General features: G+C 36.7%; 1 protein-coding gene across 1 annotated transcript; it reads left to right on the top strand.

Moving 5' to 3' along the window:
- Nucleotides 1-41,461: 41,461 nt before the first annotated feature.
- Crb1 (crumbs cell polarity complex component 1) lies at nt 41,462-242,311 on the top strand. Its single transcript, XM_074048720.1, has 12 exons — nt 41,462-41,661; nt 101,664-102,245; nt 114,659-114,854; nt 117,260-117,399; nt 122,961-123,143; nt 180,371-181,321; nt 193,598-194,145; nt 195,672-195,837; nt 200,549-201,455; nt 204,000-204,128; nt 207,728-207,854; nt 241,600-242,311. Exons 1-12 carry the CDS (start codon nt 41,592-41,594, stop codon nt 241,810-241,812), a joined length of 4,212 nt encoding a protein of 1,403 aa, XP_073904821.1. The 5' UTR covers nt 41,462-41,591; the 3' UTR covers nt 241,813-242,311.
- Nucleotides 242,312-246,560: the final 4,249 nt, after the last annotated feature.

Genomic DNA, 246,560 nt, shown 5'->3' with positions numbered 1-246,560 from the left:
CAGACTCAAATGTGGAACTTCCAGCCTGTCCTTTAGCCACCTACTAAAATCATTTGAGGCAATGCCTACAATTAAATCATTATGTCTATCTTATTTCTCTGTTGTGTGCTTCTGTTTCCCTGGAAAATCCTGACAAAACCACCCGGGACAGGCATTGAACCTTGATTCTTTTTCTACGTGCCTCTCAGTAGTCAGAGCTTGTTTTGTTGAGGTGGGATCTAGCTAACTTTTTGCCCAGGCTGGCCTTGAGCCATGATCCTCTAGGTCCCTGCCTCCTGAATAGCTGTGATTACTAGCTTGGCCATCAAGTTGGGCCCTTAAGTTTGCATCTTAATGAAGCCTGGAATACACAGTGAATTCCAGGCTAGGACAGCCTACATGGCAGAAGGAGACCCTGTCTCAAAAGCAAACAAAAAAGGTACTATAATAAAACTCAAACTTCTAAACAGGAATAAACTGGAAATGGTCTTGCTAACATGAGTCATATTTCAGAAAATATTTAATCAGTCATACAAATTTATAAAGGTTACATGAAGGAGTTCCAGAATCAGTAAGAATGTTTAAGATTTGACCTTTTGTCATGCTACTTCAATTTACTTTTAGACACAAACAGATAAATGAAAGCATTGTAGAACTTTTCCCATTAATAATAATACATTGTTTATATTAATAATGTATGTCAATAGGAGTATTAACTGAGTCTTGATTTAGTCTTCTAGAACATTTATCTCCTTTTTTGGTAATGGAATCATTGATTTAAATTTATACTTCCTTAAATTCCCTGTCAGTTTCAACTTAATCATAAAATCAAAAGTTGGAACACCTTTAAGTTTTTTATACTTAACATACTTAACAACATGTATGGTTGTACACACTTGTACTCGGGCTGGAAGATGGAGATTTCCATCTGAGGGAAGTTAGAGAGGCCCTATCTCAAAAACAAAATACAAAACAAAAGGGCTGGGGGTGTGACCCACGTTGCACAGCATTTGCCTAGCATGCACCAAGGCCCTGGGTACAATCAATGGTACTACAAAAAAAAAGTTTCTTTTTGCCTCTGGACTTCAGAATATATATAGTTTCCTTTCCTTAGAATATGCTTCCTACATTGGTTCTCTTCCTACTATTCATCTTTTTGATTCAAACTGCAATGTACTGGTTTTTGTACCTTTTTTATTAATTATTATAGTTAATTATTATCTTTGTTGCTTGTCTATCTCATCTTTAAGACAAAAATCTTTTGAGGACAGAAGACATACTAATTTCATTTACTACTGTATTTTTAATAACTAGTTAAATTCAGAGTAAATACTTTTAAATAAGTAAACTAGTTGGACATTGTCAAATTTCACCTTAATGAGAAGCCAGAAGTATAAAAGAGTATTGTTTCTTGCTGACATTGAGCTCCTTTTTCACCCTTAAGCAATGTGAAGATTTAAATTTTATACTCAAGGAATCCAAAAGTTTAAGTCCTGATGTGATATTTACCTTTACTGAAGATTAATTATGGTTCAAAAATCTACAGAGCTAGATTATTTATTTGAAGTACAGCAATGGCAATTTTATGAAACTTACTCTCAGATATTGTAGCAGTTAAGAGAACAGCAGTGATCTGTAATGAGGTCAAATCTGAAGAAGGCATAGGTTTCTTTCAAAGCTGGTGTGAGTACCAGCTGCCTCAGGTGAGGAATGAGACCCTAGGGTAGGAAGGGTTCTGTATGGTCTTCTGGGAAAGAGCAAGTAAGGAAAACACAGTAATAAAGTAGCATTCAAGTCTTTCATCTAATGACGATACCATAAAGAAAGGACATTTAAGAAAGTGAAAAGAAAACCCACAAAAAGAGAGAGATATTTGTAAATCATAAACACCATAAGAATGATCTAATATCCAGAATACAAAGAACTTACAAGTCAAAATTTAAAAATAATAGCCCAGGAGCCAGCAATTCCACTTCTACATACCTACTGAAGACAATTAAAAACACATGTTCACACAACACATTGTACACAGATGTCCATAGTAGCATTATTCACATTCAAAAAGTGGAAACAACATAACTGTATGAGCTGATGAATTGATAAACAAAATTTGGTATATCCATACAACTGAACATTGTTTTGCTATAAGAAGAAATAAATAATTAATACATACTACAATATGGATAACTAGTGAAAACATCACACTAAGTGAAAGAAGTAAAACACAAAAGATCACATATGGTCTGAATCCATTTATGTGAAATGTGGACAATCATGCAAAAGTAGATTAGTAAGGAGTAGGGAAAAGAGGAGGGAAATAGGGTGTGACTGCAACTGGATACAGGTTTCTTTTTGGAGTGATGAAACTGATCTAAAATTAGTGGTATTGGTTGGCCAATCTTACAAACATACTGAAATCCACTGTAAAATGTAGAGCTTCATAACATATAAATTTTATTTCAATAAAAATGATATATTTTAGCCAGGCATCAGTGACTCATACCTGAAATCCTAGCTAATTGGAAGACAGAGGTCTAGAGGATTGTGGTTCAATGCCAGCCCAGGCAAACAGTTAACCCCATTTCAACCAATAGCCGGGCATAGTGGCAAGAGCCTGTCATCCCAGCTATGGTATGAACTGTAAAATAGAAGGGTCATGGTGTGGTCTAGTCTGGGCATAAAGGAAGACCCTATGTCCAAAATAAACAGAACAGGGTTAGAGTGGCTCGAGCTGCAGAGCACCTGCCTAGCAAATGCAGAGTATGGCCAAAAAATAATGATATATTTTAATAGATTGTGATAGCATAGAAAATGCTTATGTAATAAATTTTTGTGAAAAGAGGGTTTTGTTCACATGGTAGAGTCATATGTAGAAAAGAACTGCACTGAGTAAAGACTGAAAGAGACAGCCTCAGAACAGTGACAAAGGGTTTTCTCTAGGTGGTGTGATGCTGCAAGATTTTCTCTCCACCAATAAAAAGCAACTTCAGCACTTCTAGTATAAATATATATTTTTAACGGGAAAAGCAAATTTTTGAATAGTAGTACAAAGAGAAGGTGTCAGAATGCCACAGTATTTGCAGGGTCTTCTCAACTTTAGACTTCAAAGTTGGACCATGTCACATATGCAAAACAATGAGTAAAGAAGTTCTATCACCTTATCATGAAAACACAGTGACTGGGAAAGTTTGGCATTGTGTTAGGACTGCTTTCCTGACAAGCAAGAAGGTATCACCTTGACTGTATCTCACACAATTTAAACCTCTGTATGTGGGGACATGAGAGTGAAGGCACTGATCGATTGCAAGAGCACATTTTTATAGTTAGGGAACAAAATGCCCCCTTAGATATTCTCATATAAAAGTCTGGATTCATAACCTGTCAGATCAATTGCCTTTTTTTAAGTTTCCTGAATCAACCAATCATGCTGGGGCCATACACCCTAGTTGATAACTACTACTCTATTGTTTGGCTGGAGTGCAGCAAATGTGGAGGTCAGTGAAGCCGGACTAACATCCTAAGAAGCAAGAGTGCTGTGTGGGCCAGTTATAAGGATGCAGAAGTTTCTTGGGCATGAATAATGCAAGATTTCTGGATGGTAGGGACTATAGGGTGGGATGTGGTGCAGTCAGACATGTGAACCTTAAAGGAGAAAATTTAATCTTACATTAATGTAAAAGAATGATGAATTGGAAGTGATATGGGGAGCAAACGGGAGGCGTGTGTGCTGGGAAGCACCAATTTGAGCAGCTACAGTAGCAACAGTACCCTTGAGGAACACAAAGTTTAAGGTAAGGCAAGAAGTTGGAGGGAAGATTTACTGAAGAAGTTAGAGTTAGGAAAACATTTTTGCACAGCAAAAATCCCAGTGCAGAAGAGCACCCCATAGCGGGGACACAGACTGAAGAGACCAAAGCTCACAAAGCTAATACATCAGAGCCCAAATGAGTGGAAAGTGCTGGTAGATTTTTCATGACCACTGAAAAACTAATAATTGTTTAAAATAAATATAAGCAGTTACTATGACAAAATAGGCCAAAAGAAAAAGAAACTTTCACTGATCAGAGCCAAATGCAATCTTGAATGGTGTTTTTAAGAGATATCCAGCTCATGGCTGGGAATGATGGCTCATGTCTATAATCCCAGATACAGAGAAGGCAGAGATTGGGAGGACCTCAGTTTGAGGCCAGCCCTGGCAAAAAGTTAGCAAAGACCCTCTCAACCAATAAAGCTGGTGCTGCTGTAAGCCTGTCATCCCTGCTACTTGAGAGGAATAAAATAGGAGGATCACTGTCCTGGCAGGCCCAGGCAAAAATGCAAGACCCTATTTGAAAAATAACTAAAGCAAACAGGGCTGGAGGTAGGGCTCAAGTGGTAAAATGCCTGCCTAAGTATGTGAGAGGCCCTTAGTTCAAACCCAGTATTGTTAAAAAAAAAATCTGACAGTAACTAATAACTATAGCTCTTCCAATATAATAACTAATATTTGCCAAATGATCACTATTTGTAGGTTCTGTGATAACTATTTTACTTTTGTCAATTTTTTTAATCTTTCTAAAACCCTGTAAGATAGGCAGTCCACCGTTAATTAGCTGTTTTGTTTGTTTCACGTGTTTTATGAAACTCATTTTCCTTATTTGAAAAATAGCAGTGAAAGTAATAGTACCTACACCATAAGAGTATCAAAGGAGACAAAACATGAGACCCTGAAAAAACTGTTTAGTGCAAGGTACATGCTGCATAAAACTGAACTATCACTAGCATTTTTTGGGGGGGCTTGAGCACAGATCTTTGCACTTGCAAAGCAAGCACTCTAATGCTTGAACTACACCTCCAGTTCATTTCATCTCTTCTTTACAGAAGCTTTTATTATCTTCTTGGACTTGGCTAATGACACATTTATATGCTTTCATAAAACCACATTTCTCCTTTGTAGCACTTAATAAGACTAGAATTTTAAGTTTGTGTGTTTTTGATTTATAAGTTTCCTAGACTAAACATGAGATAATCTTCTTTCTTTGTTCCACATTGTGGGTCTAGCCTAGTATACAGCATGGAGAGATTGAAAGAGTATAAACAAGTAAAGCAAACCTTAGAAGTAAAAGTAAAAACTTAAAAGAAGTAGAAATGAAACATGGAACCAGCAACATAGAAACATTGAGTTAGGATGAACAAGGAGCTCATGAGGGTGAGAATGAAACTTCTCTGCCATTGGAGTGTCTAGGCTGTCCTGGGTCCAGGCAGGATCAAAGAGAAGGGAAGCAGAGAGCATCAGAATTAGGTCTGTGTGAAAGAGGTTTAGGAAACAAGAATAAATACTGTATTTGCTTCCTTTTGAGAAGATCTTGTTGGATTTGTTGAGGGCAGCAAATGTTTGGCAAAGTGTTAACATAGGGAGAAAGATTTATTTCTTGCATAGTTCTCCATGAGGACAAGAAGTTGAGGATGAAAACAATGTCAGTCACAGCTGGCCTATCACACTTGCATTTTGTGTGGGGTGCATAGTGTGTGTAAGGTGAAGGCTAGAATGCAGTTACACTTAGAAGAGAAGAGGTGATTGGATGTTAGGAACCAAAATCCACAGTCTGACAAGGTCACTGTGGCTTAGCAGCATTCCAACAAGGTCAGAATCCACAGGTGCACCATGTCTCTGTCACGGTGGGAAGAAACACTAAATGGTTTCCCTTGACTGAAAAGAAGTTTATACTTAGTCAGGGACACTGACAGTAAGAATGCAGGGTGGCAAAAACAGAAAAGTTGTAACTAGGTCAGAGTGTTTTTGATGTTAAGTCTTTTTTTCTTTTGTATAAAGCTTGCTGAGAAAAATAAAATTTTGCCAGTTGGTCATCAGCCTTCTGGCCCTCTCAATATGTGTTTTGTCTGTTAATTCCTTCCCTGAGCCCTTTTGGGTCAAGGACCTCTGTGATCCCAGCAGCTGGCGCCCAAACAGGGACCCAACAGAGGCTTAAGGTAAGGAAGCCTCCAGAGGTGTGTGCAAACATAATTTTAGTTTAATTTTCAAGGATACAAAGCTACATTGAGAGAGAAATGGGTCAACAAGAAAGTAATGAGCAGGTTCTCTATACAGAAATTTTGTGTTCAATGCTGTATAGTCAAGGATGTAAAGTGTCTAAAAGTCAGCTTGAATGTTTTTTGTCTTATGTCCAAGAGTGCACTTGAAATTAATATAATTGTTTTGTTTTTCATTGTGTAAGTTTTGTGTATGTCTATGATATGAGTAATTTATTAGAGACAAAAAATCTAATAGTTATAACAGTCTTTTTAAAAACTGAGACTGATTCAAAACACTACTCCTAAAATTGACTCTTACTTCAGCTATCAATCCACCCAAAATGAGTTCTAAAAAACCAGAATGAGACACTTCGCAATCTACTCCTAAAAGTTTTAAAAATTAACTTATCAATGTATTTCTGGTAACTTAGTTAATGTTTACATGTTCTTGAGCTCTTGAATCTATGCACACTTAAATTGACATTAATGGCATGCCTAATTTAAAACATTTTTACATATACATATATTTAAACATCTTTAGGATGATTCTTATTACAAAATTAATGTAAAAAAAAAAAAACAAAACAAGGCTTCTGTTCTCTTCTCTCCCCCACCTGTTCTGCTGCTACTTTTAAAGAAACCCAGTTTTTTAAAGGTTATGTCACATCAGGTCTAACTAAATTATAGACATATTTTATGGACAGTAACTTTAGCCTGTTTCATTTCATCATAAGTAATTTGCTTTCAATTCCTTTATAATTAGATCTATTAATAAATGGTGTTATACTTATTGTATAAAAACAGTTTAAAATTGCCTTTCTATGTGGGTCTATATAATAAAAATAAGGCTAATTAAAAAAGCAATTTTATTTAAATTTAAATTTAAAATTCTTATAAAAGTTACAGCCCCCATCTTTTTGGACAAGCCCTAACCAGAGACTTATTAGATTGACACTACCCAGAGGCCACCTTTTTTCAATATGTTGATGACTTACTTCTGTGCAGAGCCACAGAGCCCCCTGTCTGCAGGGTGACTGAGTCCCTTTTAAACTGTCTGGCCTCCCAGGGATACAAAGTCTCTAAGAAAAAAGCTCAACTGTGCCTCCCACAGGTCACCTACCTAGGTGTGGTCTTAAAGGGACAGGCTCACTTTCTGAGTCATAAACAAATCCATCAAATCCTCCATTTCCTACTACCCCATACTATAAAGCAGCTTAGAGCTTTCTTGGGAGTTACAGGATTTTATGGACTCTCTATCCCTAGATATGCAGCCCTTGCCAGACCGTTTTTTTGTGCTACGGCTAATACTCCTATTTGGGCCTTATATAGTAAATGCTCTCTGCAGATTCATATGTCAACAGGTCCAATGGATCAAACTCCAGCTCTTGGTCAAGAAGTACTCACCTCTGCCTACACATGAGCCCTCCATTCCATTCTATTGGGGGCCCCTGGAAACTACACAGGTCAACCCCTAAGACAAGTACCCCCTCCCCTATCCTTTCCCACTCCCCCTCCCCTGTCATCACATTGTCAGCAGGAAGTATCTAGCAGGAAGTCATCACCCCTCTCCCCTACAACAGTTGGGTGCTTGTCTCAGAAGGGGGATTTGTTGGGTCTAATGACCTAAGGCAGATAAATGGGTATCCCATCCCCCCCGGAGAGCCATATCATTCCTGAATCCTGAGGAGTTATAGGCCTGCATTCCTTCACCCTGTGAAGGAGTTATAAACTGCATTTCCATTTCCTAAAAAAGGATATAGGGATATAGGGTCTGATAGATCTGTCACAGTTCTGATGAACAAAATGCTCTCTAGATTGTTTCTTCTACCCCAATAAAGGTACAAACCACACCAGTTCACCTAAGAAAGCCCAGAAATCCTTGGCCAATTTAAAAAACCCCACCTAACTCAGAGCTGGGCCATCCATAAAAACCCCAGCCTTCACCTGAACAGGGAGCTACTGATTTCCAGGCTCTACCATTCTTTTCTAGCTGTAGCCTTTCCTTTCTCTCTTATAAATCCTACTTTGTATATATATACACACACACATATGTATATATATATATAAAACACTAGGCATCATTAAGATGTCATGCATCTTTTCAATGGATATGTGTTACCGCCAAACCTTACAATGATTCTCATTGGGACTAAATACACATCAAACATCACTAGAGGGAGTTTGGTCCCAAACAGATTTAAGCATAGATTTGATGGCTTTGCATAAGGAAATCTTGTTTTTCCAAAATAACAAACTGCCTATTATCTGCCAGGGAAAGTAGCAAATAGAGTGCTGGATGTATTACAAGAATTTAACTCCTTTAACATATTAAGACACTCATTTTGCATTATGCTTGAAATGGCTTTTCTAATTTTACTTATGTTGTGTTTATTTCCAGTCATCTGCCAAATTGGCATGTACCAGTTCTTCAAATTAAAAGCAGACCTTCACCATGTTCAATTAAAAAATATAAAAGAGAGGAAATGTTGAGAACCAAAAGCCACAGTCTGACAAGGTCACTATGGCTTAGCAGCATTCCAACAAGGTCAGAATCCACAGGTGCACCATGTCTCTATCACGGTGGGAAGAATGCTAAATGGTTTCCCTTGACTAAGAAGTTTATACTTAGTCAAGGACACTGGCAGTAAGAATGCAGGGTGGCAAAAACAGAAAGGTTGTAACTAGGTCAGAGTGTTTTTGATGTTTAAGTCTCTTTTTCTTTTGTATAAAGCTTGCTGAGACAAACAAAATTTTGCCAGTTGGTCATCAGCCTTCTGGCCCTCTCAATATGTGTTTTGTCTGTCAATTCCTTCCCTAAGCCCTTTCAGGTCAAGGACCTCTGAGATCCCAGAAATTAGGGTCTATGTTGTAGAGGAGAGGAAAACTAAAGTGGGGGCTGAAAAGTAAGAAAAGGACCTCAGCGTTCACCCATGCAGATTTTGATAGTGTGGCATTGATTCATAAGAAAGAGAAGATAGCAGGTTCAGTATCTATTGTATTGGCATAGAATATTGAGGTTTGGGGTCAGGTCAATCCACATTCAAAAATACCTTACCACATTTTCTTAGTGTCTATCTGCTTTTATGCTTCTCAGGCTAAAGTAAAAAACAGACATGTACTCAGTGTTTAAGCTTTTTTTGAAAACTAATAATTGTACTATAGAAATTAACCATTTTTACATTGAAAAATATCACAAATACTATATTTTGAAGTGGAATGAAACATTTACTTGATGATATTTTTTGAGATGTGGTCTTGTTTATATAACTTAGGCTTGTCTAGAATTTGTGATCCTCCTGCCTCAGCTGCCTGAGTGCTGGGATTGCAGGTGTTTGCCATCACACGTGGCTGTGTGATGATTTTTAAAATAAAGAAATTTCTTGCTATGGACAGTTGTTATAGGTTATGCCTATACATTTCTTACAGTCCATGTTCAATCCCTTTTGTCACCAGGAGAACTTAAGTTAAAAAAATTAAGAGCCTGTTTTGATCAGAAACTACAGATTCATCCAACAAAATCCATTGTTAAAAGAATATAAATAAAAGTTTATAATGCAGAAATTCAACCTCTTTAACAGAGGTATAAGACATATCTAAAATATTGTATTAAATACATACTTAAGGATATTCATTTAGAAAATATTCAATATACGCATGTGTACATGGTACAATTTTATCTTTTACTTTTAAAATTTTTCCTTTAAATCCATTTTATGTATCCAACATTTAATGTCCTATTAACATAGTAGACTTTGAAACTCAGAGCAACTTTCTGGAGACCCAGAAAGTATAATTGTATATCTGACAGGGGTGTTCATAGAATGGAGTTACATTTAGCCAGGTGCTGGTTGCTCATGCCTGTAATCCTAGCTACTCAGGAGGCAGAAATCAGGAGGATCGCTGATTGAAGCCAGCCTGAGCAAATAGTTTGCAAGACCCTATCTTGAAAACCCCATCACAAAATAAAAGGGCTGGTGGGGTGGCTCAAGGTGAAGGCCCTGAGTTCAAGCCCCAGAATTGCAAAAACAAATACAAAACATTTAAAAAAACTTTTAGGCAGAAGCACATTTGAATATATCAAAACTGTAATGCAGAAACACACTACATTTTTATGGGTAAGCATTTTTTCCACTGGAGGGTGCAATTTACCAGTATATAAATATTTTCACAGTTCTTTTAATGAAAATATTTTATAAATAATATCAGAGATCTGGTTAGTTCCAAAGTATTAAAAAAGAATATCTTTTTTAGGTACTATATATGAGGTGGAAAGAATGACAGACTAAGAAAGGGAAGGAACTTCTACATCCCTTAAGCCTCTATTTTGAGGGTTTTTTTTTCTGTTCTATGAAGCTGTGTCTAATTTATTACCAGATTTCAATAGGATTTCAGACATATTTGGCCTCTTTTGAGCATTAGTCAATACTGTACCATATCATTTACTCAATAGATGTGACTCTGCCACGATGTCACCAAATAACCTTGCAGGCTATATTAATTTTGAAGATACTTTTAAGTGAGTAATATGTTTCCTCATACTTTGTACCATTATTTCTTTAAAGATCATTTCCTCCTATAATTCAAAATTAGTTGTAAAAACTGTTCTATAAGTAGCCATAACCTGTGTAGTAATAATTTATGATCTATTTTTAAGTAGCCAATTATTAAAGTACTTTAATTCATGCAGATTACATTTTCCCTTTTGTCATCAGGAAGGTGCAAGTTTGGGCTGAATATGCCCCACCCCCAAATCTGTATCTTGAAATCCAAATCTCCAATGGGAGATGAGGTTTCGAGGAGATAAGTAGGTTTAGATACGGTCATGAAGGTGGGAATAATGTCCTTATAAGATGAAGAAGAGCCTAGATCTCTCCCCCACTAAGTAAGATCCTGTAAAGTCATACAGGAAGAGGACCCTCATCAAGAGCACCACCATTCTGGAACTATGATCGTGGACTTCCAAGTTCCACATCCATGACAAATAGATATGTGTTATATGAGCCACACAGCTTGTGATACTCTGTTTAGCAGCCCAGGTTGACTGAGACAGGCACTATGGTGTTCTCTTTTTGAGTTTGTATTTTAGGAGATTAATAACACAACATATCACAGCTATTTATTTTCTCATTTTCCAAATGGTTATTTTGCCAGATTGTTTGAACATTAAATTTGTCTTCATTTGTAATCCAAACTATTTACCCTCTTGTATGTGTGTATACTTACTTTTATTTTGCATTTGTTTCCTAAACTCTTTTGCACATCTTTTAAGAGTACTCATAAGGTTAGGATACAAGTCAAGAGAGAGGTTTGTTTTTGTTTTTTTTTTCTGTGCTGCCAATTTTTGAGCATTTTAATTTTGGTTTGGCTTCTGACTTTTTTGACGCAACTATTTTCTGCAAAGGAACTCAGAGATCTCCTCACTGGTTTCCTCATGCTGAAATGTCTTTGTTCACACACAAGTCTAGATTTTGTTTTCCTTAAATTTGCCATTTGCCTGTTATTTTATGGAAAAATAAGTTTTGCTTTTAAGGTCCTATCCTGGTGGTTTAAGCAAAGTTTGGGAAAGAAAAAAGACACAAAGCTTCAAACTAGATTAGAAGAAGGTCAAAAGTCTATAGGAGTTACAAAAATCATACAGGTTTTAAGATTTTTGCCATATCTAATAATAGCAATAGCAACATGATAGGTTATTAATATCAAATCCTTTATACTTATATAGCACTTATGATGCGTTCAGCACTGTACTAATTTGATAATATATACTAAGTCATTTCATCTTCACAGCACTCCAAGACAGAGAATGTTTTACAGGTAAGAGAACTGAGTAACAGATTCAAATAATTTCCTTAAAATTACTAAACTAATGTGAAAATATTTTTTGAGTGGTACTGGGGTTTGAAATTTTTTTATAGAAAAAAGGTTCTTTTTAAAAATTTTATCATGTTTACAATTACATGAGTATACATTATTTGCCACCCCTGTTCCGCCTCTTGTTTTCTGATTTTATAGAAGATAATAAGAAAACATGGCATTTTAGATAGTTTGAGGTAAAGATAGCTGTACAGGGAGATTCCTTGTGTTGTTTCCATGCGTCTGTGCACTATAACCCAAATTGGTTCATATCTACCAGACCTCTTCACTATTCCTAGTCTCCCCTTTCTACAGTGGCCTCTGTCAGTTTAAGATTTCTATATTCGTTCCTATACAGTGAAGGTTTTGGTTTCTTTCCCTTTCCCTATCCTTCCTGTGTGCAGTCTCCCCTTAGTGTGTGAGGCATGTCCAATAATATTACTGCATTTGTTTTAGGTCTATAATCTGTGTATGAGGGAGAACAGGAGGCTTTTGGCCTTCTGAGCCTGGCTAACTTCATTAAGATGATGTTCTCCAGTTCCATCCATTAATCTGCAAATGACAAATTTTCATTCTTCTTTGTGGCTGAATAAAATTCCATTGTGAATAAACACTGCATTTTCTTAATCCATTTGTCAGTAGTGGAGCATCTTGGCTGTTTCCACAGCTTGGTTATTGTGAATAGTGGTGCAATAAACATGGGTGTGCAGGTGCCTTTGTAGTAACCTGAGTCCCATTCCTTTGGGATATCCTTAGGAGTGGCATTGCTGGATCATATGGCAGATCTATGTTTAGTTTTTTAAGATATTGTTTGCCATAGTGGTTGTACTAGCTTAAATTCCCACCAGAAGTGTGTGAGGGTTCCTTTTACCCACATCCTTGCCAACATTTGTTGGTAGTGGTGATACTGATGGTAGGTAGCTATTAAACTGGAGTGAGGTAGAATCTTAGTGTGGTTTTGACATGTATTTCCTTTATGTCCAGGGATGGTGAGCATTTCTTCATATGTTTTTTAGCCTTTGGGACTTTTTCCATTGAAAAAGTTCTGTTTAGTTAAGTTGCCCACTTCTTTAATGGGTCATTGATTTCTGGAGAGTTTGGTTTTTTGGGCTCCCTATGTGTTCTGGTTATCAGTTGCTGGTCTGATATATAGCTATCAAAGATCTTCTCCCATTTTGTGGATGGCCTCTTCAATTTACAGACCATTTCTTTCATTGTGCAGAACCTTTTTAATTTCATGTAGTCCCATTTGTCCATCCTTTCTGTTAGTTGCTGAGCTGCTGGGGTTCTACTGAGGAAGGCTTTTCTTTTACCTATTGCTTTCATCATATACCCTGCTTGTTCCTATACTAGCTTCAAGTTTTCAGGTCTGATATTAAGGTCCTTAGTCCACTTAGAGTTGATACTAGTACAGAGTGACAGGCATGGATATAGTTTCAGTTTTTTGCTGGCAGATAACCAGTTTCCCCAGCAACATTTGTTGAAGAGGCTCCATTTTCTGTTTTTGGCACTTTTGTCAAAACTTAGGTTGGCGAAGTTGCATGGATTCATATCCAGGTCCTCTTTCTTTTCCATTGGTCTTGATGTCTGTTTTTGTGCCAGTACTGTGCTGCTTTTATTGCTATGGCTCTGTAGTATAGCTTCAAGTTGGGTATTTTTATACCTCCAGCATTGCTCTTTTTTGCTCAGCGTTGCCTTGGCTATTTGTGGTCTTTTGTGTTTCCAAATGAATTTTAGGGTTCATTAATCTCTGTGATGAATGTCATTGGGATTTTGATGGGAATTGAGTTGAACATGTAGATTGCTTTTGGTAGTATAGTCATTTTTATTATGTTGATTCTACCAATCCATGAACACGGGAGATCTTCCCATCTTCTTTAGTCTTTCTAGATCTCTTTCTTCAGTGGTTTGTGGTTCTCTTTGAAGAAGTCATTTGCATCCTTTGTTACGTTTATTCCTAGGTATTTGATTTTTTTCAAAGGGTATTGTAAATGGAGTTGTTTTCTTATATCCTTTGTAGTCTACTCATTGTTATGTATAGAAAGGCTACTGATTTTTGTAATTTAATTTTGTATCCTGCTACTTTGCTGATGGTGTTTATGGTGTCTAGGAGTTTTTCAGCTCTTTAAGGTATAAGATCATGTCATCTACAAATAGGGATAGTTTGACTACTTATTTACCTATTTGTATTCTTTTTACTTCTTCTTCTTGCCTTATTGATCCAGCTAAGAATTCCAGGACTTTGTTGAATAGGAGTGGGGAGAGTGCATACTCTTGTCTCATTCCTGACTTTAGGGGAAATTGTTTTAGTTTTTCCCCATTAAGTATGATGTTGGCTATAGGTTTGTTATAGATAACCTTTATAATGTTGAGGTAGATTCCTTCTATTCCTAGTTTCCTCAGAGCTTTTATCATGAAATGGTGTTGAATCTTATCAAAGGCTTTTTCTGCATCTATTGAGATGATCAAGTGGTTTTTATCTTTGCTTCTGTTGATGTGATGTATTGCATTTATTAATTTGCATATGTTGAACCATCCCTGCATCCCTGGGATGAAGCCAACTTGGCCATGGTGAATGATCTTTCCAATATGTTATTGAATTTGGTTTGCCATTATTTTATTGAGGAATTTTGCATCAATGTTCATTGAAGAGATTGGTCTATAGTTCTCTTTTTCTGGATGTGCCCTTGTCCAGTTTTGGGTTGAGTGTAATACTGGCTTCATAGAATGAGTTAGGCAGGGTTCCTTTCTTTCTTTTTCATGGAAAAGTTTAAGAGTGTTGGTATTAGTTCTTTTTTAAAGGTCTGGTAAAATTCAGTGGAGAATCCATCAGGTCCTGGACTTTTCTTTTTTGGTAGACTACTTCTGCTTCAATTTCACTATGTGCTACAGATCTCTTTAGTTGGCTAATATCCCCTTGGTTCAGTTTTAGACAGTCATAAGTATCTAAATTTGTCCATTTCTTCAAGATATTCCAACTTATTGGAATATAGCTTCTCAAAGTAGTCCCTGATGATTCCCTGGGTTTCCTTGGTGTTTGTTGTTTTCTTCCCTTTTTCATTTCTGATTTTAGTAATTTGGGTCTATTTCCTCCTCATTTTGACTAGTCAAGGGCTAGTCAATCTTGTTTATTTTTTTTTCAAAGAACAGTTTTTTGTTTCCTTGATGCTTTGTATACATTTTTTGGTGTCTATTTCATTAATTTCTGCCCTTATTTTTATTATTCTCTTCTCCTACTTGATTTGGGTTTAGCTTTTTCTTGTTTTTCTAGGAGTTTGAGATGTAGCATTAGGTCATTTATTTGAGATCTTTCTGTCCTTTTAATATACTCACTCATGGATATAAACTTTCCTCTTAGGACTGCCTTTGCTGTGTCCCATAGGTTCTGATACATTGTGTTTTCATTTTCATTAAATTCCAGGACACTTTTGATTTCCTCTCTTATTTCTCCTATGACTCACTGATTACTGAGCAATGTGTTATTCAGCCTACAATTATTTGTCTATTGTTTGCTGCTGTTTTTCTTGTTGAGTTCTAGTTTTATTGCATTGTGATCAGATAGTATGCAGGGTGTTATTTCAGTTTTGTTATATTTTTTCAGGTTTGCTTTGTGCCCTAAGACATGGTCTATTTTGGAGAAAGTTCCATGGGCTGCTGAGAAGAATGTATATTGTGCTCTTGTTGGATGAAATATTCTGTAGACATCAGTTAGGTCCATTTGATCTATGATGTCACTTAGTTCTAGGATTTCTTTGTTGATTTTTTTTGTCTGGATGACCTATCTATTGGTGACAGAGGGGTATTAAAGTCTCCCACTACCACTGTGTTGGGGTCTATATGTGCTTTTAAATCCTTTGGTGTATGTTTGGTGAAATTGGGTGTACTGACATAGGATGCATATAGGTTGATGATTGTTATTTCCTTTTGATGTATTGCCCCTTTTATTAGTATGATGTGACCTTCTTTGTCTCCTTTGACTAATGTAAGTTTGAAGTCTACTTGTCTGATATAAATATTGCTACTCCTGTCTGTTTTGGGGGGCCATTAGCTTGGAAAATCTTCTTCCAGCCTTTCACCCTAAGCCAGTGTTTATTTCTGTCAATAAGGTGGGTCTTTTGTAAACAACAGATTGTCAGATTTTCCTTTTAATCCAGTTTGCCAAATGGTGTCTTTTGATGGGGGATTTGAGTGCATTGACATTCAATGTTAATATTGATAAGTATGTGATGATTCCTGCCACTTGGTTGTTTTTGTTTTTTATGGATTTTTTGAGTGTGTGCAGCCAAATCAATGCTAGGCTCTGATTGTCTTTTCTTCTCCTGCAGTTTAATACTTCCTGTCCTCTCATGGTTTTGTTTGCTTTCACCTTCTTTGTGCACAGTTCTTTGGAGGATCTTCTGTAGTGGTGGCTTGGTGGTCATGTATTGTTTTAGTTTCTGCTCATTGTGGAAGATTTTCATTCCTCCATCAATTTTGAATGATAGTTTTGCTGGGTAGAGTGTCCTAGGGCTGAAATTATTTTCTTTTATTGCTTGAAATTCCTCACTCCATGTCCTTCTTGCTGTTAAGGTTTCTGTTGAGAAATCTGTTATTTTGATGGGTTTACCTTTATAAGTTATTTGTTTTTCCACTGTTACAGCCTTTTATATTCTTTCTCTGTTCTCTGTGCTAGTTGTTTTAATGATAATATGCTGTGGAGAGGTTCTATTTTGGCCAAGTCTATTTAGTGTCCTAGAGGCTTCCTATACCTGAATGGGCAATTCTTTCTCAAGATTTGGAAAATTTTCTGTTATTATTTTGTTGAATATATTACATATTCCTTTGGCTTGCACTTTTTCTCCTTAAATTCCCATGGTTCTCAGGTTTGGTATTTTGATAGAGTCACTGAATTCTTGCATACTCCTTTCACAGCATTTGTGTTGTTTGATTAAGAGTTCTTCTGTGTTTTCTTTAACATCTATCTATTTTATCTTTGAGTTCTGAGATTCTGTCTTCCACTTGTTCTTGTCTGCTGAAATGGCCTCCCACTGTGCTTTTGTTTGACTAAAGAGACTTTTTATTTCCAGGATTTGTGTTTGATTCTTTTTTTCTGAAGTTTTCCTTATCTTTGTTCAACTCCTCTTTCATATCTTGTGTTGTCTTCTTTATATAATATATCTCTGTTTTTATAGTCTCCTTTGTTTCTCTTTGGTATTTCTTGAAGTCTCTGAGTTCATTTGGTTGTTTCTGTGTCTTCTCATGTTATCTGTGGTATCTTGAAGTTTCTTGAGTGCATCTTGTACTTTCTGGTTAACAATGTCTTATAGCTTCTCCATGAGTTTCTCAGTAATGTCTTTCATCATTTCTCTTTGAGAGTTTTTTTTGTGGGCATCACTGAGCTCATTTATCATTGTTTTGTTGGGGTCAGAACTGGGTATTCATTTTCTTCATTTCCCACTAAATCCTCTATTGAATTTTTTTGTTTTTGAGGAGTGTCGTTTCCTGTCTTCTTCTTTTTCTCATCATAGTAACTGATGTTGTACAGCTATGTTCTTGATTGGCTACTTGGCGGTTTTAATTGCCTGCTTTCTTTCCCTAGATTTAACTTTTGTATTATGACTGACTTGGTTGTTAGCTAGGTTGATGTGTTCTTTCTGTCCCTTGCCTGGAGATGTAAATTAACAATAACAAATTCACAGGTTCAATGCCAGACCAGTTGTTTCATATTATATAGAACCCTCCTTGGTGATAATATCTAGAAACAGTGGGAGTTGGGTGGCTAGTTGTTGTTTGACTAGAGATAGAATTTTGGGTAATTGGTAGAGGTGGGGGGTGAAAAGGGTGGGGTGGGGTGGGTCAGGGACGAAGTATGGAAGCTTCTAGGTTTCGTGGCCCTTGTGTGTGTTTGGGTGTATTTGTGCTGTTGTAGTGGAGGATGCTTATGTTAGAGATTTCAGAGAACTGGGAGTGCGTACAGTTGGTACAGTAGGCTAGTCAGTGTGTGGTGAAAATGTAGGCAGGAGGGGTGGTGAGGTGACAGGCTGGGAAAGGATAGGAGGGAGATGCAAAGACAGGGAGAGAGAGGATGAAAAGGGACAGAAAGAGTAGTTGTGGGGAGAACAATGGATTGTAGCACAAGAAAATGAAAGAAAGTGAAGGGGGTAAGAATAGGGATAAGGAAATAGTAATGGTAAATTTAATAACACACACACACACACACACACACACACACAACAGGTACAACAACAACAAAATGTTCAGTCTACTCTGAAAAAGTTCTGGACTTGTTCCTTTGGCATCCAATCCTGGTATTGGCAATTGATATTTTGGGCTTTGTGGAGAAGGGTGTTGCTGCTCTTGTCAGACAGCTTGTGGGGGGAATGGCTGGAGGGTTTCTTTTTTTTTTCCATTTTCCTTGGTCTTATGGGCCATCCATTATAAGCAGGAGTTCTGAAGTGGTCTCACCAGATGACTGGCTTGTGAACAGTATTTGGTTCCTTCTGTCCACAGGGCAAGTTCCAACTGGGAGTTGAGGTGACTTTCTACCAGTTTGTGCAAGGTGGTCTGATCTGTTGTTTTCACCAGGTAGCAGCTGCATTGCCTTACAGCTGCAACTCTGTGTGGTCAGCTCCTCTCCCAGCAAGGTGGGGCAATTCAGTTTTGAGTACTGCCCTCAATCCCAGGAGACTAGCTCAGCGATCTACCACACCTCTGCTTTGGCAGGTTGGCTTGTTGCCCCACCTTTGCTGTCAGCCTTTGTGCTTTGCCCTGCCTCTGCTTGCTGATAGTTTGGGTCCTTCTGGAGGTTGGATTGTCACTCCACCCCTGCTCTCAGCCTTTGTTCCTTGTCCCACATAGTTCCCTGAGAGTTTGGTTCCTTGTCCCATCTCTGTTCTCTGACACTGCTTCAGCATTCCACCCCACCCCCACTGTAGTTGGTTGATTATAATTCACTGTTTATGCTTTTCAGTTTTGTTTATCAGGGGTGTTCAATTTGTCCAGAGGCTGTGCTGGATTATGTTCCCAGAGGGTGGGTAGGGGTGTCGTATGTGGTGTGTGTTGCTCACCTGTTGTGTCTGCAGATTTATGCAGGCAGTTTTGAAATTGGCTGGGAGGGAGAAATGGCATGTTGCTTTTCTCAAGGCAGACACTTAAAGGGACTGGGTTCAGCATAGTAGGCCGTAGGTTGGCTTTCCATGGGTTAGGGATCTAAGATGTCACAGGGCTCAATTCTGTTTGATGCTCTATCTTTGATGATGCCTGGAGCTTCAAGAGGTGCAGTTCCTGTGATGTGGAACTGTGGGTCTTTTGTAAGCCTGGTAAGGTTCAAGAACAGCACTGTGATTAGAGCCCCAGAAACCCAGCTCAGCTGCCTCTGCCTCTTCCTGTTTATGGAGGAAGATGCAAAATTGCCTGGCCCCACAGGTGGCAGAGGAGGCATCCTGCCCACCAGAGCCTGTCTTGCTCTCTCCTGTGGAAACTGTGGACCTGCACCACAGCTCCAGGAACTGTACCTCTTGCCACTTCCTGCACCCCCAGATCTCTGGGATTTGAAGTTTTGAACTAATGGTGTCATGCTTGTAGGCAGATGTTCTACAACATGAGCCATACCCCAGCCCTTTTTTGCTTCTGTTATTTTTCAGATAGATTGTGTTTTTGTCCAGGGCAACCTCAAATGCAATCCTCCTATCTACGCCTCCTATGTAGCTGGGATGACAGGATTGTGCACCATACTCAACTTGAACTTATGCTTTGTCTCCTTGCAATATTACTATAATGTGTTAATTCATCCAGAGGACTGTTAGAATTACTGTATTAAGTTAGCCAAGTGAAAAGTTCAGCAAATACTTAGATAATTATAGAATGCTACTGTAAATATTTCTTAATCCATGATTCGCAGACCATTTTCTTCATCTTGAAATATAAACTTGTTCAAATTAATGTGAGAATATTTATTATAACAATAATTTAACATTTTACTTTTTAACCAAATTAGATAATTTCCAAAGGAAGCATTCATAGTAGCTATCCAAATCCTTCATTTTTTTTCTGTTATTCTATGATTTCAGGTATTACAGTGGATTTTACAACTTAAGTTCTGAGTCAGTCTTGGCAAAGAACTACTGTGTCACAAATTAACTCCATCTGATAAGGTGTTGAATAAATTCAGTTCCCTTGACTTACAGTTGATCCTGAAGGTAAATAAAATTACCCACTTCCATGTGTGCCAACAGTATGCAAAAGGACGCTTTCAACATTCTATACGTGTGGCAATGCCAAAACTATTAGATAAGCACTTTCTGTGTCATTACAACATCTAAAATATATCATTTATAGAGCTACAATTCATGTATCATAAAGCTCTCCATTTTAAAGTGTACAATTTGGAGGATTTCAGAATGTCTGCAAGAATACTAAATTTGCAAAGATGATGATCCCACAAGACCATCAACATAATGCTAAACAAAGCATCACCAGCTGTGTAGCTTGCATATCACACTTTTATTTCTCACAAATCTGAAGGCTGGAAAGTCTAAGATCAAGGCGCCAGAATAGTCGGGGTTTTGTAAGGGTCCTCTTGCTAGGTATGACTTTGCTTGACCTTATTTTGTGGGGACAAACACAGACAGAGAGGGAACTCTAGTCTCTCTCTTAGAAGGACACACACATGAACACACATTATGGGAAATATAGGCATGTGTTTGTGCACACATGTAGGACTAAAAAGATCCTTTAAAATCAATTTAATACTCTTCGTAATTTGCAGAGAAAAATAAAGCCCAAAATGATTGAATAACCTGAGCAATATAATTTACCTAAGCAAAAGAATGAGGTGAAATATAGTAAAACATGTATTCCAACGTCAATAGATACAGGTCAAGTCTTGGCTCTGCAATTCACTAATCAGGAAAACCTGAATATGTTATTTAGCCTCTAAGAAGATCAAGTTTTTAACTAGCAAATTTAATAATAATATCTCTTGTTATGAGTATCAAAGAATAAAATAAAAAGGGGAATATTTTATAAACTATTGTGTCAAATATTATTAATAGGTTTTACTTCCTGTTATAAAGAGGAAACACTGGTTCCAGAACCAAGTCAAGAACAAGAGATACTATAGTTTCTTCATGAAATTTTTTGTAAAACATTTCAGACATTATCTCAAATACTAAATAATTTCTATTTCATCTTTTGTAACCATAAAATCTAATAAAATTAATTCAAGTGTTGTTTTACTCTTAAAAAGCACAAAAAAAGAATTTTGACATAAATATTCTCCCCAACATTTTTAAATAAAATGTGATTTTAGTTCAAAAATTTAATTCACATTTCATTATTTAATTTCTTTAACAGCTTTCATAAGATGAAAGGAGAAATACCATCTCCATGCTTGCAGATGAATGACAAAGATGGAAATCCAATTCAGGAAATATTTCAATCTTCCGTCATCTATTTGCTTCTGAAATACATGTCTTAGATATACCATCATACATACATGATATTTAAAACTTTTGTGAGCTGGTCACTATGAAATGAGTATGAGATCCAGGTTCCTAGGCAGAACTGTGCCAACAATATCCAAGTATTTCTCAGCTCTACAGCAAATTCACTAAGTTGTATATATTCCCAATAAATATATATTCATGCTCATAGAGTTGACACTGCTGTAGTCTATAAGCCATGGAAAATCTTTACCACAAAGCTTAAGACCTTTGAATGTTTTATCAATCAAATCAAATTCTGACAGCAACTGGTTTCATATCAAATGGAAGAAGAGTCCAGGCCTGTGTGTTCATTTCTGACCTCCTCCCTCACTTTACCTTTCACCACAGGAGCCCAGTCCCCTTGTGATCTTGCCCTCAAGAGTGAAGAGAAAAGAACTCCAGCAGGTTGTTCTGCTCTCCAGTCCTCAGATCACTCTTCAAATGCTCTGGAACAGAGAGGAAAATCTTTAGATCTAGGAAAGCTGAGTGGGCAAACAGCATCAAGGGCGCTTAGCTAGAAATAAAATGAAAAAAAAAAAACCAGTATTGATGAAATAAAGGTAGAAAAGCAGAATTTGCTCCTATTCAGTTTTTTGCTCTTTTACTTATTTCTCAACAACATGACTTTCACGATATGTAAGTCCATGTTACCTAAAATACAAGATCTGAAATTAATTAGAAAGAGCAATAAGAAACTAATCTCAGTTCAACAACATCTGTAACTACATGAATTCCATAAGAAAATAATTTTTGGTAAAAATTGAAAAATAAGTTTAGGGAGGGGAGTGAACAGGACATTTCATAGAAAAGCAGAATGTTATGTACCCAACAAGAAAGTAGGTTAAAAATGCCTATAATTTCTTCAGCCACAAACTGAGAAAGAATTTCCCTTTATTCTTCTTCAGAGCATTTACAAAATTTACACATATAAACATAAATGAATAACATACAATATTTTTTGAAATGTGAGGTTTGCTTTTTTAAACTTGAGATCTTTCCTGACTGACAGTACATGGAGATAGACTATAACAGAACTCAAAGCCTTACAAATAAAATTTAGTGGGCTGTAAGAGAATTAATTTTTGTATTGTTGTAAGCTTCTGTTTGTAATAATTTGTTACAATAGCGGCAATAAATGAACATATTTAAGGAAAGGCCTGATGAGAAAGACACAGTAAAACAGTGAAGATGAACTAGACATTCTTAACAGTGAGGAAGCACACTGGCATAAACAAAGTAAAGAGGAAGGTTTGGGAGGTGTCAGGAGACTTGCCCTCAGAGAGCTGTAGGAACAGATGGGAGCATGGTATCCTTATGGGCAAGATGGATGGCCATGAACCAGGATTGATTCACTCATTACTACAAAATGAAATCAAAAGTGGTGACCAGAAGACTGAGATTGATTGCTTAAAAACAATGGGCATAATTGCTCTGCCAATCCACTGGGTGAAGGAGAGTTCAGATCTCCAGCAGAGACTCTTGGAAAGCATATATGGTAACAATTTATCTAATACTACCACAGTACTACTGGGACCATTTATTTGGGTAATCATACTTCGGCTAAAGGTGAATAACCAGTCACTTTAAGTATTGCTTAAAATCAGAGTCTGAGTTGACATTTTTCCTTAGATATCCAAAAATCTCATCACAACTCAGTGTTAGAGTAGGAATGTATGAGGGCCAAATGAAAGACAGGATTCTAGCCCAGATCCAGTTCTTAGGGGTTCCATTTGTTCAACACACATGCTTATTCCCCAGTCCTTGAAAATATAATTGAAATATATATACTTTCTCATCAACACAACCCCAATATTGGTTCTTTGGCATGGGAAAAAAAGGAAACCATAGGGAGGAAGGTTAAGTGGAAGACTTTGAAACTTCTTCTCTCATGGCCAAGATGGTAAATCAAAACCACTATCCCATGTCAAGAGGAATGGCAGGAATTAGCCCACTCTTAAAACATGTAGAGATGGCAATTCCCACTATGTTTTCATTTGATCCACCAGTCTGGCCTCTATAAAAGTGAGATGGTGTCTAGAGAATGATAGTAGGCACTACAAATGCTGGGAAGTAGTTGACCTAATTGCAAGTGCTATGACACATAGCATGCCTTTTCTAGAGCCAACTAAAAATAAATTAGGTAGAAACATCTGGCAAATGTATTTTTATTCTGTGCTTAATTGAAAAGCAGATTAGAAATAATTCATGTTCATTTGTCCTGTTTTTCTTTTTTTGTAGTGCTGAAGTTTGAATGTAGGGCCCGGGTAATGCTAGACAAATTAATGCTGTACCATGAATTACAACATAATACTCCATATTCATTTGGAACAGACAAGATATCCATACACACCCTTGCCTTAGGGCTATGTGACCTGTTATCGTCTATCTTAATATCTCAAAAGACATGACCTATTTGGGCATAATGAGAATTATCACAGAGGTACAAGATATGGAGGACATTATACTAGTCATATTGGATAAGAAGTGATTGTCTTCCATGTGTTAATACTACACTTTTGCTTAAGAGGGAGCAAGAAATGCTCTGACACACAATACTTGGGAGGTGTCCTTGGGCTCTGGAGGCATACTAGTCTATACCTGGCAATACAGCTTCAGCTTGTATACTAAGTGACAATTTTGAGTGGGACCCAAAGTAGAAAGGGGTTCTGGTGCAGGTCCAGCAGATGATGCAAGCAGTTCTGCAGCTTGGGCCATAAACGCCAGCAAGCATTTTTTTTTTTTATGCATTTGTGGGATACAAAGTGAGAAAAGTCACAATGTAAAATCTGTGGTCAATTTCCAATTTAAGAATTGCAATGGAATACTTCAGAGTTCTGGAGAAATGCCATAGCATTTGAAGAGAAGAATTATAAAACTTTTGGGAGGCAAATCCTGATGTATCCTGGTGAGATGTGCACCTAGAGATGAATTATTACGTGGACATGATGTCAGGGCCACTCATCACGAGTCAGATTCTATCAGACACAGCAAGTTCCAGAGGAACTTCTGAAATTTATGTGAAAAAGGGATCCAAGTCCCATGAGAGAAACGCTATAGATGACATGGGGCTCTTGAAGTACCTATGCCCTCTGGCTCTGCTTGCATTTAATCCAACACGTAACATTTCCATTTCAGAAAAAGTTACTTTTGGGCCTCTCTCACCTTATGACTTGTATCTGCTTTAGATAAGTTCCACAAGCAGTTTTTTCAGGAGTCTAGAAAACCTCTTTTTCTAGGAGAACCTTTGAGGGGAGTATAAGTGTACTGATCTCATCTCTCTACACGCAGTTGACCTCAGAGATGTAACTTGCCTTCCTCATCTACCTCCTCCACTGTGAATTCTAAATAACCTTTATTGTCAGCTGTTCCAGGTGACTTGCTGACGGCATGACTTGGGCACTAACCTAGGAGGAGGTCTGAGACCTTGGCTCACCATGCTTTTCTTAGAGCACAACTTTGACACCTGATTATTTGCATCAAAAACAGTCAGGAAAACCGGACACCACTGACTCACACCTGTAATCCCAACTACTTGGGAGACTGAGATAGGGAGGATCATGTTTTCAGGCCAACCTTGGCAAAAAGTTTGCAAAACCCCATCTCAACCAATAGCCATATACAGTGTGGTATGTACCTGTGATCCCAAGCTATGTTAGAGGATGTGATCAGATTACAGTTCTAGGCCAGCCATGGCAAAAATTCACAAGACTCCGTCTCAGCAGAAAAAAGTTGGGGATGGTGGCATGCACCTGTCATTCTACGACAGTAGGAAGCTTAAAATGGAGGGTCGTGGTCCAGGCCAGCTTAAACAAAGGGCAGAACAGTGTCTCCAAAATAACCAGAGCAAAAAGGGTTGGGGGACATGGTTCAAGTAGTGGAGCCCCTGCCCAGCAAGTACCCTGAATTCAAACCCCTTTCCCTCCTCCAAAGAAATAGTCAAAGGTGTATCAAGAACTGCCAAGGTGGGAGTCAAATGTATTCCTTCTGCCAAGGTACTAGGATAGGTACTAGGATATAGTTAGCTGACAACCTATGGTTGCTAACTCATCTTAACGCTGTTCTCAGAACAATCATGGCCTGTAAGCTTACAGGGCCAATGAAGATGCCCCTAAAAGTTCTTCAAATGAATTCTTTGCTCTGGAACTCTTCTCTGAACTGGAAAGCAATATGTCAGTCCTGCATCATGATTTGATCAAGCCCTTGCCAAATTCTTCCTCTTATCTTTCTCGGGGGTTAATTCCTTTCCTCCAATAACTTGTTTTTACCCTAACTCAGTCACTGTGTCCACTTCCAAGAGGACCCAAATGGAGGCATGGTTGGCATTTATGGGAGTGGGCATGCAGCATGAAGCTCTTTGTGCTGTTGTTGTATTGGTTTTAAATAGCCAAATATTCTTTGATATTCCTTTCTTCAAGAGATGGAGCCCAATTCCCCTTTTCTTGAGTTTGGCCTGAACTGAGTGATGCAATTCTAAGGAAAAGGATAAATGGAAAGCAATATTGTATAATTTTAGAGAACAGATTATAAAAGATGCTATAACATCCTGCATCTTCTCTCTTGTATTAGTTTCTCCTAAGAAATCCAGCTGCTATGTCATAAGGACCTTCAGAGAATTCTGGAGCTGCCCATGTAGTAAGGAACAGACACCTTCCTCCAAGGGTCATCTGAGTGGGCTCAGATTGATACTTCCAGGCCCGAGACTACATCTCCAGGTAGCAACTTGACTGCAACCTTCCGAGAGATCTTGAACTACAACCAGCTACTTCTGGGTTGGTGACTGTAAGGTAATTCAGGATAATAAATGTTTGTTGTTTTCGGTATTAGAGAAATTGCTTATACACCAATAGATAACCAATATAAATGATCACCAGAAAATATCCGCTGTTGAGGAGGTACTAAACAGAGGAAATGACCAGGTTAGTTGTTGTCAGTCAGGCTCTGTCGTCAGTCACAACTATGGCAGTTACAAGTATGGAGAAACTGTGAAGGCCATGATGAACGCATCCATAGTCTCCAGAACATGGGCTCCTACTTGTTAAGGCTCATTCAATTACTGCTGGTCCTAGATGTCCAACCTGCCAAAAACACAGAACAATACTGAAAAGTCCATTGAGAAAACCAACCAGTCAGTTGGTGGCAGACAGATTTGTTGAACTCTCTTCTATAGTGCAGGAGTGGGCATATGTCCTAGGAATTCAGCTTTATCCCATATTTTTTTCAGTTTTTATATTTTGACAGTACTGGGGTTTGAACTAAGGGTTCCACTCTTGCTAAGTAGGTACTCTACCACTTGAGCCATACCTTCAGTGCTTTCATGCTTTAGTTATTTTTCTAATAAGTTCTCATGTTTTTGCCTAGGGGCTGGCCTTAGAAGGGGATTTTTCTACTTATTCCTCCCATGTAGCTGGGATTACAGACATATGCCACCATACTGGGCCTGTTAGTCAATATGTGACCTCGAGTTTTGTCTGGGCTGGACTTGAAGTGCAGTTCTTCTGATCTCTGCCTCCTGAGTAGCTAGGATTTCAAGTATGAGCCACCATACCCAGCCCCTGACTTGTAATACTGAGCTGTTACTGGCCTGACAGAAGGCTAGAAGAATTTTTGTCGAAAGCACAACTGAGAAACCAGCTCAGAGACAATTTGTGGGGGCATGTTCCTCCAGAACGTAGTAGATATTCTAAATCAGGAAAAATATGAGCTTTTGTGTCTCCAGTATGTGAATAAATGGGAGCCAAGGGGTGGAAGTAAGAGTGACCCCACTAATCCTTCTGGCAGTGAGGCAGTTGGGGAGGTTGCACAATTTTGAGGCATAGAGGTATGTTTTGAGGACCTTGTTTCAAAGGGGGGGAAATGCTTCCACTTGGATCTCACCAATTAAACTACATTTGCCACCTGGGCACTGTGAATTGCTTATGCTAAAGGACAAACAGGCAGAGAGAGAAGTAAACATCTCTCAGGAATAATTATACTTGATTATCAAGGGAAAACGGACCACAAAAGCTTGAAGTATGCACGTGTACCATGGCCTGCTTGCTTGATGTTGCTGGAGTCCTGTGATTACCATGTGACAAAGCCTGTGTTAACCTGATAGATGATGACAGATGCATGGACGTGGTAGATAGACTGCCAAATGTCAGTCACATGAGGGAGACTGTTAGATTCCCCAGTGACTGCCAAGCCACCCACTGGGTGCAATGCAGGACTGTGCCAGTCAGTGGAGATTGTTGGGGTGGGTTAGGGCACTGAATCCTAAGTAAATAAAATGAACCTGAGTCTCAGGTGGCTTTATTGTGAAGAGTGAACTGATACCAGAAAGAACTTGGAAAGAGAAGGATTTTACAAACCAGGATAGTACAGTTATTTTTTCTCAAAACCCAAGGATCATTTGAAGAAAACAGAAAATACCAGAAGCTGAAAGATTGCAGTCAGAACAGAGTAGGCTGTATGTTCTGTCAGGTGTCTCCCTGAATCTTAGCTTCTCCTACCATTACCCATTATCAACTTTTCTTAAACGACTTCCTCTAGATCCTGTTTTCTCCTTCTGGTTGATCAGTCTTTCCTTTAGCAAACTCTTACTATCTACCTCCTTTGCAATATACCCAGGCTGTGCATTGAGAATAAACATGTTGTTTAGTTCAATCAGTATGTATGTGCCAAACACACTTTCAAAGTGCTAGGAATCTCACAATCCAACTTGAAAGATCAGCTAAACAAGCCATTTTTGATAACAAGGGAAAGTAATGTTATATTAAATGCTGTAGGGTGTGGTTAGGAGGCACAGATGCAAGCAGAGTCTGAGCAAACCCAGAGACGGCCATGAGGAAGAAGTGTTTTTATTTTCTACTTCTTTGGCTAAGCCAAACTCATGTGCTGGATGTTTGCAAAGTATAATGTTAGTGTGAAATGGATCATTTTATCCTGGGATACTCTTGGGAGAAAACTAATTTCTGTTTTGAAGAAATTTGATCAACACAAACCCACTGCAGTGTCCTCTTCTGCCTTGTGCCTACCAGCCCTGTGGTCCCAAGCAATTTCAGCATTTGTAGTGAGCACTGATCCTCTGGGCTTCTCTTCCTTATGGCTTTCCAGGATGACAGTGTGGGGCAGAGCATTCCAAAATAACAATGAAATAGAATCACTTGGGTGGTTTTCATAAAATTAGTTGCAGTAAAATAACAAACATTTAAAAAGTAAAGTGGACATTCCTTATGAACTAAATCCTGTTATCAAGTTTAGTGTATCTAATATATTCCTGTTCTCTTTCATTAATATCTACACAATGTATCTCTTATGCTTTTTATTTTTAATCTGCCTGTTTTTTAAAGTCCACATGAATTTTATTATAGACAGAATTTAAGTGGGTCATGTTTTAAAACTTACTTTGAAAAATCTATGTCTTTTAATTAATATATTTTGCTCATTTACATTTAATGTAATTCTTGATATGTTAGGGCTTAAGTTTGACATTTTGTCTTTTTATTTTCCCTGTTTTCTCCCCATTTTCTTTTTTCTGTCCTCTAGTAGGTCACTTGAACATTTTTAAAAAATAGAATTCATTTTTGATGCATCAAATAAAGATTTTTGAGTGTATATTTTTGACCTCTTTGTAAAGCTTTTCAGATGTTTCAGACGTGTATATTATCTATGCATATCAATCAAAATTAAAAGAAAGATGAATGTGCAAATTCAGATAGACTCTACTCCATTTAAGGCCTCATGAATAAAGATTTGGTTGGAATGTTAAGAATGCTATCATGGAAAGCTTCCTGAGCTGCTAGTACCAAATATTCATAGTTTTTATGATCTTCATTCCATGAATTCTAAAAAGTTGGGTTTTTTCACATTAATATCTTATTTCCAATTGATACCTTGTCATAGTTTTACATATAATTTTCTATTTTAACATGTGTCACCTTCTATCAATTCCTTGTCACAGTTTAAATGGCAGCATTTTTCTCTTTCTTAGTGACATGCAGAATAACAATGTACTTGACAATTAATCATGTCTGAGATTTAATGAAATATTTAATTGATCTGGTGGAATAGTAAATAAATCCTTGTGTAAGATTAAGCAAAAACTATTCAGGTTATACTAAATAACTTCCTTTTAAACCCTGACTTCATAGTTACTCATTTTCATTTTGGTTAGTACAAAACTTTTCCACTAGAACTTTTCTCCAGCTAAATTTTTCTCACAGAATCTGCTACAAATACTCTTACATATTTTTTGTACTGCTAAATGTTCTTCAAAAACCGTGAATGTTTCAAAACTACTTCTTGTTATCCTAATTGTTTGGGCATATTTGTAACTCCAGTTGGCATGTTATACTTGCATAGCCAAATGGTCATAGTTATAATGTTGACCAACTTCAATCCAAAGGGTCACAAACAGCAAGTCTTAAACTAAATTTTAAAGGCATGATGCAAGAAAAAAAACCACAATGTGACTATTTCCAGCTTATCTAACCTTTCAAGGGCATTTAACATTAGAAGAAGCTTATAAGTACAGACAGATTTCATGATTAGAAGGTTCATTAGTAAGAAGTACAGAATACTAATCACAAGACTTTCATTTGCACTGACAAGGTCTGACCTAGCTAGCATTCATCAGTGACAGTGGAATTGCTCCCTGGCGGTATCGACCACAGGCAAGGCAGAGAAAACATGTTCTTCATGGAAGAATTCATCAAAAGTAAGCAGAACTGTATCACACACCACTGCTTTTGGGGGCTCCCCAGAGAGTATCTAGCATCTTCTCTGAATCAGTTTGTTTGGTCTGTAAAATATAAAATGCCCAGGGGAACTTTGCATGTTAAAGAAAGTTTAAACTTTGGAACCCTGCAACAAAAACTATCACAGGAATCTATGCTTTAAATGATGTAACTGACACAGGTAATATTAAATCTACAAGCATAGGAGTATACTCTGATGTTATGTGTCTGGGAATTACAAATGTATAAACTCTTGTAAATATTTCCATTTTTAAATATAGTGAAACCAAAATTTAACTAGGTTTAGATCAATCAAAATTGCATATTTCAATTTTTGTATTTCCAATATAAATATGTATTTATTGGCTCTTTTCCTGACTGACAGATTTTTCAACAAAATATGCTCTCATTATCTAAAAGCACTTTATAAGGAGTGATTAAGATTCCAGAGTTGTGCTTGATGTCATAAGGGACAAGACTGAGCATTGCCAATTTTCCCAAGTGCAAGGGACTTAGTGTTAATTTGTTATAAAATTAACAAATTACATAGAGTAATTAGAAATTATGCAATTCATAATATAACTGAGTGAAGAACCCAGGCTCTGGAGACAGACAAACCCTATTTTGAATCTTCTTAAATGCTTAGCCAGTTTTTGAGTCTCAGTTTACTTCTACAGAAAACAGAAAAATATTAGAGCTGGGGCATAGTTCAGGTAGAAGAGTGCTAGCAGCAGGAAGGTCCTGAGTTCAAACCCCAATACCAAAAAAACAAAAAAAAAGAAAAAAGAAAATACTTCCTAATATTGTCACAGTTTTGGGATAACTGCTAAGCAAACGATTATTATTAAAACTAAACTACAAATTGTGCAGTAAATATTCAGGTATAAAAAATATTAAAAAAATGTTGGATGCATAAAAGTCTAATGTGGGTTAGATGACTGGGCCTTAAATCTTCTCTATTGTCATAATAATATTATTGCTAGTTTACATTTCTAGATTACTAAAATTAATATTAGAATGAATGGACAAAATATCAGGGAAGGATGAAAGGATGGCACATTTAGCACTGCCTACATACCTACCAGCTTATGAGATTCCCGAAAGCAGGTGAATTTTACTTTGATTTGGGTTCTCTTTATTGATTAAAATATCTTTAAAACTTATAATGTCTTAAGGATTCAAACAAAAAATTTTCAAGCAAAATGTGATTAAAAGCCAAAGAAGAAGTGGACTTATCAGGATAGATCTTAAAATCTTTTCACAATGTATTTTTAAAATTTGCTTTTATCTTTGGATTAGCATACATAAATATGAGGGGATTTTGTTGTGATAATTCCATACACATGTACAGTGTACCTTGAACAAGGTCACCCCCTTTATTATATTCCCATTTTCCCTTCCTTCTCCCTTTTTCAAACAATGTTTGGTGGTTTTCATTATGCTGACATCATATGTAAATATGTAGCATCCATCCATTCTCTTCACCCCCAAGTGTCCTTTCCTTCCCCCTTCCCTTTCAATTTGATTCCTCACAAGACAGTTCCCTTTTATATTATTTTAAATAATAATAACAATGTTCCATTATTGTTATTATTATTATTATCATCACCATTGTTTTAGGTCTAGATTCCACACACGGGTGAGAACATGTGATATTTAACTTTTTGAGTTTGGCTTATCTCACTTAACATTATGATCTCTTGCTCCATTTTCCTGCAAATGACATAATTTCATTTTTCTTTATTACTGAGGACTATTCCATAAAACATATTTATCACATTTTCTTTATTCATTCATCAATTGTTGGGCACCTTGGCTGATTCCACAGTTCAGCTATTGTGAACAGAGCTGCAATAAACGTGGGAATGCAGGTGTCACTCTTATATATTGATTTACACTCCTTCAGATATATGTCCAAGAGTGGTATAGCTGAGCTGGGTCATAAGGTAGGTAGTTTTTTGAGAAACCTCCATACTGATTTCCATTTTGGTTGCACTAGTTTGCATTTGCTCCAACAGTGTATTAGGGTTTAATTTTCCTGTATCCCCACCAACATTTGTTATTATTTGCTTTCTTGATAATAGTCAATCTGTCTGGGATGAGAAGAAACCAATGTAGTTTTCATTTGCATTTCTTTTATTTGTAAATGTTGAACATTTCTTCCTGTATTTATTAGTCATTTTCATTTCTTCTTCTGAGAACCATCTGTTCAATTTGTTTACTCGTTTATTAATTGGATTACTTGCTATTTTGAGATTTAGTTTTTTAAAACTTTTTGTATACTGTGGCTATTAATCATTTATCTTTTGAATACCTGGTGAAGAGTTTCTCCCATTCTGTGGGTTGTCTCTTGATTCTGGTAACTACTTCTTTTGATGTGCAAAAACTTTCTGGTAGTAGACCTTTAAGGTACTTGTCTAAGAAGCAGCTTCAGAGGTGTTAATCTTGTATAATACCACGTGCCTAACTTCCATGACTGACAATGAGGTTACGTTATCCATAGTAAGTTGAAAATATCTTAAGTCAAAATTGCACTTGGCACACTCAATTTACAGAAGGTCATAGATTAGGAACACAGTACACTGGAGTATTGGTTGTTTCCCTTTGTGATTTTGTAGCTGACTGGGAGCTGTGGCTTGCTGCCATTGGCCTGCACAATGAGAGAGTACCTAATTAAATATTGCTAGTCCAGGAAAATATCAAAATTCAAAGTAAAGTTTCTACTGAGTGCACATCAGTTTTGCACCATCATAAAGAAGGAAATTCATAAATTGAACCACAGGAAGTTGCCTTAATCACCTGGTGTACAGTTGATAATCATTAAAGATTTGTTCAATTAATGAGGTTATAAAAACAAGGGTTTAGCTCAAGATTGGCTAGCATCCAAGCTTGAGCTCCTAATCACCACTCTTCAAAGAAGCTCTCCTACTTTTGTCCTGGCAAAAACGGACATCGAAAGTTGATCCTACTGGGCACCCTTTAATCTTACATTTAAAACATTATGTTACCAGACACTCTTTGGAATTTTTCTCGTAGCACTGTCTTCCTCAGCAGCTTTTAAAAGTGGCGTGACTTTCCCAACATTTTCTTAGGTGTGTTTAAATCATTTCAGTTGGTGTTGTGGTCTTATTTAGAAGAAGAGTTGAAGAATCTCCTTGGGGCCAATTTATTTTTAGGTAATGCTGACTCTTAAGTTGATAGAACTTTTCTGAATATAGTTCATGTTGCGCATAGCTATTCACAGTTCATTCATATTCTAGATCAGAGGCCAGAAAACAATTTCTGTAAAGAGCTGCATAACATATGCTTTAAGCTTTGTAGGACACACAGTCTCTTTCGTGCATCCTCACCTCTGTCCTTGAAGTGTAGATGCAGTATAGACTACATATGCATGGATGAGGATGGTATTTGCAAACACAGAAATTTGAATATCATGCAATATTATTCTGTTTAAAATTTCAAATGTTTAAAAATTAAAAAATGATGAAATGGTGTAAATATGTGCATATGTGTGTAAATAGAAAATTGAGATCTATTAAAACTATTCTAGGAATGGGGGAAGGGGGATAAAAAAGAAAGATGAATGGAGTGAATTCAACTATGATATATTGTAAGACCTTTTATAAATGTTACAATGTACCCCAGCACAACAATAATAAAAAAAAAAGAAGAAAAAGTATTCTTTGCTGTTAAATAGGTGCTGCTTAGAGTTGGTCAGTAGCAGACCCCAGTATGCAGACCCCATCCCCCACTTTGCCCTGAATGCCTTTAGTCACTGTGATGCCAGTGATCCCATTGTATCCTTCATACTAGAACTAAAATTATCAGTCATAGTTAAATCACTAATCTGATTATATCACTACTGTATTAACATACAAAAAGAACAAATATGAGAATATCAGGATGTTTGTACATATATATATATATATATATATATATATATATACGCATACATAGTGGAATTCAGAATTGGTTCATGTGGTTGTGAGGGAGGAGAAGTCCTGTGGTCTGTATTATCTGTATTCTCAAGCTGGATAAGCAGGAATGTCAATGGTGTAATACCGTCCAAACTGAAGATTTGAAAACCAGCAGAAACAATGCCCAAAGGCGGAAAAAGATGGATGTATCAGCTCAAACAGAGAGAGCAAATCCATCATTTCTCTCCCTTTTCTTTTCTTGTGTGTGTGCTTGAGGGTGAAGCCCACCGACGTTGGTATTGATTCAAATGCTAATCTCTTCCAGAAACATCCTCACATGCACAACCAGAAATAGTATTTTACAGCTATATGGGTATCCTTTAGCCCAGTCAAGTTCACACATAAAGTGAAGCATCACACCTTCCCTATGTTTGATGCAGTCTTAACTTGCCATACTTGTTGGGATGACATCACATGTCACACAAGCTGCTTGTCTACTGTTTTCAGACATACTTTTCAATACTTCCTTTCATCCCTGAGTCAATCCAATCCCCGTTATCTGCTGATCGCACTCATGTATTCTGCTCTCTCCTGGGCCTTGAATGCTTTTGTCATACTTTCCTACTTGACATATTATTTACTTATTCTTAAAAGTCCATTTAAAATGACTTATTCTATTAATTTGCCTCTGAATTTTAGGCACACAGCCATTTTCTCATTCACGCGTTCCTGACACTTTGAACATTTTAAAATAGTTATATTCTTATATTGAAATTCATTGTATTTATGGTTGACAATAAGCTCTTGATGTAAGAGATTGCATTAATTCATGCTTATTTTCCTAAATCTAGTATATATTTGGGACTTAAGTGAATCTGAATGCTACAACAAAGGAATTATAGTTCAGTGGTCACATTGGTCATACTTTTCACAGAAATGTGTTTTTTAGGAAAGAAAAAAGGAATACTTAGGAAATAAGAAATGTACAGATGGATTTTTACTTTTATGAAGCAAGGAGTCATTTGATGAATAACATTTTTCTCTAAAGTTTGTTTTGAATTTTTCTTAGTAGGTTTGAATTTTCAAGGTTTAGTTTCAGCTGCCAAAAATTATCAAGGTTATAAAGTAAAACAGATGTATTGGCCGAGAGCTTCTATTACCATTTGTAAGTAAGCCCAGTGAGATTTAAAAATCTGGATCTGAGGTTTTCAGAGTATTTCTAGTAATAAGCACTTGGGCACAAAAATGTCCTCAATACTCCAAGTGTCCTAAGGATGTGAATGGTGATAGTGCTTTAGGAAGGTATTGATCCAAACTCTGAGCCTTCACTGCAGTCTCTTCAGTCACTGAACTCATTTCATCTCCTCTACAGAGGGTCTAAGTAAATTTATTTATAGATATTCAAGTATAGTTCATGGAAAGAAAGCCACAGCATATGTTCCTGATAAAAAAGCTTCCAAGAAATCCTGTACCTTGTGATTATTTACCTGTAAAGACAAGCCAAAGAGGGCACATGGATCCCTTTGTACTTTTTTTTGCCCTCATTTGTCATGAGTGATACTCACAAAAATTCTGCGAAATAACTATTTATAGAAAGATTGGAAATGGTGTTTTTGAACTATTTACTCAGGCTGGTATTGAATGGTGATCCTTCCCATCTCAACCTCCCAAGGAGCTAGGATTACAGGTGTGACCCATTGGCACCTAGTTCTACCCACGAGTTTTGAGGTGGGCCATTTCTTCAACAGTGATTAATTTTTCCACATGCCACAATGTACAGTGATTTGTCTTATTGGATTTGATTTTGTTGTTTTCAATTTAAAAGTCTGTTAAGGACACTCAGGCTTGTCATGGATTCTTAACTAGGTTTTTTTCTTGAGGTCTGTCATGAGCATTTTCCCCTTTTGGTCACCACAATCCACCTCTTCCCTTCATTTGGTACCAGCATTATAATTCCTTTTGGAGAATTACCACTTTTCCATTTGGCATAGTTTCATACTGCTTGCATTGCAAGTCAATATGCCTGTGTAACCCTAGGAGGACATCCCAACTCCCTCTCCCTGGACTTTGACAGAAACATAAGGAAATTTTCTGGAATTCGCGTATTTGAATGGCATTATCCTGATTTAATTATATGTGATTCTTACTGTCTTGACTGTGTACCTCTGTCCTTCCATTCTATTCAGACATGTTCTCTTGAGTTTTTTCATCTGCTCAATGAGGCATTAAGTATTATTCTAATAAACTCTTTAATTTCTTAAAGTAATCTGCTACTTGTAATCTAAGAGCTCAAAGTTTTTGGCTATGAATCTAGCCAAAGAAAATATTTATCAGGTCAATGAAATGCCTTTCAACTGCTCACATTCTCAGTGGAAATAGACATTAATAGTTTTAAAAAGGTCCACAATTCAGTGAATCTTGATTACTGGAGCATAATGCAAATTTTGGAGAAACTAGGTCTCTTCTGTCTGTCAATCAACTGCTTTGCTCCAAGTGCTCAGCTAAAGTCGCTAAGGGACTTCACACTTCAGGCTCATTCTTATAGATCTGTCTACATTTTTACCAAAACAGTACAAATTGGTGACTGGAATATTGCCCTAGAATATAGTTTCACATGCTTCTCAGTCAAACTTGTTCTTTCACTTTAATTCTTGCACACTTAAAAAAAAATAAAACACTCACTTGAGCTTCTTTCTGGCCTCAGTGATTTCTCTTTCCTCTCTAGGTCAAAGTTCTTGTTTTGAGTATTGGGTGTAGATCTGGAACCCTGAATATCCTGAGTACACCATGCCTGTAGCCCCAAGACTGTAGAGCAAGGCCATTGTTGAAGTTCTGCTTCAAATGGACTAACTTATAACTGTCAGACTCTAGGCATGATTCTTCACTTAGCAATGCTAGTATGCTATGTACTGTGCAAATTCATAGAAACATGCTCTCTGTGATGTATTTTATTTGTAGCATATATCCTGCATGTGTATATTTTATAGAAAAAAAATCTTATGTATGTGACAACAAATTTTATATGCTTATATTCTTTAAGTTTGCACATTTCCTAGCACTGAGATTCAAATAAGTCCATATTTCTTTGACTCTGTGGACTTCATTAAATATGCCAGTTTGCAAGCCCAGAATCTTGAGGGTCATCCTGGATGCAAACTCTTTACTTTCAGTCAGTAACTGACTTCTGTTAGCATGTCATGAATTGATTCTCCCTTGTGATACTGCCCAGTACCTATTTAAGCCCTGTCTCTCTACCCTGAAAATTGCACTGGCCTCTCTGCTTTCAATTACTGCCTGTCAAAGCTGTCTTCACAAAACAGTGGATAATTTATGCAGCCTGATTAGCTCCCTTCTTAATAAAGCTCTAATGGTCTTGGGAATCACTGACTCAGGATGGCTGAATCAGATTCACCTGGGAAACATTTACAATACAGGTTACTGTTGGGCATGGTGACACATGCTGCCTGGAATCCCAGGTGGCTGAGGTAGGAGGAGTGCAAATTCCACGCCAGCCTGTACTATGTAGTGAGGCCCTGTCTCAAAAACAAAAATGAAACACAGCAATAACAAAAAAGTCAAACCAAACCAAACAAACAAATTCCAGAAAAACAGATTCTTAGCCCCACCAAAGAAATCCAAATTCAGAACAGCCAGCTTAGAGAAAACTGTTCAACCAAATGGTGTCTAGACTGCTTAGCTTGACTTTCTAAGACTTGACATTATATTCCTGCCTGGCTTCATTTCCGTCATTCTCCACAGGTCATTCCACCCTCAGGATAACTATTGATATATTTCTGCAGTGATTATAATCTTTTGTGATGCTATATCTTGTCTTATGGTATTCTCTTAGCCTACAACCTCCCCACCTCTCCTTTTAAATAGCGCAAAACCTGCAATATAGTAAGTAGGAACCTAGCAAATATTTGGGAAATTAAATTGTTAACATCACCTTCTTAAAATCAACATCTCTCTAATTCATCAACATATAAAAGGCAACATGATGGTTCACTTTTAAAATATTTTTGGTTATCGTTTAAAGTATTGAATATTAAAATCATTATCTTATAGAAAAACCATGATTGTGAACATGTAGCAATAGATCTATGCTACCCCCTCCTTAGTGGTATTTGGTTTCAATAAACCCTTCTATGCAGATGCTTCCCAACATATTAGCACAAACATTTACTATTAGAATATCCATGCTTAAAAGAATGCAAGACCCGGAGTGACTGTGCACGCCAGCAACACTTCCCAATTATCAAATGTGCAAAGAAAAGGGAGAGACATATATTGAATGCAGGGCTTTCAGAACAGTCACTTCCAGCATCGGAGATGGTGAAGCTGGAGGGATAAAACAGGTTTTGTGAGTGATTCAGTCTAACACTGCTAGCACAGACTTGGATTGTTAGAAGAATACAAGTCATGAAGCCAACCCTTTTTATGAACTTGCGGTGAAGAGTGGAAAGGAAAAGTGTCAGGAATTTCCCCTGAACCCTGGGTCATTTTGATATTCTACAATTATGCACATGATATATATGTATATAATCTTCATGATATATGTGTGCATAGTGTCTATCATTGATTTATATTAGCATATAATTATATTATTAAGTAATCTGATATTTATATGAAAAGCAATGCATTATTTGCTAATCCTTTCAACAAAATTCCTTATATTTTCTCTGCGAGCATTTTTTTCTCCTTGCCTTTTCTCTTGAACACACTGAAATTTCTCTTCTTGTGGTCAATGACTTCCATGTCACCAACTAGCAGCCCATTTTCAATTATCATCTTATTTGACTCAACAGGAGTAGATGACCTAGTTAATCACTTTGTTCCTAGAGAAATACTCTGTTGGCCTTCTTGGAAGCAATCTCTCTGGATTCTCTTTCTACTCACTGGCTGCCTTCTTGGTTTTGTTCTTCCAGATCTATTAACTTAAGTGAGTCACAGGGTTAATCCTGGTTACTCCTTTCATATTTTAATAATATTTTACCTTTTACCACTGTGTGTTAACATCTCTTCAAAAAGCTTCAGATGCTATAATGGTACTGTTATTTTGCTTTTCTTTGTCATTCCCACTGGTCAGCTTTCTTCGGGCCCCCATCACTTCTCTTGCAGACAATTGCAACATCTTCCTCATGGATATCTGTGTTTACTAACTATGTCTTCCAACTTTTGTCACATTAGTTATCCAGTTATCTCTCTAAACACTAATCTTATTCTGCAGTTTGCTACTTAAAACCTATTGTTTCCTTTCCTCAGAGTGAAAGTTACATCTGTTTTTACAACATGAGAATATTTGCAGCTCCTTCCTCTCTCTAGGTACTTTGTGTCTCCGCCCCTATACACGTACCCTTTTCTTTCGACATCCTTTAATTGGTTTTAGTTCATGCAGTCGTTATAACAAAATACCTTAGGTAATTTGCAAGCAAAAGGACTTTATTTCTTCACTTCTGGAGGTTGGGATGTCCAAGATCAAGACACCAGCAAATTTAGGATCTGGTAAGCATCTGCTCCTATTAATGGTGCTTTATATGTGTCCTCAAATGGTGCAAAGGACAGACAAACAAGCTCCCTCAGGTGTCTCTCACAAGGGCATTAATCTCACAGGAAAGTGGAGTCCCGATGGGTAAATCACTTCCCAAAAGGTTTCACCTCTTAATGCTATTACATTGGGGATTAGGTTTCAATATACAAACTTTAGGAAACCATAAACATTCAGATCATAGTATGCTTGGGGGTGTTCAGATCATGGTATGCTCAAGATCATGGTATACTTGAAAATTCAGCTTCAAGATTACATCTTTATAAAAGGATTTCCAGTCTAACCCCAAATTTGACACATAGTAGCTATTCACTCCTTTGTGAATTGGTTTTAATCCCTTTATTTCCATGTTCAAGCTCAATGAGGACAATTCCTACAACCACACTTCCATGTGCAGTATGCTTTCACAATCACTTATTTTCCTTGATATTTTGCCATTGAAAAATTGTATTTTGTACTTTTTTAATTGTGACATTTATAAAATCTTTCTACTCCTGTTAGATTCTATGCCCAGAGCTACTGTTCTCCCCAGGCTATCAACTGGCCTTAGACTTTTTATCATTTGCTTAGACTTTACCATTTGCTTAGACTTCAGGTCTACAGTGGAGGCTCTCGTAGTATGGATGGAAGATCAAGTTCATCCAGTATATTGGCTTCCCATAATGAGATTCTTCCAAAAGGCATGAGAGGATATTTAAGAATAAAGATAGAAAGAAAATATACAAAGTTTAGTGAAGCAATAATGTTTTAGAAATGAATGGGGAGAGTCTGCTATTAAAATGCCACAAAATCAGCAGACATATCTGAGAATACAGAACAACTGCTCTGTATTTCAATCACCAATTACCACTATGCAAGGATTAGAGCAGGGAACTGATAGTACTTCTGTCACCTAAAATTATATATTTACTTAATTTTTCCAAATTAAATTATTTCTATGAGCAGAAATATTTAATGAATTCTGTAGAAATATTTTTTCTTTTTTCTTTTTTTGAGAGGGGGTCATAGTGCAGTCTTCAGGCTGGTCTCAAATTCAGAGACTCAAGTGACCCCCCCCACCCCTCCGCCTCTTGAGTAGATGGACCTGTGGGTACGTGCTAAGCTAAAATAAATAATTTTAACATCGGTAAACTCAGCTTTAGCAAGTAAAATCCTCTGGGAGGAGGTCAGAGAACATTGATAAAAACATTAAGGTATAGAATATTATGCTTTATTTAGATGCATGGGCAGGAAACACAAAGATTTCAAAATAACCATTATATAAAGAGACTTACGCGAATCAGTCATGTAAGTTTTATTTTAATCTGTGTTCTAATAAGAAGAGACCAATCAAAGAATAAGGCATTCTGATTTTAAATAACAGATCTTTCCATAAAGTTTCAAGGATAGTACAATTTTAAGGACTTGAATAATTTAATCAGACCAAAAATATTATGATATCAAAACAACTACATTTTAAAAATTAATGAACATCTACATTGATCAATATGACAAAACAAAAATTCAAGAAGTCCCAGAGATATATAATATAATGAAGGGTATAAAATGGGCTGTGGGTTTATGGGGAAAAATTACCTCCAAATTTCCAGAACTCGACCCATTTTATATAATAACCAAATTTTCTTCTATTTTGGCCTATTTTATCAACAACAGAAATTTGAGTTGTGAGAGTCAGGTTTAGGAACAGTAAAATTACTTGTCTGTGAATTATGTTTTTGAGGATGAATGTAAATATTCCAAGACCGTCACCAGAAATCAATTCTTCTATCAAGAGCAAGTGAAGACACTAACCTGATGTAGGTTCTTTTGGTGAGGTATTATCAACAGAAGAAAAACAGTAGAAAAGGCTCTAGATGGGGGATAAATCCAGTCCAGTCTGGAAAAATCTGCTCCAGGTTTGAAAATTTACCCCATCCTTCCTTGTAAGTAAGAAGCTAAGAGGCAAATCTGCTTTTTTGAATCTGAGTCTGTGAAGGAGCTGTAAGAGGGGTGGGAAGGAGATGGCACCCGGGGTCTCTGAGGCACCTGCTCTGCTCTGAGCCAGACAATCATCAGGAGCCGACTGGGACCACTAGCAACGCACCCAGGATGTTCTCTAAATAAGAGCATGGCGCTTAGAAAAATGAGCTACCTTCTCACCTTCTACCTCACTTTCTTACCACTCATCTACATACAGAGTAAGCCTTTCTCATTTATTGAACTTTTGCCACTTTTCCTGGCTTATTATATTTCTTGAAAAATAGTTCATAATATTGTATGTTCTGGGAAACACAATACCAAAAAGTATTTATTTCCTTTTGGTGTTAGCAAGTGTCCTGCATTAAACAAATCAGTGATATCAGTCAACGTAACAGAAAATTTTGATTTCAGTAAACATTTAGGTTTGGAAAATGTTATTTTTAACACTTTTAGTGATGAGTAATAGTCACATAGAAAAGAAAGTATTTTGTTCTGTTTGTACTTTTACAAAATAGATTTGACACTTTATAATTGGTATCCGTTAAAGGAAGTGATAAGCTATATCATATCTATACCACATATTATCCCCACATACTACATACTTGTTTTCACTTTCAAAGAATTCTGTATTGCAGCAGTTGCTGCCATAATCAAGGGACATCATCTCAGTGATTCCTGAAGGATAATAGTTCAAATTATCTCCTACTAGAGAAATGGACATCTATTGTTATATGCTTCTGTCTTAGAAATGAAGATATTATTTTCTAAAACTTCCCCAAATAAAAGCAACAGCAATGTTTCTGAGGCAATCTTGTCAGATGTATGGCCGGATAGAAAATCAGAAGAGACCAAATGGCCTCGGCTCTATGTTTACGAAGGACAGTAACTATTGAACACGTTCAAAGTGAAGACAGGCAGAATGTGTGCTTGTTAAAGGGGCTGAGTGATTTGTGTCTGTTGAATCTGAATATCAATAAGACAAAGCATAGAGCAGCTGCTGGTGAACAAGGCGGTTTGACATTGATGCCTGGTGTTGTGTGAACTGGGGCAGTTTCTGAACAGAGAGGTTGTTTCTTGTACTGTTTACAAATGAACATATATCAGAGATTGGGCAAAGACAGAACCAGATGCTATAGATGGGTAGTTGAAGATGAGTACAGAAAAGCCAAGTCAAACTTTAAACATTTGTTTAATTGTTAATTTTAATAGCAAAGGACCCACTACAACACATATACACACACATATGGGAATATTTTTCACAGATGTATTTTTTAAAGTTATTAGTTAAATAATTATTCTTCCTCCTCAAAACTTAAAATAGACTCCATGGTGCACTTAATGTGGGAAAGAGATGTGCTCTGCTGACATGTAAGGTGGGAGGAGAAAGGGGGAGAAAGAAAAAAGACACAAAAAACGAAAGAAGTGATATTATGATACATTTTATAGCAAAGAACTTTGTTATATCGATGCAATATGTATTAAAATTCCTGGAGTTTGCTGCAGCTTGCTTTTAAGGTGATAAATATGTAATCTCTAAAGCACAGATCTTTTTTAAGTGTATCACAATTATGATAGATAATTATATACACAGCTTTGCTGTGTGATTTGCTGTGGCTGATTTTATTAATAGACTAAATAAATAGTTTGCAGTTCCTTTTTTTTAGCAGTACTAGTTTAATTCCTTGATTTGTTTTCAAGTATAATGTTTTACTAGTTTTTTTTTGAAAAAGCATACTTGAAGATTCATTTTCAATTTTTTAGCAGGCACACTTTTATCTGTGTAGTATATTTGTTGACAAAATATGATGATATTCCTTTTTCAGTCAAAACACTTAGTTTAGGCTTCTTTTTTTGATACAGAGTCTCAATACTAGCAATCCTTGTGGCTTGGATTATAAATGTGTGCCACCATACCTGGCATAGTTAGGAGTTTTATACCTACCTTTTTATTTTTTATTTTTTTGGCTTTAAAACTTTTAGCAACCAAGTGGCAGTCTTCTTTCCCACACTTATCACTTAATACTCAACATAAACCCTGTGTTCCAATCAAATAAATTAAATTGTATCTAATAGTAAAATGGCTAACATCATATTAAACATTTTACCTATGTTATCTTTAACTTAATTGTTGCAAAAGCCCTAAAGGTAGGTACTATTATAATCATCCACATGTTACAGACTGGAATCTGCATACCAGTCTATCTCAAATTTCGGTGCACATCAGAGAGTTAGAATGCTCATGCGAGATGCAGCCTCTCAAGTCAGGCCATGTATTTTGTGCATCTGCAGAGAGTACTAGAGACTGTAATTGTAACAATTTCTCCATTTCAAATGCAGGTGATCAGAAGCTCTGAATCATCTAATAAATCTTTATTATAATTCTAAGAATCATCAAATAACTAGTTAATCTTGAATATATCTCTTTCCTCAAAAGATAATTTAGGAGAAGAGATGACCAATATGACATTTAGGAGTGTTACTACCACTTCACATTTAACCACCCTCTGAGTAGAATATATCATTATTTCCATTTTACAGCCCAGAAAACTGAGGCACACAGGCTTATGAACTTGCCTAAGGCTGTGTTAGAGTAAATAGTGGAACTGGAACTTGAGCCTGGTGGTCTGACTGTGGAGTCTGTGCACTTAATGGACCTGTATTGACTCCCAGGAATGATAGCGCATAGGGCTGAAGCACTCTTCACACATCACAAGCATGTAGGAAGTCTCAATTATCAATATCCTGTCAGTTGGCATTAATATCCTATTAGTTTTTCCTTTTGCACTTTGAAATGTATTCCCTTAAATTTGAAAGATTCATATTTTGTCCCATACAATTTTTTTTCTTAGAAATGTTTTGCTTGTTATCAAAGGATACTTTTACATTGACTGTCCACTGCTCTATCCCTTCTGTGTCTTCCCAGTTAAGGACATGGAGCTTGAGGACTATTAAAGCAGAGTTCAGGAAGTGACTTCACTGAGCAAGTAAACACCTGCCCTTACTGAGCTGCAATAAATTTGCTCCTACTCTCTCCTGATTGCTTTTATACCTATTCCACAATTCTAATGGAACACAGATTCTAACACATAGGATTAGGTGAATTTTAATATTCAAGAGGAGCTATGGGTATTTTTTGCTTTTGATATAATAAGAGAGAATTTTGTTGGTGTGAGTCTCTCTTGTGGTCTATTATTTTGAGGCTGCTTTAAATAATGAGAGCACTTTATAAACTCTATTTTGACCTTGAGGTAAGTCTCTTGGGAGAGGTCTTAAACAAAGTACCATATTAAAGCAACCATGAACTAGAAAGTGGTTTACAGCTGTGTTTCAAAAGTCAATTATAACATTGATATAAATTGAATATTTTCAATATAACTGCCACTTCTAGATTAATTTATTACTTTAATTAATATTTAAAGCATGGCATAAAAATGAAATGTGGTTTGACAAAGCTATTATTAAGGTTATTTAAGTGACTTCAGAGGATTTTGAATTGTATTCCATATTCTAGAATCTATCAACAATTAAGTAACTGAATTTGAATAGTTACCTTAAAGAATACTTCCTTTCTCATCTACCTAAAAGTATAAAGAACAAATAAGATCTATAAAGATTTATCCAATTTATCCAATTTTAATGCTGTCATCAAGAAATAGTTGAATTTTCTTAATAGATCAGAAAAGGTTGATGTTATTCACTAGGGAATAATCACCTACTCTTTAAAATGAAGCATTTGTAGAAAAATTTAAAACTTTAATATTCACTGTACAAGTCAATATTCTTATAGCAGCCTCCTACAAAATGCGTACATAATAATAATAAGAGTAAGAAAAGACATTTTTTGCTTCTTCATACATAAAATAATTATCTCCTCAGCTTACAGCAAAAGTCTTTACCTCATGAAGGCTAGCCACAGTTTTCTACATCAAGCAGCAGAATTCATTTCTTTTACCTTTTTCTATACTTCTCTGAGACAAATCAGATTGAAGTATTGCAATTTTTTCATCTTTGCTGATTTTCAAAAAGTACCATTTATGGTTTTATAATATCAAATTTTGAAATTTGAGTGAACAAGAAAAGCCAGAGATTTTTGTTTCATTTTCATTTTTATTGCTGGTTTGTCAGGAAATCACTAAAGAACCCCGTTTTACAGTTATAACAAATGAATTTAAGAGGATCACATTTCCTCTCTGTTTATACCAGGTTTAGCCACACTGCCTATTCTCATGCTACATGTTACATTTTTCTTTTATGGTATATATCAAAAATAAAAAAAAATGTATTGATTTATTTATGCTTACCTATGAGGTCATGGGGTGTGGCTGTGGGAATCAAGAGTGTTTGTTGACAAATGCACTCAAGGAATAGTTGTTAAGTGAATAATGATGAAATTTTCATAGCACTTGTTATAAGGATCATCTTTCTAAAGATGCTTTAAATTGTTTTTAACTTTTACATCATTTAAGCTTGTTGGACTTTATTGTAGAATAGCCTTAGACTTGCATGAAAATTGAGAAGACAGATTCATGCTTTATTATTAATTAGAGTTCATAGTTTATTCATCTTCCCTTAGGTTTTAGCTAACATTCTTTTCTTGCCCCAGTATCCTAGTCAGGACACCACATTGTATTTAGTTCTTATGATTCCTTAGATTCCTCTTGCCTTTTATGACATTGGCAGTTTTTTCTTTTGATTGAGACAAGGAGCCTAGGCTGGCCTCCTACTGGTGATCCTCCTGCCTCCACCTCTCAAGTTCTGAGAGTACAGGCATAGGTCACCATGCCCTACTGACCTTGGCAGTTTTGAAGAGCACTGGCCAGGTACCTTAAAGGTCGCCAGTATGGGAATTATTTTAATGTTTTTCTCATGATAAGACTGAAGTGATGGGTAATTGGGATGAAGATCAGAAAGGTAAAGTGTCATTGTCATTACATCATATCAGTGATACACACAATCAACAGGATATGTGGCTTCTGGCGTAGACCTCAATTACCTTGGGGGGTTCATCACATTTCTCTCCTATAGCCTCACTTATTTTCCTTTTTTCCCATTGTACTCTTAGCAAGGCAGTCACTTTGTGCCGTACATATCTAAGAAGTGGGGAGTTATGCTTCCCATCCTGAAGGCAGAGTTTCTAATAAACTACTTGGAATTCTTCCACATGAATGCATTTGGCTCCTCTCCATTTATTAATGCACGGAGTGTTTATTTATATCAGCATGAACTTATTGGTATTTATTTTATATTCTGAGATACAATCCAATATTACTTTTTTTTTATTCAAATTGTTCCAGCTTTTGCCTTTGGGAGTTATTTTCAGTTAGTTTGTTTTCTCTTTGACATCGACATCAGGTGTATTTTTAAGCAATTTTTAGCACTTCATTACTTTCTGCCTCAACAAGATGTTTCAGGCCATCTTTTATGTTTCCTGCCTCAGTCTTCCAGGAGGCCTGGTTCTTCTATTGCACACTGGTGATAGAAGTGAAGATCTGGTGTGAGGCATGCTTGCTGCTAGTGGGGAGCATGTCAGCAGTTACACGTGCATAGAAATGCACGTGTGCTCACTAACCTGTGTGTACTCACGTTTCTATCTCAATGTGTAAATCTGCACCTATATCGAGCTAAACAGAATCATACTGATGGTTCTAACTTCATTACTGCATGGATCATTTGCTCCTTCTCCTTCTGATATATAAATTCTCACTCTAACAGTGAGAAACCTGGTTTTCACCATTTGCCATCCATTTGATAGCTTGTTGCTTCTTATAACTGATTAATATTCCATTGTAGAGATGGACCACTCTCCTATCAGAGAGCATCCTAGTTTCTTCTAGGTTTTGATATTAGGGCTGCTGTAACAAAGTGCCACAATCTCGAGGATTAAAACAGCAAAAAATTTAGGGCTGGGTATGGTGGCACACATCTTTAATCCTAGCTAAGTGGGAAGCAGATATGGAAGGATTGCAGTTCAAAGCCAGCTAGGCATAAAACTAGCTAGTCCTTATTCCAAAATAAAAGCCAGGCATAGTGGCACAACTGTAATCCTAGTTGTGCAAGAGGCAGAAGCAGGAGGATGGTGGTCCAAGGTCAACACTAGGCAAAAAACAGGAGACTCTATGCTGAAAAATAACTAAAGCAAAAGGGCTGGAGGTATGGCTCAAATGATAGAGTACCTAGCAATTACAAGGACCAAAGTTCAAACTCCACTACTGTAAATTTTTTTAAAGTAGTGAATCCTCAATAATAAATATATTGTCCTTTATTTCCCAGGTTTCTTTTTGTTCTTCCATTAAAAGAAAAGCTCAAAGCAGGTACTTAACATAATAAGTATGGGGTAGAACATGAGGAAACAAATGATGGTAGGAATGAGAATAGCCTTTTGGATTGAGGGGTTTCCATGGAGCAGGAGGCTTATTGGTTCTAGAGGGGAACTGATGTAGTAATAGTTGTTCTTAGCCTCTAGTTAGGGTAATCAATGAATAATAAAGATTACTGTTTATTTAGTCATTTCTTTTGATTTACTCAACAAGTATTTATTGAGGACCACAAGTTTCTATGCCTACATTGTCCTGGGTTCTGAAAAGTAATGAACGAAAGATCCCAATCTTTATGAAATTTACATTTTAAGAGGGTAAGATAGACAAAAAACAAACAAGTAAAGTATTTCATTGGAATCTGGTGACAAGCGTTACAGAGAAACACAAACAATGTGACAGAGAGCAGGTGAGCCATGGGAATATCCCAGCGATTAACACATTTCCAGAGAAAATAGCCAGTGCAAAGGCCCTGAGGTGCAAGTGTGCCTCGTAAGGTGTTTTACAAAACTGGATTGAGTTATGTAGAGCACACTAGGGTAGATGTCAGTGATTTTATTATCAGTATCTCTAAGTCTTACAACAATATTAGTTTCTAGTGCCCATTAAGACACCTAACACAAAAGATAGACTAAGAGATTTACTCAAAACACAACTACACAAGTGAAACAAATGAGATTTAAACTCCAGTCTGTCAGGTTCTAAGCCTCATACCTGCTCACAGAAGCCAAAAGAGGAACACACAGGAGTTTTGCAAGTCAGTTATTAGAGCTTTGCTAGTTTGAAATCAGCTATGGTGGAAGTAGTTGCAAAACATACAACTGAGTACTTTGGGGGGTATATTTAGAAAAAAAAAAGCTCGTCCTGGATACTCAAATATCTATTCCACATTGATACTTCTCCAATTTAAAAATGTTTACAATTTCAACTGATATCTCACTCTTGTAACTAAACTCTGCAGAGACAGAGATTGCTGCAGTGTAACCTAGATTATCCTTGTTGTATATTCTTTTTTGTTCTCCACATTACTTTCCTAATAACTCTGAGATGGATGGTTCTTTGGTCTAAATTCAAAATGCATTGAAACTTTTAAATATGTATTTTAGGCACATTAGTGAGGTCAGGGTGTAATGAGGCTGAGTTTATGGTTCAATCAGTACAGTTCAGTTTGCTTTGCATAGAGACCATCTCTGTATAAATAATGATGCCTGGCAGATGCTTGCTAATTGGTAGTTTTGAACACAAGGAGAGAAAATGAAATTAGTTTCTGGCAAATCAAGCATCGGCACTGAAAAAATCAGCTGTAGGTTAGTAGCCATCTTTTTCATAATGCATTAAGGTAATGCATTAATATGATTCTATGCATGTGTACAGTTTTAGTTATCTGTTATCCTATCATTTATTGCAGTTGAAGGACAAATATTTATATTCAGCATCAATTTTTAGGAGGATCTGTAAACTCAGGTTCTGGCTCTAGCCTTCCATTAGTTACGGGAGCATCCATAGGTTTAAATTAAATGCTTCATTTATACCCTTTGATTTGTCACTTGTAAAATGAGGGGTTAGATTGCATAATAACCAAGCTTTTTGCAAGGCCTACATTTTATGATTTCACAATTATTTAAAGCAATTGAATCATAGACATTGACGAGCAGAGTGTTTTAGTGACTGCGCCTAAAAGAGCCAGCTTTTATTAGGTTATGTTACAGCAACAAACAAACCCAACTTCCTAGGATTAAGGCAAGATTTATTTCTTCCCACCACATATTGGGTTCAGTTTAGCCTTATTTGCCTTCTTCGTTACTATAGGTGGAATGTTTGTGCCCTTTCTCACAAAATTCACATGTTGAAATCCATCTCCTGATGATATTGGGAGATGGAGTCTTAAATAGATGAAGTCTTGAGGGCAAATTCCTCAGGATAGTATAAACATCCTTATAAGAGACCTCTGAGAGACTCCTTGCCCCTCTGCCACGTGAGGACACAGCAAGAAGGTGGTTATCTGTCTCTGAACTGGGAAGTAAGCCTCTTCAGGTGTACATTCTGTTGGCACTTTGGTTTAGGACATCCCAGAATGTAGAACCGTACTCATCATGAGATGCAAGCTGCCGAAGTAGTCACTATAGAGAATGGTGTTTTCATGGTGGAACCATGCTATATCTCTTCAGACCTCAGCTCAGCTATGCTCTATGTCATTTTGGCTCACAGTTAATTGACCTATTAGCCACAGGGCTAAGCCTGAAGTCATTGGGTCAGGAATGTATTAAGGCCAAAATTATTTGGAACAAATAATATTGTCTACCCCATCTTCCCTCTTGTTTCCAATTCTAAGGAGTCATTTCTAAATAAGTTTACTTAAATAAATATTAAGGATGAATATTACAAATGTAAAAGACACAAAGATTTTATTTCAACAGCTATTTATTAAGCAGTTAAATGAGCAAGGTATTGACTGTATAAAAGAGGATGCTTTCAGGTGTATGCACTTTAGTGGGGTGGAGCTGTGTATTAAGGCTCTTCGCACATTGTTACCTAAGAGAATAAGCACACTTAAAATATCAGAGGTCTGCACATTAATCTGATATTATTTTCAGATATAGATAGAGCTAGAAAACTTGTTTTTTTTTTCCCTCTTCATTTTGTGTGTATTGGCATAAAATATAATCATCACATTATTTACCTAAAGGCCAATATATTAAAATTATTGCTATTTATGTATTATTTTAATGATACATATGTTTGTATATATACATACATGTTTTGACTAAAGATCAGGTGATAGCTAACGTGCTTAGGTCAAAAACATAACAATGAAGATGTAGACCGGTCCAGAAAGTAGATTCTATTTATTCATACCTTTTCTTAAAATTTTTTTCATTAATTTATTCACATATGCATACATTGTTTGGGCCCTTTCTCCCCCCTGCTCTCTTCCACCACCCCCCTCGCTTCCAGGCAGAACCTGTTCTGCCCTTATCACTAATTTTGTTGAAGAGAAGACATAAGCATAATAAGAAGGACAAAGCGTTTTGCTAGTTGAGTTAAGGACAGCTATACAGAGAGATTCCTAGCATTGTTTCCATGTACAAATGTGTTACAACCCAAGTTGATTCATCTTTACCTGACCTTTTCACTAGTTCCTGATCCCCTTCTCATATTGACCTCTGGTTTCTGTATTAGTTTCTGTATCGGCAGTGGGGAAATCAAACACTTTCATGTTTTGGGTTTCCTACCTATCCCCATACCTCCTGTATATGTTCTCCCCTTGTCATGTGACCTAAATCAAACAACATTGCTGTATTTGCCCTAGATCTAGAGTCTGCATATGAGGGAGAACATATGATTTTTGGTCTTCTGAGTTTGGCTAACATCACTCAGAATGATGTTCTCTAGTTCCATCCATTTACTTGAGAATGATAAGATTTCAATCTTCTTCATGGCTAAGTAAAATTCCATTGTGTATAAATACAACATTTTCTTGATCCATTCATAAGTAGTGGGGCATCTTGACTGTTTCCATAACTTGGCTATTGTGAATAGTGTTGCAATAAACATGGATGTGCAGGTGCCTCTGGAGTAACCTGTGTCACATTCCTTTGGGTATATCCCCAGGAATGGGATTGCTGGATCATATGGCAGATCTATATTTAGATTTTTAAGAAGCCTCCAAATTTTTATCCAGAGTGGTTGTACTAGTTTACATTCCCACCAACAGTGTAAGAGGGTTCCTTTTTCACCCCATCCTTGCCAACACCTGTTGTTGGTGGTGTTGCTAATGATGGCTATTCTAACAGGGGTGAGGTGGAATCTTAGTGTGGTTTTAATTTGCATTTCCTTTGTTGCTAGAGATGGTGAGCATTTTGTCATGTGTTTTTTGGCCATTTGAATTTCTTCTTTTGAGAAAGTTCTGTTTAGTTCAGTTGCCCATTTCTTAATTGGTTCATTGATTTTAGGAGAGTTTAGTTTCTTAAGTTCCCTGAATATTCTGGTTATCAGTCCCTTGTCTGATGTATAGGTGGCAAATATTTTCTCCCACTCTGTGGGTGGTCTCTTCAGTTTAGAGACCATTTCTTTTGTTGTGCAGAAACTTTTTAATTTTATGAAGTCCCATTTGTCCATCCTTTCTCTTAGTTGATGAGCTGCTGGGGTTCTATTGGGGAAGTCCTTGCCTATACCTATTAGTTCCAGAGTGTTTCCTGCTCTTCCTGCACTAACTTCAGAGTTTCAGGTCTGATATTAAGGTCCTTGATCCATTTTGAGTTGATACTAGTACAGGGTGATAGACATGGATCTAGTTTCAGTTTCTTGCAGATGGATAACCACTTTTCCCAGCAACATTTGTAGAAGAGGATGTCTTTTCTCCATCGTATATTTTTGTCACCTTTGTCCAAAATGAGGTGGGTATAGTTGTGTGGATTCATATTCGGGTCCTCGATTCTGTTCCACTGGTCTTCATGTCTTTTTTTTGTGCCAGTACCATGCTGTTTTTATTGCTATTGCTTTGTAATATAGTTTGAAGTCAGGTACTGTGAGACCTCCAGCATTGCTCTTTTTGCTGAGTATTGCCTTGGCTATTTGTGTTTCCACAAATGAATTTATTCTCGTGTTTCCAAATGAATTTTAGGGTAGATTTTTCAATTTCTGTGATGAAGGTCATTGGGATTTTGATGGGAATTCCATTAAACATGTAGATTGCTTTTAGTAGTATAGCCATTTTTCTATGTTGATTCTACCAATTCATGAGCACGGGAGATCTTTCCATCTTCTGTAGTCTTCCTCGAGCTCTTTCTTCAGGAGTTTGTAATTCTCCTTGTAGAAGTCATTCACATCCTTTGTTAAGTTTACTCCTAGGTATTTGATTTTTTTTTGAGGCTATTGTAAATGGAATTGTTTCCATATGTTCTTTCTCAGTTTGTTCGTTATTGGTATATAGAAAAGCTAATGATTTTTGTAAGTTGATTTTGTATCCTGCCACCTTGCTGTAGCTGTTTATGGTGTCTAGGAGTTTTTGTGTAAAGTTTTTTGGGTCTTTAAGATACAGGATCATATCATCTGCAAATAGGGATATTTTGACAGTTTCTTTACCTATTTGTATTCCTTTTATTTCTTCTTCTTGACTAATTGCTCTGGCTAGGAATTCCAGGACTATGTTGAATAGGAATGGGGATAGTGGGCACCTTTGTCTCGTTCCTTAATTTAGGGGAAATAGTTACAGTTTTTCACCATTAACTATAATGCTGGCTGTAGGTTTGTCATATATAACTTTTACAATGTTGAGGTACTTTCCTTCTATTCCTAGTTTTCTTAGAGCTTTTATCATGAAGTGGTGTTGGATCTTTTCGAAGGGTTTTTCTGCATCTATTGAGATGATCAGTTGGTTTTTGTCTTTGTTTTTACTAATGTGCTATATTACATTTATAGATTTGTGTATGTTGAACCACCCCTGCATTCCTGGGATGAAGCCAACTGGGTTGTGGTGAATGATCTTTCTGATGTGTTGTTGGATTCGGTTTGCCATTATTTTATTGAGGATTTTTGCATCTATGTTCATTAAGGAGATTGGTCTATAGTTCTCCTTTTTGGAGGTGTCTTTGTTTGGTTTTGGTATCAGTGTGATACTGGCTTCATAAAATGAATTAGGCAGTTTTCTTTCCCTTTGTATTTCATTTGAACAGTTTAAGGAGGGTTGGTATTAGTTCTTCTTTAAAGGTCTGATAGAATTCAGCAGAGAAGTTGTACTTTGAGATTGAGGTCAACTCAACTTTGGGGAATGTCATATTGAGTCTGTAGATTAGAAATTCCTATTTCTCACCAACTTCATTTCACATATTATTGGCACACTTACCTTAGACTGGATAAGGAAAGAGATAAGAAATTAAATGCACAGCTTTATACTTTAGGTATAAAGTCTAAAAATTACACCAAACACAGTTACAAGTAGTTGTTTGACATTTTATGGACTGAAATCCTTAAGAGAAGGCTCTTTAATCCACTAGTTACAGTATTTGACAACATATTTATACTTTCTTCCAAATTATATAATAATTAAAAGATTAACCTTTCTTTGTAAACTTAATTATAGAAATAGAAATTATCTTTTCTTTACTAACCTCATATCTATTTTTTTAAATTTCTTGGCTTCCTTTTTACAACCTCTCTGTGGAATAATGAAAACAGGTGATATTTAATTTTTTGCTCATTTGGTATAAATCACAGACTAGTTGTTGGAACTGCTTGAACTTCAGAATAGGCCTAGAGCCAAGGCCTTGTTGTGTGAGGCTAATGCTCTAGGTGAGGGAGAGCAAGTAGAGACATACGTGTCCATACTGAGGAATTCAGTAGTGTATGTAGACTACTACCACCTCCTCACAGCCTTTTATTCTCCTATTCTGTATGTCTGGAGATAATAAATTAACATGACTTTTTAAAATTAGGGAACTCATGTTTCCCTTGGCTGCAAAATACAACTAAACTCCTTTGTTCATCTTTTCTACATCGAGCACTGTACTGGGTATTCTTACACAGTCGGTTTCATTTAACTCAAAGTTTGTAATGAATGTACCATAACTTACTCACATTATGTAGAGAAATAAGGTAATAAAGTAAGGGTACCACATATTCACTAGTTATTTTGTTTAATATGAATGATTTTCACACAACCATATCACGCAATCAGAACTTGGAAATACCAATTATGCTAAAGTGGATGATTTAAAACTTTGCTGTCTTTGAATTCAATAGCTTTGTTTTTTTATAACTACAGCATGAGACTCCCATATTAGACTTTTGGCTTTGTGGAAGGAAACATTAATATAAATATAATTGGTGATTGTAACACAGAGATATGCATAGGAAGATCATCAATCAAGGTTGTAAATAGTTCCACCTGTAAATAGTGATATATTGCTCATACTATTAAGAAACAAAAGTATTAGAGATTATTTATCACGTATTCATCAGTAATTGTATGTGCTACATGTAGACTTTCAATTATCAACATGCTGCATACTCTCAGAGGAAATAATATATTTGACTCATGGCTGAATTTCAAAGACCACTGAGTATTAGGAATAAAGTGTCTTTTAAAATTCTAGATATCATACTAAAAATGTATGCTATCAGGTACATTTCCCCAAGGCATTGTTTTTTTACTCTGATAGGTAACAATGCATACTGGAATTGCTCAGATTACAGATGGTCACAAAGATACATTTCATCCTAGGGTCAGTTGTACTCCCTGTCATTAGTAAACTACTTTTCAAATGAAGGGGAGTTTTTATTATGTTCTTTTCTGAGGAGATATTATTAGTTGTTCAAAGCTGGTGAATTTATGAAGTCTCCAAAATTTCTTATTTTTTTCAAAATTCTTTTGCTGCTTATGACATATATCTATGTTTATGTGTCTTAATAATAAATCACATTTTGTGAAGTACATTGGGCAGTGAAGTTGTATACACAGAAATAGTTTATAAATTTAAAGTGCAAAACAAACACCCAAGGTGTAATTTAGGTGATGGGTTTCTGGGCTCCAACTTCAGGTGTTATGGTATACCTGTTCCTGTGTGGGATTGAGGAATCAGTTTTTAATAAATTAGTCTCATGTGATTCTGATACAGATCAGCTACTGAACAGATTTGAGAGACACTAATCCATAGTCAAGCATATGGGTTCTCCACATATAGTAAAGACCAAGATGAATAATGAATGCACACAACTCTTGCTCATGTAGTCAAGACTGCTGATAAGAGGTGACTTCTTGGTAGCTCCTGAGGCTCTGGCATCCTTCACCTTAATCTCCTTATACATATTGGGAAGTGCCATTGTAGGGAATGGAAAGACACTAGAGGACACTGACATGCTTACATTCAACCACACTGAAGATGGATTAAGGAGGGGTAGAGCTCCTGGTAGAGAGACATGGCATGAAATAATTCTGACCTCAATGTTGTCATGGTAAGGGGGATGAAAAAGGATTGGACTTAGAATATTGAGGAGGTAAGTTAACCTAGTGTTTGATGAGAAATGGGTGAGAGGAACAGGGAGTATAGTGAAAGATGTTAGCTTGTGCATCTTAAATAATGGTATGACATTAGCTAAAAAAATTCAAACAGAATGAAGAATGGATCCTTAAAATTTAAACCTGTTTATTTTGGCTTTTAAATAATTTTTGTTACCGTATTATTGTTGTTCTGGGAGTACATTGTGACATTTACAAAAATTCTTGCAATATATCCTAGTTGAATTCACCCTTTCCATCAGTCTCCCTTATCCTCCCTCCCCCATTCCTGGAATAGTTTCTACAGGTCTCATTTTTCCATTTTCATACATGAGTGCCTAATATTTCCACCACATCCACCCTCCTACACTCTTTCCTTATATCCTCTCCCCTCCCGCTGAACCAACCCCCAGACAGGACCTATTTTGTCTTCCTGTTCTATGTTTTTGAAAAAATTAATTTTTGTCTTTTGTTTAAGATAACTATACAGGGAGTTTCACTGTGAAATTTCCATGTACATATGTATTATAACCTGAATTGATTCATCCCCTCCATTTTTCTCCTTTCTACCTTAGTCCTCTTAAACCTGTTTATTTTGAAACATCAATGGGACATTCAGGTAAAGGTATCCAGCTGGTAGTTGGAGAAACCTCTCTAACGTTCAAGGAATAAATCCAATTAGGAGGTAAAGTATTTAGTTCTTTTTCACAAATTCAGTAACACAGGCCATCCTATGGCTACTTAGTAGGATAGGAACAGGGAAAACAAAAAATCTGGAGAGAAGATCTATAAAGTAATTTTCACTATGAATCAAATTCTTAAATATTAATGGTAATTCCCATTGACCCAGTACCTCTTCTAGGAAAAGTAATTGAAAATGAAGGGAGTGATTAACATTCCAAGTTAGCTTATAACATTCTGTGTAATTGTGAAAAATTAGAAATATTATTAATGATATCAATTTCCTTTGCATATGCTACACTTTGGGTAAGTGTTCTGTGAAGACCCATGAGTTAAAGACTTGTTCTCTAGCCTGTGGTACTTTTTGATGGGGTGGACCTTTAAGATGTGGGGCCTCATGGAAGGAAGCTAAGTCATTATGGCATGACCTTGAAGGGGACATTAGGACTTTTACCCTTTCCTATATCTTTCTTTACTTCTCAGCCACCACAATGTAACAGGTATGGTCTGCTCTACCATGGTTTTCTGCCTTGACTTACTGTGCTGCCACAGGCCCAAACCAATAGAGCCAAGCACTCATGGACTGAAACCTCTGAATCCAGTACCCAAAACAACATTTTTCTCCTTTTAAGTTGTGTTAGCTTGGGTGTTTTGGCACAGTAACAGAGAGCTGATTAATAAACATATTTATACTAAGGGGATGTTTGAAACACAAATCATATTGCTTTACATCCCATTATCTGGAGTTGTTTTTAAAGAAATAAACACAATCTAGTAATCAAAAATAAATTAAGACAGTTTAACTATTTCATAAAATCTTTTCAGAAACACACACATGCACAAAATCTAGTGTACAATACACAGAAAATCTCTTAAGAACATTAATTCTCTCTTTTAATGTTCTCAGTATCGTTTGCCACTTCCTGAAGTCCAGCATCTCAGCCTCCTTAAAGATAGAACCTTAAAGAAGAACCTCTTAGTTTCTTCCTTTTTTCCCTACTGAGAAATAAATCTCTTCTCTTTCTTATATAACTCCCCTACCCTAGATTCTCAAATGTCATTTCTTTATTTCCCATTTGCTTGATTCTGCATAATGAATGCCCAGGAACAAACTGGCAAGGATAAAATTTTCATGTAGGTTACAGGAGGAATAGTGAAGATGGGAGAACAATGCCAAATGTCCTGTAGTGGGAAAAGGAGAGGGAGAGGATGTCAATAACACTCATTCAAAAGTTCATGAGTACCCTCACAAACATTAAGCAAAAACAACACAAAAAATTTCAGGATGCCAAATTTTATGTAATATATGGTATGCAGATTGTGATGTAAAAAAATGTCCAGACAACCAAAGAAAAATTATGGAGGTAAATAATCTAGAAACAATATCAATTGCTATTGGGTCAGATTACGAGGGATTATAATGTTTTTCTTAATGCGGCAATGTGCTCGCTATAAGTTGGTAAAGTATCTTTAATGATCATAAAACAAAATATTACTTACATTAAAATAAATTTATTATAAAAATACCATATTCTAATAATAAATTTTAAGTCTTGGAATTTCTGCTAGCAGAAGTAGCTATACAGAGACAAAAGTAGTAAGTAAATACTTCCTGTTTTTAAGATACTAAAAATTTTTGCTTATTAGAAAGATACTAGTTTAACAATATGTAAGAAATTAGAAAGCTTATTTTAATTGTGACTTGTGTAAATTTACATGGTTTAAGTTAAATTCTATGTTTTCTCATCTCTAGAATGGGAATGGTGATTCTTTTCAACTGGAGTGGTGGTTAAGTAATATATGTGTAACACGCTATTGGGCCTTAGCTTTGGATTGACAATCAAATAATTTGTTTTCCTTTTTATTTTTAATTTTTCTTTCTTCGTGGCTGTATTGAGGTTTGAACTCAGGGCCTCACAGTTGCTAGGTAGGTGGTTTATCACTTGAGCCATGCCCTTAGCCCTCACGGTCACAACAGCCTTTACCAGGTGCCAAGTTAACTTCAAAATGATTTACAACACAAGCATCAAAGCATGAACAATAGCCCAGCAGAGGCCGCTCAATTTCCAGGCACAGCTTTGGATGTCCCAGTTATTCAGAACACTGAATGTGTGTGAACGCAGGAGTGAAGGTGATTGTAAAGAGCTCGTGGGTTGAATACAACTTCAGCTCAAACCATCAGCTCTGAGGCCCCTTCAGGTTTTATACTGAGCCATGTGTATGGAACTGATTCCATCAGGTTTATGTGATTAGCCCCATTTCTCTAGGGAAACTCCATTTCATTAGTTCCCAGTTATTTATTAAACAACCTTGATGAGTTGCAAGTGCTTAGTTTGGTACAAGGGATTCTAATTTACCTTGCATTGGTGCAGGTACATTTCTATTATTGCTCAAATTATTTACTACTGCTAATCAAGGGTCAAATCTTTGAGTGTTCTTGAGTCTACAGGGAAAAACCAAAGGAAAAAATCCTGTGAATTATTTCCCAATATACAAAACATTCAGGATAGTAATCAATAATAGACAAATAAGAATCTTAAAAGACTCATTACATTAATTATTTAAATTTAAAAATAAAGTGTTTGTTGTTATATTATAATTGTTTTAAAAAGAGGATCCACTGCTTGGTCAGAACATCTTCTTCATTGACATTTTATCAGAATGATAATTGCTTAAAGTCCAAGGTTCTCCCTATACTTCTGTCAAAAACATTTCTTCTAATAAAATTCATACCTCTGACTTCTTTCAAGTCATGTTGTGTTGCAGATCAGTGATTATCATGGAAAACTTTTAAAATTTCAGGGTAGGAGGATTGAGGGATGGTAACAAGTTGTGGTTTGAAGAGTGTGCAGCTGAAATAGACTGTGAAGGCTATTGCCCTGTGAGTTGGTTGTTATACTGCCAAGAATCATTCATACCACCCTGAAGTTCATCCTGACCGGGATATTTCCTGGTTGGTATTCAGGGTAATTGATTGAAGCAAGTGGAAAGAGAGGTCTGAGGTGCTTCAGGGGTCAGGCTTATAAAATATTAGGCAAGAAATATGGAAGTTGAATTACTTTTCACAAGTAGTGATCATGAATTTTACGGTCAGGGAGTAAAAAGAGAGATGCTGGTGTTAGAAATAGAGGAGAAGAGACTGAGCAACCTGGCAAAAGGTTGCAGCCTCTAGATAAAAAGTAGAAGGGTACAATTTGGGGGGTTAGTGAGACGGGGAAGTGAGACAAGAGAGAGTAATGAGGTGAATATGATCAAAGTACTTTATATTTATGTATGAAAATATAATAAAGCATAATGAAACCTTTAAAATGAATGAGAAAACTAGCTCGTGAAATATGACTGTCAGTAGGATGTCCCAAGGACTAGGTTTAAGAATGTCAAACTCTCAAATTCAATTCATTCGTGCTAATGCTTACTGTTACTCTCTGTCTTCCCAGATCTTCAGTAGTACAATTTAATATCACCTCGGGCAGTAGAGCAGTAGTAAATGGTAAAACTCAGCTATGGACTGAGAGATTCACACTTGGCTTCTCTACTGAGGCGCATGTGAGGGAAATGAAATTTTTGGGGGAATCATGGTCCAGCAGTTTGTGGTGGTGACTGATGCAGAGTGAAGGGGTGACCCATGACACATTCTCAGCAAAGTGGAGTGCAGGCAGATGGCTCAGGAGACAAAGAACCTTCTCCTATTTTGATCAGAGAAAGGCCAGGCCAGGGGAAACACAAATGCTGATTAAATAATGAAAGAGAGAAACACCTAGATAGAATTGAAACTTTCTCAATTAATCCTGAATTTTCACAATTACTAGTTAATTTGATTTTGATTATTCTCTGGATTTGAGCAGAATCCCTCTCCCTTTTTTCCCCTACTTCATCCAGTACCATGTCTCTCTAACCCCTCCCTTTCTCCTTCCCTTCTCTCTCTGTCCGTTCTTGGGCCTTGTGTGCTCCCAGCTTAGCCAGCACTGTGAAGTCATGTTTCCTTTGTTGTGAACTTTATTAAAGGAGGTACAGTGGTAAAGTACAGTAAAGGAGTAGCTCTGAACTGTAGTCATTGCAGTTCAGTACTGCTCCTAGCTTCTCAGCCCTTTCCTTGCTCTTGTCTGGAGAGGAAAGTTTTTTTTTTTTTTTTTTTTGATGTGCCAGTACTGGGCAAAACCAACAAGAAAAGATTGTTATTTCTCCCTCATTTGACATGAACCTGACTGCTTGTTTTGCAGATAGCAGAGAGAAGACTTCCTCTCAAAGGGCAATCTTTCCCCAATTACAATAGTAACAACTTCATTTATTGAGGATCAAATACTTGGAATGATAGGTATTAATTTTTGAGTCTCATAAAACTCCAGCAAGGATGTTAGCTTTATTTTAAAATGGTATGATTATTATCCGACAGGTTGAAAGATTGACCTATTGACGGAATATGTGATCTTGTTGGAGCTAAACTGAAACCTCTTGTTACTCCCACTAAACCACCTTTTAGGTCTTGATAATGACAGGTCTTAGATAACAAAATATTTACTAATTGATCACTTAAAATATATGTCCCTAATAAAAATTTTCAAGTCTCTGTCCAAATTATCCTAGTAATTAAAGAACCTGTAAGCCTATAATGGAGCACAGATTTTCAAGCACCTTTGCAGAATATAGTAAAACGTCAGAGTGAATCTTCAAGACTTCTGTAGACTATTAGTGCCTGAAGACTACTCCTCATTTGACCTGGAAGTGCACCTCTAGCATTGTGATTTTTCTGATAAAATCACAATTTTACATTGTGACAGGTTTTCATTTTTTGCTTTGCAATTTTACATACTATTATGTTTATATCTGTAATATAACGCAAAGTCATATGATTTATAGAAGTAATGGATATTTAATTTGGTTGTTTAAAGATTTGAGTCATTTGTCTCTGTTTCAAGGGCAAAATAAAAACTATTTTGACTTCTATTAATTTTTTGCTTCACAGTGTCTTGAATATTTCTGAATAAAAAATTGATAAGAGTATGGAAAATTCTCAAAGTAAACTTGGGTTGATAGATTAATTTTAAGGTGCAATGTTGATATTCTTTCATGGAATTTCAAATATTCATGTTAATATTATATATTCATAAGTTATAGGACAGGTAAAATGAATTTATATAGTATAGCCTAAATAAAAAGAAGTAGGAAGTAAAATAATATATTGTGTTATAATTTAGAAGTAAACAGCCCTACATTTTGTTGAACAGCAAGTGTGTTTTCCTTGTGTTTTTATCTAGTCCATGTCCATCTGATTTTGGCTTTCTTCCTTTAAGCTTTTTTCTTACTTTTCTGTAGTTATATCAATAAGTGGGAATTGTCTTTGTGAAATACCATAAATTCTTGAATGGTACATTATTCTTGAAGGTGTCATGCTTTTTTTTTTTTCAGGGCAGTATTTCTTGTATGGAGAATTGTGTTCTCACTCCAATATGTTCCTCTCATTTGTTTGTTTTTTGAGACAAACTCTCACTGTGTTACCCAGGCTGGCCTCCAATTCTCAATCTTCCTGCCTCTGCCTCTTGAATGCTGGAATTATAGCTGTGTATCATCCTGATGGCTCTTAATACATTTAATAAACTCACTTCATCTTCAGTATACACTGATGTGCCTTGTTTGGGGGTTTATTTTAATTTAATCTTTATATTTTAAAAACTTATAATGCTCAAGATTTTTGGAGATTGCTAATCTGAAGTTTCATAACTTCTCATTAGTGTTGGGGACATTTAAGACATTTATCAAAACTGTCTCCTGTTCTTTTTGGTACTCTTTTTAGATGAATATTGGAGCTTTTTCTTCCATCATTGATAACTCTTAATTTTGCTGTTTTCTCTTTTCTGTTCAATTTTGTTTATGCTGTTTTTGTTACTGAGTTTTAAATGTCAGTGGCTACATTTTCCTGCCCAGTAGATCTATTTGCCTTTTAAAATATACCTATTCCTTTTCAAATAATATGCCATATTTTTGTATTACAATTTAAATTTCTTTTAAAACAGATATGTATATCTATATAGATATTCTAATATATAGATCTTATATGTGTATCTTATAGTTATATATCTTATATGTAGATAAATACCAGTCTTACACATCTATAACACAACTTATATATAGTTAATATATGGCATATAGTTATTTTTACTCAGTTACATAAAACTTATATTTGTCACTATTATCTCAGGGGTTCAGACTTTAATCTCCTCTAATTTATGGTACCAGAGTTTTAGGGCAAAAGCCCCAGTTCCAGGAGTCCCAACAGACCAGGCTTGGACACCCATCCTAATACATTAACTAAAGAGATGAGTAGTGGCGAAGGTCAGAGAAAAGAGATTTGATCAATGTGCCGCGTTTGGAAGAACAGATAAGTGGATTCAGTAACCCTAAGTCCACATTCAAGGGGCTAATGGAATTTTGAGATTTTATAAAAATGTGAACAAAGGAGGGGGTCAGGATGTACATAGAGCAAGTGACATTGGTTGGGCCAATGTTCTGATTGGTCCTTATCTCAGTTCTAGTTTTGCAAGGGGTTGTAGAGAAGTTATCCTTCTTGTAACTTGAGGGGGAAAACTCTGGTCCCCATACGATGATTACTCCTGCTTTCCAGTGCAGCCTCACCATTGTGGGTAATCACCTTATTTTGAGGGTAATTTATCTTCCAAGGCTCACTGTTGCTTGGGTGTGGTTTTAGTTATCAATCAGTACTATCATTCCTGAAATTCAAGATAACTGCAGGAGAGAGTGACTCAGGAGGAAAAAGTTAAAGAGGCAGAAAGTGGATGCAGAGGGGAGCAAAATGGAATTAGTTAGGCCAGTGACCATTGCCTCCTTCAAAAAGGTTAACCCAATACTAATTGTTTTCTCAAGATTTGTTTTATTTACTTTTTTTTTTCATTTTTCTTTTATTATTCATATGTGCATACAAGGCTTGGTTCATTTCTCCCCCCTGCCCCCACCCCCTCCCTTACCACCCACTCCACCCCCTCCTGCTCCCCACCCTCAATACGCAGCAGAAACTATTTTGCCCTTATCTCTAATTTTGTTGTAGAGAGAGTATAAGCAATAATAGGAAGGAACAAGGGGTTTTGCTGGTTGAGATAAGGATAGCTATACAGGGCATTGACTCACATTGATTTCCTGTGCGTGTGTGTTACCTTCTAGGTTAATTCTTTTTGATCTAACCTTTTCTCTAGTTCCTGGTCCCCTTTTCCTATTGGCCTCAGTTGCTTTAAGGTATCTGCTTTAGTTTCTCTGCATTAAGGGCAACAAATGCTAGCTAGTTTTTTAGGTGTCTTACCTGTCCTCACCCCTCCCTTGTGTGCTCTCGCTTTTATCATGTGCTCATAGTCCAATCCCCTTGTTGTGTTTGCCCTTGATCTAATGTCCACATATGAGGGAGAACATATGATTTTTGGTCTTTTGGGCCAGGCTAACCTCACTCAGAATGATGTTCTCCAATTCCATCCATTTACCAGCGAATGATAACATTTTGTTCTTCTTCATGGCTGCATAAAATTCCATTGTGTATAGATACCACATTTTCTTAATCCATTCGTCAGTGCTGGGGCATCTTGGATGTTTCCATAACTTGGCTATTGTGAATAGTGCCACAATAAACATGGATGTGCAGGTGCCTCTGGAGTAACAGTCTTTTGGGTATATCCCCAAGAGTGGTATTGCTGGATCAAATGGTAGATCGATGTCCAGCTTTTTAAGTAGCCTCCAAATTTTTTTCCAGAGTGGTTGTACTAGTCTACATTCCCATCAACAGTGTAAGAGGGTTCCTTTTTCCCCGCATCCTCGCCAACACCTGTTGTTGGTGGTGTTGCTGATGATGGCTATTCTAACAGGGGTGAGGTGGAATCTTAGCGTGGTTTTAATTTGCATTTCCTTTATTGCTAGAGATGGTGAGCATTTTTTCATGTGTTTTCTGGCCATTTGAGTTTCTTCTTTTGAGAAAGTTCTGTTTAGTTCACATGCCCATTTCTTTATTGGTTCATTAGTTTTGGGAGAATTTAGTTTTTTAAGTTCCCTGTATATTCTGGTTATCAGTCCTTTGTCTGATGTATAATTGGCAAATATTTTCTCCCACTCTGTGGGTGTTCTCTTCAGTTTAGAGACCATTTCTTTTGATGAACAGAAGCTTTTTAGTTTTATGAGGTCCCATTTATCTATGCTATCTCTTAGTTGCTGTGCTGCTGGGGTTTCATTGAGAAAGTTCTTACCTATACCTACTAACTCCAGAGTATTTCCTACTCTTTCTTGTATCAACTTAAGAGTTTGGGGTCTGATATTAAGATCCTTGATCCATTTTGAGTTAATCTTGGTATAGGGTGATATACATGGATCTAGTTTCAGTTTTTTGCAGACTGCTAACCAGTTTTCTCAGCAGTTTTTGTTGAAGAGGCTGCTATTTCTCCATCGTATATTTTTAGCTCCTTTGTCAAAGATAAGTTGCTCATAGTTGTGTGGCTTCATATCTGGATCCTCTATTCTGTTCCACTGGTCTTCATGTCTGTTTTTGTGCCAGTACCATGCTGTTTTTATTGTTATTGCTTTGTAATTAGTTTGAAGTCAGGTATTGTGATACCTCCTGCATTGTTCTTTTGACTGAGTATTGCCTTGGCTATTCATGGCCTCTTGTGTTTCCATATAAATTTAACAGTAGATTTTTCAATCTCTTTAATGAATGTCATTGGAATTTTGATGAGAATAGCATTAAGCATGTAGATTACTTTGGGGAGTATCGACATTTTTACTATGTTGATTCTACCAATCCATGAGCATGAGAGATCTCTCCACTTTCTATAGTCTTCCTCAATCTCTTTCTTCAGAAGTGTATAGTTTTCCTTGTAGAGGTCATTCACATCTTTTGTTAGGTTTACACCTAGGTATTTGATTTTGTTTGGGGCTATTGTAAATGGAATTGTTTTCATACATTCTTTTTCCGTTTGCTCATTGTTAGTGTATAGAAATGCTAATGATTTTTCTATGTTGATTTTATATCCTGCTACCTTGCTATAGCTATTGATGATGTCTAGAAGCTTCTGAGTAGAGTTTTTTGGGTCTTTAAGGTATAGGATCATGTCATCTGCAAATAGGGATATTTTGACAGTTTCATTACCTATTTGTATTCCTTTTATTCCTTCTTCTTGCCTAATTGCTCTGGCTAGGAATTCCAGTACTATGTTGAATAGGAGTGCAGATGGTGGGCATCCTTGTCTAGTTCCTGATTTTAGAGGGAATGGTTTTAATTTTTCTCCGTTAAGTATAATGCTGGCTGTAGGTTTGTCATATATAGCTTTTATAATGTTGAGGAACTTTCCTTCTAGTCCTAGTTTTCTTAGAGCTTTTATCATGAAATGATGTTGGATCTTATCAAAGGCTTTTTCTGCATCTATTGAGATGATCAAGTGGTTTTTGTCTTTGCTTCTGTTAATGTGGTTTATTACGTTTATTGATTTTCGTATGTTGAACCACCCCTGCATCCCTGGGATGAAGCCTACCTGGTCGTGGTGAATAATCTTTTTGATGTGTTGCTGAATTCGATTTGCCATTATTTTGTTGAGGATTTTTGCATCAATGTTCATTTAGGAGATTGGCCTATAGTTCTCCTTTTTGGAGGTGTCTTTGCCTGGTTTTGGGATAAGTGTAATACTGGCTTCATAAAATGTGTTTGGCAGTTTTCCTTCCCTTTCTATTTCATGGAACAGTTTAAGGAGGGTTGGTATCAGTTCTTCTTTAAAGGTCTGATAGAATTCAGCAGAGAATCCATCAGGTCCTGGACTTTTCTTTTTGGGGAGACTCTTGATTGCTGCTTCAATTTCATTTTGTGTTATAGTTCTATTCAGGTGATTAATTTCCTCTTGGTTCAGTTTTGGATGATCATATGTATCTAGAAATCTGTCCATTTCTTTTAGATTTTCAAATTTATTTGAATATAGGTTCTCAAAGTAGTCTCTGATGATTTCCTGGACTTCCATGGTGTTTGTTGTTATTTCCCCTTTTGCATTCCTAATTCTACTAATTTGGATTTTTTCTCTCCTCATTTTTGTCAGGTTTGCCAGGGGTCTATCGATCTTGTTTATTTTTTCAAAGAACCAACTTTTTGTTTCATTAATTCTTTGTATGGTTTTTTTGGTTTCTATTTTGTTGATTTCAGCTCTTATTTTTATTATTTCTCTCCTTCTATTTGTTTTGGGATTTGCTTGTTCTTGTTTTTCTAGGAGTTTGAGATATATCATTAGGTCATTGATTTGGGATCTTTCAATCTTTTTAATATATGCACTCATGGCTATAAACTTTCCTCTCAAGACTGCCTTAGCTGAGGTTGTGTTTTCATTTTCATTGACTTCCAGGAACTTTTTAATTTCCTCTTTTATTGCATCCATAATCCATTCTTCATTAAGTAATGAGTTATTTAGTTTCCAGCTGTTTGCATGTTTTTTGTCTTTACTTTTGTTGTTGAGTTCTACTTTTACTGCATTGTGGTCAGATAGTATGCACGGTATTATTTCTATTTTCTTATATTTGCTGAGGCTTGCTTTGTGCCCTAGGATATGATCTGTTTTGGAGAAGGTTCCATGGGCTGCTGAGAAGAATGTATATTGTGTAGAGGTTGGATGAAATGTTCTGTAGACATCTACTAGGTCCACTTGATCTATTGCATATTTTAGATCTTGGATTTCTTTATTGATTTTTTGTTTGGATGACCTATCTATTGATGATAATGGGGTGTTAAAGTCTCCCACAACCACTGTGTTGGCGTTTATGTATGCTTTTAGGTCTTTCACGGTTTGTTTGATGAAATTGGGTGCGTTGACATTGCGTGCATACAGATTGATGATTATTATTTCCTTTTGGTCTATTTCCCCTTTTATTAGTATGGAATGTCCTTCTTTATCTCATTTGATCAATGTAGGTTTGAAGTCTACTTTGTCAGAGATAAGTATTGCTACTCCTGCTTGTTTTCGGGGGCCATTGGCTTGGTAAATCTTCTTCCAGCCTTTCATCCTAAGCATATGCTTATTTCTGTCAGTGAGATGAGTCTCCTGTAAGCAACAAATTGTTGGATTTTCTTTTTTAATCCATTTTGTCAAACGGTGTCTTTTGATGGGTGAATTAAGTCCATTAACATTAAGTGTTAGTACTGATAGGTATGTGGTGATTCCTGCCATTTAGTTGTCTTAGTTGTTTGAAGGTTTGATTGTGTGTACCTAACTTGATGTTACTCTCTACTGTCTTGCTTTTTCTTATCCTGTGGTTTGGTGCTGCCTGCCTTTTCATGGTTAAGTTGGGTGTCACTTTCTGTGTGCAGGATCCCTTGCAGAATCTTTTGTAATGGTGGCTTTGTGGTCACATATTGTTTTAGTTTCTGCTTATCATGGAAGACTTTTATTGCTCCATCTATTATGAATGATAGCTTTGCTGGGTAGAGTATCCTGGGGTTGAAGTTATTTTCATTCAGTGCCCAGAAGATCTCACCCCACGCTCTTCTTGCTTTTAATGTTTCTGTTGAGAAGTCTGCTGTGATTTTGATGGGTTTACCTTTGTATGTTACTTGTTTTTTCTCTCTTACAGCCTTCAATATTCTTTCCTTAGTTTCTGAACTTCTTGTTTTAATGATGATATGTCGTGGAGTAGTTCTATTTTGATCTGGTCTGTTTGGTGTCCTGGAGGCCTCTTGCATTTGTATGGGAATATCTTTCTCTAGATTTGGGAAATTTTCCGTTATTATTTTGTTGAATATATTACGCATTCCCTTCGCTTGCACCTCTTCTCCTTCTTTGATGCCCATGATTCTCAAGTTTGGTCTTTTGATGGAGTCAGTGAGTTCTTGCATTTTCTTTTCACAGGTCTTGAGTTGTTTAATTAATAGTTCTTCAGTTTTTCCTTTAATTACCATTTCATCTTCAAGTTCTGAGATTCTGTCTTCTGTTTGTTCTATTCTGCTGGATTGGCCTTCCGTTTTGTTTTGCAGTTCTGTTTCGTTCTTTTTTCTGAGGTTTTCCATATCCTGGCAGTTTTCTTCTTTATTGTTGTCTATTTTTGTCCTGAGTTCATTTATCCGTTTATTCATTGTGTTCTCTCTTTCACTTTGGTGTTTATACAGTGCTTCTATGGTTTCCTTTGTTTCTTCTTTTGCTTTTTCAAATTCTCTATTTTTATTGTCTTGGAATTTCTTGAGTGTCTCCTGTACATTTTGGTTGACCCTATCCAGTATCATCTCTATAAAATTCTCATTGAGTACTTGTAGTATGTCTTCTTTTAAATTATTCTTGTGGGCTTCATTGGGTCCTTTGGCATAGTTTATCTTCATTTTGTTGGAGTCTGGATCTGAGTTTCTGTTCTCTTCATTCCCCTCTGGTTCCTGTACTAATTTTTTTGCTGTGGGGAAACTGGTTTCCCTGTTTTTTCTGTCTTCCTGTTATTGTCCTTGGTGTTGTTACTGTCCCTGTACTGTGTGTAATTAAGTATTTTCTAGCTTGTAATAATAACAATGGTAATATTGAGAATGGAAGAGTGAGCTGAGATGGAAAGCAAGAAGTTAAAGAAAAGGGGAAAACAAATATACAGACTAGAGGGAGAAAGCAGAACAAGGTATCAGACAAGAGAGTTTCAAAGGTATAAACAGGGAGTGTTAGTGTACTAATCGACAGTAAGCTGGTCCGCGTCTTCCCAAGCCGTATGGGCGCCGGCCACTGGCGGCCCCGGGGGCCCTCCTCGGTTCTCCGTTTAAGGTGAAGTGGAGATTCTCTGCGCCGGCTGGAGGTGTGGAGGAGTCAAAGTTATGCCTTTTCTCGGTGATTATGCCTGCAAAGTGTGTCTCCAGCGTCTCTCCAAGATTTCACTATAGGAGGGTCGCTTTCTGCTTCCTACCTCTAGCCGCCATCTTGGAATTCTCTCCTCAAGATTTGTTTTAATTTATTGTTATCCTTTCTCCAAAGGCTTATTATTTATTTGTCAACTGACAAGAATACCACTGACTCTGAATTGGTTTTTATGCTCCCCTTTTGGGGCAGGAGTGGGGGATCTCAGATCATACAGGTATGGTGAATGGGATGAATGCAAACCCCTCAGGTTTTGATTTCTTGGAAGGTGGGTGTAAGAAGTCATAGGCTTCTTTCTTGTTCTCCCACATCCCTGTCAGTGGGAAGATTACTTGTTAGGCCTTCTTTTCACTGACTACCTTGGTTTCAAATCCCCTAGGTCCTTTCCATGGGCATTATAAACCAGCCCTCTAAGGTAGTGGGTGCATTCTCCCTCTTCCACATGCCCCACAGGACAACATCATACAATTTTCAGCTCTTCCTTCCTCTGGGTTACCTGGTGGGGTCCTTTTCCTGCACTTCTGTAATTAAATAATTTTTGTTTTATTTGATTCACTATTTCTGAGTATTTATGTTCCCTCTCACTAAAAGCAGGAGTTAATTATGCATCCATTAAAGTGAAAACATCTTTATTGAAATTACATGCTATTAAAGGAAATTGTGTTTCTTGTGCCTGGCTCTCTGGCAGTAATTGTAAATGCATTTTTAATTGTAATGGACCCTAATCAAAAAGAATCCTTCTATAAAATAATTACCTTTCAAGTGAGAAGTGAACCCAAAATACACAGTAGATATTAATTATCTCTATTTTTGTGTATATGGCAGTTTCAACAGGCTATTCTAAATTGGTAGCTTCTAAAAATTTGCATTTAGGATATTATAAAACAAAAATGTAATAATTACAAGAACTGGAATGTCTTAACATCTTAAATTTTAATTAGAAATATTTAAATATCCATACAAGAAATTCATTTCTTGAACAATATAGTCTTTAAAATTCCACTTGGATAAGGATGTTAATAATAAAAACATTGAAATATGTAAGAGGTTAATATGCAAAAGACATGTATGTCATTTTTCCCATTCTAATGAAATAAGTTTTACTTCCCTCATCACTGTGGGATAAGAAACACAACTTTATTCTAGCTTTTAATAATTGCATTGAGGAATTTAATATTTAAATATTTTCATAATTTGCAGTGTTAGTTATTTTTAATTAATGCTTGTGATTATTTTAAAAATCTCACATGGATAGTGGTTATGCTATTACCTTTCTATAGTAACAGAATTAGCTAGAGATGTTATATCTATCTCAAGAGGCCTCAGAATCTTTTTGGTTTCCAGAATCCTTAGTTAGCATATACAGTGCAAACTAGAGCACATTTTTCATTTTAATTTCAGATTGCATATATATTTGTTTATGTTACATATACACATGTATCTCTCTTTATCTATCTATCTGTGTTTGCAAGCTTCATTAAATAATGTTCTTTCCTGTCTTGTATGTATTCTCCTGGGAGGTCTACTTGTAGGTCAAATGCTAAGATTGTTTTACTTGAGTTTTTGAGAGGGAAGTAATGTTTTCATAAATGGTACATTCTGCATTCTTACAAAACCACAAATATCTTCCAACCTACTGCCAGGCTATAGGATTCAGTGGTTTATAGATCTGACCTCTCATCTTTAGCTTTTAGTCAGCACAAGACTTGAGTGAAGGTGGTGCTGGATTGTGACATTAGGGCAGTGAAAACCAAACTGTTAAATACCAAGAACCTGGCAACAGCAAAGATCAAAAGCAAAATGGGAACAATGGAGAGCAATTTGTGATATCCAGCAGGTTAGAGCAGCTGAACCTGGAAAAGTCACCTGGGGCTGAGGAGAGACTTGCTATAGACAAAGATGTCTGGTGGTATGGAATTTCATGTTAAAGTATGGGAGTGACACTTACTGTCACTATGCTAAATGCCTCATCATAATTAATTTAGTAGCATGTATGTCACTGTAATGGAATGGCTTGATTCCAAGCCTTCATAGTTACAGCACTGACACATTAATAGCTGCTATATATTTGACAGCTTTATTTTACTCACCCTCCTTTCCTCCACCCACATGATTAAGTTGCTCATGGAGATATTTGCCAGATAGTACAAGATTGTGAATTAGATTTTCCTTTAAATGTGACATGTGGCTGAAGATCTAATCTTATTTCTGCTGGAGACCTGAGTACCTAGGATGATCCTAACATAGTTTTCTGTCTTCATTAGGACACAGGTGGGGCGCACTGTGAAACATGCATTATGTACCAGGAACAGAGCCACTTTGGTCTCCAGGCCTAAGAAAGATGGTAACCAAATTCTGGGATTTTTGCTTTTCTCTTCTGACAAGATAAATCATATTAATTCAGTAATGTATTTTGTGGACAGAAGAAGACTGTAAAAATATGAGCACCAGATTGGAAAATCTGAATTCTCAAACTTTCTAAACTATAAGACTCATATTTCTTAATATAGCTTGGACTGTTTTTCCGTTTGCAAAGTAGAGGCATAAATAATGTTCATAGCTGTAGTAATAAGAAGCAATTTTTCATAGCAGGTAAGAGCCAGGGGCTCTAGGGACAGACTACTGAGGCTGAATTCTGTCTTCACTAGATGTTTGGCTATAGGAAATTACCTTTGCAACCCTCATTTCCTCATCAGCAAATTGAGAATAATAATGACACTAATACTATGCATTTTTATGAGGCTTGGTTGATACCACAATGGTAAATGATTTGAAACAGTGCTGGATGTTGTCTGACACACATCAGTTCATTTTAATTTCTATCTAAATTAATTAGAGATTTCTGATTAATTTTGTGCTATTCAGTTAGATCCCTATCTTTTTCATATTTTCTTGCTATAGATTCTGAAATCACTTGTATATCCAGGTAATAATAATGGACTTCAAAAATGAAGTGACTTAATACTGAGATCTGACTTATGTGACAGGAACTGATTTCTTCCAATAGCTAAGTCTCCTCCATTTATGCCCCATTCTCAATAGTTGAGTTTGTTTCTATTAACTTGATGGCCCCAGTATCTGGGTTTTCTAATCTTCAACTCCAATTTCCCTATGACTGTGCCATTGAATCTTGATTCTCCACTCTACACTCTGAGCATCTGAACTGTATGTGAACTCAGTTCTGTCCTAGAGTCAGCTTGATACCCAAACTGTGCTCCTATTTACATAATGTCTTTAAGGTTGACTATCTACTCCTAGGCTCTTAGTTGTCCCTTTTTAAATTGTGCTATATAAGTTATGTTATGTCTCTGGGGGCATTAGAGACTAAGATTTGGTGATTAATTGAATGTGTTGGTAAAAAAAGAAGTCTTCAAAAAAACCACTCAAGATTCTGCTTGGTTGATTGTGAGGCTAACACTCTCATCAGCTTTCTAGCTAAGTCATGTAGTACAGCAGGAGGAGTGCTGGATGGGGAGGGCAGGGACAGAAGGACAGAAGGATGACCAGTAAGTTCACAGGTTTGCAAGTCGAATTAGAGTGGAGGTGTTAAATAGCATGTTAGATTTATAAGCTTAAACTGAGGAAACCAATGTTTTGGGGATTCAGATGTGGGAGACCTTAATCAATATTGAGCAAGGTATGATGACTGAGGATATGATAGTTCAACATGATTGTCAACTTGATTGGATTGAGAAGTATTTAGGAGGTTAGTAAAGCACACACACTTGTGGTGTGTCTGTGAGCGCCATCCCACAGGTTTCCAGAGAGGGTTATAAGGGAAGATGCAACCTGAATGTGGGTGGCACAATCCCATAGGTTGGGGACCAGATGGAATAAAAGGGGAAAAGAAGAAAGCCAGCTAGTACAGAATTCTCTTTCTACTTCTTGGCTGCCATCATGGGAGTTGATCTCTCTACCACACCTTCCCCACCATGGTGGATAAAATCCTTGAAACTTTGAGCAAAATAAATCCTTCCTCCCTTATATTGTTTTTCATTGGTATTTTGTCCCAGGAACAAAAAGTCTGACCAACACAAGGGAGAGTCCTGAAGGAAAGAAAGGAGGGCCTCTAAGGAACAGTCATTATAAGTGACCAAGTGAGAGAAAAAGAATTCACAAGGGAATTTGCATAGCTTGTAGGGGAAAACAGAAAAATCAGAAAGGTATGGAGTTAAGAATAGAAAGGAGAGATGATCAAATTAAAATACTAAGAATCCAAGAAAGAAAATAACTCTAAGTTGCTCATGACTTGGGGCAGGAGGTTCACAGGATGGTGAGGGCAGTAGTCACTTGGCTAGGACTCAGGTGACACTGAGAAAGAATAAATGATAAGGGCCAGGTCTGGTGGCCCTGCCTGTGCAACTATGCAGGAGTCAGACATAGCAGAATTGCAGTTCAAGACCAACCCCGGAAAAAATTAATGAGACCCTATCTCAAAAAAACAAGTCAGGCATGGTAATACATGCCTGTGAATCTGAGATACATAGAGGTGGAGGTAGGAGATCATGGTTTCAGACCCACCCTGGAAAAAGCAAGACTCTATCTGAAAAATAAACAAAGCAAAAAGGGCTGAAAGTGTCGCTCAAGTGGTACAGCACTTGCCTAGCAAACAAAGCCCTGTGCTTTGTGCAGTAGCAAAAAAACAAAAAGATGGTGAGTAGTCTGGATGTGAGGAGGGGAAGGCATCCTCAAGGCATCCATAGTAGCTACAGAGCAATTAAGGATAAAGGCTATATTTTGCTGCTTTTCTTTTGTTGTATTTTTAGCAAATACTTGAGCTTGGCTCTATGGTTATAGAGAGAAGAGAGAGAGAGGCAAGACTAAATTTGGAGCCTAAAGGGGAATCTGATAAGCTGGTAACAGGAAGGAAAGAGGAATAGGTAGAGACAGATGTAGATAAATTTATATGGTTGGCACTGGGAAGTTGAGATTCTTTCACAAGTTCTATTTTTATTTGTCAATAAGAAATTGAAAAAAGGTAAGATGAGATGCTTTAGAAGAGAGGAAACTTAAAATAGTGGTTTTTTTTTTATTTCCTCCACAAATTAATCTATTGGCACAATGCAGTTCTAATAATTTTGAATGTTTTAGATGAACTCAAACTGATTATACAATTGAGTGCAATAACAAAGGCAAAACACAAATGCCTGGAAGGGGTGACTTCAACTATGACATATTATAAGAACTTTTGTAAATGGCATGATGTACCTCCAATACAACAATAATAAAAACATTTTTAAAAAATCCACAAACACCTCAAGGAGAAATAATATGGTGGAGGGAATGTGTCCTACTAGATAGTACAGCAAGAGTTGTGAAAATGCTGTAACGATTGAGAAAGTACAGTGGCTCAGAGGATAAATCAATAGAATGAATCTTCTGAACAAAGGTTCAGAAGACCCAATAGAAAGTGATTTAGGACAGCAGTGATAATTCCATCACTGGGAACAAAATAAACTCTACTAAAAGGGTGTTGCTCAATTATTTACTCATATGGAAAACTTATTTTTGCTTTCCATCACATTCAAGCACAAAATCCAATTCCAGATAAATTACTACATGAGCAAGCAAAAAATTTAAACTTTTAAAAACTGAAAAAATATTTTATTACTTTGAAGAAATAAAATAATTAAAGACAAAAGAGAATACTTTTGTTTTAGTCAGCTTTCCTTCATTGTGACAAAATACTGAGAAAATCAAATTAAAGGAGGAGAGATTAATTTTCGCTCATTATTTAGAGGTTTCTTAGTCACTTTGTTGTTTCTAGGCCTGTGGGAAGGCAGAAAATCATGGCAAGGCTGGGCACCTCATGGCAGCTGGGAAGCAGAGAGAGGGCCAAGGTGTGACTACGAAGTGGTTCTCCAAAAGTTCATGTGTTGAAGGTTTGGTCCCCAGGTCGTGGCACTCTTCAGAGGTGTTTAGATCTTTAGGGTGGTAACTTCATCAATGGATGAAAAGGTTGATGAGCTCATGACTGAACAGGCCATCAGGAGGTGGGGCTTAGTGTGTATCTGTTGAAGGGTATATCCTGTCCTGAACTGTCCACTGCTTCCTAGCTGTCATAAGGTGTGCAGCCTCCTCTGTCACACACTGCTGCTGCCATGATGTGCTACCTCAGCATAGCCCCAAAAACAATGGAGCCAAGTGACCATGGGCTGAAATCTCTGAAACTGTTTACCTCAGTGTCTAGTCACAGGGATGAAAATTGACTAACACACTCTTCAGGGGCACACCCTTAGTGACCTACTTTCTTCAACAAGGTCCCAATGGACTCTTAAGCCATGAGTTCTTTGATGAGTTTAGAGCAATAATGATCCAATCACCTCCCAAAGTCCCACTTCTGAACCAGGCTATGTTGGGGAGCAATCCTTCAACAACAGGAACTTTCGGCTAACAATTTTGAAAGAAATTAAGGATAAATTCGATTATATTAAATTTAAACTATACTTATCAAACATACTATAAAGAATGTGAGAAAGCAATTGATATACTGGAAGAATTTTACAAGTCATGTAGTTAACAAAATATAATTAATCAAATGCAGACTGCTCATACAAACCAGTAAGAAATCAATCAAGTAATACAATGAATAAAAGACACGAAGAGTTATTTCACAGTGAAGGAAAGAGGAATGGTAAAAAAATAACGTATGGTAAATCTCACTAGTTATAAGGGAAATAAATGTAAGTTACAATCACAAATAAAAACAATTTTTCATCCCGATCAGTAAAAGTTGGTCAACCTTTGAAGCCATGGCACATGGACTATGAGGACAAGGATGACTCTTGCATAATGTCCAGTCAGGTATATATTGGCACACACACTTTGAAGATTAGGATGAACTAATTTCATAAATTTAAACATAAATTTACTCTGTGACCCAGTGGATTGTGTATGTGCAAAGGAAATGTGTACCAGAGTGCTCAATAAGGTGTTGTTTCTAATAGCAAAAAATCTTGAGAAAACACCAAAACACTTTTACATGGACAAGAAAATGAATAAACTAATGTGCACTATACAACAGATAACAGATAACGAGAGACTGTTGAAAATGGGTGCAATATTGTTACGTGAAACTGTATGCACAAATCTTTAAAGACTAATCTTGAGTTGAAAAAGCAGGACTCAATAGGCTATGGTGTAACCTAGTTGTAAATTTCAACAGTAAATAAAAATAGCAATTAAAGGTCTTCAAAAGGCCAAAACATACGAGATAAGGGCAGAAGTAGAAGGTGAGGATTGCTATGGGAGTTAAATGCCAGCTTGAAGACTGTCTGCTGGTCTGTCTCAGAATGACTAATTGGCAGAAGGAAATACAAAAATTCAGAATCCAAGATGAATTCAGCCAGAGAAATGTACTTATGTCTCTGGCCAGGATAAATAAAAATAATGTGTCATCAGTACAAACTGAAACAATCCTTTCTTGAAATCCACAAAGCACCTCTCTCAAAAACTGAGTAAGTGTTTTGTTTAATTTTTAAACATAAGTGCAGTTTGATATTTGCTCTCCTCAGGGCCACATTTTAGAACTTACTGGTTTTGATTTTGAATAACATTTAGGTTTTGCCACATTTGAAAGGGGTGATCTGGAAGTGGAATGTAGTGAAAAGAACACTGGTTTTATTCAGTAAACATAAATTTATGTCCCAGTTTCATGTCTTATTTTCACGTCACCAGATCATCTAATTACCTAATTATAGATGGCCGATACGGTGGATGCTTCCCTTCACCCTCCTTCTGTCTGCTTTTCTGTATTGCAGAAGCTGGGAAGCTAAAACTTGCATTTCTTAGTTTTGTACAGGTAGGGTTCCATGCATAAATCTGGTTCCACTAATTAAAGGTTCTTGGAAGGCAGAAGTGAAGTGGAGACCATTTTCCTTCTATTGACTGTGTGCACAGACTTGCACAGACATGAAGATGTGAGCATTTTAGCTGCAGCAGCCCGTTGTCCAGCCTCCGGCTGCCTGGGTGTTGTGAGGCAGTGTGGCAAAGGCAGTGGGAACTCTCCACCTTGCACCGCTTATCCATCTGCTCTCTAACTGTACAGAAACCTGAGCAATGCTCGCAGTGACAATGTGACGTTCCTAATCCCGGACTGTAGTATTGGCATTGTGTTTTGCACTCAACAATCCCAGCAGCGGCCTCGGAGTTCTTTCTGGTGTAATCTAGCAATCACTCTAGGAAGTCTGCACTTCCAGCCGTTCCAGTGATGTCTGCATCTGACACTCTGCAAGTTTGTTTCTACTAACAATATTTACAGTGAATTTTTGTGTCCTGCACAGAGCCCTGGCACTTAATCCTAAATCTTCTTTGTAACCAAATGTTCAAGTCACAGGGGTACATTCCTTATGTGGTTTCTAACACATGCTCTCTAATTTAATGATTTAAGTAATTTCAGTTTCTTTTTTATTTGGAGTTTGTGTTTGTTAGTGAATCAATAGCCTGTAATTTAAAGAGTTATTTTAGCTATGGGTGTTTTTGAATATAGACTATATATACATGTTTAAAAATGTGTAAGAATAAATTAATTAGAATGTGTGACATAATTTTAAGAATAATTGTTAATTAACTGGATTTTCCAGAAGAATTTTGGGGTTGGGATAATGGCAAGTATTTTATATATATGGGGAGAGAGACAGAGAAAGAGAAAGAGAGAGAGAGAGAACAGAGATGAGAATTATGTGAATGACTGTTAATCATGTGCAATTTTCACTTGCACATTGAAAAGGGGTCCTTTTATAGCTTTTAGATGACCTATTATTGCACCTGAAGACCTATTTGATTTTTGCAATCACCTCCTCAATATCTTTCATAATCAGCATTAACTTCATGTAAGAAATTTACATTCTTTTTGAGCTTAAAAACATTCAAATACATTCAATCCTCCTGAATATTTCTACAAATTGAAAGGTGTGTATTTTATTTTATTTTATTTTATTACTCACATGTGCATACAAGGCTTGGGTTATTTCTCCCCCCTGCCCCCACCCCCTCCCTTAACACCCACTCCACCCCCTCCCGCTCCCCCCCTCAATACCCAGCAGAAACTATTTTGCCCTTATCTCTAATTTTGTTGTAGAGAGAGTATAAGCAATAATGGGAAGGAACAAGGGGTTTTGCTGGTTGAGATAAGGATAGCTATACAGGGCATTGACTCACATTGATTTCCTGTGCGTGGGTGTTACCTTCTAGGTTAATTCTTTTTGATCTAACCTTTTCTCTAGTTCCTGGTCCCCTTTTCCTATTGGCCACTTGAGGCTATTTCTGCACAGTGTTGAATTTTAAAAATATATACACATATAAATATATATAGATATAAATATAAAAGGCTATGGTGAAAGATACATGTATCCTCTTAGCTTTATATATTTAACACTGTATCTCTCTATTGAGAAATCGTTAGAAGACATCCTGTAAACTGAGCCTGTTTATTTAGAAAGTTAACTGCAGACACAACAGTATCAGGGCTTCTGCTTCCCTCCACCTGAAAGGTTGATCTCTCTAACCATTTCCCACATCTGTCTTTTATCTCTCAGGTCTGTGATAGCTGGTCCTCTGGGGTTGGGAGCATCTTTTCAGCATTGTAAGGAGATATTCTTGCTATTCCATACTCATGGTCCTTATCGCCCCTAATTTCAGAAGGTTTAAATGAAAAATTCTGTTGAGAAAGTCTCCCACTGGGTATCCCACTGATTATGTGGTACTTTGCTAAACAGCATTCACGTGGTTGTTTCTGGGTCCAGGAAAAGCATTTACTGCTTGAAGTTATTGTAGAAAGAAATGAACGAAGCTTCTAAGTAATTCAGGGCAATTTCTGCACACAGCGTTAGACACATAAGATAAACTTGATATCCTACATGCTATTGTGTTTCCCTCTAACCTTTGCATTTTTAAACTAAGCCCTTACAAACAAAATGTTTCACTCAACAAATAAGAAACAAAAACTAGTTCCCATTTATTGAGTACTGATAGCCTGACAGGCACTTTACACGTGTTCACCAATTCAATCCTTACACTGATTCCCTGAAATTCAAATGATTATTTTTACTTTACAGATGCAAAAACTACAACTGAAAGCTAACAATTGGCAGAGTTAGAACAAAAAACCAGGGCTCCCTGATATAAGCATTTCATTTTTTTCTTCAAACTAGAGGGCTTCTCACTGTTTGAAACTTGCTGATTTCTTCTGTGGTTTTGTTTAATGCATTTTTCTGTTTCTTGTAGTTTTGAAATTAATAGTGATTGATTCAGGTTTAATTTGTGTGTGTGTGCTTTTTTTTTTTCGGTAAGATCATGTTTTACACTTTCTTCAGGAGATACATAATGTCTTTTCTCGTATCATTGGCAGCCACTAACTCATTAGAAGTTGCAAAATATTGATACTTTAATCCCATTGTTACTTTTTCATATATACTTAGAAACTTTCCTCATTACTTATTATTGTTGATCCTGAAGTAGAGTTTGTACAGGAAAGGAGAAAAAAACACTTATTACCTAGTTTTTTTAGGAGCTCTTTTCCTGCTAAATAGGCAGTACACTTTTGCCTTTCAATTTCTTGATTATGTCTTTTTGTTCAGAAAAAATTACATTTTGTACAGTCAAGTCAAAGTAAAAGTAAAGGTCTTCTCCCACTCTCTGCTTTTCTTCTCTGTAAGTAGAAATCAAACTATCCTGTTCTAGATTTCACATAAACAACAGAAATTAGGCATGACTGCTCCAGCTTTGATAAGATGAAAAAATGAAATTTCTTTAAAAAACTAATACATTTAAAAAGCAACCTAGCATGGAAAGATACTTACATAGCAATTACTTATTAGTTGCTATATAATAAAACACATAAAAATCATAGAAACAAATATGTAAACTGTATCATGCATAAAAGCATATAGTATGTCTGCAAAATAAAGACCATTGTTCATTCAAATAGAATAAAAGACTGTTTTATATTGTTTTTCCTTTATCCATAGCAACATTTAACATTATTCTTGTAATTTAATTCTCTTTGATATATCAGGTACATGAACCATTTCCCCAGTGTTTTGTCAGGTTAAATTTTATGAAGTTACAAATTTATTAAACAAACAGTACAGCTAAAACTAGTCAAAAAAATGTAATTACAAGAGAAATTCTATATATTTTATATATAATGTAAAATTTAATTCCCATACATTTATAAATTCAGCAGAAATTTTGGAATTCAGAAGAAATTTTGGAAATGATTTTTTTTTCAGAAAAGCGGGTGTTCAAGAAGCAGACAATGTAAGAATAGTTATTTTTAGTGGTTTTATTTTGTTGTATGACACCAAATTGTTTATTGACAGAACATTGATACAAATCCATACAAAGAAGATATTTCCTGAAGGAACCGCATATAATATCAGAACATTAGTCCTCTGGATAGTCATAATTTCAGTATACTCTAGTAAGCAATGTCAATGTTACAGCCATAAGAAGAAGAAACTATGATGGGTGGTTTTAACCAACTAATTAGCTTCAATAGCAGGCATAGAATTGTCTTCCTTCATCAAACAGACTTAAGCACATGTATATGGGAGGCTCTGTGGTAGGCACAGGAAGTACAAAGAATAAGGCACTTGTCTCCCCTGTTGGATACTTATTCTAGTAGACAAAGGGAGAAAAGAGACTAACTGAACTTCTAGGAGCTGCCATTTTCTATAGGAGGAGCATTTTGCCAATTTAATTCAGAGATCAACTCAGCAAGTTGTTACCGTCATTATTTGATATAAGAGGAAACTAAGGCCAAAGGAAATTAAGCAGAAAATGTATTGTTATTTGAATTGTAGTCAAAAATTGTAATTATATATTGATGTAAACAGATATACATATATTTATGCACCTAGATATATTAAAACTATATGTAATAAATACATATAAAACTATTTAATTACACAAGAATCCAGGACCAAAAATTTAGTCTATTTCCATAACTTTCTATTATAATACTGCAAATACATAACTTATAATTTTAGAATTTTTTTTAAACTTCCTGCATGGTTGTAAGAACTTATGTGTTCCTTCTCAATCAGGCCTTCAAAAACAATGTAAATAAATGTCCTTGAACTTAGCATTCAGAACTCAGTTCTTTTGTCTTTTGGCTCCCTCAGCATTGTGTAAAGATCTCTAAGACTTTCTCCCCCCTCCCCCACCCCGCAAAAAACATTCAAACCTAGCAAGCTATGTCCTGTTTATTTTTTGTATCCCTAGTACTTGGTACATTCCTTACTCAAAGTAAATAAAAAAATCTTTTTTCAGGCTATTAGTTTTGGGGTCAGCATTCTGCCTAGGATAGAATGTATGAATGAATGAATTCAAAACACATTAGGTTCCTAGAAAACTAAGGTTTTTTTTTTTTTTTTTTTAAATTGAGTGTAGTAAGGACACAAATATTTTTATTGTTGATCACCACAATTTATATATTCCATGTACATGACATTTGACACATCAAATATTACATACAATGTAGAAATACTAACTCTGTAATTTAAAGATGTTACAAATACACAGTCATATAAACAACACCATATAAGCAGATAAATTAGAATATATCTATCTCACTAAAAATTTCCACACTACCTTCTTTTTTTCTTTTTGATAGCACTGGTGTTTAAACTTACACTTTCTGTGTGAGCACTCTACCACTTGAGTGACACCCCCAGCTCAAAAATTCTTTTTTTTTTTGGCAGTACTGAGATTGTAAATCAGGGACTTGTGCTTGCTAGCACACACTCTGCTCTTGAAACTTGACACTAGCACACATGTCAATCTTGACACTCCATGATCAATTATTGTTTTGATTATGTCCTTATTTATTTTATTTTATTTTTTGTGGTACTGGGGTTTGAACTCAAGGCCACACACTTTTTAGGTAGGTGCTCTACCTCGTGAGCCTCTCCACCAGCCCTGTTCTACTGTCTGTCAATGTAAACAGCAATGAAGGACAAAAGGATACAGTTTTAATTAGATTATTAAATTAAAGTTAGCTTTAACTTCACAAAATCACTAAAATGAAGTTCTCCTGACTACAGGGGTCTGTGCAGTCTAGAACTGCTGCTCTTGTAATAACAATACATATCTATCCTTCACTTAACATCAACAGCTTAGAGACAATTTTGTTCCACTTAATGTAAATGTAAAACTTTACTTCCACAGAATTTTATTTACCTTTCTTATTCTCTGTGCTATTTTTGACAAATATTTACATGTATGTTACAATAAATCCTATGACATATGTGAATAATTTGGTTTAAAGGAAATTAAGTTTCCTTTCAATGAAATTGAGCAAAAAGCATCAGAATTCTCTTACATTTACTGAAGCACGTACTAATTATAGTGTACTTCGTTCCTTTGCAAGTTTTTTAAGGATTTCCCTTCTACTTGAAGAATCAAATATTCTGATGATTGGCTTATTCTTTTGCTTTGGTTTATCTAAATATGTTTTTATTTCATCATCATTTTTAAAGGATATTTCACTGGTGTAGTACTCTACCTTGACATTTTTTTTAAAGCATGTTTTTATTAGTACACAACAGTTACACATGGGTTTTGTTTGGACACTTCCATTTGTACATATTGTATCCTGGTTTGGTTCATCCCCTCCATTGTTCTCCCTTTTCTTCCACTCCCCTTCTTAAAATGACTTCAACAGGTTTCAATGCTTTACATTCATACATGTATCGAAAGAACTTCAACTCTATTCACCCTCCTTTATTCTTTTCATTTACCCTCTCCCTTCTGCTATTATCCTCCCCTTAACATGACCTGTGTTATATTTCTGACAGGCTTTTTCTCCATTTAAGTACTTCAAAGATTCTATTCCACTGTCTAATGACCTTTATATTTTCTAATGTGAAGTCAGTTCTCAATCTATTCGTCTGTATGCAGTGTGGTTTTTCTCCTTTCTCAATCCTTAGGCAAGTTAGAAGAGTTTTCACTTTACATTTTGTCCTAAGCAGTTTTATTTTAGTGTGGTTTGGTATGAGTCTCCTTGTATTAACCTTGATCAGAGTTTGCTAAAATTCTTCAATCTGTAAGTCCATGTTTTTTGCCAAATTTGGGAAGTATTTGGGTATTCTTATTTTTTTCCCCATATTTTTTCTCTGCTTCCTGTGGGACACATTGAAACATATTGGAGGCCTGTTTGGAATCATCCTACAGGTCACTGAAGTTGTCTTCATTTTTTAAAAATATTTTTGCTCTCCATTCTTCAGCTTGTGTAATTTTTGTTAATTGTCTTCAAATCGTGGATTCTTCCTTCTCTGACATCAATGTGGAATTCATCCCATCAGAAATATTCATTTTAGATGTTGTATTCTTCAATTCTAGAATTTCCAGTTGACCCTTCTTTTTTTTTATTTATTTTTTATTTTCCTTTATTGTTGTGCTGGGTGGGGGTACATTGTAGCATTTACAAAGGTTCTTACAATGAATGTATCAAATATATTATACCTGAATTCACCCACTCCTTTATCCTCCCTCCCCTGATTCATGGGATAGTTTCAACAGGTGTCATTTTTGGGTTTGCATACATTATTTGCACCATATTCATCCTCCTACCCTTTTCCCCATTACCTCCCCTTCCCCTCCCCTTGGTACCAACACCCTCTCCCCCGCAGACTGTTCCACCCTCCTGTTCTCAAAACGTGATTTTTTTTTTGCTAGTTTGAGATATAGGTAGCTACGCAGGGAGTTTCCTTGTTTTGTTTCCATGCATATGTGTATTACAACCCCAAATCTTCATCCCTTCTAGTCCTCTTCACTTTTTCCTAGTCCCATTCCCATGGTGACCCGGTCAGTTTAAGATTTCTGTATTTGTTTCTGTAAGTGAGCGCATCAGCTGCATTCAAGATTTTAGTTTCCTTCCCTTACCCTATCCTTCCTGTATGTGTTCTCCCCTTAGTATGACCTGTGTCCCATAACATTACTGCATTTGTTTTAGGTCTATAATCTGCATGTGTGGGAGAACAGGTGGCTTTTGACCCTCTGAGTCTAACTTCACTTAAAATGATGTTCTCCAATTCCATCCATTTACAATCCTTACAGTGTTCATTTCTCTAAAGAGATAATTTATGTACTCATACTTACCTTTGTCTTTGAGTACTTGAACACAGCAGCTCTGGCCTGCTGTTTTCCACATTTAGGTCATTTCAAATATTCCTGTTGACTAGTGTTTCTTGATTGTGGCTCACATTTTTCTGCTTCTCACATGTCTCATAATTTTTATGGCTTACTGGCTATTGAGATGATAATTGTAGGAATTCCTGATTATGTTAATTTTTTAAAAAAAAACTTGGAGCTTTGTTTGGGCAGATGGTCAAAAATGTTTTTCCTTGTACATTTTGGTTTCATTATTTGTTTGATGGTTCTATTTGAGTTTTGAGCTTGGGGCATCTTCTTTCTGATGTGGTCCTTACCTCGAATTCAAGGGCTTTCTGGTTCCTTGCTGTTTGAACTGTTCCATAGGTCTTTCCATTCAGCTGGGCCAGAACTCCAGTTCTCTAATGTTTGGCATTTTAGTTCATCTTTCCATCTCTCAGCAGATGATATCTGCCAGGCCCAGATAAAAAAGCCTTTGATGAATAAATGGGTTTGGGGAGGCCCCTCATTTGAATGTCTCTCTTTTGGTGCTCTGACCTGTAAGTGCTAATTGCTTCTGATCTCATCCTCTTGGCTCAGAAACATTGCCACTGCTGTAATTACACCCCCTCTCTCTGTCCACAGCATAAGTCATAATGAGCAGAAATTCCAGGAGATCATATGTGCACTTATGTATGTTCAACTTGTAACAAAAATCACAGTTCAGCACTCACTGTATTCAATGCCTGAAAACAGTACCCTCATATATTCTCCACCTTATTTTAAGTGTTTGCAACAGGAGACCAAGTCGTATATGACTATTATGTGCAAGCCATTAGTGAAAGGCAGCCATTCCTTGAAGTTACTAGACATTTACTAGGAGCTTAGTAGCAGAAAAAACCAAAGTAGTAGAATAATGTGTAAGTGAAAATGTGGTTCATGCACTATGATCACAGTGACCGTGGTCATCTAAGTTGGCTTGAATAATCATAGAAAAGCCTCTTCTACCTAGGTGACTCAATTAAAATGCCCAAAAAGTTTTCAGTAACACACAAAAAGTTTGAGTATTTCCTCTGTCTCTGTGTTAAGCACTCTTTTACACATGTACATTGCTGCTTATTTTATCATACCCACTGGAAAAAGTTCAGAAGTTGACTATAAATACTGTTAACACAGTTCAATCAAAGACAATATCAGAGAATTTCCTTCTCTCAGCTCCAAAGCTATATCTGCAAAAAGCTAAAATAAACAGGTGGAAAGCAAAATGTACTGAGAGGCTCAAGAATCCATACATGTGAAGCTGAGCTTCAGAAACATTTAATTTTTCCATCCATATAAACCCTGAATGTGAAATTATACTTCTCGAATACAAATACCCAAACAAAGGAAACTAGCTGAAATGAAGCAGCATTTGTGTCAACTTCCATATATTAGACTTTTATAAAGAATTATGTAATTAAAAATGATCTTCAAATGCAATGAGTTGAATTTCTCAGTTTGCTTAAAGTACCTCACTCTTATTTGAGTGATTAGTAGTACATTTTTATTTCAGTTTTGGGTATACTGTGTGTGTCCTGAAAATGGGCAATGCTTTTTTGAATGATCTAAGTTATTCCTCTTCAAATAAAATGTTTAGGAAATAGTAACAATTGTTCCTTACACTAGGGATTCTAGAATGTTAATCTTAGAGGTGAGCTGAGGTTCATTAACAGTGTTTAATGTTTATCATGGCATCATGTATTTGAATATTAGCCTTTAACTGACAACCATCTTTTCCTACCCAGTGTATCAGTCCTAGGGGGTTTACTTTAAAAAGGGAGCCTATCTGACCTTTGCTGGCTGAAAGGAGTTTTAATGACATTGTTGACATCATAGAAGCATCAATTTCTCATCCCATGAGCTTTGATTCAAAAATGTGATTTCAATTTGTTTAAAGTCAGATTTATGTATATGTCTACTATAAAAAGTAAAAGCATAAAATACAGCAAAAAAATTTGCTAGTTATTAGCACACAGGGTAACTCACATAGGAGGTGAAGTCCAAGGTAAAAAATAAAAGTAAAGAAATAATTATGATTGGCCTATTTTATATAGGCCACTTTTATACCAAAGAGTACTAAAATTTAATATCATATTGGAATTTTTAAATTTGTATGCTTTGAGGGAAAAATAGTTATTAAATTTTGGTAGGTTAGGGGCATAGCTCAAAGGGTAGAGCACTTGCCTAACAAGTAAGAGATCCTGGGTTCCAACCCTAGCAAAATAAATCAGTAGGTAAATTTTGGTTATCAAAAGTTGACTTTTAAATGTGATACTATATTAGAACCTAATATTATCTTATAATAAGCTATTATAAGGAAATCACCTTATATATTTAACCTGATTTAAGCGAAGAAAGACTACGTTAGACACAGGCAAATTGTTGGGAGATTCTTCAAAATGTACAATTATGGCTTTTAAGATATGAGAATGTTTTCACATATAGCTTTTTAATGTCACTTTGAGTTTGAACAGATGGAAATAAAGAGATTTGGTCAACAATTTAAAAGCCAGTTTGGCTGTCTAATTGTAATTTTTTTTCTCAAAAAAATGTGTATCCTGAATACATTGAATTTGGTTATCATTTGTAGTATGCCCTTATTTCTTTCTCCTTTTCTCTTCTCCATTAAATTTAATTACTCTTTTTTTCTTCTATGTTTCAAGCAACATAGGAGCATTTAGAAGCAAAACTATCTTGTGGGATAATGACAAATGGATGGAAAAGCTAGCTTCTTGTCTGTTGGTGGTTACTATAGCAATAATCATGATGGGAGATTTTCAACTGCAAGTGGTTTCTATAACAACATGATAGGGTGCTTTAGAAAGAGACATGAGGTAAATAGATTCTTTATGGGTCTTTTAACCCCTTTTATACCACAAGATTAGCATCCTCTTAGGGATAAATATTACTTGGTTTATTTGATAGATGCCTTTAAAATATTGGTTTAATTTTTTTTAAGTTGAACAGTTAATTATTCTATATGATCTGGCCTAAGCTGATATCTTAGATTCCTTTACTTTTGTAAATATTGCTAGCATCCATGCTTTGTTTCTACAAATGAAATTGAAATAATTGTAAAGACATATATTTCACAGTATTTTAAAAAATGTGGAAAATCATTGAAAAAGTATATTAACTCTCTCATAGATCACCCAAAAGCTCTTGGTTTAGGAAACCCTGAACCTACTATGACCACACCTGCTAGAATCCCTGATAGGTAGTGATCTTTCTGCTCTAACTAATGGATCCTAAATGCTCATCTTTTGTTATGTCATTCAGTGTGCTCTAAATTAGAGATGATCCATATTCAATTTATAATTCACTAAATGTTATAAAAGGAAATTTAGTGAAATTTTTCTGAACTTACCATGCTTTAGTATAATAAAATATGACATATAAGAAAACAAAGACACTAATTTCATTTATAAAGCACCATTCAAGAGCCCCTATAAGTGAAAGATCAAGGGAACATACAACAGGCATGTAATTTAACAGAATAGATGGTAATAGGCCAGATATAATTTTTCAAGACAAAGAAAGATGGAATGTTTAATTTTAGTTCTACCATCAGTTAAATTTAAGGAGATGGGGTAAAGCTTGCTTAATTCAGTTCAATAATGAATTATTGATTAGTAACTCTATATTGGATACTGAAGGAATATACAATGATAAATAATGTGGAGCTTAATTTTAAAAAACAAAGTATATCAAGTAAAAACAGTTATTAAACAAAACAGTAATTTGTTAAGTTTACTGATTTGAAATTAATGAATTATGTGCTTGAATTCATCCTCTTTTCCCACTAGTCCCCCAAATCTTTCAAATGCAAAGGACCTTAAAAGAGCTTATTATAGCTATATGTGAGGACGAGTGAATTCATCCAAGGCTGCCTTATGCAATTTTTACAATAGAGCTGTTCATATGCTTTTATGCTTCTCTACTCAGTCACACTGCCAATCCCAAACATGAGATACTCTCAACTCTCAGACAGGTGTTAGCCACCATGCATCTCCCTCTGAGTTTTCAAAATGTGTTGTAGTATTTTTAATCCCCTGGTATTTCATGCTCAACAATGAAGCCTCAGAATTCATTACATATGCATTTCCCATGTTCTTCTTGGGGCGGGGGTTGCCAAATGGGTACGTGGGAGATCAAGACCCAGTCGTCATTAGGAGCAGAGGGATGCCTGTGTGAACTACAGCCTGTGTGCTTACAGCAACGTGTGCCAGAACACAGTGGGCAGGGAGCCACTCGTGAACTCTTCAAAATCGTATGCACACCAAAGGCACAATGGCATTTTGCAGTTGTTGTGCTCAGTACCAAAGGGCTTTCAGCCGCATAAAAGAATGTGAAATATATTCACAGTGCCTTCCAAGTTAGCCAGTAACCACAGTAACCTGGGTTTTCCCCCAAATTTGGCCCTCAACATAGAATGACCTGACAGAACCAAATCATTCTCTTCTGTTCAAGTATAGTGAGCCATAAAGTAAGCAAAACAAATTTCCCTGGAGTAAAACCAACCAACCAGCAAAGCAAGCAATCAGCACATATTTACTGCACTACTCAGGATATACAGTAGTGTTCAAATTGCATGATGGAAATCAAATATATAGGTCATAGCCACAGATAGGCACACTGGTGAAGTATAGTATAGTTCCTGAACTTTTAATTTAATCATTGCAAAGAAAAGTCTGCATATGAAATGAGGAACCATTTAGGAAATACATAGAAAAGTTTTAAATTGTATTTTAACAACAGAACTTCCTTGGCTTCTCAGGCCAAGAGATGAGCCAGAATGCAAAAGTATAGGAAATATGCAAAAATGACCTTTCTTCTAAGGATATGCACAAGTTGAAGATACATCACAAGTTAACTCTCAGAAAGTATTTTGCAGTGCCTTCGCTCATGGCTACCACTGTAAGGATGTTCTAAAATAATACCTCACTGACTAACATCTTATTCATAGCCATAATCACACAGTTTTTCTCAGCCTTAGTTGCTTGTGCAAAAATATGAGAAAACTGTCAAGAACCACACCTTCCAGTATAGTAGTCTCTAGTCACAGGTGGCTTTTGAGACCCTTAAACATGGCCAGACAGAATTGATTGTGCTGTCAGTGTAAAGTATGTACATAATTTCAAAAACTTAATACAAAAAAGGAGAATAATCATTAAAATTTTTACATGGATTGTGCATAGAAATGATACTATTTCACCTATGCGTGGTTGAATTAAATATATTGAAATTAATGTTGCCTGTGTGTTTCCTTTTTTAATATGGTCGATAGAAGACAGCATTGTCTCAGTGGCTCACGCTATGCTTCTATTAGCGGAACTGGGACAGATATCTGATATTTAAGTGGCATTTCTGGGCCGATAGCACAGCATCCACTGGAAGCTCAGTAGAAACCCCAAGTCTCAAGCTTCAGTTCAAACCCACTCAATCTGCAATTTAACAAGACCCTTGGTGGTTCATGTGAGCGTTGATATTTGGGAAGTCTGATGGAGACAACTTTCAGGTGCTTCTTTTTTATGATTCCATCTTCCTTTGCATGCGATTTTTTCCAAATAAGTGTTTTGAAATCTTATTGGCACCATGACATATTATAGATGAGATACACAACCTTAGTGAAGTAATTTGTTTAATACTTCCTGCCCCATAATTTTTTGTAGGAATTAAATGAAATGCTAGGACAATGCATTTTCCTCAAGGAACCAATAAATTGGAGATATTTTTGTAATATAAATAATAAAATCAGAAATCAGATTATTCTAATTTTTTTCATTCTGATATTGTTATCTATCCTATTGCTGTGCACAGTGGAATGTGCTAGAGTTTGAAGGGCTGTTTTTACTTATTTTACCAAGTTTGCTCATTTTATCTTTAACTTTAGTTGTGTAGAGTGTATTTACTTAGCACACTGATAAGAATATATATGGAAAATATTAAAATTGTGGAGTTCTTTTTTTAGAACAAAAATATTAGCAGATTAAATTTTCTGCAAGATTGTTTTACCATTGATGTCAAATTTATATTATTGATTATTAATCAGTTTTAAAAACACAGATTTATGGAGTGGGAAAATCTTTTTGTTTAGAACACCTTTAGCTTTACAGTGAGGATTTCAATTTCAATTTACTAGAAGCAAAAGCACTAACTAAATGTAGCTCTATTTCATAAATAAAGGGGTTACTTAAAAGTTTTAATCATTAAAATATACATAGATTACGATAAGGTTAGAGCACCCAATCCTTTTAGCTTTAAATGAATCTAATGGCAAAGGAACATAATTAAATCTGATTAAAAATTTTAATAACTAACATTTAGTAAAATTGACCTTTGCAGTTTGCATTCTTTAGTTATTTTCTCTTCCAGGAGGACTGTATGACTGCTGCCAGAGGCAGCAACCGGAGGAAGCTTTGAGAGAAAAAGCCATCTTTGGACTGCCCTGATTTCATCTGTAATGGTTGTGGGTGAACAGAAATTGTACATGAAAACAACAGGTGGAACACTTGTCATACACAGGGAACTTAAAATGCATTCATAGAAAGGTTTCTCAGTGAGGCCATGGACCTTCTAATGAGGAAACACAGTAGAATGGGAACATCGAGGTACTGGTGATGCCAGTGAACCTGGCATCAACTGGAATAAGGAAGTCAGGCTTCCAAGAGTCTGCATGTTTGAAACAGTAGTGAGTGAGAAGGCGTGGGCACCTTCCTGGATTGTGAGGCATGATTCTCAGACAATGTACTTCTTAGAACTCCAAAACTGCTTTCCAATATTATAGTTTCATTGTCTCATTTTTCTTTAATTTTATTCATTTAAGTATGCATTTATCAAGCACCAACTGTATACTTTGTAGTTTGCTAGTGGATGGAAGGGTAGCAAGATAATTGTGTTTTGGATCCTTCATTGAAATTTAAGGAAATAACACTGATTACAAACTGCCTTATGCCTGATTTTTACAAGGTACTTTATATATATTATATATTTTACTCCCAATGATAACAACAAAAATAATAATAGCTGGTAAGTTTCTCTATGCCGGATACTGCTAGGCACTTTATGTATGCTAATTTAACCATTACAACACTCTATAGGACAGATTCCATTTTTACAAAAATGGATAGCGGAGGTGTTTTCTTGATAAAACTCGTAGAGGTAGCAAGTGGCAAGAACAGGACACAAACCCAGGATCAAAAATCCATGCTCTTACTTACTATGCATATGGCTATGTATTATCATCTTTAAAAATGAGGAAATGGCTGGGTATGGAAGCTCACATCTGTAATCCCTGCACTGGGGACACTGAGAAAGTGGAACCACAAGTTTGAGGCCAGCCTGAGCTATACAGCAAGACCTTGTCCCCCCAAAAAAAAATTTAAAAAAGGAAACTGATGCTGAGTAATGATAATTTTCTCAAAGTCACAGAAATGGAAAATAAAGGAACCAAGATTTAAATTCCTATCCATCTGACCATAAAGCAGTATTTTAAATTGGTTTCAATTTAATACTTAAGGCCACATATACAAAAATAATTATATATAAGACAGTAAGTGCCTTGAGTTTTATGTGTAGTAGGAATGCAAAGGAAAGGAATGGTCTTAAAAGAACCCAATCTACTTCTTAGTTTAGCTATTCCATATGGATTCTACCACACCATTCATCAAAGTAAGTGATTTAACCAATAATTTGTTCAGCTTGATTTCATCAAAAGAGGCCAAAGAAAGAATTTCAAAGCAAGGCTAAAGAGAATTCAGGTATTTTTCTGACTCATTCATTATTCAACAAATTTCTATTGACTATCTACCATGGGTGGACCATTTTCACTATGTCTCAAATAAAGATGTGACTCTTGCTCTACTTACCTCCCCACCCCAACCCTGGAATGGAAGTTCATTTTCTGCAGAAAGCCATGATAAAGAAAATTTAATAAACCACTTCATTTTTATACATTGGAATTCTGGGAATTTTGGTTCAATTATGATGACATTGCTTATACCATCTCTTTCATTCTAACAGCACATCATTAGCAAATATTCAATCTTCTATACTAAAAATGTCATGTGAATTAATATCAGAAACCATTCATTAGCTGTTGTTAGGAATATAAAATTGTATGTTCATAAATCCTATATTCTTTTCCAATTTCTGTTGATAAAATTAAGTTAAATGTATATTAATGACAAAATTAAAATAGAAAGAACTGTGCTTTTGCGTGTATACAAAATTACTTCATACCACCCCTGGCATATCACCCAGGTAGCAAGTTCCCCAAGTCTGCCCATATCCTAGTAGTTAGCAGAAAAGAAAAAAAATTCATGCCCTGGAGCAATGAGTCCAAAGAACTTTGTATGTACTAGGGCATACTTTGGGGACTGTTTAATCTAGCTAAATATGGGGAACATTACAAATTGTTATTTTAACACAGACATAAGCAATAATAGTAACTTGATCCACCTTTCCTTCATGTTCTTCTGCTGACAGGACAGACTTGAGTCTTAAGGTTAATGTCAATCAGAATGAGACTTAGAAACAGAGATGATCACAGACATTAATAGAGAGAATTAGTTTAGTAATCCGCACATGAGGGAGAACTTGCGATCTTTGGCTTTCTGAGCCTGACTAACTTCACTTAATATGATGTTTTCCAGTTCCATCCATTTACCTGAGAATGTTAAAATTTCATTCATCTTTGTGGCTGAATAAAATTCCATTGTGTATAAATAGCTCATTTTCTTAATTCATTCATCAGTAGTGGGACATCTTGGCTGTTTCCATAACTTGGTTATTGTGAATAGTGCTGCAATAAACATGGGTGTGCAGGTGCCTCTGAAGTAACCTGAGTCACATTCTCTTAGGGATATCCCCAGGAGTGGGATTGCTGGATCATATGGCATATCTATTTTTACTGTTCTAAGAAGCCTTCATATTGTTTTCCATAGTGGTTGTACTAGCTTACATTCCCACAGGAGGATATTTTGATAAAAATATTTTATCTTTGCCAGCTATACATCAGACAAGGGTTTGATAACTAGAATATACAGAGAGCTCAAAAAGCTAAACTCCCAAAAAGTCAATGTCCCAATGAAGAAATGGCAAATGAACTGAACAAAGCTTTTTTGAAGAAAGTCCAAATGGTCAAAAAACACAGGAAGAAATGCTCAACATCTGGCCACGAAGGAAATGCAAATCCAAACTACATTAAGATTCCACGTCACTCTTGTTAGAATTGCTAACAACCAAGAACACAACAACAAATGTTGGCAAGGATGTGGAGATAAAGGAACACTTATATACTGATGGTGGGAATGTAAATCACTACAACCATATGGAGAACAGTATGGAGGCTTCTCAAAAAACTAAATATAGAACTGCCATGTGATCCAGCAATTCCACTTCTAGGAATATACCCAAAGAAATGTGAGTCAGGTTACAACAAAGGCACCTGCACACCCTTGTTTATTGCAGCACTATTCACAATAGCTAACCTATGGAAACAGCCAAGATGCCCCACTACTGATGAATGGCTTAAGAAAATGTGGTATTTATATACAATGGAATTTTTCTCAGCCACAAAGAATGGAATTTTGTCATTGCAGGTAAATGAATGAAACTGGAAAACATCACCTTAAGTGAAGTTAGCCAGGCTCAGAAGGCCAAAAGTGACACATTTTCTCTTATATGTGGAGTACAGAACTAAAACAAATACAGCAATATTATCAAAAACAGAAAGGTGAACATGGTCAATGTACTCTTTATACAAGAATGAATATAGAATTTTTAAACTGGTTGAAACAACCATAAGAAAGGGACTAAAGGTAGAATAAGAAAAACAGAAGGGAGTGAACTCAAGTGTGATATCTTTGATATATTGTAAGAACTTTTGCAAATGCCATATTGTACACCCAGTACAAAAAAAAACAGAAACAAAAAAGACCACAAAACATCATCAAATTATAAGCTAATATATGCTGATTGAAATGATATTTCAATAATGATGTACAGTGTAAACTAGCTGCTATTTAGTTTCTGTATTTTGTACCAATATTTGGTTTTTATAATTTTCAGAACTGGTCTACAAAATAATCAAATGCTACTTAAGAGTCTCAAGCTACTTAAAACTATTTGAACTTTTTCCTCTATAAAAAATAAATAAAATAAATAAATTAAACATTTAAAAAGATTAAGTAACAATTACACATTTACATCCATGTACATATACATAAGCATAATTTATACATAAAAACAGCATTAAAGAACCATGACTTTGGCAGTTCCTCCTGAAGAAATAATTATTGAGCACTTGTGATGAATAGCTAAATGCTGAGAGCCATGCAAACACAAGTAGAGAACAGCTAGATCCCTGTCACAACGCTCATTAGAACTTACAGCCAAACATTTAAATGGCACTCAAAATGTATAGTTAGATGTTAAAGATTTCCTTGCAAAACACAAACACTGGCGAATAGGTCTTTTCTGACTCTGTTCCACACTTACCTTTATTCAATTCTGATCAGCCCACATTGAATTAGTCCACTGACAGGCTCTCTACATAAAAGTATTCCTAGATTTGTGGTGTTGTTTTCTAAAATAAAATTCCTTCAATGGGAAATTACTAGTGAATTGGATATTTTTGAGTTGTGTTTTTTTTTTGTACTTAATCCAGGAAATTTTCTAGTAGGAACCCCAAAATGTCACTAAACATTTTATATAACAGTAAAAGCTAGCATTTATTGAGCACTTACTGTGTGCCTGCCAAGCATTTAAATTTAATGTCTTAGTCTTCCCCAAAACCCTTTGGGAGATGCTACTGTTCTTTTTTACAGATGAAGACACTGAGATTCTTTTTTTTTTTAATTGTTGTGCTGGATGGGGTACATTGTGGCATTTATAAAAGTTCTTAAAATATATCAAATATATCATGCTTGAATTCACCCCTTCTACTTCCTTCTTCACCTCCACCATTCTTCATTCTCCCTTCCCCCATTCCTGGAATAGTTTCAACAAATATCATTTATTATCATGTGTACACGGTATTTGTACCATATTCACTCTCCTTATCCCTTTCCCCACCTTCTTCCCCACCCCTCTTACACTGGTACCAATACAACTAGCAGGACCTGCTCCATCCTCTTGTTCTCCAATTTTGTGTAAGAAAAAATAAAAAGAAAAAAATGACATATTTGCTTGGTTAACAGAGGGTGTTTCCTTGTGGCACTTTCATGTGTATATGCATTATAGCCCAATTTGGTTCCTCTCTATTTTTCTTCTTTCTACTTAGTCCTTTTGCTATGATGGTTTCAACTGGCTTAACAATTTTATATTCATTTTTTAGAGACAGTATATCAACCATAAAACACTGAGATTCTGAGCAGCAGATCCAGGCTTGTTATCCGTCTGTTGCCATCTCTGCTGCTTGATCCTCTTTCTGCTAAATTCCCCTTGATTGGTTAATAGAAAAGTTGACAAAACACTTGATAATTTTTTCAGATTCTTAATTGAAGATTTTAAATCAGAGAATTATCAGTTTCATAATAAGTGCACCTGAACTATGAAGGACAAAAGAACACACACTATTAATAACAATCTGAGGAATTAGAATGTTCTTCCTGTTTCATCACTCTGAATGAATGTGCTCCACCTCATAATTAAGTGGTATTGCCAACATCATTGTCTTCCAAGTAAGTTTAATTACTGAGGAACACACACATGTACACAAATACACAGCAAAGGAGCATTTACTGTTATTTGGATCTTCATCACATTTTAAATTAGTGAAATTGGACTTTACTTCTTAGAAAACAAAAAGTATTTCATTTTAACACTATGAATACCTATCAGAAAATTCAGAAACAATTACTTACAGTAACTATATGAAATATTTTATTTTCTTATGTATAGAAGTTTTCAAATTGTTGTTCTCAAGTTCCAGAAATCCTTGTAGGCATCTCCAGAGGTAAGGCTTACAGGGTAGCAAGGGCTGCTCCCTGCTGCAACCTGAGCAGCTTGCCTGTTGCTTTTGTATATTTGGATCACTTAAAACGTTTTCCTTAAATGAATTCTGCTGCTCTTAGAAAGAAAAAAAAATGAAGGAAGGAGAGGAGGAAGAAAAGAAGGAAGGGAGGGAAGAAAGAAGAGAGGAAACAAGGGAGGAAAAGAGGGAGAAAGGGAAAAAGTTTTCTCTTCAACAAAATTGGAGAAGAGGGTGGACAGGTTCTGCCTGAGAGGCAGGGGAGTTGGGGGGAAGTAGCACAAACAATGTATGCACATGTAGTAAATGTGAGAACGGTAAAATAAAAGGAGAAAAATAAATTAAAAAAACCAACCAATGTGACCCACTTAAAAAAAAAAAGATCTTTTATAAACTACATAGGAATCTAGCTGACTAATCTACTAAAGATAATAACAAAAATTGATTTAAGAGTGCATCCTGAATTAATGTGATTGTTTTGTATCTCATTGTGTGATATCTGTGTATGTCTTAGTCTATGTACTTGTGGCCACTAAATTTTTGAGCTCATAAAAGGAAAAACAGAAAAGAAAAGACAAGAAAAAGTAAAAGTTTAAAATTTACTCTTGCAGAATTTCCTAAAATAGCCAGCAGATGGCAAACTTTACTAGGAGAAAACAATTTTGCAACCTATATAAACTGGTCTGGAAATATCCATTATGTCACACAACCAGTAAAATTTCCTACTCTGAATATCAGTCTTGTATGAAATCTGGAAAGAAACTTCTCTGAGGATATTTTCCTGGGAACTAAATTCCTGTCACAATGTTAAATAATCCTTGAAGGTTTTGTACTTGTCCAGTTAAGTCTTATTCTAAAGATTTCTCACTATTAAAATTTTTTTACTGTATGCTAGGCATAGTAGCATGGGGGACATATTTTTTCAAGCATCATGCAAAAACAAATAATTATGTCTTACCACATGACATGTCATCATTGGTCTATGCACACCCTACCTTTTTTTCTTTATTTGGTTATTGAATTATTTGATTTTAATAATGCAACCAGACACGGTGATGCTTGCCTATAATCCTAGCAGTCAGGAGACTGAGGCAGGAAGATCATGAGTTCCAGGTCAGCCTGGGTGAGACCCTGTCTAAAAACAAAACAAACAGAATGCAATACCTGAAGTTCCTTTATACATTTGAACCATGGACTATTCTGAACAGGTAATTGTCAGGGCATTTAGTGTGTTCAGCTGCAGCATCAGTAAATGATGCATTTCTAAAATGGCCTGTTAGCATCTAGGGACACTCCCACAAACCTGTGTGGCAAATGGCTCAATGACATCAGTCACCCCAGAGGACATACTGTAAGAGGATGTGGTTGACAGGCAGTCTTATTCAAAACCAGTACTGAAAACACGTCAAACTAAGTTTACACAGAAACAAAACAGTGGAGGTTGGGGTATGTGACCAGATTATAAAATGACCTACTTTGTTTGTTTTGAAAATGTTTTTATAAATTTTATTTAGTGATGCTTTAAAACTTTCTAAGGATAAGGGAAATAGCCATACTGGTCTCTGCTCCCAACTCCTGCTTCTCACTCCTGATGTACAATCCCAAATTAACTGCCTAAAGCACTTCTAGCTCTTTCTTCTGGTTCTCATTTATGTTCCCAAATAATGGCTGGATTTTTATCTCAGTTTTAGATACTAGCATAATCTACTGGAATCTTACTATGGTAAAAATTGAATTAAACTATCCTTCAGTTCTCACACCCCTACACACACACACACACACACCCCACTCTACTGTTCATAATACCAGTTAAATCATTCTATCATTACTATAATTGTTATAGTAAACTATTATTCTCATTAATTGCAAATTTATTTCATATTCCTTTCAATTTGCATATTGGTTCCACTTACATACACTGATTTCATTTCTTTTCTTGTACAACTGTTAGGTTTCCCTAGAATTAGCACATGTAAATGCTACTTTTATTTTTAGTGAGCTGGACTCTTGTGCTTTCTGTTACCAGTATACATGGACTTCTACATTTTCTTCTTGGAGACATCCGTCCTGGAGTTCCAGTTTCTGTGTGGTTAATCTCTATGTCAGCAGCATAACTGGATCCTGGGATCTCTGTTCTGTAATATTTTCTGCTGTTGTTTTTCTCATTAGACTCCTTGTCTCTAGATTCCATGGTTTCATTCTCACGGATTCTTGGCTTCACTCTTATTTTCATGGCGCATATCCTTTGGAATCTTCCTGAAAGCAGAGCGTGAGAGCCAAAAATGTGAATCTATGAATACTTAACAATGTTTTTCTTCTCTTCCAATTTGATTTGTAGTTTAGTTGGACATAGAATTCTAATCTGAAAATGATGTCTTAGGATTTCTGAGGCATTGTTTTAATATCTTCCAACTTCCAATGCTTCTGTAATAAATTAGTAATTTCCAGATGCTTTGTAAATGCACTGTTCTCTATCCCACCTCAAGGAAGTTTTAATTCTCTTTCCTGATATTCCAAAATTTCACAAGTCTGTGTTTGGTGCTGATTTTAAAAAATTTTTTTGAGTGTTCAGTGAAATCAATGTTTAAATCTGTAAATGTACCTATTTTTAATTCTCAGGATATCATTATATTTCTGTCACAACTTGATTCTCCTCCTTCCTCCTATTACTGCTTCTTTTATACACACCACCACTTATTAATGTCTTCTTATTTTGAATGGCTCCTTGGTTAATTTGCTAATTTCTTACTTTTTCTCTCTCCTGTTTTCCATGTCTTCATATTTTTTTCCTGTGTCTCAAAGATATTTTTCAACATTATTTTCCAGTCACTCAACTGGAATTTATATTTCTGCTATCTACATTTTAAATTTCAAAGACCTCCTTGGTTTCTTTTTCTTCTGTTATAGCCTCCCACACTTGTTTCACCACTCTTTGAAAATATTAATTATGAATTTTCATAAGTTTTGTCCACTTTTTACATTGCCTTTTTTGTTCTTCCAAGTTGCTTTTCTTTAAACTTTGACATTTTGTTCTCTGTGTTTTTCTTAGAGGCTTTTCTCAAATTTCTGATAATCTCACACAATTTCTATTTAAAAAGGAGGAGCCACTGTTCCTTCAGCTGTTAGTTGATACAGGGATGCTCATAATTTACTATTCTTTTCAGTATAATTAAAATGTAATTTAAAGTGTAAAGGATAATTATGCTTCATGTGCCCATATTTATGGCACATATGTACCCTTACATATATAGACTCTGCACAAAGATCTACTTGAAAGCTTTCTGTATATCCTAGGGCATGCTAGCTATTGTTAGAATGGCTTCCCCCTCCAGAGCTCTAGAATGATCTGTCTGAGCTGTTTCATTATGGAATGTTCAACATAAGCATCTGTGAGTATTTTATCTCAGGCTGATTAAGAGAAATAATACTGCTTCTTGCTTGGGGTGTAAATCTGGGTGCCAGCATTTTTAGGATTAAATTGGGAAGAAAGTTAGGGGGTATTTCACAGTTCTGTATATAAATGCTCACCTAAGTTCATTATTATCAAACCATTTCCCTTAACCCCAACACTACTTCAGTCACTTCCCATTGCCAACTCCAGAGTCTCTACTGTGAAGTCTGCCTTCACAAGGGAAAGGGCACTGTTCAGTTTCTTAGAATGAAAGATGGACTATGAAGATCTAGTAGCTTCTGAAAAGATTCTCAAACAACCTTCCTGCTTACACTACTACTTGAACCATCTTTTCAGGAATCTTTTATTTCTGAACCTTTCTGGAGGTCTGTGGCTCTGTGGCATGAACTGTCTTGGTTCGATGATACTTTTTTCTTGGTTTGCAATTTTACAAGGTCTGATACACTAAACTTATTACTACTTGACATCTTCCATGTATGTGTTTATTTATGTTTGTTTTTGTATATACAATTTACTAATTTTGAGTATTGATGAAAAAGTACTTATCAAAATACGAACAAGCATATTAAAAGATTACACATCATAGTCAGGTGGCATTCATTCCTGAAATGCAAAGATGGTCAATATATGAAAATAAATCAATGCATACATCACATTAATAGAATAAAGAGAAAAAAAGCACATAATCATCTCAACTGATGCACAAAAACTTCTTAACAAAACTCAACACCCTTTCATGATTAAAAAAAAGAAACTTCAATCAACTAGGAATAGGAAGAAATTACTATATATAAAGACTATATATGGAAAGCCTATAACTAAATCATACTCTGTATATGTTTAACCATCCTTGCATCCCTGGAATGAAACCAGCTTGGTCACAGTATATGATCTTTTTGATGTGTTATTGAATTTGGTTTGCCAGGATTTTGTTGATAACTTTTGTTATTAAAGATATTCATTACGGATATTGGTCTGTAATTCTCTTTTTTTGTTTCATCTTTATAGGGTTTTGGAATGGGTATAATACTGACTTCATAGAATGAGTTTGGTAGTGTTCCTTCCCTTTGTATTTCCTGGAAAAGTTTGAGGAGTATTGGTATTAGTTCTTCTTTAAAGGTCCGGCAGAATTCAGCTGTGAATCCATCAGGTTCTGGGCTTTTCTTTGTAGGGAGCCTCTATTACTGCCTCAAACTCATTGCTAGTTGTAGACCTAGTTAGGTGGTTAGTATCTTCTTGGTTCAGTTTTGTTTGGTTAAATACATCTAGTGATTTATCCATTTCTTCTAGATTTTCCAGTTTACATTATAAGTTTTCAAAGTATTTCCTAATGATCTTCTGGATTTTGTAAGTATTTGTGGTTATGTCCCCCATTTCATCTTTGATTTTATTAATTTTGGTCCTTTCTTTCCTCTATCATAAAATAGTGATTGTGATAAAGCAGTCATAAGCCAAATAATAGTATACATTATATATTTGTTGCAGTTAGACAACTTATTCACAGACAATTTTGAAATTCATCTGCCAGTATTCCCCAAATTTTCCATGAGAGAATGTGAATATCAGATTGCTGCATGTACAGGAAAGGAAGGATTAATAGCTACTTCAATTCACCCATTACTCAACTGCACTTAGACTTGAGAAAGGAAATGTGGAGGAGAAAGAACCTAAGTCCTGCCATTTTTGTTTCTTATTTGCAACTATATAAAATATTGTGACAAATGAAGAATTAAAATCCATCATAAGAATGCAGCCAGCTATGTTTTTTATTAATTAGTCTGCTTCAGTGGCACAAGGGTCAAAAAGAAAGTTCTTTAATTTTACCCTCAACCATAAAAATCAATGTTGGTATTTCTTATTTCCTTGCAGATTCCTTTTGCAATAAAAACAACACCAGGTGCCTCTCAACTTCTTGCCAAAACAATTCTACATGCAAGGGTTTTTCACAAGACAACAATTGCCATTGTTCTGACTTAACCAATAACTTGGACAAAGACTGTGACAACATTAAAGATCCTTGCTTCTCTAATCCCTGTCACGGAAGTGCCACTTGTGTGACCATCCCTGGAGAAAGGAGCTTTCTGTGCAAATGTCCTGCTGGGTATAGTGGGATGACCTGTGAGACTGCTACTGGTTCCTGTGGCATGAACTCCTGTCAAAATGGAGGTATTTGCCTTCAAGACCCTACTCACCCTGTCTGTATCTGTCCTGCTGGATATTCTGGAAGGTTCTGTGAGTTAGACCACAATGAATGTGCTTCTAGCCCTTGTCAAAACGGGGCTGTGTGCCAGGATGGAATTGACGGCTACTCCTGCTTCTGTGTCCCGGGCTATCAAGGCAGGCACTGTGACTTGGAAGTGGATGAATGTGTTTCAGATCCCTGCAAGAACAAGGCTACATGCCTCAATGAGATAGGAAGGTACACTTGTATCTGTCCTCAAGATTATTCTGGTAAGTGTGACCTCATAATACGCACTCCAAGAACTAACCTTCTTTTCCTCGAATATGGAAGATGTGGTCAACCTAATCATTTATGAAAATAGGTTTCTGTTTTTTTCTTTGGTGGTACAAGTATTGAACTCAGGGCCTCAAGCTTGCTAGGCAGGCACTCTACCACTTGAGCCATGCCCCCAATCCTTTTTGCTTTTAGATTTTTTTTCAGATGAGACTCCTGCTTTTGCCTGGGCCAGTCTCAGACCTTGATCCTCCTACTTGCATTTCTCAAGAAGCTAGAATTACAGGTATGCACCACCGTGCCCAGAAAGGCCAAATTCTTGTCAGGAGTTAATCACTAGATAGAAAACTTCTTAAACTTAAAAAGAAAAAGACCACCGAATCCACTGAACTTTGAGTTATTGTATATGTCATGCTGTAGTTTTAATTGAAGTTCTATATAACTTAAAACTTAGACTTAGTTTTCTAAGGCTAATAGTATTCTATTGTGTATATAGACCAAATTTTAACAGTCTATTCATCTATTGATGGACACTCAGGCCATTCCATATCTTGGCTATTGTGTACAATATATAATGAACATGGGAGTGCAGATGTGTGTTTGGCATACTGATTTTATTCACTTTAGATATATATTCAGTTGTAGGATCACTGGAGTTTATGGGAATTCTAGTTTTAGGTTTTTGAAAAAACTCCATACTGTTTTCCAAAATGACTGCATTAATTTATAGCACCACTAAATAGTGTAGAATAAAGGTTCCCATTTTCTCCACATCTTGTCCAACACTTACAATCTTTCATCTTTTTGATAACAGACACTGTAATAATGTAAGATGATAACACATTACCTTTAATTGGTATTTCTCTGAACGTTAGAAGTACTGAGCCCTTTTTCATTTATCTGTTGGTTATTTGTACTCTGTCATTTGCAACAAGATGGATGAGCCTAGAGGATGTTAAATGAAATATGCTAGGCATAGAAACACAAATCTGACTTTTAAGTAGACTCTAAATAAAGTGAAACTCATAGAAGCAGTGAGTGGCAGTGACTAGCGAAAGCTGTGGAAGAAGAAGGAAGGATGGACGAAGACAGGTAAGCTATTGGCCAGGGGGCTACAAGGTCACAGTTGGTAGGAGAAATAAGTCCTGGTGTTCTACTGCATTGTGGCTATAGTTAATAATAATATGTATTTCAAAATAACCACAAAAGATAATTCTAAGTGTTCTCACCACAAAGAAATAGTATGTATTTGAATTGATTCCTATGCTATTTAGCTTGATTTGCTCGATCCACAATGTATCTAAATAGCAAAAAATCATGGTGTACTCATAAATACCTAGAGTCATTATTTGTGTGTGAGTGTGTGTGTATGTGTGAGTGTGTGTGTGTATGTGTGGTGCTAGCAATGGAACCCAGAGCCTTGCATATGTGAGGCAAGTGTTCTACCATTGAGCTACATTCCTCCCCTCCACAATTACTTATTTATTTATTCACTTACTTACTTGCTTACTTTGGGCAGCACTTGGCTTGAAATCAGTTCTTTGCACTAGTTAGGCAAGTGCTCTACCATTTGCACCATGCCTCCAGTCCCCTGTTTATGATATTTTATTTTTCAGATAGGTTTTGTGCTTTTTGCCCAAGTTGGCCTTGGACTGAATCCTTCCATCTTTGTGTCCCAAGTAACTAGGATTTCAAGCATACATCACCACCTTAGGACCTTACAATTATTTTTAATTGAAAACAAAACTAACTTAAAGAAGCAGTTTGGATTTGGTGTAGAATTAGTGGACTTCCTAGAGCCTAACTTTCTGGGTCAGAATAGTTTAGGTTTCTTATCAGACAGAGCATTCTTCTTTCATCCTAACTCATGTCTTCCCTCTAGGGCTCAAAGTTTACATTGCAGCCTTCTTGGGAGAGCAAGCTACAAGTAGGTGACTTTCTAGTACTGAAGTGTGACCTAACAGATCTCTGATAGCAAGCTAGTCCTTATTTCATCTCTTGGAGCAATAGCACCTCACATTTATCCCTTACAGAGTTTCTATTGATGTAATCTTATCCTAATAATAGAGTCACAAGTTGACAACCCATTTACCAGGTTATATTCAGTTTGTGGTCTTCACTTTCAGTCTCCATTCTCTCCATCCACCTGCATCAAAGTTACTCATTTAGGTCACTTGCGTGATGACCATTTTTCCATCTGCTTATAAGAGGGGAACTAGCCCATCTATCTTTTTTGCGTTCATCCATTCTGACTTCTGCTTACCTCTTTCCTGTGCTTTTTTCACTCACACCTCTGGGACATCACTCACATTTTAATGCCACTCCCCTCTTAGCTCTTGATACATTTGTAGCCATCTGTGGTGTCTGAATTCCAACTTTCCTTCATCTTTCAACTCATTCATTCTTATTTCTTTCTTTTGTCATCTTCCCAAGGAATGTTAAGTATTATAATTATTTGGAAAATACTCCTCTTTAAAGTTTTCATGAGAACCCCCAGCATCATTTTGCAATATCATTCATTCTGGAAAGATTATTTTTTCACAGCAGACATATCCCCAGTTGTTTGGAGATGAAATTCACTCATCTCTCACTTATAACCAATATTCACAATCTTCTGTTTTGAGATCAATGATGTCTTTCAAATTGAGCTCATCTATACTGTTCCCAGTACCCTGACTCATTTTTACTACTATACAAACTCCCAAGTTCCCTCTGTTTAGCATTTACCTTCTCCAAGTTGTTCAGAACACTGTCTCTGAAAACCCTTCAAACAGATCTGTGCCATAACATTCTATACAGCCAGGAGCGCTTCCCACTACATTGAGAATAACTATCTTTTCACTGAAAGCCCTACATAGTTTGTCCCTGATGTTAGTCACAGCTCCATGCAGCATCCCACCAAAGCATTCTATTTGCTCATCTCCATCTTCATTTTTTACTCAAGTGATTTCCCTCCCATTTGAATGTCCTTCCCTACTTCACAATGTCAACTCTGAAGTTCTCTAAATACAAAATCTAGTTCAAACATCACCTAATGCAAAACAAAATTTTTTCAAGGGGGAAGAAATGGCCCAAACAATGTATGCACATATAAATAAATGAATAAAGAAAAAAAATTTCAGATTTCCTTTCGGCTGAAATATTTTCACACTGCTGCAGTAATTATACTCACTACCTCCAAAATGCTTTTTACTTCTGTTAAAGAACTTCCTCCTTTCCGTCGTGTTTTACAGACATCTTTATTATTTTTCTCTCTCAACTAAAATGTTAGCTCCTAAAAGATGGAAGTCATCATATATTTATTCTTTAATTACTTGATATTTTGAGTGTCTAGTACATGTTGGTTAATTTATAAAATATATTTAAAAACTCCTTGCTTATAAGCCGTACTATCATGCTCATTTTCTTTCTTTAAGGTATAGCAATTGAATTTCAGTATTTTTATATTTTTGAACAAAAAGAAGAAATAAATTTTTGTGGAGCTAATTTGGGATGCTTTTGTTTATAATGGTGGTATTTTTTTTCTTAGAAAGTCACTATAGTTCATTAAGATAGTATCTTCTATTTCATGCTGCTATTTCAATATTCTGAATAGTGATTCAAAGGAATATATGTGAGATTAAATAAATGTTTCAATCACTATGGTATTCTGAAACTGCCTTATAATTAGAAAAATACAGCATGAAAATTGTTATGCAATAATTTTTTACACTTTAATCAAACCGGAATCCTTTCAGTGGTCTAAATTTAGATGTCAAGGATGTATTCCAAATGTGAAATGTGGCGAAATTCCATTAAAAGACGCTTCACCCTCACAAGGTGAAGAAAAAACTCTGAGCAATCAGCATGGATGCACTTGAGTGTTCTGACTCAACCTAGACCTCCCGATGACTCCTGGAAACTGTGCTGCAATGACCTGGCTGCTGTGCACCACGTCCAAATTCAGAGTGATCATAAAGAACTTGGCTTACAGGAAAAAGCCTGTGTTCCTCTGAGAAACAAAGCAAGAAAAAGTAATAAAACTTAAAAGACAGAGAGGTAGGAGGCAAAAACGAGATGCAATGCATGGAGAGGTTTTGCGCTGTGTGAATTCTCCTTTGCACTCCATTGTGCTTGGTGAGCTGTGATTCATGGACTGCAGAAGTGAGCTCAGGGAGGGCCACGGACGCTGCGGGTGAGAATCTGCTGTGCATAAGCAAAAACTCCAACTGAAGTTCTAAGTAAGCACCTGCAAACTTTCTTTAATGAAAAGAATATTAGCTCTGGGCATGTGACTGCTTTTAGTTCATGTTTATGCCATGAATCATGCTGTAATTGAGGTCTTCTTCAAAGTTGACCAGGTTGATTAATTATTTTCTCCCCATTAAGATATCTCAATATGAAAAATGGGGCTGTGAGAGGGCAGGGAAAGGCCAGTTGGATGTATGATGAAGCAACTGTGTAGCAATATTTTCTTCTTCATTAAAAATTGACATTCGATATACAAAGAACCTTTTTGAGAATAAGAAAAAAGAATCACATAACATTTACTTTTCAAGTATAAGAATACATCTCTAGTTCATAAAAAATTTATGAGAAAAATCATTGTTAAAAAATCCGTATCAGTTCATAAAGACTAGTTACAGGACTACATAGTACATGGAGACTAGTTAGAACGATATTGCAATAATTACGTGTAAGATATTAGGGCTTCCTCTGGGAGGGTGATCATGGGCTTGACAGGAAAAGGCAGACATAAGGGTTACTAGGAAGAAGGCTCACTTAACATCTATCAGGGTAAGAATACTTTCAGACTCATTTTATCTAGGAAAAACTTGAAGCTCTAATATGAAGAAGAATGTTTTGAAAGTTCAATGGCTATTTCCAACATAATGAACTTGTCATGTATGTCAATGACTCGTAAACTTTAGTGTGCATCAAACTCACCTGGATTGCTTATTATTAAAATATGGGTTTTAATTCAATAGTTCTGAGACAGGGACCAAGAATGTACACTTACTACGAATTCCCACAAGCTGCTAATGTACCTGTTTCAGGGACTTCATTTTGAAAAACCACTGATGTAGACAATTATGTGGATTTTCATAGGTGTCCTTAACTCTTATTTCACAAAGCCCATTAGACAAGGGGAAAAACATTAAAAAGCAAGTTTTTACATAAAACAGCAATTGTCAAGTAATTCTAGATATGTGAGGCAATTGGTTGAATGTTCCCTCCAAAATTCATGTGTTGGAAACTGAATCCCAAATGCCAACCGTAGGGAGATGTGGGGGCCAAATGGGAGGTCTTTCGGTCATGAAGGCAGAGCCCTGATGAATGGATTCCTGCCACAGTCAGAATGGCTTGGGGGGGGGGTGTGTTCACTCCCTTCCATTCCTTCCCCATGTAAGGGGTGGAATCCCTACAGAATCCCTTCCTTTTGAAGGATACAGTGCCCAAGCCTCCATCTTGGAAGCAGAGACAAAGCCTTCTCTAGACACCAAACTTGTTGGCACATGGATCTCAGACTTAGCCTCTACAACTAAGAAATAAATTTATGTTCTTTATAAATTACCAGTTTTAGGTATTTTGCTATAGCAGCACAAGACACACAAAGGCATATTATAAATATTTGTTGATTTCATTGTCATCAATTTATTCAACACACACACACACACACACACACACACACACACACGTGTATCAAGTACCTGCAATGGATCAGATATCATTCTGTGTTCTGTAATTCCAACAATAAAGAGAATGATAAATAATTCCTCTATATTGTAGAGAGAAGAGATAGATGTGTATAAAATATATAGTAGATTAGGGGTGATAACTTCAACAAAGAAAATAAGCACCACAAAACAGGGAAACAGGGAGACAGTAATTGAACTTTAGATAGAATGACCAGAGATGGCTTCTCTGAGAAGAGACAATTGGATAAAGTTGTAACAAGGTGAGGAAGGAAGTGAGGTAAATATCTCGGGGAATATCATCCCAGGCAGAAGAACAGCAGATGCAAAGGCCCTGAGGTGAAGAGTACTTGCGATGTTTGAGGAGCTGCAATGAAGTTAATGTGGCTATGGAGAGTGGGTAAGGAGAAGATAAGTTCAGAGAGACAAAGGGTCAGACTGTGTGGGCCTTGTAAGATGCAAGCATTGGTTTTTACTCTGAGATGGGAAGTTTTTGCAGAGCTTTGAGTAGAGGATTGAAATGATTATCTTACATTTTAACAGATCACTCTGCTTGTTAGCTGAGGATATACTGAAGGGGGTGTTAGTGCAGAATTAGAGTGTCCAATGAAAAATGTCTAAGGCAAGTGCACTATTTTGAGGGGAACAGAGGGAAAGGGCAATAACAAGTTTTAATAATAGCACCCTTTCCCCACTTAAACCTTAAGACAGAAATTAACACAAAAGGATCACAAATTATGAAAACAAAGTGAAATCATGCCTTTCTCTTTCAGTTCTCAAGGATCTCTGATGGCAATGTCTAGATTAGTCAGAACAGGTCTGTCCTGTAGAATATCACAAGCTGTCTTTAGTAGTTTAGGTCAACTGTGTTGTCTTATATTCATGTGAAACTTAAGAATAATTAAAACTCTCTGGATTACATGATGGATATTCATGTAAGGTTTCCTTTTGGGGCCTTCTTTTTATTTTAACAGAATTTAGTGTTGTTCTTGAGCCTTCTCCTATAGTAGTCATATATTTTAATGCATAAGCCCAAGGGCTGCAATACAACTAACCAACACCACCCTTACACTGACATACTCACTGTGGCGACTGAATGTGGGTTTGAAGTTCTAATTAACTAAATCATTTGAAGGCATCTATGGACAATCGTCTGGATAATTTAGCCGACATGAGAAATAATTTAGGGAAAATAGAATATTATACATTATAAAATATAAGCAAATTCCATGAAATATATGTAATTATTGTCACTACCTTTTCAAAGGGAGATGGTTATTTTTCTTTATACTCTTCATTGTGAAACTGACAATTTTTGTAGCATACTGAAAAGAAAACCAAATACTTGTTTAGGCTTTTGCTGAGAACTAGAACCTTTTGAAATAGTTTTTAGGAAGAAATGAAGTTTCTGGCTCTTGGCAAATGTTTGTTGAATGAATGCACAAAATGACAAATATCACACACTCAGAAAATATTTATACTTGCACATACTGGTCATTGTGCCAAACCTTGGAGACACAAAGATGAGTAAGATAAAACTTATGCTTGACAAAATGCTCATGGTTTACTCAAGGAGCCAACATGTAAACAAAAATTATATGTTTATAAACAGAGTGCTGAGAAAGCATAAAGAAAGAAAGCAGTAGTGCTGCTTAGAGTCAAGAGATGCCACATAGAAAAACAAACAGCCTATGAGGAGAGCAAAACTACATCTCTTTCTGAATGTAGAAATGAAACTTTATCCCATGGCTACATTTGTTGCTATTATTAATGTGAATAATAACATTGACTGTCAAGGGAGAAGAACTGCAGATATTTCTATGGTCTCAATGTCTTTGTTCCCTCAAAATTCACATGTTGAACTCCTGCTACCCCCCTCCCCATGGTGATGGTATTAGGATAAGAGACTTTGGGAAGTAGTTAGGTCTTGGGATTGGTGGCCTTATGAAAGAGACTTCACAGAGACCGCTGGCCCCTTTCCCATGCAAGAAGGTGCCATCTATGAGCTAGAAAACCAGCTCTCTCTCTGACACGCTGACGCTGCTTATCTTTCCATGGCAGGGTCTGTGCAGGTCTGAAGGTGAAGGGAATGAGATGACAATGTACTGTAACAGGACAGACAAACATAGCAGAATGTCTGGAATTTGGAGGCAGAAGACAGGGATACCAGGCCCAAATTTGAAGGCCTCTAGTGGTTTGCTACAATAAATAACAATAGTTCTGAGCCTCCATTGCTTCATACCAACTCTCAGGCTTAAAGTGAGAATGAAATGATTTGGTAAAAATTTTTTGACAAACTACGCTGTGAGAGTGCTGATTGATTTCTATATTATTACTAAACCAATGCTGTTTAAATAATTAAATAATGTTCCTTTTGATCATTGCTGAGAACAAAACCAAGGGCCTTGAGCATTCTAGGCAAGCAGTCCTACCCCTGAGGTATAGCTCAGCCCTTAAACAAGGTTTATCTATATTCTTTTAAAGGTGTCATTTTTTTATACTTGAATTGCTTTCTTTTTTGAATACTGTCAGAGCCAGAATCAGGCAGAGATTAACCAAAGATCATAATGTCTCTATTTCACTTATGAGTTTAAACTGGAATGCTCTAACACATCGAGACAAGAATTCACCTTCTGAAACTCCCATCTCATAACTAAGCTGAAGGATTTAAGAAGTTAATGTTTTAACATTTCCAAGTATTTATGAATGAAATTATCTTAATGAAGAGAAGCATAAGAAACTAATTTGCTATGACCAAAATATTGTAATTATAGAAGTCTAACGCATATAATTTTGATACATTCAACATAAAGTACAAATCTTGCAGTTTTCCTACAGTCTTTCCAAAAGAGTTACAAAATTAAGAAAGATATAAACATTCATACAAGCAGTATGTTCTTCAAACATAGCATCCTGGGAACTCAGAAATGGATTACATTGGTTTCTTAAGCTTGGCGTATACTGGATGTTTTCCTAAAGTTTTTAAAGTACATATCTATAACTCTAAACTGGAGATTATGTTAGTTGTACTAGCAATGTAATAAAATTAGTTAATTAGACTAATGATAAAATCTGATAACAGAAACAATCAATTCTCTTAGTTCAGATTTAATACATTATTGATACTACATGGATTCACATGTCATTAAGACACAAATGGTACAACTAAAATATAACAAGACTAAACACTATGAACTATAGAGCACATCCTAATTTTAGAGGTGTTTTGGATGAGAGGGAGAATGAATGAAAACATTCAACGGTCCTTCTTAGACTGATTAATCAGTCACTGATTAAGTGTATGATTTTGATTTTGAAAAGGCATTTTGCTACTTTTTGACATCCTTAGAAAAAGTGTGTGGAAATGCACAGGGAAGAAACCTTATTGACTCAAACGCCAAAGTTGTTCCTAATACAATTTTTTTTTAAATGCCAGGTTCTTTCTTGACATCTTCCTAAGCATTGTGTTCTTTGAGCCTATCTCTTTATTGTTCAAACATGCTAAAAAGACTATAACTATGATATATAGCAGAACTAATGCATTTGTGCAGGTGTAATGGCAACTGCATGCTACATTTCCCCTGTCAACTGATACTTGTGTCACAGACTTGTACCAATAACTGTTGGAACTGATATATGCAAAGAACCCAGACATAGCAAACATAATTCTTATTCAAAAGAAAAATAGAAGTCTGTGAAGATATCAAATGTATTGGATGGGTTCTGAAATTGAGGATGATAACTTTTCAAAGCTGGAGTACAATTACTCCCAGAGCCTGGGCTCTGAATATAGTGAGAAAGATGTTCAGAACGGGTTATCAACACCACACAGTGTGGGTAATGTGCTGTCTGCCCATGATAATGAGTGTTGAGTGCCGCATCAGGAACAAGACCTGCTCGGTACTGATAGCATACAATGTGCATTGTCTTATGGCACAGAATGTCAGTATTATCTCCAATTGCCAACAGGAACATATTAAAGGACAGATCTCTAGGTGCTTATCAGATGTTTGGGACATGATCATTGAGAAAATATGATTTGTTTTAAATATTTGTTAAAACCATAAATGTGACTTCATGGCTTTTGACTGAGTGGACCCAGCTTTACAGAAGCCTGGAGAGGCTTGGGTCTGGTGCCAGTTTACCTTCAGGGAGAAATAGAGTATTCCAAAGCTATAAAATCATTCATTCATTCAGTCATCAAAATTCATAGATCATTTCCTTTGTTCAAGATCATTTGTGCTACACGCCACAGATACTGATGGTAAGAACAAAGTCAGATAATGTGGGTGAGTAATTACAGTACAATGTGATATGCACACTTATGTAACAGGGAGTTTTGACAGTATGGTGGAACAGAGGAGACACAAGCGGTGAAGTATATTCTCCAGAGTCATCAATCACTAAAAACTAACTGAATTTAGCCTGGGGAATGAGGGAGTGAGGAACAGGGTCTTTCCAAATAAGGGGAACAACTTTGAACAGCAAGAGGCATGAAAGACAATGGAGTCCTAAACACATCATTTTGGGTGGCACTAGTGCAGTTTACACCTTTTAGACACTTCTGTATTACAATTGTGCTTTATTCTGGAGGTGTTGGGGAGAACTATTTCAATACTTTAAGAAAAAATAACATAATTAGATTTGTTTTTTTACTTATTTTTTGTTAATGTTGTGCTGGTGTGAGGGTACATGGTAGCATTTATAAAGTTCTTACAATGTATCAAATATATCATATTTGAATTCACCCCCTCTGCTGCTCTCCTTCAGCCCCATTCCCTGATTCCCGGAACAGTTTCCGTAGGTACCATTTTTGTATTTACATACATTTGTGTACATTATTTGCACAGTATTCATCCTCCTACTCCTTTCTTACCACCTTCCCCTCCCATTGGTGCCAAACCTCCTCCCCTTACCCCTGGGCAGAACCTTTTCTGCCTTCCTGTTCTCTGATTTTGTAAAAGAAAAAACAAAAGATAATAAGAGAAACATGGCATTTTTTGCTAGTTTGAGATAAAGATCATAGAGGTCACATTTCTATAGCAGTACAGAGAGTAATATAAAGAGAGAGGTCAATAGCAGTGAGACCAGCTGATGGAAGCCGAGAGTCCTTTAGGTCACAGCAAATGGGGAATGCTCCAAATGCTTCTTCTGGACAAGTTCCCCTTTTTACTATATAAATTAATTTTAGTTCTTTTTCCTCTAAAAATGGCAATCAAATTTAATATACTGGCATCCTTTTTATCTTGTGCATTTGTAAAATCTAGCAAAAATTGTTAATGGCAGATGATGTTAAAATATATTACTTCATTTTCTATCAGGAGAAAGGGACACAGAGTCAAACTACTAATTACTTCTGAGGTATTTGAGAATCCCTCAATATCATTTCAATATATGATTTATTATCTTGCATTATAGGTAAAAAAATAAAGATGGTTAAGCATAGATATTCCTTCTTTTGTATCTCTTAAATACTGTGTGCAGACTTGATTATTGTGCATCAAATACCAGGTTTGCAGAGTCAGGACAGGAAGGTAAAACAAGGTCCTGTCTGGGGGCTGATGCCAGTGGGAGAGGGGCAGATAAATAAGGGTGTAGGTGGGTAAATAGAGTGGAAATATGTACTCATGCATGAAAATAGAAAAATGAGACTTGCTGAAACTATTCTAAAAATAAAGTGAGGGGGGATAAAGGAAAATGATGGGGGATGGTGAATTTAACTAAGATATAATGTAAGCACTTTTGTAAATGTTACAGTGTATCTCCAGATAATAAAAAAAATTATAAAAAGCTCCTGGAGAGCAATAAAAAAGATAGTTCATTATCTCGATCTGCTTACAACTTTTGTAAATCATGAACTTATTTTGCTTAGCAAATAATCATCATCTCCAATGTTTAGAGGGAATATAGATTTTATTTTCATTTAATAATACCTTAAAATGGAGTTGCTTCCAATCTTGCCACTAATTACATTAAAGCTAAGTCATGATCTGATTTTATATTTAAAGTAGTATTTTTACAACACTAAAGAAACGTGGAAACTAAAAATGTCTGTGAAAAAAGAACATTTATACAAATAATTGCACATCACATGCATGTGATAGATTTTTGTGGCTAGAACAGTGATTTTTTTTCCTCCGGCAAGTACTTAGTATGTGCCAGTTACATTATAAGCTTTTCAGACCACATTTAATTATGGTAATAATCCTACACATGGTATAGTTACCCTAATTGTTCCCATTCTTCAAGTGAGGATGCCGAAATAGGGAAAGGTTAAGACAGTTGCCCAAGGTCACACAGCTACTCATTGGCTATGGTAAGACAACCCAAGTCATCCGTCTTTGGAGTCTGAGCTTTTACCCATTATTCTATATGCTGCCTAACTAAACTGTGTTCAAAAATAATGAAAAAAAATTGACCAGTCCATTTTAGGCCTCCAATAAAAGTACAGTTAACAATAACTTTGTTCTAAAAAGGACTTATTTGTTTCCACAGACTAAAAAGCCACAAGCTGTTGTATCCAATAATTCCCTGGAAATAACAGCTGCTCTGTTCTATGCAACTTCTCACAGGCAAGCCAAAGTTAACATCAATTAGAGTTAAGGAGGAAAATTATTTTGGGTAACACAACATTTGATAGGTACTTCAGTAAATAAAGCATTGCCAAATAGCTAAAATGTTTTCACTTTGCTAAAACTTTTCTGTTTTTTCTGCTGACTTTTTCTTTCCCAAAGGTATAAACTGTGAATTGGAAATTGACGAATGTTGGTCCCAGCCCTGTCTAAATGGTGCAACTTGTCGGGATGCTCTGGGGGCTTACTTCTGTGAGTGTGCCCCAGGATTTCTAGGAGATTACTGTGAACTCAACTTTGATGAGTGTGCTAGTCAGCCATGTCTCCATGGAGGGCTATGCATAGATGGAGAAAACAGGTATGTCTTCCCTACAATTCAGTAATTGTCTTAGAGACTCCAAGCACTCTTATACCTTGTTAGTGAATTTGAATATCTTACATCCTCAGCTCAAAATCGGCAGATCACTTTACACTTCAAATGACAAAAAGTTGAAGCATTCAGATTTTACTAAAACATGCACTCTTTGAAGAACAACTGCCTTCAATGAGGATTTTCCAAGTCACTCTTATAGTAGTTTAGCACTGCATATATTATGAACAACTACCAGCTTTCAGTTCCATGAAATAAACCATAGGGAAGATGTGAAAGAAAAGCTAGCAATTATTAAAAAATGTGAACATAAGGCTGTATCTATATGCTAACAAGCACATAAATCAAGTGGTAAAATAAATCCTTTAGAAATTTTATGTACACAGTGTTAGAAGGGCCATGATATTAAGTTATTTACATCTTGAATTTTCAGGGGTTTGGGGAATTGGATGAATACTTTTGGGAAAGTCTGATAGTGAGAAGTAACAAAATGATTCTGCCACAAATCAGATTCTATCATTGCCTTTCAGGCAAAAAGAATAATAATAAATTGTATCTTATTATGATGAATATGATGAATGTATGTAATGGTAATTGAATTCACTCAGTTTGGAAAGAACTTTCTAATACTTTTTAAATATGAATCAAATGCACGACAACTTTAACAGTATTGCATTTAAAATTATCTTGTTTGGTCTTTTAACAGTTCTGTGGAAGGAAAGATGAGCACAAATGTTCCCATGTTATAATAAGGAATAGAAAGAATATGGAAGCTTGATGACTCCCACAAGTTCACACTACCAATTCTTTGCATTAGGAGTAGAAGCTGATGTTCTTTTATTTAGAAAATAAGACATAATGCATTCCAAGTATAATTTTATAGTGAATGAGACTCAGAAAGGACAGCAATAAAAGCCCCATGTGCTTCAAAGATATTCGTCAAGACAATAGGATTTTAAGCACAGTAATGTGTTTGTTTCTTTTGTAAAAAATAATGCATAACTTTTAGTCACTTTCCATGTCTTGCATCCAACATTTAGCTATACCCAAATACTACTCCTGTGACCTGAGTCCATTGAGACAGATAGATGGCCAAAACAGAAACAGGCTAGAATGGAAATTCCCTGTACAAGATCACTAGAGAAAAAGGAGACTCTACCATGTGTGTTTGACTATCTCCAGAATGCATGGAGACTGAAATTACATACAGCTTTCAGTTCTGAAGGAAATGCAAATGAAACAAGGTGGAAACCTTGCCACCTTTGTCTCTTCTCTGGATGTGCCATGATTAATTTCTCTATTGTTGCATATCTCTTTTTACCTCAGTTTTGAAAAGATCAACCAGTGTGACTTTACTTTTGTTTTTCCACAATAAAAATGAACATATTTGAAAATATGGAAATAGGTTCTTATAGCCCAAAGGAATTTTGCAGATGGAGTTTCTAATTCCATGAACCTCGCCAGCCAGGTCAACTTCTACAATATAGGGCTTTTATCTGTAATGGTTTATATATAGTAGATGTTGAATAAGTATTTTGCATTAAACAGATGGAATAGTGAGTAGAAATTTCTAACTAGCAATACATGTAAAATTATGTCATTTATAACATTTGCTATTTTAGTTTCCTTGGTAAAATCCCAATATCTGTGTGTTTGCAACAGACTATAACTGCTTTATAATTCATAGACTTTTCAAGACTCCAATTTTATTTAAGCTAACTGTGCAGATCCATTTTTTTACAATACTAAGTCTTTGAAGAGATCTTACTTAAATTAAAATCTCCCTCTTAATAAAGTCAACAGCTTTCCACATTAGATTATGCTTTAGGACTGTTGAGTATTCCCACTCATTCAATGAATAATTAGAAAGATTAAGATATTCTTAGAGAACATTATAACTCACAATTTATTTAATAAGGGTTTTCCATAACTTATTGTTTCATTTTTCATAAAGGAGCAGACAAATCATTCTCTGCTGCCTTCAAAAATATTAACATTTTCATTTAGAACTATTTAATAATAATTTATTCTGTTCCTTGTGATACTTGACATTCTGTGTTTATTCTCTATATATGCATTTAATTATCACAATCACCTGTGACATAAGTATTATTATTTTCAATTTATGCATGAAGAAACTGAAGTATACCATAGCTTTGAAATAGTTTTGCATGAAATTGTAAAATAATTTTTAAAAAGATAATGCTACAACTTTAATATGGAAATAGTAATGCTTTCAGTTCTAGTGGGATAATTCCGTAGAGATTTTTGAGTTAGGTATTAAGACTATACCCTGGGATTCAGGTTGGTAGACAAATGAAGAGAGAGGATCAGTATATTATATTTGATTTCAATGACCAAGAATTGACACAAAGGTTTCATTTACTCTGCAGATACAGCTGTAACTGCATGGGGAATGGATTCACAGGGCAACACTGTGAGACATTGATGCCTCATTGTTGGTCAAAACCTTGTCACAATAATGCTACTTGTGAAGACAGTGTTGACAATTACATTTGTTATTGCTGGCCTGGTGAGTGAGAAAATACCTTTCACCATTTTTTTTTTTTTGCACAGGGTGGAAACAAGTTACTTATAGCAAATGACACTAAAGATTCTTGTTGTTAAAGATTTTAAACCACCTCTTCCTTGTGGTTATGACTGTATTCTTCAGTGCTCACACACACTTGCTGTCATACTACACATGGTTAAAGTAGATGACCAAACTGCTCAATGATCAGAAATCTCTAGAAACAGAAGAGGAATGGTCTTCATGGAGAAACATGCATTGGACGATGATCCTTTTTTCTTCTAAGATGTTCTTTTAAACACCAGGAATACATAGAAACCCATGAAACAATGTTAAAATTCTAGGAGCTTGTGTTATAATTCATGGAGTTAGCCAACATAGAATGTTGGTATTCATAGAAGATGTACAAGGAATTTCCAGAAATAGGAGTATTCTTCCAGGCAGCTATAAAATCAATAAGAATATGCTAAGCACATAAAATCATATCTAAAAGTTATATACAGACAAAAAATAATTAAACTTGAGTGTAGAGGTGATGCAAGAACCCATAGAAAACAGCATGCAACACTTGAGTTACATTGCCATTGCCTAAAAATATTGATGTTAAATTTAGCAAACAACTTGTTTGACATACTTTTATCTAACTCTTTTGTTTTGATTTTGTTTTGTTTTGTTTTTTGCAGTACTGGGGCTTGAACTCAGGGCCTTCACCTTGAGCCATTCCACCAGCCCATTTTTTTTTTTTGTGATAGGGTTTTTCAAGATAGGGTCTCACAAACTATTTGCCAGGGCTGGGTTCAAACTGCAATCCTCCTGAACTCTGCCCCCTGAGTAGCTAGGATTACAGGTGTGAGCCACCAGTGCTGGGTTCTTATAAGAAATGTAAGGTACAGTGTGTCCTCGCTCTTCTTTCTTAATCCACTGGGAAGGATAATAAACTTACAATCATTCAAGGTCTGATTGTATAAGCTTACTGACTATTTTCCTATTCTCATTCATTTTATTGTCTAAATAAAAGGATAACTCTGTAGTCAGACAGGAAACATGGAGACTGGAGTCAATTTAATCATTAGTAGCCTCTGGATGAAAGATATCCTATCTTGTGGCACAAGGGAATTTGATGTCTTTGGTTAAAAATATTTTGTAGGCTAAAATAAAAGCCCTGAAAGTGTAAAAGGAATCTTGGAACTCTTACTGAAAAATTTTCAAAAGATGTTGTTCCACACTATTGCCATCACCCCAGCACTCAAGCAGGGTCTCTGTTCAGAGGCTAAGAGTGAAGTGGATGGTTTGGGAAGGGTCAAGTCCCCTGCTAACTGAGTAAATTTGAGTGTGTGGGGTCATTCCTTGAGTTTCTCATTTGCAAAAAGAGGCTAAAATACTTTCCTTGTAATATTGTTCCAAAGACCAAAAGTGTAAAAACAGGAATGTACAACCCTACACCCCAGGGTAGCAATCAGGTCTGAGAGATGGCGTCTGTTCTATAGGAGGAAAATAGTGCAGCCTAGCAGATAGAATGTCAGCCTTACACAAACAACTTTTGTATCTTTCATTCATTCATGGATTCAATCCTTCAAGTCACTTGAATATATATATGAATCATATATATATTCCCAGGAACTTAATTCTTATAGGTAGACAGTATACAAATATGTCTGAGCATATACCAGCAACATATATTAGTTGTATAACTTTGAACAAATTAATTAGCTACTCTGAGCTCTTTCCTCACTTATAAAACAGAGATGTCAACAATAATATCCACCTAATGGAGTTATTTTGGAAAGAAATCCGGAAATGTATATAAACCTCCTAGCTCAGCCTAAAACGTAGAAGGTACTCAATAAATGCTAACTAGATAGTAAAATTAGGAATTAACCACTCTAGGCCCTATAGCTAGTGCCAAGTAACCCATTACTTATTTAAAGAAAGAAGAAAGGAAGAAGAGGAAGGAAAGAAGCAAGAAAGAGTGGCAGGAACACATAGAAAATAACCTGTCCTATTGTGGAACTTTGAGTGATTGTTCAAAACTGTTGGACTGCCAGGCAAGGTGGTGCATGCCTATAATCTCAGCCCTCAAGAGGCTGAGGCAGGAGGATGGTGAGTTTTGGGTCAGCTTGAGCTACATAGTAAGACCCTGTCTCAAGAAAAAAATGAAGCTGTTGGACTATGTAGGGCTAACGGTAGAGAGATGGGGTTAGCAATTGAGACCTCAGCCAGACCACAAAGCTATTACTTGTCTACTCTGCAAATTATGGGGTAGGAACATTGCATTATCTGACCTGTTAATCTGAAGAGAGCTCTGGCAGTTTGTGAGTGACAAAACTGAAGGCAGGGAATCTAGTGAGAGGATTCTGCAGGAGTTTAAAAGAACAGAACTGAGACAATGGTGGTAGACATAGATAAGGGGTTGGATAGTCCAGAGTTGTGGAGGAGGTGGAATGACAGGGGACAAATCTAAGACAGCTCTGCCCCTGGGTTTCTGTCCTAGGTTACTGAACTGTTGATGGCTTTGCCTACACAGAAAATTCAGAATATCTTTGTATACTGTTCTCACTGATGTACATAAGAATATCTAACACTATAAGCTACTTCACAACTAAGAAGAGAAGACCATCCCTTTGGATTATGAAACCACTGCTGCAGAACTCAGTGGCAAGAGTCTTCTTCCTTGTCAGTAGTCTTCATTTCAGAAGTCATTAGTTATAGGAATTATCAGACACCTTAAATGCTTATCTTAGAAGATTTCCTAATGCCCAAGTGTGGTTGGATGTTTGGAAAACAAACAATCACAAGAACCCTGGGGACTTGATTCAGTATCATGTAGTTTCTTTGTACAGAATTGTATAGAAAAACTTGTTAAACTGTTGACTATAGCCTTGACTGAAGGAGTCTATTTATATCTGTGGTTAAAGAGAACAGCAAATAGAATCCCCATGGGACCTCAGTGGTGGGGACAGGACTGGCAAAACCATAAATCAGAATCTCCCTAATGTTCACGACTGGAATGAGATAATGCGTGAGCTGGAAAAGTAAAAAGGATTTATGATGGCTCTAAATTCCTTCCTAACCTGGCCTAAATATGAGCCTTGAGTCTTAGAATGAGAAGAAAATTGGAAATAGTCCAAGCTTTCTTCAATAACTCCAGTGTAGCACAAAAGTACTGTTTATAAATATTATTTAGTGTATATCTCTATGAAATAAAAGTAGACATTCCAATGTAAGAGACTCTGGGGATTCTTTGGGGGGGCCACCGTAAAGAATTGTGAGACCTTGATCTCACATGTTCTTTTAGTTTCTTTTTTCGATTCTAAATTTCTTCTTTGGATGGTTGAGAAGTGTCCCAAGGATCTTATGTAACAAATACATTACCCTATTGAGCAATAGAATTTATGCTGTAGTAACTGACATACAACCCCACTCAGGTTGTTATTAAAGTTACAAAATGAGCAACCACATTATCGTCTCATTATTTGCTTAGTTTGCATGCTGAACCAGAATTGTAACCTGACTCATTGCTATTTTCAAACATTAATTAATACTATTTTATTCTCATTCAGTAATGAAGATCAGCTACTTCTGTGTGCCCAGTCAGTACTGGAGTGATGCATCAAATGCACAGTCTCTGTTTTGTGGAACTTAGAGTCTGTTGAGGGAGGCCATCACACATGCAAATAAACACATAATTAAAAATTATTAAAAGAGCACTGAACAAACAGGAGTGGATGGTATGATGGAAAATTTGGGCATTTTATTTAGATGTGTCCATGAAGGAAAGTTATTCCGAGAAAATAATACAAAATAAAGTCTGAAAGCTGAGTAAAAGTTGGCCAAGCAAAGGCTTCAAGGAGAGTTTTCTAAGGGAGAGAACAGAGTTATGGAAGCCAGGGGTAGAAAACATTCTCAGAAAGGAAGGGAGGGGATGGGGTAAGGTAGGAATGTTAGATGGACAGGGCCATATTAATGGGGAGTTCTCAGGTCATATTAAGAATTTTGTGTTTTATCCTTTGAGAAAATAGGAAGTCATTGTATTACTTTAAAGTAAAAAAGAGTACTAGGAATTTGATTTACAAGTTTTATAACTTTGAATTGTAAATTTTGTTTTAAAAACATATTTCTCAGCTGACTTAAGTGACATTACAGAGGCCCTTAGGTGATTGTGAAGTCACGTGTATTATAAGTCTAACTGTGTTCTTTAAGAACTTCATATATCTGTCTTTCCATCTTACAAAATAGCTGATCTTATTTTATTTTCCACTAGCATTCCACTAAATTTATATTTTGAGACAAGTAATAAATACTCATAAATCAAGAAGAAAAAAATCCTAAAGAAAACACAGAAAAGCAATATGAAACATTTTGGGATCAAACATATTAAACTCAATAGTAAAATGGAAAATATAAGCTAAAAAAAGATATTATATTTTATCCAACCAACTTGCAGAAAATTTTCATATTTGGTGACAGCAAATGTTTGGTAGCAAAGTTTGGGCACCACATACACATTTGTCACTTGTTGATGACATTTAAATTTGGAAGCATTAACCAGTCTCTACTAATATATAAATAAATATATATATGTATATATAAATATATATTATATATGTGTAAATAAATATATATTATGTATGTGTAAATAAATATATATAAGTATATACAGTGCAGAAATATATATCATATAAATATATATAAATAAACATATATGTTTATAAATATATATACAAGTTACATTTCTAGGCATAAACCCTAAGGTTTTGCTCAAACACTTTAATAAGCTGATGTATATGATATTCATTGCAACATTGTAATAGTAAATTATATATAAAGCCAATAAAAGAATGGTTAAACCATAGCACATCTATATGTTGACAGTAATTTAAAATTATGAGTTCTATCTCTTTTGCTAACATAGAGTGTGCAAGGGATAAATAGAATATTCTATTCCAGTTATATGATGCACACCCCCATAATATAATTATATACATTTTGAAAGGTACATATGTATGTAAAAGCAAAGAACTTTATAGCTAATATTTTAAATTTTATAAAATGGAAAATCATTCATCTTTAAATTCTTGGCTCCAATAAAGTGATCCAGCTTGATTGATGCAAATATGAAATGGCTTACTTTTTTCTCTTTGAGTTTTAAGAGAATTTTGAGTTGGCTTTGTGTTTACTGCTAACTTTTCAGCTCTCCTCTTAAAAACTACTTCCTGATAAAAATTCAAATGGTCAGAATATTTGCTACATTGAAGTAAATGGTAACTGATTTCTTAAATATTCAGGTGAAAATGTTCATGTTAAATCAAATTTATTCTTAAATCCCATTTTATTTCAAGCTTTATTAATCAAATCTTTCCTAAAAATATTGATCATAATTATACAAGTGATTCCATTGCTACTAGTATTTATCTCCCCCTTGCTTGCCAGCTTCCCCTTGCTGCCTCTTGGAGGGTGGGTGACTTACTAATTGGTGCCAGCACAGTGGTCAATCTCCTTTCAGGCATATGCTGTACAATGTAAGAGCTTTGACTCAACAGCTTCTCTGAACTTTTATCGTGCAGGATACACAGGTGCCCAGTGTGAGACGGACATAAATGAATGCAGTAGCAACCCCTGTGAGTCTGAGGGGCAGTGTGTGGAGTTGTCCTCATATAAACAATATGGACTCATTGCTGGTCTGCCTTCTTCGTTCAGTTACCAGGAAGCCTCAGGTTATGTTTGTATCTGTCAGCCTGGATTCACAGGTGAGGTCAAGGAGATGGGAAATGACTTTCTACATTTTATGGCAGACCTTGGATTTAACCAAAGGGTGCCTTCACAGCAAGACCTGTGCCGTGTAAACTCAGAGCACATGGTACAAAGGGTCCCCCTTGTGGGCATGAAAAATATCTTGGCTCACAAAAATTTAAATCATGAAGATGTCAGAAATAGATTGAAGAGTTGCATATGAAAGGGAAAAAAATTGTACATTTTACTGGAAATTGCAGTGCATCTCAAATTTTATGCCTTGTAAACCAAAATGTCAGAATTTTTATGGTATGAAATTTAGTAAACATGTTAAATTTTATTTGCAGATTTGCTGACAAAGTTGTACTTAGATTTCCACTGGTAGCAACCACCTAGTTTCAAGAAATCTTCCTTAAGTATTCCATAGCTAAAGTTGGCTCAGACGTTAAATTTAAATTTCTGCTCTATCTTTATTTACAGCGTTCTGGCTCTAAACCTAGAGAGCATTTGCATATATATTCTCAAATGAACAATTGTTTTTGTGTCTACTTTATGTTCTGAAATTTTTCAGAATTTTTAGGATAGTCCTCAAAGTGGTAATAAGTAACAATTTACCCATAACTGCATAGATACCAAAGAAAAAACTAACCTAGATTTCTCTCTTATCTTTTACTCAATAGATTAAGTGATAGCAACTTCAAAAAAATATTTTAGTGGCTATTGAGGATTTCTGAGAAAAGTACATGAAAACTAAGAAAAAAAATGGAGGTCTGCTTATGCTTAGGACCCCCTTTCTTTGGATGTTTCAGTTTTGAAGGTTACAGGTCTGTGCTTTGTGGCAGTGTTTGTTGTAAGGTTGCTGAAGATGTTTATTTGCTGATTTTCTGTCATTGTGAGAACACATAGGACGAAAGCCTCTCTGCTATCAGTATCAGGATTAGTAATATTTTCTATGAACAGCTTTCAGCTTGCATGCTTTTTACCTCAATTGCTAAAAGGCATACATATAAATCTTGATAATAAAAAGCATGAAATAAATCTCATAATGCATCATATTTCACAATCATGTAGGCTGCTAGGAATAAAAGTGAAGTCTATAAACATATAGATCTTTCTGGAATATATTTATGTGTTTATCTCACCCTTGGGAATATTTCAATTTCCTGTTTCTGTTTAATACTGATGCCTGATTTTTTCTCTTCTTTCTTTCTAAGTTATTTGATTTTGGTATATTGCATGCATTTTTTTGCCAGCTACTTTAAATTCTTTGGAACAAAGGAAAAGGTTGTAAGTTGTTTTTTAAAATACTGGGTTCAGAGTAAAAAAGGGAATTCTATCAAAGTCAGAGGCCATTGTTAATATTGCCTTATCAAATACATACATGACCAAGTACATAGATGACCAGTGGATCCACAGATACAAATGAAACAGGCAGAAGAATGTTCCCAAAAAGTTGGTTGAAATTGATTTCTGAACAGATGCCAAGAATGACTGTATGAGTTAAGAGCTCCTGGCTTTCCCTAATTTCTGTGGTTTAGTGAAATAGTTTACTTTTCATTTATGTGAATTCCAAAATTAGATTCCCATCAATTTTTTTCCAATGGTGATTAGGAGTCACAGCTGCTCCCCCCTTCCAAACGTATCTTCCAAATCTTTACTCTTGTGCAGCAAGCCATTGGAGAAGGAAAATAGAGTATGCTAGTTTGAATGATTTGATGTATGGGCCAAGCCTTACCATTGATTAATACACCTATTATCTCCATCACACTAGTCAAAATTTAGTCATACAACCACATTCAAGTGCAGCAAAGACTGGAAAATCTAGTCTTATTGTGTACCTAAAATAAAGAGAAATCAAGTTTCATGAACAGCTGTTCAATTTGATAAAATAGCTGTAATTGGCTAATGGGGAAGGGGAACAAGCCTAGACTTGATTCAAAATTTATGCTCCTAGTTGCAAATAAACATTGTTATATGTATGAGTATATTTTTATTTTAAAATTATATAATAATAGTAGATTCACATGCAGTTAGAAGTTGTAACATGGAGATGTCTATGTGTACTTTACCTAGTTTCCCCATTGGACCATTTTGCATTTCCACCAGCACCTTATGAGTAATCCAAATTCTCCAAATCCTCACTAGCATTTTATTGTTACATTTTTAGAAAATTTCAGCCATTCTAATAGGCATGTAAGTGATATCTCACTGTTGTTTTAATTTGTGTTTCCATGATGACTAGTAATATTGTACATCCTTTCTTATGTTTAGTTGACATCTATTTTTTCAGCAATATGGCTCTCCATATATTTACCCAGTTTCTAATTAAATTGTTTTTGCTATTGAATAATTTTCCATGTACAGGGTGTGGGCATATACCTAAGCATTTCACTTTCTTAGACCAATGGGATAGAATAGAGGACCAGCAATATAGCCACACAGCTACAACCATCTGATTTCAACAAAGGTGTCAGAACATTAGTGTAAAGACACACTCTTTAATAAGAGGTGATGGGAAAACTGAATATCCACAGTAGAAAACTGAAATTGGATATCTATTTCTCACTTTGTATGGAAATCAACTCAAAATGGATTAAAGACCTTAAAGTAAGACCTAAAACTGAAACTGCTAGAGGGAAACACTTCAACATGTAGGCATTGGCAATGACTTTCTGAAAGGTCGCGACTCTGATAACTCAGGAAGTAACAAAATTGACAAATGGAATGATTATAAACAGCGTTGTATTTTAAATTCAGTTTCTACATATTCATTATTAATGTTGAGAAAGAAAGTCTACTTGCAGTGGTCTTTCATCTTTTCTACTCCTAAGAATGAGTCTAAGTATTGGACCTAAAATATTTCCTTATCAATAAAGAGAGTCCTCCCGGCCACCTGCTCTGCTGTAGTTGGGTGGCATGTTCTACATATGTCATTCGTCGTGTTGGTTGGTTCTGTCAATCAGATCTTCAATATTCTTGCTGAGTTTTGTCAATTTGAGCATAATTTTGCTTATCATATTGCCATATTAACCCTTTTAATGGCTGTAGAACCTGAAGTGATTTTTGTTTTATAGCTGATTCTTATGATTTGAATACTCTTTCTTATCTATATTTCTTTTTTTATCAATTTCATTGATTCTTTTTTTAATTTTTAAAGAACTGGTTTTTCTCTGTTTTCCTGTTTTAATTCCATCAATTTCTGCTCTTGGTTCCTTCTTTTTGCTTATTTTTGTTTCAGGCTTATTTTGCTTTTATTATTCTGTATAAGCACTGAAGAGTATGCATGTAAAATTTTAACCTTCAACACTACTTTATCTACATTTTAAATATTTTCATTTGCCACACTTTCATTTTAACTCAGTTCTGTGCATTTTTAAAATTTCCTTTGAGAACTCCTCTTTGACCCAAATATTATTTAGTAGTGGGAACTGTATTGTTTAATTTCTTTTCTCTCTCTCTCATCTTTGATTTCTAGTTTGATTCCATTAGAATTATAGAATATATACTATGATTCTAATTCTTTCAAATTTGTTAAGCACTGGATTTGATGCATTTTGGTAACTTTCCCATGAGTGCCTGAGAAGAAATGCATGCATTGCTATTATTAAGTTGCTATTATCAATTTCTATACATGTCAATTAGATCCTGCTGATTGTGTGGTTCAGATCTTCTATATCCAAACCAGTTTTCTGTCAGTCTTAACAGTCTTATGACTTGTTTATACGAGGGTGTTGAAGTCTCCATCTCTAATTGTGAATTTGTCTATTTCTTCTCTCAATTCTGTCGGTTTTTATTTTGTGTATTTGAGGCTCTGTGGTTTTGGTTAGTATATATACTTAGGGCCACTGTGTCTTGGGGTATGCCGGGAAAGAGGTGATTATTTTTTCATTATGCAATGTGCCTTTTTTCCCCTTTGTCTTGTCTGTGTATTTTCTGTGAAGTCTACTTACCTGGTACTGTACTACCATAGCCACTCCTGGCATGTAAATTATGTTTACATGATATTTTTTTCCCATCCTGATACTTTCAATCTTCATATATCATTGAATTTGAAATGAGTTTATTGTAAACAACATATTGAACAACTTACTGTTGGGTCTTGCTGTTTAAATCCACTCTGCCAATATCTGTCTTTTAATTGATGTATTTACATCATTTATATTTAAGCAATTTTTGATATATTAGGGCTCAACTCTATTGTTTGCTTTCTGTCTATTTCTCTTTCTCTTTTCTTGACTTCCTATGAGTTACTTGACTATTGTTTTTAAGATTTCATATTGAGCAAATCATGCTGGTACACACCTATAATTCCAGCACTCAGGAACCAGGGGCAGGAGGGTTGTGAGTTTGAGATTTGAGTAAAGAAAAAGAAAGCAAAGAAAAGAAAAAGAGAAAAAATCTATCTTGCTTTATATTGACTGAGTATTTTGGGGATATATTGTTTTGTGTCATTTTCACAGTGATTGTTCTGTGCATGACTTACCTCACGTCCTGTTGGTATCAACATTTTTACACTTTGAAGTGAAGTATAAGTTAAGTATAGAAAACACACTTCTATTCCTTCCCCACTTTACCATATCATTGTCACAAGGATCAATGGTTTTATAATTTTTATTTTAATGATTAATACAATTTAGAAAACTCATGGTCTTGCTTATATTTTTGCTTTTCCCCTTGTTTTTCTTTCTTCCCATGGCCTTAAGAGTCTTCTTTCATTGTCACTCTGTTTAAAGAACTTCCTTAAACCAATCTTTAAGAGGAAACATTTTAGTGACAATTTCTTTCAGATTTCCTTGTCTGAGAAAGACTGTATTGCCCATTTATCATTAAAAGAGAGTTTTGTTAAATATAGAATTCATGATTCACTGTTCTTTTCGAGTTTGAAATTTTCTATGCAAGTTCCTTCTGCACTCAATGCCTTGTAAGAAATCCTTTGTCACTGAACTTGGTATTACCTATAAGCAACACACCATTTCCTTTTGGTTACTTTCTTTGTCATTACTTCCGCCCCACACTTGTCTTTAGTTTTCAGAAGCTTAAGGTATGCTTAGTGTTTATTTATTTGGTTTTGTCAACTTAGGATTTACTAAGTGTGTTAGTTCTCTTTTCATTACTATAACAAATGAGTGAGATAAACCCAATTAATAAGAGAAAATGTTTATTTTATGTTACAGTTTCAGAGGTTTCAGTCTATGGTCACTTGGTGTCATTTTCTTTGGTCCTGTGCTAAGACAGCACATTATGGTGGGAAGTGTGCGGTAGACAAGGCTACTTATATCATGGCTGCAAGAAAGCAAAAGAGAGAGAAGAGGAACAACCAGGGTCCCAATTTCCCCATCAAGGGTGCATCCCCCATTGAACTAATTTCCTTCCCCTAGGTCCGATCTTCTAAAGATTCTGCCATCTCCCAATAGTGGGCAGGCTGGCCACCAAACCTTCAACACATGGGCCTTTGCAGACACGAGTCCAAATCATGTCACTCAGCTTTTCAAATCTGTGAATGTATATCTTTTGCCGAATCTGGCACATTTTTAGCCATTTTTTGTGTATACTCTTTCAGTACTACTCACTTTATTCACTACTAAAACTCCAATTATACAGATTTTGTATCTTTTTAAATTTTTCACAGGTTTCTGAGGCTTTTTTCTCTTTACCTTTTCATCTATCTTGTCTTCGTTGCTCAGATTGGGCTGAGGTCCCCAGGTTCAGGGTAACTCTTTTTTTTCCATTTATTCATATGTACATACAATGTTCGGGTCATTTCTGCCCCCAACCCCCAACCCCCACGTCTTCCATTCCCCCTCTTCACCCCCCCTTGCTTCCAGGCAGAAACTGTTCTGCCCTTATCTTTAATTTTGTTGAAGAGAAAGTATAAACAATAATAAGAAGGACAAAGCATTTTTGCTAGTTGAGATAAAGATAGCTATACAGAGAGATTCCTCGCATTGCTTCCATGTACATATGTGTTACATTCTAAGTTGATTCTTCTCGAACTGACCTTTTCTGTAGTTCCTGATCCCCTTTTCCTATTGCCTTCTGTTCCTTTAAAGTTTCTGCATTAGCTTCTTTGCATTGAGGACATCAAATACTATCATGTTTTTTGGGTTTCTTACCTGTCCTCATACCTCCCTTGTGTGCTCTCCCCTTATCATGTGACCCAAGTTCAACCACATTGCTGTACTCGGCCTAGATCTAAAGTCCACATATGAGGGAGAACATACGATTTTTGGTCTTCTGAGCCTGGCTGACCTCACTCAGAATGATGTTTTCCAGTTCCATCCATTTACTTGCAAATGATAAGATTTCATTCTTCTTCATGGCAGAGTAGTATTCCATTGTGTATAAATACCACATTTTCTTAATCCATTCATCGATAGTGGGGCATCTTGGCTGTTTCTATAACTTGGCTATTGTGAATAGTGTTGCAATAAACATGGGTGTGCAGGTGCCTCTGGAGTAACCTGTGTTACATTCCTTTGGATATATCCCTAGGAGTGGTATTGCTGGATCATATGGCAAATCTAGGTTTAGATTTTTAAGAAGCCTCCAATTTTTTTCCAGAGTGGTTGTACTAGTTTGTATTCCCACCAGCAGTGTATGAGGGTTCCTTTTTTCAGGGTAACTCTTGATGGAGGTGAGGAGTCTCAGACTTGCTAAGGCAGGAGAAAACATGCCAGGCAGTATTGTGGCATAATCCCTTTGCCATGGGCCCATCCAAATGATGTCTAAGGTAGAGAAGAGGCACCTCAGGAGCAGAGGAGGTGGGCTCCTTCTCTGGCCACTTTTTATCCACAGTGCTCTACCTATTTCCACCTTTCAGTTCTTTGGGGTTCACTTGGGGCTGTAGGTGAGACTCTGCTTCAATCTAGAGAATGAGAAAGCTTACCTCGGCTGCCCTCTCTTGCTTCTGTTGCTGTCTGTAGGCTAAGAAACACCCAAACTAAGGAACCTTCTTGTGCTGTCCTGGAGGTTGTAGGAAGGCTGTGATCTGTTATTCTTCTAGTTCTGACAAGTTGATCTTCTTTGTCATTTTCAGGTCTTGGATTGTTTTATGTAGTTTGTAGTTGTGCTTCATAGGGAAGAACAGGGAGAGACAAGTTTACACTGTCTTGCCCAGAAAGAAGTCTGTATGTCACATTTGAAAAACACCTAAGTATTATAACACTATAAGAGAATTGTTTTCTTTAGTGGCTTTTGGTAGAAAAACAAAAGAGAACCTCTTCTTTTCCCGTTTAATGCCAAAAAGTTAAAAATATCATTTAATTGAATGAGAAGATATACTTACTAATAAGCACTTAAAATAGTGAAGAACTTACTGCTTTTCTTGCCTTCCACTCCCCAAGAGTTGGACATTCAGTTCTATGTTATCTGTATCTGTTGTATATCTATTATATATATATATGTATGTTTTTTCAGATAGAAAAGATACAGTTTACTTTTCACAGGCTCTCTATATTTGTAGTCCTATCATTCGTTAGATTAAAATAAAATTTCCATTATGTTGAAAAATGCCTCTGTGTATCATATATTTTATGACACAGCTCCTTTCAAAGAAACCATCAGAATTGTTAAATACATATTCTGTTTTAAAAATTATAATTAAGGTTGTGTTTATTATTTTTTACTACCTGGGTAATTGCCTTTCTTAGTGAAAATATTTGCATATGTAATTTTATTTTTCTAACAATGTATAATGTAAAAGTGACGTATAGTAGAGTGGAAAAGTAACTGAGAGTCTCAGAAGAGAAGACACAGAGAGGGAAATACAGGGAGCGTGAGACCACGGTGAGAAATGGTAACAAAAGCAGAAGGAGGCAGAGAATCCTGGTGAAGGAAGCCAAACTCCCCTGAAGGAGATTCAGTTTTACTCAAGGTTTCTTTTGGGATTTCCAGTAAGTAAAGCAAGTTAACATGTCCCAGAAAAACCAAAAGAGAAAACTCTAAAGGCCATTTAGGTATTTTAAAGATCATGTTCCAGATGCAATAGTAATTACTATTTTCTAATTCCTCAAAATCATTAAAAAATTTCTGTGGTGAAATATCCTTATCATCAATTTGTGTGCCCATGGTTGAAAATATCAAATTGAAATGAAAATTGAACACAAACAATGAAAATTGAACACAAACACTTAGTTTAAACCCACACATCCACAATTTTAGTGATAAGCTCAGTGAATCTATAATTGGAGAAGGCTTGTGGTTAAATAAAACTGTTCAATCCATTCCCAAACCAGTAAATTATCTTTATTTTGTATGACCATCTTTGACTGCTACTAGAAGGAATACTGACTGTTTCATTCTGTCTTGATTTAGATTTCCAGTCCAGGGCACTAGGCTCAGTTCTAGGGCCATAACAATGGAAATATATGCTCTCTCTCCAAAAGAAATTGAAAAAGAGTGTGAGCAAAAAAATGTGCAAAAACATAAGATAATACATTACCTGGCATAGGGGAGCTTTATGTAAAGAGGCATGATGGGTAAAGTGGACTTAATTATGATATTTACTCCAGGCAGAATTCAGTTGAAATGATAGCAATCCAAATGGCTTATTAAATTAGCGTTTTATATAAATATGTTTCTTCCAGAGATTGAAATAAGAGGATCTCATGAACTGTATGCTTATCCTTGAACCATTCTGTCCTAACCAACCAATCTAAATTGAAAGAAATTGACTAACGTTTTTAATGTTAACATTTCACTTCTGCTCATCAAAGTATGGTTATACTGATACCTTTAATAAGTTTCCAAGCTGTTTTGTAAACCAAGTCCAATTTTCAAGTCTAACTTTCACTCCCAACTCCAATTAGCATCGATTCCAACTCCGAGGACCAGCATCGCAGTCCTTGGAACGCTGCATCGTTGCCTCTGAGGCTGGAATTTATTCTGCTTCACCCATCTGCTCTCTGCATTTAGGGAACTGAGCACTACAGCAGGGGACCCTGTGAAGTCCTGGCTTCAAACCTCAGGCAGAAATAGCAGGTTCTTAACAATAAACACCCTGATGAGAGCCACCTGGCAGTGCGACTGCACACAGAGCACCCGTCCACAGGTTCAGTGGCTTCCAGCACAATGTTGCTAAAAATGAAGTGTTCACTTTTCCTTAAAAATTATATCCTGTCACTTAACCTAAATCCTTCAAAATCTCCATATAAGGCCAAACATGTAGCATTCAAAGCTCCATGTAGTCGTGAAGCAAGGCCATATATGGGACAGTCACTATCTCCTGACGAAAGGGAAAGTTTCAATAGAATTTGCTCATTTGCTGACTACATCCTTTAGGCTCATTGTTCTTAGAAATGTATTTTTCTTACAATTTCAAGTTTGAGAATATAGATTCTGAGGAACTTGAACAGATTCTTTATATACATACAAAATTATAACCCTAAAAGATCAAACTTTCTTTCAATCCTTATTTACTTAATAAAAGTTTCAATAGATTCATCTAATTCATATATTTTTTCCTCTTGCTATACATATTAGTTCCTATAAAAAGTTATTCACAGCACATATGAGCACATTTCTTCTATTTTTTCTTTTATTTTGGCAGTACTGGGAATTGAACTTAGGGCCTCCTGTTTTCTAGGCAAGCTACTCTGCCGCTTGAGCCACATCTCAAATCCATATTTCTTCATGTATTATTCTTCATATTACTATGTTACCTGTAATAACTAGCACAGGTGTACCTTATACATAATTTGGAAGCATGCTTGCTCCTATCTCCAAAAACATGATAGCTAGAAGAGAACTTTAATGCCCATGATTTAGAATAACAAATAGAGAACAAAACAGAGTTGAATATGTTCATGAGACCTGACCTGACCTAAGAGGTTGATAACACGGCATCGAGGTTCCTGGCTGCTTAATCACGTTAGTGTTCTTTTGTTAGGGTAAAGGTCATGAGTGAATAGTCAGTAGGCAGATGCCAACTCCCCGATTCAAGTACACTGGCCAACAAAAAATTAGTTTCCTAAGACAAAAGACTAAAATTTGTAATTAAAGTCTCAGGAACCCACATCATCATCCCACTGATGCTGTCTTTGAGACTTGGGAGACCTGTGTGAGAGAGTTTCAGAGCAGGATTCTGTTTTCCAGTGAGAGAGGTGGGCTTCCTCCACGCAGGAGAGCTTCAAGGAATGTCGTGTTTTCCGACCATAGCCAGGTGTTTGTCAGAGGAAGAAGCTGAAGCAACTGTTCAAAGGAAAGGCTGAGAATGCTGATAATTGTCCTGACAATACAGAATACAGCAAACTCTCACGGACCTGAGCATCTGTGTGTCCTGCTTGGAAGGATGCCCATTACGACAGACCATGTCTCTTTCATCTAGCTTCCCACTAACTCCTAAAGTTTTCCACTATTTTGGGGGGGATGGGAGTAATTGGATTTTGAACTTAGGACCTCATTGCTAGGCATGCCCTCTACCATTTGAGCCATGTGCCTAGCCCTTTTTATGCTTTAGTAATTTTTCAAATAAAGTCTTACATTTTTGCTTAGGTGCTACTTCAGACCATAATCCTACTTGTGCCTCCCATGTAGGTAGCTGGGATTACCGGTGTGTACCACCAAGCCTGGCTTATTTGTTGAGATGGGACCTGGGAAATTTTTATCTGGAATGGCCTCAAACATGATCTTCCAACTCTCACTAGCTATGTTTGGAGGCATGTGCATCATGCCTGGCATCCCTGAAGTTTTCTTTATGCATGCTATTCATTTGGAAGAACATTATTAGTGAATTCCATTTGACTTAATCCACAACTATTGCTGTTTCACCAAGAGTCACTGTTATGGTTGTTTGTTGAGAAATCTTTCTTTTGATATTAACACAGAGGATACCCCAGAAGCACCTGCTTTCCCTTATATCCCCTTCCTAACCTCCATGACATACACACCCTTCTGGAACTTCCCTTTAGCCCTGAGAAACTCAGGACCCATCCCAAGAGAAAGTATCCAAAACCTTAGATCAACCAGTATTTTTTGTTGTTGTTGTTACCAAAGAACCAGCTTTTTCCCCAAAGAGGTTTTGTTGTTGTTTGTTTTAGCCAGCTTTCCACTATTGTAACAGAATAAGTTAAATCATCAACTTATAAAAAGGAAATGTTTAATGTGCTCCCTGTTCAGGAGCAAATAATGTAATCGTAAATTGGCAGAGGCCACTATGGGAAGGGGACTAGGAAGTAGCAAAGAGATCTGGTAGAAATGAACCAATGTGGGTTGCAATACACAAGTGCATGGAAGCAACGCTAGGAATCTCTCTGTATAGCTATCTTTATCCCAAACTAGCAAAAACGGAATGTCTCTTCAACAAAATCAGAGAAGAGGGCAGATCAAGTTCTGCCTGGAAGCAGGAGGGTGGGAAGGGTGGGGGATTTGGGGGGTGAGGGAGAGGTGGCACAAACAATGTATGTAAATGTAAAAACAATAAAATAAAAGGAGAAAAAAGAGGAAATTTTTTTTTTTGGCACATAGTTTTGGGTTTCAGTCAATGAGTTATTGGCTCCATTGCCGTGGGTCTATAGGGAAGTAGCACAGCATGGCAGCAGTATAGTGACCGCCACATCTCTTTCTAGTCATAACTTAAGCAAAAAGTCTTACATGGCTATAATCAAAGCTGATTGTAACTTCCCCTAAAATTCATCAGGTGCAGTCCCACCATGACTTCCAAGTCTGCTTACCTTGATCTTCCCCAGGAGCCTGCCATCCCAGGCTCTCTATCAAATTGTGACCTCTAATCCCAGAATACTCTGGACTTCCCCTATTTTCATGTAATTTTCCACCTCTTTCCAAACTTCCTACTATATGTTGAAGAGCTCAAGATTTACCATAAACTAAATTATCAATTTCCTTCTTTTATGAACAATTTCTTCACCTTAAACTAAAACCTAGCTTTTTTCTCAGGACACTATTTCTTCTTCTCCCTTCACAAACAGTGGCCTTCTTTTATTCTTCTTCCAAACTTCATGTTCACCTGGTCCTAAAGGTAAGTTGAATGTCCTTCTCATTGTATGCTCCATCTAGACAATTTCTTGCCCATCTTCATTTAAAATCCAAATCATTTTGAAGGACATGTCTTTGCATGAGACTGCCCATCACCTCTCCTTGTTACGGTACTCTTCCTGTTCACTGGTACTTTCCCTTCAGTAACTGAGCATTTTGATGTCTTATGTTCTCATCATTCCCAGGACGTAAGCATGGGATGGTCCACACACATCATTATCTGCTTGTTGTTCAAATTCCTTTCCAGTGACTATAACCGCCATCCTTCCACTTCTTTCCACTCTTTGGTTCCAACCTAGACCTTTACACCACCAATAACCTCCCTAAAACATTCAGTTTCAGTCACTGTTCTCTGAATGTGACCTGTATACTTCTGGTTCACTTATACCCTGAACATTTTTCAATGCACTTAGTCTATTATCTTAGCTTTTTTTTTTTTACTTACCTTCTGTATCAGCTAAGATGCTGTGGTGCAGTGCTATTTCCTAGAATTTTCCCTCAGTTTGCCTGATTCTGTCTCTCTCCATTGTATTTGCCTAACGATACAATTATGGTCAAACTTATCCCTTCACTTTCTCTCCACATCTCCAAGTAATTTGAATGTGGCTGGAGAAAAACTCAAAAGCCACACACTGAACTGAATATTACCACAAATTTGTAACCCCAAATCCCAAGGAGGCCTTTGGCATTAGACCACAAACCTTTTAGAGCTCTATTTCCTAAGAGGACATTTATATGTCTTCTTTTTCCTTAAACTTCCAATATCTCCTCCCTCTTTGTTATTCTAAGTTGATTAACAAGTTTCTTAGTTTACATGGGAAAAAGAATAACTATCTTTCCTCCACCAAACCTAATAATATTTGATTTTATCTTTACAAGTCCATAAGTTAACCTGTTACTGCTTTGTGGATGTTGGCAAAAGAAATAAGACTTGGGTCAGAAAGAAGGCACAGCACAGAGCATGAGCACCATGTTATGTGGTTTTCTCTTGGACTCAACTTCTATAGAATTGACGTTGTATGAGTTTAAGCAAGCACTGCACAAATAGATTTGTGTCACATCTGAGGAACACTGAGTTGAGGAATTTTAGTACAGCAAGCAGTAAGAAACCTACTTTTTGATCCACAGAAATGTTACTTATCCCTCAAAGTTGCTTGCTGCAAAACCAACTCCAAGAAACGGCCAAGGTGGAGAACAATCAGAGCCTTGTATCCTTGGCATTCCCAATAAGAAACTTCTGGGAAGTGCAGTACCCAGGATGGATGGCCTCTTCCAGAAGTCCATCCTGTGACTCTGCATGCTCCTGATGAAGAAATATAACCATATGAGTGTGTCACTCCATTAAGCACCCTGTTTCTTCTGAATGACAAAGACTGAAACCAGGTATCTTCAATTTTCCTCCTACCATACTCAGATAAGGATATTATCAAGAGGACTCCAAGCAAAAGAAAACTAGTAGTAAAGGCTTCAACCCTACTCCATGGGGTTCTGGATTCAGGAAACTATGGGTTTAAGAATACCCATATGTCCTATTTCAATAGACAGAATGTAGTGGAAAGCCAGTCTGTTGTCCACCAGATCCATGCAAGGGAATTTAGATTGGCCCACTCATCTTTAAGGTCATTACCAATAAACACAGGGACATCCCAAACCTCTAGAGAGGAGACATTACTCTAAACAAAAATAAATCACAAAGGGGTACATTTCACTCTAGTTTAGGATTTGATGCTGAACTTGATTTAGGTTGTGTTGCATCTGTATAGTTAATTCTTAATGTCTGCCTCCTTTTCTTTCTTCTCACAGCCATTCTACTGCCACCTTATCCTCTATTTTCTAATCTCCACGTGCTGGAGTGCCCTAGGATTCACTTATTGGACATTTTTTTTACTCTACACTTATTCCTTAGGGATATCTCATGCAATCTCTTAATTTCGATTTTATATAGATGTTTATAACATCTACATTTTATCTCCAGCCCTGGTCTCTCTCTGAACTTTCTTTAACTTTTCCATTTAGATGACTAAAATTATTTTCAAACATAAAATACCATAAACAAAACTTTCTATTTTCTACCTCCATGAATTCTAAAACAAATAAGTCAGGCTAAATCAAACAAACAAAGACATATTCTCTCTCTCTATCTCTCTATCTCTCACACACACACACACACACACACACACACACACACACACACAGGCAAAATCCCACAGAATAGCAATACTAATAAAACCACCTTCTTCCCTCATATCAGTAAATGGTAACAGCATATTATCCAAATTTGTCAGGCCATGAATCTAAGTCATACTTGGTTCCCTTCTCTTTCTTTACGATCCCACATCAAATTCACTTGCAAGTTCTGTTGGCTTTTCCTTCAAGTTGTATCCAAGTGTGACCATATCTCCTCAACCATTTCCACTCTGGTCTAAGTCAACAACACATTTCACCTCAACACTGTGACAGCCTAAGATTTGATATACTTCATTCTTGACTTCCTAAATCAGTTCACCACACAGCTGTTGAAGCAAGTTTTAATGTGCTTCACATCATGAGTCTACCATTGAGCATTCCAGTGGATCACCTCGGACTGAATAAAACCCATACTCACTAACGCATAACTCATACCTAGAAGCTCTTCTAATCTGCCCTGGCCTTTCTCTCCAGACTCGCTTCCTTACTTTACACTCTCTTTGCTGCTAGAGTGGTTCTGGAAGTTATTTGATTGGGCCAAACTCACTCTTTCCTTGGAGGTTTCCCTTTGTCTGCAAGGCTCCAGATCTCTGCAGAGTGATTCTTTTATTTCTTTTAGATCTGTGTTTAAATGCTACTTCTCCAGAGAGGTCTTTCTGGAAAAATGCTACCTCTCTCCACACTCCAACAAATTAAGTATTCTACTTCCTTACTGTAATTAGTTTTCATATAACTTATCACTACTGGATCTTATGTACACACACACACACAATTTATATTTTAGCTCCAGTCTCCCAGTTCTGACTGGAATTGTCCACCATGAAAGACACTTTGAAGATTTTGTAAACAACTATAGCTTCAGAACCTAGCAGAGTATTTGGCCTGTAATAGGAGTCAAGGTTATGTTTTTAGTTGTTTGGTTTGTGACAAAAGTAATTTTACCAATTATATGTAATAGTAGGGTTGCTCCTGCTGACTTAGCAAGGTTTTGTTGGCATATAACAATGTTATTTTTTTTTCCATTTTGACTTCTTGGTTTTTCTCTCATAATTTGTAAACAAAATAGGGAGGATAAATCAGGCAGTGTGGGTAAACCCCGTATGATCCATGTAAAACTACCAATTCATCCGAAGTATCATATAATTTTGCAGATGTTACACAATTAGGGAAGATTTTTTTTAATTGAATTGAGTAACATTTCTTGCTCTCCACAAACATGTTAATTTTTTAAATCTATTTTTCTTTCTTTTTTTAGTGTATAGTAATTGTGCCAAGGGGTTTCACTGAGTTTTTCCCATACATGCATAAAATGTATTTTGATCAATTTTAGCACCTGTATTACTCTTTCTTGTCCTCCATCCTCCACTTTTAAACACTCTCTAATGGGTTTCATTATTCTACCTTCATGTACGTGTATGAAGCACCTTGATCATATTTACACCACCTCTTCATGTTCTCCTCTCCCACTGGTTCCCACATGGATGGAACTGCAAATCATGATGTTAGGTGAAATAAGTCAAACTGAGGAAGACAAATATCTCATTTCTCTCTCTAGGCTTAAAAATGAATAACAAGAAATTAATTCTTATTTAAGTTGGATCACTGTAGATCAATATATGCTTATTATTGATTTTTCCCAGGGACTTATATTGCTGGCTTATAGCTACAGATTAACCTAATTTTAGTACCTTTATTTTTTCCCTCTCTTTCTCAGTTGCTTTCTCTTCCCCTAAATTAGAACAGTTTTTAGTAAATACACTATATGAAGGATTATCACATCCAGAACTCTACTGACCCTTTCAGACTCACTTTTGATGTTTCTGAGATGGAGGTATGTAAATTTCAGGCTCATTTTTAACTCCTTTTATGGTAGTCTATACTGAATAGGGAAGAGGTTCTGAATGAAACATCATAAATGTCACAGATCTGTATTGTTGAAGCTGTATATGTTTATTGCCTTCTTTAATGAGTTTTCTTCAAAATTATCCCCTTAAAGTAGCAGTTTCCCTTCTATTGATAAATTTCAATAATACAGTTATGATGAGTCCTCATTCTTGTTTTTGTTTTTGTGACTGTTCTATTGAAATATTCCACACATACAGAATTTGTACATACCATAAATTTATTGCTGAATAAGTTTGTTATATAAGGGGACACCCTGTGTATCCAGTTCCCAGATCTAGATCATGATGCTACTTTCCTTTGAAGGCAGCAACTAGTACCAGTGTAGGTAGGAATAGAAGGCACGTTCAATTCAATTTTTAAATTTTTTAAATAATGAAAAATATTTACAAATGAGACAAAGCATCCTTGCAAAGAAGAAAGATTCTATGTGCTTGGAATTGTTTTGTGACTAGGAAACATGAGATTTTACACTCTTTGGTCAGTTGGAGTAGATGACTTCTTTGGTTTTTTTCCAATCAAGAATGCATGGAAAAGCAGGCTCAGCTCAGTTCTCTACTTTGGATCTTAAGTGTCTTACAAAGGTCCTTGTGGTAGAGGTTGGTTCCTAGCCTGGGGACAAGATGGTAGAAACTTGAGGTGGGATATAGTGAGAGATCTTCTAGTCATTGGTGTTTGCCCTCAAAGTGGGGTGCAGGACCCCAGTCTCTTCCTCTTTCTCTTTTTTGCTTCTTGGCTATGAAGTTAGTGGTTTGCTACACCATGTGCTCTCGCCATGATGTGCCACCACAGACCCAAAGCAAAGTGTCCCACCAATCATGGACTGAAGCCTCTGATACTGTGAGCCAAAATAAACTTTTTATTAGTTGGTTATGTGAGGTATTGTTACAGTAATAGAAAGCCAAGTAATGCGCTGTGAAGTATAAAGTTAATTATAAATGTGCATAATAATTTTCATTATTGGTGAAAACAAGACTTAGAAAATCCTTTAAAATGACTTTTCAAGTTCTTGCAAGAAATAAATTAAAAGAATAGTGAAGTGAGCCTTTTGTTTTTCAAATTCATAAAACATTTTATTACAAATTATGTGTAAATGAAGTCTAGAGTGAAAGGTTAGAATAAGTTTTACAAAAAGGAAGACATATCTAAGGCTAGTCTTTACTCTGAGTGAACTTTGTCAGATAGAAATATTATGTCTCTTCTTCTTAGTGGTGGTGTATTGTTATTTTAACATGAAGATGATGCCCATATGATGACTATAACAAAAGTTTTATAATTATACACCACAAACTTAACAGAATTAAGATTTTACCTTTCTGTACTTTTTCATGAGAAAGTTTGTTTTGTTTTCTCCATATATGAAAATCTCAAAAAAAAGAAAATCTCATTTTGTGATTTAGATGTTTTAATTACTTCCATGATATAATAAATAGAAAAAAGACAAATAAAGATAAAACAGTGTAGTTTTCTACTTAACATCTGCATTCTGCAGAACACAGCATGATTAAATAGAGGGCAAGATTCATTTCAAGTTACCTATGAAAGAAAGTCTGGAATATAATCAAAAGTGTCGGAAAAGAGAATAGTTTTGGGGTGGGAGTTTGAACAGAGGCCAGGGCTTCGAATTTATCTATTTCTCTGAATGAGTTTTAACACCATTGACCTGGCTAAACTCCCAACACCGTTCATTATATTTTGTCTGTCTCAATCACTCTTGAAATTTTAATAAGGCCCTATATGTCTTATCTTAGCCCATTTTCATAATACTTCTTTGAGCAGCAATCCAGCTGTGGTCATTCACTTAAGTAGCTAGATTTATATAGTAGCTTAAGGGCATCCCCGTATCTCTTCTTCCCCTGCAGAGTCAGGAAGAGGCTCAGTGAATTTGTTCCAGTGAAAAGATCTCAACAGCGTAGATAAATAGGTAATAAAATCCAAATAAGATAATCAATTTCTCAAGCATTTCTCTTAGTGCATTCATTAGGAAAAAATGATAGTAGCAAGCATCCAGCTGAGCACTTAATTTCAACCATAGTTAAATTCAGAAAGCCCCCCAAAGGTAAAATGCAACAAGAAATTAAAACACCAGGAAGCTTTAACCAAGATACTCTCCAGATCATCTGAAGTCTTTCTTGCCTTTAAATTCTCACTGTCTGCTCTTGTGTCCTTTGATCCATCCTGTCTGGGCACATCACCTCGCCAAGCTGCACAAAGCATCCCAGCAGGACTGACAAGGCTCAAGAGCCAGCGCAACGGTACATCTGCAGCATCTCTGCTCTCCTTGGTGGACTGTCCTTGTTGAGAATTTTCATAGCACACAAAGCATGTCCCTAAAAGCAGTAGGAAAGGGGAAGAGATTCCTTGGCTCCTCTGTTTGTAGTGAGGGATGTGTTTCCTTTCATGACTCCAATAGCTGACAACCTTTCCTATTTGAATTATTACTCTTTGATCCTAAAAAACAATTAGTACCATCCTTGTGATTGTTTACTTAAATAATACCTCTGGAATATCTTCAGCTGACTTCAATTAAATGGGTCCCTCAGTCTTGTTTACTCTGTTTTAAAATTTTAACCTATTCGAGCATTATACATTGGAGAAGCAAGAACTTCACGGTGATTTAAAGGAATACCTTGTAACAAAGAAATAAGAGGAGAACAGACTAGGACTATACTACCTGAGTCATTGTCTGCATTATTCCTATTTAATCCAAATAGGGAAATGTAAATGATATTAAGCATTCTGACATAAAAATAGAATATAGTATTAGTCACACAGACTTAGTAAGTCCTTTCACAGTAATATCTTACAAAGCTTTGTGCCATGGAGAATTCAGGCATCAATTTAATCTATAAGTGTAATTACAAGTGTTTTCTTACTTAATCTTGTCCTTTGTAATATATTCTGTTGCTGAAATGTACATATTTAATTTGATCAAACTGAGAGCCTATAGAAGATGATTAAAGACAGAAGAGTATATACATATATGTGTATGTGTGTGTTTGTATAAAATCCCGCAGTTTCTCAGATAACAACGTAACTCATTTCACTAGTAATAATGAGTAATATTTCCAGCTTGAATATGAAAACTTTCCACAGCCACTTAACTAGCATGAAAAATTTTAGAAATTTACACACTGATTGGCAAAGTCAACAACACACTAACCACTGAGATAGTAGAACTTCTTAAAAATGTTCTTTTAATGAGTGAGAGCCAAATAATTTATGGGCCTTAGGGAGGAACCCTTCCCTGCAGATGTGTTTGATGCTTTCCAGTTGGCCTTTCCTCTTTCAGGCCATAAGAGGTTTGGTTCAGAATGTAATCCTCAGAATGTGTTGTGTGCCTGGCACTCCTTTATTGAGCAAAGTGAAGAAAGTGAAGTGATACTATATGGACACATCAGTAACCTAACTTCCAGGATGACTGTCAACAGAATAAATGAGTCAATATATCCAAAGCACCAAGACAGCACTGGTGCAGGGAAAGCCCAATGCAATTACTTGGCATGGACACATGTGCCTCTGAAGCTCAGATACTAGGGCCTCACAATTCTATTCCAATATTTTATACTGTGCCCAGTACAGACTTGATAACTAAAAGAATACATAAGAGGTGAGTGATGAATGTATAGATAAATGAATTTGGTGGAAAAAAAACCTTACCTTTTTAATGACACATAGGCATATAAATTTGCTAATTTACTAATTTCTGTATTTGTTGGAATAAGAAAATAAATCTCAAAAAAGAATAATGATTATCCAAAGATGGTAAGACATTTTTCAAAGAAACACCCATATGTAAAATAGCCTGTCTAAAGTTTTAAATGAACCCACTTGTCAATTATGTCCAGCAAAAGCTATGAAGTAGAAAATGTACCAAAATTGGATTAAGAAATATCAGACACACCTTACACCCAAATGCATAACAAAGAATTTGGGTCACGCTTTCAGCAAATATCTATTAAGAGCAGACTTGTACCAGGCACTATTGCCTGCTCTGACAAATACTAAATAGACAATAATTCCTGCCCCTGGGAATCTACATTCTAAGGAGGAAGAAAAGCAAGAAAGGTGCCCAAGAATGGCTCATTATCAGGACACATTTTGAAGCTCTTTTAAACCTTGTAGACTGCTCAGGATGAAACCAAATCAGTTATTCTACAGGTTAAGGGGTTCCTGTAACACAGTACAAAGTCATTAAGTTCCCTGAAGGATTTTAGGCTAAAGATACTGTGCTCTCTTTTTGGTGCAGAGTTCTGGATCTCTGTTCCAGAGTCACTCAAGGACCTGAAGTGGGCCCAAAGTTATAGTGAGAATTCTCAGCCCTGCATTGCTGCTCTCCATTCTGACTGTCTCATCTCTCCCTACTCTAACTCCCATACAGCCCTGGTTGGTGGAGTAAATGGCCTTTTTTTTTTTCAGTAAATACATAGGATATCAGTAATAACTATAGAGACTCCCTATGAACCAAGATTAAAATTGTTGATATGTAGGAAAGCTAAAATAGAGATCATACTAACAGTTCTTTCCTTGAGATTTCTAAACGTTGTCTTTTAATCATTGTAAGATAACCTCAAGTGCAAATCACCTGGACTCACAACCCCTGCATTTTCTGCTTTTTGCAAATGCCTTCCCATGACTCTGAATAAATCTGTCTGGAGCTGGTCCTAGAGGATGGGTCCAGGAGCTGATTCAGACAGAATTTCTCTTTCAATAGAACTGTTACTAAATTTACTGTTAAATTATTTAAAATGCAAAGACCCTCTTTAGAAATTTCAGAGTTCAAAACTGAAAGGTCATCAATATGCTGCTTTCTTCTGTTGAACAATGTCACCCAAACAAACTCAGAATATTTCTCATTTAATTTTTTTCTCCTACATGTTTGTAGAAGCTTCGATTCCTGGGACATTCTTCAGCTTTGATTTTCTGGGACATTTACTCTCTTCTTTATATGGCTTCATTCTATCAGAAAACTGCCCTTTTATCTTACTGACTACCAGTTTAGTTAAAACTATGCTTTTTAGTATAAGGTACCAAGAGACCTTCCACAAATAGAGAATATCCTTGTATCAGCAAATAAATAATTCTGAACAATGGCTACTGTACTTTAAGGCCAATGAAAGTCATAAGAACTTCTTAAGCATCTCAAAAAAGTTTAATGCAGAAGTCACACACTGAGTTCCCTGGGCTAGATCTTGTCCTTAAATGTGCTTTATTTGGATGGCCCAAAAATTTTAAATAAAAAATTAGTTACCAACATTTCTAAGTTAAAAGATATCAAATATAAACCTGGACTTCTGGTTTCTCTTAAATGGTGATATTGCCTGAAAGTAATTAAGTGCTCTGTATGCCAAATCTTCTTCAAATACTTAATCTAAAAAGTTCTGTAAAGTACTACCAAGTTCTCATCACCTGAATTTCATAAGTGGTGAAACTAAGACAAGGAGAGTTTCAGTACCTCTTTACCAGGATCACTGAGCTAGCTGATGGCAAACCTGGGACTTGAACTCAGACTACTAGGCTCCAAATACTCCCAGGTAGGCCATACTGTTACCTGAAAAGAGCCACCTGGACCTGGACCCCCGTGCCAGCCCAACAGAAATGGACCCACTTTCTATGTGGACCTCAGTAGCTCGAAGTGAACACGTTTCTTTAGACAGACACTTAGAATCTGCAGGCATTTCAGTTTATGATCCTTGCTTTATTCTAAGTTTAGAACATAATACCTTGAGGTCAGAGCAGCATCTTCAGTCTATTCTCAACATTCTATAGGCTAAGTCTTTGCTTGCAATTAATTAACATTGATGGGCTCACTGGTCTTGATAACTTCCCATGATGTCCTCAATGTGGACAATAAAAATGGGTAAATGAGACCTGAAATTCACTTCACTGTTGTGCAGCTCATAAAAGCAAGTTTACCTGACTGATTCCCCAAAGTAGTTCACACTTAATTGTTCAGCATTCATGGTAATAATGGCATGAATGACCACATTTGCATATTCAGATTGCTCATTTGCCCTGGGTGCAGTTGTCACTGTCTTGGAATGACTGGTGCACCACCTGTTCTCTGCCAGTTGTCTTTTCTCTCTGTTAAAGATTTGTAGACAGAAAAAAAGTAAAACTAAACTCCCTTAGTAAAGGTGAAGAGACTTTTAATAAAACGGGACTAGCTCTGCACTTCAGAGGATAAGCGGAAACCTTTGAAGGATTTTCTAGCTGAAGAGTTTTCAACGTGGAAAGGATATGATTTACTCAGCTAGTGAGCTAAGCTCATTAATTCAGATAACTTGTGCCTAAAAAGGAAAATTTTTTCTGAAATGCCACTGTGGCGGACCTTGTTTTTCCTTCTCTCCCCACCCCCATGACATCACAACTTCTAGCCCCTGAAATGAACCTGCTATTTCTAATTAGTTGTGTAATCATGTGACCATCTGACAAAATTGTGTAACTGATTCTTGAATCGTAGTTTTTAAAAAAGCTGTAGGAGATTGACTTTCCCAAAACAATATTTAAATATATATATAGAGAAATAGATCGATAGATATATGAGGCGTGTCTTGAAATTGTGCTTTGGTAATCTCGTTGATATTCTGCCAGGAATGTATATGCATATAACATAAGACATTGGATTGTAAAATAGGAAGTTTTTTTTTTGAAATTTTCAATCTTTTTATTTTGCATTTTCAAATCATAACTTCTTAAAATTGTGAATAAATCAAGGTTTTTTTTATTATTGTTGTACTGGGGGTACATTGTGACATTTACAAAGTTCTTGCTATTTATCATAGTTCAATTCACCCCCTACATTGTTCTCTTTTATCCTCTCTGCCCCCATTCCTGGCATAGTTTCAGCAGGTCTCATTTTTTCATTTACATCCATGTGTACACAGTATTTCCACCATCTTCACCCTCCAACCCCCTTTCCTTATATCCTCCCCCTCCTGTTGGCCCCCACCCCCCAAAAAGGATCTATTTTGCCTTCCCATTCTCTGTTTTTGTAAAAAATAAATGGCATTTTTGTTTGTTTATGACAGAAATGTACAGGGTGTTTCATTGTGACGTGTCCATGTTTATAGGTATTATGACCTAAATTGGTTCATCCCCTCTATTTTTCTCCTTTCCATCTTAGTCCTCTTCCTATGGTGACTTCAACAGGTTTAAAAATTCTATTATTCTTGTATAGGAGGAGCATCAACCATATTCACCTTCTTAACTTCTTTCTTTTACTCTTCCTTTCTCCTATGTGACCTCCATTTAATGTAACCTATTTTTCCACAATATTGCTTGTATCTGTATTAGATCTATATTATACATATGAGAGAAAGTATACAACTTTTGATTTTCTGAGCCTGGCAAAAGTCACTTAAGATGATAAGTTCTCCAGTTTCATCCATTTTCCTACAAATGACAAAATTTCATTCTTCTTTATGGCTGCATAAAATTCCATTATATATACATATCAAATGTTCTTATTGCAGTTGTCGGTAGTGGGGCATCTTGGCTGTGGAAGAAAGTTTTCAGGTTGCTCTCTTTTATGGTCTCCTCTCTAGGTTCAACAGAATGTGTGTAAGATCAATAATACTATACTAGAACACACATGTCATTATACTATTATAAATATACCATTGTTGATATTAGTACCAGGATTACAATTTTAGATGGTCTTTAATTTGTCTAGGACGGCTGTAAACAACAAGAAGAAAAGTACCATGAGCTGGAAGGGACGCTTGTAGACAGAGGTAGGTGTGCTGAACGTGTTAAGGGCGCCTGTGAGCTGATATTTATAATAATCACTCAAGTATGAAAGAATCGTTAACATTTAGGATTATCTTTTTAGCAACCCAAAGAAGAGTTCAGAGCTTTTTAAAAATGGATTAATGAAAACAGTAGTGGTTGAAAGATAAAAGTCTCTAGGCTTACATTTGTAATTGGGTTAGATTCAGTTATCTTGAATTCTTCAAATCTATGTCTTTATTGGAGACATGTTTGATTGACCAAATCTGGCATGGTCAAAATTTCTTGCCCTGAGATGCATTAGGGATGACTTAATAATGTTTCTAGGAACCTTCTTTTTTTTTACATTTATTTTATTTTTTTATTGCTTTATTATTCATATGTGCATAAAAGGCTTGGGTCATTTCTCCCCCCTGCCCCCACCCCCTCCCTTACCACCCACTCCGCCTCCTCCCTTACCCCTCCCCCTACCCCCTCCCTCTCCCCCCCACCCCCTCAATACCCAGCAGAAACTATTTTGCCCTTATCTCTAATTTTGTTGAAGAGAGAGTATAAGCAATAATAGGAAGGAACAAGGGTTTTTGCTGGTTGAGATAAGGATAGCTATACAGGGCATTGACTCACATTGATTTCCTGTGCGTGGGTGTTACCTTCTAGGTTAATTCTCTTTGATCTAACCTTTTCTCTAGTTCCTGGTCCCCTTTTCCTATTGGCCTCAGTTGCTTTTAAGGTATCTGCTTTACTTTCTCTGCATTGAGGGCAATAAATGCTATCTAGTTTTTTGAGTGTCTTACCTATCCTCACCCCTCCCTTGTGTGCTCTTGCTTTTATCATGTGCTCATAGTCTAATCCCCTTGTTGTGTTTGCCCTTGATCTAATGTCCACATATGAGGGAGAGCGTATGATTTTTGGGCCAGGCTAACCTCACTCAGAATGATGTTCTCCAATTCTATCCATTTACCAGCAAATGATAACATTTCGTTCTTCTTCATGGCTGCATAAAATTCCATTGTGTATAGATACCACATTTTCTTAATCCATTCGTCAGTGGTGGGGCATCTTGGCTGTTTCCATAACTTGGCTATTGTGAATAGTGCCGCAATAAACATGGGTGTGCAGGTACCTCTGGAGTAACCTGTGTCACAGTCTTTTGGGTATATCCCCAAGAGTGGTATTGCTGGATCAAATGGTAGATCAAAAAATAAATTAATAGTAATAACAAAAGCAGATTAAAGATATGAACCTTTTTAATAGTGGATAAGGAAAGAGCAAATCAAAATGTTTCAAATCCTTTCTTTTTCTCCCATGCTAAAAAAAAAAAACCAAGTCTCTATGTGAACCTTGGCGATCTGATCTCTTTTTTTAAGAAGAGACATTTCCTATTAAAACTATCATTTCTAGCCTGAGGCCTTTAAGAATAGGTGGTGATAGGATTACCAATAAGGTTAGTACATAAAGCCACTTATTCATTGCAAATTCATGTATTTTGGAGCAAAAAAATACCCTAAAAGTTGTGAAATATTTTCCCAGCAAACTCCTTTTGAAGACAAGAGTTAGAGGCAGAAACAGAGTAGACAGCACAAAGAATGTGTCCATTGCAATTAAAGCAAGCAAGGGAATTAATTCACCCAGAGACCAGAAACACAATTCCTTTTATGGCATCTCAGAAACATCCCAATCTTTCTCAATAGTGGTATTCATCACACAGCTAACATACTGAAATTCCCTTAAGATGCTATGGGAGAGAAAACAAATTTGTTTCTAGCATGGTATCTTCAGGAAGGAAACCTTATAAAATCATTTGCCTTGTTGGCCTGGCCACCTGCTATAACTACTATTGATCTCACAGGCTAATTTCAACCAACTTTGATAGAGGCAAAGGATGTGCAGCCAGACAGAGCCTCATAAATTTCTTGTGGCTTCATCTGATTCCTTCAGAAGAGTTGTTTAATAGCATCATTTTGAAAAGTATAAAAAAGCAAAACAACTTTCTACTGTGAAGTTGTCACTGTAATGGAAGATGATTACATCAGAAGAAGTTCAAATGGAAAAAGAATGTTTGTAGTTGCTTCGTAGCTTCCTGCTAACAAGCAAAGTGGGTGCCATAGATAACTCCACAGACTCCAGATGTCTTTGTCTCTGATGGTTGCATCCTGAAACTTTATAATAAATTCTACCCTTGGGTTTTTCACATCTAAGTGGCCGACATCTTGTTTATGGGAGTTGAACTTAACCAGTTTTCAGAACTATATTGCCATAATTGAAAGGCTTTTGAAGAGCTTCAGTGAGTCAGAATGTAGATGGAACAAAAAAGAATACAAAAAAAAAATGTCAGGGAGGAGCAGTAGACCCTCCCACCATAGTGCACACTGGGTAGCAATTGAAGTTAGTCCAAGATAGAATCAGTATATGAGACCATCAATGTCTGGATGTGATAGTGGATTTGATTTATAGAGTTTGCAGTTGAAATTTAGGTGTCCTAGTGCAAAGACATGTTTTATTTCATGTTCGGTTTTGGAACAGAATCTCACTAGTGCAGAATACAGAATTCTGTGGAGCCTGGATCCCAGGTAAAAGGGGTTCAAGAAGACTGGTGGTTTCTCATCACCTGAAATTAGAAGTACCAGGGTGATACTGCTAGTACCACAGTCAGTCCTGTCTTTCATCTACCCTTCCTCTGTGCCTGACATGCTAATTTTCACTCTGCTGACAAGATGAGAAACCAAAAATACATATGTACATGGATAGTCATCCCTCAGTATTCTCAGGGGATTTGTTCCAGGGTATTTGCATACAGCCAAATCCTGGTTGCTTAAGTCCTTTCCATAAAATGGCATAGTACTGGCCTGGTATTGTGGCTCCTTTGGTAGAGAACTTGCCTAGCAATCACAAGACCCTGAATTCAAACCCCAGTACCACCACCAGCAAAAAAAAAAAAAAGGCATAGTGTTTATGTAAAACCTACATACATTCCCCTCTATTCTTTAAATCGTCTCTAGATTATTTATGTTTCTTGTTTTTTGGTGGTGGTACTGGGACATGAGTTCATGGCCTCATACTTGCTCTACCACTTGAGTCATGCTCCCAGCACTAAATGCTTATAATACTGAAGAGAATGTAACTGCTATGTAAGTTGTTGGAATGCTGTATTGTTAAGCAACAATGACAAAAAAGTCAGCACATGTTCAGTGAGATGTGATTTATTTCTGAGTATTTTTGATTTGACGTTGACTGAACTATAATTGTGAAATTCAGGGATACAAAGGGCCAAATGTATATACATAAAACAATCCATATTATACATATATGTGCATAAAATGTATATATAGTTTGCATACCATAAACTCATGCATGCACACAAATACAATTTTCCACTTGGAGAAAAAGTTCTCCAAATATCTGGTCTAATTCTGGTTGGGTAAGAAAATCTGCAGTTAACAGGATCACAACTGCAGACAGCTGGGATCAGGCTGATGCTGGATAGAAAGTGAGGCTTGAAGCTGACTCAGGTCATTCATTTCCATAATTTCCATGTTTCAACACTTGTTACTTGAACATGCTCTGAGCAGTAAAGAAATAGGTTGTACAGAAAAAAGAGAATTGTATACCTAAGCATATTATAAAAATAAGAGAACTGGCTGTATTAGAAAGAGTATACTTATTTTTTTTAAAAAGTCCAAATGGAAACAAATACATCTTGCAATGATATTTGGAATTATAGGTTCATATACCTGGGTATAATAATTACTTCTCTTGGTTCCATTACTGAGTATCTGTTTTCCAAACTCTTATAGCAATATCATTGTATTCCACGACCTTTCTTGGAACCTCAGGCACTAAAAGGGAAAAGGGAAACGGATACATATTCTTTTACGAACCACTGTTTCATAAAATGTGGAACATAAAGCTACAGACCTCTGAAGTTTCACTTAAGTGAATCAATATGACTACAGAGAGACGGCAATAAAATGACCTTAAAATACTATGATGTGCAACGGAGTAGACATTGAGTGGATCTTCAGTGGACCAGGGAAGCTGTCCTTCCAAGGAAATTAAGTTCTCTTTGAAATGAGAAATTGTAACTGCAGATTTGGGGATTTATTGTTCTGGTGCTTCCACAAGAAATAAAGGAATTTAAGCCAAATAAATAGAAATTGAGATGTAAAGTACAAGTAGCTTTTCATCTTAGCACCTGATGAAAGACCGTCCAGGGAATATATATTATTGATAAATATATATGAATTTATATATTGATGTACATGCTATGTGGAAATATCAAATTAGGTACTGGATAATCAGATTTTATAAAATCAGTATAGTTATGGCTATAAATCAAATTAGACAGGATCTTTTCTTTATAGAGCTGAAAATAGAGGCAGGAAAAAATAGATTAAAATTGAAAAGCTTATGCAGAAGAGGCATAGGAATGAATACAAGACCAAACAATACAGGATTTCATGCTCCATATTTTGTCTTCTCTTCTAGAAGTGGTCATGGAATCTTTTATATTGTTATAAATGTATATTTAAGAAACATGTAGCTGCTGACTGAACTAACGGCTTTAGGATACCAGTCTCTGCTATGCACTCCATGGAAAATCCATGAGTAAACAACAGTGGAGCCTAGCAACACAGCCAGAGGAGTGCTGGGAACAGGTGCTCAGCTGCGAGCTGGCATGTGCATTACACAGCTAGGATGATTTCAGTTTTCCTTTGAAAATGTACATGAATGTGCTAGCTACTACTCTCAGTACCACTAATTGCTTGAAAAGTGGTCATTTTTTAAAATTATGAAAATTCATTATTTAAGAAATAAATTCAGTGTTGAAAAATGCTATTATTTTACTAGAAAATATCTAGGGATTGACAGGATCTAAATATCAAATTCAGAAACAAAAATATATTGTCAAATAGTTTGAGCTAATACTATGGATCATGTTTCATCCGATGCCATTTAAAATGTTTTTTGAGTAAAGATTTAGTACTCCAGTCCTAGCACATCACAAACTCTACCTCCATAAGCAAGCAAAGAGTTTTCAGGAAGACTAACTCACATTCATCTGTTCTTTCTCTTTATTTTTCCAAACTGCTTAACACTATAAAATGTGTTTCAATAAATACTGAGAAAACAAAGATAGGTAAGTAAATAGTAACATAAGTTGCTTCTGTTAATTATTTTTTCAAAAACTATAATAACGATCTCAAGACCAACTTCAAAATCTCTCTTTATATAAGTAGTGCCTAGGCATCCTTCTTAAAATTCTCATAAAATTATGTTTGAATCATAGAAGTCTACATACTATGGATATTATAAAATAATTTTCATTCAAAACAATTACTAAATTATAATTATGTATTAATTTATGTAGTTATATAATTGTCAGTTATTTTTAATAAAAATTCTAATAACCTTAATCTGTCATTTGCTTTTTGATACTCCCTATCAAAGAATATTTATTGACTGCAGTGTCCTTAAAGTCATTTTCAGCACAGAGATACTATTTCTAATCAATGGTAGAGTTAGCTGTCAGTCTATTTCTCCAAATAGGGAGATGACATTTTTATTTGGTAGGGAGTCTTGACCATTCACAGAAATCCCATTTTACACCAGGAGAACAATATGTTTGGTTGAAATGAGATTGGATAACTCCAACATCTCCAAGTTGTACCTCTGTGCTTCATGCCTGGATTAGTTCCTACGGTAACCAGAGAAATTACTCTGACTAACTGGGAAGTAGAAGGGGCATTGCTTATACCATATAGTGTTCATATCAATCTCGGATGGAGTTATTGTTATCAGCCTTGTAGAGAGACAGAAGGGTGGATCCCAGAGATTAAGTAATGAGCCTGAGGTTACGGTTTCCACATAAAACTGGAGGTGAAACATGACTGCTAATGGAGATCTGTGAAGCATATAATTTAAAAAATATTTAAAAGAAACTACTACAACTCATCAATGAAAATTATCTAATAAATGTTATATAATCCAACCTTGTTCGAGGTAGTAATAAATGAAATAACTTCCTATAAGAGATTCTTCTGAACTCCAAGTAATGTATGTTATGTCTGAAACTATTTGAAATTCTGACATAGGTATGGGGTAGAGTGTGGTAATTCTGTATCTACATACATACATGGTGTAATGATCACATCAAGCTAATTAGCATTTTCAACTCTTCAGACACTTACTTTTGTGTTGGGAACTTATAAATTCCTCTATCCTTGTTCTTTAGAAGAGAGATAATAAATTGACACCCTGTGTTTTTCATTGTTAAGTGCACTCGATATTTCTGTACTCCAGCTATCCCTCCTTTGGGCCTCATCTCAAACCCTTTCTCCGCTGGCACCAACCCTACAGGTGCTACCCACACTCACACTCACATCTATTCTTTAAGTGATAACGAATCACTGTCTTGTATAAGGCAGGATATTCTGAATGTCCCTGGTGAAGGGATCTTGTGTGCTTGAGTCTTCCTAGCTGGAATGTGGAAAACTGAGCCAAGAGAAAAGAAAGTTTGAGTGAGGTTTACTTTCAGGTTGTGGAACAAGATGAGGGGAATGCTATTTCATTAAATGTACTCAACGATCTAGAGGGAGCTGGGCAAATAGGGTAATAGTGAAAGAAAACCATGTCACACGAAAATTGGGGGTACAGAAATCACTGCAAACAGGTGGAAAGGTGCTAAGTCTGAAGCTCAGAATGACAATCTATGGAATTCCACATAGGTAGATGGGTGAAGAAATAGATGACACTGGACCAGAACTTTGAGTCACAGTTGCCTCCTCTACTTCCGTAGCCTATAACACCTCCAAGTTTCATGCTGGAAGCAGCACTTCCCAATACCCTGAAGGCTCAACATAGTAATAGAGTTGTATGTATGTTGACACATGGACCTCTGTGTTCCAAGTGCTAAGTTAGGAACTTAACCAGATCAGAGAGCAGGTAAGATCTAAGGGCCTGCTGGGTCTCAAGAAAAAGTAGACAGAAAACTATGTTCTCTGGACTCATCCATTTCTGCTAGAGCCCTTAATGTTTTGGATACATGTCAAGGTGTTTGGTCTGAGAATATCAAAAGATTAGTATCATGATTATGCCTGGAAAAATCGAGTGAATGACTGGTAGTCCTGGAGAGGTGATTTATCACTCTTCTGTTAACCTCTTACTTAACCAGACATTTACTGCACAACTATATTATGCTAAGTACTACAATATATGACTGAAAGATAGAACAGTTAGCTTGATTTCATCATTCCATAATGTGTGTGCATGTATACATAGATGTTGCCTCTAAATATTTATAGTTATTTGTCAATTAAAATTTTAAAAGATGCCTTTTTCTTAATTTTGATTATTTAAAAAGACAATTGACTACCTAAAGCTAATGCAGTAATAACATCTTGGGGACAGTGTAACACTTTAAAGTAAATATGACAGCAGCACAAAGGAAGAAGCAAGTGGAACTATACTGTTTTAAGGTAGTTATACTTCCCGTTTATATTAGTTATCTAATTTGCTTTATAATGAATCACTCAAAACTTAGCAGCTTAAACCAACAAATATGTTTCTAACATTTTCTGTGACTGGAATCAGATCTCAACTCATCTAGGTTCTTTGAACACATCACACTCATTGAATTATTTATTCTGTGCCCACTTTCATACTCCAATGCAGAATTGAGTAGTAATATTATAGTTGGCAGATCCCCAGTTTATAGCATTAACTGCTTGTATGAAGAAAGGAAAAAGATCTCAAATCAATAATCTGTTTCTAGTATATGGTACGAGAACAAGAACAAATCAAACCAAGTAAGTAGAAGATATATTTTTTAAAAAGGTAATAAATACTGAAGCAGAAGTTAATAAATTTGAAATTGGAAAATCAATATAGAAAAAAGCCAATAAAAGCAAAAGGATGTTATTTGAAAAGAAAGAGAATTAATCAATATCAAACCTGAGAGTGATCAAGAAAAACAGAATATATTGATTCCTGTTAATTAGTTTTCTGTTACTATAATGAATACCTGATGTAATCAACTCATAAAGAAGAAAGATTTCCTCACAGTTTTGGCAGTTTCAGTCCATGGGTGGACCCACTCACTGCTTTGGGGCCTAAGGCAAGGCAGAATATCATGGCAGGGAACAAGGAGCCGAGCAAAGCCATTGACTTTGTAGTCAGGAATCAAAAGACAGAGACCAGTGGTGTAGCCCAAGTCTGAGTCTGAAGACCAGCAAGCCTCCAGGAGAGCCATTAGCACAAGTCTATGTTCAGAGGCCAAAGAATCTGAAGTCTGATGTGCATGGGAGACAGAAGCAACAAAACACATGCCTGCCCAAGAAGGGTGGTTCATGCATGAGCATCCCCTTCTTCTGCTCTTAGTTCCACCTGGGCCCCCAGCCCATTGCACGGTGCACTCCACACTTCAGCAGGTCTTTCCCACTCAGGTCTGACACTTGCGCCAACCTTTTATGGAAACACTCTCACAAACACTCCTAGAAGTAGTGCTTATTTTCTAGGCATCCCTCAATCCCATTAAGTCAACCACTAAAATTACCCATCACATTAGGAGTATCAGAGGTTCTAGAGATATTAAAAAGACAACTTGAACAAAATGGACAAATTCCTTGAAAAGCATAAGTGACAAATGCTTTTCCAGAAAAAAAGAGATAAACAATATTCATTGATGGAATTGAATTCATAGTTGGAACCTACCAGCAAAAAAAACCCAAGACTCAGACTGCTTCACAGATGATTCCTACAAATTATTTAAGGAAGACTTAATACCAATTCTATACAAAGTCTTCTAGAAATGAGAAGAGGAGATACTTCCAAACTAATTTAGCAAGGTCTGCATATATTATGCAAATTCCAAAGCCAAAGTCAGTGCCAAAAAACTACATACCCATATCTCTGGTGGACATAGGCTAAAAAAATCTTTCAACAGCAATAATAATCCCAATACAGAAATAAAACAGAAAGATGATACATTAAGACCAAATGGAATTACCCTGGGAATGCACTGTGTATTCAGCATTAAAAATTCAATCAATGTAATTCACTCTAACAGAATGAGGAAAACACCCAGTTGATCATTTCAACAGATACAGAAAAACACATTTAGCAGAAACTCAAAATTTATACAGAATAAAAATTCTCAACAAACCAGTATTTCAAGCAACTTCCATAGCCTGATAATAACCATCTATAAAAAACTTAGAGCTAACGTTCCAGTCATGGTGAAAGGCTGAATATTTCCTCCTAAGATCAAGAGTATCGCAAAGGTATTCACCTTATCACTTCTACTCTACATTGTGTTGGTGTCCTGGTCAAAGCAAAGTGGTAACAAAGAGAAGCAACATCTTACAGATTGGAAAAGATCATTAAAATCCTCTCTATTAATAAATGAAATGATTGTTTGTATAGAAAATCTCAAAGAATCTGCCAAAAAGAAAATCTCAAAGACTAGAACTAAGGAGTTCAATATGGTCACAGGAGGCTGGTCATGGCGGTGCATGTCTATACTGCCAGCCCTGGGAGGCCAAGGTAGGAGCATCATGAGTTCAAGGCCAGTCTGGACAATAAGATCCTGTCTCAGGAATCAAAAGTAGCTGGTGTAGTGGCTCAAGTGTAGAGTGTCTGCCCAGCAAGCATGGGGCCCTGAGTTCAAACCCTAGTACAGCCAAAAAAATTATAAAAGAATCAAAAGCAAACACTAACAAACACAAAAGCCCATGAAATAATTAGGTATAAGTCTAATGGGGTAGTTTCATTATTAATATGCTGAAAAGTACAAAACACCAATGAAAGAAATCACAGAAGCCAAAATAAATGAGTTATAATGCCATGTCCATTAATTGGAAGTGTCAATGTTGTTAAGATATTAATTCTCCCAAATGTGATCTATGCTTTCAATGTAATTCAAATAAAAATACCAACATGCTTCTTTTTTATTGTAGAAATTGACAAGCTGCTTCTAAAATTTATATAGAAAGCCGAGGGAAATGGAATTCTCAGAACCAAATTGACAACAGAACAAAACTGAAGGATTCACACTACCTGACTCAGGTCTACTGGAGAGGTAGTCAGGGTATCATAGGAGGTGGGAAAACAGAGGATGCAAAGTATCTCGTGCATGTATGATTAATTCATTTTATTTTTTCCCTTTGTTGTTGTTCTGGGTGGGGGTACATTGTGAGATTTACAAAGGTTCTTACGATGTACCAAATATATCATACTTGAATTCACCCCCTCCACAACGCTACCTTCTGATGAATTCATTTTAAACAAAGGTGGGACACAAATCAGTGAAGGAAAGATAGGCTTCCTAACAAACAGAGCTAGAACATTGCATATAGCCTATGCAAGAAAATGGACTTCAACTCAAATTTCACATCATATCCAAAAAATAACTAATAAATCTTAGATTTTAAAGTGAAAGCTAACTCTATCACATTTCTGAAAGAAAACAGAAAAATCTCTCTAATCTTGGCCTGAAAAAATTTCTTAAATTGGACTCAAAACAGTGAAACTAGAAAAGGAAATTGGATAGGTTGTACTTCACGGGAATAAAAAGTGGCTTGTCTTTCACAGACACTGTTGAAGAAATAAAAAGGCAAACTACAGACAGTGAAAATGTCACAACGCATATACATCCTGATATCCAGTATATTTAAAGAACTGTCACAATTCAACAATGTAAACAATCTGTTTAAAATCATTCAAAATATTTGAATGACTACTTCATCAAGCAAGATGGCAAATAATCCCATAGAAAACCTCAACATTAAGAAAATAATGACATCACTACACAACTATTAAAATTTAATCTAAATCTATATCTGTGGTCAGTTGAATAATAATTGGTAATACTCAATGCAAGTAGGCTTGTAGAACAACTCTTATGTGTTAGTGGTGGGAATGGAAAATGGAATAAATTGACAATTTCTTATAAAACTAAAAATACATTTACTGTAAAAACCCAAGTCTTTATAGGTATTTACTCAAATTCCTATGTATTTACTCAAAAGAATGGAAACATAGATATACCCCAAACTTACATGTACATTATTACCATAATTTTATTTATAGTTTCAAAACCTAGATAACAACTCACTTCTCTCTTAGCTGGTGAATGAATAGGCTTATTCTTACTGTCTTGCATTCTTATGATACAATGTTGCTTGGCAATAAAAAAGAGTTGAGCAATAAAGACAAATTAGGACATTCTGGAAATAGAAGAGACTCTAACTTCCTAGGACCTGGGATAAGGGCCTGGTATGGACAACAGAGAGAATGCGACTGCTGCTATGGGGAGAGGGAATGGTCTATATCCTGATTGTGGTAGTAGGAGGTTTATAGTCTACACATTGCATACCTAACACAGATGAATTCTGTGTGCATTGTTAACTTTATAAACTTGACATTAAAGCATAGAAGCAACCTGAGCCTCTGCTGCCCCTGAGGTGTTCATCCTAATCCCATTTTCTCACTTGTCATCTTGTTGGAATCCAGTGTATGTCATCACCACTGCACAAAACTGGTTTCTCAAGGTCAACTATAACATTTCATAAGGCTGTGAATACCAGAAATGGGCTCATTGGAGGCCACAGAGAAGTTTGCCTATCACATATGAGGAGTAAGCCAATAAAACCAAGAAGCTTAACAAAATGCCTACTGCATAGTAAATGCTCCAACAGTTATTTCTATTCAATGGATTGATGAGCTGAAGAATGAATCAAGGTTTCTGCAGTTAACCAGAGTTACCACGAGATGGCAGTGCATCCCTTATTGCTTTCTGTTACCAAAGTGGGGTCAGAGTTTAATGTAGGAGACACCAGTCCACCAAGCCAGAAGCAAAGGAGCTTGTTTTCAACGATGAAGTAAATAAAGCCATATTCTAAAAACAGGGACAGTAAGAACCTAACTAAACATTTTTTGAATCTGTAGAACTTCTGCAAAACCTATTCTGCTTTTTTCCTTCAGAATAAACTACATGCTGTCCAAAAAGCTAAACAAAAAACTAAACCACTCACTTGGATGTACACAATTTCTCAGATACTCATCCTGCCCTGATTTACATTTCTTTCCTTTCTTTTTTACTTTATCTCTTAGAGATCTAGTAGATTTTGGATTTCTGTTTTAACTATAATGTCTATTATATATTTCTAAAAGTAAAACTTACTGTAGAAAATTTGGAAAACAGAAAAGAATGAAGAAAATTAAAACATTAAAAACAATTCTAAAGATACTCCTAGAAATATTTTGGCATATTTCTTCTGATTTCTCTCTCTCTTCCTCTCTCTCTCCTTCTTTTCCTCCCACAGTTCAAACACACACATTGAAATCTTATCATGGACAGCTTTGTATTCTTCTGTACACTATTGTATGAACATTTTTGCACTTTCTACAAACATAACTTTAGTGGACTTTGTAGCTCAGAAGATAAATCTCTGGCTTGGTAAATCAGAGATGAAATTTAAATGAAACAATATGATAAACAAAAAGCCAGTGTTCTTTGGTAGTCAATGGACAGAGATTCCAGTGAGAACTCTGTCACTTACCAAATAGGCTAACTTAACTGTACTGTGCCTCAGCTTCCTGATATATACACATGCCTACTTTGTTAGAAGAAAACTTGTTAATGTCCAGGACCTAGTACAGTCACTCAACTTTTAGTATTGCATAAAGTGTACTACATATTGTTTACAAATAACTTATTCCAAGAGCTACAATTTTTATCATTGCCTTATTAAAATGATCAAATTCATTGACAAATTTCAAAAGATACATTCAAATACAATTATGTGTTAAGATTAATTAATGTGTAATTAATTATAATTAAGCATACTTCAATATTAAATAATACATGTTAGCTTCTTGATTTTACTTTAGTTCATTACCATTTTATGCATATTTGGTAAAAACAGATGTATTTTATTATGTTGATCCTGTATGTTTCTAGCCCACTATTTTGAGAGAATTTTATTTTCTGGAATGGGGTCAAATTTTACTTAATTGACTCTTACTATCTACTAGAAGAATCATGTTTTGTTATAAACACTGATGTATGACAAAGTTTCTAGTATTAAATCATATCTGCCATTCTGGAATTATCACAATTTTGAGCTGCTAGCCTTCTGTATGCTTTTTAGATTTTAATTGTGATTAATACATATAGCAAAACTTTTATCCCTAATTATTTTTACATGTATAGTTCAGTAATGTTAAATTCATTCACATTGCTATGCTGCTAGTCTCTGAAACTCTTCATCTTGCAAAACTGAAACTGTATCATTAAACAATATGGATCACTGCCTCCCTTCCTCCATCCCTGGCACCCACCATTACATTTCTGTCTTTATGATGGAGTCTACTCTAGCTACTTTATATAATATTTATTATTTTTGACTGGTTCACTTTACACATGCTGAACATGTGTCAGAACTTCTTTCCTTTTTCATGCTGAATAATATTCCATTATACAATATGTCACATTTTATTTATCCAGTATGCAGGAAGGGACACTTGGGTTATTGCAACATTTTAGCTATTACAAATAATGCTGTTATTAACATTGCACAAATACCTCGCTTTTCCTTTTCTTTACTTTTTCTGTTCCTTCTTTTCTATTTTTCTCAGCAGTGCTAGGGCTCAAACCCAGACCCTCAGGAATGCTAGGCAAGCGCTCTACCACTGAGCCACACCTTAGCCCCAAATAGCTCTTAAAGATGCTGCTTTCTATTCTTTGTGATATATACCCAGAAGTGGTATTGCTGGATTATATGGTATAGGAAAAGGACATTTTTTTTCTCTATCCTCACACTATAACAATCGACACAGAACAATTCTGTCATGACAAAAGGCGTGAAAAGTGTGGATGTTCGCTGTATCGCAAATAAGCGGCAATACTGGGGTTTGAACTCAGGGCTTTGTGCTTGCTAGGCAGGTCTCAGCCAGTTTTGTTCTGGTTGTTTTGGAGATAGGGTTTCACTTTTTGCCCAGAATGACCAGGACTGCTGTTGTTTTATTTTAGGCTGCCTGCCATAGTTGGGATGACAGGCATGTGCCACCAGGCCTACCTTTTTTTCTGTTGAGATGGAGTCTCATGAACTTTTTGCCTGGGCTGATCTCAGCCTCTCAAGTAGCTAGGATTACATGAGCCAGCCTTGGTGTCCTCTAATTAAGTTCTGCCTTACTCTTTCTTGTGACCCCACCAATCCACCATCCTGAAGACACTAAGGAAGCCAGACATCAGCCAACTCATTAGCACATAAAAAGACTACCATTTTGGACATAATTTTAGGAATTTTAGGAATACTAGGTAACAGGGAGGAAGACCAAGCATATATTGATAATGTTACATATAATTCTATATTTTTGGAGGAACCACCATAATAGCCACAATAGTTTCTATCCCTGTCAGCAATAACAAGAATTCCAGTTTCTGCTTATCCTTTTATTTTCTTTAGATTCAGAATTGCAATCATGTTATCAAAATATATCAAATAAAGAATACATTTGATTCCTAGTATTTATGAATCAATGTAAATATTCACTGCTTCATTTCATTAATTAAATTCACATATGCTGATTTAAACTTAAATAACAAATATATTTGCAGAGGCTTTATTTTGTTAACTAAATCTATATATGCTCTAGTTCTTTCATTTTTTTCTAGCCATCAAAATGCTAATATTGTGAATTTGTTCATTTTTTATTGTGTGTCTATTAGGGTTTAGATAGGTAGATGGATTGATATATATATAATAGATAAACTTCTCTATGTTTTATATATATATATGGTTTTAAAAGTTTAAGTATGCCTTATAAAAGATCACACACATTGTGTCTTTCATCTCACTGAGGAATTATTGGTCTTTTAAAACCAAGATTTGGTATTTTCATCAATTTTGGGAAATTCTCAGCTATTAGTCTTCCATTACCTTTTCTTATTTTCTTTATTATTCTTACTTTCTTTATTATTTTCTCTTGCAATTCTGAATAGATGATGTCAATTCTTACTATTTAGTCTTCCCTGACATTTTTTTTTTTTCGGTGCTGGGAATTGAACTCAGGGCTTCGCTGCTGTTATTACAGGGCTTCGCTGCTGTTATTAGGCAGGAAGGAATTCTACCACTGAGTCACACTTGGCCCTTCCATGACTGAACTGCTCTTCTTACTGCCTTGTCTCTTTAGCTGCCTCTTGGAACTTTCTTCAGCTCTACCCCCCTGTTATCCCTGTCTAATCCATTATTTAATTCACAATGGATTTTTCTCTGATAATTAGATTTGTCTATTTCTAGAAGTTCTACTTTTTAACTTTTGAAAAACAACTGCTCTTCGTCCTACTTTCAAATCCTTTTTTACTTTCATATACACTAACTAAATGATATATGACCTTCATGATATTTGTAATCTTTGTTGTTTCTGGTTCAGATTCAAAATTCTTTGCTTCCTCATATATTCAGTAATGTTTTATTGTGTTCTCATCTTCCTTAGAACTTTATCTTGAGAATTATCTGGTTCCTGGGATTGAATTATTTTCCTTAAGAGGACTGCATTTCTTTTCTGGGTGCCTGAGAGACTCTCTAAATTTCTTTTTAGGTTACACAATAGTCTGAATTCAGGATCAACACAAAAATGCAAATTAGGAATTCTCAGAGAAATTTACTTTTTCTCTCTCCAAAACCAAGACAAATACCTATCACCACAACCTCGTCCCATTGTACTAAGTGTTTTGTTTTGTGATACTGGAGATTGAACCTAAAGTCTCCTGCTTTCTTTGCAAGAAGTGTACCACTTGAGCTATACCCCAACCCTTTTGTTTTAACTTCATTTTTGAGATAGGGTCTTGCTGCCTTTGCCCAGTCTGACCTTGAATTTACAATCCTCCAGAGTAGCTGAGATTACAAATGTGCACCATCATGCCAGGCTCCACTGTACTACATTTTAAGAAGTGTACTTTTAGCATTGAATGTACTATATTGAGAAGGACTTTGTTTACTTTTCCTAAAACTCTTTTCCACCCAATTGTCAGTAATCAAAATTCCACATTTATTGTGTTTTTGTCAATATAACAGCTTCCTTTTTCTTGCTTTATGCTTTTTACTTTATATTTTACTTGGTTAAAATGAGTTTTTTCAGTCCTAGGTTTTTTTGTTGGAAGAATGTGAATGAGGAAGGGTATAGTGTCACTTGTGGCCATCCGATAACAATGAAAACAGGCTTATTGAAGTTAAAAGTTTGGCCAATGGTGGAGAAAGGTGATAGATACCTGAGTTCTTGACTTTGTTGAACTTGAGGTCAAACAATCCTGGTGATGGCTCCTTAGACTTCCTCCTTGTATGAGCCAATAAATGTTAGTCAAGTTTCATTTAGGTTTTCTCTTGCTTAGTGTCAGATCATTCTAACTTACTCGTGACTACAATATGAAATCGGATGTGGAGAGGATCCCCCACATACCCTCTCTCTCCCCTCTGTTTTCTTAGCTAGACTTAGTGTTTGCCAATAAAATAAATGTATAGACAGTTGTTGGCCCTGTTCACTGACTATGTTAGGGATAGTCAAAACCCCTCTGTGGATATATGTATAGTGGGAAGACAGTTCTTCTTCAGCTTCTGGTATTGATTGTTGCAATACTTCTACCCTGAAGTTGGATCTCACCTATTTCCCAGATACTTCAGACTAGTGGAAAACAAGCAAACCCCCAATTCCAGCCAGGATTCTTTTCTCTCAGGCAGACATCTTCCAAGGCATTGTATTGCATTTTATAAATTGCTCTGACTTTATTTTTGTCTTGCTATTCCCAGCAAGTCACTATTTTTGAAGACATGCAGGAAGACGGTGTAGGAGTGGAAGAGGAAAATACTACTTTGGTGACCACTAACAAGCAGCTGAGTGGCCATTGCCCAGTTCCCTCGACAGTACAGACCAAGAGCCCTGTCTCTTGACTGCACACTCTCTAGTAGGAAGACCGGGCCTCTCTCCTATCCCTTAGGGGCAGATGGTTTAGGGAGGTGAATTCAGGTACCATTTCTGATCTACTTTCTTTATTTTACGTTGGATTTGTTAAATACAGCACCTTTAATCTTATAGCTAGGCATTTTCTACAATTTAAATAATAGGCTACCTTTAATTTTATTCTTTAGTGTTTTGTTAGTTCTCATCTTTTTGTATATTCATATATGTTTTAATGTGATATAGACAGGAACTACTAAGTAGATGATGTTATAAATTGGACATGTGCCCTGCTAAAAAAGCCATTGCTATTGTTGTCTAAACTTTTCAGTTTTTTTATTAACAATACATAGCTAAACCTATGGCAGATGTAAGTGTAACTAAATGGTCTTTGGGTATTACCAAATCTGAAATTAAATTCTGCTCGGTCACTTTCTAATTCAGGGGCTTTATGAATTCTCTAATGTTCAATTTCTTTAACCTCATACCTACTTGTTATGAGATTATGGGAGGTAATAATTCTGTAAAATACTGAGCATAGTGACCTGCACAAGTAGCTACTTAGTAACAGAAGTGTTACTAGTAATGTGTTCATATAGGCTGCATATTTTTTACAGTACTAGCAATCAAACCCAGGGCCTCATGAATATTCTTTTTTTTTTTCCATTTTTCTTTTATTATTCATATGTGCATACAAGGCTTGGTTTATTTCTCCCCCCTGCCCCCACCCCCTCCCTTACCACCCACTCCACCCCCTCCCGCTCCCCCCCTCAATACCCAGCAGAAACTATTTTGCCCTTATCTCTAATTTTGTTGTAGAGAGAGTATAAGCAATAATAGGAAGGAACAAGGGGTTTTGCTGGTTGAGATAAAGATAGCTATACAGGGCATTGACTCACATTGATTTCCTGTGCGTGGGTGTTACCTTCTAGGTTAATTCTTTTTGATCTAACCTTTTCTCTAGTACCTGTTCCCCTTTTCCTATTGGCCTCAGTTGCTTAAGGTATCTGCTTTAGTTTCTCTGCGTTAAGGGCAACAAATGCTAGCTAGTTTTTTAGGTGTCTTACCTATCCTCACCCCTCCCTTGTGTGCTCTCGGTTTTATCATGTGCTATGAATATTCTTCATATTTTAATTAAATAGTACTTAGAACTCACAAAATAGACATATTTCTAACATAAATTTACATTTAAAATGGTTCTTTTATTAGATGAATTTTAAAATTAAGATTTTCTTTTACTTTTTTAACAAATGTCAAATTCAAAACATTAAGAGAACAGTCTAGTTGTATACTGCTCTCTAGTTGTATTGTACTTTGTGTTTTCCAAAATATTTGCAAACCAAGTGCCTCGTTTATTTCTAACAACAAAACCTAGGTAGAGAGGTACTCTCATTTTGCTATTGACAAAACTAAAACTTTGAGAAACTACATGGTTCCTTTAGCACCACACATTTATTTGAAGCCATTACTTGAACATTTGATTTGAAAAACCTCCTCCCTTTGTTACATTTATTGAACAAGCTTATTAATTATTACATGGAAAATTATTCATTAAGAAGATAAGTCAGTCTGTATTTTCTAAAATAATGCCAAAAATTTTAAATCTTAAGAACATATTAAAGATGAAATGGGAGATAGTTACTGCAAAGACAAAATATGGAGGGAATTCCTGTTACATTTGTAATAGGTTCTGTTTATTCGATGAAGGGCTTAATGAAATCTACTCAGGAGCATAAGCTGTGATCCATGTAAATCAGAGACTCAAGGTTTTGGCTAAATACTAATTTTAAAGAAATATTTTGGTAAAGGAGTTCCATTGCTTTAACAAGAAACTTCTATCAATTAATTCATGTTTTGTAATGATCACTACCACTGGTTAGGAATGGTTTAACTGCCAACTCAAAGCCTGGTTCCCTGAATTCATGCATTTACATGAATAGATCACATTCATTTCTCAAAAACAAGTTTTCTTTTTTATATTTATTTTTATTGTTGTGCTAGGTGGGGGTATATTGTGTCATTTACAAAAGTACTTATAGTATTTCAAATATATCATACTTGAATTCACCCTCTCCACTGTTCTTTACCCCCCACTCACCACATTTCTAATAGTTTCAATAGGTCTCATTTTTCCATTTACATACATGTGCACACAGTATTTGCACCATATTCACCTTTCCATGCCCTTTCCCCACCTCCTCCCCACTCCTACTAGTACAGATCCCCAGGCAGGACCTGTTCTGCCCTCCTTTTCCCTGATTTTGTAAAAGAAAGAAAAACAAATGACATTCTTGTTTGATTAAGGTAGCTACCTGGGAAATTTCCTTGTTATATTTCCATGTATATATATATATTGTAGCCTGATGTGGTTTGTGTCCTCTGTTTTTCTTCTTTCTACCTTGGTCCCCTTCTAATGGTGGTTTCAATAGGTTTAAAAATTCTATTTTCATTCTTATATAGAGAGTACATCAACCATATTCACCTTCTTAACTTCCTTCTTTTACCCTCCCTCTCTCACATATGACCTCCCCTTTGCATGACCTGTATCTCATAATATGAGAGAGAACATGTAGCTTTTGGCCTTATGAACATGGCTAACTTCACTTAAGAAGATCTTCTCCAGTTCCATCCATTTACCTGCAAATGACACAATTTCATTCTTCTTTGTGGCTGAATAAAATTCCACTGTATATAAATATCACATTTTCTTAATCCATTCGTCAATAGTGGGGCATCTTGGCTGTGATCATAGCTTGGCTACTGTGAATAATGCTGTAATAAACATGGGTGTGCAGGTTCTTTTGTTGTAACCTGACTTACATTCCTTTGGGTATATCCCTAGAGTGGGATTACTGGATCATATAACAGATCTATGTTTAGCATTTTGAGAAGCCTCCATACTGTTTTCCACAGTGGTTATACTAATTTACATTCCCACCAACAGTGTATGTGTATGAAGGTTCCTTTTTGCCCACATTCTCACCAACGTTCTTTGTTGCTTGTGTTCTTGATGCTGGCTATTCTAACAGAAGTGAGGTGGAATCTTAATGTGGTTTTGATTTGCATTTCCATTATGGTCAGGGATATTGAGCATTTCTTCATGTGCTTTTTAGCCATTTGGGTTTCTTCCTTTGAAAAAGCTCTGTTTAGTTCATTTGCCCATTTCTTCATTGGGTCATTTATTTGGGGGAGTTTAGTTTAATGAGTTCTCTGTATATTCCAGTAATTAACCCTTTATCAGATGTATAGCTGCAAAAGTTTTTTCACCCATTCTATGGGCAGCCTCTTCAATTTAGAGACCATTTCTTTTCTTTTGCAGAAGCTTTTTAATTTTATGTAGTGAGTTTACTTCAATTAGAGCTTTTTTAGGGGGGTGGCGGTTAGATCTCTGTCTCTTTGGAAATTTGCTGAAATTTTAGACCACACCTGAGAAAAACTGCTGGGACCCAAACATGCAGTATCTGGGTCAAAAGCAAATTTTTAGGGATGTGTCCTAACAATCTACATTTTCAACATACCCCAGGAGCAAATGTGATCACATTAAATTTTAAAAATCTCACTACTAAAAGTTCTCTCTCAAGGAAAATGCAATAGCAATAAGTCACAAAATATCACTTGTATTTTCAGATAATTTACGTACCTGTAGTATCCATTTATGAAAACCTTAGACATCTGTAAATGCCTGATATCCAGTCCTTATACTGCATAAAGACCGGAGGTGTCTTCAAATGCATCAGGTTCTTCCTTCATTCTTCATGAGAAAACAATGAATGCACAATTTGTTTTAATTTTGGAAATTGATGACAGCACTGTATACATTTAATCAAAATATATACATTATTATTATAGTGCAATAGTACAAATATTACATATAAAGTACAGCACTACACTACGTAATACAGTATACTAGAAAATAAAGATAGAGGCATTCACACTTAGAGGTCTTACAATAGAATTGAGGAAAACAAATCACAAATACTCAACAATAAACAGCAGCACAGCATGGTCTATGCTGAGTTAATGTGGATAAGCCTCAGAAGTTTGAGGACATACGAAGTTGTCCAAAGGGAGCCATTCCAATAAGAGTAAGAACCAACTGAGCTGAGCCCGGAAAGGGAATTGTGATTTTGAGTAAGGGGAGAGAAAAAAATAGAAGTTTTGAATGTTTTTAAATTTTTATCCTACCGAAAATGTTTTAATACAGGTCATTTACATAGAGGGCAGTGGAAAATAATGCTAGGGAATAAATAAAAGCCAGATTGTAGAGGGCCTTGAGTGTCAAGCAGGCCTTATCAGACCAGTAATTTGCTTGGCCTTTGACATTATTTTTGTAGCTGTGCAGAACAAAAATATTAATAAATTTGTGAGAAATGACAAACAGCACTACTAAAGAATGTAAAGCCAATTCTTCCTGTGGCAGAGAGAAAGCAAACAGTACTTGAAATGGCAACATCCCACCAAATACAAAGCAGGTTTTTGTAATTCACCATAATTTGAGTGTTTAATCATTCACTTTTGACATGAAGAGGGAAAAAAGACTAAGCAAGAGCAGAGCTGTTTCTGATGATTTACTGATCAAAGCCAATTAGGATAGTTCTAGTTGAACTGGGTTGAATTTCTCTGCAATTACTTTTCAAAGTAACGTCAACAAGACTGAGCATGTGCAATGCCCCATTTTCTACTTTTGGCCATAAAATAACTAGAAATCACTTACCTATATCCACTGAGCCTCAGTGTAACTTTTTCGAAGTGTAAAATCAAGGAAAATTGAAAACTGAAAATACAAAGCTCTTCGCTACTTTGTCTTTCATCTGAAGATGTCAGACTGAATAAGAGCTTCCTCTCGGCTCAGTATTTTTTATCTGACTTACAACATGGTTCTGAACACATACCTGGCCTAGAGATAGTGTGTACTGTGATAATGAAGTAGAACAAAGAAATGGACATGAAACAATCCCTTGTTTTATGCTGTATACAAAAATAAAATCTTATACTACACCACATTTTTCTGATATCATTAAGGTTGGGGGTGGCCTACATAAAAGAACTTTAGACATAATACGTTTTTATAATGCTTATGAAAAACTGTTTAACTTTAACCATTTCTTACTAAAATGTCTCACTAATACATCTTGTATTTCTAGATAAAAGTGTAAACATATTTGTATGTTATTGAGGATTATTATTATTATTATTGTTATTATTATTTGCAGTGCAGGGGGTTGGATTCAGGGCCTTGTGTTTGCTAGATAAGAGCTCTACCACATGAGCCATGCCTCCAGTCCTTTTATCTTTGGTTATATTTTGGATAGATTCTTTTTATGCATAGGCAGGTCTGGACCACAATCCTCCTTTTTACACTTCCTGTGCAGCTAGAATAACTGGTACATTCCACCACACCCAGCTTTTTATTGGTTATGATGGCGTTTCATGAACTCTTTTGCCCAGACTAGCCTTGAACAATGGTCCTCCCAATCTATGCCTCCAAAGTAGCTATGATTACAGGTATGAGTAACTGTGCCTAGCAAGTACTTACACTATTGAGCATGGTACTTACACTACAGTACATTCTATACATGTTAATAATTATTACCATTGGCTGTTAAGTTTATAGTCAGCTGGATCCCTCATGTCGTCACCTGATAAGTTATGCTTCCTCCATCCAGATTTTTGTTTGCTTATTTTGGTGGTAGTGAGGTTTGAACTCAGGGCCTCCAGCTTGAAAACAAGAGCTGTACCACTTGATCCATGCCCCCACCCTTTCCATCGAATCTTGTGGCTGCTTAATCTCAGGTGGAAAGAGTTAACCATTCTCTTCTCCACTATAGTTGTAAGTGTGCTTGACTCCATTCAGGATCAAGTGATTCCTGGCCAAGAAACAAAAGGAAAATTGATCTATTCCCACAAGATATTTAGATGAATGCTACTAATAAAATCAGTACTAAAGGAGCATTAAAAAAGAAGAATCGTGTTGTACCTATAAGGAATTGCACATGAGCTGGCACACATAGTTATGCTGTATCAAGGTCACTATCACCTTACCACATCAAGCTGAAAATATCAACACTGTCTGGACATTTCACTGGGAATCTATTTCTCTCTTTGCTTTTTTGCTCTGCACTGGGTGGTTGGTTTAGTAATATGTGAAACCTCTTGGGAAAACTGACTCTGTTGGTTGACACAAGAATCACGGATTGCCAGGCATTGGTGGCTCACACCTGCAATCCTGACTACTTGCTAGGCTGAGGTTGGGAGGATCATGGTTCAAGGCCAGCCTGGGTAGTTTGCAAGACCCCATTTCCAAAACAAATAGAGCAAAATGAACTGGAGGTGTGGCTCAAGTGGTAGAGTGCCTTCTTTGCAAGCTTGAATCTCTGAGTTCAAATTCCAGTCCCACCCAAAAAAACCAAAAAACAAAAAAAGACTTGACTTGGCTGAATTATATCTATCCTGTTTTATTCTATTATTCTTATTCTATTCTATATTGTACTCTATGATATTCTATTATTTCTCTTCCATTAATTTTTCCTCTCCTCCTTTTTTATAATTCACTGTACTATATTAGATATATAGGCTAAGTTATACAGGCTCATATAAATTAGTGAATTTTGAGTATATGTGTGTATTGTGCTAAAGTTCTCATTTTCTTTTTGTTTTCATTTGTCAACGTGTTGTTTAGCTGTTTGTGGTGCAAGGTATACATCTATTTCCAACTGAAATATACATATCCAGGATGTACAACCTACACTTTTTTTTCCCACATGGGGGCAATACCCGTAAAGTTTTTTTGTTTATTTATTCATTTATTCACATGTGCATACACTGGGCCATCTCTCCCTCCTGCCCCCCACCCCCTTTCTTTCTCCCCCACCTCCCACGCTTCCAGGCAGAACTTGTTCTGCCCTCTTCTCCAATTTTGTTAAAGAGAAGACATAAGCAATAATAAGAAATAGTGTTTTTGCTAGTCTGAGATAAGGATAGCTATACAGAGAGATTCCTTCCATTGCTTCCATGCACAAGTGTATTACAACCCGAATTGGTTCACCTCTACTGTATCTCTTCACTACTTCCTGGTCACCTTCCCGTAGGGACCTCTGTCATTTTAAGGTTACTATATAAGCTCCTGTACAGTGGGCACATCAAACACTTTCAAGTTTTGGGATTCCTACCTTTCCCTATTCCTCCTGTATGTGTTCTCCCCTTAGTGTGTAACCCATGTCCAATAATATTACTGCATTTGTTTTAAGTCTAAAGTCTGCATTTGAGGGAGAACATATGATTTTTGGCCGCATGAGCCTAGCTAACTTCACTTAAGATGATGTTCTACAATTCCATCCATTTACTTGTGAATGACAAAATTTCATTCTTCTTCATGGCTAAGTAAAATTCCATTGTGTATAAATACCACATTTTCTTAATCCATTCGTCAGTAGTGGGGCATCTTAGCTGTTTCCATAACTTGGCTACTGTGAATAACACTGCAATAAACATGGATGTGCAGGTGCCTATGGAATAACCTGAGTCACATTCCTTTGGGTATATCCTTAGGAGTGGGATTGCTGGATCATATGGCAGGTCTATGTTTAATTTTTTAAGAATCCTCCATATTGTTTTCCAAAGTCATTGTATTAGCTTACATTCCCACCAACAGTGTGTGAGCATTTATTTTTCCCCACATCCTCCCCAACATTTGGTGGTGGTGGTGTTTTTGATGATAGCTATTCTAACAGGGGTAAGGTAGAATCTTAGTGCAGTTTTGATTTGCATTTCCTTTGTGGCCTATAGTTCTCCTTTTTGGAGGTGTCTTTGTCTGGTTTTGGGATGAGTATAATACTGGCTTCATAAAATGAATTAGGCAGTGTTCCTTCCCTTTCTATTTCATGGAAAAGTTTAAGGAGAGTTGGTATTAGTTCTTCTTTAAAGGTCTGATAGAATTTAGCAGACAATCCATCAGGTCCTGGACTTTTCTTTTTTGGGAGACTCTTTATTGCTGTCTCAATTTCATTTTGTGTTATAGATCTATTCAGGTGATTAATATCCTCTTGGTTCAATTTTGGATGGTCATAAGTATCTAGAAATTTGTCCACTTATTCAAGATTTTCAAATTTATTAGAATATAGATTCTCAAAGTAGTCTCTGATGATTTCCTGAATTTCTGTGGTGTTTGTTGTTATCTCCCCTTTTGCATTTCTGATTTTACTGATTTGGACTTTTTTTCTCCTCATTTTAGTCAGGTTTGCCAAGGGTCTCTGAATCTTATTTATTTTTTCAAAGAACAGCTTTTTGTTTCATGATTCTTTGTATGTTCTTTGTTTGTTTGTTTGTTTGTTTCTATTTCATTAATTTCGGTCCTTATTTTTATTATTTCTCTCCTTCTGCTTATTTTGGGATTTGCTTGTTCTTGTTTTTCTAGGAGTTTGAGATGTAGGTCATTTATCTGAGATCTTTCTGTCCTTTTAATATATGCAATCATGGCTATAAACTTTCCTCTTAGGATTACAGACCCATAGGTTCTGGTAGGTTGTGTTTTCATTTTCATTAACTTCCAGGAAACTTTTAATTTCCTCTTTTATATCATCTATGACCCACTGATCACTGAGCAATGTGTTGTTCAGCTGCCAATTGTTTGCATGTTTTCTACTGTTGTTTTGTTGTTGAGTTCTAGTTTTAATGCATTGTGATCAGAAAGAATGCAGGGGATTATCTCTATTTTCTTATATTTGCCGACACTTTCTTTGTGCACTAATGTATGATCAATTTTGGGAAAAGTTCCATGGGCTGCTGAGAAGAGTGTATACTGTGCAGATGTTGGATGAAATATTCTGTAGACATCAGCTAGATCCATTTGATCTATAGTGTGATTTAGTTCTAGAATTTCTTTATTGATTTTTTGTTTGGGTGACCTGTCTATTGGTGATAGGGGGGTATTAAAGTCTCCCACTAGCACTATATTGGAGTCTATATGTGCTTTTAAGTCCTTTAAGGTATGTTTGATGACATTGGGTGCACTAAGATTAGGTGCATATAGGTTGATAATTGTTATTTCCTTTTGGTGTATTTCCCCTTTTATTAGTATGAAGTGTCCTTCTTTATCTCATTTGATCAATGTAAGTTTGAAGTCTACTTTGTCTGTTTGCTACTCCTGCCTGTTTTGGGGGTCCATTGGCTTTGAAAATCTTCTCCCAGCCTTTCACCTTAAGCCAGTGTTTATTTTTGTCAATGAGATGGGTCTCCTGTAAACAACAGATTGGTGGATCTTCCTTTTTAATACAGTTTGCCAAACTGATGACATTCAGTGTTAATATTGATAGGTATGTGGTGATTCCTGCCATTTAGTTGTTTTTGTTGTGTAAGAGTGTGATTGTATGCAGCCTTGTCTTGTCTTCTCTTGTGGTTTGATACTGCCTGTCCTCTGGCAGTTTTGTTTGCTTTCATTTTCTGTGTTCAGACTTCTTGGAGAATCTTTTGTAGTGGTGGCTTGGTAGTCATACATTGCTTTAGTTTTTGCTTATCATGGAAGATTTTTATTGCTCCATCTATTTTAAATAATAGTTTTGCTGGGTAGAGTATCCTAGGTTTGAAGTTATTTTCATTCAGTGCCCAGAATACCTCACTCCATGCTCTTCTTGCTTTTAAGGTTTCTGTTAAGAAATCTGCTGTGATTTTGATAGGTTTACCTTTATATGTTTTTTTTTTCCTCTCTTACAGATTTTAATATTCCTTCTCTGTTCTCTGTGCTTGTTGTTTTGATGATAATATGCCATAATTCTATTTTGGTCAAGTCTGTTTTGTGTCCTGGAGGCTTTCTGTACCTGAATGGGCATAACTTTCTCTATATTTGGGAAATTTTCTGTTGTTATTTTATTGACTATATTATGGATCTCTTTTGCTTGGACCGCTTCTCCTTCTTCAATGCCCATAATTCTCAGTTTGGTCTTTTGATGAAGTTGGTGAGTTCTTGAATATTCCTTTCACAGGTCTTGAGTTGTTTGACTAACAGTTCTTCAGTTTTTCCTTTAATTTCTGTTTTATCTTTGAGTTCTGAGATTCTGTCTTCCACTTGTTCTAGTGTGCTAGAGTGGCCTTCCACTGAGTTTTGTGTTTCCATTTGATTCTTTTTCTGAGGTTTTTCTATATCATGGGTCACTTCCTCTTTAATATTTTCTATTTTCATCTTTAATTCATTTATTTCTCTATTTATAGTGTTCTCTGTTTCACTTTGGTGTTTATTTAGGGCTCCTATGAGTTCATTTATTTGTTTCTGTGTCTTCTCATATTCTTTATTTTTGGTGTCTTGAAATTTCTTGAGTGTCTCTTGTACACTTTGGTTAACCATGTCTAGTATCATCTCCGTGAAATTCTCAGTGATTACTTCTTTGAGGATTTTTTCATTGAGGGTGTTTTTGTGGGCATCGATGGGTTCCTTGGTGTCATTTATCTTTGTTTTGTTGAAGTCTGGAACTGGGTATCCTTTTTCTTCATTTCCCTCTGAATCCTGCATTAAATTATTTTTTGATCTAATGTCCACATCAAGGGCAAACACAACAAGGGGATTGGACTTTGAGCACATGATAAAAGCGAGAACACGCAAGGGAGGGGTGAGGATAGGTAAGACACCTAAAAAATTAGTTAGCATTTGTTGCCCTTAACGCAGAGAAACTAAAGCAGATACCTAAAAAGCAACTGAGGCCAATAGGAGAAGGGGACCAGGAACTAGAGAAAAGTTTAGATCAAGAAGAATTAACCTAGAAAATAACACACATGCACAGGAAATTAATGTGAGTCAACTGCCTGTATAGCTATCCTTATCTCAACTAGCAAAAACCCTTGTTCCTTCTTATTATTGCTTATACTCTCTCTTCAACAAAATTAGAGATAAGGGCAAAATAGTTTCTGCTGGGTATCTAGGGGGTGGGAGGGAGAGGGAAGGGGTGGGGTCAGAGGGAGAAATAACCTAAGCATTGTATGCACATATGAATAATAAAAAAATAATAATAATAAAATATTTTTTGAGGGAGAGTGGTTTCCATCCCTTTTTCTTCTTCCCATTGCTCCACTTGGTACTGAGCAACTATGTTCTTGATAGGCTAATTAGTGGTTTTAACTACCTGTTTTCTTTCCCTTGATTTAATTTTTGTTCTGTGGTACAGCCTACACTTTTTAAAAAAACTCTACACCCCTGTCATAGTCTATTCTTCATTGCTATAACAATATATTTGATATTGGGTAGTTTATAAAGAATATAAATTATTGCTTATAGTTCTGGATGGTGGGAAGTCCCAGAGCATGGTACCTGAATCTGTTGAGCACTTTTTGCTACATCATAGCATGGCAGAAGACATCACATGACGAGATGGAGCAAGTGTGCCAGCTTGAGTCTCTCTTCCTCTTATAAAGCCACTAAAGCAACCAGGGCTGCCCCACCCTCAAACATCATTGAATGCTAATTACTTCTCAAAGGCCCACATCTAAGTACCATTAGTATAAATTTGGGGGTTAAGCTTTCAACACATGAACTTTGTGGGTACACATTTAGGTACACATTTAAACCACGGCATCTTCACTTCTTGTTCAGTTTTTATGCACTCTTGCTAGGTTTCATTTGTTTCTTTAAGTTTTAATAAACTTTAAGGATGAAATACACAAATTTACTTATTTTCTCTAACAAAGTTCTTTTAAGATTCCATTGTCCATGCCTGTCTAGATCCTGATGGCCATAAGTTGGAATGCTTTTGGTCACAAAGAAAACACATTCCTAATATAGGTGCCTGCACACCTTTTCCCAGTACTGTAACCTTAACTAAACTACGTGCTTTGTAAATCAGAAATAGGTGTGTTTTTGCTCACCATCATATCTCTCTTGTGCCTACAAAGTAACAAACAAAAAAGAACTTCAGTAGAGAGGTGTTCAAAGAATGAATGAAGAAATGAGGAGCTGCACCTAATTTTCATGACAACTTACCTGACCTTAGATACATGACGGAGGTTTGAGCTCAAACACTAGTCCATGATAAGGAATCAGTGTCTGCCTTATCACCTCTGTCAGGTAACACTTTCATTTTTTCTGATACTTCTAAGTGGCAAAGTCTTAACCTAAAGGAATAGCTCTAATGATAAGAAGGTCAAGCACAACAGTAGTTCTGGGGGCCTTAGTCCTCAGCTCACATTGCCAATACAAAACCACCACAGATCTTCAAGTCTTCCCTCTCAGAAATGTAAGAAAAGTGGGGGAAAGGCAAGCACCAACAAAGTATTTCTTAAATGCCACACATTTCCAACTTTATAAAATTAAATGGCACTGTATTTAAGAGTAGAGCACAGCTATCTTTCATAGAGGGTAGAATTTAAGTCTGAGAATAACACTTAAGTACATCATCCCTTGGTAATCATGGGGGATTAGTTTTAGGATCTCTGAGGCTACCAAATTCACCAGATCACTTATAATACCTAATACAACATGAATGCTATGCAAATACTGTTATACTGTATTCTTTAGGGTATAATAACAAAATAAAGTCTGCACATCTTCTATACAAACACATTTTTAACAATATTTTTTATCTGAGATTAGTTGAATCTGTGGATATGTAGGCCCAACTCCAATTCTTCCCACAGTCTCGCTTTTTCTTACCTTTTCTCTCCTGTATAGGTCAATAAATTTGAAGTTGCTCTGAATTTCTTAACCACTATTCAAAAGCAAACTGATAAAAAAAAATCTACCCTCCCCCAAACAGCATTTCCATTATTGTAAAAAACAAAACAAAATTCTAATGTTCCATAATAGAAGTTGCCCAAACTACCAGTCTGCAGTGAAGGTCCTTGAAACTTATTTTTCCATAATAAAAGTGTTGATGTTCAGTGTTGTGATCATATTAACGTTCACCAGTGAGACAAAGAGGGAAGGCAGCAGGTGTTAAGCAGGGATTGAATCCAAGAATACAAGTCAGCCTAGTAAGTAGCACAAACGAATCTTACGCTAAGCCCCACAGATCAGTGTGAGAAGAAATGAGTCAAAACTGAGTCCTCACATTTGCTAACTGAGAGGAAGACAGTGTTATTGAAAAGAAAGCCCACACATCTGGAAATGGTGCAAGATCATAAGAAGCTCGCTCTGTCAACCTAGTAGGTGTTTGGTTGGATCTCTTTCTCTCTTTTTCCAGAAAAATGTTTGGAGACAGGACACATGTTTTTCACATTTTAATGGTGATTTTCATAGGTAACTTTCTCTTTTCTTATTATTTATATAAAATAATTGGTGCTATCGCTAGAGTTTTTAAGATGTTTATTTAGCAACCAGTGCTTAATGTTATAACAGGAATGACTGTCACATGAGAAGTAGAAATTCTAAGTCAGAGAAAGTGGATGTGTTTACACACTGAGCCTTTGCTTTTTATATTTAATATCTTCTTTAATTTCTACCTATTGGTGAACAAAATACCGGAATCAATTGCAACTGTTCAAGATAGGACTTGCTTTTTAAAATTTGTGGTTCTGGGGATCAAATCCAGGAACCTGCACACGGTAGGCCAACATTCTACCACTGAGCCTGGGCCCCTGAACCTTACTTATTTTTACATGTCTTTATAGAAATAACTTTGTACCACACTAAGCATAAATTTTAAGTTTAAGTCCTTTTTTTTTTTTTCTTGAGATAGAGTCTTCCTACCACTCTACAGCCCAGGCTGACCTTGTACTCATGAGCCTCCTGACTTAGCCTCCTGAGTGCTGGAAGTACAGGTCATCATATATGACGCCCCATTTATCCGTTAATATGATTTATTCTGACTGATGTGTGAGCTATACAAGGTAGTAGAAATTTTCCCTATCATAATTATTTTTTACATGTGGTATTATCATACAATCAGACACTAAACTAAAACAATTTTAGAAAAATAAAGTTTTTCTAAAAAGCCTTTGAGTTTTTGGTTAATGAAATTGACTTTGCCCCCACAAAATACCAGTAAGCTTCAGGTAATCTGCTTTCTACTATAAATACGAGGACATAAACAACCAATTTATTATTGACTAAGATGCCTAACTAAGAAGAATGAATGGCACGGGTAATCCCGTCAATATTGCCTAGCCCTTTGATTTTTGGTTGACAGTAGAACTTTTTCTTTTCTCAGTCAGTGAAATAACCAGTGAAAGTATTTTCAATCTGTTTTCCCACTTTTAGTTTGTTGGGTCATCAAATAAATATCTTTGACCTTATTCTACTGCAGAGATGTTCGTAGAATTAATCTTAAAAGTGATAAAAGCAAAAATCACAGTTATCAACTTCAACTTTTGACTTTCATATAGGCTTTCTCTCTCTTTTTCTTTAAATGATGGCAAATTTTAAAGTTGGCTTTTCTGTTTATATTTCAAGAAAATACATAGCTGAGTCTGTGAAAGACCAAATGTATAGATTCTAGTCGTTACAAGAAAAAATAGAGTAAGCAAACAGTAACTACCATCTGCACTTACAATGACTGAGTACTCATGAAAGGCAACTGTAAATCACAAGTAAATGAATTTATGTCAGTTCATAATAGTCTTAAGTGTGGACAATTTTAATAGCTGTGTAGTGCGTCCTCCTGCTTCTAGTTGTTTTCCACTTCACTCTGTTATATGACCTTTTATGTTTGCCTTCTATCCAACAATGACCTCATTATTTCCCACTACCAGAAAATGAGTACATAAGTAAATAAATAAAAATAAAACAATTAAAACCTTATAAGTTCACAGACCTCCAATCTGGCTACACTAGCTACAACCTTTCTAACTCAATTTTCCTACATAAATCCTCTATGCCAACTAGATTGCAGAACTCGTCGTCTATAAATGTCTGGCTTTTCCATTGAAGGGTGTTGTTTGTTTGCTTATTTGAAAATACAATGATGCTTTTGTCAGTCAGATCCATACTTGAAACTTACATTACATTCATCTCCCAAAAATTTTCCAGGCCAGCCAGAAGAGAAAGGCTCTGCAGTAGTACAGTTCACTCAAACTCATTATATATTTTCTAATGATATTCTACAATGCTGTCTTGACTTAGACTGTCACTTAATTTTTCACAAATTTGACTTACTTTTCTATTAAACTCACTGAGAGCAGGGACTAGTAGTTCTCTATCATCTGCAGATTTCTGCAGGACTTTATACATAATTGATACCACATTGTATTTGTTTATTTGACTTCATTGATAATATTGAGTATTCATATCTAAAAATTTATCATTATTTCTCTCTGAAAGCCTTTTCCCTAAAACTTTGCTACACACACCCTAATGTTGCCTGAGTTTGGTCATCACATATTATCTACATCGATTTGGAGCCTGCTGTGCACAGTATATTTTCATAAGTATTCATGTTTTCATTCCTTTATACTGTAAATACATTGAGGCCATGTTTATGTCTTCTACTTTGCAACTCCCACAATACTCTATGAGAGCATGACATGCAATAGGTATTTTGTAAACTTGACAGGAGGATAAATTGAAGTTTCAATTAAGAAGTCAAGATGCATTTGCTGTCAGGTACCAAAGTGAATTATGAGAGAAATCAAAATGCAGAATGAGAGAAAGGCTTATACTAATTTCATGGGCATGCAAAAACTCTTGAGAGGGAATTTGAAGCTGTGGTCTATGAAGAGATCTTTTGAAGAGGCTGTGGTGCTATGAGTTGTATGATATCTTCATATTTAAGGAATGTGAGCAGAAATGTAATAATGAAAATGAAGGTTTGGCGGAGAGCATACTGCTCTCCACACATCGTTTTGATTTCTCTCTTTGTTCATTTGCATTTACCTTCACTGTTTTTCTCATTAATGTGATTAAATAAATTCTAATAATTCTTTTATTAGATATCTTTCTTTGTATTGGAATTTGGAAAAGGACTTTAAATATGAAGTTGTAATTATAAGCAGAAGCTTATCGTGGAATAGAGTCTTGGTTTCTTTTAGAATTGTAGGGTGAGAGGAAATGGGCCTTGTGTTCACCTTAGAAGCCTCTGTGGTAAGAGATGGCTAGGTTACCTCTAGCTGGAAAACCTTGGTTTTAGGAGTTATGGGGATGGACACACAAGAGAGAAGAAAAAAATTGCCATTGCCATTAGAATACAGTGAAATAACAGGATAAACAATAGGGGAGAAGGTGGTCCCCAAATTAATCATTTGTGTCTAGGATCACTGCTAAAAGCAGTGTTTCCTTCATCTTCTTATTTTTGTCTTTAGTATCACATGTATGTCTGGCGATGGTGAAACTAATCACTGACAGATTATCTATTTCTAGAAGAATAATTCAAAGCCATGACAGTCATCTCTTGACAACACATGTGGAGTGATATAAATAATTTTAACTTCTTCATGAATTACATTTTATCCATTTCGGATATACAGTGGTAGTACTGTAATCATGGAAGATTATATGTGAAAATAATGTAAAATTTCCATATCTGCTTTGAATTTATGTAATTTTAACCTATTGCTTATTATATAACAGGAATCCACTGTGAAGAAGACATTAATGAATGTTCATCAAATCCTTGCCAAAATGGTGGGACTTGTGAGAACTTGCCTGGAAATTATACTTGCCATTGCCCATTTGATGAGGCTTCTACAACATTTTATGGAGGGGAAGACTGTTCAGAGATTCTCCTGGGCTGCACTCATCACCAATGTCTAAATAATGGAAAATGCATCCCTCACTTCCAAAATGGCCAGCATGGGTTCACCTGCCTATGTCCACCTGGCTTTACTGGGACACTGTGTGAAATTGTCACCACACTTTCATTTGAGGGCAATGGTTTCTTATGGGTCACAAGTGGCTCACATACAACCAAGAGCTCAGACTGTAGCATCTCCTTTAGGTTTCTGACTGTTCAATCAAACACACTTCTGTTCCAAGGCCACAGGGACATGTCTGTGAAACTGGAGTTACTAGGTGGCTATGTTCACTTATCAATTCAAGTCCAGAATCAGTCAAAGGTGCTTCTGCACGTTCCCCACAACACCAGTGATGGAGAGTGGCATTCAGTGGAGGTGACATTTGCAGAGGCTGTGACCCTTTCCTTAATTGATGATTCTTGTAAGGAGAAATGCATCACTAAGGCTTCTCCATTTAAAAGTCATCAATCAACATGTGCTTTTCCGAACTCTTTTTTGGGCGGTTTACCAGTGAGAACGGCCAGCAATGGTGTTGTTCTGTTTAACATCTATAATATACCATCCACACCTTCATTTGTAGGCTGTCTCCAAGACATTGCATTTGATTTGAATCACATTACCCTGGAGAACATTTCATCGGATTTGTCATTAAATGTCAAGACAGGCTGCACGAGAAAGGATTGGTGTGACAGTCAACCCTGTCAAAATAGAGGACACTGTGTCAACTTGTGGTTTAGTTACCAGTGTGACTGCTACAGGCCCTATAAAGGCCCCAACTGTCTGAGAGGTGAGAGGAGGCTAGGCAACCAGGAGTGCTCTGTCTCAGAACAGAGCAACAGCAAAGAGCCAGCCTGCTACTTCCTATTATAAAACATAATGACCCCTCAGGATTCTCACTGCTGTTTTCCTTTCTAATGAGAAAAAACAAAAACAAAAACAAAACACAAGAGGGCAGTGATGTGTGTTAAATTTCAATGGGTTCCTAGGGCATTTAACTTTCCCCCAGGATAAAAAGATAGGCAGATAGCTCCTGTCCAAATGGGTTTTCAATGTGGTGTTGATAAAATGCTCTTAGAATTTTACCATTTGTGGCATATCAGAAATTTATTATAAATCTTATCTGAAAGAAAAAAAATCTTTTGGAACAAAGAAAATTTGTACACAAAACTAGACAATACCACATGTTAGCACAATATCTTGTGCTTAGTGTAGATTATCAGTAATGGCCACTTCTTTGCTCTCCTTTCTATGTAATTCATACTTGCTCAGAAATCATGGTTGCCCTTAGCATGTTGACAATCCCCAATTTTATTCAAAGATGTGCTTTTAAAGACTGCATTGGTGAAAGCAGAGAGTTGTGTTAAGAAGGAAGAAGAAGGCAAACAAAAAGTAACAACAGTACAACTTGGTGGATGCCATAAACAAATTGATCTGATTTCTCTGGCAAATCATTGTTTGAAATGTATTTCAAAATCCTTTACTTCTAACATCATTTCAAACATTGCTGTTGATGGTGATCAATACATATCTGTTTCTTTTCATTATTACTATCACGCATTGGAAAAGTCTGAGAGGTAATTGTAACAGACTGCTTTGAAGTTCAGCTGTAATTTACTCCTACATTTTCGGGTAACTTAAAGTAGGACAACATCTGGTAAATTGTCTTCTCTGCTTTATATGAAGTAAAATTAAAACCAGTCTTTGCCCATACCCTACCCCATGTTCAAATAGTTAAGAATTATTAGAAACTATTCACAGGTTTCCCCTGACCACAATATTCATTACAAATCATGGGCCTGTTTGACAATGAGGAATGGCGTCCACTGCTCTATGTAATATTTTAAATGGAATGGCAAGTTGTTGTGTGGTTATTTTTAAGGGAGAAAAGGGGAAATTATGCTGAGGCAACAGTTCACTTTTGAAGAAAAATTTAATTGACCTGAGGCAATATTTTTACTACATATACAAAATAACAAACAGATGCTGGCTCATTTTGACTGGCTTCCAGATGCAGTGACCCACAAGGCTAATACTGACCATGGGGAAGCTTACTGTCCTAGTAAATAGATTCAAGAGATGCCAGTACAGTGGGCTCTGGCTTTCTTTAGTCTATTTTTCCCAACTTGGAAAATCGTGAATGTTTTTAACCAAGATCCTGAACTGGTCACACATCCTTTACCTCCCTCTCCAGTTTCCCTACACCTCACTCTTTTTGAAGTCATTTAACTCATGTGAAAATGTCTGACATTAGGAGATTATAGAGAGGGAGTTCTGTAAAGTTTTTTCTTTCTAAAAATTATTGGACTAGGTTTAAGGAAAATTTTATTTTTCATATCTCCTCTTAGTCATAAAATTAAAATATTCTGCATTGGTGTTATCTATGAGGAATGTTTTCTGGACAGTTTATTCCCTTTACAAAAGATACTAAAGTACAGTAATGAGAACTTGGAGTCTTTCTGACATTGTACATATATATTCCAGAGAGAGGAGAGAGAACTAACTAGCACAAAGGCAAACCCCACCCAAATCATGATTTTGGCACAGTGTTTCCCAAACATGGTACACACTGAAAGAACAAGCATAATGATAAAGGATTTAGTGGGCCAACTAAACACAAAAGATATAAGGACTGCCAATACTTCAAAGATGATCTTTTAAAAAAATCATCTAAAGCTCTCGAGGAGTGTTCTGAGAAGGATTTCCCTAAAGTTAACCCCACAGAATTGTCTGTAAGGTTATCTCAGTATGTCTTGTGTTGTGTGTAAGAACATGGAGCTTCCAAGGTGTTGTTTAGAATGAATACTGCACCTATCCTAGAGAACATTTGATTTATAAAAGCAGTTTGCATGTTTTGTCTTCATTTGTACACCTAAACTTTGAGAATTTTATCCTCTTAGAATTCAAATTTCTTGGGTATAGAAGAGACTTTATTCTGTGACATCATACCTGGCAAATACAATGACCCAAACCTCTGCTTAAACACCCTGAAGAATGGAGTGAAAGCTAACACATTCCATCTTGCCCAAAATTCCACAGAAGTGCTATTCTTACACAATATAGGATTTGTCCAAATCTTTCATTCTTGAAGGTATGCTTCAGGTAAATATTAACATTATGTCTTCCTGAGAACTCTTAAATATTTGAAGTAAATTATCTTGAACTATCCAACCTTCTATCACCCTACATATTCTGTTTCTTCTAATGTTTCCATATAACAAAGTCTTCAGATATTTCATCAACTGCTTGCTTGCTTTGTAATAAATTGCTTCTGTCTTCCTCCTAAAATGTACTTAACGGTGCCAAGTGACATAGGACCAACACGTCCCTTTTTCTAGATAATGTGCTTCTGTTTCACAGCCTACCACTACATTAACATTCTGGCAGTCCTATTACAGAGTTGTGTCTCTTTGAGTCATTGTCACTCAGTGCCACAGAGTTCTGTTTGTCTTACCCTAAATATATGAAGCACATTTAGATTGAAGTGCCTTTTATTTATTCTCATGAAATTTCATCTTGTAGTCTATCAGTCATTAAAGCTTTTCAAATTGCTTTTCTTCTGTACAGGTCATCCATCTTTAGGACATATGAACTACATACGTGAGAATCAAACTTTCCATGTCCACAGCCAAGGCATACATGGCTTCGGGTGTTTCTAAAATTGTGTAGCACAACACACATTCAGACCACCTGCCTGTGATTTTTAAAGAATAGGATCCCAGCGGAGTCAAACTTGTAAGAAAGAAACCCAACTCTGCAGTCCAGCTTTTAATCTAGATCTATAAAGTGATGCTGTGGTCATCCTAGAATGACCAGAAAGGAGCCCGCCCCCTGAGGCTGAGTGATTTGTGTGTATCTCCTCAAACCTCAAGGACTTCAAGACCTTTATTAAGCATTTTATCCCATATAAAAGTACCACAGTGTCTTCGGAGATGTTAACCTCTTCAAAGAAGTTATTTTATCTAATAGTAGACTTTGAAAGCTACCTGTAGTTGCCTGGAGCTGGTGTTCTCCAAATGCAGATTTAAAATGCAGTGTTCCTATATGAAATCAAGCCAGAGTTCTGAAAATACAGCCTTTCATGCAAGAGGTTTTCACACACAGATGGCTACCACACCAAGTTTCTGCTAAAGTAAGATATGCCTTACCTTCACCCAAATTTCAACTGGACCATTTGATGACATCTAAACCTGCTCTTTTTTTTATGGTTAGCGCTGGGGTGTCAAAACCTAAAGGCAGCAATGTCTTTGTGATGGTGCTCTTGACAAGTTCAGTAATGATTTCTAACAGAAGTCTTTTTTTTTTTTGGTAGTTCTGTGGTTTGAACTCAGAACCTTATATTTGCTAAGCAAGTGCTCTACCGTGTGAGCCATTCTGCTGGCCCAGTGATGATTTCTAGATTGCAAAATTCAGTGGGCAGTTATCATAAGTCCTCTTATTGACCTCTCAGTGACCGTGCTGTGAACACTTCCTCCTCTTGTAAACTCTTTCCTAATGAGGCTATGAGATGCTACACCCCCTGGGTGCTCCTCTTATCTCACTCACTTCCATGATCCCCTTTGCCTCTAACTGTCCGGCACTTAAGGATTCAACTCTTGTACCTCTCATTTTCTCTCTCTGTATATCCACTCTTATGGTGATCTCCATTCAGTCTTATGGCTCAGTATTGTAGTTATCTCAGAGCATCTCCCTTGAACTTTGAAAGTGAATACCCACTACTCATTTCCACCTGGATATCTCAAAAGCTATCTCAAATGTAGTAGAGACTCCTATTTCCTTACACAGTCTCTTCCTTCATTATTTTTCCTCATCTCTACATATGGAAACTACAAGCTTCGCCTTGTGTGGTCCAAAAATCTTGGATCTGAACTTTCTCTAGACAATTCTACTTGTTTTACCAGTAGAATTTCAAATATTTTGAAATTATTTCAAGAATTTCAAATATTTTGGAAAGCTTACCACTTCTTACCATCCCACATTATCACTGATCCAAGTCATCCTCATTTGTGCCTTTTTTTTTTTTTTGGGAGATAAAATTTTATTTTTTTTTCCTTTTTTTTATTATTCATATGTGCATACAAGGCTTGGTTCATTTCTCCCCCCCTACCCCACCCCCTCCCTTACCACACAGTCCGCCCCCTCCCTCTCCCCCCCCAAACCCAGCAGAAACTTTTTTGCCCTTATTTCTAATTTTGTGGTAGAGAGAGTATAAGCAATAATAGGAAGGAACAAGGGTTTTTGCTGGTTGAGATAAGGATAGCTATACAGGGCATTGACTCACATTGATTTCCTGTGCGTGTGTGTTACCTTCTAGGTTAATTCTTCTTGAACTAACCTTTTCTCTAGTTCCTGGTCCCCTTCTCCTATTGGCCTCAGTTGCTTTTAAGGTATCTGCTTTAGTTTCTCTGCATTGAGGGCAAAAAATGATAGCTAATTTTTTAGGTGTCTTATCTATCCTCACCCCTCCCTTGTGTGCTCTTGCTTTTATCATGTGCTGAAAGTCCAATCCCATTGTTGTGTTTGCCCTTGATCTAATGTCCACATATGAGGGAGAACATACGATTTTTGGTCTTTTGGGCCAGGCTAACCTCACTCAGAATGATGTTCTCCAATTCCATCCATTTACCAGCAAATGATAACATTTCGTTCTTCTTCATGGCTGCATAAAATTCCATTGTGTATAGATACCACATTTTCTTAATCCATTCGTCAGTGCTGGGGCATCTTGGCTGTTTCCATAACTTGGCTATTGTGAATAGTGCCGCAATAAACATGGGTGTGCAGGTGCCTCTGGAGTAACAGTCTTTTGGGTATATCCCCAAGAGTGGTATTGCTGGATCAAATGGTAGATCGATGTCTAACTTTTTAAGTAGCCTCCACATTTTTTTCCAGAGTGGTTGTACTAGTTTACATTCCCACCAACAATGTAAGAGGGTTCCTTTTCCCGCATCCTCGCCAACACCTGTTGGTGGTGGTGTTGCTGATGATGGCTATTCTAACAGGGGTGAGGTGGAATCTTAGTGTGGTTTTAATTTGCATTTCCTTTATTGCTAGAGATGGTGAGCATTTTTTCATGTGTTTTTTTGGCCATTTGAATTTCTTCTTTTGAGAAAGTTCTGTTTAGTTCACTTGCCCATTTCTTTATTGGTTCATTAGTTTTGGGAGAATTTAGTTTTTTAAGTTCCCTGTATATTCTGGTTATCAGTCCTTTGTCTGATGTATAGTTGGCAAATATTTTCTCCCACTCTGTGGGTGTTCTCTTCAGTTTAGAGACCATTTCTTTTGATGAACAGAAGCTTTTTAGCTTTATGAGGTCCCATTTATCTATGCTATTGCTTAGTTGCTGTGCTGCTGGGGTTTCATTGAGAAAGTTCTTACCTATACCTACTAACTCCAGAGTATTTCCTACTCTTTCCTGTATCAACTTAAGAGTTTGGGGTCTGATATTAAGATCCTTGATCCATTTTGAGTTAATATTGGTATAAGGTGATATACATGGATCTAGTTTCAGTTTTTTCCAGACTGCTAACCAGTTTTCCCAGCAGTTTTTGTTGAAGAGGCTGCTATTTCTCCATTGTATATTTTTAGCTCCTTTGTCAAAGATAAGTTGGTTATAGTTGTGTGGCTTCATATCTGGGTCCTCTATTCTGTTCCACTGGTCTTCATGTCTGTTTTTGTGCCAGTACCATGCTGTTTTCATTGTTATTGCTTTGTAATATAGTTTGAAGTCAGGTATTGTGATACCTCCTGCATTGTTCTTTTGACTGAGTATTGCCTTGGCTATTCATGGCTTCCTGTGTTTCCATATAAATTTAACAGTAGATTTTTCAATCTCTTTAATGAATGTCATTGAAATTTTGATGGGAATTGCATTAAACATGTAGATTACTTTTGGGAGTATCGACATTTTTACTATGTTGATTCTACCAATCCATGAGCATGGGAGATCTCTCCACTTTCTATAGTCTTCCTCAATCTCTTTCTTCAGAGTTGTATAGTTTTCCTTGTAGAGGTCTTTCACATCTTTTGTTAGGTTTACACCTAGGTATTTGATTTTTTTTGAGGCTATTGTAATGGAATTGTTTTCATACATTCTTTTTCCGTTAGCTCATTGTTAGTGTATAGAAATGCTAATGATTTTTCTATGTTGATTTTCTATCCTACTACCTTGCTATAGCTATTGATGATGTCTAGAAGCTTCTGAGTAGAGTTTTTTGGGTCTTTAAGGTATAGGATCATGTCATCTGCAAATAGGGATATTTTGACAGTTTCTTTACCTATTTGTATTCCTTTTATTCCTTCTTCTTGCCTAATTGCTCTGGCTAGGAATTCCAGTACTGTGTTGAATAGGAGTGGAGATAGTGGGCATCCTTGTCTGGCTCCTGATTTTAGAGGGAATGGTTTCAGTTTTTCTCTGTTAAGTATAATGCTGGCTGTAGGTTTGTCATATATAGCTTTTATAATGTTGAGGAACTTTCCTTCTATTCCTAGTTTTCTTAGAGCTTTTATCATGAAATGGTGTTGGATCTTATCAAAGGCTTTTTCTGCATCTATTGAGATGATCAAGTGGTTTTTGTCTTTGCTTCTGTTAATATGGCTTATTACATTTATTGATTTTCGTATGTTTAACCACCCTTGCATCCCTGGGATGAAGCCTACTTGGTCGTGGCGAATAATCTTTTTGATGTGTTGCTGAATTCTATTTGCCATTATTTTGTTGAGGATTTTTGCGTCAATGTTCATTAAGGAGATTGGCCTATAGTTCTCCTTTTTGGAGGTGTCTTTGCCTGGTTTTAGGATAAGTGTAATACTGGCTTCATAAAATGTGTTTGGCAGTTTTCCTTCCCTTTCTATTTCATGGAACAGTTTAAGTGGGTTGGTATCAGTTCTTCTTTAAAGGTTTGATAGAATTCAGCAGAGAATCCATCAGGTCCTGGACTTTTCTTTTTGGGGAGACTCTTGATTGCTGCTTCAATTTCATTTTGTGTTATAGGTCTATTCAGGTGATTAATTTCCTCTTGGTTCAGTTTTGGATGATCATATGTATCTAGAAATCTGTCCAGTTCTTTTAGATTTTCAAATTTATTTGAATATAGGTTCTCAAAGTAGTCTCTGATGATTTCCTGGACTTCCATGGTGTTTGTTGTTATCTCGCCTTTTGCATTCCTGATTCTGCTAATTTGGGTTTTTTCACTTCTCATTTTAGTCAGGTTTGCCAGGGGTCTATCGATCTTGTTTATTTTTTCAAAGAACCAACTTTTTGTTTCATTAATTCTTTGTATGGTTTTTTTTGGTTTCCATTTCGTTGATTTCAGCTCTTATTTTTATTATTTCTCTCCTTCTATTTGTTTTGGGATTTTTCTTGTTCTTGTTTTTCTAGAAGTTTGAGATGTATCATTAGGTCATTGATTTGGGATCTTTCAATCTTTTTAATATATGCACTCATGTCTATAAACTTTCCTCTCAAGACTGCCTTAGCTGTGTCCCATAGGTTCCGGTAGGTTATGTTTTCATTTTCATTGACTTCCAGGAACTTTTTAATTTCCTCTTTTACTTCATCGATGATCCATTCTTCATTAAGTAATGAGTTATTTAGTTTCCAGCTGTTTGCATGTTTTTTGTCTTTACTTTTGTTGTTGAGTTCTACTTTTACTGCATTGTGGTCAGATAGTATGCACGGTATTATTTCTATTTTCTTATATTTGCTGAGGCTTGCTTTGTGCCCTAGGATATGATCTATTTTGGAGAAGGTTCCATGGGCTGCTGAGAAGAATGTATATTGTGTAGAGGTTGGATGAAATGTTCTGTAGACATCTACTAGGTCCATTTGATCTATTGCATACTTTAGATCTTGGATTTCTTTATTGATTTTTTGTTTGGATGACCTATCTATTGATGATAACGCCACAACCACTGTGTTGGCGTTTATGTATGCTTTTAGGTCTTTCATGGTTTGTTTGATGAAATTGGGTGTGTTGACATTGCGTGCATACAGATTGATGATTATTATTTCCTTTTGGTCTATTTCCCCTTTTGTTAGTATGCAATGTCCTTCTTTATCTCGTTTGATCAATGTAGGTTTGAAGTCTACTTTGTCAGAGATAAGTATTGCTACTCCTGCCTGTTTTCGGGGGCCATTGGCTTGGTAAATCTTCTTCCAGCCTTTCATCCTAAGCATATGCTTATTTCTGTCAGTGAGATGAGTCTCCTGTAAGCAACAAATTGTTGGATCTTCTTTTTAATCTATTTTGTCAAACGGTGTCTTTTGATGGGTGAATTAAGTCCATTAACATTAAGTGTTAGTACTGATAGGTATGTGGTGATTCCTGTCATTTAGTTGTCTTAGTTGTTTGAAGGTTTGATTGTGTGTACCTAGGTTGAGGTTACTCTCTACTATCTTGCATTTGCTTTTCCTGTGGTTTGGTGCTGCCTGCCTTTTCATGGTTAAGTTGGGTTTCACTTTCTGTGTGCAGAATCCCTTGCAGAATCTTTTGTAATGGTGGCTTTGTGGTCACATATTGTTTTAGTTTCTGCTTATCATGGAAGACTTTTATTGCTCCATCTATTTTGAATGATAGCTTTGCTGGGTAGAGTATCCTGGGGTTGAAGTGATTTTCATTCAGTGACTGGAAGATCTCACCCCATGTTCTTCTTGCTTTTAATGTTTCTGTTGAGAAGTCTGCTGTGATTTTGATGGGTTTACCTTTGTATGGTACTTGTTTTTTCTCTCTTACAGCCTTCAATATTCTTTCCTTAGTTTCTGAACTTGTTTTAATGATGATATGTCATGGGGTAGTTCTATTTTGATCTGTCTGTTTGGTGTCCTGGAGGCCTCTTTCATCTGTATGGGAATATCTTTCTCTAGATTTGGGAAATTTTCCATTATTATTTTGTTGAATATATTACACATTCCCTTCGCTTGCACCTCTTCTCCTTCTTCGATGCCCATGATTCTCAAGTTTGGTCTTTTGATGGAGTCAGTGAGTTCTTGCATTTTCTTTTCACAGGTCTTGAATTGTTTAATTAATAGTTCTTCAGTTTTTCCTTTAATTACCATTTCTTCTTCAAGTTCTGAGATTCTGTCTTCTGTTTGTTCTATTCTGCTGGATTGGCCTTCCGTTTTGTTTTGCAGTTCTGTTTCATTCTTTTTTCTGAGGTTTTCCATGTCCTGGCTGGTTTCCTCTTTAATGTTGTCTGTTTTTGTCCTGAGTTCATTTATCTGTTTATTCATTGTGTTCTCTCTTTCACTTTGGTGTTTATACAGTGCTTCTATGGTTTCCTTTATTTCTTCTTTTGCTTTTTCAAATTCTCTATTTTTGTTGTCTTGGAATTTCTTGAGTGTCTCCTGTACATTTTGGTTGACCCTATCCAGTATCATCTCTATAAACTTCTCATTGAGTACTTGTAGTATGTCTTCTTTTAAATTATTCTTGTGGGCTTCATTGGGTCCTTTGGCATAGTTTATCTTCATTTTGTTGGAGTCTGGATCTGAGTTTCTGTTCTCTTCATTCCCCTCTGGTTCCTGTACTAATTTTTTGCTGTGGGGAAACTGGTTTCCCTGTTTTTTCTGTCTTCCCGTCATTGTTGTTGGTGTTGTTACTGTCCCTGTACTGTGTGCAATTAAGTATTTTCTAGCTTGTAATAATAACAATGGTAATATTTAGAATGGAAGGGTGAGCTGAGATGGAAAGCAAGAAGTTAAATAAAAGGGGAAAACAAATATACAGACAAGAGGGAGAAAGCAGAACAAGGTATCAAACAAGAGAGTTTCAAAGGTATAAACAGGGAGTGTTAGTGTACTAATTGACAGTAAGCTGAACAGACATTAGAGAGACAGAGAGAGGATTGAAAATCAAAGATAAAAAAAATAAAAAAATAAGTAAATGAAAGAAATATATATGTATAAAAATGAATTAAAATAAAATGGAAAATAGAAAATTAAAAAACAAACAAACAAACAAAAAAAACCTTCCAAGTTTATATGCAATGCAGTTTCAGTCTTAATAATTTGGGTGTCCGTCTCAATCTCCAGTCCTGGAGTTGGTGCCTCAGATGTTGTCCTGTAGTTGTCTCATCAAAGGGGACGCATAAAGTAGAACAAAACTACACACTCACACACACACACACACACACACACACACACACACAAACCCCACCAAGTGTCCCAAGTTCAAATGCAATACAGTTTCAGTAAGTTTTTTGGCTTGCAGGTGTAATTCGGTTGTTCTCTCATCAAAGGTAGGGAGAAAAAGAGAAAAAAAGAGTCTGGAGACCGTTCTGAGAGTGGTATCTGCAACTGTGGCTTGCCTGCCTGCTGCTCTCAGTCTGCTGTAGCTGGCGGCGTTATTTATGCAGATCTCTGGGGTGAACTTAGCACTCACCTGGTCCCACAGGCTTTGTTTGTTCAGAGTTCTCCTGTGCGGGAGCCTCTGCTACAGGCTTTCCCCTTTCCAAGCACTGGGAAAGGTGCCACTGCCCCGCGTTGTCAGGCCTGCGTGTTTGTTTACAGTTCACGTGGGAAGTGGGTCTTCCCTCCTCTCCTGTGGAGTTTTCCTCCCTCCACTCTCACAAGCTTCCCCTCTCCTGGTTGCTGGGCACGCGCCCTGCTCCTGCCAGAGCCTCTCCGGCCTGCCCGGCTTGTTTATTTACAGTCCCGGGAAGGATTCCCTTCCCCCAATCTTCAGCACTCAAGGTGCCCCACCCTCTTTCCAGCGTGTCTTAATTGTTCTTATTGCTTATTACTCAGTTTCTCTTTTTTTCCCGGGTGGAGGTCGGTCTGTCCAGGGGGCTATGCTGCTCTGGCCCAGGCTTGTCTGTGGGAGTACCGCGGTACCGTGAAGCTCACCTGGTCTGCGTCTTCCCAGTGGGTGCTGGCCACTGGCGGCCCCAGGGGCCCTCTTCGTTTCTCCGTTTAACGTGAAGTGGAGATTCTCTGCGCTGGCTGGAGGTGTGGAGGGGTCAAAATTATGCCTTTTCTCAGTGATTATGCCTGCAAAGTGTGTCTCCAGTGTCTCTCCAAGATTTCACTATAGGAGGCTCGCTTTTTGCTTCCTACCTCTACCTGCCATCTTGGAATCTTCTACTCATTTGTGTCTTGAATTACTATAGTAATGTCCCTACTTTCTTTGGAGTTTTGTTCAAAGACTTCCCTGATTATTCCATTTAAAATTGTAATTCCACACCAACTCCATATCCCCTCTTCTCTCTCTCTACCTGACTTATTTTATACCTCCTACGTGCTACATAGTTTGCTTCCTTATCTGTGTCCAGTGTGTCTCCCCTAAACAGATTGTGAGCTTTGTAAAGACATAAATTTTTGTATCCACTATATCTCCAAGAATAAAATCTTATCTTTACACATCTCAAGGCTTTTGTAAGGTGATTCACATTTGTAGTATTGCCACGTCAGTGGATTCCTAGTTCCTCTGCATGTGGGGTTGGGGGGGTCAATGCTCCACTTTGCCCATAATTTTCTGTCTCCTATGTACCTTGTCTTCCTTCAATAAGGACCACAAAAGGAAGAATTCTCCTTTTCCTTTGTCCAACTTCTATGTCTTGTATGTGGGATGTCATCCCAGAGGAGGATTTGCTCATCTGATCTTCAATTTCTTTACTTTAAAAAAATTACTAGACATCTGCTTTAGTACGTTTCCCAATAATAAAAAATGACTGCCTAATAGTCTGCATACAGATGTTGCATAAGGTGCTTTGGCCCCAAAATTTCTTCCTCTGAGTTGGAATATGGTAGTGTCTTACATTTCACCATTAAGCCTCAGTATTTTTGAGAAATAAAGGGAGATTCATTACTATATCAATGCATAAATCTTCATTTTTGTCTGTTGTGATAAAAGGGCCTCAACTATAAACCAAATGCAGTTATTTACAGGATAAATTGAGCTCAGAGCTTGAAAAATGAGACTGAATTATTATTCCATTGAATAAGACTGTCCTGACTTGGAAAACTATGTAGAGGTGTATATATGTATAAGTTTTTCATCTTCCATTCTTTCTCTCTTTTTGGTCTTCATGTGTTTGTTGTTTTTCCTCATCTATTTTCACGTTGAAGAGTATGTGGCAGGCAGATTTGGCCAGGATGACTCCACTGGATATGCTGTCTTTACTCTTGATAAGAGCTATGGACAGAACTTCAGCCTCTCTATGTTTGTCCAAACACATCGTCCATCAGGCCTCCTTCTGACTTTGGAAAACAGCACTTACCGGTATGTCCGTGTCTGGCTAGAGCTAGGCAAACTGACACTACTGACTCCAGGCTCTCCCAAATTAGTTGCAAACATTAATCTTAGTGATGGAAATGCCCACTTAATATCTTTGAAAATCATGTCAAATAAAATTGAAATGTATCAGTCTTCACAAAACCTAGGATTTATTTCTGCTCCTACATGGAAAATCCAAAGAGGAGATGTCATCTACATTGGTGGCCTGCCTGACAGGCAAAAGACAGAAGTTAATGGTGGGTTCTTCAAAGGATGTATACAAGATATAAGATTGAACAACCAAAATCTGGAATTCTTCCCAAATTCAACAAGCAATGCATCTCAGCATCCAATTCTTGTCAATGTGACCCAAGGCTGTCCTGGAGATGATGTCTGCAAGGTAAGACTGCACATAGCAACTATTACACATTATTGCTGAATTTTTTTATTAAATAGATAATTTACTAAAACCATTCTTTGTACATGAAGCCAATATTACTGACCCATCAGCTACAGAACAGAGTTTCATCTATGTGTTCCCAGCAAGACTAGGGTATTTACATGGAACCATAAAAATATGATCTTGATCTTATGGTATCTACAACAATCAAGATAACTTGTTATATGTTTCTTTTAGCATTAAGAATAACTTTATCTTAATTATTAAACTCTTAATTGAGAGCCGGAGGTTTAGTTGAACTAACTCTGTTTGGAAGATTCCACGAACTTTAGCTTAAATGCTCCGCTACTCTTTCAAACTTTTATTAAGTTAACAAGAAAAAAAATCTGAGTGGTAACTTCCTTCTGGTAGTTGGATTTGCAATCCTCTGAAATATTATTTCCTAGAGCCAATGTTTTGTTTTACATGTTTTGTATGTTTTTCCATGAGTTGCTTTAAATATATGAAATTGTCGTTTCTGTATGAGTTTGCAGAGGGAAAAAAGGAAGCACATTAATATATGTTGAACATTGTTGAGTTCCAGTGGTCACCACACACTAGGCTCAACTCTAAATATATACAAATGGATCATTGCAGCAGTACTTCTAATGCACCAGACACTATTTTGCATGGATAAATCCACTTAATTCTGTTGAGGGACTACTGTATAAAACTTTGTTATGCCCATTTGTGCTATTAATAGATAAAGAGACTGAACTTTAGAAGAGTTCTGTCATGGGCTGGGTTGAAGGTCAGTGGTAGAGCACATGCTTAGCATGCAGGAGGCCCTAGGTTCACTCTCCAGGACCCCAAAAAAGGTTATATGAGTAGCCTAAATCACATATTAATAGGAGACCTTGGATAAATATAGTCTAGAGTCTAAAATTTTCCTTGTAAAATACTTCATTTTGAATACTTTGTGAGGGACCTTGTGAGAACTGAAATAGTAATGCTGATGATAATGCTATGCTTTTGGTTTGCAAATAAGGAGAGAGGGCATTGGATCAGGACCCAGAGCAGCCAGGCACCGCACTTCACCATGTCATTGCTCTAGGGTGTCTTGGGCACCTGAGAGAGCTCAGCTTCCTTACTTCCTGTAAAAACAGGACTAATATCCCCATCTCAAGTGACAATTAATGTATATGAAAGTACCTGGTAATTTATAAATTACAGAGAGCATCGTTATACTTCAACAATCCTCATCATATTATAGATCAATTTTATTATTCTCTCTTGTTCTGACTCACTCTCCCTCCCTCTCTTCTGACACCTCTCTATCCCTTTCTTTCCCTCCTACTCTTTAAGAATGCAGTCGGCAATTACAGTAGTCAATTTTATTCCACACATTAACAATATATATTAAGAGTTGAACATCTAACAGAGTGGGGAAACTGACATTTTAAAGTAACAGATATATGCTCTTGCCTTTAACATTTCCATACTTGGTTGCCACTGTTTTTTATGCATTCAATTTCTTTTCTACTCAGCCTAACCCCTGTCACAATGGCGGTGTCTGCTATTCCCTGCGGGATGACTTCTCCTGTTCCTGTCCTGCACACACAGTAGGCAAAGCCTGTGAAGAAGTTCGGTGGTGTGAGTCCAGCCCGTGTCCTCCCAGCGCCCAATGCCAGCCAATGCCTCAAGGGTTTGAATGTAGGTTGTGTTGAAAACTCTCTTCTATCTAGTTAACATGTTGCATTTCAGTTATTCCAACAGGAAACAGAAAAACATGTAATACAGACCCAGCCAACTTATTAAAGAAATCTGTGGTTGGTTCTCCTATGTGAGTAGTTTAATAAACTTGTTATTAGGTGTATTATGATCAAGAGTAGTGTCCTGCCTCATCATACCCTGAGTGTCTGGGTAGGAAATGGGGACATAGCAACCAAATCAGGTCCTTCATCAGTTCAAGCTGATATTGGAAGAATTAGGCAGGTGATATGTGTTTTTCTTTCCTTCCTCATTACTGGGAATATGTAGTAAATGAGGTGGTGTTAGCACACTGCCATCTATTAACTGGAAGCCTCTGGCAGTTCACATGATCGCCATAATCTAAGGATTTCTCACCAATGAACAGAGATGCCAATAGCTATTTTGCAGGTTTCCTTGTGAGATCATGTGCCCTTATGCATGCAAATCATCAAACAGGTTGGGTACCAGGATGAGGCTTCTTGCCATGGCCATTTTCTTCCACGTGAAAGGTTTTCTTGTCCCCCCTTTCCTAACATTCAAGAAACACAGTTTCTCATGATAATAATCTGAATACTGCATTCACAATTTTAGATTTACATATTCATCACACTATTTTTTATATTACCTTCCCTCTTCAAACTATAACTCTATGTTTGAATTGAATTTGAATATCTCCCCCATATTCAAAGATTTTGCTTCTAAAAGCTTTTTATTCTAAGTTTTTTCTCTTACTTTCCAGGAAGTACATTTTGTTCCATTAGTGTATAAGCATACCGTCAACTTTACTCATTGCAAAAAAAATTTCTTTAACCTGCTACTTTTCTACTTCTCTGCTTCCTTTTACAGTGAGAATTCTCTAAAGAAGTTGTTCTCAATATGCTTCTGATGTCCTTCTTACTCCATCCTCTCTTTTCCCCATTAGTCAGGCCACCACCATCTTTATTGTAAACCCTCTTAACACAGAGTTTCACACATTCCCTTTATCACGCCACTCCGGTGTATGCCTAAGTGTCCTCCTACCTGGCTTTTTCATTATATCTCTTACAGTGATGTTTTGTTACATATGTATTTGCTTATTTGTTTAGCATCTCTTTTCTCAAAAGGATATAAATTTCACAATGCAAGAAAATTTTCTATGTTTTTTCAAGTTACTATCAGCCCTTGGAAATACATATAAAACACTGTGGAATGAAAGTAGAGAATAGAATAGACTAAAGCCAGTTGCCAATACCTATTTAGACTGAGCCTGGAGTAACTGCAGAAAGAGAATATATTACTTCTATGTTTCTACACTTTAAAAACACATATTTAAAAGATCTATATGAAATGCAGCACATTGCACATACATTTGGGGGAAGTTTTCTAGAGGAATGTATGTATTTACATTTCATATTTATGAAATATATACAATATACAGGTGGAAACATGAAGAGCTGGCATGAAGAATGCAGTCTGGTCTTTAATATAGCACAGACTTTTATTCTACTTATTTATTCATTTATGGTACTTGGGATTCAACCCAGAGCCTTGCACATGTTAGGCAAGTACTCTACAGTGAGCTACATGCCTGGCTCTGACACGGATTGTAAGTGCAATATTTTCCATTGTTCTAAATGAAATATTTATTTTAAATGTGTTATTAATTATTAATTTTGTTATTGATCTATTGGTAGAAATATTAAAGTTGTTAATTTCAGCTGTAATTTACAACAGGGTCTAAATCATTCTTCACATTTTCAGAGGGGACAAAAGAGTAGGATTTCTAAAATCAGTGCACCCCCAAAATAGTCTATACCTGAAGCCATTAGGATTTGAATACATAGTCACCAGAAAGAAGTGAAGTCAGTCTTGACTACAGCATTGCTGCTACAGAAAGAGTAGAAAGTCTGGCATTTCAAAAAACTCTAAAAGCATTTTTTAAAGTGTGACTTACGGTAATGAAGCGGGAAAACGTTAAGTAATAGGAGGTTTACAGTAGGGATTGTATATCATTTTCCCAGTTGAAGGCTATGAACCTAGAATTTATTTTTGCTTCTTTGTCTACCTTTAATTTTATGTGATCATATGGTGCTATTGTATTTTACTTCTGAATAAAATATATTGAGAAAATTAAGTCCAATAGAATGGTATAGTCTTGAGGATACAGCTCACACATTAATTTGAGTTTCTCTTCAGGACTTTAATCATCTCTATTTCCATGTTCTACCAAGATTAAATCCAGATTTAAAATTTTTCAACTCACCTTAGATACAAGTGTGCTCATTTTGGCAAAATTATCTGAAGAAAAGGCAAAGTATAAATGTTACGTGTATTGTGTGTTTTATTAATATATAAGAAGTGATATAAGTAGAAAGTATTCTTCTTTTTGGAGTTAGAGAGCTAATGAGATTTGTCATTTTAACATTTGCTTAAAAATGTATACTAAGACACTTGCTATTCTTTCCCTCCTTAATCACCACCCCTAAATCTTGTAGCAAAACAATCAAAAACAATATGTCAGGCAATATTGTAGGCATAGGGAGTCAGTCAGTGAGGACTTAGTTAGTAAAGCTTAGGTGCTACTGTGGAAGGACCGTCAAGAAACAAGTAAACAGATGAACGATATAGTTCTGAGTGGAGTGATTTTAAAAAAAGCGGAGTAATGGGGCAGCAGATAAATGTAGGGAGAAGACTAACGTTCACAAAGCTTCTCAGAGAAGTAACAGTTACACAGATAACAACACTGAGGAGAAGCCAGGTGTAGGAAAGTGTGGGGGAAGTTGCAGCAAGCATAGAAGGTCTGAGTTGGGAACAAGCTTATTGTCTTTAATGAATGGCAAGAAGCTTTCTTGGCTGTGACACGTAACTGAAGGAGAAAGCAACAGGAATTGGAATTGGACAGTTAATCACGGGGACTCTTGTGGGTGATGTTTAGAATTCAGGATTTCTTTCTAGATGTGATAGAAACTAATCAATATCTTGAGCCAAAGAGTGGTTGTGTCATTTATCCTCAACATCACAGAAGTAAGACACTAAGAAGTAATTAGTTGGTGAGAAAGTTGAAATGATTGGGTCTAGAGCCTGATGAGGAAGGCAATGACAGTATTTTAAGACCAATTGATAATGAAAAGGGTGTGAGGGAGGGGGAACGTGAGAACAGAGAGTTAAACACTGAATTGAATAATATGGAGCTCACTGTGACCTTGAAAAGAGCCATTTCAATGAAGTGATTGGGACAAAAGCAGAGAAAATGGGAAATGAGAAAGTTGAGACAATAAAAAATGCAAAACTATTAATTTGTAGTGTAGGGGAAGAGGGAAAATAATGGCAGGGATGGACCAAACTGGGTGCAATATGACATATATGGAAATGTCCCGATGAAACCTTCTGTAAAACTACCATATGCTAATAAAAATGGTTAAAAAATTTAAGAAATTTTCAGGATGAAGAGAATATAGAGATCAGAAAGCAGCAGAGTAGGAACATGTGAGGGAGGTTCTTTTGAGTCTTGTGTGTTTTCAGATTGGAACAATTACAGTATATTTGTACAATGTTGGGAAACAGCAAAAGGGGGAGGGAAATGATGATACAGGGCAGAGAAAGGATGCATGTAGGAGCAGTGCCTCAAAAAGGTGCAATGAATGAACCCAACACATGGTTGGAAGGGCTGAGCTTTGAGAGGGAGGAGGACAGCACGCCCATTACCACAGGATGCAAAACAGAGTGGATCCAGATAGTGGAAGGGTTACAGATCTGGGGGAAAGCTGAGCACTTTTATTCCTCCTGTTTCCCCAAGAACGGACAAAGTTGATCATAAACTGAGATATGGTTAGATGTTTTAAGAGAAAGAGAAACTATAAATGAATGATCTTGTAGAATGGGGAAAACACTTTTAAAAGAGAAATGTAGTAAGATTGCCTGAAAGTACTGTGTTCATGTATAGTATGTACATATAAAGTGAAAGCAATTGCTATGGTTATATATTTTCCCCAACCACATGAAACTCCTTGATTATAGGAAGAGAATTGGTGGGTTGGCACGTAATTGAATTTTTGCCAGATAAATCAGTCAGTGGGTTGGGCTGCTAGTTTTAACAGCTTGTTGATAGGTTAGAAGCCAAACACTACTATAAACTTGCTGTGTTGCCATAGCTAAATGTGTGATTTCTATGTGCTCAATTTATTTATGTAAAAATGAATAATCAAAGGGATCTGGAGGTGTGACTTAAGTGGTAGATAGCTTGTCTAGCAAGCTCAAGGTCCTCAGTTCAAACTTCAGTGCTGCCAAAAAAAATTAAAATGAAAAAATAAAATGACTAATGCCCTATTTATGAGAGCAAATAGAAAAATAAAAATTGGCATGCATTATGATTTCAATTGAAAAAGACCTGTATGGCTTGGATTTTGGTATCACACCATCCAGGTTGGACATTCTTACCAATTCATGACCATGAGAAAATCACTTACCTTATGTAAGTTTCAATTTCTTCTTTCAAAAAATGAGGATAAGAATAATGCCTGAATTCAAGAGTTCTGTATTAGAATTAAGAGAACTCAACTAGCACAATACCTAACATCTGTGAAACAGTCAATATATTATGTCATTAACACAGCAAACATACAATTAGTAGAGGTAATTAAGCAAGCATTACAGATTTAATAAAGTTGCTAATTAGTTTGCCTTCTCTCTTTAGGTATTGGGAATGCTGTTTTTAATGAACAAAGCAGTGAACTGTTGTTCAGAAGCAATGGGAACATTATCAGAGAGCTCACCAATATCACATTTGGTTTCAGAACAAGGGATGCAAATGTGCTAATATTGCATGCAGAAAAAGAGCCCGAGTTTCTTAATGTCAGCATTCAAGATTCCAGATTACTTTTCCAATTGCAAAGTGGCAACAGTTTTTATATGCTGCATCTGACAAGTTTGCAGTCAGTGAATGACGGCATGTGGCACCAAGTGACTCTTTCTATGATAGACCCATTGTCCCAGGCCTCCAGGTGGCAAATGGTAGTGGACAATCAAACTCCTTTTGTGACCAGTGCAACTGCTACTGGAAGCCTCAGCTTCTTAAAGGATAACACAGACATTTATGTAGGTGACACAGCTATTGACGATTTGAAGGGTCTGCAGGGGTGCCTAAGCACAATAAAAATTGGAGGCATTTCTCTCTCTTACTTTGAAAATGCTCATGGTTTCACTAAAAACCCTCAGGAAGAGCAGTTTCTCAAAATCTCTACAAATTCAGTGGTGACTGGATGCTTGCAGTCAAATGCCTGTGACCCAGACCCCTGTTTGCATGGAGGAAATTGTGAAGACATCTATAGCTCTTATCACTGTTCCTGTCCCATGGGATGGTCAGGAACACACTGTGAACGCAACACTGACGAATGCTTTTCAAACCCCTGTATCCATGGCAACTGCTCTGACGGAGTTGCAGCCTACCACTGCAGGTGTGAGCCTGGATACACTGGTGTGAACTGTGAAGTGGATATAGACAACTGTCAGAGTCATCAGTGTGCAAATGGAGCCACCTGCATTAGTGATTCTAATGGCTACTCTTGCCTCTGTCCTGGGAATTTTACAGGGAAATTTTGCAGGTGAGCATAAAATCCATAGGAAACTTGGTCTTTGGAGTTATTGTCTACATCTTCTGAGTCAAGTTGGAAAGCTCTGTCTTTAAAGTGTATATATATATATATATATATACTATCTTAAATAAGACTGGATACAGTCACTTCCATCACAATTGGATTGTGTAAAGATAGGATTTATCTCACTGGAACGTCTACAAGTGTGGATGGTAGCATTTCATCCAGACATTAAGCATTATGTTTTCTCAGTCATCTTTGTTAGAATGTCTTATAAATTATAGCTCAGGGTCTGGCAGTCTTAAGACCTCAGGAAACAAATACATTTGCAATAAATACCAAAAAAAAAAAAACCTGAATTCCATTATTGTTAGGGAAAGAAGGACTTTTATTACCAAAATAATTCCCTAGGTTATTTGAGGCAGATAAGTCTTGAAAAATCCTGAAAAGTCTACGTTAAAATATAATTTTTTTAAAAAGGTAAAATTATGGCTGTCATACAAACATTAAATGAACATGTTTTGATGATTTTACTTACTGTTAATTAATAAAGAAACTGATAAGATATAAAAGCTAGTTCAAAGGATGGTCTAAAGATTATGCATATGTCTATAAGAATCTACCAATAAATGCAAAGATGCTTAATATCCTATAGGACAACAAAATTAGTGCTTGAAGTGATATTTTGTATAGTGTGACAAACAGTTATATAGTTACAGACAAATTCATTTGCACTCTGATGGACAGAATTTATTTGTATAATATCATTTTACACAATTTACAGAGCTGTGATACAGCTTAGTAAGGAAAATCTGAGGCATACACCAATGCAGATTCTGAGCATCTGGAAGTCTCTCACATAACACCCAGCAGTCCAGTGAAAGACATCCACTCATCTCTTCTGTTGATTTCCAAATACTTCACAAATTTTTTCTAAAGTTATAAAAGTAGTATTTGAGTTCTGGCCACCACCTCTGTGTTATGCTATGTAAACAGAAATAAGACAGAATGTTTGCTAAGTCACATTGCTTCATGTTCTCTCGTAAGCAGAAGTCATTGTTGTTTTTACGATTTATACTACTTTAAAATTTACTTAATAATTGAGTCATTATGATGAGGTGAGAGGGTTATTACTAACAATTAATACATTCCAGACCACCTGTCAAGAACACCTGGAGTGGGTGGGCATCCTGTAGACATTACACTAATTCAGAGGTGGTCCTTTGATTACATGAATCTCTTAGCACACATAGCATGCAGCCACGCCTGTAAGAAACGCATATCATCTGAACTGCTGTTTGGAGCCTATGCTGGCAAGGCACAGCCAGAGACGCCAAGTGAAGACATTCCACTAAGATGTCACTTTCCAGGAATTATCCAACAGGTAACCTGACCGATTAAAAGCAAGAGATCAAGATCAGTAGTATTCCACAGTGGTTTTGGATGAGTAAACATATATGCCCTAGTAACTAGTTCCCCAGAACGTTTTTTCTAATTCATCAACGTCAAGTTTTAAAGACTAACGTTCTCAGAAGTATCTTCTAATGAGATTCAGAAGCGGTGCATTAAGCCTAAGATGTACACTGAGAAAAAGTGCTTTGTACTTGCGTTGCTAATTGACCTTTTTCAAAGCTAGTTGACATTTTTGACTCTTTTGAAATATCCTTATGATATTTTCTTTTTAAAGTAGAATTGGTTAGCTCTTGTGAGCAGAGACACATTGCCATCATGGAGTGGAGTTTCTCCACATTAGCTGCAGTATGTGACGGGACAAAAGTGAATTTACTGTGTATTTCCTGAATATTTATTCTGTATCTGATACCATGTATATTCACAGTGGGCCAAAGGACCTGAGCAATACTCTAAAACTGTTTTTAAACATCAATCCCTTCAAACCTCTGGATTTGTCTAGCATGAAGTTCTGATTAGCTTTTAACAATTTCTTCTGCCTTTAACGAGGATTCCTTAACATGTACAGCTTTGCTGCTATACGAAAGAGTCCCATGCTGAATTCCCCTGCAGTTACACTGAGTGCTTTGGACAAACCTCCCAGGCACTTGGCTTGCCTTCTGTGAAGGAAGCTGTGAATTATGAGAGAGGGAGCAGCAAGTCATGGCAGGGCAACTGGAGTTCAGCTCTGAAAGCCAGCGAAGAAATCACATGAGTGCTGGGGTTGCCAGTGTGCTGTCCTTGCCTCCCTGGCCTTTGTAGAGACGTAATTTTCCTGTGGCCTTTGTTGATTTATCAGCAAAGCAGCAGCAAATTCTTTCCAACCTTAAATTTATGGCCACCCCATGGCATAGATCTTAACTTACTAACGAAAACTGTGTAGAATGGAAGATGGATAGTCACCCTGGTTGCTGTACCTTCCAGCAGAAGCTGTTTCTGGAGAAAGTGACACTGTGTGATACGACACAATTCAGCATTTCTACTTCCTCTATTCCCAATATTTAATTAGCTTAGCATTGACTACACACATGAACTTTTCAAAAATGTTTTCTTGAATGAAATGAGTAAGATGAACAACTGTGGCCGTTACTGTTATCTCTCCAGAAACTACAGATTACCCTCAACAGTCTGTGGGGACAAGACGACAAATCTTACTTGTTATAATGGAGGCAGCTGCATGCAGTTCCAGACTGAATTCAAATGTATGTGCCGGTCAGGTTTTACTGGAGAATGGTGAGTCTCATCAGAACTTTTTGGAAGAGACTTTTGGGCTAAAGAACAGGGGAATTACTCAGAGTTCATTTTCTCCTCTGATTTTTTATCTCTGTTCCCATAGGAAAATCTATGCTGAAATATAGGTCCGGACAGAGTTGAGCAATAAAAAGGAAGAAAAATTACAGTGCAGGTCAAAGTAGAGAACATTTTATTAGTCAAGACTTCAAATAGGGAAATATTTTTTTAAAAATGTATAATGTGCTATTTTCTTTCGTATAAGTGCTTTTGCATTCATGGTTTTTCCCCACTAACTCTAATGCATGATATAAATATGGTTTCTATTGAAATAAGTGAAAACGCACATAACAGATTGCCTTATAGAATTACGTACAACAAGAAAAGTATATACACCTTACCCATATGATTCTACATTTCCCAGAGAAACCCTCTAATTTTCCTTCACCTAGTGCAGAGGTAGTCACCAACTTCAGACAATCTGTGACCTCTTAAAAATGCAGGCAGTTTTATATATATATATATATATATATATATATATATATATATTTCACTGGCTAGGGGTGAGATCAAGGGGGAAAGAGTGAATTCTCTGTAATTTTTAGCCAAAACCCAAAGGACTCTATGTCGCCAAAGTGGATGCAAATCAGATCTCCATAGGATACAGGTATATATATCTGTATATGTGTGTGTGTATAAATATGATTTGCTTAGCAATATGCAAGGAAGGTTTTATCATTTTTAAGAGGGTGAGTGACAGATAGATGCAATCTAAGTGTGTGCTGCCTCCAAAGCCTCAGCTTGTCTATTGGATGTGCTGACATAACTGCTTGAATTCATCCTTGTTCACCACAGTTAAAAGGAAATGGGAAATGTGTCCCTTCACCTCACATGCCATTTGGGGTAAGGAACACTGATCTCTGATCAAGCTACCTACATAGAAAAACTTAGATAAAGCCATACACAATTGACAAAGATTTTGGCTGAATTAATTTTCCTCCAAGGGCAGTTAATAAAATAACACATAGTTTCCTCCAATTTACACTTTGGGTAAATTTGACTTTGTTAACTAAGACATCATTCAGCTGATTCCAAATACACATATCTCTGTAAACATCATAAATGTATCTTTGTCCTAAATTTTGAACAATTCCTCAACTATCTTTAAGTCCTGGTTATTTCCTGGCTTAATACCACAGTTTTTGTGAGTGGCACCATGCACAGAGCTTTTATCCAAAGCCTTGGATTATTTTTCTCTGCTACTCGTTCATTGTCCCTATTAACAACCTGCATTTCCTTTCCTCTTTAAAAAAAAATCCTATTTGGCCAGGTATGGTGACTCACACCTGTAATCCTAGCTACTTGGGAGACTGAGATTGGGAGAACCAAGATTCAAAGCCAGCCCAGGTAAAACTGTTGGGTAGACCCCACTTCAACAGAATGCTAGCATGCACCTGTTATCTCAGCTACTATAGGATGTGTAAAATAGTATTGCTGTCTAGGCTGGCCCAAACAAAAAGTAAGACTGATCCTATCTCCAAAATAACCAGAGCAAAATGGACTGGAGATGTGGCTTAAGTGGCAGAGCGCCTGCCTAGCAAATGAGAAGCCCTGAGTTCAAACCCCTTTTCTGCCAAAAAAAAAAAAAAATTGAAATTTCTCATTTAAGTTCAAATTGCTTATTTGAAACATGAAAAAAAGAAAGCTCATAATTATTATTTCTCTCACAGGAGACTTTTCATCTGGATAAACTTCTCTGGTGTGAAACAGTTTCTCAAAGAGTGAATCTGTGTGCAGTATATTCTGTACTCTCAAAGTCATTAATCCTCATTTGGTGAAAGCAAATGGACTTATTTTGACTTTCCATCTATTAGTTACCTTCTAATGAAAGCTTCAATGATGCTTATCATGCATGTGTGTGTGTTTTCACTGTGTGGTTCAAAGTAGAAATACGTACAAAAGCAAAAAGAGTAGCTTAAGGAAAGACTAGAAAACTGTGGGCCATCTCCCAAGATTTAGGGAAACAAAACTCCCATAGTATCTGAGGAACAGCTATCCTGTAAGGAACTGACTTCTCTCCTGCCTGGCTGAGCCTCCAGCTTCACACAGCCACTCTGGCAGGTTGTGAATGATGGATGGATGGTGTGAACACACGGCCCACCCAGGACAGAAAGTACTTGGCAAGCTCCTGAGTTGTCAGGTTCTGCTCAGATCTAATCAGGGAAGCTCCTTCCAGCCCAGAGGCCTGAGCCAAAAAAGGAAAACAAAATCTCTCAGCTATGTTTGGTATCCAAAACACAGCTATAAGGAACTGTTTTGCTTGGAAGAAATCTCCATTTTTCCTTTATACCTTGGAGTGGAGCGGCCTTGCTACCTCGCCCTCTGTCATTTTAAGCCTAGTGATTAGTTCCTGACTTATACATGAAATTCCTACCTTTTTGGAGGTAGGGGAAATTAAAAACTGTTTACACGAAACTTCAACATCATAAGCTTCTCGGTAAAGATTCTTGAAGCTAAGATTTTATATGAATTTGTTAAGGTAATATAGATGCCTTAGTTACTGCTCTATCTCAAAACTTAGCAGAGTGGCACATGATAGATAAAAATCTACTGAACCAATGAATATCCAGGTGACTGAATCAATGAATATCCAGAAAAACAAGTTGTTGACTATAGATAACGATATTGCCAAAAGCTAGAGAGAAAGAGTTCAAAGATTTTCACCAGAAAGAAATTTTGATGAGATAGATTTGTTTAACTTGATTAGAATATTATACAACATATACGTGTGTCAAAATATCATGTTACCATTTCCCCATAAATAGGTACAATTTCAATGTTTTGTGAATCAGTCAAAATATCAAAAGAAAAAAGTTATTGTTAGTAAATTAGGCAAAAAAGAGACAGTAGCCCAAGAAAAAGGAAAAGTGTCCAATTTATCTTAGATTGGATATTGCTCCTTTTGGAAAATTTGGCCTTGAAAGTCATTTTGTTGGAACAATCAGGGAAAAAAAGCCAAAGCTTAGCTATTAAAACATGGATTTATTAACAAGTGAAACCTGATTGCTTTTGCTTATGTTAAAAATGGGATTTCAAAGGAAAATAATTCAAAATTTCCCAAAATTAGCCATTATTTTTGTGTCTGTTTTTGGTGGCTAGCCTGAGGGCACCGAAGTATTAGAATCCTGACAGCTGGGTAGAGGTCTGCTCTGTGGGCTCTTGTCTGGCAAAAACCCTGCCTGCTCTCGTGGCTTCTATGTGCACCTAATAAAAGGAGCATTTATAAGGTGGCAAGCCCCCTAATGCTCTTAAGGGAGAAATTGGCTTAAGCATGACCCCGTTTTCTCTTGGTTTGTAAATATTTGCACCTGTTCTCTCATTCCAATGAATTTCAGTGTGTGCATGTGTGTGTGCAGACCATTCCCATGAAACTGAAAATTCATTAAAGGAATTTTAAGGAATCTCTCATATTATCAAGTATTCCTAAATGTTTGGAAATTGGTGGATAAGATTGCCCTTCCAGGTAGACAGGCGAACTCTTTGATGTCATAGCCTGCTTATTCAACAGGGCCCTGGGTTTCTCTGTCTCCTTTATTTTCAAGGTGTGAAAAAGACATTGATGAGTGTGCCTCTGACCCCTGCTTGAACGGGGGTTTGTGCCAGGACTTGCTGAACAGGTTCCAGTGCCTCTGCGGGGTGGCCTTCGCTGGCGAGCGCTGCGAGCTGGATGTAAGCGGCCTGTCCTTCTATGTGTCTCTCCTGCTGTGGCAGAACCTCTTCCAGATTCTCTCTTACCTCCTCCTGCAAATGAACGATGAGCCCGTGGTGGGGTGGGGCGAGCAGGATTTTTAACTCCCCACTGTAAAACCCACAGAAGGTCAAGAAATGCCTTGATTCATTTTAGGGTTCAGCCAAAGAAAAGGAAAATAAAAACTGTCTTAAAAATGAAAAGATATTTTAAGCCTATCACAAGTACTTTGCCTCTACATAAAATACACTCCTATTCTAATTTTTAAAATGAAAGAAATTGCTCTTACTATCACCAGAAATATCTCATTATTAAGTGCATACAATACAAATATAACTATCAGTCATAATACTTTGATATTTGAGTGTTTTCTATTTCAGTTAAGATGTGACTTTCTCCCCACTCCACTTCTGCATGTACCTACTTTCCTAGTGTAAGTTTCCCTCACTCATTGTTATGTTTCCATTTATGGTCCTCATTCCTGTCAATTATATGTGACATGAAAATTTGAAAATTATTATAAACTGATTTTATATCCATGTATGTTTTTATAGAGCTAGTCAAATGAATTCTTGTCAGTTCTCTGATATGTGATAACTATATAAAGAGAAAACAGAACTATATATATCCCCAGTAACTTAGAAAGAGAATGATGTCGTATCAGTGTTCAAATTATTACTTAAATTGGTATTATTTCTAATTTTAGAAGATCTTCTTTCTTCCAATGAAATAACAGATAACCATTTTGCTTACTTCTCTTTTTTGCAACATTTTCCCTTTTACACAGATAGCATCATTTTGAATTGCTGACAATGAGTTGGTTGACTTTCCTATCCAGTTTTTACTGACATGCTATCACTTGTGCTAATTATCTTTCTGTGGATGCATCCTTCCAAAAAAAGAATTAGTCCTGTTCATTGAAAGGGAAAATACTTTGATCCTATGAATTAATTTGGAATATAACTAAAATAACATTGACCTGCTAGTTGTCATTTTTTGAGTGTGTCTATATCTTTAGGAACTACCCTGGTTTGAAAATGTGAGGATAATTTATCCTTTGCATAATATTCAACATTCATTGAGTCCTAATTTTAAGAAAGTTCTTTTTCCATAGAAATGACCAAAGTAAAATAAATATATCATTCAGACAAACAGAAGGACTAAATAGTATACTAGAAAAGCAAAGAAAACGCATTTAGTTTATTTTGTAATCGAAGATTTTAGACAGCAAATTATATCCCCTGGAGGACTGGCAGTCATTTCAAATGGGGAACAAGTAATGGTTCAGTCATTTCTCTCACATTAGAGGCTGAATGTACCATATCACTGCTTCAGATGATATCTTACACAGTGAGATTATATGATGAGAGACTTAGGGAAAACCTTTCCACCAATATTTAAGTATTAAATATTTTCCATTAATATTTAATTCATCCTAAGTAGACTACAGCCAAAGTGTTGTTTTCACATTTGCTCTCTCTGGACAGATCTGTAATTATATACTTACAGGTCATTCCAAATGTATTGTGTTCCCTACCAAATATACTTAAGAAATAATCACTTACTATCTCTTTCTCTGTATAATTCTGATGCCTCTATTTTCTGTAATTGTTAATTACTCTTATAGTTTCCAAATGTCATATCATGCAATTTGTGACTTAAAAAAATACTCTTTTCTCTTTATTCTTCCATATTTTCAACTGCTTTTATACATTTTCCCAGAAAAATAAAATCTTTTTTTCTGCATCTTCTATTTCTCATCTTCTGATGATACCTATCTTTGTTTGTCTTGACTGCCTTGCTCATTACAATATCCACAAGCCAACCATGCGTGCACTCTCACATACACACAGGAAAAAAAGGAACACAAAATCCCTAATACTGATCTCCTGAACTGTGATCTTTTCCCCCACATGTCACTGCAAATAAACACATGGCATCAAGTCCAAGATTCCTGTACCTTCCCTCTCTGGAAAGTGATCATGTAGTTAGCATTCTACAACCAATTATAGCCCTAATTGTTCTTAATACAGGTTTACATTGACCCAGCCTGATGAAGCTGGTCATAGGTCAACCTAGCTCTAAGGAGATGGATTGTTAGGGAGAAGTAGGTCTGTAAGGATGATAAATTAAATTTGGTGAATATTAATTCACTGAATAAATGAATGAGTATAAGATTTTGTAATTAATTCAGTTTTTTTAGTAATTCCTCAGTCTGGATATTCCACATTATAGTTTAAGAAATAATCTGGAGTAGACAGATAAAACTGAGATTCATGTTATAGAAATATTGGGGTTTGTATTCCATATCTCCATCGGTTCATGTATGTGACCCGTTTGTGTTATTTACCTGTTGGTCTGTAACAATATCACCTCAAACTTAAAACAACTCACGTTTATTATCTTACAGTTTCTGTAGTGAAGAAATCTAGGCATGGCTTACCTGAGTCCTATGTTTACGGGCTCAAAAGTCAGGAATCAAGGTGACAACAAGAAGTGTGTTCTCACCTGAGGTACCACCAGAGAGGGATCTGTTTCCAAGCTCATAGACTTGTTGGTAGAAGTCAGTTCCTTGAGGTTGCAGGAACCACTGTGACAGGCAGCTCTTAGTACCCAGAAGCAGCTCATAGTTCCTGACCACATGGACTGCCAAACTGGCTGCTTACTTCCCCAAAGCCAAAAACAGGAAGATTCCAGCAAGAGAGCTGTTGCAGCCTTATATGACATAATCATGTATTCATGCTCATGGAACCATACTTATCCCCTTCCCTTTGTCATGCTCTGTGGGTTACAAGCATTATGCATCCACCCACACACAGGGAGAGGGTCGGGAAAACTAAAACACCAGCAGGCAGGAAGCATGGGCTACACCTGAGTCTGTCTGCCATACCTTTTCCATAGAAATCTCTCTCTTTCTCAATCTCTCTTTCTCAATCTCTCTCTCTCTCTCTCTCTCTCTCTCTCTCTCTCTCTCTCTCTCTCTCTCTCTCTCTCTCTCATCTTGCTGTGTAGCAAGACTGGCTTTACCTGGAGCTTGCTGTATAACCCAGGCTCGCCTGGAACTCATAATCCTCCTGGTGTGGCCTCATGAGTGCTGGGATCACAGACGTTGGCCAGGACACCTGACTTCTTCCATTCTCTCTTTTTCACTCTTTGTGCCACATTCTGCTTATTTTCCTTCCCTCTCTCTGCTGAACACTGATCTTCCATCTGCATATAATTCACTGATGGATTTCTAAATCTCAATTACCTTTTTATATTTGTAGACATTTTATCTTACAAATCAACCCTTTTCTTTTGTCTCTGTCCTGTTTTCTCACTGTAATTGCTGTTCTTTTAAGCAATTAAGAACCTATTCAATAATCCTTTTCTGGACTGTTCTAATGTTGCAAACTCTTGGAGTGTTCATCCTCTTATTTTTCTCTGCTAAATTTTGTTCACAGCAGAATTTTTTCTTTTGTGTGAGAATTTTTTTTCCTCTGGCTGAGTCTTTGTGCAGTGGATTGCAGAAATGCTCCTGGTTGCAGTCTGGGCTCTGATCTCATGCTGGGCAACTAGGAGTTTATTTACTAAAGTCTCTGTTTTTGTGTTCTCAGTTTGGGGGTTCCCACAACATCTAGCTAGGTGGAACTTCTCGCCTCCTTCTGAGTTTTCCACAGCTCTATCTTGATGCACCCACAGCTTCTTCTTTGCCTGGCAAATTCCTGTCCTTCCTGAAATCTCCAGTCTAGTATGTGAACTCCTGTAGGATCCTTTCCATGACAGCCTCAGAAAAAGCCCAACTTTTTTATCACTGCACTTTCTTGTCACTTTCTACTTTCTTCTAGTGTGTAACTCTTGGTAATCTAATTACCTAAGCATATACATAAACAGAATTCAATAATAAACTCCTCAAGGTCACCTCACACATCTGACACAGCTCTACAAATGTTTATAAAAGAATTATCACTTTGCATTCACATCAGAATTAGGAAAAGTAATCATATTACTCTCTTATCTTAATATTTTGATTTTAATAAAGATAAATGCCTTATCTAGGATGAAGCTTGTCATGATATAAATGTAACTAAGTGAGAAAATGTAGGATCTTTGACAAAACAATAAGAATTTATTCCTAGTGGTATAACAGGTCAAAAAGGCAGTGACTCTGTCAGTCTGTATTTTGATTTTCCTCTATTTGTAAAGTTAACTTTAAAGTCTTTGCTAATTCTAGCGCTTGTGTCATGATGACATTGGTTTCCATTGATTAGATTTCCTTTTGCTCCTGGGTATCATTTTCTGTTTCTTTGTCTAGTAGCTTTGGGTTGCATCTTTGACATTGAAGCGTACATGTTGTACGCTAGGACTTCTTCTACATTCCTCCAAAAATTCTTCTGCTTTAGTAAGCAGTCATTAGCTAAATCAAACTCCCAAGTCCATGGTGGACTCACTGCAGGTGTCACGGTGGAAATATCTGTTCAGCATTTCTGTCCGCAGCTGAACAGCTTGGAGTCTGCTCCACTGGTGCACCTCTCAGGGTTTAGTCAGAAATTTGAGCAGAAATCACTCAGGATTTGGGGCTCCACCTATGTAATGCTCTCCTTTTCAGAATTTCTCTCTCTGCTCTTCAAGTGCGGTGGTGAACAAACTCTTTTCTCTGGTACTTCAAGCCTGCAAGTGTGCAAAATTCCTTCCTGTGTTTAATAAACATGGCGTTGATTGGGACTGCACTCAGAAAACAGGCTGGAAAAAACTGAAATCGCTGGGGTCCTCCTCTCTTCTGAATTCAATTCCCCTGCAGTTTAGTGCAAGCTTTTAGTTACTCACCAGAGCACTCTGTTTATTGCTTTGTTATTATCCAGATTTTCCTTGTTGTCTGCCCAAAGGTTGGTCTAATAGGAGATAACTTCGTTATTGCCAGAAGTAGAAATGGTTATTTTACTTTGTCTACTAGTCAAGTTAGTTAGTTTGCAGTACTGGGCATTGAACCAGGTCCTCCTACCATTGTAGCTCTCTATGATGCCCCCTATCCCCTGCCCCACTGAGTTCTTTTGTTTTGTATTTTATTTTTAAGATAAGGTCTCCTTCTTAACTTTGACTTAAACCAGGGATCCTCCTGCCTGCCTCCTGAGTAGTCATGATACAGTCATGTGTCACCATGCCAGGTCATCTTAGACTATTGTAAACATAGGTATTTAGTCCTAGAACAAGGGGTGTGATTTTTCCTTCTGCCTGCTGCACTGACCACTGCAAATGAGCCCGTTTGGGTCCTCTACATCATGTTGAAAGGAAAACATGGACAACAGCCAGGACCTAGAGAAAGGCATTTTAGAAACAGTAGAAAGATAAAGAAATGTTTTCTCTAGAAAGAGAAGACTAGGGAAAGCATGAAGCTTCCTTCACATATTTCAGTGGTTATTATGAGAGTGTAAAAGTCGATTTGCTCTCTATCCAGATAGAGAGCAGAAAGATAATGGGGTAGAGTTCGTAGGAGGATGTCAAGTTAGCATAAGAGAGAAAGCAAGCTAATGTCAGAACTCTTCACTAATGTAATGAATTGATTTGTACCTAACTGAATCCCTATCCCTGGAACATTTCAGATGATATCTGGGTAGCAATATGTCAAAAATATTGCACAGAAAACTTGTGCATTGATTGAGAGAGATGCATGGACTTGATATTCCATAAACATAACACACTTTGTACATAGAAAATTCCTTAAGGTCGTGGTGTATATTACTCATGATAGCAAAATTAGGAGCAAAGGCAAGAAATTAAATTTGTTGAGAAAATTATATCATAAGGGTCAAATATTTGACCTCAATTGCCTGATACTTTGGAGAAAGGGAGACTGGAGAAGGATCCATTTAGGATTTTCAGATCATCAATACATTGGATCACATTATAGTGAAGAAATGTTCCAAAATGAGAAATCTCCCTAAGAATGTATGTTTGAGTGCACTGATTTATTATGCTGGTTTCTCTGGAATTAAAAGCCTAACACCATCAACTCTTTTGCATTTACCATCTGAAAGGCACCTTAATCATTCAGAGCAATGGTAGGCTGGACCTGGATGCTTGTCATGTCCTTCCTTGCACACACAGCTCTTCTGAGCAAAAATCGAGGTCTACATTGCTCCGCAATCAGTCATTTACAGACAGGATCTGCAATAGAATCAAGGCATACAGCCAGAAAAAAGTAGAACAATTGGGAAAGTTTGTTTGTATGGTGTTTCTTTCTTTTCAAAATCATTTGGTTAGAAAGATACCCCGTTGTAAACTGTAGGACTTTCCCTGTTGGAAGGTTAATTAATGTTCTTTCACCTATGACATTGAAGTGCATCGTATATCAAATTTAGACTGAATCATATGAACACATGACATATGAATCATGTGATATTTTAAATCTTCAAAATGACCATCTCATATGTTTGAATCTATGTACCGGAATGCCATTTGTGCTAATTTTGGATTATTAATGCAGAACAGTGAATTAAAGGGTTTTAAAGGAATTTAGTATTACTTAATCCAACTTCTTTATATGAAAGATGGAGAATCTGAGGCTGGTGAAAGGAGTGCCTCACTTAATATATGACAGCATCAAGTCCCACAACCCTCAGTATTCTTTCCCCTGTCATAAGATGAGAGTAAAGTCCCATCTCCACTTCTGGAGAATATTGTGAATGAGAAGCTGAGTAACCTTAGAGCACTGCATTGCCTCTACAGACATGGCCAAGGTTGAAGGATAAATACGCATAAATCCACTCGACATCAAACCTATATTCATCAAACCACAGTTTCCGTTATTAAAGGTACTTTAAGGCAGATATCATGAAGAACAGGAATTTATAACATAGTCCAAAATTCTTAGAAGGTACAGAGATGATGCTGAGTCTATCCTGGTTTTGTGGCAGAAAAATCAAAGTTGTATCAGATGAAGGGAACTTGCATTTTAATTGTATTCACAAATATTCATAGCAACTTTTCAAGATAAATGTTATAAAATTCATTTTACCAATGAGTAACATGGGATTCAGAAGAGTTAGGCACTTGGCGTAAGGTCATACAGCAAATCAACATCAGTGCAAGGTTTAGAACCTGGGAGTACTTAATGCAATCCATGTCTTTCTAGTATGTAGCACAAACTCTGCAGAGTGATTTCTAAATAAATCATTCCCATCATCTTGTTAATTTATCTTTTCTTTTTTTACTAAACAGCATGAAAGAAAAAGCATGTTTTGCTATGAACTTTATCATTTCTGAATTCATTTGGAATTTAGAAAGGCATCAATATTTTGAATATAAAGCAAATTTGAAAATTACTCCAATTTCTACCTTTGTTGCAAAAAGATAGAAAAGGAATGAATAATGCTATTGAAGTTGACAATAAATGATACACAGCCACACCAGTACTACAATGTTTTTTCAGTTTGTGAAGCTCTGGAATTTATAACTCCACGTTGTTTCCCTTCACCCCCAAACAATAATTCTAAGGGGTATTTTTATTTTCTTTTTTTATCCAAGAAATGGAACCTTGAAGAGATTACCTGAATTTTTCAAGGTTGTATATACATGAAGCATCAGACCTGGGTTTTAATCATTTCTGAATTTAATGCTAACGACAGAGTTAGGATCTATCAGTTAGGACCCAGGAAAGGCATCCTTGAGTAATTAGAAGGGGTTTCCCTGTTATTATGGATCACACTGACCAGTGAAACTGTCAGTCTTTGCCAATTCAACTCTAAACCTTTGGTCCTCTAGGGCTGGTTTCCTACCACATTTCTAAAAAGAAAACATACAAGTAAAGATGACAGAGATAAGGGTGGATAGAATAATACTCTAGAGGGGATCTGAGGAGCAGACAGACACATTTGATGACAAATTTCATGTTTATCCTGAATAAATGAAGGGTCTGAGCATATCTAGAATTAATGAACAGACTGATGGAGGGAACCGGTCAGTAAGCCCCAGAGTTCCAGAACGTAGGCATCCATTGAAATCTAATAAGTATAGCAACTGATAGGAAAATCTCCCTCACATGATAAAAAATAGGCTTGTAGAATTTACTAATTCAAGAGAATGAAGCAGAAAATAAAAAGAAATGCAGCAAGGACTTGGAGCCGGGGATGAATGACAGAGTCATAAATGGCTTCTGAGAGGGCTAGAGTTATGCTTAATTGCAAAGGCTGATGTCAAGGACAATGCTGACTGGCCCACATCCTCGGGCTTCTGTTACACACAGAGCGCTGGCCAGTGGCACAGCAGTCCTGCTCTGTTGCTCTGTATGGAGATGTCTTTGTGCTCTGAATTTGGCCTGCAGGAAAGAGGTGCCCAGAATGACATCCTCTTCAAATTATAATTTTAAACCGCAGTGTCACTTATCACAGACCTATCACTAATTAGCATTCAGAAGGGAGTAAATATAGCACTAGCTATTTCTCCAAAGAAGACATAAAAATGGCCAACAGGTACACAAAAAGATGCTCAACTTCACTCATCATCAGGGAAATGCAAATCAAAACCGTGAGATGCCACCTCGCACACATTAGGGTTTTCACAACAAAACAAAAGGTAAAAACTGCTGGTAAGGATGCAGAGAAATTAGAACTCAGGTATACCACCAGTGAGAATACAAAATGGTCATCCAGTATAGAAAACAGAATGAAAGGTCCTCAAAAACTAAAACAGATCTATTAATTATTCATGAATCCTACCTCTGGATATATAACCAAAAGAACTGAAATCAAGATCTCAAAGACGTTTCTGTACTCCTATATTCATTTAACCACTATTTTTAACAGTCAAGAAGTGAACACATGTTAAATGTCCTTTGAAGGATGAATGGTAAAGAAATCAGGTATATGTCTACAATGTAAGATTACTCAACCTTAAAAAGAATGGGATTCTGACACAGGCTGCAGCATGGAAAAATCCATAAAACATTCAGTAAGTGACATTAGACAGTCCCAGGACGAAATAGTACATGGGTCTACTTAGATGAGGGTCTATGATGGTCAAACTCAAGGAAGCAGAAAATAGAATGTGGCTGCCAGGAGCCAGGGAGAGGAGGAAATGGGGAGGTCCTGTTAAATAGGATGCAAAATTTCAGTTATACAAGATAAACAAGTTCTAGAGATCTGCCATACAGTGTGCCTATCATTAATAGTACTGCATTATGAATTTTGAAATTTTTTAGAACGATATATGTCATTTTAATTTTCTCACTACAGTTTTTTTTTGAGTTATTTAAGAGAGTATTAACAACATCTGAGCTTGATATGGTAGCATATGCCTGTAATCCCAGCACCCAAGAGGCAAAGCAGAAGGATACAGAGATTGAAGCCATTCTGGAATATACAGCAAGTTGAAGGTCAGCCTGGGCCCAAAGCAAGACCCTGTTGCTTTGCAAAAACAAAAAACAAAAAGAGTCAAAATAGAAGAAAATAAATAAATATAATAAAAGTGGTTCTTAAATTTTATTTTGATGCATTTTTCAATTGCTAAAATGAGATCTGATCCAGTTCACTAACTTTTCTCCCTTTCATCTTTTCACACATTACTGATTTCTGCTTCACCAAGTATAATTAATGTTCTTTGTTTCTTAATGTGAGGTCCTAGCTGCAGGCTCCACAGAAGTCACGTGACAAAGGCTTTCACCTTCAGAACACATTTCTTCATGTGTCCACAAGAGAACACAAGCAGGTGCCATGGAGAGTAGGTGTAGCCAACTAAGTTATTTGGTGTAAGACATTAACAATGGTGGGAAATAATCCAGCCAACATTTGCCACTGAGTTGAGCAGCTTACGTATCAGACAGCAGTGTCCTTACCTGTCAAGTCAATCTCTTCCTCCACTAAAATCTACCTGAAATGATGACTGCCTTGCCACTCTACTGGATGTATGGAAACAGGATTTTAAAATAATGCGTGTATTCGTCCATTCACCATTTGTTGGGGGCCTTCTGTAAGGAAGATCCGAGGCCAGCAAGGTGAACAAATAACACACACACGCCCTGCTTGTAAAGAGCTCAGTAAGTCTCCATGCAGAGAGCCCTGTAAATCATGAAGATGCTTGAAACGTCAATAATGGTGTGTGTTGATCATGACAAGGATGACCTTTTTTGTGGTCAAGGTGGTACTGGGATTTGAACTCAGGGCCTCATGCTTGCCAGGCAAGTGTTCTACTATTTGAGCCACACCTCATTCCTTTTGCTTCAGTTTATTTTATAGATAGAGTCTTACACTTTTGCCCAGGCAGGCCTGGGTCTGAAATTCCTCCTACCTTCACCTCCCACATAGCTGGGATTACAAGTGTGCACCATCATCTTTGGTTTGTGATTCAAGATATGGTCTTGCTAACTACTGCTTCCCTCCCTTCCCACCTAAGCCTGCCTTTTTCTCCAAATAAAATATTTTTATTTTCAAATAATGTTATTAATCAAAACATTTTAGGGGACAGGATATAGGAAATGATTATTATAGTGGAAAATCACTGGCTTTTTGCCACATCTAAGGTTGAGAAATAATGATGGAGGGGTGAATTCAATATTTTAAGAACTTTTGTAGCTGCCACAATGTACCCCACCCTGAACAACAATAAAAAAATAAAGTTGAGAAACAAGAAAAGCATGCAACATGAAAGAACAAATGTCTCTGAGCACCAGGAGCCAGAACAAGGACACATGGAGAAGTTATGAAATCTCACTGTATGCCTATACCTTCTGTTTTTTAAAATGCTCTTAACCTAGATCAAAATTTTAAACTTTAAAAATTATCTTACACAAATCATTCCATATCTAACATAATGTTTATTCTTATAAAAAAGGAAAGGTATCAAAGTCACACTAGGTGTCCATAACCTTTACTTACATCTCAACTCACTTTTTTTAGCATTTTTATTAGCACGTATCAGTTGGATTCACTGCCAGATTCTACCAGTCCTTTAAAGGACTAATGCCAATATTCTTCCTTTCACCAAGATCCTCTCATCTCCACCTCCTGGGTTGCTGGAATTACAGCCATGTGCCACTACACGAACTTAGATGACCATATTTTTTGTTGTCCAAAATGGGATACTTTGAGAGTGAAACGGAACACCATTAATAATTACACAAGCACAGTAACCTAAACTGATATGTTCTGGGCAATTTGGAACATACCTTAGTTATTCCCCACCCTGTAGAATCCATTGTTCCACCTGATACTCTTCTTTTTACCTCAAAATGCAGTCGGGGCCTATCATAGATCATTCCAAAAATCAAGACCACATGTTAGAAAACAAGTGACTGGCCATGTGCCTCAAGGAAGACAAGAGTGTTGATTGCACCTTGCTAGTGGCCATTCCCTAGCTCAGTTTTTACTGGAGAACTTCTTGGAATGGGTCCATCTATCAAAATAAGAGTTCTGATCAACCAAACTGAAACTTCTGGTTTAGCATGCAACTGAAGAGTACCATGCTGTTGTCTGGTGTAATGTGACATGAATTTAGTTTCTCTTCTTTGCAATTTTGAAGAATGGAGTATATAATTTTTCTGAAATATTTTTTTTAAATGACTTCTGTTGGCTTTTACAAAATGAGACCACAGCTCATTCAATCCATAGTTGATGTTTTTGGTAGAATGTAGAAAACTGGATTTACAGCAGGGGTTTAATATTTGGACATTTCTTAAATATCAAGATTACTGACTTGAAATTAGTAATTGGTTTAATATTATGGCTACTGTAAACTTCCATGACTCAAAATATTTATTCATGAGGTAGTATGTGTTATTTACCCAATCTTCATAAAATTAAAAAGGATTCTTTATTATATAAAGCTGATTGTGGTGGCTCACACCTTTAAACGCCGATACTCAGGAAGTTATGATGGGGAGGCTCTAGGTACAAATCAAGCTCAGATGAAAAGCTAGGGAGACTCCATTTCAACCAACAAGCTGAATGTAGTGGTCCACATTTATAATCCCAGATACCTGGGAGGCTTAGATAGGAGGATTGTGGTTTGAGGCCAGTCCAGAAGAAACTCGAGTCCCTACCTGAAGAATAAAGCAAAAAATGGCTGGGAGTTTGGCTCAAATGGTAGAGCACCTGCCTAGCAAGTGCAAGGCCTTGAGTTAAAACCCCTGTACCACCAAAAAAAACTGATAAAAATGATGGCTATTATCTTTTTCTCCCACGTGTAAGTACTGTAATATAGACTAAGTGCATATAAACTGTTTAAATTAATTGTAAGCACAAGATATGGTAGCTCACAACTGGAGGTTGAGGCAAGAGAATCATGAGTTCAAGGCCAGCCTGGACTACACTGTGAGACCTTTTTCAAACAAATAAAAAAGAATAATTGTATATAGAAAGGGAGCAGCATATTAAATGTAACACTAAAAAACAAGTCAGTTATTTGCATTGAATTGTATTAGAGTATCTGGACAGATGCTGTCATTTCCTTGTGTGTTGAGTTTCATCTCGTCCCATACATAGCTGGAGCATGCATTACTTCCCTCCACTTCTCCTAACATTTCTATGTTAACAAGATGAGGTTATAAAGGAAAACTGAGGTATTTCTATATGTTTATGTGTGATAAATGACTAAAATCAATCTACCTAATACCTAAAACTCAAGAAAAATTATACTTGAAAACCAGTATCGTCCCTTGAATTTTACAATGGTCAGTATCATGCTGAGCATACAGTAGATACTCAATAAATATCAACTAATTGAAAAGATGAGTGAAGAGGGTCCTTTTCTTTTCTGGCAGTACTGAGTTTGAACTCCAGGCCTTGCCCTTGCTAGCAGACGCTCTAGCACTTGAACCACACCTGCAGCCCTTTTTGCTTTAGTTATTTTTTGAGTAGGGTCCTGTGTTTATGCCCGTGATCCTATTCATGCTTTGTGATTATCTGGAATGACAGGCGCTCTCCACAGCACCCAGTTTTTATTGTAGAGGTGGAGTCTCTGGAACTTTTTGCCAGGGTTGGCCTCTATACTCCTGATGTCTGTCTCCTGAGTAGCTAGCATTATAGGCGTGAAGTGTTTCTGAAGTAAGTTCAAACATGGCAATCTCACACTTTGAGAATCATCTGTGTGTGTGTGTGTGTGCCTGTGTGTTCAGACTTTCTCATAGTTACTGAAATTAAGATGAAAATAATAGTACATAGTAATTCAGAAAAATTAATCCATATTCCCCACTAAATTCACAAGATGCAAAGGCAAGTTTTGTCATAAGTAGGCACTTTGTTGACACAGTGTCTTGGGGATAAGTAAAGCCTCACTCACTCTTCATTAGGGGAACATCCAAGAGCCAAGTTCACTGAAACCCTATTATTCATGTTGAGTTGGAATTTTATATGCAAGAAGTCTTTCCTGAGCCAATTCCAGAGGACATTTAGGTCACAGAGGCATAACCTATAACATAATCACAAGGACACCCAAAGACACACCAAATAGCCCTCCAGGTTGCATCCAATTCGACTTCCTCTGCTTTTAGAGAATGTTTTTATTACATCAGAATGGACAGAGCTCCTCAAAATCTTAGTGATTTAGAGGCAGAAGGGTATTGATTTGACCATACTTTTGTTACTTGGATGTGTAAGAAAAGTAAGGTCAGATCATTAATATGTGTCATTTTAATCCACTGCTCTCAACCAGTAAGAGTTGACTGTGGTATTGCTCCTTCTAAAATCTTCATTTCATTCTTCTTTGCCTTGTCAAAGATGTTTGCTCTCAAAACTTTTCAGTGAAGGATTCCTTGCCACTCCTGCACCCCAACGATCAGCATTTGGAGAGTCTTTTTCCCAGAGCCTATGAACTACACGACTGTTACACGTGTAATGATGACACCAATGGTGGCTCCTCTTGTTGGAGGGCTTGTCTGATCTTTATCTTATTGATTAGTCACAAAAGTCTTAAGAGTTAAGTGTTGCTTTCTCCATTTTACTGATGAGAACACAAAGACAGACAGATATACAGAATGAAATGTCTTCTTTATAAATCAGCACCTGGCAATCCTGCCTGGCAAAGTGGTGCTTCAGTATCGGCTGCAGGAAGAAATGAATGGATGGGTGAATGCTATGTGGTATGTAAGAGGAAGGAAGAGTCACATTTCCAGCGATGGGAGAGCCAAGAAAGCTTCACACAGAGGCTATTTGATCCAGGACTTAAGAATGAACAGGCATTGTCTTTTGTTGCAAAACTTTCCCTTGACATGCTTTTTTGCTTTGTTTGATAGTTTGTTGTAAATGCATTAAATTATTTTTCACTGAGAAATTAATTCACAAGCAAATTGTGTCCCTGTCAACAGAGAGAGCTAAGCACACTCATATTTATATCAACATTATAAGTGCCACATTGTATTCATAACAATGCTTTCCCTTAATTAATTTTTTTTTTTTTTGCAGCACTGGGGATTAAACTCAGCACCTCTACTGCTTAAGTCATGGCCCCAGAGTTTTTGCTTTGAGTTATTTTTAAGATAGGTTCTTGTGCTTTTGCCCTGGCTTGCCTTGAATGGTGATCCTCCTACCTTCACCTCCTAAGTGTCTAGGATTATAGACATAAGCCACCATGCTCACTCAGCCTTCAACGATTTTTATTTCTCCTTTCTCTAACAGAATTTTTACATCTGTGAGGGTAGAGAAAAAAAAACTGGAAAACAACCATTAAAGCCACAGTTTTCCTTAGGAATCACTGAGCAAGACTTGTAGATGTGTGAAAAGGAAGGAAACTTAAGACACTGGATCCAAAAGATAATCAGCTTCAAGGAAGATTGGTGAAGAGGCCCCAGTAACCAGACAGGATGATGTGCCAAAGAAAAACAGGTGGTGCTGGGAGAAAAGGGGGATCCAGGAAGAGATGGAGAGGCTTGTGAGTAGGAAAAGCCCCAGAGCAGTCATAGGAGTTCTGGAATGTGGCTACAGATTTCTGCATTTGTATGACTGTGACATTCATAAGACCAAAGCTGATCGTTTTTTCACAAATCTAGTCATCAGGAAAGCCTTGTGAGGCATTTTCCAAATGTTGTGTCCTTTCTAAATTCAGTGGAGCTGAGGGTTTAGGCTGTCTACTCCCCACCTCCTTGCCAACAAGTCATCCTCTCTCTAAGCCACCTGTGTCTACAGTAACTCCTCCCCATGGGACAAGCTGACATTCAGGACTTTGAGGCAAGAAATCCAATGTTCTGTCCTTTCGTAAGTCCCATGGCAATGCTGACAGCTGCCAGTGTCAGTGCCTTCTGTGTTTCCCTGCAGCTAAGAAAGGAAGCAGCCTCCCAAAGTAACTATTTCACCCATGCGTTTGTTCCCTTGATACTTTTGGTGATGGTAAGACATGGGAGAGAGGAAGGAGGACAGAGAATCAGAGAAATATAATATATAATCCCTACCATAATAATTTCATGGAAACTATAATGTCATCATAGAGAAAAAGAAACTACAATCCATCCCTACTTGATGTCACTGAGTAACAGCACGATATAAATTCACAGAAGTCTAATCACAATGAGCTATTGCAACATGGGAAGTTTTCATGGAGGATATGGGAATTAAACTAGGCCATGAAATATGAGAAAGATTATTTACAGGACAGAAAGTGGGAGAGCATTCAAGAAAGAAAAAAAATGTTTGAAGTAAAGAGATAGTGGGAAAAAATTTCAGCAGGATGAAGAGTAGAGTCTAGATAGGCCTGATTGTGACAGGCAAAGAAAGCTGGGAAATAATGGGATGCAAAAAGTGGATGAATTAAGGGTGAGGCTAGACTGTAGAGCAAATTTCTCAAGCTTCTGTGAAAATAAAGGCAGAGGAGGAAAAGTCTGCCTATTGTTCTGAGACTTAGGCCTATGCCATGTCTTCTTCTAAGCTATTCCCTGTAGGGTATGGTTCTTTCTGGCTGCCACTTGTTCCCTGACCAGAAGGGATGTATTTTGGTGTATGCCATATACTGTGTTATTCACAGACAATAGAAATTTCTATCTCAAAATTCTGTAATCTGGGAAGTCCAAGATCAAGTCATCAGTAGATTTGGTGTCTGGTGAAAACCTGCTTCCTGGTTCCTAGATGGTGTCTTCTGTGTCATGTGATAGAAGGTGTCTTTATGAGGTCATAACTCATGACCTAATAATCACCTTCCAAAGGCCTCATCCCATTCTAACACCTGTTAGGATTCAACTTTACAAATTCTAGGGGGACACAAACATTCACATGATGTAGCCACTTTCTTTAATGATGGTTTTATCATCCATCAGTCTTCATTGATATTCTTAGACTGATTCTTCCATCTTAGAACCCAAACCAATACAAACGGTTCCTTGTTCAGGGGATTGGCTTTTTTGTCTTTACAATGACAGGAAGTTTGCCATGAGCAGACAGTCCAAAGAGTTTGCTTTTTTAGTAGTTTATTAAATACACGTTATTTAGCATAATGTTTTGCTAATTAAAAGTTTTCTCAAGGCATAGTCTTACTACTAAGTATTACTTTAAGCCTTTTTAAGATTTTTCGTTTGATTCCTTTGTGAAATTCTTATTCAGTCATTAAGGTTTTCAGGCCTGTGATATTCTCTCCACTTCTCTCAGAGGACCAAAGACATGTTATAATAAGATTAGGTCTTTCTTCACGAAAAAGGGAGCAAATTCCCCAGAGCAACACCAGTAAATAAAATCTCTGGGGCAATGGCTAATTGTCTCATTGCTCATCATTTTAAAGTACATGAAACTGAGAAACTATGTTTATTCACTTTAGAAAATGTCCTAGTTGGGTAGATCAATGTGGCCTGCACTGAGCTGTGGGTGGTTTGAACATTTTCATGATTAGTGGGATCTGTTCTCAGAGCTAAGAAAGCTAGAAATCATAAAAGCAGACTGTTAACTTACTGAGAGGAGTCAGCCAGTCGGGAATCAGAAGATCAGTTTCACTTGGTACACTTTCCTGCCGGGAACTGTGCCTTCTGACATGGGCTATCATGAGGACAGAAAGCTGTCATCACCCAATACTTCATTTAGTCCTAGTCATCAATAGTCGTGTGGTTTCTACTTCACAGATGCAAAAACTAAGGTCCAAAGAAAAAAATTAAGTTATTTACTCAGTCACATAGTTCATTTACCTTAAATCTTCATTTTTCCCCTTCATTATGTAATCCTGTGTTTCTCATTCATAAAATGCAACACTTGGAGATCGTTTTAAGCAGACTGCCCTACCAGAGAATTCTAGAAGTGTTAACATTTCTCAATTGTACAACTTTTTTTTTTTTTTGAAAAATAGATACTGTTACATATACAAAAACACAAGTTTTACATGAGGCCAACAAATGTCCTGAGAACTTTGTGGAATTTTTTGAAGAACAGTTCCAGGGGCAAATGAGCAATATAAATGGGAATGAGATTGCCAAATTTGGTCAATGGCCCTAATGGGATCTGGTATCTATTTATTTTTACCATTAAATCCTGTGAATGCTAAAGCTGGTCACAGCTGGCAGTATGTAAATTATCCTAATTTGCAGTTTCTTGAGGTTGAAGGTTGTGTTTGTTTGGCTGGCTTAACTGCATCGTCACTTAATTACCAATATAAATGTTCTCAAATTATAGAAACCAATACAGGCACCTTACTTCAAAATTTTATTTACAGAATCCTAAGTAATGACATTGAGCTTCACATTCACCTTGTGAGGTGAGCCAAAAAGATGTGGCTTCTGTATATCATGGTGTCTGCTTAGTCTCTTGCCTTGAAATAGGACCCTACCATGGCTGAGGAGGACAGCCATTCTTCCATTGGTGAAAAAAAATGTGCACCATATAAAAAGACACTCTGAGATAAGTAAAGGGCTTGGGGTGGATAATGAGAGCAATGTAGGTGACACTCAGACACATCAGGGCAAAGCTTGGGAGTAGCAGCCTCTACCTCTTCAACTGAGAGACTGCACACTGTATGTCAGCTCACAGAGAGCTGTTCAGTAACAGTAGATTATAATGAAGACACCATCCTTGGTTCAGTTCCCCCTTTTTTGGCAGTACAGGGGTTTGAACTCAGGACTTTACACTTGCTAGGCAGGTACTCTATTGCTTGAGCCATGCCTCCAGCCCTCTTTTGAAGATTTTTTTCATTGATTTATTAATTGCAATGAGTACAGATTGCAGTCATAGCCAAGAACTCTCACAAAGCTCTCTTGGTTCAGAGAGAATGAAATTAGGCCTGATGCACAGATGTTCGTCGGAGAGCTCCCTCTATCTGACGAACATACCAAGGGTCACCTGGATATATCAGAAGTTGCTTGTGGTTTACGTTGAGAAGTGCCACATTTGTTTTACAATGTCGTCCAATTTGTTAATTCACTTCAAAAAAAAACTGAGTACCTATGATGTATCATAAACTCTGAAGCTGACAGGGAAAACTAGTGTGGTGCTGTACATTTGTATTCCCAACACTTGGGAGGGAGGCTGAGGCAGGAGGAGGGAGAGATGGAGGATATTGTAGGTGACAGAACCTGTCTCAAAACACAAAGCAAGTGTGTTGTTTGAATACAGTTTTCCAAACGTAGAAAAGTGTAGTTCTTGAAATCATACATTAAATCAAAAGTGCACTGTTGTGAGTTACAAGAAGCCATGGCAGAAAACATGCCAGTTAGAATTTTTGCTATGCAAAGTTAAGCATATATCTTACAAGTAAAAGTAGTCAGACTTTTTAACAAACCTTACACATGTAATACTGCCCCTTTTGATTTTGTTCAAGGCAGGACAGGACAACTTTTGCATCTGACTCTGTACAGTAATGTGTCATTACAATGAGAAAATTTATCCCATTTTAGGAGCTACTGTATGGCCACCTTATCAAACTGCATTTACTAAATTCACTCTGATTATGTATTTGATAAGTAATAATACATACTTTATATGTAGTGAAATGTGTGCATGTTTCCCCATAAATAATGTTCATGTCCCTTTCTAACCTTACATTTGTAAGAAAATGGGAGCTCCTACATAATGGTTTTGAAACTTAGTGTCTCAAAGGAGTATAAAAACCGCAATTCTCCTGTGCTTCTGGAAACCATAAATCATTTTCACAAGGGTCAAATGGAAAAGGACTCCTTAGTTTGCCCCAAAATGTTCCTCTTTGTCCTTAAAAAAAATCATGAACTCCTATAGTCAGTCAGAGGCCAGGGAGCCATGCGTTTTGGGGGATCAAATATAAATGCTATGACAACCAAAAGTGTTAGCTTACCACTGGGAAATTAGGAAAGTGATGTATCATTTTTAATTATGCATAAATTTCAAACTTTCCATCAAAGTCAAATTATGCTGATGTTAGTCAAATCTCCTGTAGGCATTGATTCAAGAACCTGCTGATGGAGTGAAAAATACATAGAAACTTGTTAACAAGAAGTACAATTATCTACATCTCAGCAAATAATGCTGGAGCATCATGTAATATGCTGAACTCAGGCAACCCATGGCCAACGAAAATCTCTTTCTTTGCGTCGCCGCTAATATTTACAGTTGGAAGCAATACAGGGCTGCAATCTAAGTGCTACATCTAAGAAGGGAGCTGATGGCTTGATACCTTGTTCCCTGACACTGTGAAGCACTGAAGCAGCTACCTTCTTAATCATCACCTGCTAGCACTGTGTTCAATCTGGAGGGAGGCACATGGCTGTTTTCTACCAGCAGCAACCCTGGGAGACTTCCTACATTGCTTAGTTGTTTCATTTCTTGATAGACATGCTGAGTGTTAAAAGTGTAGGACCAAAAGTTGTGAATTGTGGGTCTTTTTCTTTGTTCTCCTGCTGAATGTTTCAGTGTTTACGCAGACACTGTAGACAGCTTACCTCCCAGACACCTACCATGGCTAGGCACCTTCCACGAACTCACAAACAAAACCCTTCCTTCCATCAGCCTACCTTATTGAAGCTTGTTCTTACATGTAAAGCTCTAAAAAAAAATTAAACAAACATTAACAAGCAGAGAGGAGTGAGGGGCTCTGAAGGCATTCTGTCCAGTAAGGAACTGGACACATAAAATAGCCATTGTTACTCTTGCCTCAGTGTGTCTCACAAGCCAAAAAAGGTAACGATGGAAATTCCAGGGTGAATTGGGGTAGCAGCCTATGATTCTCCACTTAGGTGCAGCTGTGCATGAAAGAACAGCTCTGTGACAATTTGGTACAAAGTCTGCAGCTTATCAGCTATGTAACCTTGGGTAAAGTATTTACATCATTTTTGAAATAATTTCTATGTCATTGCATTGTCCTGAGATTAAAATGAGGTGGTGTGTAAAATGCCAGAAACATAGTAAGTCCTTTGTAATTATTTTTACTTTTTTCTCATCTATTCCCTTTTAATTCTGAAGTATTTTATAGGTAATTCCATTGTAGAAAATGAGCTACATATTGGAAAGATTAATTGTCTGGGTAGAAAGCACAGATAATTAAAGACCTCATTGTCATCTTTATAGGAGAAATAATATGTTGATTCCAGGTTCTTGAAACTAGAAAGGAGCTCTAAAAATTATTAGCAAAGAAATTTTACTAAAAGAAAATAATGAATCCAAGTGACAGAAGATCAAGATCTAAGAACCACTGAAGAATAAAAATATCCTTGTGTATCATGGTGATTTCTGCCTGGTCTACGACACAAAGAGGAGTACTTGGACTGAGTTGAGCTATGTTGTGACTCATGTTCACTCGTGGAAGTAGTAGCTGCTCTTCCTGTTGTTAAACTGAAGCAGATGGCTTCCTTTTACACCTAGCTCTGTCAGTGGAATGTACATGTGTCTCCTCACAACACTGAAAATACTGAGACTATGTGTTTTAATCTGTGCTGGGCAAGCAGTGACCCTGAAAAGAACACAAGCCTGGAGCACGTTTGCAGAATTGGCATCCATCCTGGTAAACAGGATTAGGGAGGATTTTTCAAGCCTAGTGACTAATCGTGGTTTTCTTCTCTGGGTTTCTAACACAGTCATATCCCAGTGGACAAGCAATCTAAATGGTGATTGAACAGAAAAGTTACAGACCCAAGGGAATTGCTTTTTAAAGGAGTGCAGGAGTGTTATTCTGGGGTATGACCTAAAAAGAGAAGAGGGAACTGCACTGTACCATAAAATTGAAGAGGCTTAGTTTATGGTTTGAATTCTTGATTCTAAGTCTCTTTGGGAGTTAAGAAAATAAAATGATCCTGGGGCTCAGATTTTTTAAGTTAGGAAAGGGAACATTCTTTTAACAATTACTTCAAAATTTAAAAAACAAGAACTCAAATGTCAAGATGACACAGGATATGAGAAAATGCCATAATCAACAGGATTATCTGAAAGAAAACTTTACATTTTGAGGATATAACTAGCAAACTATAGAACATAAATATGAAAAAGCACTTTAGCTAGGTTATTTAATTTCCTCTTAAACAGATCTCTGAATCAGGGAAGTAGTAGACTGTGCATAAGATCTGTATTTTATTAAAGCATCCACTAAAAATTAATGGGTGGCAGAGATGGGTTCTCATTTAATTTGTCCTCTGAGTCTTTTGTCAGAAAGGACCAGAGACTTCTTGCTTTATCTACTTTCTATCCTTTCTTAGGCAAGCATCACTTAAATTCATATTTCAAAGAAGATAGGGACATTTTGAATATTATAATTACTTTATGTATGTCACAAAGACTTAGAGATCCAAAATATATAAAATAACCATTTCAGCCATATTGGCTGACCTAATACTATTATAGGCTATTATAAACTCTGTGCTAAATTTATACATAGAGAAAGAGCAATTTTACTTTGCCAGTTTTTTAAACTAATAGTAAAATTATTTATTTTTTCTTGATTCCCTCCAAGAAGGAATGCTTTAGATTTCTCAGTACTAATGTAAACAGGTCATTTCCCCCAGTTGTGGGCCTGGACGTTTAGGTAAACTGTGAATAAAATCAAACCTAAGCTCTTTCTTATTCCTCATCTTCGTCTTCTTCTTTTCTGATCCTACTAACTGTGAAACAGACTTTTACTAAAGGACTTATTAGGAATTTGAAAACCCAACTTGTGAAAAGACTCTTTAGTTCTAAAACTAAATACTATTTCAATAAATACCCACAATACAAAGATTTATATCTTTGCTCTTGGTATTTTAAATTGCTACAAGCTCATAGATTCTGGCAATGTTCACTTCAGATCTGCCGGTCCTCTTAGCTCCACAGGCTCCTCCTCTGTTTAGACATATGAAGTCTCAAACTATTCGGAGGAGCGAAAGCTTTGTAGTCAAAAGCTTCTCATTAAAGCATGATGCGTGTCTTTCATCTTCCCCAAGGCAGAGTTTAAAACTGGAAGTCTGATAATTTAATGTAAACTGACAGCGATAATAGAAACAGCTACTTCTGAGATTATTTAAGGGAAGGTACAAGGTATAGACATTCATCAATGAAACACTAGAAGAAAAGGTTTTTATTTCTGTGTTTGCTTTTAAAAATAAGAATAGAGTAAATGGCACAATAGATTATATAAACAAGGACTTCAGTGTTGGCTGTCAAAGTTAAAGTAATACATTTTACATGGGTGACTTGACGCCACACTTTATCACCTACACAAGGGGAAGCCAATTTGAGTCTGGTCAATAAAATACAACCTCCAGAGCTGGGTCTGGGGCAAAGCTGACACAGTATGACTGATCCTGGAGGCTTGGCATCCACTTCTTCTGGGATGGGACACAGCAGGAGTTGGCATCACTACCATTTGGGGCCTGTCCGTGTTTAGCTCCTAGTTGATTAATAAAGGCTTGTGCAGCTACGTCAGAGGGACGGTGCAGTTGGCTCTGCTCCAGTGCCATGCATGCTCTGCTAATTTAATGCAGATCTGAGGTAGAAAGGGGACTCATGATTCAAAGCTGGATTTACTGCAGTCTCACAACTGTTGAAAATTAAGCTACATACACTGCAAGTTAGGGGTTACCAGGGTATCTCATTATAGGAGGCTATTTTTTTTTTTTTTTTGGCAGGCTGGAATCTTGCTGAATTACTCAGGGACTTATTTGAATGTAGACTTGGACCAAATAATTTTCTGATAAGTTGGCCATAAATCCTCAGTAAAATAATCGTGGTGTTCTCAACATATCTATTGGCTTTTTGATCATTTTTATGGCTTTCCTTTTACTGGTCAAATTATGCTTGTATGCTCTGAAAGCCCCCCTGACATGGATTAAGTCGATGCAAACCAATAGACCTTCATTACTTTGGCAAGTGGTTTTGATTTGGGGGCAATAAATACGATGACACAGACTAGATTACCTTTGCGGAAGGAGTATGTGGTAAGCCATAAGGATGTCCGGGATTTGGCACTCCTTTTTCTTGTAAAGTGGGAATGAATTAATAGCAGCTTTTAACCACTGAAGAAAGTTGGAAAGAAGAAAGAAATCTGAATAAGAAAGAGCCAAAGTATGGGTTTTAGGTTATGAATGATACCACTGGCAGGTCATGAGAAACCTCAGGAACACCCACAGTGTGTCTGATGCAGTGTGCAGCACTCACCAGGCAAGGTTAGGGCCAGATATGTGAGGAAACTAACACATTGCGATCCACACTTGGAACCAGAAGGAAAGACTTGACCATTAATAGGAACAAGAGTCACTTACTGTGCAATGAAAGTATGGAGGAGAGAGAAACCAAAAGTTCTAGAGGGGATAATGGAAGAAATAAGAACTGCAAGCTCTTCAAGTTAGCAAGAACTTCAGCAAGAAGCTGAAGGAACTATTTCATTTTAAGAACCATTTTTTAAAATACTCCTTTTCCAGACTTTTTGGGAAAAATTCAAACCTAAAGAAAATTAGGGAAAAAAAGGTAGCTGAGCACACATCTAACCTTCATTCAGATTAACCAACTTTTTAACATTTTGTTACCTCCGTCTTATCTCTACTTACATTCATGTACTATGTGGTGCAGATATCAACACACTTTACCACCTAATAGTTAAAAAATCATCCCTTAAGAAGGAGGACTGTCTTCTACAATCACAATTTGCTACTATGACAGTCAAGAAATTTAACATCTCATATATTCTCCATATTCAGATTTCTTCAATTTTCCTCATAAAGTCCCTTGTTAATTTTTTTTGTTGTTATTTAGGATGCAGGAGACAATCAATAGCATTTTATCTTTGGTTGTCTTAGTTTTTAGTATTTTTTAACCTCAAACATTCTTTCTGCCTTTTTAATTCACTGGCCATTGCATATTCTCTTGCTTCTGAATTATGTATAAACTGAATTGGCACATCTATTGATCACCTTCTAAAATCTATATATTATAGCAGAGATGAAACTCAAATCTTCTGTGCTACAGAATGGAGGTTAGGGCTGGGGATGTAGCTGAGCACATGCCTAGCACAAACAAGGCCCTGGGTTTGATCCTTAGCACTGTGCAAAACAAAAAAAAAATACAGATTGATACAAGACTCTTGTAATACACAGAAAAAGAACTAAATAGGTCAAATAGATGAGAAGAGAACTAATAGAAAATGTACTTGATATTACCTTCCATTTACCTGAGGGACAGGAAATGAAGCTTCCTAAGATGGCATCTAAACAGGTTGCATGCCCAGGCTAGGCAGCCACTTTCCTGACAAATGACTTGTCACTTCCAATTGCACTTCCCCCCAGGTGACACTGTGTAAGGACTGGTGATTCTGCAGAGCGCCCCAGGTAAGCAGGAAGTGCCCCAATACCAGCATCATGCTTGGTCTTTCTTCATCTCTTTCTCCAAGCAACTTTCTTTGAGAAACATGAGGGATGCCAAGAGACCCACCTCTTTCCTCTTCCTTGCCTTCTTCCATACTCGCCTCTAACACCTCCCACATAGAAAAGTGGTTGCTTATGTTTCCCAGTCCAGGCACTGCCACCAAATAGTGACTTTTTAAAAAAGATAATGAGTATACCTCTTAGTTCCATACCTCCAGTACCTAATATGCTCTCTGAAACTTTGGAAGCTTTCAGTAAAAATGTATTGAAGAATGAGTATATGAGTTCTTCTGCCAATAAACTTCCTGCTATATAAGAGTCTCCTCATAACTGAAAAGAATTTAATAACAGAGCAAGGAGCATTACAAGTGTGAGTCGATAACAATTGACCAGCCACTTTGTGCAAAGCTCAGCATTTTGTATTAATGGAAAGTTCCGGAGTAACCAGATAATCTTCCATTACAGTCTAGAGGAGAGTTGCAGAATTTGACCTGACTCACAATGAGCAACACAAACACTCCGGGCAGGACAGCCTACCCACAGGTCTTCTCAATTCCCTGCTGTTCCTGGACATTTGTGTATGAAGGGCAGGGGGGGAGTGGAGTCACATGGGTTTCCCTGGAAAGGCTTTGCAAAGAGCAAAGTATAAGTTGTGTTCTAAAGAGAGGAGAGGTCTGAATGAATAAGTGCCGTGTTTCATGGTGGAGAAAGAGGGTCAATTAATGAGGTGCCTCAGTTTAAGAACTAGCAATTTAGGTTAGACCTGGTTAGTTTCACAGACCTCTGAATCTGGTAATGTCTTTTATTTTTATTTCCTGTGGGGTTGTATGAAGGATGGAGATTCTAGGGGAAAAGAAAGTGGCTGACAGATAATTTAACCACCCAGGGTTATGACTATGGGAGTGCAAAAAAATAGAAATCTGAGCAGAATGGCAGAGAATTTTGCTATGAGTGGGTCTGGGCACAGAGTAAGAAAGAGATAAAGGGACTGAAAACTCCAAGCACTAACAGCTCATAACATTATATGTTTAATACATCCTGAATCTTCAGTCAGCAAACACCGGTTTCTAAAACAAAACAGAGAGGAAGAAAAACAGAAGTGTGAGTGTCTACCCAGCTTTTCTGAGACCAAAATGGGCCGTGATACCAGTTCACCCAACAGAGACAAAAAGAATAATTTGCATGTAGAAAATTGTAGCTGGCTGCATTTTCTTATTTATTTATTTATTTTAGTCCTCACTAGCTGCTCCTACTTTGTCACTTAATAATGTTCCTAGTCAGGATTTAAGGGGACAGAAAAGGTACAAATAGATAGACTATTTGAGCCTTACTTTACAAAAAGAAATAATACCCAGCTGTTCTTGTCCTCTTGGTGACTTGGCCATCTCATTCCTTATCTGCCACACCATTGCTTGCCAGCAGCACCTCAAGGATGACCCCCTCCCCTTCACTGGAACTCAGAGAGTAAATGCTTCCATTTCTATGGCAGATACGTGCTGAGGTTTTTATTGGTAAAGATCCCAAGAGGAGGAAATTCTGCATTGATAAAAGTCAGCAGCAACCCAAGTGCCACTGGACAAGTTTGATAGCTTTTAACTCCCTCTGTCATATGGCAGTCATCACAGCATGTCTGTGGGACAGACACTGTTCCAGGTGCTGGGAGACAGAGGGGAAGGAGGGCAAAAACATGTCTACTTTAAAGAAGCTTCCATTACAGCAGGGAAACATGGAAGCCAGATAGACATCACACAGTGCTGCACGCTTGAGAGAAGTCAAACTGATTGTAGTTGAAGAGCATAACAGAGAGGCCTCCCTGCCAAGGTGACAGAAAATAGTAACACCTACCTTGCTGCATTCTTAGGAGAATTAAACTGGTTTCTGTGTGTAAGATATCTGGCAACCCCCTACACAGGGTCAGAAGAAATGGTTAGCTATTATCCTTAATAAAGTTACAAAGCATAATGAAAGCTGAGTTTGAATGGCTGGGACTTGGTTTTTGCATGAGAGAAAAGGAGGTAATTTTTATTTATGAGGCCTTGTGTGCCAAGGAAAACAATGATACAGCTTACATCACCTGCTTCTAGAGAGAAAAGTGTGAAAGCAGCATCCCCAGGCTTCTGGCTGCTTGTGTGCTCCTCCTAAAGCCTGGTATCTGAAGTGGCAAAGAGGCAGTAGAGTAGCAGGGCAGGAATTACAGACCCAGGCTACTGTATTTCTAGCCATCATTGTGGTGACACAGTGTGTATGCTCACTCATTATTTGCTGGATACAGGAATAGATATGTCACTTTATGACCAATATCACAGGCATCTCCAATCTTAGCATAATGGGGCTTTTTCCTGAAAGATGCACAAGAAAGACCTTCCATCCTTGGGTTAATGTATGAAAGAGGTTGCATTCATTGTAGCTAGAACTCCAAATACTGTCTTTATGCTGGATCAGTTCCTTTTCCTCATTTATTGACAGTATTTCCTCTCAGTCTTTGTTCCAGGCTTTTCTGCAGGTCCTAGTGTGGAAATCATGTGGGACTGTTCCAAGGAAGTCATCTTCCAGGCTGTGGTTCCTTGAACTGTCCCACCTTAACCTGTTTTTGTTTTGTTTTTTTCTCCGAAGCTATCTCGATAGCTAACAACAAGTAGAGTTGTAAGGAATTGTACCTATGTGTGAGAGTTAATGAGAAAGATGTGTTGAATTCCTTCTTTCTCCAGCTAGGGACTTCAAATGCAGCCCACTGCATCCTTACGTGACCCATGAAAAGGTCTGGTGCTCACCATTGTTTTGTTCTCAACAATTCCAGGGAGAGCTGGCAGATTTTCTGGGAGAAGTAGAGAGGCCAGATGAAGAAATGAGCAGTAGCAAGAAGAAAATGATAATCGGCTGCAGGTCAGGTCCCCTCCTGCCTTGTCCCCTGCTGCCAGCTTACTGCTCTCTGGGAGAGGTGGTAGCTCCTTGATTGCTACCATTCCTCCCCATTCCTACGCCTTTTATTGGGTAAACGAAACACCTGGCTGAATTTCCCCCAACTTGGGCCAGAATGCTTTGGCCTTTTTATACATTATTCCTCTCCATAACTGTAAAGTTGATAGTATAGTTATGGTTAAAAATTGACCATTGTTGCAATATTAATTTTAAAAACAGAGTTCTGGCACATATTCAATATTACTATGGAAACGGCTGTTTCTAGCAATTCACTGATAAGATACAGTTCAAGGACTCAGGTCTGTGTGGGAGATTTTTAACCATCCACAAAATTGAGGATCTACTTATTAAATCATAATTCACAAGAACTGGTCTCCGAAGTCTTAAATATGGAATATTCTTTCCCCTTTATTTTAATGTGGTGGATGAGTGTTAAAGAGACATTTTTTTTGATGTACACATGGAAATAAATATCCAAAGTGGTATTTTTGAAACACACATAAAAAAGTAATTTTTCCATTAATCATTAATTCTCATGATAGTGTATGATGTCTTGGTTACCATATAACAGTTAAACATACACACACACACACTTAACACACATGAAAACTAGCTTCAGAAACACACATGTAGGAGCTGGAATATAAAGTCACCTGGTACATCCAATATTTTAACTCCCCATCTTAAACTGTCTCCTCATATTCCTATATAGTTGACATGTCGTTGAATTTCAGGAATGACTTGGAGTAATTCAGGCTACCACAGTGTTTTCCAGGAGTCAATTTTAACCCCAAACATTGTCACTTTATAACCACAAACATATACTTCTGCTGATTTTGTAAAAACCCACAGATGAGAGAATGACCTAAGTGGTTGCAGCACCAGCTCATGAATTTCCTCACTTCAAGTCAAAGCTTTAAAGTTTTTACCTCCACTCATTTAGAAACATGAGGACAAGTTTTTCAAGAAATCCTGTAATGCTTCATATTTGGAGAGAAGGGCTTTTTGCAGTGTGTTCTTGTTCGTATATTCCTAAATGTTATGACAGGCAGTTCCTAATGCTGAGGACACAGTTGCTGCTTTTCCTTTTGTTTCTGGATAAGCCAGATCTTTTCGTGTGTTCTCAAAATTTGATAGAGTACTCAACAATCAGCTTATAAGGGAACAGTTGATCCTGATAAGCCCACATTGTACACCCTCCCTACAGCTCCATGTCAGTGCAGTGAGGGTGATGATGGAACGCTCTTCATCTGTCTCAAGTTCAGCTCCAAGGGGTAACATTTCACAAGAGTGGGTTGTGGATGGTAAGAGTTCAGAAATCCAAGCAAGGAAAGGCACTCAGCAGAAAAAGGTCACTATCGATAATAGTATATGATTATGGTTACTGTCTAGTGGCATTCTGTGCCTATGCACTGTGAGAAGCTCTTTATGTGCCTGAATGCTACATTCTTGGAACAGTTCGAAGATAAATACTGTTTCCAGTCTAAGGTGGAGAAGCAGCGTATGTAGTCCAAATATATAAACAGTGGCAAAACTGGTTACAAACCCACTTCTGTCTGTGTAGCAAATGCATGCCATTTCCAGTCTCCTTTCAGAAGCAATAGTATGGAATTCCTTTTCTAGAATGAAAGCACATGCACTAAGATATGGTGCCAGCTTATTCCAGCACGCAGTACTCAGGTTGAGAAAGTTCAAAATAAGTTTTGACAAATATCACCTCCAAGTATCATAACACAGTCTTGCTTTGAGTTCTAGATGGACCACAGCCCAGTCAATGTATCAGAATTAACTCTTTTGGAGAGGAAAAGAAACATGTTTATATTATTCCGTAGATAGAAGGTTCAAAAGAATCATGGCTTAAGTTAATAATATGCAACCTGTACATTTTATAAAGGATAATAACACCTCGGAGGAAGACAGATGAATTGTGATTTGAGGCCAGACCAGGCAAAAGTCAGCAAGACCCCAGCTCAAAAACAATGGGTAGGCGCATGGCTTAAGTGATAAAGAACCTGCCTAGAAAGCCCAAGGCCCTGAGTTCAACTCCAGTACCACTCCCTCCCAGAAAAGAACCAAAAAAACACATATACTCCAGGGTACTCAGGAGGCAGGGGTAGGAGGATCACAGTCTGAGACTAGCATGAGGCTGTACATGAAAAACAAACTGACACAAAAAGGACTGGGGTCATGGCTCAAGTGGTAGAGTGCCTGCCTAGCAAGCATGAGACCCTGTGTTCAATCCCCAGTATTGCCAAAAAAAAAAAAAAAAACACAAAAGATATTATCATAATTGAATACAGATTAAAGCATGTCATCTTTTTAGAAAAGTAAGTTTACATGATATTTGTTATTAATTTCAGGTATTCCTTTTCAAGAAAAGTTTATTCAAAAGCTGTAACCCATCAGAACAGGTCTTGACCCATGCTAAAAGGCCTCCATCATTAGTTCATGTATCAAACAGTTTGAGTTATCAAAACATCCATCCAGGTGGTGCATGTTTTAAGCATAAAGAATAGCAGGTGAAAGAGCAGGGTGCTTTAAACAATGGGATCCTTGAGGTAATTTCAAAACACTACTCACTCACTTCACTGCAAAGCTTAATGGCATGCCTTATTTGATACAATTGAAGGAACTGTTTTATCAAAAACCTTAATATGAGCTGGATGCCAGTAGCTCGCACCTGTAATCTTAGCTATTCAGAAGGCAGAGATCAGGAGGATGGTGGTTCAAAACCAGCCCGAGGCAAATAGTTTGTGAGACCCTGTCTCAAAAATACCCTTCACAAAAAAGGGCTGGTGTAGTGGCTCAAGGTGTAGGCCCTGAGTTCAAGCCCCAGTACCACACACACACACACACACACACACACACACACACACACACACAAAACCTTAATATGAGGCCTAGAATTGCAATTTAGGTTTGTAGGTTGGCTCTCTTGGTCTTAGGTTGGGCCATATGGCAAGGTTCTGAGGGAGTTCTGGTTTATCATTTATAAATAAATAGAATTAGAGATAATGGTATGATAATGACCACTAATATTTTTTATGATTTTTATGATAATATTTTAATACTTTATGTTGAGAACTTACCATACATCATGCATTCTGTATTTTGCATTCTTTGTATTTTACTTAATCCCACCCCTTAAGTAGATATTAATATCCAATTGTATAGGTAATGAAAATGAGTCTCTGAGAGGTGAAATAAGTTGCCACAGTAAGTGTCAGAGTCATGAATTAAACCCTGGCCTCTGTCTCTCTGGGACAAGCTCTTAACCACCTTGTTATTGAGCCATGAGCGACAGAGATAGAGTCACCATCTAGCCCTTGCATTTGCCTTCATTCTTACCACATTCCTGAGGACAGTAAGGCAACTGTAGACAGGGTTCTTGATTCTATACAGGTTATAGGATAAGTGGATCAGGTCAGCTCTCTGGTCTTGCTAGAACTGTGATATCAACAAGGACTGCACCTGCCCCAAGTGTCCCCTCTCCCTCCTCAGATGCATGGTGGCCATGAAAGTTCTAAGCGGCATTCATATTCTCATGTAATCAGTCAGTCCTAACGAGAGGAAAGTTCAGAAAGCAGAGGCGAACCACATTGCTTCTCTCCTGCCTGTGTGGGTATGGTCACTCCCCAGTCACTCATCCAGAAGAACAGTCTTATACTCCCAGAGGCAACACACTTTACTAGACAAAGACTACATCAACATCTAGGAACAAGAGTGTGATTAGCTATAGGTGCTTAGACAATACCAAGGCTTCTGCTGGTCATATTCCATCTTCCCTCTGTTCCAGACATTTCACCTTTCAAGGTCAACTCTATGGTCAACTCTGGTTCATTTCCCCGGCCCAGAGCTGTCTTCATTGATAAAAGATGTTATCACTCACAAAAACCTGAATATGGGGAGTTTCTAATTAAAGTAAACTCTATGTATCTTACTCCTAAAGCTCCAATAACTAGAGTGTGAAAAGTTATCATAACTAAGAATTTTTCACTGTAATGTCGTAGTTCCATCATTCCTACTTATGAAATACCATGTCTCAGAATTATTCTAGGCACCTGAAACCAGCTTTTCTCAACCTGAATGCATAGTCTTCCTACATAAACCTGCCTTTCCTTCTGTGCACCCACTTCCAACCCATGACATGTCAGTCCACATGCTCATCTAATGTGCAACCACCAGCCATCTTCATCTTTCCTTGGTTCCTCCCCAACCCCAAATATTCTGTCACACAGCAGTGCTGACCTCACCCCCAACATCTCTCTCAACCATTCCTTTCTTTCAATTCTCCCTTCTTTGCTAAATTTAGGCCTACATCATTTCTTATCATGACTAATAAACTATTTCTTCTACCTCCAATTTATTCACCCCCTTCATTCACCCTGTCCTCCTTCACCTATTAACAGAGCCAAGTTAATAAAACACAGATCTGGTCATGTCATGCTCTTGTTTAGTCATCTCCAGTGGCTCCTTAATGACAACAATGGCTAAATCTTGGGGTGGCATTCAAATTTCTTGATAGGATTCATTCCTTTTATAATTTTCTCTCTCATCAGTTCTTTTAATTCTTTCCCAATTCAAACACACATGTTTATGGACATACTTTGGTCACACTGAATTTCTTGCTGTCTGCCCAAATTCTAAGGTCTTCTATATCTCTTGCTCTTTTGTGTTATTTTTGACACAAGGTCTCACTTTGTAGCCTAGGATGGCTTCCAACTCAGATCCTCCTGCTTCAACTTCCTGAGTACTGGAATTACAGCCTTGCTCCATCACAACCCACTCTCACTTTGTATTTTAAAAATTGAAATTATTTCATACAAATGGAATTTATTGCTTATAATACTTGAGCATTCACTCAAAGAAAAATCATATGCTTCACTGCAGTTTCTCTCCATCCTAGTATAATTATTTATGACACTATCATAACATTTATAATGTAGGATGATTATTTGTATATGTGCCTGTATATGTCTGCCCCTTTTCTCCTATCACCAAACTCTGAGTTCCATATTGGAAACTTTGATGTCTTTGTATTTTTATTTCCTAGCTCACTAAACACTCAGAATAGCTAGTAAATATTGTTGAGTGAGCTAATACGATAATGAACAGCATTTAAGTGAGCTTGATAATGAACTCAAGACAGTATTATGAAGACTTTATTACATTAACTGTATAAAAATGGAACCAAACCACAGGGAACAGCAACAACAAAAGACTAAGGATAGCAAAGTTGTGTAAACTGCCTAGGATGTTAAAAGAAATAGAGATTCCATTTGTAACTGTAGATTGGTTTGGTAATGGGACATGGATCATAGAGAAAGTTGAATGAGAAGATCCGGTAGCTTTTACTCTCCAGAAATATTCCTTTGAACACATTATTTTAAAAATTCAATAGTGATTATTTGCAGTCCTTAATACACAGGTTCCTGTTAACAGATGCTGAACTGATAGTGTTCAGGTTTGCTAAAAAGAGTTTTGTACACACCAGAATCAACATTAAACAAGCTTGGTATATTGGGAACACCTGGACAGACCTAAGTACATCTCCTCCCGGCACAACTTTACTTGCAGCTTGCTGTCACTAGGTGTTTGGGTTCCACATTGAACACATGTGCTTTTGCAAGCACTCAATAGTCACATGAAATCCAAGTCAAAGTAATGACTATGGAAACGGCTAGTGAGACCAGCACATCAGTTTTCCTCTCTAGGCATCTTTCCCACAAGACTAGACTAATTAATTTGCTTTTCTTCCTAAAAAAGGCTACAAAACAAACCTTTGTTAAATCCAAAACCACAGCTTTGGACAAGGGAGGAAGAAATCATGAACAAATATGTGTGTTCATCTTTTGACCTTGATGTCACATGAATGACCTTTGTCACTGAGATGAAGACTGAATAAATGAATCAGATAGTTCACACTGTCATTCTGATTATAGACTCTAGAAGTGAGATATATGGCTATTTTCACATTATCTGATCTGGGAAGGAGGAAAGTCTGACTTTCCTTTAACACTTTGGTCTTTCTACAATACTAAGTGGGACCAGCTTGGTCTGGTTGGTGCTCATTCCAGGGTAGCTCCATTGTCCTAACATTTCCCTTGGTTCTCAAAATCACAGGATAATTATTTTAATCCTTTCAGTTGGCAGATGACTTGATCTTGAACATTTTCACCACCATTGGTTCTGTGACTTTAGCCCTGTTGTTCATCCTCTTGCTGGCCCTTGTTTCTATTGTCACCTCCAAGAAAAGGGCAACTCAAGGGACCTACAGCCCCCACCGCCAGGAGAAGGAGGGCTCTCCAGTGGAAATGTGGATCCGAATGCCACCCCCCGCCATGGAGAGACTGATTTAGGAGCCTGCTGCCTGTTTGAGACAAGATTTGTGTTTGGTAAGCGTGATGATTGTGCTTGAATGGCTTCGCTACACACCTGGAGATACTAATTCACAACTGTGATTGCATTGGAACTATGGGAAGGATTGGCCAATCACAAAGCAGTATCTTGGTGCCATCCATTTCAACCTCATCATTAATGAACACGTCTTCCAGAGGACAGCGTCTTTTAGAAAAAGCTCCAGTGACTATCACTTAAACTCTCTTCTTTGCAAACCTAGGAAAACTTTAGTTTTCCCTTTAGCAAGCAACCTCCAATTTTTTTTACACAGAAACTAACATGGGAAAAAAATAAAATGAATTTTTTTTTATTTCCTCCAATCCTGTGGGGGTTTTAATTGTGTGCTTGTGATAAAATGAACACTTTGTCCTTCAATCGTGAATTCAGAGAAAAACATGAAAATGAACTATGGCTTAAAAAGTGATCCAATCACAACAAATAAAAACTGAAATGTGGTTGTCTCCCTTTATGATATGTTTTTGTTTTTGTTTTCTTGCACTTTTTGAAGTTACATGTGACAAAAATAACCTGTAGGAACATTTAAAGAACCTAATTTTGAATTAGCACTGTTAGCTAAGTCATCTCAAACTTACACTTAAGAGTCTTGACTCCTTACAAAGGTTTGCTTATAGCCAAAACACTTTCTAGACCAAAATCAAGATAGGAAGAAAGCTTAAACTCCCAATCTGAAAGATTAAGCTCTTCCCTTCCAAGTGACTTTTGATATGTCTATGTCAGACAGCAGCATTGTCTAAAGGTAAGAACCCCAAAGTGAGGCAGATAAACATTAAGGTTATGTGTGCAAAACTATCCATGAGGAATGATGTGGAAATACTGAGCCTTCTATTTACACAGTTGCCTACACTGGATTTGTTATATTTTATATATGTTTTGAAATCCATGCAACATGCTACTATAGAGTAATACAAATAGAAATATATGCACATTTCTAATGATATGAATTTTTAAAGCTGGTCAAAAGAATCCATCTTTCTCAACTACTATTATTCCAGTAAATTCCCCTCTTTTCCTTGTTGTCAATTTTCCCACATGCACCAAAACTGCTGTCATATTTCCTATCATGTGGAATTCTCTCCCATGACTCCTATTTTCCCCCACATACTCAAACTCCTTTTTCAGCCATTTATCTCCAAAAGAGTTTTCTTTTTATTTGTCTCCTCTTCCTCTCTTTGCATCATCTCTTGAACTCAAGCTAATTTGCCTTTTCTTCCCATCACTCAGTGGCTTCCTCTTGCCAAACACAATGGCCGAGCGCTAGTCCTCAGCCTCCCTAAGCTTTCAGAAGGATTTGAAACAATTGTCACTCCTCTTGACATTCCTTCCACACAATGGGATGCTGTTTCATCCGGATTTTCCTCTGGCCTCATTGCTGTTCTCTCTCAAAGTCTTTCTGGTATCTCCTTCTCTCCCTCAAATCTGCTTCATTTTTCTCCAAATAATTTATTGACACCTGAGAGGCCACATCTTGCTCTGTTTCTTCTGTCTAGACTACAAGTTATACGAAGGAAAGAACTTTGTTTCGTTTTCATTACAATACTTCATCTCCTCAAACTTAACCTAACCCATAATGAAAACACAGTATTTTCTACATAAATAAACAAATAATGTCAGAATGTTATTCAAATTTGTATCCAGAAAAATCCCAATGTACCCAAGATGTGTGAGTTCTGTCATTAAATGCATTGGCTACCAAATTATCATTGCTCTGTCCATCAAATGTCTTCATCTCTGGCTTCTCTTCACTAGCAACATTGCTTTGGGTGTAAATTCAAGAACACAGATGTCTCTGGACATCTATATATGGAGTATGCCATAAGATATATTTTTGCATCCCATTAGAGTTACAACTTCTTAATAGAGGTTTGTATGGAAAGGACAAAAAGAGCTCCTGCTTAAAGGAAAAATAAAAAGTAGCTAAGTTGAAAAAAATACAAACTAAAAAAATTACAGAAGGTTGGTTTGTCCTTTTGGGATTAACACAGGTAGAAAGAAAGAGGTAACTCCAATGGTCATATCATATGTTTAGAGAATTTGCTTAATTAATCTGACTAGTGTCCCTCCCCCACATCCTAGGTTAAAGCTTTGCATAGGAATAGATGTACATGGATCTACACGGATGAGTGCAGCAGGCATGAACAAATGAATGGTTCCACGTGGAGTCTTCAAGCACATACGTGATAACTTTCTTACAAATTGTCCTGGTTTGCCAAAATTCGTATCTTTTCACTTTGTTTTGTTTTATTTGTGGTGCTGGAGATCAAACCCAGGACCCTGTACTTGCCAGGCAAGTGCTCTGTCACTGAGCTAAATTCCTAGCCCAAATCATTGTGTCTTAGAACAAGCAACATCCAATACTGCTTGTTCTTTCTGCTAGAAATGCTTCTGGATGTGCCCTAAGGAGTGTTTACATGAATACTCTTTGAAATGCAAACTTCACTTTCAGTAGAAACTCCAGCACCTGCATCACCAAAGGAGTAAGTTTCAGCTCAACTGTATCCTGCAATCCATGTTAGGATTGGTTTCAAAGATGGCCTCAACAATTCCTCACTTGCAAAGTCACATTGCCACATCTCTCACCAAGAGGTGAAACATATTTGTCTTCCTCCTAAATCCCAAATCAGTTCTGGGCACACCATGAATCTGACACCACGCTGGCTTCAAGCCAGGCACTAGAAGCTCTCAGCTCCTGTTTTCCCTCCTTGTCATATTGCAAAGAAGCCTGGAATGAAAATATCATGTGAGGAGAGGTGCATGTCAGCCATGCCAGCTGAACCCAGCCTCCAGCTCCCTTGCTGGCTCCAGCTGTCACAAAGTGATGTAAGACTATGTGCAAACAGATAAGGAGCAAACCATCATTACACAGACTCTGAAAAAGTAATCACTGTTTGGAGTCACTCAGGTGTAAGGTGATTTGTTATATAGTATCACATAACTGAGAAACACCATTTTTGTCAATGAAGCAACTGGAAGCAAGGTAAGAACTGATTCTGGTGTGTTTTACCTATGCAGTATACTTCTGTATGGTGACCATAATGGTACACTGTTATTAAAATCTCACAAATGCATGAGATTTCTCCCAGAGTGGCAAATAAGAGGGAGGATCCATTAAATCCATGCACAAATCTGAGTGGCACTGTGGGTCACATTTCTCCTAGCACAGCTGTTGGCAGGCTTTGGGGCTGGGGTATAGAGTGGACACAGCCAGCTCACTGCCCAGCCCAAGTGAACACCGGCCCAAGGCAGCCATGTGTAAGGTACATCTGGTGTGCTACAAAGAAGACTCCTTCAAGAGGCTTCTTATGTGACCTCTGTAGTCACTTTGCGTGCAAAGAGAAACAGGAAATGGCAAATGACTATCACTTAAATCGGCTGTCACACCTGCCCCCAAATTACTCCTGATTAGTAGGTCTGTGAGGTAGAGGTGGGGATGATACTGAACTTATTATCAGTTAGGATTAGAGACAATTATAGAATAACAATGGCCCTAGTGTGTAGCGGAAGTGGAAGATAGAAACATGGTGATAATTATGATTATTAGCTGATAAACTGCGAAACTTCTTCACCCTCACTGTACTGCTAGGATTATATTAACCTATATTAACAAAGCTTGCTAAATTACTACACTTTGTCTCATTTAAACTCACAACAGCCTTTTCAAAGAGGAACTTTGGTCTTCATTTTAGAGACAAGGAAACATAGGTTTAAATTTCCGATCTCCCCATCCCAGGTGACCTGAGATGAATAAGTCACATCCGTATCTCACAGACATGCTATAATGTAAGAAGCATCGTTGCAAGTAAGCACAGAACACATAGCAACTATCGGTATGATTCAGATGAGATGGAGGTGAGTGGGATGAGTGACAAGCAGAGGGAATGCTTTAATTATTTCTGCTCTCCTACCTCCCACTCTCTCTGCCAGATAAACCAAGCGTGTAACTCCCCTCTTCCCACTCCTTATAAAGCGTCTGCAAAATAATCAATCAGCCTTGATTTCAAAAGAAATAGATACATTTCATGGAATTCCTATGTCTCCAAATTGCCCCATGATGGCAGTCCCCTTGGCTAAAGAAATTGCTTCATCTATTAAGTCTGAAATCAAATGTGTATACCACTTGTATGCTCTCCATAAATTGTCAGAAAATAAAAGATTTCAGGTCTCTCAGCCACCCCCAAAAAACTGACAATAGAGAACTTTTAAAAAATTTTGCTTCCCAGAGATGACCGTGATGGTGATGGTGATGGTGATGGTGATGGTGATGGTGATGGTGATACCTCTCATGATTATTAAGTCCTGCCTTTTAGGATTATTCTTTAAGCCTCTCTTGTTAAGGAACCTCAACCGTCTATATCATCATCAAGATAACTGGCCCTTGCATTTGGTTTGAATGTGCCTGCTGTTGACTTTCACCTGATTTCATATGCTCTGCAGAGATATGAGTCAAACCATAAAAGTTTCCTTAATTCTGGAGTGAATATAACTTCTCAAATTTCAACCTGCTTCCAGCAAAAGTGAAATTTTTACTGTTTTATATTGTGTTGAGTAGTGATGACAAAAATTCACGTTTCCAATTTAAACCATTCTTCTGTGATTTGGTATCCAGGCTTTGCTCTCTGTGATTCTAGAAACCTGGAACCAACATCTATCAAATGGATGTGACAGTGGCTGCCTGAGGACAGCTGCTTTC

Source organism: Castor canadensis, chromosome 11 (genome assembly GCF_047511655.1).
Source record: "Castor canadensis chromosome 11, mCasCan1.hap1v2, whole genome shotgun sequence".
Lineage (NCBI taxonomy): Eukaryota > Metazoa > Chordata > Mammalia > Rodentia > Castoridae > Castor > Castor canadensis.
Note: the sequence above shows the minus strand (reverse complement) of the source record. Positions and strands in the feature narration are given on the sequence as shown.

What these genes read in the sequence shown, in the direction of transcription:
- Crb1 (XM_074048720.1), top strand. Translation starts at nt 41,592, where the DNA reads ATGGCGCTTAGAAAAATGAGCTACCTTCTCACCTTCTACCTCACTTTC. An exon ending in CTGTCCTCAAGATTATTCTG is followed by an intron (nt 102,246 to 114,658) that starts GTAAGTGTGACC and finishes TCTTTCCCAAAG; the next exon opens with GTATAAACTGTGAATTGGAA. An exon ending in CTGGAGATGATGTCTGCAAG is followed by an intron (nt 194,146 to 195,671) that starts GTAAGACTGCAC and finishes TTTTCTACTCAG; the next exon opens with CCTAACCCCTGTCACAATGG.